We start from the raw sequence: 288,358 nt of genomic DNA, 5'->3' as shown, positions 1-288,358 counted from the left end.
TAGCAAGAAACGTGTTTTCATTTATTGGGGATAATTTGTGTATTTGAGATTTTTTTGGTCGCTGACGAGCGGTGGTGTTTCAGATTAGGCTGGCAATGGCCTCAAGTTTTTTTTCCATGGAACTGATGTGGAATATGAATTGCTCCTTCATTAGATACTGATTACTGTTTGTAAACATAATTATAGTCGTAAGTGATTGATAGTAACGTGAATGTGAAACAAGTGTTTCTCTGAATTCATTTATCAAAACAATTGCTCCATCTTTAACTAAACAAATAAATTTAAAAAATAATTTTTTAAAAAGAAAATCTAAAGTTATTCGCTGTTTAGAACTTTTAGATCAATGACAGATAAGGGAATTACATTAATCGTATCTACATGTATATCATTTTTATGTTGATATTCGATAGGGGTTTTATGTTTAAACTTTTCTTTCCTTCATCAGATGAAGAGTTCTTTTTCCGCTAAATTGCCTGTTTATGTACAGTAGTCGGTGTTTTGATTTGAAGGTATCTGTCTTTTCTCAGCCATCAAATCGTGTGCTTCAAATGTTGATATATGTTGATGAGTCTGTAAAAATCAGGCTGCTCGATCCGTGATATATCTGGTTTATATACCATTTCTCTTCTTGATCTATTATCGAGTTTTAAAAAAGAAAAATAGATATGAACAATGACAAATATAGTTAGTTTAGTCATAAAAATATTTAAATGTTAGTTTTGAATATTTTTATTTTTCATGAAAACAAAATTCAATTTTTGTTAGTTTACATTCAGATTTAGCTGCATATCAGTGGTACAGTTAATTCGCATTTTTACCAAGTTTTCTTACAGTTTTGACCATTGAAATTAACTTTTTAATGCAGTCGAATCTAAGCGACAGTTTTTACGATATCTTTCAGATCAACAAATTTAAACAACAGACAAATCGCATTATAATTGTTTTAAATGGAAAATGTGAAGTTTATATTAGTTTGAAAGAAAACTTGAAAAAAATAATAATATTTAAAACATTATTTCAATATAAAAATTGAAAATTAAATTGTCAATAGAGATTTTTAAAAACTTTTCTGTCTCCTTAAAAATCAGATATATATTATTAAAGGAAACATGGGAAACCGTTTTTGAATGAAATTTAAAAGTGCACGCAGCATTGAGACAAAGTATTCTTTAAATAAGAAAATTATCATGAAAATGTGAGCAAAGCATTGATTTATGTAAGCACACTACTGTATTTCGATAATAAAGAACTCTCTATTATCGTTGTTTCTATCTATCATTTCAGCAATTGCAGCTAATTTTCTAAAGAATGTAAATTAAATATTTCTTGTGTTACTGTGGATTTTAAACTTTTGATAATTCATGAATTCCAAAATCAGTTTGATAATCAGTCACTCTAGAGGCCGGTGAAGCACACGTCATTAATTGACCATTAAAACTTTTAAGGGTCTTAGTGGGTAAACAAAGTTAAGTAGGCTAGATGATCAACAACTTATCCATCGGATCTACCTGAATATTAATTTAAATATGATATTTTTGGCCAGAAACCCTAATTTTGTGAAGAAATTATTTTGGAGGAGGGAAAAGTCTCGTTACTTTTTTCTGCCTTTGGACGAGGAAAATGTCTTATGTGTGGATAATTTCTCAAGAAGTCAAATGTTCAATGGTAGCAAAAAAGTCAATAAATTTGAGCTTTATAATTTTTAACATTTTCCTGTATCAGGGGCTTAATACTAAGCTCTTCATCTCAAGGAGATTCATATAGCCTAAATATGACCAGGAACACCTGTGTTACATTAAACCTATGTTTTTCATCAAAATTTTCCTCGTTGAATTTGTAGGATATTTTGCATATTGGATTTTTTTTAAAAATTAGACACTATATGCAGTTTACAGTAACAATATAGAGTTTTCCCCCAATTTTATGAGATTTGTGTGTACACATGTAATGTGCATAAATACTAGTAACTGAAGTCTAGCAATTCCCTCGCTCTCTGCCTCGTTATATTGGTATCATTTTCCTGGGTTCTGTGTAGTCGTTATGCTTTTGTTTTGATATCGCTGTGTTATTTGATGGGTTAGGAAAATGTTTGTCTACATCACAAACGGACTGACATGACGAAGCGCCCGAAAGATAACATTAATTACCATCCTGGAAGTTCCTCTAATAATAGAAACTCTTCTCTTTCTCTTTGGGGAAAACAATGTAAAAATTATTTATGTGTTTTGTACCCACTGAAACGCCGTACTTGACATTTGCCGAAGCTTTCATATAAATCTTGAAATGACAAAGTTAGGGTTGGTATAGTTCATTGATAAAATTAATGAAATAAATGGTGCGAATGAGATGCCCTCGGTAATCAAGCACGGGGGTGATATCGCCGTGCTTTTAATTACAATTTCAAGTGTTAACAGAATGATGGACGGGATTACATGATTTTAATTATCGGCATGTCGGCCGGGTAACGTTCAGGTGATGAACGAGCGCAGAAAGTTTAAAAAGTTTCCAAATTCCCACAATTATCTACAAACCTGACTCATGCTAGTACTGACATGAAGAACAAAAGCTTACACTATTCATATTAAGAACAAATTCATCCTTAATTTATTCAAAAACTCTCATTTTTAATTGCAAAACAATGATTCTTTTTCAAAATAACTTTTCCCGAACCACAAAATTGCTTTAATTCTTTTACCAAGATGCTGAATACACCTCAAAGTGCATTTTATTTTAAGTTAAAAAAAAATAAGAATATGGGCACGCCTTCCTGACGTGGATCTGCAGAGTCTTGATTATTATGAATCATAAATAGAACGAAATATTATGACTTCTGCCGAGGTCATAAAACTTTGGCATTCATCTCCATCAAGTTTCTGACATTTGTTGTCTTCGAGAAAATGGTAATCTTGGAAATAGCCGAAGTTATTTGACCGTACCTTCCAGCAATTTACAGTTTATCAAAAGCGATAGAAAACGCAGAAATTATTCAGATAATCGGAGATATTTTCCCTACGAGCACTGATTATTACAGAATTTGAAAACGTTCGGGGTACGTGATGAAAGAGAAATTTTCCTGTAGTTATCATAAAGGGGACCCATACATAATTTGACTTGTCTACATACTGAGTCTAACGAGGATCGTATTTTACCGTTATTTCCCATGTTGAACCGCGCTAATGTCAAAACGATAGCCGTTGCAATACATTATTACTTGCTATCGCATCCCCCTGCCGCTGATATTGCTTTAGACAGATAAGAGAAAAATTGTGATTTTTAAATAAGAAATAAATAATGTTTTTCACGTGATAAAGTCTTTTTCGCGAAGTTTTGTGATAAACGTCATATAAACGGAGATGGAAATAAGTCTTTGTACTTTGGAATAAACGTACTTTGTTTTGAAGAGATACTATCGAAAGTATTTCTGATGAACTGAAAACGAGGCCACTTTTTGCGGTGACAGTAACTAGACTATACGGAGCCGTTCTACGAACCCAGTATCATACGAACAAGGTTCTTGGGTTTTGATTCCCATACGCACGACTGACACAGTGTGACTAGAATGGACAGTCTATCAGATTTTGCAGACTTTTACATCTCCGATGTCAAAGGTGAATCTCTTAAATTCACATTAAAAGGTTTTTTGTCATAGGAAACACATAAAGTTGAACATAAGCAAGCTTTATTTTATCTTGTGAATTGATTGCCTGGGATTTTTTTTTCGAGTGATAATTCAGTTTTCCTCCAGCAAAAATTTTCAATGGCGATATTCTTTGGTCGTAAGAAAATTCCATAGTAGCAGTCACGAGTAACATTTGATCTAATTAGCGCGAACATCTCTTGATAAGTAAACAGCTAATTGGCAAGATAATGTCTTATATCGCGATGTATCGATCTACAAGAGCTTTTCTCTGTTCGTATTTTATTTTAAAACAAGAACAGAATTACCAAGATAGAAACATTATAAACTAGGTCTTTATGACATAGCCATGCAAAATCATATGAATTCAGGTTCAAAGATATAACTAACTACAGTTAATTTTTTATCGGAACAAGCAATTAATTATGAAATAGTACTACATGTATAAATATATACACTTTTACAATACATCCATGTAAACGTGTATATGTTAATGTCAGTTTGATATGTACTGTTACGTACGTAGAGCATAAACAATCGAACGTAACACGGGGTGCGTTTGAGACTGATATGACGTACACATGTTTGCATTGGCTTTTCGCATTCCTATATTTCTGACAGTTTTCAAACACAGATGCTTCGTCTTTGCACACATGTAGTACTCTCTGTACAGTTCGCCAAGATCACCTCTCAGTTGTCAAAAACCTGACACGAAAACATCGCTCAATATAGTAGCCATGAACGATAGGCAAGGCAGCCCCATTCGGTGTCGAGCCGCGAGATCAAAGAAAAAATTGAATTGAATTCTGAGAGAGAGAAAGAGGGAGCAAGAAGTGTACTCTTTGTGAAGAGGATGCCATAGATTTCAAACCTTCGCTATGCGTTACAATGTCTATTAATTAAAACATGTATAAATGAGGTTTCTGTGTTCCTGACTCTTCAGGTAATTGCTACTCTCTAATCTGTTATTTATTACTTCAATTAACCGGCAAATTATTATACTTGAACACGAGAAACGAATTACCATCCACATTTTCACTAAAATATAAATATTCTTTTTTAAAAAAAAGGGTGTTTGTTTTCAAAAAACTTTTTCAACAGTTGAGTTAAAACTGAACAGGAAAAGGCCAACTCTCAACCTTTACTGGTTCGTGATTCAGAAAAGCAAAGTATTAAATTACTCTAAAAAATTATAACAGTTTTGCACAATCAATTAACACAGTCTTCGAGGTGGGGTCTGGCAAAATACGGGCAATGACTGTTTGTGTGTTGCTCTTTTACTAAACTTTATCCATATTTTTTTAAACCACATTTATAGTTTGTAAAAATTCTACACTGAATCATTACCATGTCTCATAAACATGAAATGACATTATTTTATCAAAGTGTTTTACGATTGTTCAAACACCCGATCCGTTAAAAACGTTGAGCGGCAATGTATGCATGTCTGCGCAGAATTCTGCCAGGGAATTTGATGCTTACTTAACTAAAGAATAAAGATAAAAGTCTAATAAATTTCCGTCAAATTCTCTCGTATAACAAGTAATTACGTAATGATGTTTTGTCTTACAAAAAATTAGAAGAAAATAAACCCTATGTCAATTTTAGAGCACAGGGGTCGAAACCCCAAGAGGCCCAAAATTAGAAACGTTCGAATACCACTTTTACACAACAAAGCGATACTACAGAAAACAATAAATATTCCAAAATGCCGGAAAATCTCAAAGAATTAAGTTCAGGATTTCTTGAAACAAAACAAAATAATAAATCTAAAGCATTTCAAAAAATGAAAATAAATAAATATACATGGAAGTTTAAAAAAAAAAAGGACGTCTATAGCTAGAAACAAGAATCTCCCCCCAAAACACTTGATGAAGACTGCTGGCGCCTTTGATGTCTTCATCTCGACAACATGACAGACTCCGTACTCAGAGCAATATTGAGCTCTCTCTGGGGTTAAGTAGCTGCGCTCCTCAGGCGCACACGTGGTCCGGAGAGTCGGGGTCGGTGTATTTTCTTAACAAAAGTCAACATTTGTGTTCCTAATGTACATTCCTGCCGAGCTGGATGAGGAACGGCCAAAAGACGTGAATGACTTTTGCCACCGAATCCCTCATAGTATTTGTTTTACTTCTAGGAATTTTCTTTCATAAACATTGGTTTTGCGTTCGGCCCCTGAGATTAAAATGCACCAGTATTTCCTTCAAACAAAGCGTGTCACCATTCATGCATTTTAGACGAAAATTTAATGCCAGACTTTTATGCATCAAGATGATTTTTGGTTTTTTAATTTCTCAGTTTCTCTCCGAGCTACCGGCATACTATTGCACGCTAATAATGAATGAGCGGTAGGCAACGATTAGGGAAACATGTTATTTGTAATAATGAATGCACAATATATGCATAAACATGCTTTTATTTAAATGTTCGCACCATGTAATTTTAACATCTTTAAACTGCATCCTATAATGTTGCAACATTAACAATTTGATTTACAGATTCTCTATTCCAATACAATGATTAGACGTGGTAGATAAAAAATATGGACGGGTTCTTAAAGTTACTATTTAGATATTTTTCCAATACTCTTATCAGTCAAAACAGTTTTGATATTATTAGACGGTTTCTCAAGATATTGAGTTTTGGAATTTATAGATGGTTATTTTTAAACCGCTTCAGTAAAACATATTTTCTCTAAAATAGGTTTGATTGTCGCAAATGAGGAGAGAGCAATATTCTAAAAATAGTACTTCTTTTGAAATTACAACGGACACGTATGGTTTTTAAATATTTTATAAGCTAAAGTAATGTAATTTATTTCAACAAATAAAATATACAACATGACTATAACTTTGAATAGGAATCCGTCTTAATTTGTTTCATAACGTTAAACTGTAGGTTATAGATATATATATTATGTATACTGATTACGGATGTATTTTATAATGTAACGTAACTATTAATATGAGGTTACTTGTTTATTATTATGTTTTTAAACAGTTAACATCAAATTAACAACAAAATAACAGTTAGATTTCATATTGAATGCATATAATACATTAAAAAAATGCAGTTTATTCGTTGTGTATAACATATACGTTGTTATAGAGGATAATGATAATAATTGTTATTCTGTTTACAGGCGGTAATGAGGACGATGATAAAGATGACAAAGACAGCAAAAGGCGGCGAAAGCAACGCCGCAACAGAACCACATTTAATAGCAACCAACTGGCAGCGTTAGAGAGGGTGTTCGAACGCACCCATTATCCCGATGCGTTTGTTCGAGAGGAACTCGCGAGAAGAGTCAACCTTAGTGAAGCCAGAGTACAGGTAAAGGAATTCAGCAGCTTGAAAACCAAAAAAAAAAATCTAAAGTTTTGAAAATGTTTTATGTTCTTTGTATTATAATCTTTTTTGTTTCTTTTAATGTAGGTTTGGTTTCAGAACCGAAGAGCAAAATTTCGACGAAACGAAAGAAACATGATGGCTCAAAGAGGCAATATGTATGGACGACAAGAAGCGACTCCAATAGAACAGCCAATTACACCACGACAGTCTTCCATGGGATCCGCCGATTCATTGAACTGGTACGCTCCTCCGGCCTATAGTCCTGCTTCCTCTTCTTCAAGCTGTGCTCTCGCCAATCATTCGTACTCACCTCCACCTAACATCGGATCCAGCATAGCCTGCCTCAGGCTTAAAGCGCAGGAACATAATACATTTATGCACAATCCTTATTCACATCAGATGTCGCAATGAATTGGCCCGGTCATTGATGATGTGACACCACTGTATTGTAATTCTTGGTAACTAAATGTGAGACAACTTGAACAACAGATTTTACGTGTGGCGTGATTGGATTTAGTTATCTTGGAGGCATCGATATTTCGATGCGAAAAAAAACCAAACTCAGGATATATACTAAGCTAACAAAAAAGAGGGAGAGAAACTTTTGGCCTCGACTTGGCCTCGTCAAGTATAAAGATCCGAGAAAGTGAGATGCTACGACAGATTCTGTCACCTCGCGAAGAACGAGAATCGGCGAGATGTCTGGATAGAGCCATTATCGTCACAGCGAGTCATTGTCATTGTCATAATCGCCAGAATCGCGGAGTAATTCCAGTTCGTGTCACAAATCTCTCAAGTTCCTGTTCCATTTATAGATCAGTGGTGGTGCTAGTGGTCTCCAATATGTGGAGACGTGTATATTTCTATGACGACATAACCGTCGCGATTATATGTGTCCCTATTGCGTAATTATTCTATGGGATGTGCGTTTGTTTGTACGAACTTGTTGTTTATGATGTATGGTCACGTGATATTCATGTCTTATCTGCTATTCGAACACACCTGTTCCCCTTATCCATCCGTCCTTGCGTCGGCATAGTACGGGGGCTAACAAATATATATACTATATGGAATATTTACTTCAGTATCATTGCGTACATGTCTCGGTGTATACGTGGGTTATATTTGAACGTTAACGTGTATTCGCTGGAGTATGAATCAGATATGAATATCTGATATGAAATCAAATGATTTTAAAATAAGTGCACTTACGAAATCACTCATGCGTTATATGTTTTTTTTAAAAAATGTTTTATTGAACTAATACATTTTACAAAATAAACCCCTTTTGATATTTACGAAATATAATGCAAATTTGGTTTAAAGCTTTAACATTTTATACAATTGTTGATAAATTTAGATGTACGTTGTACAGTTCTTCAAATGTGCTTCCTTTACGTGCCTTGCATTAAAAACAATCAGACTGACATGCAACGAATTCAAACTTTTTTTTGTTTATTCAGTTTTTGAGTTTGTTTATTACATAAAACGTTTACAAGAGAATATGCTTACACCAATTTTGTAAATATATTTTGAACTATTTTTCATACTGTTTAAATGTTTACGATAAAGGAGATATGCAAAATAAAAAGGTTACATAAATACGTTTACAACTTTTTTAATCTGTTGAGTTTAGATTAATTGATTTTGGTTCATGTCTTTGCTTGCAAGATACTCTAGAGTTCCAAGTAAAGCGGGCAGCCTCCCCATTTTGTGGTATGTTCCACGGGATTACGAAGGAGCGCCTACATGTCTTCTTTGTCACCATGCCAACATTAGTGATCGTCTGCCAGGGAAATAGAATCGGACACGTGTGCTTGAAAGCCGAAAAGAAAAGGGATATTAACACAAATGTATTTATGCATAAGACTAGCTTAGCCTTCAACATTTACATGTACGAAGTATCTTTTAAATGTTTATCGCAGTATATATTCTTAATCACTTTTTTCTTACACGAATAGATATTATCCACACCAATGTTTATCATATATTGATAGGAAAATTAATTCTTACGGGAAAAATTTCAAAATATTGCTGACCTGTTTTTATTTCATGTCTAGTTTATGATTTGATCATATCAGAAAAAACCAAAATCAGAGCAAACGAATTTCACAAAACCTGGCGATGCAACACTGATTACACTTTTAATGTATTTTAATAGCTGCACATTAAAAACAAGCACTTTAAAACTATCGGAAAAATCGTGCCACAAAATGTATTTCCATAATTCATATAAAAATGGTGCTATGGCATACGAAAACATTAAGCGGTATTTTTCAGATGTGATACGCATAGAATGCCTCGTCAAGAATCATATGGTGCACAGATGAGAAATCGTGCATGACTTTTATATATCTTGTGAACATATCTTTGGCGAAATGGATAGCCATTAACTACCGTCCTGTGTGCCCTTGCTATGCATGCTAAGTGTTTGTTTCCGCGCCGACTTTCCCGGATTGATGGTATCACAGACACACGGACGACAGGGCAAAACACGGGGGCCCTGGGCCTGGGAACAATCTCAATGTACGGGTCTCAAAATCTGCCTTCCGGCTTAACGATCCTGTTTTATATGGTTTGCTTTGACCGGATGTTGTTGGTCTTCTATGGTCACTGCTTTTGAGGGTTTTTTGGGTTTTTTTTTTAAATCTCATTCTTCGTCAATTTGTGTCTAAATGACGAATTTGGTAATCGTGGTAAAATTACTATTTGAAACTAAAAACGGTTTTTATTTCTTAATGAATTAAAACAATATATTTTATATATATTCGTATGGAACAATAAGTGAATGATGAAATTATTTATTTTTACATAATAGTTTACCGCTGCACAAATAAATCATGAGTTAATTTCTTAACTAAATTACCGTAAAAAATACCCCCTCCCCAAATGTCTTATATATATTGTGTTCTTGGACAGCTCTAGTCAATAGTACCTGGGTCATCTACATCACCGGGCCCTACGAACGGCTTTTACCAGATAAAGGAACCAATTAAACAGATAAATCCGTGCGTGTGCATCCCACTCCACAGGCCGGGGCCTCTAATTGTCAATTACTAGCGCGCGGTAGAACTCGCTACAAAACACGACATGAAGACATGTCAACACTTAAGCCTTTTATTACATTTTCTTATCTTGAAAATCTGCAGATGCACTACTATAGAAGTGGTTGTCGCTGGATGGAGCATGGACGCTATTCCTTGGTTTACGTCTTCTTTAGTATTGACATTTTATATGAGCCTGAGTTGGTCCTGACATAAATGTCATACCCCCTCAGAAAAATTAACAAGGTCAATTTAATATGGTTTCTATCTGATAAAAAGTTTGACCAAGTCAAAGGTTCGTGGACATAATTGCAGAAACAATTCCACTTCCTGTTTCTAGATAATCCCGCCAGACTGATGATCCTTCTTTTTCAGTACCCGGACACCCTTTGGAATGTTCGTTGGATTTGTGCAGTACTTTTGATAGACGAGAACATCCAACTCCGCCTTTTATGATAACCCATATCTACAAAATATGAAACCTTTATTAATGGGAGTTTATGCATTATTTCACGAGCAGAAGATAATTTGCGAATTCTTAAAATTTTCGTTGCGATAAATAAGCGCCTTTCATATACAGAGCGCAGACGACTGGTATAAAGCAAAGAAAAGCAACCCAGTCGGCCGTGTACAGTGTTCTCTAGTTTTTATTCTGATGATTATTTTATCATGAATAATTATCCTGTATTTATCAAGACGAAAGATAATAATAAATTGATGACGGTTTCGTGAGATTTTTTTGAGTGCGCTATAGAGATACTTGAAATATATAGGAGTAAAACAAGATATATGTTGCACTTTTCATTATAGATTTTTCATCTCTTAAAACAATTGCTTACTAATTGTCGAAATACATGTATGAGTACGCTTACATGTATCTATAATAGCGTAGCTGAAATTATTTTGCATCAGTATATGTAAAGGAATACTATCAAGGTTCTCAAGTCAGGAAAATAAAATCGCGTCGCAAAAAATTAACCGTCGGAAGATGATCTACTTAAGAGTAATTTTTAAAAGCATTTTCTAAGAACAATACATAGGCATGAAGAAGGTCATAATAAGGCTCATTATTCTAATTTTTATGTTTCTTTTATTTGTTCCACTTCTTTAGAAACAACGAAATGCTATTTTAAAAAGGCAACATTATTGCCATATCAAATTCCATGGATTTATAGGTCTATTGGAGAATTTTTCTCACGGAGTCTTTAGTTAGCCAGTCCTTCCTATTTGTACTTATAAACAGATATAATGGCTATTTGCAATCCTTCCAGAATGGGTTAATATTAACCTCTGTCAAAAGCACTGGCATGCCTTTGGCATATGTCTGTAGTACTAGTATTCATTAGTTTAATTCATAGTTTTATTGGTTTAATCCATGATTTGAAATACATAATTACGAAGTTAACACACTGCATGTTTATTAATTAACCGTAATAAAGTATACGGTACCAATAATAAAGAAAATGTTACCATATTCTTAGCACTTTGTCCTTTAAATTTTCTGATGTCACGTGACTGCAGGCGAGTAGCAAAGTATAGTCGAAGGAGATCCAGATTGTCCATTGTATATATACAATACATTCATACAATGTCAGCGTCGGAACCGGGGGGGGGGGGGGGGCTAGCCCCCCCCCCCCCCCCCCCACACACACACACTTTTTTCAGACTTATACATTATTATAACCAAGATTGATTTGTATTGTTTTGCATTGTTTATTTCATTATTGAATTATTGGTAAAATTCATATGAATTATAAGCAGTTGTAACATATGTACATTATTATAAACATATCCATACACTCTATCGAAGCAAAAGTACACGTCACTACTAGTATTAACGTTATACAATATTCTACAAAAAATAGTGTTCATAAATGCACATTCATAGGAGGAGAGACTCTATAAATCAATAAATCAAAAAGTTATGTAAATAATAATGGTAATTATGGTAATTAATTGGATGTATATACGAATAGTCTGACATTCCCATTTTTTTTTACCAGTTTCACGCATATATATTGCGAGATGGCACAATTGTTTGCGATTGTGAATGGCAAGGAGTTGAACTAACTTAAACATTGAAGGACGAGTCCGGTAATATTTTTTAAATACAATACACGTAGACATTTATAAAAAGGACAGATAAGTATAAAATTGAATTCATCCTCGACTTCACCTAAATTACAATATTTGCAGATATGCATCGATCTGACAGTTCCATTATAACGGCCTTGCTCTACCAAAAGCATATAAATGCGATGACAGTCTATATTTTGTTAAAAAGACAACAAGGTTTTCCGGAATATATTTACGTAAATAAAATTGTACGAAAAAAGTTTCAGGCAGAGACTTGTACAATAAACATTTAGAGGATGACTCGAAAAATGCGTTTCTTTCCTGTATAAAAAAAAAACCAGACAGCCTCTGCTTTACAATTTTTAAGAAAACATTAGTGTTAGCCACATTCTGTGAAAGCCATACTTCATGCATACCCAGTGATACTAATAATTCTCTGACATTAAAATAACTTTTGTTTGGTATCAATTGTGAAATCAATTCTTCATGAATATTGCGTAATATGAAATTTTCTGTTTTAATCAAATTCAACCAATACCTAATGATGCGCAATTTACGCATAATGCTCATGGGTAGACGACCTAACTCTGAATAAACCATGAAGTTTGACGTACATTTTTTAACTTTCAAAATTCTTTTACAAAAGTTTGTGTGAACTCGTTCTATTTCATCACCAGAATGAACCCCATATCTCTGTCAAATATTGATCTGCTTTCTTCTAAATCGCTAAGTGACGCTCAATAATATTCATAGACTTTCAAAACCGGAAAGTTGTTTGCCAAGATCTGCTCTACTGTGTGAAATTGACGCTGTTTCAGCGAAATATACATTTCTTGGTGAAGTCGGGCGAGTGTCATTGCGTTCAATACATTCATATCTCTTAGCCAATGACTTAAAACTTAACCATGAGTAGACCCCGCCTTCGTCAAATCAGAGTTTGTCACGTATACTGCCCAAAGTCCAAGCTCTTGTTAAAGCCTTTTATGTACAAATACCTTTTGTACATAATACCCTTTTATGTAAATTTTGTTTTGTAGACAAATTTTGTATACATAATTTTCTCATTGATTTATGGCTTAAATGATCGGGAGAACTACTTTGAAGTCTATAATTATACAGAAACTTGACAAAATTATTGTTTTGAAACCTACATAAAATTAAATATAAAATCGGACATATAAATATGAATAACTATTTTAGTTATGTTACAATTCAATTCTTTATTCGCTCAAGACCAGTTCACTGGTATTTGAGGTTCAAAATCAGTATATACAAATGTACACGAATACAGTCAAGGATCACATGTACAGTAGAAGTAATAATGACCAAAAAAAAGTTAAAATCACAATACAATAGGTTGTTAAAGTTGGTTTCTGGAAGAACAGACTTTGAAAATTTTCTTAATAAATATTGACAAGTTTTTTAGTTTTTCTACATTAAAAGTATACATGTACAATAGCATGTTCCAATTTATTAATTTGCGAATTTGCCAAAAATACAAATGTTTTGGGTTCTTTAATAATTTTAATCCGCTTAAATTTATTATGGTTCTGTTTTGTCAATTATAAACAGCAGTGGAGAATAAAGATTGAGATATTTATTTTCGTAAGATTTAAAGAATTGATTTTAATATTAATTCTTATGTTTATAACACGTCTTTTGGTCACTGTAAATTATAAATTAATTGAGTTTTGTAATGAACAATGGTTTAGATTTTCTAAAATCATCTATATAAGTTTTCATAAAACTATCTGTAAAAGTACGATTAATGACATAAACTACGTACAGATTTTTAGGTAAAAGTTGACTGTTTTATTCATAGAAAAATAATAAACTAGACTATCTATTGCATGCTGTGATTAGTTATATCAAGCCATACCGGGTATTTCTACGCCATAAAATGCCAAATATACGTAAAATTATGTAATATTATTTTTAATCGAAACATTGTAGATTAGAAAAGAATTTACCGGGAAAAAATCTATATCTGTAGTAATTATCGATGCGGTTATTGTTGCTTTAATAGAACCATTTTAACAAGGCCTTGGACTTTCGGTAGGATGTAACTATCTATTTCTTGCATCAAAACAAGCTAAAAATGACGCTGGTTTCAAGTGAAATATACACCGATTGCGTAGTCTTAGTTCAAAAGCCAGACAAATCTTGTTGATTTCAGAGAGCAATGGCTGAGTGGCCTACAATGAAATAGACAAGCCTTCGCCACATTGCTGTTTGACATCAACTACCCAAAGTCCAAGCTCTTGTTAAAATGGTTCTAAAATAAAAAAAAACAAACAAACAAAAACTACGAAGTACAAACTGTACCAAAGATAATCATTTCATATTATAGGGTAACATTTGATTTTTTATTTTTTAGGGAATATGATTTTGGGTTTTTTTTAGGGGACAACTCTTCAAGGACAGGTGAATGTACTATATTAGGACACATTTATACTTCTTGAATACATACATGTATACCTGCACTGCACTGAAATAGCTCTACAAACGATGTCTTGTAAGTATGTCTTATCATACTGAGAAATGAAACAATACATGTCTATTTTATTACTTTTATATTTAACAGACTTAGACAATGACTGCAGAAATCTTTATTTTGTACTGAATGTTAGTGGCGTCGGAAGCAAATTGAAGAGGGGGGGGGGGGGGGGGGCTAGACTTATCGGTGTTGTTCTTCGACATGCGGACAGCATGACGTCTGGACTAATGACCACAAGCATGTTGAGGTTGTTAATTGTTTCAATTATTTAGGAATCAACCTAAATTTTAATAGGAATTTTAATGTCACGCAGAAAACAATTGCAATGCAGGGTAGGAAACGTATGTTTGGTATTTAGAAAGTGTGTAATGAAACTTATTTAAATATTGAAACTAAATTAAGCATTTTTGATACATATGTACATGTATATATATAGCGTTCTTATCTATGGTTCTGCTTGTTTTGATCAGCAGATAGTAACATCCCACAGAAAGTCCATGCTCTTGTTAAAACGGTTTTAACACTCTTCCCCCGACGTCGAAGCGGGTATTCTTGTTTTACGACTTTGACATTTGCTATAAATAAAGGAAATAAGATTTCAAAAATGTTTTGGCAAATATAGAGTAAATCTTTGTACACTTTTTTCACTAATCTTTCAGAAGTTTGTTGGGGATAACAATCGATGCATAATATGCGGGTTAAATAAACCAAATCAATCGGAGACAAAACCAAACGATTCCCTTTGCTTAGCAAGCTGACGATGTATTATATTATTTTTTATGTTCTCATGCAAAAATACTTTGAATATTTGTATCATTGAAAGGACGCCAATTCTGCTGGTGTAAATATGTGAAAGTCTAAAACTTTCTCAAATCTTTCAAATTATTTGATACTGTAATAACCAAAAAATCGAAACAAACATCTTTATTTAATGGTTTGAAGTATAGTTTTTTGGGGGTTCAAATTTTGATCCTAGAATAATTATCCACCTATACCTTAGGTCAATCAAGTAATTGTATTGCTTAGTAATGGTATCAATTATACAGCTATTGGCTGGGTATGAAGGCAACATATGAATTGTTGGACCTGGAGACAATTATGTTGCCCTAGGCTAAAGTCCAACAAATCATATGTTGCCCTAATACCAAGTCAATAACTGTTTTGTTATATACCCTTCACTACAGATGCAAGTATATTTTCAAGTAGAATTCAGCCATTTATGTCGCACATCTGTTTGAAAATATCCATATGCATTCTGCTGACATCTAATATTAATTAGCTGTGACGTAGTGGTCTAATAATTTTGATGTTGGACCGACGGTCGAAATTTTTAAACGTCACGGATGAATTAATTTTCAATTTGTAGGAATTTTTGCTGGTAATACATATAGAGAAGAATATTTATAAGGGTATAACAAAATTTATTTAACTATAATTTTGTTGCAGGGTCAGATAACGTCGATATCTTTTCCCTCAACATAGTGAAGTCACTGTTTATTTAAAATTAACTATTCTGCGAGATTTTTAATAATAAAACTGTGAACTGTTTGTTATAATATGATTATTTTGAAACTTAATATTTTCAGGGACAAAATAAAGTAACTTTTACATTAAAACCTGAACAATTTTAATGTCAAGTTGTTCACTTTTAAAAGGAAAAAAATCTAATTTTAAATTCTGAACACTCGAATTCTATGGTCATTTTTACGACAGTACTTCGGTATTTTTACCACTTGAAGACCTGAATAGACTTTTTATTTACATATAATTCTTTCAAAATTTTCAAACTTTTTTGCAAAGAACTGTCATGTTGTGAATTTTGAATTTACCGGGTGGCAGTAAATACAAAATTCACGAATTTTGTATTTACTGCCACCCGGTAAATTCAAAATTCACAACATGACAGAACAAATAGAAAATACCTGTGAAATTGGAAAATTTCCTATAACTTAGAGATGATGCAAAAGAAAATTGTTCAGAAACATTTGATACGTTGTTATTGATATACAATGAAATGGTTGTTGCTAAAGGGTTTTTAAGACAAGTATTTAGATAAAAGTCATTGAAGTGTGCAATTTTACAATGGTCCTTGCAAATATATGTAAATATCAAACTCATCCTATAAATGATAAAAATCAAAGTACAATATTTAAAGAAATGAATCGTCTGGCAATGTTTAAGAATCATAAATCTTAGATAAATACAGATTCATTTGGAGCGAAATGATGAATATTTCACAAAACACATGAAGCGTTTATAGAATCTTCTGATACATTTACGGTTCGTAAAATGTCATGCGAAATTAGCGGTTAGTAGACACCAGTGGAACTTCACAAGGGTCGTCGTCATTGACCCTTCCCCCCGGCAGATTCACTCCGTGTCTCGCAAAGGTATCCCCACGCAAAACATGGCGGACCGAGTAATTGCAATGGCGACATACTAATTACTTCCGGTAAAGATCAGCTTTCTGGCAGCGTTGCCTTTCTTTTCTGGTGTTTTCGAACGCTTCACTTGGGACTAAATTTGAACACTTATTAAGATATTCAATAATTGCATAGGACAATTTTTCAAGAGTAACAATGGTTTTCTGTAGGAGTTGATTAAGTTTCCACGGTAGTTGTGCGAGACAGTAGACCAACGGTCGACAATCAAGGAGCAACTTTTGAATGGTTCAAGAAGAAAACAACATTTCATGTCATCGGGAACATCTCCTTTACCGCAGACATTTTCTATAACGATCTTAATCACGATTAATTGTTCAAAAGTACATACTTCTTGCATTGGCCCGCCCGTTTATAAAAGGAAAAGACAAATAAACTATATCTTTACAATGGAGTTATTTTCATTCGTATGGTAAAAGAAACTTCTGGCTAAATATACTTCGCAATTTATCGAAATATCCATATTACTTTATCATTGAATTACAAAATACAATACATTTTTAATAATAAAGTTTTGATGACGGGGGCAAAATTTAAAGACAAAAATGCATTTAAACTGATAACTATATAGTTTAAGTGATTTAACACCCGGGAATATAAACAGAAAACTTAAATATTCACTATGCGTCTTAATTCTACTGAATAAATATAAGTTTATGATTTTATTTCATGGTATCGAGAGGGTTTCGAATTCTGAATGAATCGTTCCCAAGCCGAGAAATCCCTTTGAGTAATTGTGTTATCAACTTCAAACCGTTTTAAAACAGATATCTGGATTTATCTGATAGGATAATCTATCAGTCTGCGATTAAACTGTTCCAGTCGAGTAGAAGGCCCTCTCCGATTCTTAACTATCGGAGAAATCGACTCAAGTTGAAGAACGATGACTGAATTCGAATAAACCTTAAAACAATAATCCCTCATACACCGGATAAATTTTAACAAATTTGGCGGATCGTCACATATCACTTTTCAGAAGGTCAAGCCTCTGCATCTTGTGAAAAAGACTCCACATCTTTAATAAAGTTAAATTTACATGCACAAAGTAGTTTGTAATCTATTTCTTACGATAATCGATTGTTATTCATACAAAATACATGACAAGACAGAAATCTACGCAATCCAGTGAAATGATCTAGTGTATGAATACTAGTATATGCATTCTAACCTGAATGAATTTTGGATGCATTGTTTAGCTTTTTGAATTATAGATTTAGCAATAATAAATAATTTTAAATCGTTCATTGATGTCTTCTTTGTACTTTTGCTGTTGACTGTGTGGGTTACTCTTAATCGATCTTATTATAAAGCCACGATAACAGCACGAACTACAAGGACTGACCTAAGACTCCAATTGAGTTGTAGCACCTTCACATATATGGAATATTGGCTGTTCCTTTTGTGTAACGTTCTTTTTGACAATAATGGCAATTTAGGTACTTTTACTTACCTTTTACGGATAATGAATGAAATGGTCTAAAGATGTAAATATAAACAGTAAAATGTTTTATTTCGTCTTCCATTCGGTCTATGGAAGTAGCTTAAGCTGGTTATGCGTGTTTTATGCAATGCTAGCTGCCTTCGAATTCGTTCTCGCATGTGGCACCAAAGAAAGCATTTAAGGCAAAATGAGCTGTATTTTTTAGAATTTAATTTTGCTGCAAAAATTTGCTAGTAGGATAAGTCTGCATGTAACTTAAACTTTGATAGTAAAAAAGATTTGAAAATATCATTAATTTTTGTCAGAAGAAAGATTTCTCTTCTAAGGAATATATAGCAGGTCAATTTTTGTACAGGACGACAATAATTCAATTTTACTTCAATTAAAGCTTTTTAATGGCCTCTCCCACAAAAATAGGGCTAACAGTTATTAAAAAACAACGATATATTTAGTCATTTAGTATAGTAAATAATATTTTGTTTAAACAAAATTTCAGCATGAAAATTGCAACTCATATTGCTTTAAATATTGTTTGAAGTATTTCTTTACAGCGACTATGTTTATTGCAATTATTCAGATTTAGTGTCTCAAATACATGTTTTGTATCTTCTATTTAGGGCTTTTTTTTACTTCATTCTGTTAAAGGCTACGGATCGCACTAACAGTTAAATTCACTATTTGTCTAGATGATACAATACAAAAGATAACACTCTTTATGATACTGAACTCTTAATTTCATTCATTGAAGAAGATACTTAGTGAACCCCCAGAGGTTACAAGGTGCTTTATGACGGCTATTTACATTATTATTCTCTAACATATTAAACTCTGTTCCCAGATGATTTGTGTTGGAATGCTTGGGATATAAACCGAGGATATCAGGGTGTAAAACCACGGGAACTTCCAAAGAGTTCACTGAGAATAGAAATTTCTCTACGGCAACAGTACTAGTCCGACAGGGGGCGCTCTGTGCTGACGACATAACCTTCGTGTCTGTTCGAATCAAGAAGTTTTAATGTCTTGGAACGTCCCCTACCGGTGCATCTAGCCATTAAATGGTCGTTAACCTAGAGTCAAGCAGGTTTCTGAGGAGAAACTTTCCGTTTTTACCTTTGGTTTGTTGTGGAGTTACGTGCGGCTACTGTCTTGAAAGAACGGTTGTTTAGCAGTCAGAAAGCGAAGCTCACCGCGTGAGCAAGCTACTAACGTGTCATCGAGACTAAAGAGCATGTATCATTGCTGAGTGTTGGATGCTTTGTCTTCTTTACCTTTAGTCATTAGAATTAAACTTACAATTGAACTAGAGAATTTTAAATTTATATCGTTAGGATGACTGTTAAGTGTATCCCTTGAATGATCTTTAATTCAAAATTGGAACTGTCATTGGTTTCCAGAAACATGCAGCATAAATAACAAATATTCTTCTTTTGCACCAGATACATTTGTTTAAACGAAATTTTAAGACTCAATTAGTAGAGAAGGGATTCAGAAGCCGTTTGGTGAATCTCCAATGACTCAACGAATTATACATTTATCATTGTTGTTATCAAAAATTATCTGATACCATGTTTAATTAGTTGAGAAAACTTCTATTACACACATCTATGTATAAAAACAACGGCAATCTTTAATCTCAAGGATTAAACAAACGTATTCGATCTTCATCATCCATAGTTTTAATTATGCAATCTCATGACCGGGCAACGGAATCGGGAGAATTCGATTGTTGTGCAGTGACGTTCTAAGACATATCAACATCAAAACGCAGATATTCCTGGTTCTATCTCCCGGAAGATAATGTAACCGATAACCCTAGCCGAGAATTCACAGACACGGAAAGGAACTGGTGACGGGGGGAGGTGCTGGCTCCATCGATCACACGGCACCGGAACGCCGCGGCCCCAGACCCACCGACTACAAAGATCCTCGCTCGACTCCGTGGCTCTTACCTAATGGCTTCTGTAATTGGCCGAAACATCTTCATATAACTTTCTCTTTCCCTTCCATCTAGGATTCGGTGGGCGATTTATTTTTGATATCTCTCCTATTCTATTTTTCTCTGTCCCGAATAATTTGATATCATTTGAAAGGAAGTTTTCGGATTTATTTATGTTTCACAACATTGGAAATATCCTATGATAGAGATTGTTTGATTAAAGTGTTTTCTGGTGTTTTTCTGATATAAAACTGAGAGAGAGAGAGAGAGAGAGAGAGAGAGAGAGAGAGAGAGAGAGAGAGAGAGAGAGAGAGAGAGAGAGAGAGAGCTAGCTCTGTCTATGCCAAAGTTATCATTGTTTTAAAATCAATTACTATTAGATATTATGTTTGAGCATCAACAATTTTTAAAAAAATTACAATAAATGACGGAAATAATTTAAAAGAAAATATAATGTGATAATTAAAAACAACTGATTTAATAACTTTTGAGTATTTCAAATTTCTAAATAATTCATGTTTATTAAAATTTTCTAAATAATTCATGTTTATCTAAATTTTCAATTCTAAAAAATCAAATGATTTTACGATAAAAATATCCCTTTACTTACTTTACTTACTTTTTTTCTCACTGTCTAAGCATATTTCATCATGAATATTCCGGATTCATAATTTAAATTCATTTGCTTAAAACGTAAATAATACGTTCAGTTTCAACAATTTCATAAAGACGAATAATTCATTTCAAAATTCTAAAATAAAATAGACAAGGAAATGAAAAATTCCTGCCCTAACACGCATTTAGAAATTAGAGATAACTTTTATGGCCAAATGAAATTAAGAACATGCACGTGATATATTGAATTATTTTGCAAAGTTGTGTGAATTCTAATTAAGAATTGTATAGCAAAAAGTTTTAAAAGTATCGTGTTACTGTAACACTAATTTGATTACAATTATTTTATTGTTAATTTTTGTAGTTGTTGTTGTTTTCATGTTTTTCAAAATTTCAAATTAATAACTATTTTCAAAACATAATGTAAATTGCGGTAAATCTCCAGATGTATTGAGAAAAAAAACCCGTTAGGATATTATATTGTCATTTCTATACAGTAATCAATCATGGATTTGAAACTTTAGTATTAGACGTTATAATCGAGTTCGATAGCAGTTTTGCAAATGATTTCATAGCTATGTTTTGGGTGAAAGAAGAAGATTTGTCGGTAAGTTATGAAAATTGTTTTAAAAAAGATTTTAGGGAAAAAACTAAAAAATCAATAGAATTAAAAGAGTTAAATCTATTCTAAATTTAAAAAAAACAACTATTGAGTAAAACTTCCCTCTAGCAGACGATCAGAAACTCCAAATAAGACAGTTTTCTTGTCTGTGATTGGTTTAATTGAGCATACAGTTCTTGTTTCAGCAAATCCCATTTTTTGCAGGAAATGATTAACACATGAATAATTGGTGTATCTTCTTAGTAGAGGTCTTGTCTGTGCAGCTATGAAAGTTTATAATTTTCTGCAATTGCTGTTTCTCTTCATTGTTTACCATACTTTTACGGTCAGTGCATATCAAATACATTATCAGGCCTGCAATACTAACTCGATGTTGATGGGGAGGGGGAAATTTTTTGTTCTCCATTTTTTTTCCAGCAAAGCAATGCTTTTAATCCCCTTACAAATTTTTTTTTAGAAAAAACCAAAAAAACAAACATACCAAAACATTCTCAGGTTCACTTATGTTATTATTCCAATCACTTGTAAAACATAATTAATAAAAAAAAATGCAAAAACATGACGACTTCATTGTTGATACTTTTTTGTAATATCGGTATCTAATTAAAGAGGATAACATCACGACAACAATCACAGAATCAAACGGAATCAAGTTCGATCAGTAAATATTGAAATTAAAAAAGAAGATTCTGGCATATATTCTAATTAACTAATGAATTTGTCGGTCAATTTAAAATTGACCCTACCAGTTGCATACTTGACCATAATTATATTTCACAAAAGTTTACTTACATGACGTTATTACTGATCCAATTCTAAAAACAAATTAAAATATTTTTTTCCACAACTTTTGAATTCACAGTGTGTTCTGAACACAATTTTATTTTCGTTCTTAACCTATACCAGAAATTCGGAGCCAACAATTTTCTTTCATAGAGTTTAAATTTAATAAAGAGATGCAATTAGTATAACGAACTGATTTACAACACGTAACGGTACAAGATAAATCGTTGCTAAATCAACAGACGGGTCAGAAGAGGTTGTTAACCTAAATTGTTTAGGATAATGATAGAAGGTCATGAACCCCCCAAAATATCCACGACCCCACCCACACCAACCCACCCTCCCGCACATCAACACTCCACAGCAGGTATTGGTTTTTTTCTTGTAAACCGCTTTCAGTCAGATACCCACAGCCCCCTTAAAAATTAGTTTTAGTATACATTTCCGTGAAATTGATTTTGATCTTGCTTCACGGCATATCAATACTGCATAGCTTAAAGTCTCAGGTGTAAAAAAAAAAGTCCCATATATATAAGCGAAAAAGGTAATGACATATGAATAAAGTTTTTTTTAAATATCAAGAGACGAAAACTTCTAATCGATTTTGTTTCTCATTAATAAAAAGCGTCTGACAATAATCTTAAAACAAGTATGATAACTTAACAGATCCAAGTCACTAGTGTTCATGTAAAGAAAGACAACTCATGAATTTTTAAAAGATGGCTGAGTGAGAGTTTGTGTTCAAAGTTAATTAATTTTAGATGCGTACTTCTAAGAACAATATGGTTGCTGCATCTCAGTATGTAGCCTGCATAAGATAATTTTGCCCAAGAGTAATATTAGACTCCAATCTTCTTTTGACCTTGGTAGATACTTTAAAGCAAAGAATGCAAGCATCTATAATTTACGTCGGTCGATTCATTGTACAAATTCTCTCGAGACATCACTTTAAGATAAAATCGCAGCGTAGCTTTAGAAATGTTGCATTGTCTCAACTAGTTGCTTTGTTGCCTTAATGCATATTCAAAGCACTTCGCTAATTAATCATTGTGGTTTGCCATAATAAAACCGTCTCTAGACAAAACTCTTATCTCTTAAATAAATGCAAATCAAATCCATGATATGGTCGTATTTGAATAAATGTGTCAATGCGACAAAAAGTCATTAACTTGGCACAAGAGAGAGAGAGAGAGAGAGAGAGAGAGAGAGAGAGTAAACTAACAAGAAATATTGGCACATGATATAAAATCAGAAGGTCATAATTCCCTTTATCTTCCGTGTCGTACTCGATTGCACAACGCACTGGGTTCAAGTACTTGTCCGTTTGCCATTCTTTTCCGATTTCAATTTTCTTATCATGCGACATACTTGTGGTCACTCATACCAGTGCCTGGTGCTGCACTTATACAATGGAGATGATCTTCCTCCTTTTATCTCTTCCCTTTGTTCTTAGTAAGACTTTTTTGGCAAAATATTTTTAAGTTCGAAATCAAATAAGAAAATCACGACTGATAATACGTGTATTGGTAATGTTTGATTGCGTTGAATCTCATTTCTTCTATAATCCAGCATATGACCCATGTCTACCAACCAATCACATGGATCAGACCGATCTCCACAGAAGTGCCCTGTTCCAACCGGAACCCACAGACATGGAGTTGTGTGACCGTCACATTCAAGAGGGTAATCGGGGGTCTAAACTCCTAAAGGAGTTATACCCCTTTTTTAAAGCTTGCTTATATTAATAAATATACGTGTACCAAGTAAAGAAGCATTTTTGAAAAGTTTTATTTTTCTTTCTTCGTGTGCTTATATATGTTGTTGTTTTTGGACAGGTTGGCATGTTTTTAATGGCGGTAACTCCACCATTCCAACACACTGCGTCACCGAGTACCACTGCGGTACAAAGTACCCGGTATGGATGAAGGGCACGCTGCCCTCTGTAGGAGTTACCGCCAGCAGACAGGGCTGCATTGCGATGACCTCTGGCACTTCCGGTTCTTGCTGCGAACTGACCATAGACATTAAAGTAAAAAACTGTGGACATTTTTATGTCTACCATCTAAAACCGACACATTTTTGCCCAATGGCGTATTGTGCGGGTATGTATACTTATGATAGTATTTTTAAAAAGTTAAAACTAAAAATGTAGGAGATACTAGTATTTAATGTCATGTTATGGTATTTTTTAAAAAAAGATTAAAATTTCATTTGTAGTGTCTTATCAAGATGTATATCTTTGTTTATGTACATGTAGGCGAAACTTACACATGCAATGTCGGAGGTTCTGGCGGACAGTGTAGAGGTAAATTCTTGATATTTTGTTGTTGCAAAAATATGTAGCTCAATTTTAAAAGCCAATAACAAACCGATTTTAAACATTATCAATAACAGATCCTTTCCCAAAGATGACCGATTTTCCTGTGCTCGGTAAACCGGAAGTTGTCCAAAATTCAACGGTCAGATTTCCTTGCGAGGTACAATATCCCCTTGGTCAACCAGGTGTTGGGTTTGAGGTCACGTGGACAGTTGACGGACACACCTTGGTGGATCCTTCTAATGGTGTTGTAATTGTAAACCACCTGACTGGAGACTCGCGAACAGCCTACCTGGACTACAGCATGCTCAAGGGTAACCTAGGGAAAACAGTAAGCAATCAAACGTTACTTCATAGAATATATTTTATTAAAACAACACAGATATTCTACATTTTAAATGTAATTAATTTTTACAATTTTCAAATTCAGTTGAAGTGTAGGGTCAGAAGCTATTTCACGAATACAACCTATTTGAAGAGTGATAGCTTAAGCAGCGATGGATATTTCTGCGGGATCAAGGTTTGTAACTTATTAATAATGTCTATTCACTTTTTATTCATTCTAACTTTGTTCACTTTTGGACACATTCATGTGTTTTAGGTTCTGACTGAGAGAATAGTGGTCGACGAAAAGGGCCCGGAGAAAACCGTCCAGGTGGAATCAACAATTCCGATTCCTTGCAACACAGCGCACGTGCAAGATGAATGCAAAATAACATTTAGCGTGGACACACACACTAAAGGTTGCATTATGAAAATAGTTCTTTGTTATGATATACGATAAGCCATAACTATATACCAGTATAAAATTACAAAATACATGAAATGAAGCTTTGAAATTCAAGTTAAATATCAAAATTTCGCTTTTCACATTCCATGCAAGTTTGTTGTTTACTTTTAGATGCCATGTTTTCAACGTGTAGTTATGACATCAAACTTGACCCCGTAACTGGCAAATATCTGGGTTCCTTTAAAGTTACCGCTACTAAGGACTTTGTTAGTGATGGGAGCCAGACCCACGAGGTTTCATTCAATCCGATAGTCAGTTTCAACCACCCAGTATGGTCAAACTACAATGTCCATCCGATCCACGTTAGTAATTACTGGTTACTAGTATGTTATTTATGAAGAAGGATGTTTCGTTTAAAGGTATATGTGGCGTATTTTTAGTGAATAACAATAATAAGATCTGATTATTTGCTTCATTTCTTTACTAAAGATAGGACTTCTACACAAATTACGCTTTTTAAGTCAATCGCATAACAAAGATACAAGAAATCGAAGAAAAATATTTTTTATTTTTTACCGGCACGGTAAAAAATACAAAAGATTTGAATAACTCCGCCTTAAATGGGTCACGTGACGTACATCCATATCAATGGCGACAACGAGAAAGATAGGTACTTGTATACCGTTAAGTTTGACAGATTTGGCAATGAAAGAAAAAAGAGACAGACTGACAAGGATAGGAACGACAGGAGATTGTCATCGGAAACCACTTAGATTGATGGAATGGGAGAGGAATTAAAGCCGAAATAAACTTAAATTTCCATCATGAAGTTGTAAGGGTTTAGCTAGTCAGGTTCATGCTCCATGTGTTCCGTGTCTTTACTTAAATAAGTTATAAATACCAAGTGGATTTTTTAGAGGAATTTTTGAATAAAGAATAAATAAACGCTGTCAGTACATGAATCCCTCAGGAAGAGGGGGTATTTACTCCGTTTACCGTTTCGATGAAGCTAAAATCGTGTTTCATCTTTATTACTCATAATTAACAATTTGTATTGTTCTCCATTAATGAATATCGGAATATTAATGCTTCGAGTACCATCTGATATAAGAATTATCTAATGTACGACATGAAAAACGTGATTCTAATTTGTAAACAAACTGTTCTTCCATCGTGTTTTCAATGCTAGGATTTCCCGCACTCATGCGCAGTGGCGTTATGAATGGCGGGTCACATTGCGTAATATTTATCAGACGTGTTTAGAGACAAGTTTAGAGACAAATAACTAAGGACAGAACATGTTTTTTGGGTTAGAGTTTGTGAAACAAATAATAATAAGAAGCATGATGTATATTTTTACTCAAACTCATGTCAAAATTTTTACTCCAAATACGCCAGATATACCTTTAAGTAATTTCTGACTCTTAAAGACCAATAATTGTATGGTAAACAGTCTTGTATAGGGCGTACACTGTTTGTCCAGATTAACTAATGTGTACAACTTTACCAAAACTTTGATCAATGTACCAATGATGTAAATTAAATGACTCACAACCATTGTTTTGATCAGGTGACCACAGAGAACAGTGAACATGGTCACTGCAATGCCCATGGTGATCCTCACATGATCCGAATGGACTATAGAGGGTAAGGCTTATTACCGTAATTCTCAAATGATCCGAATGAACTGTTGAGGGTAAGGCTTATCACATTAATTCTCATATGTAATGATCCGAATGCATGGACTTCAGATGCCGGTAAGACTTATCATATTGATTCTCATATAACCCAAATGGACTGCAGAAGGTAGGGTAATCACGATAATTCTTATATGATCCGAATGGACTAAGCAGCCGATAAGCAGACTTAAATCACGATAATTCTTATATGATCCGAATGGACTAAGCAGCCGATAAGCAGACTTAAATTACGATAATTCTCATATGCTCCAAATGGACTACTGAGGCCGGTAAGACATATCACGGTGATTCTCATATGACCCGAAAGAACATTGGAGGATAAAACTAATCAAAGTGATCCGAATAAGATCCAAAAGTACTGTAGACGGTATTGCATTAAAACATACTGTAGTGGATTTGCAGATTGCAGTAAAATAATATGCATGGTTTTTTTTTTATTTTGCCAGACAAACTAACGTTTACGTGACGGGCGAGCTGACAATGTATGAATGTAAATCATCAAACAAACCGTTACAGGTAAATAGCCACAAGCACAAATATTCTATGTGCATATAGATGTATATTCATTTCGTTCTGAATAACACATTTCTTTGAAGAGAATTTAGAAACCCTTATTTTTTTTGGATATTGTAAATTAAAGGGCTTATTTCCAATCAGGTCCAGGTGAAAACATGGCCTTGTGGACATTACCATCCTTGTATTTGCGCTTTGGTCGCTAGAGAGGGGAATGACGCTGTACAGATTGACATGTGTGAGAAAAGAAAGAACCAACACGCCGTACCGGAACTCACTATCTTGTCAGAACGAGGCCTGGACGGAACTACTGTCGAACGGGATCGAAGTGGGAAAAAATTCTTTGTAATGTCGCATAAGTTGAAATTATTTAAATTTGTCTGCTACGTGTGTGGGTGTGTTGGTGGATAGGGGTGGGGTCTTGAAATGTCAATTTGGATGGAGTTTTGTAGATTTGATTCCATGCACAATGGTTCAAGACTGCGTTTCAATGATTTGTTGGGTCATTACTAGTAAGATGAGAGAGAGAGAAACTCACGAAATCTACGGAATATTAGCACCCGCGAATATTAACGATTCCACAGTTGTTTGCAAATATAAACAGATGATTAGAAATTATGTTTGATATAAGAAGTCATGGCCATAAATGGAATAATCACATTTTCAATCCTTGTTTAGATTAACTTTCCGTCTGGCGCACGTGTTGTTGCTAGTACCTATGTACTTACTCACGGTCACAATGAAAAGGACGGGATGATGGACGTCGACATTCAGGCTCCTCCAGACAACAAGGGCTGTGGCCAGGGCATATGTGGGCTTTGGAACGACAATCCTCACGACGACCTTCTTGGTGCTGACGGGAAACATTACTCAAACCATCAAGTCGCCGAGTTCGCCAACACATGGCGGTAAATTCAAATTTCTTATTTAACAAGGCAATTCATATAATTAATACCGCTTTAAAAAATATTAAAAAATTCTTTAGGTTCGATTTTGTTTTGTTTTAGAGTGAAGCCATCAGAAAGCCTCTTTAACCAAGTTTTAACCTATCAGCCTCATTACTCTGTTCAGCACGCCTACTGCACCTGCAGTAACGGAAGAGTAGATTGTACTAAGGGCTCCAAAAACCCCCACAAACGTGTAAGATATTTCGCAATTTCAGATTTACTAGAGCTTTTGGGTTAGAGAATATATATACCTATTTACTGGCGGTGACGATGGCATGGAAACTAATTCACGGTTAGATGGAATATCGAGTTTATTTGTTGTACTTTTACTAAGAAAATACGCTTTTTATATTTTTATAAGTTACAACTTAATATGCGTCAATAAACGGACCTACCTCCTTGACATTCATTTTTGAGAGCAAGTTGTACAGTTTCTGCACTAAATGGTCGATAATTAACATTTGAAGAAAAGATATTGTAGTTACTTCAGATATGCTTGCTTTTCTTAATAAAATATTACTAGTATATTTAAACAGCAAATGCATAATTAAGTATTAATAATACGAGTACATCATAAGAACACGATATATACATAAGGAATTTATTTTTAGTGACAACGTGCTGGCCTTTTCTGAAGCTTAACATATTTTTTATGAACATAGAGTTGCAATGGAAAATGTCGATCAGTGCGCATGTCTAGACTTAACCGACACCACTACAGACGGTACTCCGATGACGACATTGATGGCGAAGTACCTGTCGATGACGTAATAATCAAGAAAAGACGTATGCCTATTTCTTGTACATATTCTATTTTCAAATTGTCTTTGATTTGCAAAGTCGTATAACCTGAAATCTCTTTCGACAGAAAATTTCAATTACAAACCACGTGACGTGTTCCCAACGACGACAGGGATAAGCGAGGATGAGGCCAGAGGGATTTGTCAAACTGGCCTGAGTAAGGCTACCCTGTATACCCGGTGCCACGACGAGCCGGGCATGAACCTTACCGCCCTGGTTGACTCCTGCATGGAGGATGTCAAGGTTGACGTTCCATATATTGTAACCCAACCATTTACTTTATAAACAAAGGACCCCCCCCCCCCCAAAAAAAAAAAATAAAAAAAAAAAAAAAGAAAGAAAAAGCTCCCATAACATTTTTCAAACACGAGCAATATGCAATCAACAGAATTTGTTAAACCGCAACTGTAAAGGCAAATGTTGTTTGTGCCGGTGTATTTAATTGCCTTTTTGAAATTGAGACTGAGAAATAAATGTGAGAATACTCTATGGAACAATTTATTTTAAATTAGAATTTTTAAAATTTAATTTTAATGGCCCTGGAAACTTCAAACAAGTTTCTTTGAAATTGATTAAAAATTGATGATGTTAATTTGGCGGGTTTCCTTTTTCAAGGCTTCGGGGAGTGATCTGTTTCTGGTCACGCAATTGTCAACATTTGACAGCCTGTGTCAAAACGAGGTAATGAAGAAACTATCCAATTACAAGACAAGCCCGGATGGAGACCTCATTCCTCCTCTTGACGTCACGGATCACGTGTGCCCTAACCAATGTAGCCTTAAGGGCGCATGCTTTTTAGGCCACTGCAGTTGTCAACCCGGCTATACTGGGGTCGATTGCAGCATAAACTCGAATGACTCTCCCAGTATCGTTCAAATTAGAGGGTACGTGTTCATGAGCCACAAAAGAGGATAATACACACCTTTTTCTGTAAAATTAGAAAATATCGCAAGAAGATTAACATGTATAAATTACTATTACGTAGTTTTGGGAGTTGATTTTAATCAACTCTTTGATGCAGTTACTGTTGCAAAACGGAAGTGAAACAGTGTTTGAAACTAAGCAAAAATCTTCACCGCCGACAAGACATAGTTCTTGAAAATAAACCATAAATTAATTGATATGTATTCAAAAGCATTGTTTTTCAAGAAAATAAATACCTTGAAAATGGTCTGATTTCAAACGGTACGACAATTTAGATACTTTTTTGGTCGTATGTAGTTCAATAAGACTGATTCGCTGTCATTGATTACCAAAGCGCCATTTCTACAGCGGTAGAGTTTGGAATCAATGAACTGCCAGACCATCCAATCTCAAGAAAGATCCAGTGTTGGCGCAGACAAGACTTTATTATTATTTGCTTGTTAAAAAATGTAAAGATGCAATTTTCCAGAAATATTTCGTTTACTGATACATAATGCATCGTATGTGTGGGGGCGTTAATTCTATCTTTAAAAATTACACAACATGATTCATATGGGGGTTTTCGTCTATAGCTACATGTAGGAATTCTTATTGAAAAGGTAAAAAAATTTCATAATCATTCATAGCGAAGAAACCCCTTGCCGTGTGAAATTACATATCGTTGATTTGAAAATGAATAATAATCAATAAAATCAACCGACCGTACTTTAGTACTTTGATTAATTATACAGCGTGTAGTCTAGTATAAGATTTAGTTAGTCACTGTTTCATTTCCTGTTCTGTAGAGACGGCCTTTGTGACATCAGAAGAAGACCTTGCCTACAAACTAATGTTATTGCAGAAAACATTATGGAAACTGCAAATCTTACATGTAGATTTGACCAGGTAGTATATTTTAACATGTTCCTTGGTACTGTATACAGAGAAATGTTCGGCCCTGTTTTATTTTTGCTTTTCTTGTCAGCGGGCGAATTTAAGAGTGAGCGAATTCTAATTTCTCACATTATCTCTCTTTTAGTACAACTGTGTCTGGGCGGAACGGGGCGAAACCGTATACAAGTGTAGAAGGCGAAAATAACAGGGGCGAAAATAATCCTATGTACAGTATTCTGTGTCATTAAAATAGTTATTCATTTGGAATACACAAACACTAATGTTTGATAATTTTTTGCATTTTAGGAATCAGGAAACTCAGAAATGCTGGCGGCTGAACTTGTGTCCGCATGGGAAATCCTGTGTTTTGTGCCTGTTCACGGCGTATCCAACGGCAAGAGTTCAATCATAACGCAATATAAAAGATAAACATAGCTTAGTGATACTTAGAAGTTTAAATATCATTTTAAACTTTCGTGTGACCGCCATGGGTTTAAGTACCTATTAGCACAGCATAATATTTTCACAGCATATATCAATTTTTAAAACAGTTAACGAGGTCATGTAACAGTTAAACAACACTAATTAACCAGATTATATTTTAAGTATTTTCGTTCAGCAGTTTTCAATTATAACAAGTTTGGTGCGTTACGAAAAATGGTAACTCTTAAGTTTTCAAAAACTTATTATAAAGCACAAAAAGTATTACAATATTTTACATTAGTATGCTACACTATTTTACAGCAGTAAATAAGTACACATAAAGTATACATTATTTATACCACCTATTGCAATTAAAGGGGCATGGTCACGATTTTGGTCAACAATCATTTTTTTTTCGTTTCCAATGTTTTTAATGTTTCAGTAAGGTATTTCTAATAGTCAACCAAAATTTGAGTGTCATCGTTCGTGTTATAAGCGATAAACAGAGGTCGCACGTCAAAATTCAGTCAAAATGTTAGTGATTATGATACAGATAGTATGTCCGTTTTCAGGCAACACGTTGCAACAGTACAACATTTCCATCTCGCTGGATGGTGCAACCTTTAGCTCGCCGCATACATTTACGGTGTATGACTCTGTGTGTTATCAATGTGACGTAACAGGAAGCTGCCATTTAAAGGTTCGTAATATACCAGCATCTGCAGAAATAGCAATGCACAATATTTGGATCAGTAATGTGTGAAGGTCTCATTAATATGTCTAACCTTGGTTTCAGTTTTCGTGGAACAAACAGACACGTAAATTCGCAAACAATGGTCTTATCAATTAGAAATGTCGTCACTGGTTTAATAAACACTTGACTTTGATGATCAACCAAACAACAAAAACCACTTCATTTGGTGTTCATTTATTCATAAATATTTCATTGACAGAATGACGCCTGTTTGATCGGCGGCCATTGTTATCCGTCAGGGTACATCAATACAGAGCACGATAAAGTGTGTGATCCTTCCCGGTCACAGACTGAGTGGTCAAATACTGGTAAGTACTGGTCCCAGAATCTGACACTGGTAAGTACTGGTACTGTCCCTAGAATCTGACTGGTAAGTACTGTTCCCAGAATCTTACACCGGTAGGTACTAGTATTGTCCCTAGAATCTGACACCTGGAAGCACTAGCTCCAGAATCTGACACTGGTAAGTACTGTTCCCAGAATCTGACACCGGTAAGTACTAGTACTGTCCCTAGAATCTGACACTGGTAAGTACTGTTCCCAGAATCTGACATCGGTAAGTACTAGTACTGTCCCTAGAATCTGACACTGGTAAGTACTGTTACGAGAATCTGACACCGGTAAGTACTAGTACTGTTCCCAGAATCTGACAATGGTAAGTACCAGTACTGTCCCTAAAATCTGACACCGGTAAGTACAGTCCCCAGAATCTGACACCAGGAAGAACTAGCTCCAGAATCTGACACTGGTAAGTACTGGCTCCAGAATCTAACACCTGTAAGTACTGGTTTCAGAATCTAACACTATGCATTCGGTGTATATTTCACTCAAAAACAGCGTCATTTTTAACTTGTTTTGACGCAAGAAATAGAAAGTTACGTCCTACTGAAAGTCCAAGGCCTTGTTAAAATGGTTCTACATGAAAGTACAGGCCTCGGTATCAGTCACAGAGATATTGGTCTGTTATAAGTAAGTTTGGGCCCCAGAATTAGTCACAGACCTTATGGTCTTTTACGGGTTTGTATCAGAATCGGAAGCAGATTTGCATTCGTAACAGAATCAAAGCATTGCTTTCAAAAATAATTTTTTCAAAAACTTCAGATTTTGTTTCTAGTTCCTTTTGTTGTAAATAAACTACAAATCATCTTGAAACAAATTAAGCAAAATCAAATATTTTTAACATAATAGTTGACTCTATTAACATAGATGAATAACAAATTCATATAATATAATTTGATCAATATTGATTCATTTCCTTCATTGTAGTCATCGATCAAATTCTTTAAAGCAATATATGACTTGTTATGAGTTAATTCTCATTTTATTTCAAAGGCAATGAAATCTAAGCTGATTGTTTAATGTGTTTGTTTTTGGTATTGAATGCGAATTGTCTTTCAGCCGTGGATCACTATACAGCTCTTTCATCTGGGTGCCAGTGTCACCACGACCCATCGAGCTACAACTGCGCTTGCTGTAGAAACGGTGGCTGTCAATGCATTCATCATCCAAACAAGTGCTCCGAATGCTCAGTTCTCGGCTGTTAAGTCGATATATTGTGAAACAAATATGTAAAATGCATCGCATGTTCTTCCTCGTTAAATAATCATTGTAATTAACGATCTATCTAGATAGGTTCTGCTACATGAGTTTGATGCATCGTTTTGAAATGATAAATTCATATTAGGGAAATATGTACGTGTGCTGAGCTTAAATAAGAAATAAAAGGATACTTTGTGACGAAGCAATATTCTAGGTATTTTATGTTTAATTCATAATTGAGCAATTTGCTAAATGACGAAGCAATTTTCTCACAATTTATATTCTTAAAAAGGTTTGTTCCCGTTTTGCACACATTTAAAAATTAGGTATCGAAGAAATGTGTGCGAAACGGGTTTTGACCAGGTGAGATAATTGTTTAATGGTTAAAATCTGTATCACAGTTCCTGTGAAGGAAATTAACAATTAAATAAATAAACCATATTACTGGTAATTGATATTTACATTTATTTTATGTTACAATATAAGTTGCATAAAAGCACATTTACATGATAATTGAAATCCATGTTCTTGAATATAATATACATCAAATTGGTCATGAACATTTTCATTTAGTTCTTTAAACTAAAAGATTATTGCGAAAAATTTGTACATGTGGTGCTTTTCTTTAACTTACTGCATTTGGGAAGTACATAATTAAGTAAATGTTTATGACCATGAAATATGATACCATGTATTGATAACTGCTGAATTCAATATGTAAACCGCCGAGCTTGTTGAGCAGGAAAGTAACAGCAAGCAAAGCATTAGCCATGATGAACCACTAAGTGTAAGTGATGAGCCTGCAAAATGTAATACTGTTGCATACTGAATGTTATTTATGCTCCAAAATATAGTCACCTTATCAATTGATGCAAAAAATAAATAAGAATGACAATTTACATTTGGATGGACACTCTATACAGGATAATGTCAAGCTTGGATAGTAATCTTCAATGAGATACAGTCATTTGGAGACATTTTGAATCGCATCGCGTTTTTGTTCTCGGACGTTTGAAGTGTTGTATGATATGTATTAAAATAAAAAAAAACTACCCTACAGTCATACGTCATCAATTTAAGTTTGAATAGAAAAAAATATCATATATTAATATTAATTTTAATTCTTTTTTTTTTCTTTGCTTACATTAATAGAGGAAATTTGTCTAGTAAAAACGCTGTTAGATATATTTTTCATTTATGCTGTGGCTTCAATAATGGAAGGAAATTGTGTGATGATAAATCGGCAATTTTATATGCTTCAAGAACTGTAAAGATTTTTCACAAAAACAATCAAATGATGCATTTTCAACCCTCTTTATTTGGGGTATATAGAATCAATATCAAAACAAATTTTTTTTGTCGTAATGTTTTGTACCAGTTTAGCTACTGATTTGAAATGATACAGAGTGTATATTACTGCTGTGTTGTCATAAGAACTACTCTATTGAAATATTTTGTGACAAATTAAGATATGCTTCCTTCAGTGACGTATATACTGGTTTCCTCACATAATCTCATATCTATTCATACCAACCAAATAAGCATAAACACGCGTTTTACATTTTTTACGACTAAGTTGAAAAAAGAGATTCGGAAAACCCTTAATGACTGCAGATTTCCCCCTTCATCCTATATTTATCAATTGAATCAGCTTTCAAATTGGCTTGGGGCCGACATTTTTTCATCAATTTATTCAGTTTTTAGCCGGGCTTTGCTGAAAGCAGAGTCCTGGCAATCGCCAATGTTACTATAAATAGTACAACTTCAAAAGTAAACAAAAAAACGAACAGCGTCAAAGTAAAAGCTTCCGCTCCACCAAATAGTTACATAGAGAGCAATGTTTTGTCAAATGTACTGGGTTTTGTTTTTGCTTGAGAATAAATTTAGCGTTGAATTTTTTGGGAAAGAGGGTTGAATTTATAACGCATCAATTCAATGCACTGTGGATTTTTTTCTACTAGACAGACATATTTTTGTTGCTAGCCGCTTACAAAATAATTCAGTTGCTCTCTGGCGCATTTTCGACATTGAAAGCATGAGAGAAAGAGAGAGAGAGAGATTACCAGTTTTACTACACAATATGCATAATGACACAACAAAAGAGCCCGGCTTTCAGTACTTCAGTACTTTGATTTATTTAAAGTAAATGGACAAAAATGTAAAAGTTAAATTATCTATCGCTATTTTTCTTAAACATAAGCGGAAATTTAAGGATAAAAATATCATTATTTCTATTTTATCGAATGCTGATTGTTATTAGTTATTAATCCTAAAACACAAAACAATATATATATTCTTTTTGTTTCATCCAGGTAAATCTTGCAGTTAAAGCAGACTATAATTGCTATCACACTTTTTGTTCTGTACCCAATTATCAAATGTGTGCAAAACGGGAACACATCCTTAAAAAAAACATACCATTTCTTTTTCAAGACACTTTAAAATTACGGGGGCTCGTTTTAATTAATGGTACTCAATTAATTTCAATTATTTATTTTAATAGTCTGCTGAACTTTAAAAAATATTGGCGTATTTCCCCTTATTTTACAAAGTAAGTTAAAGGCTGTAAAATACAAAATAAATCGACCTGCCGCTAGATTATATATCATCATATTTTTATAGGAATAAAAAAAATTGACGCCTCTTGGTGTGTTTAATTAGATTTTAAATTAGAAACTAATATCAAGCTTATTTTTACAGTAAATGTCAAAACCAAATTGTCCTCATTGCAAACAAAACATACTAGTAATCAATTTTCCAAGAAAATACTAGTATGTGAAACATCTACATAAAGATAATTTGAAATTGAATTTCTGAACCTTTTAACGATAAGATAGGAGCTTGTTACATATTGTCGAAAATAAAATTACCTTGTATTGTACAGTAATTCATTATCATTACTTGAACGATATATTAAAACACAGTGGTAATGGGATGTCAAGAGTGAGTGACATTAGGCTACGTATTCAAGATGAAACATATTTACACTTATAACATTTTTTAAAATTTAAAGATCATTTTGTAAATTAAGAATCTATTAACTTAAACATTTACCGTGATTTAACTAAACATAATGATAAAATTTAAAACGATGAGGTACTATTTTCATTTAGATTTACAACCATAAAATTATAACTTTTTACTTCTATTTATTTTGATTACATTTTTTATATATATCAAGAAACAAATAGATTCTTTAATAAAGTAACACAATTTGATTTCGTTTTATGTTTCGACTTTAAACAAACTAAAGTATTGCGTCTAGAGATTCTACTTAAGCCAGACATTGCTTGTTAAAGTATCAATATACTAAATGATACAATCCCGATTTTTTTATATTGTTGATTTTTTATAAAAGTTAATGTCAAACAAAAAGTGTACATCATTTATTTCCTATGAGATTCAGATAGCTAGTTAACGAGCCCGTCAGTTCAATAGCTTTTTGATCGATTTACAACACATCGTATAGGATTACGGCAGTCATTCATCGGTCAATTCCACTGATTTTAACTCCGAGTGAAAATCAATTGTATCGCCGGATTTTTTTTTGGTCAACTGGAAATGAATCGGTAAATTTTGCCCTCTACCACATATGCAGTCGTTTTAAAAATTGTTTCAGTACAACTGATTAAATGTATTACAGATAATGTTATCATTATAGAAAAAAATATTTATTTTGGGGGAAAGAGAATTATCCTTGCTTTGTCATTGTCAAAAGACATTGTTGCTCATGTAGTCGATGCGGGCCAAGGTCATCATGTTCATCAATCCACAAAGAACAAAGTTTAGTGTGGAAGTTCTGTTCCATTCCAAATAAAAAGAGTAAATTTTGTTTTATTTCCGACATACAAAACCTGCTGATGAAACAAGTTTGTCAAAGTTTACGTTTTCTTTCTTTTTTACAGGATTTTTCAAAAAATCCGTCATCGGGTTAGATCCCCTTGCTCTGTTGCTTTGTAGGCATCACTTGCAGTGTTATCGGTTTTGATTTCCCAGTTTTCTCTTTTCCCAACAGATGAGCTAGTTCATACAAAGCAAGAAAATTGTTTACAAAAATTGGAATAACAAGGGCCAGAACTATTACTCCACTTATTGCGCAACACGCCCCTATGATGCGACCTAAAGCGCTTGTCGGATAGATATCACCATAACCAACCGTTGTCATGGTGATCAGCCCCCACCACCAAGCTGTGGGAATACTCTTCATAGTGTCCGTTTCCACAAAGTAAAGAATATTGGCGAAAAAGTTCACACCAACAAACAAAAATAACAAGAGAACGAGAATTTCTTTGAAATTTTCCTTGAAGCAAAAAGCCAAGACTTTAATGGCGGCGACGTGTTGAAAAATCCGAAGCAAACGAAACACACGAAGCTGTTGGAAATATATAAGGATGTCTAGATCCCCCGTTCCATAGGTGAAGTTAATCAAGATTTTTTCCAAGACAAATCCAACGATTCCACAAACAAGGACAATCGAGTCGATGATGTTAAGAAGTGACTTATAGTACATTACAATGCTCGGACAAGTCGAAAGGCGCAAGATTAGGTCTACGGTGAAAACAGCAAGTACAGTAAGGTCAATCCAATCAAACACCGCAAGGCGAGCGTGTTTGTAAGGAAGTTTAACGTGCTTTAATTTTCTTTTCAATCTCAGTGTTGAATAATAATCATCTTCTATACCCGTAGCTCCTGAACTGTTTCTAAATCCCTCCATTTTCTCTTCAAAATCTTCGTCGGAATACTCTGCGTAATCACCCAGAAACGACATCATCGCTATCTCCGCGTCCTTACTGCAGTCGACGTTATTCTCGAAATACTCTTTAACTTCGTCGTCATAATCATTGTCGTAAAACAACAAGTCACGTGCTTCACAAATCGTCAGTTTCCGCTGAAGGCTTTGAACCGTGCTCAGTGATAGTGACGCCAATGACAGAAGAACAAAAGTGAGAATAAAGCCAAGATAGATCTGAAAAATAAAAGTTAACATTGTAGATCTGAAAAATAAAAGTTTACATTGCATAAACTTAACTGCACAAGTTAAATCAACGCAGCTGCCCAACGCTATAAAACTGACAATGTTGCCACAGCGTAAGTTTTTTCTGTCCAAGCCACGAAGACCCGAGTCGTTTTTGAATAGGGTTTTTCAATTTTAATGTTTTGAAAGTCTAGGGATGTCAATTTTACTTCGTTGGCTTAGTCGATTAATCGGATCCTTTAGTCGAGCGATAGTCGAGCAACGGTGATTCATCTGAAACTGCTGTGTGTCCCTTTCAAATGAAATAATTCTACTTAAAGGGTCTTGGCCACGATTTGACTTAACATTTTCAAATTTTATTTTTACACTTTCAGTGTTAATACTGATAAATATACAAGTTTTTAATGCTATGTCAAAATTTGAAAGTCAAATATCAAGATATAAGCAAGATACAAAGTTCATAATTCTTTGTTTTGTAAACAATGCTCAAACATTGTCATTTTTTTAATAATTACATATGTGTTGTATTGGTGTAGGTTTCAATCAAATGTATCTTTTTTTGTTGATACTAGTATTTATGAAGATATTGAGGTAGTTCAAATTGTTTTTTACTTGTCATTTTGTCTAAGAAATGGTAAATCTCTACATTACATATTTTGTAAACAACTATAAGACTCGTGCTTTGTTTACATAACAACCGATTCTTACCTCTGTATCTCGCTTGTAACTTGACTTTAACATTCAATATTTTGGTCACTCATTTAAAATGCACCAGTAAAGCATTTTATACATAAAATATAAAAATATAAAAATTTGATCTCAAATCGTGTCCAAGTCCCTTTAAGCTCTGAATACTTATTTTTGGATGTCGTTGGTCTTATGACACACCAACCGGTGCAGACAAATTGAATACCGCGCGTTAGCGCGGTATGATAATTTGTTTGCACCGCTTGGTGAGTCATAGGACCGACGCCATCCAAAAAAAGCATTCAATGCTTATATTTAATATATTTTCATACTGATGTCTATTTGTATGAAATATTGTGTATCACCGCTATAAAGCCATTAATTTTGCTCTTAGTCATGGATATGAAACATACATGGAACAGCCATATTAACATGTTATTTATAAAAAAAAATAGTATGTCCCAAGTTATTGCTTCCATCACTTTTTGGTGATTTTTTTAGAAAAAAAATGCACACACCTGTTGAAATCGATAAAAGAGAAAATATCCAAGATATCTTCATTGAAAAATTATCCCTTTTCACTCATAAAAGTTCACAGGAACGAAAATAAATTTCTAATGGAGGTTTATAATGGGAAATGTTTACATCTTTTCTCCATTCGGAAGTACCCGGGACACCTCGCACAATTTTTCAACGTTATCATCCGGGCCTATTAATGGCTGATGCAATGCAAAAACCCCGTAGACTTTCTATTTGTGGATATGTTTTGAAACCTGAAGGGTTAGAGGGGGCGTTTCAAATCAGATAATCTGGAAATTTTTCATATTAGTGGATGAACGTAGTTTGAACTCAAAGGTATTTATGATTATCAAAATATCAAGCGAAAAGTGGCGGAAGCAAAAACTAAGGACAGAGTTATAGTTAACTTCCACGACAAAAAATATAGTGCCAGATACTTTGTGGAGAAAAGTATTTTTAATTAACGAGTAGATATATTCTAATGATTGTTTTTCAAAAGTACATATCAAATTGGTTATGTAAGATTGAAAGTTTCATTTAATTTTACAAAAATATATACATAATCAAAACACGTGAAAACGTTTGTATCTGTGCTCATGGTGCATGAATTAGCTAAGTGTATTCATAGAAAATTGAACGTCGCAGATGTCTAATGCAATGAAACATAAGAGGAAATATACACTGAATGTAAATATTGTCACATATACCATATCATTTATGATGCTACGCACTATACATGTGGATGTATTTAATATCAAATTAATAAACAAGTATTTTATCTAAATATCCGTGAGCAAATGTCTAATTTTTTTTCTTGTTTCTTGTGACGCTTACTCATAAATGAGCTCCATATCATCTTAGACAAATCAATTGTGACCTGTTTCGTGTTAAATCACTGGTCCGTGCTCAATCAACAATTCAAGTTAATGATAACGAAAACAAACACCTTAGGATGATTACTAATATGAGTAATTTTTTTGGTTAATATAAATCAAACATCTAATCAAATAAATATCTGATTAAAGGAACCCCAAATTGATTTCTTCGAGTACATGCTTGCCTTAGTACTTCTATTCAAACAACTATCTGGCCCCAGGACCATAAATCTCAAAGACGAGCTCACTTTTGATCTCAGTCTCACTTTTACAAAGGGAATATATAGTCGAAAATTGTCACTGGGATCAAAAGTGAGCTCGTCTAAATTTTATGGTCCCGGGTCCTGATCTGCAAAATCAGAAGAGATCAATAATTAACCGCTTAAAAATATACCAGGGACACCGATTCGATGGAACAGATTGTAACATGATCAAAAATACCGAGAAAAAAAAACCCTTGTTATTTTCATTCGTATCTTGGAAACTGTCAAGTAATCTACTATGCAAATTTTAGTCGATGATCGGCGTGACCGAGCGATAGTCGAGTACTCGAGTACTCGTTGACATCTTTAGTTGAAACAGACTAAAGGAATCAATCTTATATGAATAAATATTTTATTGGACAGTACTATTTTCATAAGTCGAAACAGAAAACTCCCATGTTCTTGCAACACATGTAAAGACATCCAAAAAAGAAACCAACAACAACAACAAAAAACGAACAACAAACAAATATTTGTCAACAGACTATCGTAAGAATACAATCTTTTATTTGTCTTCAAATTAACTGACCTTGGCTGGAACAGAAGACTCTCTGTTGTCTATAATACACCACAGTCGTTGCCTACAAGAATAACCCCCGGATGTAACCTTCTGATTATGGATTGAGGGGATGGTTTTTCTGAAACGTTTGGTTGTCTCCTCTTGTTGGTGAAAGGCCAAGAACCTGGAAACAAAAACAACTTTGTTGTGATGTTGATGATCACATGGAAATTGAAAACTTAAAATATCAATATAACTAACGTTAATAATAACGTACCATTATACCTATCTTACATTAAAAATAAAATAAACAGGATGAAAGATTTATATTTCTTTTAAAATGCAAAGTATGAAACGATATTATTCTGACAAAAATTAATATATGTTGGCCTACATATATGATGAGTAATATTTTATGGCAAGTACGAAAAAAAAGTAAACAGAAATAAGAACTTCTGTTTATATTCCAAAAAAATGGTTCCATTTGCAAAGGTTTATCTCTTCTTAAACCCGTGCCATTCCATAAGAGCTGGTGGACTAAAGTGAAAACAAAACAGGAATATTTAACACAAATATATTAAACAAAAACACTTTTTGTGTTTGTATCAATCAATATCAATTTTGTATAATCAAGCGGAAACTCGTCTTTCCAAATTCCACTCAATATTTGTTAGCTTTGTAACAAACATTGACAAAGAGGCGGCGTTTAGGTACTTTATGTAATTCATTAACTTTAAACCATTCACTCTTAATACTTTTGCGTGCTTTTGGACACTCTCTTAATTGCGTCTTGAAAAATTCAAATAAGGTAATTTTGTTCAGTTTAAAGTTGGATTTACCAAACCTTAATGTGTGATGGACATAGTATATTTTAAAACAAAGATTGAGATCATATAATTATTAAGGTGGTTGGGACACCTCCATGTTGTGACGTACTATTTATCGAAATAAACAGTAAAATCAAGTGTAATTTAATGAATAATTTCTTTCCCAAACTTGTCACCCAACAGCGTAGCGCAGTGGATTAGAGGTTTCGCGACGAGTCTGTAAGTCATTAGTTCGAGTCCCGCGGGGGATTTTAAAATTTTTAGTTTACCAAAAAATTTTGAAATGCAATTTTTGGTTAAATATTGTGAAATTTGAAAGTTCTGAACCGTAATGTATAATGTACTTTCACACACATTATTAGGCATATGTAATATTCAGGCAACAGAATCTTGAAATAGAGGAAAGAAATTGAGAAAACCTAAATCAAAATGAAGCTTTCTTTTCAGGTGGGCAATGTAAAGTGGGCAAGTTAGGAATAAGTGTCTTTTGAGAAGAAATACCCACCTGAAGGTAAACTCCAACAAAATGGGAACGTTCAATTTAATTTATAGATTCATTTTTGTTAGATTGACCAAGAAGATAATATTAAAAATCTAAATGTTGTATCTTTTTCTTGACTTATGATCACAAACAACTAAATAACCAGAACAAAAAATGGTAATGAGCTAATTGATAATTTACAATTGATAATCTTGTCGTTTAAACATATCATGGATATATTTTGCAATAAGAAAATATGTTGCAATCTATCTGTTTTCGTTCTTAACAAGGGAGATAAAACAACAAGGTAAAACTCTTTCTCTTGTGATCGAATCCAATTTACGAAATATTGTTTCATAAGTTTGAATGAAATCAATCGCTAAATTACAAATAGGGTTTGGTAGTACAATTTAACTATTATAGTTAGGTAACCTACAAGCATTTTAAAAAATAAAATCTAAACAAAGATAAAAAAGACATATCTAGATACACGCTGTATATCTAATCTTTGGTTGACACATGCAATTCCTATGGCCTTGAATGATAAAGTTATATATATAGGTAGCACATATCTTAGTTTGTTGTCGTCGCCTGTTGTTCTATGTGTTTGATAGAGGGAGTTGTAATAATGCCATCTTCTTACCATGACATGACGCGAAGCGGATGCAAAGTGGAATATATAATAAAGTCACAGATTTACAGTATAACTATATTTTTGAGAGAGAGAGAGAGAGAGAGAGAGAGGATATCATGGAAAAATTATGGTCCATTTGTTCCAGTAAGTACCATATTCCTCATTATCAATATTTTTACAAAGTTTGTGTTTCATAGAAGAGACATTAGATAGGCATTGAAAAACCGACGCAACTGTTTCTCAATACCGTATACACTTTGCAGTGTTATTAATATAGTATTTTCACCAAAGAAAAATGATATTTATTATTAACTTTCTTTTAACGATAGTGCCCAGGTTACAGGCTTATTTGGTAAATGTGACATTGAAAATGTTTTTTCCCGTCTTAATAATATTCACTTTTTTTTTCTAGAAACAGTTGAAGACAATCACGTTCCCACAGGCAAAGTTCGACGGTTTCCTCTCTCTCTGGGACAAAAGTTAAAACATTTTGAAGTTCTGACTTTTAATAATTTTGAATGCAAAAACGAATTTGTAGCTAATCTCTTATTAAAACTTCTGTATTGGAGGAAATTTAGCTTACCGTTTTTTGTAAATGTGAAGGTTTATTTGTGAATAATTTTCCTTTCCATCTTATCTATATCTAATAACTCATTACATGAATTATCTTGTTTAACCTGTTGTCACAGAGGTATTTTTGTTTACAACCTTTGCCCATTTACATTATAACGCATTGTTTATGTTTGTTTTATATAATCTATACATCTAAACATACCAGTATATCACAAAAATTACCATCCACCTTCAAAATCCTTCAAATTTGTCATAAAGTGTTTCTTTTTAAAAAAAATGATTTATTTCTGTTTGACATATATTAAAAACTGACAGTCAAAATCCAACCTAATACATTCTATTTAGTTCTAATTTTCGCCTTCAATATACAACCTATAATTTGGGAAAGCAAAATAAGCGTGACAAGCTATTATAACAAGCATTCTGAGAGTATTGCATAAGCGATACACGTCCCCTACCGGTTTGTATTATTCTATGAAAGCTTCCAAGCACACAACTATTTCAGAGCTATTGTAAACGAGATGTCATGCACCAATCAGAGATAAAAGAACAGAGGAAATTAAAACTGTATAGTTAATATAGAAATACAAATTAGGTAAAGTAATACTCTTTATTTCATCTCCTGTAATTTCGCCAAGTCTATTCTGTATTCGCTGGTAAAAATTTGTGAAAACAATGCACTGTTATGCACAATTTCATTTCTTACCGTCTTCTGTACCCCGAATCAAACCAAACAGTTAAACGGCCCAACCCGACAACGAACTCGATTGTAATATTACAAAAAAAAACCCTGCCGATTAAATTTACAACACAATGTTTAACACTTTTTTACAGAATTTATTTGTTTGTTAGAAATGATAAAAGGAATGATACAAGTAACGCACGATATTATTACTGACTACATACTGGCCTCGTTTATTCAATACACTCCGAACCCGATAACGAACCCGAACATTAAACAATTGGAATATAAAAAATTAATTTTCTCGAAAATATGTAAATCAGACGCTACAAAAGTGTAAACTTGATCTGTAGTTTGACATGTTGAAGCTGTTCAGCAAGTTTCATATTATTCCTCAAATGCATAAAGAAAAAAAAGTGTGGAAAACTGAAGTGGGACAGACAGACGGACGGACGGACGGACGGACAGACGGACTGACGGACGCAGAGGAAAGCTATAGTCCCCTCCGGTGAAACCGGTAGGGAACTAATTATACTAAACAGTTACAAATATTGAACTTACCTGTACAAACAACACGGTTCTAGCAGCTCAGACCCGACTCCCCAAAACTCCAGCTCCTCGGCAAACTGTCCTGGGCACACATTTAGAGGCATGTGTAACTTGCCCGTAAGGAAATAATTGTGTATCGCTTTAAACGCCTCCTCCGGACGATTAAATGAAATATCTCCTCCCTTTTCTTTGCTAAGTTCTGGTAACATTTTCCCCAGTAATGTTTCTTGATTTTTTGCAATGCTCTCTTTCGGAATTTCAAATCTGGTTCCCGCTACGTATATTTCAACAAGAGATGATTTCGAGTATTCTGTATACACTCGTGGCTTTTGTACATTTTCCACCATTTTAGTCGTCATAGTTGTTCTATTTCCAAAATTTACAGACGACTGTTGCTCGGTGCTTGCTAACTAACTTTAAATTTAACTACATCCGATATGTAATTACTAGTATGAATGCGCGATATTGATTACTGTTGTAAAAATCAGGCGCTATATGAACGAATGGTATTGATGAACATATCAATGTTTAACACCAAATCAGGGAGGAGGAATCGTCTGCATTATATTAAAGGTTTGGTTCGCTGTCAATGGTGTCCTATGAAATGACAACCATCTAGGAAAGTATTAATAATTTATATCAGTTAAGGTTAATATCAGCCTTAAGAGCGGCCGAGGTACATGCATTTGCATGTGGTTGTGTTTAAATGTTTTGGTAAGAGAAATCAGACGTAGTTTTTCTTGTTTTAAAGGGGCATGGTCATTAATTATTTTTTCGATTTTAATGTTTACAATGCTTCAGTAATGCATTTTTAATAGGCAACTAAAATTTGAGTATCATTTGGTGAGTTATAAGCGAGTTACAGAGCTTACAATTCTTTGCAATGTAAACAAAGCTTTTGTTTACATTATGAATGTTGAAGTGAAAATTCCAGTTTTAGACCTAAAATGAATGTATTAATCGTTAGGAACTGTTTAATTATGCTTTAAATGAATAATCAGATAAACAAACCAGCTTGAAAAAGATTTTTACTGGTATATTGAACCTATGTAAACAAAAACAGGGCACGAGCCTTGTTTACATGACGAAGAATTGTGAGCCCTGTATCTTGCTTAAAACTCAACGACTGGCACCCACATTTCATTTTATCATTTTATCATTCCAAAAGTATTGCGAATAATAAAACCAGAAAAATAGAATTTGACCAAAATCGTGACCATGCCCCTTTAAAGAGTAATAGATTATTTATGTCATTTGCAAAACACTTTTAAAAATACCTTAAATTTGTTTTAAATCGATTAAAACCCTCCTGAAAATAAAAAAGAGATTTCATTCATTTCCTTTTTCTTTTTTAAATAGATAACTCACAGAAGAGAAGTGTGTTACAATATCTAAAATGTACTCGCTATGAATGTAAGAAATAATAATACAAGACTAACGTTAATCTCGGCGATTTGGATTATAATAGAAATTAACAATTAACAATTAAGGGTTTATTCATGGGGAACCTAAGGGGGGCACAGTCGATCAAATCTTTTCTTTAAAGTCGGGTGCATTTATACGTTGTGAGAACTATTAAAACATCCTGCAATTTTTTCTATCAAGAGCAGCATTATTTCATCCTTTTATTCACCATAGCTTGCGGTTCTAATGAGTATAAATGTGGTATCGTTGTTAATAAATATAAAAGATAATCCTCACCTACATACATGTATAAAACATATATATACTTTAACGATTTAAAAAAGTTGGGTTTTTTTTTGCAAAACAAAAACTAGTAAAGTTGTTTTCTTTTTTCAATTTACAGTATGTACTTTCCGATTTCCCAGTATTTTAAAATCTATTTTGCTTTCATTTAAAGCACATTCTGCTTTGATTTTCAATTACGTATTTAAGAACTTTTACATCGTTTGCCATTCTTTATTTTCAGTTTCTTTCTTCTGCAACTGCATCTTGAAAAAAATTGTTTTATGTTTCAAATTTCGAAATAAGGTAGATAACAAAAACATCGATATCGGAAAGTTTGTGATTATTACAATATTGTCTTGGGGTTAAGAGTACAATTTGATTGAATTAGTAGGTAAAAGGAGTTTTCATGTCTGCATAAATCAAGCACAATTCCCCTTTTCACCTTTCCATTTCATTAATTTAAGCTGAAAGTATGACCATTCAAAATAGCGTGGCTGTCGCCATATTCAGTCAATCAATTCCGATGTTCTGACTTGACAGGATACATTTATAAATATTTCACAGAAAGTTAATTCCCTTTTGCCATATTAAGGTAGTCGCAGGTTCAGCGATCTATCTACCGCATACATAAATCAAACTGAGTGAAGAACAATTTTTTTTCCTAAATATTTATTCTGTTCGCCTTGTTAGATAGAAGAAATCCTAAATATATCATATTTTGAGTTTCAATTAAATTGTGACATTACTATTAAATGATTTTTAAAGCCGATTGTCTCCCTGAATGTTAAAAGTTCCTTCATTATCATACAGAGTAAAACCATTCGTTATCTTTACAGTTGCAATGTTATATATTTACATTCAGTGAATATTTCCCCTAATGTTTGCATTGGAATTCTGCGACGTTCAATTTCCTATATTTACATTCAGTGTATATTTCCCCTTATGTTTGCATTGGAAACATGCGACGTTCAATTTCCTGTGGATACAATTTACCAATTCATGCACCAGGGGCACAAATATAAACGTCATCACGCGTTTTTGGTGTAATTATTTTTTATTGTAAGATTAATTGAAACATTTAAACTTGCATAACCAATTTGATATGTACTAATTAAAAATATTTGTTAAATCATATCGTTTCGTCAATAAAAAAAAATTGACAAAGTTTCTAGCACTTTATTTAAAGCGATGTAAATGGCATGTTAATATGGTTGTTCCCTGTCTTTTTCCTTTTCCCTGACTAAGAGCGTATGTAATAGCTTTACATGAACGATGTACATCAATTTCATACAAGTAGATATAAGAATGAATATAAATGTAACCATTGAATGCTTATTCAAAGAATAAGGAATCAATCTTTAAAAGGTGATAATTAGGGCTTTATGATTGATTTGACCACGCTGCGACCGAAATTATCATCTTATAATATTCAAAGAATGATTCCTAATTACTTATATTAATATTTTTCCAATTTCTATACTTTAAAACAACATTTTTAAAACCACTATTTTTTCATGAATCGATTGGTAGTGTTTTCACAGACAAAGACGGTGGAACATGTAATTATTTAAGGTATAAAGAATCATTCTTTAAGTATTATGAGGTGATAATTTTGGTCGGGTTGTGGTCAAATCCGTGTGTGTCCAGACAAAGCAGTGAATGCCTATGGGCTTAAGTTGATTCAGATGTGTATTGAAACTGGGTTACGAATTCTAAATGGCAGACATGTAGATAATATGGCGAACGATTTTACATATTGTGGTGCCAATGGATGTAGTGTTATTGATTATGTATTGAGCACACCTGACATATTTAGTTACTTTTATAAGTTCATAGTTTGTAATTTTAACACTTATTCTGATCACGCACCATTGCACATCGAACTAAGAACGGGTATAAACATAGCATTGAATCAGTCAGAAGGGAATTCATTCAGTAGTCATGATCACGCGAGATATCGCTGGAAGGAAGATTTAGTAAATGAGAGTAAATTGTCACTGCAGCAAAATGTGTATAGATTAGAGGAATGTTTAGTACAGAATGATTTATCTAGTAATACAGGGTTAGAAAACGGTATCAAAACTTTTGTAAATGAATTGTCTTTTCTGATGTCTGACTTTCAAAAGGTGCCCAGTCCTCGTCATGTCAATAAGAGTAGTAGACAAATAGATAATGTTGAACCTAGACATGACCGACCATGGTTTACTGCTGAATGTAAGCGATTATATGATATTTATCGTAAAGCGCTAGCTGACTTTAACAAAAGTAAATCTTTAGAAAATCATGAATTATTAAAATCAAGTAAAAGGCAATATAAAATATTGGAACGAAGAATCAAGAGAAAATATCTTAATGAAGAGGGCAATTTATTAGAAACAATAAGGAAATCTAATCCTAAAGTATTTTTTTCAAAATTTAGTAGGAGAAAAGTTAACAAAGTAAATGTTTCACTTGTAGATTTACACAATCATTTCAAATCCCTTTCTTGTATTGATCATGCAGCCGTGGGAAATGACATGGTCGAAGTTGAAAAAGAGGTAATTTTTGAAGAATTAGAAAGTGACATATCTTTAAATGAAATTGAAGATGCTGTAAAGACTTTAAAACCAGGTAAAAGTCATGGACTGGATGGTACAATTGATGAATATTTCATTGAATTCAAGGATATTTTGGTACCTTTTGTACACAAAATTTTTAATGCTATGTTTACAACAGGTCATTTTCCACATATACTGTGTGAGTCTCTCATTGTACCAATATATAAAAAGGGTGGGACAACTGATCCTGCCAATTATAGAGGAATTAGTTTAATTAGTTGTATGACAAAACCTTTTACTTCAATTTTGAATAAGAGATTTATGTCATGGGCCGAGAGAAATGATGTTATTACAGACACACAGTTCGGGTTTAGACCATTTCATAGTACTGTTGATGCCATTTTTGCATTACAAACAATTGTGAACAAATATCTCTCGAAAAAATGTAGATTGTATTGCGGCTTCGTAGATTTCAAGCGTGCCTTTGACACAGTGGATAGGGTTAAAATGTGGAATAAAATTTCAATGCATGGAATCAGAGGTAAACCTTTGAAGATTTTACGTTCACTTTATAATAATATTAAGTCTTGTGTTTTATTAGATGGTAAGTTATCAGATTTTTTTTGTGAATAATCTTGGTGTTTTACAAGGGGAAATAATTTCCCCTCTAATTTCCCCTCTCCTTTTTTCTCTTTATGTCAATGATTGCGAAATGGAATTTTTAAGCAATGGAAATACTCCAATTGAATTACAAGAGCTATCCTTATTTTTACTGATGTACGCAGACGACATGGTTATTTTTGCTCAGTCTGCTGCTGACTTACAGTCAATGTTGAATACTTTAGAAAATTATACAGAGAAATGGTCGTTAACGGTTAATGTAAATAAAACAAAAATAATGGTTTTCAGAAATGGGGGAATTTTGCGAACAGAAGATGTGTGGTTTTATAAGTGTGAACAAATTGAAGTAGTGAACAGTTTTTGTTATATAGGACTTTTGTTGAATTACAATGGCAAATTTCATGTAACGCAAAAACAATTGTCATTACAATGTATGAAGGCGCTTTTTGCACTGAAAAGGAAATGTTGTAATATGAGTCTTAATTTTACTACGCTTTTGTCCCTTTTTGACACTTATGTAGGAAGCATTGCTTACTACGGTTGTGAAGTCTGGGGCTTTCATTCTGCCCCAGATATAGAAAAAATTCATCTTAATTATTGTAAAAACATACTTAATGTTAAAAGGGGCACATCTAATGCAGTTATTTATTGTGAATTGGGCAGAATGCCTCTGCAATGTATCAGAAAAATACGTATTTTAAGATACTGGATGAAACTTTTATCATCAAAAAATTGCATTTTGAATTCATGTTATGTTAATATGTATAATGAAACTTTAGGTAAAAACAAATGTAAAAACTGGGCTGCAGAGATCAAGAATATGTTAACAAGTATTGGGCTAATGAACTTATGGGAAAACCAATTTTTTGAAAAGCCAGAAATTATTTTAACGATCGCCAAGCAACGTATTTTTGATAATTTTAAACAGTCTTTACTAGCTGACATAAATGCCTCTTCCAAATGTACAATCTATAGATATTTAGTTGATCATTGTACCTTGCAGTTATATCTAACAAAAAGAATTCCTTTACAATATAAGAAACTTATATGTAAATTAAGATTATCATCCCATTGTCTTACCATCGAAACTGGCAGATATAACAATGTTCCATTACAAAGACGTTTATGTCCTCTATGTACTTTAGATATAGAAGATGAATATCATTTTATATTGAAATGTCCCTATTACTGTAACTTAAGAGAAAAATTCCTTAAGAAGTTTTATTATATTAAACCCTCTGTCTTTAAATTAATTCTATTATTGTCAACACAAAATGTAAAGGATTTGTGCAATTTAGGTAAATATATTAAAAATGCTTTTGTAATCAGAAAACTTCATGAATAAACTTGCCTTTTTCAAGTGACCAGTATATGTATTATAACATGTGTATATTAATTGTATATGTCTATGAGCTGTACAGCTGTTGACTAATAAACAATACAATACAAATCCAATAAAGGCCGAAGGGCTTTATGATAGAATTGACCACGCTCCGACCGAAATTATCAGCCCAAAATCATCAAAGGATGAGTCCTTATTACTTATATTTATTTTTTTCCAATTTCTTTACTTTAAAACAACATTTTTAAAACCATTTTTTTTTCATGAAGCACATGCTATGTATAACTACGCAGCGCAGCCAATTTTGTCTTTCGGTTATGCTTTAAGACACTCCCATTTGGTGTCGCTCATCTTTTATGAAATTATTATAGGGTTCAAAATTGATTCGGAATGTTATCACAGACAAAGACAGTTGAAAATGTAAATATTTTCTGATGTCGTCGGTCCTATAACACACCAAGCGGTGCAGACCGATAAACATACCGCATTAACGCCCGATATTCAATTTGTCTGCACCGCTTCGCCTCGGTGTGTAAAAGGACCGACGACATCCAAGACTAAACATCAAATGCTTAAATGAAAATCTGTGTGACCAAGAGAATGAATTTATAATATATGTAGATGTTTGGGGTTTTTTTTAATCAAGAGAATGAATATACGTCGAATTGTGAATGGAAAAGGGAATAATATTACCCTACGATTAGATTTTTCAAAAATCTTTTTAGGTCGGTAAGTATTATTTAACACCTTGTTTGATACTTTATAATGAACGTACAGTTTAACTTGGTTGCAATGAAATTATCAAATTTTCCTCATATTTATTTTCAAGTCGGGAAGGAGTTCTTATCAAACATAATGGTTAATGCATGATTTGCATATGAATGCACAATCAGAGAAATTAACACACAAAATCTATATGTTCAACATAGGGAATATTACACGTCAGCCATAAGATATAGGTTTGCAATTCAACAAAATCAAAGTGTGATGATGTCTATTCTCTCAGCATTAAAATACCTTTAATCAAGAATACTTTATGTCAAGTTTGGTTAGAGTTGGCCGATCATTTTTAACTCAGATGAGTCAAAATGAAACCTAGCGCTGATCTCGGCACTGGGGTCATCCTTCACAACCAGACAAGCATCAGAAAACATCGTATAGACCACGACGCTTGTGGCTCTGTGACGAGCTCATGCGTATGTCTCCAAAGAGAAAAGATACATGGTTTGTTCGTATTCTGGGTCTTTGGTCGTACATGTGTATAAAATCACAATTATAGAAGAATTATTTAAGATGTTCATTTAAAGTACATTGTACGTTTTCTGTATAACTTTGTCACTTTAAGCTTCAATCTGGACATTATTCAGTAAAATAAAACAGTCATATTGTAAGGTTTGCTCCAACGAAACAATATGTCTATTTCAATACTATTGAATTTACGGGGATCGGACTGTGGTCTGATGTCCCTGTGCCCTCTAGGATCATCAGAAATAGAACCTCCTACTAGTATCTGATAGCTTTTCTCAGTACTCTCCATTCAATTAACACTAGCAGTTTTTTAAACAAATCTGTGGAAACATTCATTTCAAGCAATTCTGTTCTTCTGTGGAAACATTTACTTCAAGCAATTCTTTATGTTTTATATTTCTAACTTTATTCAAAGACACTGAAAGATTGAATTCAACAGTTCAGGCTGTGGTATTTATTTTCTAGAAGCCCAGTTAAGATTACCTTTCTTTGTCTACCGACAAGTTTTCACAGTCAGTTTCGAAATTTTTTACCATATTATACCCTAGATAAATTAATATGATGTTTTTGTTGTTTTCAGGAGAAATAAATGCTTTCTTGAATTCAAAATCGTTCAGCTTGAAATGCTCAATAGTATTTCAAGATACATTCATTTTTGAGCGAAAAACTGGTAACCCCTGAAAAGATATTATAGATTGCCCTGTGTGAGGACAACTTAAATTATATATATACATAAAAAGAAAATACGAAGTTGGTTTACAATTTCGATTGTAAACCAAACCTGCTTCAATCAATGATATTAATGATTAATATGATTTTCCTCCACAAATAAGTGGATGTTAGCCTTTACTTTCATTTGCCAAACAAAAAATATATAGTTTTGTAATGTTCACAATAAGAGGAGGCAATTTCATTATCATAATTATGACTTATTTTGAAGAATTTGATTTAAAGTGATTTTACGTGAGCAACGTACGATTTATAAGCGAAACATTCCGGTCTTGTAGAATTTTTTTTTATTTTAAAAACTTCTTTTCGGTTTTAAAGAGGTTCGCTCCTTAGGTTTTGGGTAGCCATTCTGGGTCACCTCTAGTCTAAAATTTCTGCATCACATATTAATCCAGTAACATATTCATATTTTACAATGCCAAATAAACTATATTGAATAAAATTGTTTTTAAAAAATTACATTTTTACAGAGTTAAGAAAGGGACTATAAAATAAATGAACATTTTAGGTCCTCCTCTTTATATCTAAGTGGTTTTCGGATGACATTACTATTATTCCAGGAGCCAACCTCCTTAAAATTCAAATATTAGCATTGAAAAAGAGTTTTCAAATAAGAATAAACTTGAAACTTATGACTGGGTATGGAAAATACAGAGATGATCGCTATATTGCAAACAAATCTTTGATTTCAGGGGTCTACGTGACGCCCAAACTAACTTAAAACTGATGGATCGGATTCCATTTAAGACATTTTTAACGGAATCAAGCAGTTTAACAGGCATAAATGTTAGAATTAACAGATGTCTGAAAAACAAAATTGAAATCGTGATAAAAAGTTTTATGAAAAAAAAAAATACATTGCCAATTTTTATTTGTATTTTTAATCACTAAGTTTTAAATTGTATAGTTATCCTAAAATCACTTTCAGCGAAATACATTTTTAAATCAAAGTCCTGAAATACTGACGTGAGTTGATTTTATTGATTATTATTTATTTTAATATCACCGTATGTTATTGCGCTTGGCAAGTAGTTTCTTAGCTGTATTTGAATAATTACGCACATTGTTTTTCTAACATGAATTATCGGGGGGGGGGGGGGGGGTTGGACAAGAATTTCAAGCTATAGACGTCACACGCTGTGTGACATTCAAAAATAGAATCAACGCCGTCAAACTCTACGATGTTTTATGTATCAGTAATCGAAATATTTCTGGAAAAGTGTATCAAAGCAATTTTTAACAAACAAATGATAATACGGTCTAGTACACGCCAGTACTGGTTCTATCTATGGATTGGATAGCCTGTTACTACCCATGCTACCGCTGTAATTGAACTCTGGCGAAGGAATACATACAACTACAAAAAAGTATCTAAATTGTTCGTACTATTAAAATCTGACTTTTTTAAAAGATATTAGTAAATTTTAATTAACAGCCTCAAAATGGCTTGTTATGAATAAATTAACTGTTATTTTCAATGCAGCTTCATTAATTTTCACCAAAATCATTTCGGAGCGATTCTGCAATTGTCTGCTACATAACGGGTAGATGGGAGGCATTTTAACTGTGGCCATGGCCTGTCTCGAGACACAGATTATTCTTACTATGCAGAGTGTAATGAAATTAATAGCATTCTTGTAGGCTTAAAGCTTAATTGGTAATGTAAATGTCAACAATACGGTGTGTTGATGTGTCTATTTCGTAAATGTCCGATATCATATACAATGGCAACCCGTACAAGCACGGGTCAAAGTCTAGTTCTAATAAAATCGATTGTTCAGACGGAAATGTGTATTATGGTTATACAAAGAATTATCTGCCTTCTTCAACAGCCATTGTTAAAATGAGTGATTTTAGTCAAACAAGCATCAAATTACAACATGTATCACTCCTAATATCAGTAAAACTATCATTGATTTTATATGGGAACGAATAATCAATTATTGAAACATTTACAACCTAACCATATCATCAAGAATCGTTTAAGTTTCAAAAGAGATTTAGGTTCCTATTATTGAAATATTAATTCGGGTTTAGTGTTTTAATAAACATAATTTTTTTTTCAACGAAAATTATCATTGCATTACAATACACATTTTTTTTTAAAGTGATGTTATATTACGTCAGCTGATTTTTTAATTTCATATCAAGAAGTTAAAAAGTACCTTTATATTGTGACGAATTTAATAATATGGTTTACGGTGCAACCGTTGTGACACATAAGTCATTATGATAAAAATTACAAAATGAATCCATCGCGATATAAACAAATTATTTTTCTTTCGTGTTTTTTTGTTTGTTTGTTGGTGTTTTTTTTTTTTTATAAAATTCACTCTGACGACAGAAAATTTAGTACGTCAAAGTAGTACGAATTTTCTGTTAGCGCAGACGTTATAGTATGTCTGCGCATGCGCTCGTTAAAAAAAATTATTCTTTGACAAAATTGATATTGCGTACAGCGTTGGCTATTGATAGTAAGTTCCCGCTTTGGCTGCAATATTTTTTTTATGAAAATAAATTTTAGCGGTAAATATTGTACAAATATTCAACAATCTTAAACGTTGATTCTATTTAAATACTGTTTGATAATCCACACTGACATTTCTAGATATACCACAGATCTTTAACAGAGCTTCCTTGCTTTGTTCCTATGTCCGTCGCACATGAAGGCCTATTCCTTTCGATTTTTCTTTTTTATCCAACAAAAAAGCTAGTTCGTACAAAGCAAGAAAATTGTTTACAAAAATTGGAATGACAAGGGCCAGAACTATTACTGAACTTATTGCACAAAACGCCCCTATGATGCGACCTAAAGCGCTTGTCGGATAATTTCGATTTTGTTTGATTTACAACACATCATATAGAAATACGGTAGTCATTCATCGACTTACGACTGTACCAATTCCACATTTTAATCACGAGTGAAAATCAATTGTTTCGCCGGATTTTTATTAATTTTTTTGTCATAACTGGAAATGAATCAGTAAATTTTGCCCTCTACCACATATGCAGTCGTTTTAAAAATGGTTTCAGTACACCTGATTAAATGTATAACAGATTACTATTTCAATATGAATAAAATGATTTCTTTTGGGGAGCAACTCTTTGTTAAAATATCAGTCTTGTAGCTTCTAGTACATGTATATGGTCCAGGAAGGAAAGAGTAGTATCCTTTCTTTGTCATCGTCAAAAGAAATTGTTGCTCATGTAGTCGATGCGGGCCAATGTCATCAAGTTCATCAATCCACAAAGAACAAAGTTTTGTGTTAAAGTCTGTTTCAATTCCGAATAAAAAGGTTATATTTGGTTTTAATTCCGAGATACAAAACCTGCTGATGAAACACGTTTGTCAAAGTTTACGTTTTCTTTCTTAAAGTTTACAGGATTTTTTAAAATAAAAAAAATCCGTATTAAGGTTAGATCCCCTTGTCCTGGTGCTTTGTAGGCAGCGTTTGCAGGGTAATTGGTTTTAATTTCCCAGTTTTCTCTTTTCCCAACAAATGAGCTAGTTCATACAAAGCAAGAAAATTGTTTACAAAAATTGGAATAACAAGGGCCAGAACTATTACTCCACTTATTGCACAACACGCCCCTATGATGCGACCTAAAGCGCTTGTCGGATAGATATCACCATAGCCAACCGTTGTCATGGTGATCAGCCCCCACCACCAAGCTGTGGGAATACTCTTCATAGTGTCCGTTTCCACAAAGTAAAGAAAATTGGCAAAAAAGTTCACTCCGACAAACAAGAATAACAAGAGAACCAAAATTTCTTTGAAATTTTCCTTGAAGCAAAAAGCCAAAACTTTAATGGCGGCAACATGTTGAAAGATCCGAAGCAGACGAAACACACGAAGCTGTTGAAAATAGATTAGGATGTCTAGATCCCCTGTCTCATAGGTGAAGTTAATCAAGTTTTTTTCCAAGACGAAGCCAACGATTCCACAAATAAGGACAATAGAGTCGGAGATGTTCAGTAATGACTTATAGTACATAATTATGCTCGGACAAGCCAATAGGCGTAATATGAGGTCTACGGTAAAAACAGCATGTACAATAAGGTCAATCCGATCAAATACTTGGAGACGAGTGAGTTTGTCTGGAATCTTGACCTGCTTTAGTTTTTTCTTTAATTTTAGTGCTGCAAAGTATCTCACTTCGTGAGGATTAGTTCGGTTGATTTTGCCCATCTTCTCATCAAAGTCGGCATCGGAATAGCCTGCATATTCACCCAGAAATGACATCATCGCTATCTCCGCGTCCTTACTGCAGTCGACGTTATTCTCGAAATACTCTTTAACTTCGTCGTCATAATCATTGTCGTTAAACAACAAGTCACGTGCTTCACAAATCGTCATTTTCCGCTGAAGGCTTTGAACCGTGCTCAGTGATAATGACGCCAATGACAGAAGAACAAAAGTGAGAATAAAGGCAAGATAGATCTGAAAAATAAAAGTTTACATTGCATGAATTTATCCGTGTGAATGGATAAACGTAAAGATAATTACATGACTCATGCAGTCCTATTTCCCAAACTGCAATACTGTAAATTCCTTATATTACTCGAGTACTTAATTACGCGATCCCGCTGGTTTGTATCAAATTGCGAGAATATAAAATCGCGAACGTGGAACTCTTCCCCTTATTTCTTATATTTTTCAACTCTCAGAAAATAATGGCGAGATTTTAAAATCCGCGAAGGATGCTTCTCGCGATTTTACGCGGATATTAATTCCTCGCGTTTAATAAGGAATTTACAGTAGACCATACCATTAAAACAATTCTAACGAGGCCTAAATTTGAGATAACTTAAAGGTTAATTAAGATAATTTGAAACCAAACCGTACAGCTTTCTTGCAGTGAACGCAAAGACAGCAGAAAAGCAAAATAGTTCAATATATTATTAATGTAAAGTTTAATATCGGTTATTTACAAATTGCACCAGTTCACCGACCTTGGCTGGAACCGAAGACTCTCTGTTGTCTATAATACACCACAGCCGTTGTCTACAAGAATAACCCCCGGATGTAACCAGGTTGTCGGTAGGAATATTTTTTCTGAACCGTTTGGAGGTTTCTTCTTGTTGGCGAAAGGATAAAAACCTGGAAAATAGTATTTGATAGGTACCCTCTTTATACTTTTCTTTTGTTATTTTTGTACTATTTATTTTTCGGAGTTCGGAGTTGTTCTGGGCAGATATAGAGATCTGCCATTTAACTAAAAATAGTGAAACTCTGATTAAGGAAGGAGTCTTCTCGTTATCAAACATATTTCCTATAATAAGAAATTCATGAAATTTTGACACAGTCAAACGGATCATATTACCAAATGATTCTATTAGTTTAATCAAAATTGACCTTTTTATTTTTGCATAAAGGTCAGGTCAAGGTCACTACCTTTTTCCTCAACGTAAAGGATGATGAAAATAAATGTAGCTCTTTGTAGTTCTGTAGACATTTGATTAAGATTGGAAGATTCTATTCTTCAATAAAATGATAGAATATCAGAATGGTTATCAGCTTATACTACTCAATTTGAATAAATATTTATACTAAAATTGATATTGCTTAACCCTCATTTCCTTTAATTTTCTTAAATTTTGAAGAAATTTTGAATATTTTTTTATGCTTCCAATCATAAAATAATTCTGATTTTTATGTATTATGAAGACTTTATATAAAGATATGAAATGACAGATAGGCTAATATATTGACCATTTAATAAGAGAGGAATCCTGATTTTAGTGCTCTTCACAAAAATCAATGTATAGAATGGGCGCTTTAAAAAGCTTATAAAAATGTAATTTGATAGGCAAATCATATTTTAAAAACATATTCTGAAACCCAAGTATCATATCATTAGTACACATTAGTATAAAAATCCAACATTATTTTTATTGTTTTTAAAATGCTAAAACAGACTCATTAATCTGCATTAATTCTGAATTGCGAAACATGTGATATTGTCCTACGCCAATATTACGCCAAAAAAATAGTTCTTTTTAGATTCTTAACATTGTTTACTTTCTCTATGCCAAGTTGTATGATAGTAAAAAAAGAAAGAAAAATATACTATTTTAATTTCCTTTCATCTTGATTTAATAACATTTAATCAAATTTACGTTTGACAAGTCAAAAACCAGAAAAGACTCCTTCCTTAATGGTTAAAATAAACCATGAAAGAGATATATGTAATATTATTGAGGATACATTCAAGTATAATTATCAGGCACGTAGCTTCAGAGGGGGCCAGGGGGGGGGCCTGCTTCCCCCCCCCCCCCCCCCACTTTTTCTCGCAGCAACAAATTTTTTAAAATTTACATTTAAAAAAGTGAATTATTAAGGAGTTGCCCCCCCCCCCCCCCACTTTTTTGGGAGCATGTAAAAAATTGGTATGAAAATAATGAAATAAGGATTGAAATTGAAGTTATATACTTCGCCAGCCCTGTCAAAACAGACATCATATATTGGATTGGTTTATTCATATCTTCGTTGCATAAAGGATACATGTATACAAACATACCTTACTCTTTTTAATTTACATTTATATACTGGTGAAGATTTTTAATTGAATACCTTTTAAACAAAAATAAAGACCCTTGGCACCATGTAGTATGTACAGGTTATTTCAATTTAGAACTTTTAGTCGATTTTTCCGGGTAAAAGTGACATCTTACTTCGTACATGTACTATACTGATATTTATATTTTAAATAATTACGTCTTCTACTTAAATTCTATTTTGTTAATATTTATGACCGTATATCGACATGGCGACCTATAGTTTATATCGACATGGTGATTGTCAATTTCTTGATAAGGTTATATGCCATAAAATGATATCGGTGATATTGGAAGGTGGATTTTTCTACCAAAATTATCTAATGAAATAACTTTGTTGCTCAATTCCAAGTTTCCCATCAACAGCATATCAATGAGACTATTCTAATTGCAAAATTAATTTGCAAAATATATGCGTGGATCAAAATGTTTCGGGGGGGGGGGGGGGGGGGGGGAGGGAGGTCTGAGGAAAATAATTTGCAGAAGGAATGGGGAGGACCCATTGTTGATAGAATATTTTGCATTGGGTAATAAGAAATACTGGTTACTTTAAAATACATTAAATCTTTATGGTAAAATCCTTAAATTTCATAGTATTAATGTATTATATATGATTGGAGTTTGAACTTAAATTTAGATGAATGGTTTGAGAGAATAAATTGAATTGAATTGAGATTAGGCCCCAGATTGCCAATTATATTGAGTACTGGGTTTTGTTATAAATAAATTAATCAAACGCCGTCTTTATTGTTCAATTCGTGTGGAAGCCCAATATCGTGGTATGTTGCTATTATGGAAATGCACAATTTTCACTCCAATGATTCACCAGAATTGATTGCGGTGGACTCTAAACACTGAAGATATTGATATTCCCTCATTAGTTAATGTCATATTGGATGTAGAGAAACAGGTAAATAGTGAGTTAAACATCTGTGAAAGAGTTCATTTACGTACATATTATGAACGTTTATTGCTACATTCTGATCACAGGATTATGAAAGCACTGTGTATATTTTTTTCAATGCAATTCGATCATGATTCAATAAAGCAGTATTAGTAAAACAGACGCGGTCTGTTATTGATAGAATTTGGAATCTGCATTGTAATTGTATGATTACATGTATAAATTAAATTAGGGTATAGTATAAACCTATTGTTAGAGACCAACCACTTAATGCAGTCACTAAGCCCTTAGAAGCTAGCAGCCAATATGGAAAAAAAATCAAAGTACTGCAAGTACTCGAACAGACAATTACTTTATGCTTTGTTACTGGGATTTTATAAATACTATCAAGATGATTAAAATAATTTTCTGTTCGAGTACTCTGAGTACTTTGATGATTCTCCTAATTGGTAGCTAGCCTTTATGGCCTCTGTTGGTGGATGTTGGCTACTACATGTATATGAAGAAAAGAACTGTTAGAATATCCGAGTGCAAGGTTATTTTAAACGGGTTAGATCAACAGACGAGTCACTGTGCTGAGCTGTAATGACAAAAAAAATTACGAAAACAAAACACTGAATACGAAGGGGGTATTGGGTATGATATAGTAATACATATATGTGGCTGACAAATGCATCACATTCCATTCTTTTGTTGATGTATGATTAAATAAGCTCTCTATGATTACTTTCAACATACTAGAAGAATGATGTGCGGAGCATTTTATAACAAAAGTATGCTTAAAAAATTGCTTAATTAGATAAAAAAAAAAGTATTTGTAATAGTTTCAATGTAAGCATGTACAATATGGAGTTAGAAATTTACGCTCTAACCACTGCTCCACGCTGTTAGGTAAAATGTTTTTGAAAGAAATCATTGGTAGAATTTCGATAGGAAGTACGTCACAATATGGAGGTGTCCCACGCCACCTTAACACATAGTTAGAGGGTTAAACTGGACATCTGATCGACCTTTCGAACACATCACACATTCACATTTGGCTCACCTGTACAAACAACACGGTTCTAGCAGCTCAGACCCGACCCCCCAAAACTCCAGCTCCTCGGCAAACTGTCCTGGGCACACATTTAGAGGCATGTGTAACTTGTCCGTAAGGAAATAAGTGTGTATCGCTTTAAATATCTCTACGGGACGATTAAATGAAATATCCCCTCCTTTTTCCTTACAAAGTTTGGGTAACATTTTCCCGAGTAATGTTCCTGGATAATTTACAAGTTTTTCTTTAGGAATTTCAAATCTCGTTCCCGCCACGTACATTTCGACACGAGATGATTTCGAATTTATCATATACGATTTTGCATCCTCTACTTTTCCCATCATTTGAGTCGTCATCATTACTCCTGGCACCCGACAGGAGAATTATTACGGAGAAGGGCTTGCTACTGAACCTTCAAGTTCATAAATTCATAATTAAGTTCGTAATCGTGATATTGATTATTTTAAGGTATCGGATGTACAATTGAGCCTGAGAGCTCGGGATTTTCCGGGATGAGCTCGGTAGATTACGGAGCTTGAAGTAAATTTTCAAAAAGTCGCACTATTTTTGATTTAACATAATAAACAATAAAGAATAACAGTTGATGCACAAAGTTAAGCAATATTTTTTTTTCTTAATTTTAAAACGAGTTATTTTAATTTTAATATGTAACGATAGTATTGGCAAACGTAAATAATTTAGTAATTTATCTCCAATTCTTCGTATCTCTTAAATATCTTGGAAGTAATCATTGAACCAAACTTATTTATAGATTTGTGCCATGGCAGTATTTAAGATATGAATTTAAGATTTTCAAAATTTTACACTTGTTGCTATGGTAACAAAAAAAAAATTAAAAATGAATAAAAATCATTGTGATCATCCTGTAAGGCAGAAGTGCTTGTTTTAAACACAATTTAGAACTATTCTTTGTTGCTATATGTGGGAAACGGGACAAACTTTTATACTATATATTCAAGCGTTATTCAGCTGTCGTTGTTAAGGAAATAGACATTTATATTGACATAAGAAATTCATTCAGACATGCTTGTTCAAAACTTCATATGAACGACCATTCCTTTAGCTAAATTGCAGCTTCAACTGATATTGCGTAAAGTTTGGTAATTTCAGTCAGTTTATTTTGAGTATCGCAAAATATGAAGATTCTTTTTTAATTTATTGTGTAACCATATCAACGGATTTCAATTTTCATATGCTAAACTAAAAAAACAATATAAAGATCTTCCATTAAAACCAACTTATGTTGAAATAAATGAAAAAAAATGGTATATATGAAGTGCTGTTTATATACGTTTATATACCATGTTAACACCTGTTAGATCCATGAACAAATTTTTATAATTTGAAAATTTTACAACATTTTTTATCGAATTATTTTATTTTGTATAGCTTAAACTGATGGTACCACTTGCAATTTGTCTTTAAAATAGCTTGAAATGGCTATTTTTTTCATTTTTGTTTCCATGGCAACCAGTCCCCCATAGTAGCCGAACGTTTTACAAATGCCCCCTTTTTTACCTCTACAAAATTCGAAATTGATGCCGCTTGTCAATCAAGTGTTTGAAAGTGAAACGAAAGAAGAATTTAATAAACTTTGAAAATAACAATAGTACACTGCTCGAATAATTTTAAACAGTTTTTATATGTATTAAGAGTTAAACAGTGCCTTAAATGGTATTTTTATCTAAATGAGCAGACAGTAGATTTGAGAAATCCGACAAAAGTATAGCCAGTTATACAAATCAAGAAGTTTCCGCTGCTGATTCTCATTGTGAAATTGGTTTCCTAAAAGCAGGGTCTATCTGTGCGCGCGCGTGTATTTGTATGTTAGGTATGTACATGGTAAATCGAATGTTGAATTTTCCATTATAATAAAGTCATTCAAAATATATTACAAATTAATCAATTGATATTACTAGGCTTGATAATAATATTAATTGTCCTTCATTTTATTTACTAAAAATCAAGTTAATTAAAATCACTTAATAGACCCTTTTCCCTAGTTCTGTATCATATTATATGTAATTACAAGTAAAATTCCAGAATCTCATTCTAAAATAAACTTCAATTGAAACATATTGTTTCTTTCCCAGCAGTAGACTATTTTTGCAATGTTTTTGAAAAGAACAGAATTAATTATTGAAGTATCTTGAAGACTCATTCATGTACAATTAATTGGAAGATATACCAAGATATTGTTGAACATTTGGTTCATGATTGAGATCAATGTTCCTGTGATTGGAAGCCTCCAGATTCAGAGGATCTTGATTTTTGGACCCTAACGCAAGGTTTTAATAAAAGGCTTTGAAATCACTACATGTTTATACTTTTATTCCATTAAAATTATTTCAAATAGATTTTTAAATAGTTACGGAAAAATGTTATTAGATCAATTTTCTTGTAAAACAGACGCAAAACAATCATAATTTGAATATTTTTTAAAAAGTAAGGTATATTGACCTATAAGAGTACAAGTTTTGACCATTTGGCCATAGCAATTAAGCCCCCACATTGTGGGCACTGTTCCAAAGCCCGAAATGTTCATACTCATTACATGCAAACTTATAAAATAAATTCAAAGAAAAAAATATGAATACCAACAGTTGCATACAATTTAATTACTTTTGCCCCATTTTACATCAATGTTTCTAAAACAAAAAAATATTACGCTGATAATAAAGAAGTTCAGATTTTAAATTGTCCTTAAAGAATAAAAAACTCCAGAAAAGATTTCAGTTTGATGGATGGGCCTCAGTATTTTCTTAACCACCTGAAAACAAAAAAGATATGAAAAGATTACTTTATAATCATAATGTGCATTTATGAATAACAAAAAATGTTTAGTATAACTAATCCAGTGAATAAAAGAGAAATAGGATTTAATCACAATTTAAACCTTAAAATAAATACAAAAGAAGAATATGAAAAAGTTCACACATTACTTACATCATTTACAAAAAGTCATTGACAGTTAAGGCAGACAAGTCTTATCAGACAAGAACAGTTTTCATGAGCTAGCTTATGACTTCTTTACTTACTTATTGGTTTCCATGTTGTAGAATAATTCAACTTTGTTCTCATAGTAAGAACTGGAGAGCTGCCCGTGATTCATTTGACTGTATCCCCCTTTCAGACAAACATTGCCCCCCTCAGCCGAGGTAGAGGCAGCAGCCCTGGGCTCAGGGAGTGCCTTCACAAAGAACCAACAATTGGTTCTAGGATTATAACACTCCACCGATGAAAGCAAGCTGAATTGATGATAAAAAAATGAAAATAATTATAAAAGTTATCATCCAAATTTCTTTTCATTAATTTTAATCAATATTCGATCTGTTTTGTCCTGAAAATTGTGAAGACATATTGGTACATACCGATTTCCTTCACCTATTCCACCAATAGCAAATATATAGCCTTCTACTTCACAAAGGGAATGCTCCATCCTGGCAATATTCAATGGAGCCACTGGTCTCCACTCTTTGGTCTCGTACGAGTACACCAATACTTTATTAGTGGGGGAGGGACACTCCGAATCTTTGTACCTGGCTCCACCTACAAAAATTGCATAATCAGATCATCTTGCATTGATTTAAACATGATTTGATTTGACAAATATATATTCTCTTCAAAATGAAAATTATTTTGGTCATCTGAAATTTTTGCTGATTTTGTGATATGCTTTGCCCCAGACCCTGTCAAAGTCCCATGGAAATTCGACCACCTTGATCTATCTACTACTACAATCTTGATAGACCTCTACCTTTAAGACATTAAGTTTCCATTTTAAAGTTTAAAAGATATGGTCAAGTTAAAAAAAAGTAAGACACAGAAAAGAATGAAAGAAAACATGTCCTTCAGTTTATTATATTGATGACATGAAAAACTAAAAGCAATGCATAAATCAAGCTTCATTAATATTTTGAAAAGTTAATCAAAGGGAAGGATCTTATTTGTTAAGATATCTACAGATTAGAAATATATAGAAAATTTAAACAAAAACGCACACAGAGAAACACAGGATAGAACTTCCAAATTCCTTCCAGATGTCCATGAAGACTAAAGAGTTACTGGCATCCTATATAATGAGGTAGAACTGTATCTACTTACCGACCATGTACCACTGGTCTCCTCCCCACACCATCGCCTTTCTGGTATCCTCTTTACTACCATCAGAGTGGTCCTGTTTTTTATGTCGTTTACTCCTTTTCTTTTTAACATGTTTGACACAGTCGTTGCTTTTCCCCTCTACTATGGAAACATGTTTTTGCTTTGGTTTCCTCCCCATCATACAATCCATGCTTTGTAGTCCAGTTACGCTTGGTTTGGTATGATAATGATCCCAATGCAGGTTGTCGTTCATCATAGACCCTAGGTATATATGTAATTTATGATCATATAATGAGCTGTTTTAAGCAAGTTCAATTATTAAAAAATAATAAACTCTAGTCATCATATGTACATATAATTATGAAGCAAGTCCCTAGCTCTGTGTACTTGAATATCTAGCTGAATGATTAATATTATTATTTCAACCCAGAACTTTAAGATATCAATTTCCACATTGATTATGAAATTCTTTGTAAAGAAGTTTATAACTGTCCCTGGGACAGACCATAATATAATAACATCTCTGAAATGAATTTCAAATTTGAATATTTGAAGTGTCTAAAAATTAGGAGCATTCATGCACTTTGATAAGATTTGTAGTTTAAACCTTGATCAACTTAAATTTGAAAGTATCCAACTATCCATGCCCCTTTGCCTGCAACTATACATCAAGTGAATAAAGGTGACATAAAGATGAAGTGATTAAAAGGTGGTTATGTACAAATAAGATGGCTATCTTAGCTATACCTAAATAGTACATTGTTACCAAGGTAAACACGTACAGTAAAACTTGCTAACATGGAACTTGGATATTAGAATAATAGGTTTAGTTGGATTAATGAATGAAGTAATAATATTTCACCCATCATTTGTTAAATTCTCTTCTACTAATATAAATAATCTTACTTATTAGGAAACAAAATTTCTTCATCCTAATATCTCTTTTTACATGCAGAGAATTTTACTGAACTATAACATTAAGTCAATTTTCCTTATGATGAGCCTGGAAAAATATACTTTTCACTGTTTTATCCTCCTTTTTATATTATTTTCTCATCAATTTCTTTTTAATTTTGATGATATATTGACAATGAAAATATTACATTTTGATTCCCTGTATTGCTTGATACAAGGTGCAGAAATGGTGGACGAGCTTTGACTTCGGGAACAGGCATGACGATTAAAATCCTCGACAGCATCCTCAGTCATTAGAACAATGTCATAATTGACATCGGGTTCCTTGAACTCAGAGCTACAGTGTGTCTATAGGGGCAACAGAAAGAAGAAAGACAGAAAAGGAATAGGTCAGAATGTGAAGCAGTCATAGAATGGAATGTTGCACTGAAATGTTGACATAGCTCTAGCTAGAGCTATATCATATATATATTTCTAATATTAGGCCACCTCTCAAAGAAGTTTTTGTTCTCTCCTTGAAACATAAAAATGCATCATGTAAAAAGGAAATAATATATCAAATATATTTATGATATTAGGTCACCTCTCAAAGAAGTTTTTGTTCTTTCCAAGTCAGCTAATTATGTAATTCATGTATGCAGGTGTATTTCATAAAATTCTGGGCATCATAATACATGTATTCATATTAATTCTCGTGCATGCATGCAATGTTGAAAAGAAATGAATGAATTTCCGTTTTTTCATTTATAAAAAAGGGCTAAAAAATGAATTTCAAGATGGTTTATAATCAATAAAGTCATTCCATTGATTCATTCCAGTTTTTGGGTGAGTTTTTTAACATATACTGTACTTACCTTTGACAATACTTTATATACAGACTGATGATCAATCTATCTAAGCATGATTTGCTGCACATGGAGCAAACCTGATTATGCCGTCAATTCAGTCATTTATCATTTATACAAACATCATCTGATCTTTTGTGTGGAAGTAAAATTAACTACTGGTAATACCTGCTTATAATACTGTATAAAAATACTTAATCAAACAAGAGGCCCATGGGCCACATCGCTCACCTGAACAGCAGTTCCTTGTAACATTACATTTCGTAGCATATGCTTTTTCTATTTTAAACATTGAACCCCTTTCTGGGGACCCAGTTATGGTCCGAGGTTTATGGTTGGCTTGAACAACATAAATAGTAACATAGGAATGAAAATGTGAAGCACTGCGGTGGGACCGCACGTACACAACCTGAAAAACTGAACATAGCAGAGTTCCACTTCAAGAGGAATAACTCTCAGACTGTACAGAACACAAGAAAGATAACTCTTGGTTCCACTACATTAGAGTTTACACAATTTGAGGATCCTTGCATAGTAATCTCACAAACTGTAGCATTATAGTTCTCGAGAAAAACTTTTTAAAAACATTTTCAATATATCTTTCTATGTTAAACTTTGAACCCCTCTTGGGGCCACAGTTTTAGTCCAGTGCTAAAGTTTTAATTATTTGGAATCTACATTATTTAAGGATGCTTGCCTAGTTATCTCACAAGCTGAAGCATTATAGTTCCCTAGAAAAAGATTTTTCAACATTTTCCCTCTATATTTCTATGCTAAACTTTGAACACCTCTTGGGGCCCCAGTATTAGATTGAGATCACGGCTTTTATAATTTCGAATCTACACTATTTGAGGGTGCTGACGTAGTTATCTGACAAATTGATGCATTGTAGTTCTCGAAAAGAAGATTTTTAAACATTTTCCATATATACCGGTACTTCTACATTTAACTTTAAACCCATCTTGGGTCTCTAGTATTAGTCCAGGGGTCACTATTTTAAAACTGTCGAACCTTCATTATCCAAGGTTGTATGCATGATAGTAATCTCACAAATTGAAGCATTGTAGTTCTCGAGAAGAAGATTTTTTAACATGTTACCTTTATATTTCTTTAATAAATTTTGACCCCATCTTGGGGCCCCAGTATTGGTCCGGGGGTCACGATTTTACCAACTAGAAAACTGACCAGTCAGGAAGGGCCCCGCTATGACAATTAATATAGAGAAGTGAAAAAAACTTTGAATTCCATCCTCTTTATATTAACAATGATGAGAAATAAATGCCCGGCAGAAGATGTAAAGAACTGGAATATATAGGATCTCGTGATTTGTAGTTGGATATGATTTTCATCCAACAATTAAAGTGTTTTTTTCTTGAGCCTTAGTGAGGGGATAAAACACACAAGTTGGATAAAAATCATATTATACTACAAATCATGAGATTCTATTTATCCCATATTTTATACACCGCAATCAATGTTTACACTGTTTATAAAACTCTACATTATTTTTACTTCATTATGCCTAGGCAAATCACATTGTAAAGTCACAACTCTGGAATATCAAAAAAATATCCAATGAGTCATATCCACGGGATAAAGTGGGTTAACATGGGATGAAATAAAATTTGTTAAAAAAACAAAGAATTGATACCAATGCAATGATACCTAGGCTTTGCCTCTATTCAATAAAACTATCATAAATCATTGTGTACGGTATTTTAACCCCAAAAAATATGAATATTATATTTCAAATCCATATTTCAAAGAATGTACACAATACTACACATCATTCAAAATTGACCTTAACTTCAAAACAAAGTTCATTTGCAGACACAGGCAGTGCAGTAATTAATCTCAATGTGACAGATAAAGATAAAGCTTAGGATTTTCTTCCTGTGGAAGGTTAATTAATCCCAAAGGACAAATATTGCACAGCCTTCCATGTATACAATGGTAACATTCTCAGCAGTTATCTCTCTTTGCCCATTCATTCTCAGCAGTTATCTCTCTTTGCCCATTCTTCTTATGCATAGTTATGAATCTACCCCACCACCCCAGCTCCAAACCAGAAGACATAGAGAACCAAACTTAGCATCAAAATATGTATTTCTGCCTACTGAACTACCATACCAAATTTGAACTTGATTGGGCAACCATAAAAAAAGTTATTAGAAAAAAACAGGAAATTTGTGGACGGAAGAGTGACAGACGGACGGACGGACAGAAGGACGGACGGACAGAGTGATTACTATAGGGCACCCGCAAATCCTTGCGGGGCCCTAATTAGGAATCTACATAATCGAAGGATGCATGCATAGAAATTCCACAAACTAAAACATTGTAGTTCTTGAGAAGAAAATTTTTAAACTTTTCCTTTATGTTTTTTAAAATGTTTAAATTTTGAACCCCTCTTGGTGCCCATCAATTGTCCGGGAGTTACAATTTTTTGAATCTACATTATTTAAGGATGTACATGTATGCATAGTAATATCCCAAACAGTTGCACTATAGTTCTTGAGAAGAAGATTTTAAAACATTTTCCTACATATGTTAAAATCTAAACCCCTACTGGGGCCCCACTTTTTGTTCGGGGGTCACGATTTTTACAATCTTCACTATGTATACAACCTTTTGTGTATGTATTGGCATTTTTGGTGCAGTGGTTCTTGAGAAGAAAATTTTTTAAACATTTTTCATATGTAGTTCTATGTTAAACTTTGAACCCCGCCTGGGGCCCCAGTCTTGGTCCGAGGGTCACGATTTCTACAATTTAGAATCTTCATTATACATACAAGCTTTTGTGTAAATATTGGCATTTCTGGTGCAGTGGTTCTTGAGAAGAAGATTTTTTAAACATTTTCCTAAGGTATTACTATGTTAAACTTTGAACCCCGCCTGGGGCCCCAGTTTTGGTCCGAGGGTCACGATTTTTACAATTTAGAATCTTCACTATATATACAAGCTTTTGTGTAAATATTGGCATTTCTGGTGCAGTGGTTCTTGAGAAGAAGATTTTTAAACATTTTCTTATGTATTTCTATGTTAAACTTTGAACCCCGCCTGGGGCCCCAGTTTTGGTCCGAGGGTCACCATTTTTACAATTTAGAATCTTCACTATGTATACAAGCTTTTGTGTAAATATTGATATTTCTGGTGCAGTGGTTCTTGAGAAGAAGATTTTAAAAAAAATTTCCTATGTATTTCTATGTTAAACTTTGAACCCCGCCTGGGGCCCCAGTTTTGGTCCGAGGGTCACCATTTTTACAATTTAGAATCTTCACTATATATACAAGTTTTTGTGTAAATATTGGCATTTCTGGTGCAGTGGTTCTTGAGAAGAACATTTTTTAAACATTTTCCATATGTTGTTCTATGTTAAACTTTGAACCCCGCCTGGGGCCCCAGTTTTGGTCCGAGGGTCACCATTTTTACAATTTAGAATCTTCACTATATATAAAAGCTTTTGTGTAAATATTGGCATTTCTGGTGCAGTGGTTCTTGAGAAGAAGATTTTTTAAACATTTTCCTATGTATTTCTATGTTAAACTTTGAACCCCGCCTGGGGCCCCAGTTTTGGTCCGAGGGTCACGATTTTTACAATTTAGAATCTTCACTATATATACAAGCTTTTGTGTAAATATTGGCATTTCTGGTGCCGTGGTTCTTGAGAAGAAGATTTTTAAAGACATGCACCCTAAACTTACTGTTTCGCAATTATCTCCCTTTTGAAAAGGGCTGTGCCCTTTATTTTAACAATTTATAACCCCCTTTCCATAAGGATGCTTTGTACCAAATTTGGTTAAATTTGGCCCAGTGGTTTTTGAGAAGAAGTTGAAAATGTGAAAAGTTTACAGACGGACGGACAGACAGACGGACGGACGGACGGACGGACGACGGACAACGGGTGATCAGAAAAGCTCACTTGAACCTTCGGTTCAGGTGAGCTAAAAACAGCATAAATTAATGTAAAAGGAAAAACAATTTGGTACACTGTACTCACGTTATAACGAAACATAACTATTCATGTACCTTTAGATATTGCTCAACACTCCCTCCACTGTTGGCAAGGCTCCTAGGTTCTTGAATCTCCAGATTCAGAGGATCTTGCTGATTGAGGCTGATGGAGGTTTGAACCCTACATCAAGGTATAAAAGTTGCATTGAATTCAAATATTCTTTGATGCACTGTCATTTTTTTTAAAACAAAAAAGAGCAGATATGATCTCTGTCGCAAAAATTATTAGCCGCAAACCAGTTTGACTCTGGTAAATCGAGAAATAAAGTTGGTATTAGATTTGATTATGCTCACTGTTTAATTTCAAGCTATAAGCCTATGATTTATTTTTTTTCATATATAAAAAGTAAGGTAAGATTGAAGAGTATATTCTCTTACCAGTTGGCCATAGTGATCAAGCCCACACAATGGGGGCTCTGCTTAAGGGGGGGACATTTTACAAAGCATTCCATCAATTGCTGGCTTGATAGGTGCGAGAACCTCACGGTATCCATCACTCTCTCCAGATTCTTCATTCGATCCTCCTTATGATGGTGAAGCCAACTTACAGTGCACTCAAAAATGTCCATCTCTGAACTCACATTGAGCCTATCATTGGACAAAATCATGCAGAGGGTGTCGACATCTAAGCCGTAGAAAGAGGGACTGTTCCTAATATCCATAAAATTTTTGGCTATGCCATCCATCAGAATGTCACAAAGTTGAACGTCTTTATGCCTCCTCATCTTTTGCAATAGTTTCAGCATGTCATGGTGACCAAGAGAGGAGATTTTCTTCAAACACATCTGTGTGATTTGCTGCACTTCAAACATCCGAGAGAGATCAAGTACCTCATGCAGACAATAAGGATTCATGAGATTGATATCACCAGAATAAATGCTATTTAGGAATATTTTCATAGCCTCATCGGAAACACCAGTAACCCTAATTTGCCTAGGTCTGATAGGTGGCTGAGTAAAGTCCTTGCTGTTAAACAACTTCTCAAACAAAGGACTCTGACTAGCAAGGACGACCTTATGCACCGGGTAAATAATGTTGCCCAGTTTGAATGAAATGTCACATATCTGTTCTTTGTTGTAGATTTCATTCAAATATTGGCCGATATTGGCATAGTGTTTGCTGTTAGAAGCCTGTATATGGCCTGAGAGTGGTGCAGCCTCTGTTTCATTTTCAGCCCTGGAAGATGATTCTTTAAGGTTTCCGGGAACCTCATAATCTGAGACAGTTTTAAGATTTCTGGGGACCTCATCATCCGATACAGTTGATGACACAGAACTTGGTGAAGAAACTGAACTTGGTGGAGAAGGTGTCTGGTTTTGGTTTCTGTTCACTATTGTATAAATACATTTCTCAATTACCGGTAAATGATACCTTCATAAAAGTTTCAGAATGATTTATAAATTGAGAATAATTAAATTAAAAATGAATGTATTTCTGTAAATATTTAATGTTCTTAAAGGAAAATCCTTTAATAACCCCCCCCCCCCCCCCCCCCACACACACACACACATACGCACACATACCCTAAATAAATATAATTAATATTCTTTACTCAGTGTTTGAAGTTGTTTTTATTTAATAAAAGCTGCATCAAAGAGCTTAATTTTTTACTACTTTAATCCATTAGAAAATATATTTGCTATAATAACTGCATTTCTAATGACAAAAAGAAATGAGTCTTAATAAAAATATTTTAGTTAAAGCTTTGTAACTTTTTTGTCATTTAGTCAGAGAGGGAAAGCAAACTTTTTATATGTCAAGTAAACACTAACCAGACCCAATAAATCTATACAAAGTAAAATACAAAAACCCCTACCCTTCTGCTGAATATATCTCAATTTCAAGGAGTCCAAGACCAAAGACCCAGAGGAGGAATTTGTAGGTGTAGAAATTCTAGATGTAGAAGTTCCCAGGGCAGCTTTTTCAGTCTTAAATAAAATAATTTTCAAATATTAAAAAAAATTATTTCTATAAATTGCTAACAACTGTAAATACATGTAAAGCATCACTTTCATATCATAAGCAAAAACTTACTTTCATCCTCTCTTGCCGCTTCCTCTCAAGCCAGCAGGCCTGAGGGTCGGCATCCTCTTTGCTCATGAAGCTGTACCAAACGTCCCGATTTACTACAATCGGTTCACGCTTGGGCAGGACTTCACATTTCACAATCGTAGTGTCCTTCATCTTTGGACACGATGATTTCCAAGATATCCAAATACGGCCTTTCAAGTTTCTGAGTTTAATTAAAGAATAAAAATAAATTTACTGTTGATAAACTGTTCCAATTGAACAATGTACAACCACACACGAGCACCGGACACTTTCGACGAATCGATGGGCGAAGGCAAAGATTGATAGTATTCACAAACTATCAATCTTTGGAAGTCACGAAAACGCAGCTTCTCTATAGCAATACTATTACGTAACTAAGGAAGTCTAAACATGCCCGCGCATTTAACTTGAAATAGCAGGAAGTAGCATAATATCTAGTCCATTCGTTGAACAAGATATTTCCGGATTTTTTTGTGACATGCAAATGAAAAGTCCATCAGTGTATGTAGCAAGTCATATTTTAAAACCTAAAAAAAAACAAGACAAGTATTCCACTCAATCGGAAAAACGCAAATATCCTATGTAAAATATATTTTCAAAGACACATAGGCCCATATGTATTATATATACTATCTTAAATTTTTTTGGATTGTAAAGTTATGCAACCTTTGAGTATCCAATCTCATTAAATTTAGATGTGCTGAATCCGCTATACAGCCCACAGATGCTTGGGGTCACATTTGAATAGAGTAGAACCTTTTTATGATATTTCACAATGACCAGATTCTCTCCAGACGTAATGGAGTTCATCGTGAGTTCAACAGACTTTATATTATAAATATTGCATTATGATTAACAAGCCCTAATGTACATTCGAATTTAAAAACATCAGTAACGTTTATACCAAGTTTAACTTTAATTTGTTTATTAATAAAAAGGAATATACATCTTATTTTGAGTTTTATATCTAAATGTACATTTATAGTGCATTAACCCCCTGCTAAAAAATACGTCATTTTTTTAATAGTCTTCTAATTAATGCACATTTTACATAGGACCACACCTTTTGATGAAAAATATGATTTATTTGAATGCCTCTTGTGGTTCACATATTCTAAAAAAATTCATGATGAACGTAATCATCATATATGATATGAAGAAACTATCATACACTGTTCAGAAAATATCGTATTTTATATTAGAGAATAATATTGAATATGTATATCATATATAACCACAAAACATGGTATCAAGAAACTATAAAACAATAAATTAAATATGGAGAAGAATGGTTTCTCTTGTCACAATAAATTTCTAAAAGAAAAAATCTACCCAATTGATTTACGTTCATTTACCAAGAGTTTAAATTCAAGAGTTCGAATACATAAGTCTATGAAATGCTGCAGCTCTTCGCAGTCTTCAAGTGAATCATGTCCATTGTGTGTGCTTTGTATGTAATGTTCAAAATGCCAGAATCCGAACTCTCAATACATGACCTGTTACGTTCTGAAAATAATTCTCTAAAAATTCGAAAGTGTCACAGAAGTAAATCATTTCAAAAATGGTCATCTATCTTTTCAGAGTATCATTTTATAGCTGAAAATGAGTTTCAGGGTGTTCGCCAGCGCGTTGGATAGTATTTCCATTATAATTGTATTATACGAAATGTGCTATTTTCACCAGGCTAGCTTTGCCTGTTAATGGCCGTGTAAACCCAATTCCTTTGGAGAGTCGACTGAATTTTCCCGCGGGGCCCCATCCTGGCCATATATGAAGGCTTAAGTAGGGAATCCAGGGTGTTAGCTAGCCCCTTGAATAACATTTCTATCATATAAACTGTATCACACGAAAGCTAATTTCACTAGGCTAGCTATGATGAAATTTTCTTAAACACCAAATTCCTCTTGAAGGTCAACTGATTTTTCCCGGGGCCCCATCCTGACCAAATACGAAGGCTTAAATGGGGAATTCAGGGTGTTATCCAGCCCCTTAAATAGCTTTTCCATTACAACTGTATCATGCGGAAGCTATTTTCATTAGGCTATATGATGTAGCTATATGCCTATTAATGGGGTCCATGGTGTTAGACAAGCACCTTGACTAGTATTCCCATTACAATAGTATATGGGGTAATACACACACTCTCGCCAGGCTAGCTAATTATGTCAACGGTCAGGTCATTTTAACAAGTGGCTATTATTTCTCTATAGTACTGTTTCATTCGATAATATAAGGAAGTTTATGTGGGTTGTAAAATTACTTTTATTAGAGTACTTACTGTAATTTGAAAAGTGGACCAAGCACACAAGACCAGTGCTTAATTCCGCGATTCAACCGTTTTCCTTTTAAAAATCGTGGGAATGAAAAATCGCAAATGCTGAATTTTTATCATTGTTTCATATAGTTTACATGTGTCCGAAAAATAAATTCGCGAGATGTGTTTCGCGCTATTTTTACGCGGATATTAATCAGTTTCGTTTAATTAGGAATCTACAGTACAATTCGCTACTCGAATAGTGAATAGCGAATGATACTCTAACTTCTGAATGCCCTGAAAATGATATGGAAAAACAATGATCAAGAGATTGAATAGAGATGTTAAGGGTAAAACTTAGCATTACACGACATTAATATAATAATAAAACAACTTGTTAGATCAATTCAGTCAATGCAACACGTCACGCAATTAGAATATTGCATGGTGTAACTGCTTCAAATACGTTTGTAAAGAAAAGTCAAGCTAGGAAATTAAACCGAGCCGTGACTTTGGTGTTGGAATCTTTTTCTACAGCCTTCACAGTCAGAAAAGTGTCTGAGAACATCGTGGAGACAACGACTTCCCTGTGGCCAGGAGGCAGGTTGATGATGAGGTCTCCCAAGAGAGAACAACTGTCGTCTGTCACGTATTGTGGATTTTTGTCCGTAGACGTATACATAAACAGAATCATGGACGACTGTTCAGGTGAAAGTTTCGAGTACGTTTTTTGAACTTGGTACCTCCCTGCTTCTACCGCTTGCCCAACTTCTACAAGTTTATCAAAGATCATTGTTTCGCATGTTCCATCCATGATTGTTCTATTTTTTGGAATGTTTTGGTCATGTTGTTTAATCGATTTTGCCGCCATGAAACCGTACGTATATTTGCATATTCTTATTTTTACAGACATTGGACTGTGTCCGTATATGACTGCACCCTCTAAGATCGCAAGAGATGGGTGCTCGGGATGGATGATTCTTTTGTCAGTGAAGGCCTCTCTAATTGCTTTCCGCAATATACGTGATTCAGAAAACCCTCCTACAAGTAGCAGAGTGGACACATCCTGCGATTCAGTTGCGTTGAACAATTCTTTCAGTTTTTTTATAACATTATCTAGGGAAATTGAAAAGAAAGTCTTGAACAGTTCAGGCTGTAATATCAATCTTCCGGAAGTCCATTCAAGTTGACCTTTCATTGGTGTCTGCTCTATAACATCTGACAAGTTTTCACCATCTGTTTCCTCCTCGAAAATTTTCACCAAAGACCCTGGAACAGTTAACATGACCTCTTCGTCGTTTTCGAGAGAAACGAACTGTTTCTTGATTTCAAAATCGTTCATCATCTCTAGGTAATCAACCACATGTTTGTTTTTAAACTTGGACAGAACTGGAGCTCCTACTAACTTGATTAGCAAGCCCTGGAACGAGCTGTTAACTTTAGTACCACCCCAGTCTCCTCCAACCGGCGCATGCATTTCTCTCAGCTTTTCGCCATCTTCAATTTTGTGTGTCACAATGTCGGCTGTACCACCTATAACAAAAAAATAATATAATATCATTATCTGCAGTTTAAAACATTTTCTTCTTCTTCAAACATCTTTACTATAACAATAAATGGGGGTTGGCTTGGATCATCGAGTGACAGGGTTTCTTTACCCCCCATATCCAGCACGGTGTACGATAGCCCTGGGGTGAGGATCGTCCTTCCATCAGGACTTACATTGCGTATGGACCAGCAACACAGAGAAGCCGCCTCCGGTTCCAGGGCCAACAGCAGCTTGTTTTCTGGAAGTCCTGCCTGAAAACTCCACAGCTATATTATATGTTTCAGAACAGAACAACGCCGTGATTTATTTCAATTTTCAAAAAAGCAAATCGTTGCTATGTGACCTTTTTCTGTATACAAGTAACCGAACAGATGCTATTGAATCAATGGCTTTTCAATCATAACCAGATAAACCAGATAGCAAAATGATCCAGCATTTTACCTTGATTGCAGCCTTCTTCATAAATTCCTTGGCTGGATCGGTCCATATTGCAGGTACAGTCAAAACCCATCGAACCTTCTTCATTACTTCGTTTTTATCTCTCATACCCTGTTCTATCAGCAGATTCTGGAGATGGTCCTTTAGGTACTGAATGGCGCTACTGAAGACATCTAAGGCCTTCATACTTTTTCCAGTTTCGTCTTCGACAATTGTGTCTATTGTGAGCCGCTCGTTGGTTCTCTGTATGGAGTTTGTTAAAGAGTTATAACTTTTGATGATACATCGCATCTCGAATTATGAATTTATATATTCTTTACACAACATAATTTAAATGAAAAAATATTACATATAGGCTTGATAAAGCAGTTTATTTAAGTTACATGCATAAAAGCATGTTTTGCAGCGAATGATATTTTTTTTAAATATATACAATTCATATTGCATTAAATGTAGTGGTCAAGTACTGTGATCAAATAAGCCGAAAATCAATTTATATGTATTATAGAGGAAGCAAACAGTTTTTAAAAAATATTCAATTAAGAAATTTAGTACTTTTGTAAGGATAGCTTTCACATTTTCATTTGATTTCCCGCGGCCTCAAATTTTCTTTCAGTGCTCAACTATGGTACATGTATGAACATGTAGACAGTAAAAACACAACTGAGAATTTCTATAATCAACACACTTACTTCCGTTTCTCTTTGGTGAAGACGCATCTTGAACCTCTTGAAAAAGTACCATGATTCCTGCTGGTTTCTCAGTGCCAGTTTCAAATACTTTTTCTCAGCTTCGAATCCGAACGAGTCGAACTTTCGATTCTGGTCGAATAATACAACTGTCGGTGTTTTCATGAATTTATCACAGGTACCCGTGCCCGATTTCCAGGCGCTGGTTTTGATGACTGGGGGTGAACGCTTGAAGTCGCTTTTGGAACAATAAGCATAGCCCGAGTATGTTGTTCCAAAGTCGATGGCTGCAACTATTTCGTAATCATCAGCCATACTTGTTTTTGTTGTCTGCTTACTAAAAGCAAAAGAGGAAGTAAAAATATTCCTGTTACTAGTAATGATATTGGATAAAGGTTATAGGTTATAAATTGTGTCACAGAATCTGTGCGGGTATTTAAATACTAGTACCTGTTAAAAAAAACCCAGTGCCAGGAGATTTATATCAGTGATAAGGTTGCATTTTCCCATTGTTTAAGGTGCAGTTAGTTTGACATGAATTCATAAGTATTAAGACCATTTCTTAGAGTTGCGTTTATAATCACCTTTATAATCACCTTTGTTTTTTTAGAGTGTTCTACCTGATATATGAGCTATTTATCTTTTACTGAGCTGTTGGTATTTGCTGTTGGTATTTCCTCTTGGATTTTAATAATCTCATTCGGAAATGTTGGTTTACCATAAGTAATCTAATTTTTCAATTGGAGCGATTTTTTTGCTAACTTCTGATTGAACTAAATTTTCATATAAAAGATTTTGATTTATTTTAAATTCCAGTTAAAAAATTGAAATAACCTTAAAAATATTCCTCCAGGATACCTTTTAAAAGTAGTTATCGTCATGCGACAAACTATTTGCGCAATGACAAGTTTGAAACTTCATCTCCTATCACTCTTGGAACAAGCACAATATCGTGTACAGGGTTTACACTGATACGCAAAAAGAACACAACATAAATCATGTTCTTTTTTTTATTAAAAATTGTGAAAGTAATCAATACTTTTAAAAATCACTATTTTAAATATTAAGTGATATTCATTATGCGGATCATTTCATTTTTTTTTATTCTGTCATGACGGTTACTGCGGTAAAGGGCAGTAATAACCAGTTACAATTGACGCGTTGATGCAACAAGAGCTGTTGACGCTTCACTGACGCGTTACCATTTATTGAGGCGTGATCGCCGGTATCTGTTATTTTTCTGAAACCATAAAGAGTTCCTGCGATTGCATTCCAACCTTATGAAGTTTCTGCCATTAACATTTGACATTAATTCCCTTACATTCACACTAATACCAAACATACATATTTGTCAATCAAATAAAAAATATGGACGCTTGATTAGTTTTTTTGTCATTCTACAAGAGAAGATAAAAAAAAAATCAAAATGAGCGATTTTTAAGAAAAATGTACCATGTATACATGCCGAAAAAGGGGGCATAAACTTAATTTTACAGCGTGTCAGATATTTCCTTGTATTTTGAGTACGGCAATATATTTTCATATTTCAAACATAGGTAATCACAGATTACAAAGCTCACCGAGACGAGACATCACCCTTATGAGACTTCACCTTTATGAGACCACCTTTATCATATTAAATGAAAATCATACTTTATGATCTTGGATACTCATGGATTCTGTTTTGACACAATATCGTATATCATCTGTTAAAAAATTGTATGATAATCATATGTTAATCAATACAATAATATAAAATTAAATATTGCATCCTATCATATTTACAACATATAACATATAATACAATAAAATACCATAATAAACAATGATGAGATATGATATTGTAACGTATGGTATGACATTGAATTGTGTTATACGTTATTGTATTTGATCACATAATACAATATCATAATATATAAAACAATATAGTATTATATTACAATATCATATTACATAATACATCAAAACATTAAAACATATGATATTGTATGATACTGTATCATTTTTGAAACATAATATGATATTGTATCATATGATACAATATAATTTGATACAACATTGTATCATATCAAATGTAACAATATTATGTGATAAAGTAAAATATATAATACAACATTATATTATACATATTGTATCAAATGATACAATAATATATTTTACAATATCATACAATACAATATCGTATGATACGATATTATATAATATTACAGTACCATATTATACAATTTCATATGATATAATTCTATATTACAGAAACTAATATCATATTATACAATATCATATGATACAATATTATAGAATATACAATATTGTATCATAGGATACAATAATATATTTTACAATATCATACAATACAATATCGTATGATACGATATTATATTATATTACAGTATCATATTATACAATTTCATGTGATATAATTCTATATTACAGAAACTAATTTCATATTATACAATATCGTATGATACAATATTATAGAATATACAATATTGTATCATAGGATACAATATTATATTTTGCAATATCTTATGTAATAGTATCATGTGATAAAATAATAAATTAATTATACAATATAATATTATATAATATTGTATCATAATATACAATACTATACATAACGATATCATGTTACAATATCATATCATAAAATATAAAAAAAATTGATTCAATATCATATCGTATCATATCACTTTTTATAACATTACATATGATATTATATTGTATCATATTAAACAATATTGTTTCATACCATACAATACTATATCATAGGAATCATGTTATATCATTTATCAACAAACACATCTATCTATCGAGCAGGTTTGAGTGAGGTGGGAGATTTCTTTAGCATCCTTGATAATGGAGATCAGGCTCTGCATCTGAAGCAACCTCTGCGTTTCATTTATAATATAGTTAAATCAACTATGCAAGCTATCATCTATAAAACATGTGACCTGTTCCAAAAAAACTAAACCTCATCCAGCATCCGAAGCCTATGGCTCAGATTCAGCATTCAAGCCTGTCAGGTGCATCAGTATACATAAGACGCATCTCCATGCAAGTTTGGTGAAGTTCAGACCAGTAATAACTAAGATATTATCATCAGAGGGCACTAGCAATTAAAACCTTAACCTGCTCCAGCATCCGCAACCTAATATGGCTAAGATTCAACATCCATGCCTGTCAGGTGCATCTGTATCATAAGACACACCATCCATTCAAGTTTGGTGAAGTTAGGACCTGTATTAACTAAGATATATTTTTTAGCATCCTTGATAATGGAGATCAAGCTCTGCATCTGAAGCTTCCTCTGTGATTCATTCATATTACAGTTTAATCAACTATGCAAGTTTGAAATAGTACTATTATCTATTAAACATGTGACCTGTTCCAAAAAACTTAACCATATCCAGCATCTGAAACCTATGGCTCAGACTCAGCATTCTAGCCCATCAGGTGCATCAGTATAATAAAACGCACCATCCATGGAAGTTTGGTGTAGTTAGGACAAGTAATAACTAAGATATGATCATCAGAGGGCACCTGTTTCAAAAACTTTAACCAGCTCTAAAAACCTTAACCTCCCCCAGCATCCGAAACCTATGGCTCAGATTCAGCATTCAAGCCTGTCTGGTGCATCAGTATCATAAGACGCACCATCCATGGAAGTCTGGTGAAGTTAGGACAAGTAGTAACTAAGATATAATCATCAGAGGGCACCTGTTTCAAACACTTTAACCAGCTCCAAAAACCTTAACCTCCTCCAGCATCCGAAACCTATAGCTCAGATTCAGCACTCAAGCCTGTCTGGTGCATCAGTATCATAAGACACACCATCCATGCAAGTTTGGTGAAGTACGGACCTGCAGTAACTTAGATATTGCTATCAAAGGGCACCTGCAACAAAAACTTTAACCAGCTCCAAAAACCTTAACCTCCTCCAGCATCCGAAACCTATAGCTCAGATTCAGCACTCAAGCCTGTCTGGTGCATCAGTATCATAAGACACACCATCCATGCAAGTTTGGTGAAGTACGGACCTGCAGTAACATAGATATTGCTATCAAAGGGCACCTGCAACAAAAACTTTAACCTGGTCCAACAACCTTAACCTCCTCCAGCATCTGAAATTTAGGACTCAGATTCAGCATCCAAGTCTTTCAAGTCCATAAGTAGGTCCAGATGCATCATCCATGCAAGTTTGGTGAAGATAGGACAAGTAATAGCTTAGATACAGGACCTGCAACAAAAACTTTAACCAGGTCCGGACGCCGACGCCGACGCCGACACCGACGCCGACGCCGAGGGTATAGCATAAGCTCCCCCTGACTTCGTCTCGGTGAGCTAAAAACAGTTTTAAGTTTGTGTAAATTATATATTTCAATGATTATAGTAATACAAATATCTGTCTATAACATCAGATCAAAGGGGACAATTCCTCCAACAAGCTGTGAAGTCAAAAAAGGCACGTTTATTGTTCAGCCATGCTAACCTCCACTAAAAAGTCTATTTCTATTGAATTCCATCTTTACCTTGTCTACTTCTGACTATAGAACTATAAAACTAAAGAATAAAATCTTGCATGAATAGACAAATTCTTTATTCGCATATGTATTTCACATACTGAAGTCCAGATAACAACAACATCCAACAGTTGATATATTTAATTAACATTTTCTTACAAATAACATATACATGTACTGAGATGAGGTATCCATGACACTCCACCCAGGCCTCACCCCCGGAATGTTGGCACTAAAACTGATGAACATTAAATATTAACAAGAATATTAGGACACACGCATTATAGAATACAAAGATTAGTTTACAACACTTAATATTTCTGTCAATTATCTTTTGAAACATATCCATCACAAATTTTCTTTTGAGTAAGCTTTCCTGCATTATCCCTTCAACTCTATCTTTACTACCGAAAGTTAAAAGTTCTAATGCTGAACAAAGCATGTTGAACTTGTGAGCATTTCCATTTTCAATCTAATTTTCTTTTTGAATATTATCATCAAATCAATACATGTATGTGAATCAAAAGTGAGAATGCATATTAAAATGGTTCAAATTTTTTTTCATAAATTGTAGGTAAGGACACATAAAATAGCTTGCATTTCAAACATGCGAAAACAGTATTGTAAACAAAATAGTAAGTGATATGGACACAAGTTATTGAAGAAGAGCACCAGAACTCATATAATAACGTAATAATGATGGCAAATTGATTTTATAATTGTTTCCCTACAATTTGGGGAACATAAACAGTTAAGTATCTGTTGTTCTTATTACCTGATATGACCTGTTTTAAATGATATACAGATAACCCTAATACAGTATTGCAAATCAAATAATGGCACAATGTTGTCAAAATAAACAATTTTCAGTTGCAAAGCATTGATTTACAAACAATTATGCATTGTTTGACAATTTACAAATCCAATTGTGAGATTTCATGATCCAGAATCCTTCACCGTATAAGATAAGAAATATAAATCAGTCATGTTCATCCCTACGCTTAATAGCTTGTTCCAAAATGTGATTTTACAACAGATATCAAACAAAGTACTTTTAAATAAGCCCCATTTCATGATGTTGACAATGGACAGGTTCAGACATACATCTAAACCAATAAAGTTAATACTTATGAGTTAATACCACTTGTAATAACAATGGTAGGAAAATTTATATCATGAAGAAGAGAAATACATGTACAACTTTGGTATTCAAAGTACAAATCTAAAGATCTCAGTAATCTGTACTGGGGGTTGTCATTGACTGAGTAAGTAAAAAGCAAACACTGCCAGCACAGCTACAGTCACAGACACAAACAGGATCTTGCTGTTCCTCTGTAGGAAAGATGGCGTCTCCTGAACCTCCTGGTCTCCTTTCTGCTGACGTCTTTTACGACCCTTCGTCTTCCGTTCGTACTCTTCTAGTTCGGCTTGTTGCTTTTTTAACTCTTCCTCTTTCTTTAGTTTCTCCTTCTCTTCTTCTGACTTTTAAGTTGAAATAAAGAAAGAATTTTTCTTAATTTATACCCAACAGTTGTTTCTATATGAGTGAAATATTCTAGTGTGGAAACTTCATGGCTAAAAGTATTCTTTTAATCATTATTCAAGCAAAAGGATTGACACTCATTTAGCTTTGTAATTTGGATTGTGGGAAAAAATCTTGTTATTTAAAAACGTTGGTATATATCGGCTGAAGATGAACAATGGCTAGTTCATGAGCTTTGATGTAAACAATTTATCATACCTTCCTCTTACTGGCCCTTCTGTCTATTGCAGTTTTTTCCCAAATAATACCTGTCCGAATATTTCAAATCTATGATTTGTTTGCTTTCTTTTTGGCTTTTCTTTTCTTAAAGAATCAATAACCTGGTTTTTTTTCCCTATCTATTATACCTGTACATATCTTTATTACCTTGCATTCCTTTCCTTGCTGACAAATGTCATCACAAATTCAGTTTCTATTTTTTACCTTACAGACATTAGTACCTTCTCGTTAATTCCTTTTCTTGCCAATGTTGTCAAATTCCAGTTTCTATCCTATTGATACTAAGGTTACCTGCACATGACATTCTTACCTTTTTCTTGCGTTCCTTTTCTTGCTGACATATGTCGTCACATTCCAGCTTCTTCCCGCCCTTGACCTCTTTACACAAGAAGTCCTTTTTCTTGCGGCGACATTTACAACGGACTGACACCTTTTTCTCACATTTCCCAATGTTAGGACATTCCCCAGAATGGCACACAGCACCACACGGATGGCCACAAGGCATCTACAATCATAGCATTGGTTAATTTTTCAAGAATGCCTCAAGTTCTGGTTTATCATTTCATCAATTGACAAAAGAAGTGAATAAAATGAAAGTTAAGAAATTTACTTTAATTATAAGAGAAGGAATTAATATATAATTTACATCTTTCCCCCCAAAAAAAAAAAAAAATGGCAACATTCCTAACAAATTTATATCTGACTTCCTATTTGTTTATAGATAGTTATATAAGTAACCATTTACTCATAGTAACTTAAGACAGAAGTTGCTAATTACCAGCTTTGGACACTCTCCCCCACAGGACTGTAGGGACTCGCGTTTCTCCAGGTTCTTGATCCAGTCATCACACTGGACATGCTGCACACTGATCTGACAGTGGCACCTCATGCGCAGCATCTGTTTACAAGGGGGGCAGGGGCCGGGGTGACACTTCATCGTGGGGCAGCTGTGAGTACAGCCCTCGGGGCGGGGCTTCTGACAGCCTGCCTCACACTCCTCACAGTTGTCACCATGCTGTCAATAAAGGAGTCCTTTAGAGTACCGGTAAATGTATACATGTACTGTAGTTAATAATTCATTGAAGGAGGGAGACTGCAAAATATTTTGTAGTTTAAAAAGAAAAAAAGTTGCTTTTATAGAATTTTTTTTCAAAATAAATTTATTTGTTTGGGAGGGGTAATTATCCTTCAAAAAATGCCAATACATGTAATAATTTGAGGGGAGATGAATTTATGATAACGGACACACGGCCAAGATATGAAACATGTACAAATGTAATTACAACGGTTGTTTAATAAATCAGCATCAAACCATAGCGCTTAAGAGCAAACAATGTATTTCAAGTATTTCAAAACCAATATTTTGAAACAAATCACACTTTTTGACCATCTTGAGTACCTGAACTGTATCAGGGGCATTAGTGACCAGGTGACACTCCTTTGAACAGGTGTGATTTCCACAGTCCAGCTTGCGGCCACACTTTCTCCCACAGGAGTAATCTCGGACCTTTGAACATGGAAATTTTGAAATCTGTAGTAAAAATAATGCAGATATCAACTGAATGACTTTTAACAAATAATCAAGTGAGCACACATCTATATAAATCACGAATGCATTTTTTTCGTTTTATAGTAATGTTTGCATCAAGAAGTTGCTATGCAAATATTCTTCATTATTTTTTTTTCATTAATTTAATATTCAAATCTTTAAAGATTTCTTCATTCTAAATATTGAATCTGACAGGTTACTTGACCTCATGGAGTCCTATACACTGCTTGGGGATGGGGACCTGACAGGGGGGACATGGCTTACACACGATCTCTTCCTTCACCATTGGCCGTGCTTCCCAGGGGCCTGCTCTCACAGCCTAGTAACAAACATCAAACAGACTGTTCCTGACAGCAACATGTACATTTACCGATACATCATAGAATGAAAACGCATGAAACAAAGAAATTTGTTACAAATACTAAGAGCTACATGTAAAATCAGCCTACCTTTACAGTTACAGAAAAACAAAATTATAACAAAGTGCCAGGGATTGGCCATTTTGCTTCATTATAAACGTAATTCGATCGTTCATTCTTCAAGGTTACAATATGTAATAAAGTTACGGGGAATGAAAATCACTTCGCCGTAAGCGTATTATAAGGCTGTTTACTATAACCATGTTTTACTGTATTGAAAACTTACGTTATCTATGATTATTTGTGTAATATAACAATTACATTAACAACTTATTACTGGCAGCCAGAAGGCAGTCGGATATGTGATATGAAAGTAAAAAGTAGCTGTGCTTTTCTGCGGAGCAATTATTAATGTCCAATTCAACTCGGCACTTTGTCTATGTGCAAATCAGCTTTGTTCAGAGAGAGAATGCTGTTGAAAGAGTCCAATCATTTTTTTTTTAATAAAAAAGTAATTAAATTGTATTAGTAAAATAAATTGTCTCTAATTTAATAACATGTGAATCAGTGATCTGTGACTTACATTGTCTTTGATGATGGTCCTGACTGCGGAGTGACACCGGGCGGGACAGCTGTGAGGACATCCCCCCAGCTGCTTCCCACAGACCAGTCCACACGGGGGACAGTCTCCAAAGTGACAGCGGTGGGGAATCTGACTAGAGTGGTGGCAAATTGTGGGTTTCCTGCAAATACAACAACTCAATCATAACTTTAAGTATCAAACCTGATATTTAAATTTCATGAGGTAAATACTACAATGGATCAGAATTCTTTTAATTTAATAAACATATACATTACTTGTACAATTTTATACTTTGACATCAGAATGGAATAGGCTGTTACACCAGGAACAGAATTACCTGCATGGGTAGTTGCACCTGGGAGGACGAGTGACCTTCTCCTTCCCACAGGGCACAGTGATACGAGAGGCCTTACAGAAGCAGGTGATCTGTACAGTCAATGGACACGGATAGCACGGGCCTGAAACACACACACACAATCCCAGTCAGTTATTGTAAAGAAGACCACAGTATTACAGATATATTGTGAATCAATCTATTTCTTTACCTCTGTGGCACCCACTTGCACACTTGTGGTTCTTACAACTCAATAACTTCCCACAAACTTGTTCACAGCTTGGGCAGTTTCCATCACAGCACTGTCAAATATAACACATGAATCTTATATCTTTACTTTATACCTTTATTAAACATTCTTTTTCACCATATGTTTTTTTGATACTGGGTATATTTCTTTTAAAACATTTAAAATGAGATTTTCAAATCGCAAAGCAAAACTAAAACTAGGGAAAATAGTTATGTGTAATAACATTTTATTTAGTAATGGAATAATTTGCAATGTACTGTACGTACGGTACATGTAATGAGATGTACACAGACCTTTCTCTTACACTGGTGTTTGTTGCAGTCTCGCATGGCTGAACACTTAGTTTCACACAGATATTGCTTGGAACACAGAACCTCCTTTTGCTTTTGTCCACACCGACAGGTTTTAGTCACTAATTGAAGGCACTGTAACAGACAAAAATATCCTACATGTTCAAATAAAAAAAAACCTACCTATAACTACCGGTATCTCATAAACTGAGAGCAAAATTTTCATAAAAGATATCAATTTTACCATACATCTCGGGTTTCATGTAAAATTAATTTTTCCAAATAAAAATTATGCAAATACCATCTTTTTCCCATAAATGAAACAAAAAAATGACCCATGAAAATGTTTGCGCAAAGAACTTACAGATCCACAATTGCCAGTGTGGCATCGTTGTGAACATGTATGTATCCCACAATCCAACAGTTTTCCACAAGTATCTCCGCAAGTCGGTACATCTTCAGTACACGGCAAGTTGTAATCTGAAGTAAAAAAAAAATCATTCATAAAACCGGCCTTATTTGATGACACTTGTGCTAGTTTATTACGTCTCCTGCAAGAGGATCATTTAGGCTTTCCTTTATGTTAATTATTGTATAACTTACTTGTTTTCCCACACGGGCAAGTTCTATCCCCAGATCTTGGGCAAGGGCCACAACTTTCCTTATGACATATCTTTTCACAGAGATGGTTTCCACAGGAAAGTTTTTTGCCACATGGCTAAAAAAAGAAATCAAACATACTTCCTTTTGTTTTCCATTTTATCATTGGTCAACAAAAATTTCCAAATATAAGTAATTATAATTTCAAAAATTTACACGAGTGAACATATTGATGGATAAATGTGTATTTAAACACAATGCAGAAAATCTGTTAATCTATAATGCTTCCTCCAAGACGAGAAAGAATTAATGATTAATATTATATAGAGATCATGTACAACATACGTCTCTGCAGAGGTTAAGACAAGAGAGCTACCTGATCACACTGCCACTCTGGACTGGCACACGGCCGTGTGGTCACTTCCTTCCCACAGTAACATGGCTGCTTGCTCGTTTTAGGACATGGAGCGCAATCACCTGGACAACAAGAAAATAGCAATTAATAACACCACATAGGATCTCTGACCTGCTCAGATCTAGAGCTATATTTTTTCATTACATGTACATGTATGTACCAGGCAATATCTTTTTCTTTTGAACAGCAGACAATCCTCCATTTTTAAACTATTGAAGTCATACTTAATACTGGTAAATCAAGTACAAAATGTATTAAAGAACCCTTTAATAGAACTGTGTGGTGGTAACTACCTGTATGGCACGGTTGTTGACAGTTGTGATGTCCACACAACAGCTTCCTCCCGCACGGCTTACCACAGGACCACTGCTTGGCACTACAGCGTACCACCCGCGGTTTCTGTTTACCACAGTGGCAGGACACAGTCACGGTCTTAGGACAGGGGGGACAGGCTCCTACATAATGTTTTATAACTTGTCATCATTTAATGTACATGAATGAGGATTGAAATAAAGTGAAATCTAAAGCAATGATTCACAGTTACATTTAAATTATTAAAACTAATGTGAAACTAGCATGCAATGATTAATATTTTTTTAATTACCTGGGACACTCACCTGGATGACACAGAAGTAGACAGGTGTGTCCACATTCAGGCTTCAGGTTTCTGCCACATGTCTGCCCACAGGAGTGGGGCACTAGCCAAGGGTCAAACTTTGGGTTGGCTTCTTTTCCACAAAAGCAGATGTATTTTGTAGGACAGTCTTTCTGCTGGTATTCTGTTCTACATTTAGGACTGAAAGATACCAAAGAGGGCATGATACTTACATCATATTAGATGTACAAGTATTGATTTTATAAGAGACCAAACGACAATGCAGAACTTTTAAAAATACACCTTACCAGTGCCAAGGAATGTCCTTGCTAGGGGTTTCCCCATCTGGAGACTTGTAGGCATGCTGGTATATACCTTCACGTACCCACTTCTGGATACACTGCATGTGGAACATAGCATAACAACCTCCACAATTCCAGATCTACATTAAACATCAAGTCATCAAACTATATGAGGTAGTGGCCTTGGGTCATGTGCCAAAAAAGGGTTTTATTTAAAATGTATCACATCAGATGTACAGTACTTACAGCATCAGTCTTTTTGATGGTTTCTATGCAGATCAGACAAGCTGAGGAGCTGGATCGGTACGAGTGTACCAAGTCTTGTTGAGCTGTGTCCTGCACTCCATTGGTGTCATTTTCATTGACTAACAACAGAAAGAAAGTTCAATGTTAAAGACTTCAAAACAAATCTGAGCACAGTATGAAACAAATTAAGGCAAAGGTACCTCAGTTTGCATATTCTATTACAGCAAATGTTTCCCTTACATATAAAGGTATATATGTACGGTACATGTATTCCTTTTATTAATAAAATGACCAACACAAAAGGACCGGTATATGGGGAAATTGGAATTATTTAAATTGATCGACAATTTAAAGAAATCACAAATAAAGTGCAGTCATCAAAAGCTTCCAAATATAGACAAAGACTGTTACAGCGGCGCTGTCAATAAGTAGCAACAGACTCACCACTCATGGAAGAGTATGACTTGAACACGGTGTTGATGATGTCATCAGCGATGTCTTCCTCTTCTTCATCTTCCTCGTCTTCCGGCTGGATGTGCTGCTGAATTGCCTGCTGGTGGGCCGTGCTGGCCTGTAGGAACTTCTCCTCTGCACTCCGTGGTTTACTTGTGTTATTTGTATTTTTCCCTTCAAAATAAGTCTTTAAGTAATCCTGAATGGATCCAGTTACAAATTGTAAAAGTTGAAAGAGAACATATTAAGTTGTCGATCACATTCATTGAATAGAAACATATACATTATTTTTTTTACTAATTTAAGAATTAATTAAAAAATAATGCTGCAATTCTTTTTTAATTATGAATGACTGATCACTATTCATTTCAGTAATATTTCATACTAAAAGGAACTGGCATAATTAAAACATAAATATGCATGCAATTTGTTTTCATCAAACCTTTCCTATCTGTTTTCATTTCCAATATATCAGGAATCACAAATAGAGCAATACCTGGTGCAGCAGCATTATGGGTATTTTCCATTCCGCTTGAGTAGTTGCCTCTTCCCCTTCCTCGGCCCTTCGCCCTCAGATATGAAGGGACTTGTGCCATTTTGAAAAATCTGAAGTACAGATCAATATTAATAGTTTTGAGAAGTCAAATTGGCAGTCTTGCAGGCACATACATGAAGCTCTTGAAATAAAGATTTACATTTTTTGGGGGATAGCTGATGAATTTTACTAATAAATCAACAGAGTAAATCTAAGATTTGTAGCATCTTTTTATTACCTTATAGCTAAAGCAAAAATAATTGTACAACAAAACTTTATTTAGAAATGTACATGATTTAAAGGTCTTGAAGATATATGCCTGCATGGATTATATTTGCCACAGTGGCCTTGCAATGGACCCCTACACAATAACTGCGGTATTGCTCACTTGCAGGGAAAATTTATATATTTTGCTGAAATTTTAGTAGGTAGATAATTAAATGATGTAAATGAAACAATTGATGTTACATCATATTTCACAAAATTATGTCATTTTGCCTCGCAAAAGGGCAGTACCGCAGTTACAGTGAAGGGGTTAATTAATTTCTAGACAATTCTTGTACATTATTACAGAGCACAGCTCACTGGCATAAAGTACCAGATAGCAAGGCAGCTCTAGCGGCAAGTTATGCATTCATTGAGATTTTTTGACGATATCCATGAATTTACAAAAAAATAAATTATAAATTGGAGCATCACACAGGCTTTAATCAAATCTCACATAGTTTTTTTTTTCAAATACTCAATATCTTTTTCATTTTGTCAAGAACATAGGAAAGCAAAATTGAAGAAAATGATAGTTACATAATTATGTTACCAACATATTTGATCATTTCAGTGGCTTTCTACGAGCATGGCATGCTAATTGAAGAATGTAACCTACATGCATGTCTCATGCACTTGCTTCGCCTGTGTACCTATGTTGAGCATGTTCGATCACAAACTACGGTCGCTGTAGTTCGACTAACTTATTTTAGTCCGACTAAAATGGAACCGCGGTCCAAACCAACGGAGAGTCTCTGGTTTGTCTCTAGTCAGGTAGTTTATAAAGATGGCGGCGGAAAGCGAAACCTCAAAATTTTACTTATTTAAATCAGCACAACATGCAATGTGTTAAATTTTAGCGCACACACATATGATTCAGTGCGTTTACAAGTTATTTTCCTTCTTTTTTCACGAACAAAAAGAAGTGAGAGTAGAAATTAACATCTTTCTCTTTTATTTAACCAGACATCGACCAATGTGCGTTCGAACACAGACGTGCGCACCATAAGTTTTCCTTACTACCGTGGTTGAACTCTAGTTAATGATCGAACTCGCTTTTTACCGGTTGTAGATCAGTGTTTTGAAGGGGGTAACACTATAATAAACATTTGATGCTTTAATGACCTTTCAAATGACATATTTTTTAAAAAACTTTGAGGGTACATGATAAATCTGCTTCAATAATTTGTTTTCTTTACAGATGGGAAGTATATAGGCCTACTTTACCTGACACGTCAGCCCTCGATATTTTGCCGTCTGTATTCTGAGTTATCGGCTTCTGACATGGGCGCAGCCATGAAATCACTCAAGCGTGAAATGTGTTAATTTTTTTTTGTTTTAGAATTGGGTTTCAAGAAATAACTTTTGGGATTTAAATTATTTTTCCAGATATCCTTTGCTTGATTTTGAAGATAATTTATAATTTTTAAAATAAAATCTCGCAAATAACATCTGTGCGAGACTTCATAGATGGCTACAGAAAAACAACTGTCCGTGGTGACATAATCATCTATTCTTATATATGTATGGATGACATAGAAGCATGAACAGTGTAATTAATGTAATTTTTTAAGAAATTCGTATGAACCCAAACGAGCAATACTCTGAACAAAGAGGAATCTCTGCCGCAAGGTATGGTCTGATGCATGATCTTAAAATTTCATTTCCTTATGCTGCCAGTACCAATTAGATTTGGTGGCGTAGTGTTAAAACGAAAGTTCACTTTATCCCACACTTCATTTGATAAAGAACGTGTTACTAAATATGCTGATAACCATTGCAATTTTTAATTTTCTTGCCTGCTGTATACAAAAACACTTTGGTTGGCAATTTATATATATTACATTAGATTTATTGAAAAAATTATGAAGGTGGTCTTTAAATTTTTTGTAGTTTCTGTTCATTAGGGAGTTTAAAATTACCACTGCATTGAAATATGTGGTATTTCAACTGAAATATTTTTTTTATTTCTCCAAATTCTTTATTAATAAAGGCATCTTGATAAGTTGTTCTTGGGTTTAAAAGATTCTTGTGGTGTCATGAATGTAGGTCACATTTCGATCTCTATCATTTTAGATAATTTGCCTGTGAAACTTTTTGTTGTTTGAAAATTACTGGCATATCATCAATTCTCGCCAAGAACCATTTCTTGCCAGTGCACTGTTATGTCATTTCATCAACACATAAAATTTATATTATACAGAATTTGTCCTTGGCGAGAATTGGTCGCATGTCACTAGAACTGGTTTTTTAAATATCACATAATAGGTTTGCAATGAATATGGTGCATAACTGCATATGTTGACAATATGTGATTATTTTTAGGGGTCCCAATTCTTTGTCAGAACAACGTCCAGAGACAGGCGACGGAATGTAAGTAAATGCAACAAATTCAGAGTTCTATAATTCATTCATTTTTGCATAATTATGTTAAACGATATTACCGAAACATATCTTTTAGATTTATCTGATATTATTAATCTTATATGTACTGCATTATTAAGTTATTCTTGCATTATGTTGGTAAAAATTGAATTTGTACCCATTAGATTAAATAAATGATTTAGTTCAGAATATTTACACAGAATTCATATGTATATAAATGTTGGTAGATTAATATATTTTGAACACTCATTGAATTGTGATATAAGCAAAACCTAATGTTAACCAGAATTAAATGTAGATGTGTCAAATGTTGGACCAAAGGCTACTTCACATTTTGTACCTTTGATTAAAGTTAACTAAATTAAAATACCTTTTGTTGAATATTTGTAGGAAGCGTGCGGCAGCAAAGCAGATGATAGAAAGATACTATTACCAACTAACAGATGGCTGCGGAAACGAACATTGTCAAAACAAAGACTGTGCTTCATGTCCAACCTTTGCTTTTCAAGAAAAATCAAAAAACGAACTTGCTGTGAAAGCAATAGATTTGTTCAAAGAAAAGGCTAAGTTATGTGGATCCCTACCCACTAAAGTTCCTCGAGCTGAAAATGCAGCTGGACCATCTAAACTCAGCAATGAAGGAAATGCAACAACAGCAAATGTTGTATTGGGGGGAGCTTCTTCCTCATCCAAAGCACACAGTGGAGCAGAATCTTCTAAAACAGCGAAGGTCTTCGTGGAGGAAAAGCCGTCCTCGTCCAAAGGCCAGACAACTGCTTTGTTCTCCCAGCAGTCAACATGCAATGTTATAAAACCCATCCCTACTCCTGGTAGGTTACAGTTTTTTTTTGCATTAAAAAATATGAAGCCTGCAGAAATCTTAAATTTATTATTTTAAATACTGGGCTTGGAAGTAACTTATAGATTGTATTACTAACTGTGTTTTAGTTTTCCAATGAATTTGTTGTTTTGTTGTATATAACACAAATTTTAAATGCAAATCGCACAAATTTCTGAAGATTAAGCAATATAAATGCTGCTTATGAAAGAATATATCTAGATCTATGTATTTATGTATTTCAGCTGCAGAGACGATAAACTATTTGACAGAGGAGAAGGTTATTAAGTTGATTAAAGACTGTGAAGGAGAAAACAGCTGGTCAAAATTGATACGAGTGATTGGTGCCACATTCAATAATGCTGATTCACTAATCATGAGTTTCCGAAGAAACGATCACAATATAAGTGACCATGGGAATGTAGTTACAGAAGAGAAAGGTGATGAACGAGTTAGTGCCATTCGCTCTGATGTAAGTTCTTGTGATAAAGAAGTCAGTTATTCTTTGGACCTGGAAGCAGTACGAAGAACTTTCAAAGCCTTAATGAAGATTCCGGGCTTGCCTTACCAAGGTGCTTTAGTGAATGCTTTGTCTAGTTTATCCCGCAATGTTGAAATGGAACTCAGATATCGGAGACCCATGGAACAAAATCCCAATTATATAAATATATTTTTGATTGTGATGGAAATTCCCCTTGACGAGCACGAGGAATTATTGGAAAACTCCTTTCCAGAGTTCTGCAAGGCGTTGGGTCACATGAACATGTCAGGACAAGCAAAACTGGCGAGAATTTGGTCCACCTTCGGAGATGATTGGCTAATGCAGAAGACCAGGCTTCTTCATCAGGTGATAACCATGAAAATTGCCCAGAACCATGGCCGATGGGGTAGAGTGTATCAGTTGAATGAAGACGAGGGAATCGCAGGTTCCACGAAAGTGATGAAGATTCTATTCTATGCCAGCATAATAGGAGGTTCGATGGACCCTGACTCTGTGCTGGCCGAGGAGAAAGAAACAAACGAATCGGAGGAAAGCCTGCAGGACATGCTACAGGGTGGGGCTGTAGGACACGAACCCAAAGACCTGAATAAACCTAAGGAGGATCCCCTCGCCAATGAACTTCGTGTGTCTGTCCTGGACTGTCGCAGACCATTCGTTCCCTACGATGAATTTGTGAATGAACTCTTGAATGAATACGTCGACATCGAGGCAGACTACAAGAACAAGATGGAGAATAAGTTTTCTTTCATGAATCACAGCTTTATCTTAACTACTGCATCCAAACACACGTGCATGTATATTGACAACAGGGTCAGAATGTATAACGAGAGACGGTCTTCCATTTTAAACACCTTAGTGCGAGGCCTGCCCCCCATCCCTTTCTTACGACTCCGAGTGAGGAGAGACCATCTTATAGATGATGCCCTTGTAAATGTTAGTACAATAGACATGACTTTAGTAGTGTTTGATATTTCACAATAGGCATTTGAATTTTTGAAATAGACCTTTTATTGGTATAGTTCTCATATGTGAAAAATAAATTTTTGTAATTTACGGGTAGTTATGATGATATTATTATTGTTTTAGATTTTGAATTTTTAAGTTGATAAATGATAATGCACAATATACCGGTACACAAGATGTAAAAAGTAGTAACTTGTTTTTTTTTCTCTCGAATTTTAGCTTGAAATGACGGCCATGGATAATCCTCAGGATCTGAAAAAGCAGCTGATCGTGGAGTTTGAGGGAGAACATGCTATGGATGAAGGAGGCGTGTCCAAAGAGTTCTTCCAACTTGTTGTGGAGGAAATATTTAATCCAGATTTTGGTAAGTTTGCAACTACATTAGATACCGAATGCATTCTCACAGGAACATCACTATGCGGAAATCAGAACATGAATGATAAACTGATTTTTATTGAAGTCAAGACATGTATTTCTTTTTTTATGATAGGTATGTTTACATACAATGAACACACTAGGCAGTTCTGGTTTAATCCCACCTCCTTTGAGAATGATGGACAGTTTACTCTGATTGGGATAGTGCTGGGGCTGGCTATATACAACAGCACCATCGTGGACATCCACTTCCCGTCTGTAGTGTACCGGAAGCTGATGGGAAAGAAAGGCCGGTTTGAAGACCTGAAAGATTTGGATCCGGTAGGTTTAAATTGTTTAAAGATGCGATTTCCATGTAATGGAATGTTTATTCTATTTTAGTGTATAACCAATAGTTTATGTTTCCTGGCCAAAAGGAAATCAGGATCTGGTTTAGGAAACTTATAAGAGGAATTTTCAAAAATAGACTAAAGTGCTTAGCAACATGACTTCAAGTTTAATTTGTTCAATAAATATATCATGACATCTGGCTAAAAAGAACAACTGTTACAATACATATACATGTAGTGTATATGACAATGAGACAGATCAAGCTTAAACATAATACCTATGTACTGACTAATTTCATGATTATATATGTAACCATTGTTTTCATATGCATCAAATGTTGCAAAAGGTACATTTACTATCTCTAGATATATAAATGTGAATTTTGCAGTACATTGTGTATCATGTTAAGACAAATGTTAATACCGGATACATCACTTCCATCGATGTCGATAGGGAAACATACTTAGTTATCAAACTTCTCTGACAAGTGTTTCAGTACAATGCCATTTATATAATATAAACGTGTTCTTAGCGTAACCATTTAACTGATGATATATAATTTTCTTACACTGACTGCAGCTCTTAATTTGCACAATGTTAAACTGAAAGAATTACTTCAACACACTTTGTGTTAAAAAATTAAATTTTAACTTTACAATTTAAGTCAAGTTCTCCAAAGTCATTGAGGGAAGGTAAGCAGTGAGTGCCATTCTTTAATATAAAGGTGAACTCTTCACTCTAACAGTGTATGACCACCCTTACAGTACATAAACTGGTTAATTTGTACATATTTTCTGATTTTTTTTTTTATGCTACCAGTATTTTACAAAATCGTTGATATGTATAAAGTGGACACTTTAAATACTTTACAATACTTAAGGTACTTCACTACACCGAGACTTATACTATTTAAGACACTACGACACAAGATGGCGATTTAAATGTTTTGTTAAACTGTTTGTATCAATCGATTCAGATGTATATAGTCATAGCTCAGTGGTTAAAGTATCAGGCTTGTGAACCGCAGGTCATGAGTTCGAATCCACCTGAGGCTTTTGTTTATGTTTACTGAATGAAATTTTTGAAAATACCATTTTTTTTCTAAAATTGCACATTTTTTTGCCTATTTGACATATATACTTCTTATCCATCATGCTTTCTATCATAATCAAGTAATTTTTTACTGATTTAAGAAACTATTTCAAGGTGTAATGAGGCACCTTAATGGCTAATTTGTTAATACTTTTCTAGCACATACATGTACATGTAACTGTCATATACCAGGTATGTAGTATTAGATTTTGTTTGAAGTTGATGATGTGAGTATTTTATATCTTCAGACACTTTATGCAAGTCTACAGCAAATGTTGGAGTATGAAGGCGAGGATTTGGAGGATGTGTTCATGCAGCCATTTAAGATTGGCTACAAAGATGTGTTTGGATGTGATTTGACTCATGAGCTCAAAGAGAAAGGTGCAGACACGCATGTCAACCACGGTAACAGACAGGTAAGTGTATATAAGTAACGTAAAACAACATATTTACATACTGTAGATTCCTAATTAAACGCGAGGAATTAATATCCGCGTAAAAATCGCGAGAAACGCCCTTCGCGAATTTTAATATCTCGCCATCATTTTTTGAGAGTTGAGAACAATAAGAAATAAGGAAAAAAGTTCCACGTTCGCGATTTTACATTCTCGCGATTTGATACAAACCAGCAAGATTGCTGGATTAAGTACTCGCGTAATATAAGGAATTAGTAAGGGGAATATAAGGAATTACAGTACATGTTATTTATGTTGGAAGCCAGTTGTGACAATTCTATAGTTGACACTCAATGTTTATTTGACCTAATGTTTACTGTAGGAGTTCGTTGACCTGTATTCAGACTTCATGCTCAACAAATCTATTGAGAAGCAATTCCGAGCCTTTAAGCGAGGATTTAACCTGGTGACCAACGAAAGTCCGCTACGCATGCTATTCCGGCCAGAGGAAGTGGAACTCTTGATCTGTGGAAGCACAGTAAGCAGCCTTGTACAATTTATTCTGGTGGTTCAAATTTGAATTTATTAATCAAATCAATTTTTAAATGCATATACTAATTTGACTTTTTAGAGTAGACACAATGAAATTCTTTTACTTGCCTAATTGTCTTGATTTTAAATTTTCCAGCATTTCGATTTCTATGATCTACAGAAGTCAACAGAATATGATGGAGGTTTCACGGTGGACTCTCCAACAATCCTGTAAGATTTACACGTCAAGTTTTTGACTCATTCTTAAAAAACGACAGCTTTTACAATAAACACATGTATTAGACTGGTAATACATGAAGATTATTCATACTGCATGTGTACTAAAATGTCAGTTGCTTATTTTAAATTTAACTAGAGATTGGCGTCCATCTCAATGATATCTAATTATTCTAAAAAAATGGTCCAATTACTAGTGTTTCATTTTACCTCTACCACACAGGCATTTCTGGGAGATAGTGCATGAATTCACGGAGGATCAGAAGAGACGCTTGTTACAGTTCACCACGGGAACTGATCGAGTCCCTGTGGGGGGACTATCCAAGATCAAACTAATCATCGCCAGGAACGGCCCTGACTCAGATAGGTAGGTGAACCACCGCGGACCTCATGTGGATACCCTGTGCACGATTCTATATTTTTAAAGTCAAAACACAAATTTAATTAGAGATTTTATATATAAGCAGAAAGTCAGTAAACTCTACTTGTACTTGATATATTAATTATGTTTACATATAAAAGAACTTGAGCATTATGAAACTGCAGTTATTTATATGTACATATACATGTATATTGCAAGTCAACATTGAAATATGATAAATTTTCCTATCGACAATCACTCCCTTATTTGAATCGGAAACAGTTTCAGTTTGTTTTCTGATTGAATACTTAACCCACAATTGTTCTATAATTAAAATGATATGTCAAAGATCTAGACAGTCATATATATATATATATATATATAAACATGTACCAGGAAATGTGTTACATGTATGGAAGTGAGCCCTCAGCTTTTTGACCGCAACATTTTAAAATGAATCTCGTATTTTGGATAAGAAGGTTGCAGTCAAGAGTTCAAATACAATGTCTGACACATATAACTGTAGTTTTTAGGTTAGAGGAATAGATGCACATGTATTGCATGGAAAAAGCAAGTGTGCAAGATCTTGGTTTTCAGATGACAAAGTGACACTTCAAATTTCCCTTTGACAGTTTGTACATATTTTTCTCCTTTATTTTCAGACTTCCGACAGCTCACACCTGTTTTAACGTATTACTTCTACCGGATTACTCCACCAAAGAAAAGTTGAAAGATAGGCTGGAAAAAGCTGTAGATTACTCAAAAGGCTTTGGGATGCTGTGATATAAACCAAGTGCTGCCAAGATTGGTTTATGCATCAATTGTATATCCTACTTGTTCTTCAAATTTCATGTATTGTAAAACAAATGCGTTGATAATTTTTTTTTGATATTCTAATATTTTGGTTATTGCAAAAATTGAAGAAAAAAAATGAAATCAACAAGATATAAGTTTCAATGTGAAATATCCGAATTTATGAAATGCTGTTGAGATTAGAAGCTGTGTACCGTTAGGTCAAAATAAAATCAATTTTTGAAGATAAAAAATAATATCAAGTTTATCAACTTATTGCAAATTTGTGATTCAGAGCTGTATTGCAGTTTAAAGATAGAATATGTTTTACTCATTTTTAATGGGTGCCTAAAATGAATGATTTAACAAATTCTGAATTTGAAACAAGGTATAAGATTGGTGTGTAATTTGCATTTAAAATTTTTAAAAGTCCTTGTACAAGTTTATATCTAATTAAGGGAATAATTCCCACCTATAACATCTCTTGTACATGTAGTTTAAAATGTTGAAAAGGGTAAAAAAAACAAATCCTAAAAGCTGCATGCATCATGAAGTCTGACAATTTAAAAAAAATAATGAAATTCATCTACATGTACTAACGGCTATTCAGTATTTAAACAAGAACAATTATTTTATCTTGCTTGAATGATTATGGATAAAGTGATTGTAATTTAATTACCAATATCCAGAAGTTTAAAAATGTTTCCTTGCAAAAATCCTCTCTAGAATGGAGACAAGGTGTTGTTGACTTGTAAAAAATTGATTACCTTTCAATGTGCCAGGATGTTACAAGTGCCAAATCTGTCCTTACAAGATCTGCAGATGGATATCATTTGTCTGTTACTATTGTTTGTTAAGATTTTTTCTTTTACCAATCTCATACTTGGTAAATTTTACCTTGGCCCCAACTCTAAACTTTAAAAATCAGAAATACAATGGCAAGAATTTAAATAGATAATGTTGTATAATGGGAATAAAAATGTACATTGTATATCTACATTTGAAGAGATAAATTCTGCCATTTTGTAAGTAGATTATTGTTCTAGCACACATAAATGTACCGGTAAGTGTTGATGATAGAAATTTCCCCTTGATACTATCTGCATGTTTGATGTTCAGTGTCTGTCTTAACTTTTACAGAAAACGCTGTGTGCTTAATTGTCACAAATGTATCTCAGTTCTTTTTTCTGACGTTTCTGGGTTTTTATTCCTGTTTAGTGAATGCTCTGAGCCGCCTTAAAATTTCAAATGTATTGATTGAGATTTTGAAGAATTTTGTATCCTTTGGTTATGCAGAGTGATGAATTTACAAGTAAAAGGGATGTATACATGTAAGAAATCTCTGTGCTACTTATACATGTATATATAAGTAAAATGCTGTCATTTTTTTTCCCTTAGAAATGCAGCAAATGTTTTTTAAAGATGGTCTTGAATTCTCTTTAGAAATAGGATTTTTTTCTGTTGTGTGTGTTGTGGGTTTCACAATTTGTTTACTCAAAAGTCAAGTATAAATGAGAATAAAGGGCCCCCAATCCCTTAGATTGTGCAAGCAGATTTTGCAAGTGAAAATGATTTGATAGAACAATGAAATTTTATTTTCATCTTGGGAAACCAATGATTAAATTATGTCTAGAAATCCTGCATATATACAGCTGTAGTGTTACATTGCTCGACATAACCTAGCATCACATTCAGGGTGTAATGTGGAATCATCATTGTCCATGGCAGGTCAATAAATCATGTGGATTTTGTGGTTACCAGTTACAAGTATTTTCATCCCGCGAACTTTCAGTATTGGGTTCATGTACCAATGAACAAAAACTTCCTTTCTATTCATGAAAGTTACCCACAAAAAAAATTTTAAAACCACCATCCAGACACTTTTATTACAACCCAAGAACATTGACTGCTATGAAATGGAATGATTCCACTGCATGAAAAGATCCACTTTATCTTCAGCATGACAGAAATCAAGTGTAAACTTGTCAAGTTCAATAAATGCTATGTCAAAAGAATCCTCTTGTTTATTGTTATTGACCTAAACCGGAAAAAGTGATGAAGCATCAACGAAGTTTCAACAGTCTGGCTGGAATTATTTACGTGTAGCTACTCATGTACTGTAGAGATAACAATTCTGTCTACCATCTGAAAATAATGAATGGTACTAGTAGGTCTATTTATAATACATGTCTATTTATAATACATGTAGCTGCCAAAATGAGGAAGTATTTTATACTGCTAGTATTTAAGGTGAGACGACACGTTCCTCGAGCATTTTTTTTGTATCTCCTCGTAATAGAGTTTCAATAAAAATTATTATTTTTATAATGATTTTTAAAATGATTAAAATTTACTTGTATAAGGATATATGCCTAGATGGCCAAGTGGTTAGAGCCGTGACTGCTCTCTGCCAGAAGCATAGGTTCCAGAGGTTGTGAGTTCAAATCCCGGCCCACTATAATCAATTTCGCAGTGCTATATTTATTTACTTTTATATCAGCAATTTAAGTGAATTTTCAAGATTACATAAGAAATTTCATTCTCTAGTATTTTGCAGAAATGCCTGGTAAGGTATCCTAATTTTTTGCAAGAAAGCTTGTCAGAGTAGTAGTAAACCATTAACAAATTCCTGGAAAATGTTATATAAAATTGAAGAACGTGTTGTCTCACCTTAACCTGAATATCTATTTTCCGAATGATTTTTTGCAGATGTAGGCAGGTTGATTGGCACACAGTTGTCTAACCTGTATCACTTGGCTATATAGTCAATGACTACATGCAGCTATTAAGAATTTAGATAATATTTTTAAGTCTAGCTCACAAACTTTCAGGATGCCAGAAATACATGAAATCCAATTATTGTAATCTTTTTACCAAGTCTTTTTTAAGAACTGCTTTTTGGGAAAAGTCTATGAAAATGAAAAACGATGACCAACAAGAATGTTTGAAACATTTAATGACTGTATGCTACTGTAAAATTGTCATTTTCATGGTATGAGATGTAAAAATAATGAAAACAAAGTTGAAAAAATTTAATGAAATGCCTCGAATGTGTTCTTTATGTATGATTAAAAAAAAAAAAAAATAACAGTTAATAAAAATAGAAGTTGACATCACAATAGGACAACATGCTAAACAGTACTACAAATAATCCACATCAGTTGAAACCTGGGAAAATTCTTGAATCCATGTACCAGTACATCTATATCACTTAAGTACATGTAACTCCACACCTTCCATGGTCCATATCGAGATAATGAGATCTGTGTACAATGTCCAGATCATATATATATTTATGGATTATAACTTTCTACAAATGTCTATCAAAGGTGTAGAAATATCACAAGATCTCTGTAGTGTTTGATACACTGGTCCATTTTTGTTCTAGCTTCACCAGGTTCACTTTTTCTTTTTGGGGCGCCCCCTGTTGTCCATTGCGTCAGCCTTCCTTTTCTGTCCTTTTGGAGTTCCTGATTTTCCTCGTCGCCTTTTCTCGGCCTTCTCTTTTTCTTCTAGTTCCATGTTTTCTCTTTCTATCAGAGTAATCAACGTATTGCATCTCCTTTGTAACTCCTGTAAAATTATTTATAAATTGTGTACACATACATGTATGTAATTGAGTGAACCATGCAAATATTCATATCCATCAAACACATTGTTAACTTAGCATATGATGTTTACTTCACTCTTCTTAGTTTTATTTTTTAAAATACCTCATTAATTCATTTTAGTTGAGAGTTTAAATGAAATATATTTTACACCGTTTATTATGTCGACATATTTGAAAGAAAAATAACTTGCAAACAAGGGGCAGAGATATGCCACCATAGTTTATGAACAAAGGAATAAGTTACATTTTCAATTCATAAAATGAAAATAATGAAGGAAATAACTGTACCATCTTCTAATTGTATACTTACCATTGCTGTTCTTGACTTGATGAACCAGTCAAATCTGAATTGTGGAGCTTGGCGTACTGATGTTCGCAGTTCGTCGTAAACATTCTCTTTGTCAAAGCCAAGCTTGTGGAGCATACAGATCAGGAAGCGATCCTCTTCCTCGGTGTAGTTCTTGCCTTTGTTTGTACCATACTGAATTCTAAGCTGATGGAACGGGGCTCGGTACCTTGCCATCTTAATAAAGCAATGAATAAAATACAACTTCAGTTTCTACTACAATGTACAACATTCTTTTAATTTAGCACTAGTCACAACCGACATTAAAAATTTCTTCTCATTCGACAAGTTCAGCTTCTTTAAAAGTATTTTCCATGGTACACTTCCTAACCTTTGCATCCAGTGCTTTTTTGATGCTTATTCTTCGCTGTATCTTGGCCTCTCCACGCTCTATCTGTGCCATGATCTTCTCTATGTCGGTGAGTTCATTACAGCGATCCCAGAATACACCTGAGTACTCCATTACCTCCTCCGGCGTCTTTCCTTCCACATCTCGAGCTATGCTATCCAAGTCATCGCGGCCATATTTTTCATTAGCTTTGATAAACTGATTGAAGTCTCTTTTGCTCCAGTTTGTAAATCCCTGTTTAAAACGAATGACATAAAATACATATAAATGATGTGACAGTGATAATGCACACTTACTAAACCTGTTTTTTCTACTACTACAAATTTTCAATTCTGTGTCTGACTCACCTCTTTCAGGAGATCCTCTTTTTCAGCCAACTCTTCCTCTGTCAAAACTTCTGCTTCATCAATCTTACCCTGCTCTTCCTTTCTCACTCTCTCTGCATCTGCACCTAAGTCAGGGTTCTTAGGAACCTGTTTGAACATTTATTTAAAAAAATTACAACCAGTCCAAATTAAGTCATATGGTTAGTATTCATTTTATAATGCTGATTAAAATTATTATAATATTGACATAAAAGCTTAAACTGACCCTGTATGATATGGACTTTCTGAAGTAGTAGATTTCTTTGTCTAGTAATTCAAACAAACGTGGAGGGAAAAACTGAAAATCTTGTACATTGGGCTGCTTAGGTGGTCGAGGTGCCTGATATAAAAGATAATTATGAATCAGCAAACAAAGTTAATCATTCTAAATTCAATAAAGGCAAATTGCCTGCTGAAATTTAAGTCAGAGTATTATTTTTAAATGACCTTACCTTTGGAGCCTTTGGTTCACTGACTCTCAGGGCCTCTCTGAAGTAGGCATCCACAGCATAATTAGCCTTCCTCTCTCGTTTGGGGGGCTCAATCCATTGACCCACACCTTTGTGCTTTTCTCTGTAGTCTTGTCCCTCAAACTGGTACACACTGGCCCCCTCTACAGTGTCCATTGTGAAGGTTCTGAGAGACCCCTCCCCCAAGTTGTCATATTTGGCCTTTATCTCCTCTGTCTGAAAACACAAATACATGTGCTAACAATTATTTATATCATTGTATCAAAAATTGCCATAGAATTTAGTCTTTGGTGAATCATGGCCTAAAATGCAATTCATGCTCTGTTGCACATGTACATGTATTACATACCTTCTAGAAACATTCCTATTATATATGGTCTGCAAAGATTTTCAATTGCTACCTTATCTAAAAGGAGCATGAAGACTACACACCTTCTTTTCTCCCTTTTCAAGGATGTCATCGATGTCTTCCTCTGTGATCTCGCTGTCCTTGGAAGCAAACACGTGACTGGCACCGTGTCGAATCATGTTCAGCACCTCGTCTTTACCCAGTTTGTTTGCACTTGGATCCACCAAGCGACCTGCAAAGACACACCAACATTAATAAAATTACAATCTATGTCACCACCTCTGATGGGTTCGAAAATATATTTCAGCCAAAATAAAGCATCCAGTATGTGTACCTTGCTGTATGACCACGTTATCCAATCGGAGCTTCATTTCAGCCTTTTCCACGATTCTTTCCTCCACTGTGTTCTCTGTGATGAACCGGAACACCTTGACCTGCTTCTTCTGACCGATACGATGGGCTCGATCCTAGATAAGTGGACAAGTACAACATTTCAAGCCGAGTTCATGATCACTAAGTCATGTAGTTCGAAGTGTCCAGGACTTTCAGGTTGCTGCTAAAAACAGCTGTCTTCAATTAATAAAGAAATTCAACATACCATAGCCTGTAGATCCACTTGAGGGTTCCAGTCCGAGTCATAAATAATGACAATATCAGCGGTCGCCAGATTGATTCCCAACCCTCCAGATCTTGTACTGAGCATGAAAATGAACTTGGAGCTGTTCGGCATGTTGAAGTCATTGATATATTTCTGAAGAATAAAATAATACAGTGTTTCATTATATCACTACATTAATTTTGCTTAATTTGATTGTAGTACAGGAGAAAATCTGCTGTGTTACTTAGTACGTAAAGAAGCTAACCGTTCTGTCCTCATGAGGAGTCTGCCCATCCAGCCGACAGTAGTCGAAGCCTCGCCAATGACAGTAGTCCTCTAGAATATCCAACATCCTGGTCATCTGACTGAAGATCAACACTCTTGAGTCTATTTAATAGAAGCAAATACAGTGTTAGCTGAGGTGCCAAAAACATGACTAATAAAGAGCTTTAAAATAAAACTCTTACTTAAGCAAGATAGCTGTAGCCATTGGTGATTAGATTCCTCAAATCTTAAAACAATAAATCAACAAAATGTCAAAAATAAAATATATTTAATTTTTCAGATGCAAAAAAAAATTATTTTGTTATGTTGTCTAAAAGGGACACTGACCCTGATCCTGAAGTTTTGGCAAGAGTTTGTCCAGGATGGCCATTTTACCACTGTTTTCAAACAGATGTTTGTCAGTGGTGTAGGGAGGACCTGTGTGAAAATGAAGAAAACAAAGAACTTGAGTTAATGACCACCACAAATGACAAAATTTGAAAAATTATGAACTTACCAAATAGTATTCATATGAACAATATATTTCAAATAAAATATCTTCTAGAATCCACGATGATTGGTTTAAGTATTGAACTCATTTTAACTTGTCATACCTGGCTCAGCTCCATCAAAGAGATAAGGATGGTTGGCACATTTCCTCAGCTGCATCAAAATGTTCAGCAGCCTCATTTTGTCCGACTTTCCAGCTCCATTCACAACATCAATATCTTTCATTAGGATCTTGGTGTACCTTCAAAACCACATACATGTAAATTCTTCTGTAACTGACTCCTTTACATTAGAATACAATTAACATTCTAAAGATCAAACTAACCATTCTCTCTGCATCTTGCTGAGGCCTACAAAGATTTTGATTTCCTTCTTGGGCAGCAAGGCTTTTTCAACATCAGATTTCAGACGCCTTAAGAGGAAGGGTCTCAGTACCTGAATGTACAAGTATTTTTTTTAATTGCAAATTATCTACTTCTTATCAAAAGAAATGTTTATAATACATACAAACTATAGGATTTATAACTAAAACAATATTTACCTCGTGGAGTCTTTCCACCAGAGCTGTGTCACCAATACAGTTGTTTGTGTTGAACCATGAATCAAAATCCTACAACATAGACATGTAGAAGAAATGTCCATACTAACCTTCGACTATATCCAAAATACACTTGGTTTCATAGAAAAAAAAACACAATTTTTTTCAAACAAGTGTTTTCTTTGGACAAAATCCAATAGAGAACAAAAAGGGCTAATATTCAAAATCTTGACTTTTTGTCAAAATATACCACACAGGTAACATTACATGTACCTCTTGTTTCAAACAAACTTTACATTGAATTTGTAAAAACTTTACACATATAAAGATGTGACATTGTCTTTTCTTTAAGATATCAAGTTTTCTACAAGCATGTACCTCTGAAGAGTTGAAGACATCTGGGAGAAGGAAGTTCAGTAGAGCCCACAGTTCGTGGAGATTGTTCTGTAGTGGGGTCCCGGTTAACAACAATCTGTTTGTGGATTTGAATTCCCTCACAATTTCAGACAGCTGAAGAAAAAATACAAATTATAATAAATGCATACACTTTCACTTTTAATTAAACTAAAAAGAAGGCAACGATGTTAAATCACGACATAAAGTTTCGGTTTGAACTGTCTTTGTAACAAAGATATACACTGTCAAAAAAACTTGTTCATATTGCATTTTTTTTTCAGGGAATAAAAATAGAAAAATAATATAAAATAACCAAGAAAAAAAAAATACATCAATCTCTCTACCTTAGACTTTTCATTCTTGATCCTGTGGGCTTCATCAATCACAAGATATCGCCAGTTGAACTTCTTGAACACCGACTTCTCTCGGATACACATTTCATAGGAGGTGATGCATACGTCCCAATCTCCTGGCATCATCACATCTCTGATGAAGGCCGTCTGTGACAATCAATCAATTAACTCATTATTTGATAAGCAGTGCATTTACTTTTAATGTTATTTTCAATAAGCACATTTTCTGTGTATGTTTCTCAATGCTTGCAATCAGCAAATTGCCGATTTAAGTTTAGAATCTGGCAAAATGTAGCCTCACTTTATTCATATTGTCTTTAGAATAAGGTTTTCATATTATCATTTAAAATAAAGTTGAATTTCATTTTAAAGAGACTGAATTAAAAATTTTTATCACTTTTAAAAGAGACTTAATAAATTTTTGATCTACATGTATGTCTATATTTTAAATGCAAGCCACCCATGTCAATCACAGAGGTCAGTTAAGAATCAGTAAAAATGTAGCATCAATTTATTTAACATCTTTATTAAATATAAACATTTCCTTGTAATTATTTAGAATAAAACTAAATCAATGTTGAAAAGGAATAAAATACTTTTTAATCTTGTAACTATCTAAAATAAAAAGGAATTTTAATAAAGATTGAAATACTTTGTGATCTAAGTGCAATTTCAACAGTAATGCTATCTAGATAAATTTGAGATGATCGTGACACTGACCCTTTGATCCTGGTTCCCAATGAGACACACTGCTCGTATAGAGGGACACCAGCGTTTGAACTCGGCCTGCCAGTTGGCCAGTGTGGACTTTGGACAGATGACCAGATGAGGCGACGGAATGTGTTTGTAGTGCTTCATGTATCCCAGTAGTGAAATGGTTTGTAAAGTTTTACCCAGTCCCTGAAACAAACAAACACTTGTTAAAGAATTTCTAGATGTATAGCACAAAACAGTACAGTTTAAAAAAAAACCCACCTTTTTTTACCTGACAACCAACGGACATTATTATGCATGACATATCCATTAATAAGACTAAAATTGGTATTCAGATGGATTTTCAAGATACTGAGCCACCATATACTGTGTCCAAGAGACTAATGAAATAACAGCTGCTTTAAATTTGCACAGTTTGTCTACCAGCTTACCATTTCATCAGCCAGGATACCATTAATTCCATTTTCATACAGAGATATCATCCAATTTAATCCACGAATCTGGTAGTCTCTCATCTCTCCAGCCTTAATGTCTATTAAAAGCAAATCATAAGATGTTCATTTATCATGCACAGTTTAACGACAGTTTTTAAGCATGCTGTAGTTTTTATCCTATCAACAATATTTATGAGCCTCCTACATACACATCTTGAAGAAAAGAAATAAATTATTGTGGTTATATAAAAAAATAAACAGCATTAAGTGCTTTATCAATGCATTTTTTCTTGGTTATTATCAAAGAATACATTTTTCATTGACTTCTAACATTGATACTAGAGCAACCACTATTTGCAAGCAAGTTTGTGAAATAACAGCCCACTTTACTTAAATAATACAGAACAAATTATTTAAATTTTTTGGTTTTACCAAAAATTTATAAAAGTTACTGATTGCTTACAGGAAGGACTTTCCTCAAACCTAAACGATGCGGCAGCATTTGACTTTTTACACTCAGACAATAGCTCCTCGTCTTCTTCCTGTTCTGTACGTCTATGACGGTGACTGGAATGACCAATATATTGTTCAAAATAGCAATTCAAAAATATAAGGACATGTAAACATACACATGAATGTTGCTAAAAAAATTCAAGAATGCTTTTTGATTTGTTGAAAAACATTGCAAAAGTGAAATTTGAACATTAAAACTTATACTTGTCATGCATTTTAAATATTACCAGAAATTACTACATACTCTCCCGCTGATACAAGTTTGGCCTTTTCGTCAACTTTTTTGCCCTTGGTTGGTCGACCTGGCTTCATCTTCAGAGGACTTGTCGGTGTTTTCCCACTTCCTGTCCCTCCGCCACCAGTGTGCATGAAATGAGCGAATAGCTCCGTCTGTTTGAGCAAAAATTCAAATCTGTTGCCCCTGTCAGCTTCCTACAAAAAAACAAGAAAAGATCATGTGAAATTGTTCGAAAAGACAAAGATGCATCTCTTCAATTTCCAGGTTTCTTTGTCATTCTAAGACTTGTTCTTAATTTATCAAAATTGTTTTTTGCTTTAAACAAAATATACGTACAATTTTTGCATCGAATTCTTCTCTGTTGCCACTCTGCTCCTCATTTTTGCCTTTTGGTGGAGATTTCAGTAAAACTGATGGCCCAACAACAGGCTAAAATGTTAAACTAATGTAAACATTCGATACTAAAACTTACAACAGTTTTTAAACTAATTTAAACATTTATCAACATTTTAATTTAAAAAGAAGTAAAGCCAAATAGGAGAATATTTAAATAAAATACGTTTGTTTCCATTGGTTCTTCTGGTCCGCTGTCTGAATCAGACATTTTGCTTTTTAAAAATACGCTCTTGTTAGTAAGTTTCTTTAGTCTTTGTCACGAAGATTCACGGCTTGGCGGCGAAAATGGCGGTCAACAATTCATCTTAAAAATCCCGAACCCGAGGTTAAAGGAACCGGCCAATCCAACCCGATTAAAATTGCATATTGAGAAACAAGCCAAAGGGCTTATATAATCTCGCTCTCGTCAGTTTACAAATCAAATGAGAGGTGAGTAAATATACCGCAGCGATTTTTGTATAGCTATCGGATACATGCGGTGGATCTCGAAAGGGGGGAGGGGGTGCGTCCGGACCTGAAAGCCTTTTTATTCACATTGTAAATTTACCAAAATATGGATCGACTGAATAAAAAATCTTTCGGATGAAAAATTCTCTGGATCTGCGGACTCTTGGACATTTCTAGTAAATTGTGAGTGATTTTGTCTAAAACATCAATACACATTTGAGTTTTCATCATAAGAATTTAAGGCTTTGTGTGCAATTCTGCATCATATGTCATTGTGGTCACAGAAGTCATTTCTTATTTCCAACAACCTCTTATATACGTCTAAAGCAGGAAATAACAGAAATAACACGACACGGTGGCGTTTTCTATAAACGGGAAATGAGTGTGAATAAAAAATGCCATCGAAAAGTGATATTTCTGTTAATTAATATCGAGTCGAGACATATTTTGTTAACGATAATGCATGTAAATTCTTTTTTTAAAAAATGTCTTAGGACAAAAAAACAAGTACCCGTGATGGTGGTCATTGACACTGGTGTTAAGCCGATATGCGTACCATTTGGTACGCATATCATAAGATGGCGACGGCCTCTGCAGGTTCGTAAGTTTACACAACTCTTTTTATTTATTCAGATCGTATTTCAGCGGGTAAAACATAAGTGTTTGAAGAGCTACTGAGTCTTCACATGTAGCAACCTATAAAATAAATCAAAACTGCATATTAATTTATATTTTCTTCATTAATGAAAATCCCGATGATATGCGTACCTACAAAAACAGATACACGTACCATAAAACAAATAAGAATTTCTGGATATGCGTACCATCGGTAAGATGTACGTACCACTCATATACAAATTGATAAAATACTTTTCGAAAAAGGCTTTGGTTTTTCAGATGAGGAGGTTGATATCAAAAGGTCTAAATAAAATACAATGATTAGGAAACTCTTCACCGTTTACTCTAAAAAAAAATAATAATCAAAGAACACATAATTATACGTAATTGACTCATTGGTTTAATGTTTACATTTTATTGCCACCATGTTTTTCACGCTGGTGACGCAGCAGATTTTGTTTATATGCAAAATGTTGTCTTTTTGTGTTTTGCTTCAATATGCCTCTTGAGAGTAAGATAGAATTACAATCATCGCATTAAATCACCCCCCCCCCCCCCATCATGCTGGGCCAACTTGTGATTTCGGAGATCTTTCTTATGGACATACGCCTTGGTACATTTGTCGCAGGCATAGGGTTTTTCCTGTAAAATAAAAATATAAATTCAACATGTTTGTGGGTACGTGGATGGGTAGGTGCGCGTGCGTACATGCATGTGTGAGTGTGAATTGTTACTTCATCAAAGTAAATAAATAAAAATGGATTACATTTAAATATAGCAGCAGGCGCGATTTTAATCTGGTCCGCGACAAAAAACATTTCTCACATTGACCAGACTTGAATTTGTATTCCTTTGTGTGCTCCAGTATTTTGTGTACTGGTACTTGCATGCCCTGCTTTGAACTAAACATCTTTTCCACAAACTTCACATATCTTGCCATCATCTTTAAAAAAATATAACTACAGAGATATTTTGTTCACGTAAAATACACATGTACCATAGACACCATTTTTGGAAATCACAATAATAAATTGTGCAATATAATTTAAACGAAAACCGTTCAGTGTAAAGAAATATTTTCATACCTCTATGTTTATGCTTAGGGGTGCTTGAAATCAAAGACCCATCAAACCCACTAACTGTTTAAACCCGAAAAAGTCTATATTAATGTAAAAATTATTATATTGCTGAGCTTCAATTGATATTTATTTTTTTTAAAGGATTTGTATATTTATAATTTATTAAACTGTATATTTCGTAAAAAAAAAATAAAGCAACTTGTTAAATGAAAACTATAAATTAAAAAAAAATATTTACAAAAGAAATACAAGAGCTACTGAGTCTTCACATGTAGCAACCTATAAAATAAACCAAAACTGCATATTAATTGATATTTTCTTCAATAATGGAAAATGTGGACAATCCTTACTACAACAACTCTAGAGTTATATAAAACTAATAAATTTGTTACTCGTATAACAATATCAAACGTAGCTGTATCCGATGTTTAAATACATTTAACATCTGCATGGAAGGACATACGTTAACTTGATTTACACATTTTTCCCCCGGAGACAAAGGACATTCTGAGTTCATCTACAAGCCGATTTACCTCTGAAATTGGACACCATGAAAATAAATCCACGTTTTCATTATATACAGACACAGGGTCTCAGTTCTTCTGCTTTGCTAGCTCTTATTAAGTGTTTACAATATATTTAGGTATTTTAGCGCAGAAGGTAAATATACTACATAAAAAACTCAAAAGACAATAGCAAACAAATTTAGACTTATTTTGAGGTAATTGTATTAATATTAAATTACTCAGAGCAACGAACCATCGTCTTCCTGTTGAGTCTGTGAAACATCGATGGTATGGAGCCCCCCCCCCCCCCCCAAAAAAAAATATCTACAAGTGACAACAACTGATCATGACAAGTTGAATGTCGATTTCCTTCAAAGTTTTATGAAATTCCATATATGGTTGCCATTATTTAGTCGCTAACTGTTTAATATCATAACGAACTGCGCAAGGATAATTGTAGTTTTACATGTAACTGAGTACTGTGTTCTTGCATTTGCACGTGTGCGAAAAAATGTAAATGACTGTGGCATTACAGGGCTTTCAAAACGCATATAAGACTATGGTGATTTACATCATGTATATATGCCAGAACTTGTACGCCGTCAATGATTTATATATTATGGATTGTCCTGTGTTTTCAATTTGCAGTCAGCGTAATATTTCAATAGACGAGTGCTACATGTAGATAAGAATCAACTTGTTGATCAATGCTTATACAACTGTATTACTTTTACGAGTAAATGTATTGTGGATTAGCGATTGATTAGATTAATGCATGTGGGTTCAATGCAATTAAAATCAGATATTGTGAATCCGCGCAGGATCTCCGAGGCTGTATTTGAGATGTGGATGTAGGTTCTGAATTATTATTATTTTAAAAATAAAATTTCATTTAGATTAAACAAAACTCAATTGTGTAAACAATAGTGGTCATCAAATTACAATAAGATTTATCTTAAAATCCTAAATATATTTTTGGCCATAAAGTATTATTTGATAAAAAAAAAATCCAGATATTTCAGCTTTAAAATTTGAATTCTAGTATTTTCCTTCATCTTCAAGCAAAGCCCCCTCATAAGTAGATTTATCATCATTCTACAATTATTTACATCTACCAAGTATTATTTCCTCTATTTCTTATGGAAACTTATAGTTAATTCATAGCTCTATAGAAACAGCCAGACTAAAATCTACACGCCCCATTTATCGATTGGTCGAAATCTACAGCGACTGAAACTGACAGGACTAAACTTGACACGCCCTGTTTATCGATTGGTCGAAACCTACGGTGACCTAAGAAAAATCACGGTCTGCACGAAATAATCATGATGATGTCAGACTCAATGTCTCACCGAAGACGTTTTGGCTGTTTCTTTTAGCTAACGTACTTATTAACAGTAATTTAATGAATTTTACTAACTTTTCATAATCAATTCATTTAAACAATAAAATGCTTACTTTGGTTATTCATTCGCGATATTAAGGTAATGACATTGCAGAAAAAATACATAACCCGCGTTAGCAGGTTATGTAATTTTTTTCTGCAATGATCACTACCTTCATAACCCGAATGAATCATCAAAGAAAGCATTTTATTGTTTATATTAACATCTTTATTTAAGCTAATCGATAAATTGATTAGGAAAAGTAAGTAAAATTCACTAAATTACTGTTGATGTAGGTAAGTAAGTAAGCTTAAAGAAACAGCCAAATCGTCTCCTGTGAGACTTTGAGTCTGACATCGTCATGATTATTTCGTGCAGTCCGTGATTTTTCCTAGGTCCCTATAGCTTTGGACCAATCGACAAACAGGGCGTGTCGATATCTGTCCTGTCATTTTCTTTTCAGTTTCAGCCGCTGTTGATTTCGACCAATCAATAAATGGGGCGTGTAGATTTCAGTCTGCCTGTTTCTATAGAGCTATGAATTAACTATAAGTTTCGGAAAGAAATAGAGGGAATAATACTGGGGAGCTTTCTTTGATGATTTATGCGGGATATGAAGGTAGCGATCATTGCAAATTTTTTTTACATAACCCAGTTTGTATTTTTTCTGCAATGTCGTTATAATTACCTTCATAACCCGCATGAATCATCAAAGAAAGCATTTTATTGTTTAAATGACCATGATCATCCGTTCCTGTCAGAGTAGTCGGCAAACTTGAATTCACGTATAAGAAGAATTGGCTACCTAACGTACTGATGTACATTAACAATGATTTAGTTACTTTTACTTACTCTAACAATTTTTAAAAATAAAGATGTAAATATTTATAAGTAATAAAATTCTTCCTTTTATGTTCTTGCGGCCTATGAAGGTAGCGATCATTGCAGAAAAATGAACATACTAATATATATTTTTTTTTCTGCAAAGTCCCAACCTTCATACCCGCATGAATCACAAAAGAAAGTATTTTATTGTTTAAATATTCTTTCCTTTTTAGCTCAACAAGACGAAGTCAAGGGGAGCTCGACGTCGGCGTCCGGACCTGGTTAAAGTGTTTGTTGCAGGTCCTGTATCTAAGTTATCATTTGTCCTATCTTCACCAAACTTGCATGGATGATGCATCTGGACCTACTTATGGACTTGAAAGACCCGGGTGCTGAATCTGGGTCCTAAATTTCAGATGCTGGAGGAGGTTTGGAGCTTCATCAAACTTGCAAGGATGGTGCGTCTTATGATACCGATGAACCTGAGAGGCTTGAATGCTGAATCTGAGCCATAGGTTTCGGATGCTGGATGATGTTAAGGTTTAAAGAGCTGGTTAAAGTTTTTGAAGCCGGTGCCCTCTGATGATGATATCTTAGTTATTACTTGTCCTAACTTCACCAAACTTGCATGGATGGTGCGTCTTATGATACTGATGAACCTGACAGGCTTGAATGCTGAATCTGAGCCATAGGTTTCGGATGCTGGATAAGGTTAACTTTCTTGGAACAGGTCACATGTTTAATAAATAGTAGTACTATTTCAAACTTGCATAGTTTGATTAAACTATAATATGAATGAATCGCAGAGGTAGCTTCAGATGCAGAGCTTGATCTCCATTATCAAGGATGCTAAAAATATATCTTGGTTATATTACTGGTCCTAACTTCACCAAACTTGAATGGATGGTGTGTCTTATGATAATGATGCACCTGACAGGCATGGATACTGAATCTGAGCCATAGGTTTCGGATGCTGGAGGAGGTTAATGTTTTAATATCTGGTTAAAGTTTTTGAAACAGGTGCCCTCTGATGATGATATCTTAGTTATTACTGGTCCTAACTTCACTAAACTTGCATGGATGGTGCGTCTTAGGATACTGATGCACCTGGCAGGTTCGAATGCTAAATCTGAGCCATAAGTTTCGGATGCTGGATGAGGTTTAGTTTTTCGGAACAGGTCACATGTTTTATAGATAAAAGCTTGCATAGTTGAATTAACTATATTATAAATGAAATGCAGAGGTAGCTTCAGATGCAGAGCCTGATCTCCAATATCAAGGATGCTAAAAAAGTCTCCTACCTCACTCAAACTTGCTTGATAGATAGATGTGTTTGTTGTTAAATGATATAACATGCTTCCTATGATTAGGTATTGTATAATATGATACACAATCGTTTAATATGATACTATATAAATAGTGCCTGTTGGGAGGGTAACAGTTGAAATTGACACCCCTCGAAAACCATTGTCAACCTCCGCTTCGCGTCGGTTGACAATGGTTTTCTCGGGGTGTCAATTTCAACTGTTATCCTCCCAAACAGGCACTATTTATTTTGTTATACTGAATGTCTTAATTTTTAAGAAAATTTTACTGCTTTTATATAGGAATAACGTGAATTCTTCAGCGAACCGTACGCGCATAATTTTCGCGCATGTAACATTTTTTAATGTTACCCGTTGCTAAGTGCGTTGCTAACGCTGAGGGTAATAGAAAATATTATTAACTGCGTCTTAACCAATCAGATTTCAGTATTTAACATGAAAGTATAACAAAATATCGTATCATATAATACTATGTTGTATTATATATTATGATATTGTATTATGTGGTAAAATACAATTATTTATTTAAGCATTGAATCATTATTTTTTGAAAGATGTGGTCTCATAACTGCAACGGTGTGTGCATACAAATTGAATAACGCGCGCTAGCGCGTTATGAAAATTTGTTTGCACACACCGTTGCAGTTATGAGACCACATCTTTCAAAAATAATGATTCAATGCTTATATTTACGTTTTTCAACATTTTTTCTCTTTCTGCAAATATGATTTATTTTAAAAAATCTCGACATTATTCAACGAGTAATGCACAATGAACGGAAGAGCCATTGGAACAGCCGAATTATGCTGACAAATATAGTGCACAGCGTTTTTGATTCTAATAACACAATTTTATTTATCTGGTGTTTAGTATACCAAAATTTTCGGTATTCTAAGAAATTAATCAATTGAATTCATTTATATCTTTAAAAATATTTACATCCATGAAATATTAATCAGCCCAAGTATGATATCAGGTCGTGATCCGGTTTGAAGTCGGGAGGAGTGTCGGTCATGCTCTGAAGGAAGACTGAATGTATTCATACGCACCAGATTTGGTGATTGGGTCTTCTGTGTTATGCGTAAATATCACTCAAATCTACCAATGCATTTGAATAGGAGGAAAGAAGGTGAATGTAAATATAACACAATACAATGTCATATCATATGTTACAATATCATATCTCATCGTTTATTACAGTATTTTATTGTATATATGATATATATTGTAAGTATGATAGGATGCAATATTGTATTTTACATTATTGTATTGATAAACATTGTATCTTATACTACCGTATGAAATGAACATATGATTATCATACAATTTTTTAACAGATGATATACGATATTGTGTCAAAACAGTATTCATGAATATCCAAGATCATAAAGTATGATTTTCATATAATATGATAAAGGTGGTCTCATAAAGGTGATGCCTCATAAAGGTGATGCCTCGTCTCGGTGAGCTTTGTAATCTGTGAATACCTATGTTTTATTCAAACATCAATTTCGTTAAAATGAATGAAACTTCATATGTCTGTTGATGACCATCTGGCCTCATGAAAAGTCATGGAAATACTGGTATAATAAACAAATTTACGTATTTAAATTTGGCTTTTTCATACTTTGGACATTGACTTATGAATTTGCGTGTGGATTATCTCTAGAACGATCAAAACAAGGTACGCTATGAACATGAACTGCACGGGCTGACCCAATAGTTGAAGTAACCATTGCAACTTTCATACATTTGAATGAATTGCTTGTTCCTTCTCTCAGATATGACGATGAAAATAAAAATCTACATACACTATACTTCATTATTTACTATTTTAAAAATATTATTAATTAAATGATTTAAAGATAGATGTTAATTAATGCACCCTTTGGTGTGTGTTATATACAGGTTAGAAGGAAGCGGTATCTTGCAGATAAAAATTACATAACTCGCGTTTTTTTCCCCCAGCAAAGCTAGCTTTCATCATATTCGTATGGAATCACCAAATAAAAGCATATTCGTATCACCCCCTGGAATCACCAAATAACAGCATGTTATTTTTCAAATGAGCGTTTTAATATTCCACAGAGTAAGCTCAGTTGTGATGGTACAAGATAACAGGTCTCACAAAGAAGAAAAGAACGCGCGTCTTTCGAATAAAAAAAAATGATAAAACAAAAGAATAACAAAAGTAATGTACAATAATTTGACTTTTAATAAACACTTTATGATACTCCACATCAAAAAAGATAGTAACAGAGTTAGAAGAAAAGATTTATTTACAAGTCACTGAAAGTACACTCCTTATTGAAAGTATTCTTGACAGTGAAATACACACTTTTGGCAAGTATAAATCTCATCATGTTTTATAATCATCACAAACAATATATATACCACAGAACATATAACGTTTATAGTTATTCAAGATGAGAAGAACCTCCATATTATTTAACAATATCCATTTAATTTTTTTTTTATTTAAGAGACATACTATAAAATAAAAAACTGTGCTGAACTTTTTTTTAACAAAACAAAGTGCAATGTAACAAATCAAATAAAAACAACAAATGGGAAAACAACATTTCTGTAACTTTCAAGTTTTCATATAATTATGCTTGTATAGAATTTAGTAGCAGAATGAAATCAAAATGGCTGACGTGCTGCTCCCTACTCGACAAAAACTGCTGAGTCTGCAACAAGCAGCCATTGACAGACAAAAGTGTGGCCAAGGTAATAGCTTCACAAGATGATGATTATGTTTGATTACCTCCCTTCTGGTAGTGTCTGATTGCCGTGACGTTGTTAGCGTTGGCCAGGTGTTATTAGATCAATGACCCCCCCCCCTTCCACACTGGCTAGATAGATAGGCCTCACTCCTGTCTGTGATGTAAGACTAAATAAGATGGCTATAATGATTGTTTTTGTTCATGCTTGGTTATTTCCTTTGTGACACCATATTATCACATCATTTGCATGCAGTAAAAAAAAAAATAGAAAAATAAATGAAAATTTTCAAAATAAACATTCCTATGAACAAATTTAGACCTACAAAATATTTTTTTTTAATTGTTGGTACCTGTATTTATTTAGATATGCTAAACACTAATTCCATTATGAAATCTTAGGAGTGTCTTATTTTCATCAAACCAGTGTTTTAGGGTATGCTAGTCTATCACAACAGGCCTGCCATATCCCAAATCAGAGTCTGCCGAGGGAAAAACCATACATAATGCATCATGGAAGATACCAAAGTAAAAAGCACAAGTATGATGATTTTTAATTACTTAAAATGTTCTGAAGAAGAATATGATAAATCAATATGCCACCTTTTGTAGATGTTCTACAGTGAACACGACTAAGCTGCCTTAAATAAAACTACGAATATGCAATATGCATGTCTAAAGCACTAAAACTGGGACCCCTTTTATTGTTTGACCTAAAAGAAACAAATTTTTTTAAGGAGAAAAAATAAGCAACCATTGAGATGAAGAGAACTTAAAAATTTAAATTCAAAGTCTGCATTCTGTGGAAGATAACTATGATGTGTACAATGGACATTGCAAAACCAATGTCATTGAACCTACAGAGTGTATATAATTATGACATATTTCAGAGGCATCTCTACAACATCGCAGCATCTTCAGTGTTACAATGTACGTAATGAATGCAAAACAATTTCTACACTAAGATGTATGACTAAACCTATAGATTTTTAGAACAAGGGGAAAAATGCTTTTACAAAACACTCACAAATATCTGTATAAAATACAATGTATTCAAATCAATTACATGTAGCACTCTTTGTTTCGAATACCATAGCATAAACATCAATAAATAAACAACATTTACAAAAATATCACATTGCTGCAGTGTGCTCTGTACACGATATCTAAACATTTCTATTCAATCTATTACGAATTCTGAGAAAATTACATCTAGAGTGTATACCAACTCTTCTAATAATAGAGAATACTAGACCTTGAAATAGAACATCAAGTTAAATCCCAAATATCTTTTTAGAGTGGTAATCAACATCAATTTCATTTTTAATATTTCAAATTCAGAAGACTGAAAAAATGTACCGGTACATTGTTCAAAACCAAATGATCTTTGTTTTAATTACTGATGATGGGAGCGAGAAACTTTCAAGTACAAAATTTCCAACTATATACGTGTATAATAAAGGCTTGGATTCTATTCTGTGAGGAATAAATAACAAGTGCAAAATAGCCGATTGCCTATATACTAAAAGCCAACAGAATACTAGCATGCTAGACTGAATTCGTTGTAAGAAAGTCTAAACTACACAATAGAAATGATTCAAAATATCTAGCACAGCAACATCAAATTATAGCATTAACAAATCAGTATCCCATTGAAAAAAAGACAAATCATTCAGACCACTCAGACCTATTACACTCCAGGACAGAGGACTAGCGGGGAGCCATGCTCCCTCCCCCTAAACAGACAGACAAACAGACACTTCATTCAACAGCCTCTCCTATCACACTTGTTCTTTTTAATTAAAGTGATCTAGATCTGGACTGCGTTTTACAAAACAACTTACGACAAAGTCGTAAATGTTCTACTCTCATGAAATGCTCCTTGATGGACAAAATTTATATAAAACCATTTATTCACAACTATTTTGTTTTTTTATAATCATATTTTACAGCCATTAAATTGAAACATTGATTAGTTTACAATTTATAAGCATTCAATAATTTGGTCGTAAGTCACAAGTTCTTTTGTAAAACACAGCCCAGATAGCTAATCCAATCCTTCAAACTAAACATACACACTAATCTCACAGTCTCAAATCCGTTTCATTCCATATGACAGTGCACACGAACTTAAGAAACAACTTCTTGATCAATATTAGCACAGGTTAATTCAGATGACAAACAACGCCAGTCTTAAAACATGATACAAGTAATCCAGTATAAATCAGAATCAATGAAAATACAGCACTGAACTTAATATTGAGACTTCATACATTTTGGTATATAAATTTTTTCTCTGATGAATGTTTTAAATTGCATTTTTTTTCTGCACACCATTTTTCACGAAAAGTGTTAATTACAACATATCTACAAAAACATACAATATATTCTACGCACAAATACAAAGTTTACCTTCACAATATGTGAATAATAAAATGTTTGGATATACATATGTATACAAATATATATATATATATATATATATATCATGTGAACTGTGACTATACGTTGACAATATGCAACATGTACACGAAAACAAGCATTAACAACATTAAATACAAGTACTTTATAGTACCCTACCAAATGCATTGTAAATATAACTCAATCAAATGATTTTCACTATATGTCTCCATCATTTCAATTGAATTATAAGGAGTCTTTATCAGACATGTTTTAAATTTTTGAATTCAAACTGCAATGGAAAGCATCCCCTCGCAACTGAATCAACGTGAAAGCAAAACAGTTTCTTAATAATATACACTAGGAGATTTATAGCTTAAATTTCAATTTAATTTTCCAATGCTTTATGAAATCATACTCTGGATACTAATTTCTATATCAAAATGGTGTTCACCTAAATGTCACAAATATTCGTTTTGTTCTTTGATCTTTGACATAATTATATGACCCAGATCTTAATGCAAAATATGACTGTAAGGAGCTGGTTGGTGATGACTAATAATTTTGAACACAAGGGCAAAACAACTTTCAAATCAAGAAAACTAACCGATGAATGGGCAAGAATTCAAAGACCCTCTTTTGCAAGTTTATTGCGAGGGGATGAAAATGAAATGTGCATGAAAGCGTGAGCAATGATATTCAGATAAACTTCTTCAACAACCATCACTACTGAAATTATCTGTACCTGTGAGAGATCTTACCATGACAAATGTATGACAATATGCAAACAAATGAAAATACATTGCAATATGAATGAGATTTCAAGATAAATACATCAAATCTGCAGTTCCCCAAACTCTGTATTATCCTTTGGCCTCTTTCAGTCTTTAAAGATCAATCATTGTTCTTTGGTATTATGACAAAGGTTCTTTTGTCAAGCACTTGACTTTCAAGCTTCACTATTATCGGGATGACTGGATGAACGTCCCAGTTTATCGTGGGCCAGTGGACATTAAGGAGTTTTTCTCTGAACATTCAGACTCACTCTCCGAGTTGGACTCTATTTCTATGGCTTCGTGGCAACTTACGCTTGACGACGACGACGAAGCAGGAGGCTTCTGATTAAGGGCCTGACTCTCCTCTTCATCCTGACAGAATGTATCTGACCCGTGGTAATGTACTGAGGGAGGACGATGACGAATCAGAAGGACCTCCACGTCTTCCCTGCTGGGGTGCTGCTCCTGGGTGATGAGGACCGGCCCCGACTCCATTCCCGATGGGGTCAGTTCATTGCTGTCTGGCTCCCCATGCACTGACTCCTGACTGCTGCTCAGCTGTTAAAGAAAATATATACATTAATTTTATTATCTCAGTAATATAAAACCAAGGCTTTTTAAAATAACTTTGAATAGCAGAGGTGTATGGCTCATGTGAAGAATTATTTATTAAAATTCAAGTGATGATACCATAACATCCCGCACGTTTCATCGTTCTGTACATACATTGTACGGTTATTTATAACATAGTACATCAATACGGCATATGACAGCAAAATAAGGCGAAATGACGCAGGACCCTTTTATGTTGTTTATTTGTAAACAAATTTTGTACATAATTTTCTCATTGAAATATGGCTTAAATGACCAGGAAAAGTACTGCAATGTCTATTATTATACACATTCTTAGCACAACCATCGTTTAAAAAGCGTACACAAAATATGATATACAATCAGACCAAGTACTTGTACCTTTAAAATTTTATACTTTAAATTCAGAGCTAGGTTTTTTTACCATTTCATATTAAGTATGGAAAAAGTTAACTATACTGGATACTAACATGACTAATATGCATTCCATATGCCCTCAGTATGTCCAGCTTACACATGGGGCAGCTTCTCTGATCCAGCAGCCATGGGTCAACACATGACTTGTGGAAAATATGTCTGTAAAAACAACATTTAAATCATGAAAAAAAAAAAACATTTCTTCGAGTTAATTGAATATACTAACAACATCAACACCACCAGATCCTACTTCTTGCTAGCTGCAAATGTAGATGGATAATAAAAACATACTCTGTACAAGCATGTAACCTGGCATTTTGTTTCTTTGATTTGAACATACAGTTGAACTTCGGTATCTCAAACATCGATATCTCGAATACAATGGATATGTCGAAGTAGTTTTAAGTCCCAATCACTTAAACTTTAAGTATTTTACCCTTGATATCTCAAATACTTGGATATCTCAAAGTTTTTAACCATTCCCATCTAATTTGAGATAACGAGGTCTGACTGTATGTTTGCTGTACAGAAATACAATTGGATTGGGCACAAGTTCCATAACTTAGACCGCCCTCTCCCAGACTTAATCAATGTTAAAAGAGGAAGAATAAAAACAGCACACTTACTTGCATGGCAATGTTCTGACAACATCAGAGGTCTTATAGCCTTCTATACAGACTGCACACTGATCAAATTCCGGATCCAGTTCCTGTCAAAGATTAAAGGAAACATTTCAATAACATTTCCACAGGTATTTACGATCTGTATCTTCATCTAAATAAGTGTGGTACATAGAAGTTTTATAATGATGGAAAAGTCCCATATACGGTACTCTTCATTTATACATAAAATTATATTAGTATAACAAAGCAAACTCAATTCAAAATATAATTTAGAAATGTTTCCCTTTTTTATTGCTACCTACACATTTCAAGTTAAACTAGATCAATCTATGATAATTAAACTTTAGGAAATGATCTTTCCCATACAAAAAAAAAAGAGGGACAGGGGCCACAATGCTCATCAGAACAACACTATTCATAACTGATTAGAAAAATTTAAACTGTCTTTAGAGCATCAAATACAAAATATTTAAACGACTTAGTTGTGTAAATTTTGTTTATAAAGATTTTCAAATTGTTCTACACATATTCTTAAGTTAAACATTGAACTTCTACATGTATTGTTGTGTCAATATTTGCAAAAAAAATATACTAAAAGTTTTATCTCAATTTATTCCAATGTAAAAATTCCACCCACCCTCAATGTGGCCCCACCCTACCCCAGGGGATCATATGATTTGGACAAACTTGAATCTACACTACCTGGGGATGCTTCCACACAAGATACAGCTTTTCTGGATAGATGGCTTTTGAGAAGATTTTTAAAGATTTTTCTCTATATATTCCAATGTAAAAATCAGGTGAGCTAATAAATATATGCATAAACAATGGAGAAGATTGCTGTATGAGATTTAGTACTAAAATCCACTCATTTATCATATAATTATGATATCATATAATGACTTAAAGTTCAACAACTGAACAAATACTAGATTTACAGTTTCATCATGACAACCTTCTTCCCGTTCACCGTAGAATATTACTAATTATGTTGGTTAATCCACATTCCGATATCACATTATTAATTTTTTTTTTCAACAATAAAAAAATCAATAACAATAGTCTCAAGTACAATATGCAATAGATGACAAAAACTTTTTTTCTTTGGCTCTTAACCAACTTTCAGCTAACTTTATGAATATTTAAGCTTTGTTTCATCAGACACCAACCTTTTGATCTCACTCCTAGTAATGATTATTTTTCTTAGATTATGTTTTCATAGTCAATATCCTCTGAAATCTCTTGAAATATTAGGGAGTGCATAATTTACATACAGTATCAATTATAAATACTAGTAATCAGGTTGAATCATAATTTTTATACCCAAACAGTACTTGTAAATTCATAGGGACAAATAGACCTTCACATGTAACACTTTGTCCTTTTTCTACCCCACTTAATTTACTGAGCTTTCACAATTATACTATTTTTATCCATTTTGATACTGGCGTTAACTGCATTTTCTCTATACTTAGATGTGGAGTAAACATGCGTCAACACAGAACCACAACACAGACTGTGACATTCAGAACTTGGACCTTGATAACCAAAGTCGGTTAAATAAGATAGAACAATTAACAATATCAGATAACAATTCTAATGTTTGAAAAACATGTACGTACATCTTCAAAATGTCACTTTAATTTATCTAGTACATGATTCTGTAACTACATGTACAAGATCCAAGGCAGGTGGAACTCCTTCGTGTGTATCATTTGAGTGACAGTGAAGTCTCACTGCTTAAATAAACATCATTCTACTGTCAAACAAGCCATCTCAAAATTGAAATGACCACCACCTTGACAAGGAAAAGTATATAGAGCACACGCATTTAACCTCAATATCAGTCAACACATATAACCTCTTTATGAGTCAAAGTCATTGACCACACTGCTATGAGTCAAGGACATTTCTAGATATCTTGATAAACGGTTTGTATTTGAATTTTAAACAAAAATCAACAGTGTTTGAATCTAGAAAAAAAAATGCATCGCAAACAATGTTCGAGTGGTTTGATATCAGCTTCAACCCAGTGCATTATCCTATGTAGTTCATCTGGTAGCCAGTGACAAACGTCTCAGACATTCTGAAGTGCGCACTTCTATTTATCAACAACGAAAGGGGTTAATGTAATTCACTTCATAATTGGACAGTCTGCTTTAGAAGCTCTAAAAGTTTTCCTTTAGCTTTTTAATTAGCCTTTGCCACGTCACAAAGTGCAAAAAAAGGCAATGTATAGCCTGTTTGACTGGAGGATATCTGTTGTGAGAAAAAACCCTCTATAATTCTATAGGTGTAATATTTTGAGATTCTTTTTCGTTGCACTCTCTGTTAATTCAGAATTGCAACAAGTAAACACTCCAGAATTCATTTCAATGAGGAACAAAGTAATATCCTCTCATCTTTATCGCCTCAATTTTTAATTAAGAAAGAATCACATATGCTTTAACGCAGAGAGATAATTCTTTTTACTGATCGATTCTCGAAAGAAAACATTGCACATTTGACAAATGCATGTTGACATTTTGTGAGGTGTATTTGTCTACAAGTCAGTCAAACTTTACGAAGCATTCCTGTAGTTTTCTTTTTCAAGTCCTCCTTTACATGTAATTGTTGCTGAGGATTTTGCGTAGTAAAAGATCATTTTTCCCTCCATAACTGTTTTGCCATTCTCACTAAATCAAGGGAAAAATTAAGGCCCTTGTCAGAAAACTATTGATTTTCTATCAGAGCAGCCCTACATAAATGAGTAATGTTTCGTAAACATTCCTGATGAGCAATAATTCAAGTCTGGTGGCATAGCCCTGTGGAGACATATTCCCCTGCTTAAATCAAATATAAACAAGTTTGGCAAGTTCTAGCTAGATTCTACATAATCCATCAGAAAATTTCCACTGTACATACTTAATAGTACAACTATTTATATTGGTTCATATCTGATACATAAAATAATTTAAGTACTTTTAAAGTACTATAATAATTCTAAAGTACATAAGAGATGATCTACTGATGAGAGACCATTCTGCCAGTCAACTCCTTTCCCTCACTCCCTTCCCCCCAAAAATTAATAAATGTTTGGTCTATATGTACATCTACAAATTTTAATATGCAAATATAAGCCTGTTTTGTTTACACACAGGGAAGCTGTTCATACAAGAGTCATTTAAGGATTTCGAGTAATAGGGCATCCAACATTCCTTCGTACACTGACATTCACCATGTATAAGTACTGATGTACGTAACGGAAGCATTGGCGATTATGTCATATGACCAAGATTTACACAAGTATATGATTTATGTTTATTTTGTACCACAATATATACAAACAATGAGCTAATATTTCTCACTAGCTGCCCCCTCAAAAATTAACCATTTCAATGTGTCCGAGGTGAGGTCATCTAATGCTACTTTTTCTGTCTTATTCTACCTGATACACAATCGATTACAATTGATTTGCCATTGGTATGGTTGGCACCAAGGACCAGGGTGACCAACTACAGCAACTTTAAACCATGGTTCTTTTAATACAGAGTGGTAGTTAGTTTGACAGTGGGGCTGCTGATGATGTGTGCCCCTGTGGTGTGACAGTGTTAGCCTGATAGTACTAAGTAGCTACTCGTATCTACCTACCTTGTCTCCTGCTTTGAGTGTTCTCTGAGGAATCTTGGCAATGGCTTTCTTGGCAGCGCTGGCCAGACGTCTCTACAAAAACAAAAAGAACGCTGTACACAAACACCTCCACAACTAAATTACTTAAATATCGGAATGTCACAACTTGGTTATAATAACAATATTTCTTATATGCGTGTGCATTAGCATACTGTGTGTAAAATCTTTCTGCATGCACAATTCCTTCCATGGTAACACTTACAATATATATACATTGTTAATACAGCTTGAAAAGCTTGTGTACAATTATTTTGGGGTAAGGTAATCATATATGTGTAAAGGTGGCTGGATGTTCAATCAATTTTTTTTTAGCCTTTAGCTTATAAATTTGTGCATTTTTCTTGATCTTTTTCTAGAGCTATTCTTCTAATTTCTAAAGGAGATCAATGCAGTCCCAAAATGGCCACGCACATCCAAAATATGAAGAAAATTAATCTTGAACTATAATCATTGAGACAAAGCACAAAAGGTTTATTGTAATCCAAATAGAATTTGAATGAAATAGCATAATGAAATATGATCTGGCAGGTTTTACAGAATAAATGTGTGCCATATGTTTTACACAACTTCTACTTGTAAAATTAAGCATGTTCTAAGAAATCTAATTACGAGATGAAATACATGAACATGTATTGTTGCATCCCTCCTGTTTATCCAGGCATTTTTTATAGCTTAATAGAATAACTGCTACATCATCAACTTTTGCTTCCATGTCAAGGAGCAGGTTTGCCTTCTGGGTGTAAAATCTACCATCCTCCCTGGTTAAAAGTGATATATTGTGTACGTCGGTGATATATGCAATCTCCTCGATGAACTCGCAAGACAAAGAAATGTAAATTGAGGGGAGGGTGTTGACCTATTGTTCTGTATTACCTTTCTGTCAACCTTCATAAACAACATTGTCTACATGTGCCTTCATCATCCTGAAGAAATCAATATGTCTGCTGCTAAACTGAGATAGTTCATGCTGTCAGTTTACACGTCGTTTTATATAGAGAAAAGCAATTCCATGGCAACCACAGGTAGTTACTGTGCAAGCATCAGAAAAACAATACTGATATGATGTCAACAATCTCCTCTAGAGGTCCTTATCACTGTCCTATCCAATGAACTCTTCTCACAGAGACATGCTCGGAATCAGGTACTTGTTTCTACAGCAGGCATACCAGCAAAACCAATTAAAACCAAGACATATATTTCAGAAGTATTCCTTCAGAATGAGCAATCATCTAATAGGTATTAGAAAAATGCACGGCATTCTTCATCCCCCACTTCATACTGCCGATAAACAAGATGATTTTACAATCTTCGATAAGATTGTAGATTTATTTGCTATCTTTACCTTTAATCATCATTACTCATCTCTTTATGTGTGCTTCTTTAGAGTGGAGATATGAAATGAAGATAATAGATGATATCTGATTTTATAAATAATTCTTTTGTAAATAGTAAAACTTCCATGAAATACTCTTTGCTTTTCTATATAGATCATTTTCATTTATTCTCAAGGGAAACTAATTTAATGGTAAAAAAAAATAATGATATACCCCCATACCTAATTTCCTTCCAGTTTCTCATAATGAATCAGTAATCAAAGATTCCATTTTGGATTCTTGATGAATAAATATTGAATTTTCAATGGAAGATGTTACAGACAAGAAGCATACATAACTTTTGTAACTTTTGAAAATGTAATTTCTCATTCTTTAATTATGTTAGCAACTACATAAAAGAGACATATATTGTATGGTGACAGCTGCACTTCAGATATGGAAGAAGTTCAAAATGGCTGTGCTGTCCAAATAATAATACATGTAGTATACTGTAGAGTTTAGGAAATCCATTTCTGATGTAAAAATTTCAAGGTATATGGTCTCAATTTCAGCTGAAAGTTTTCCAATTTTGTTTTATGTTATTGTTTACTGATAATGCACTGAAAAAAAAAAAGAAAACCTGTATTTCAATTTTTTTTTTAAAACTGATGAAAAAAATCTCAAAACTGTTTGTATTCATATTTAAATTTCAAAATATTGAAAAAAATAAATACAAGGAAATTTTTATCGGCTCTCGTAAACAAAAACATGGCATATGAATCTTGTTTACATTACAAAGAATTAACCAGCTCTACTCTTTTACTCCTAAAAATGATGTTCAAGCATAGAACAATATTTAAGTTAAGCACATTAAACGTTAAAAATATAAAAACAAAATTTGAAATATTTCAGCTAAAATCATGTCCATACCCCTTTAATGAGTAACATAAAAGTTCCAATCTGCCTGAACAGTGGAATACATGCATATTACTACATTGTATCACCATCAATTGCTTAATAAACTGCAACCTGTAATTCAACCAAACCCTTCTAACAGTGTTGTTACTCAACACAATGCAACATCTGTCATTGTGTATGCTTTCAAGCAAGATCATATGTACATATTCATAATTTTAAACTTTGCATGCCTCCTTTTTCTTGCTGTTACTCTTACATCTTTCGAAATCCACCAGGTCATAAAGTGTATTGAACAGATACAAATCAAAACTTTGCAACTGAACTGTCAGTAAGTCTGTACGAGTGAATGAGGGGTACAAAATGAACCCACATTTTGTAAAGTAGTTTTTATCTTAACATATATTGGATTTAATTCATGTAGTTCATTACACAATATTTACATTTTCCAGTGTCCTTGACTGTGATAAAACTATGAATCAAATTTGTAACATGTATTTCGATGCAATTTATCAGTGACGCGAATGATGTACTGTTAGGTTAACCGAATGCAAACATGGTTTAAATAATAACGTGAAATGAAAGTAATGTAAATTGTCCATAATTTAACATTTAATTGTACAAATGCTAAAAACTATATCAATATAAGTAATAATGAACCATTCTAAGAATATTAAGAGGTGATGAATTGATAATTATGGTCGGGGTATGGTCAAATCTTGTATAAAGCCCTACAGGCTTTTACATATTGAATTTAATCACACCCGACCAAAATTATCACCTAAAAATACACAAAGAACGATTCCTTTTTCCTTAAATAAGTCAGGTGGACTTACAGTGAGCCTTTCTTTGGCGTGAGCATATCTGAAGCGCTGAATATAGTAGAAGACGAGCCAGGCGAGGGAGATGATCATCAGGACCACGAAGGAGATGGACACGAACATGACGGACGTCTTGCTGATGTTGGTGGGGTTGTGCTGCTCCGGCTCACCCACCACTTGTCGTTTGTGTCCCTCCAGGATCTGCACGTTGACCACTCTGTATGTGCTCATGTAATCCAACAGCATCTGACCCTCAGCCTTGCTGACAAAGATTGCCAACACTTGCCCTGTGGAATTGAAGTAGGATGTTAATGTATGTAAATACGGGCATTCATACTTGAATTTTACAGAATCAGTGAAAATCCTTTGTTTTGGAAATATATGCATACTATATACAAGTACCAGTATATTTTATCTTTATATTTTTTTATATTACAATTTTTTACCCCTCTCATGCAGTTTTGCAAGACTGAGAATGTACAGTGCAGTAATTCAAATGTTTACCCTGGTCACTAATAGACTATGGAGACTTCTACAACTTGTGATAATTACTTTAATAATTACTTTAAAAAATAAAAGGTTTACTGTTTGTACCTTAATTGTGTACACCACAATAACAATAAACAACTGGATCTACCAGCTCATAGTCTGCTTATTTAAAAAGTTCTTGAAGACGTACCGGTAAATGAAACTGAAAAGCAACATCGTTGCCTACGAGGCCTCTATCAGAATTATTATTTTTATTGAAAATGAAAGTTATTAAGGCTGATTTATGTTAAATCAAATCCAATTAAAAAAAAAGAAAAGAAGAACCAGTACATTTTGAATTGAAATGGAACCGAATTGAATGAACCCTGAATCGTCCCAGCCCTAGAAATACAATAATATTGCCACTGACTACCCTGTGCAGCACAGCAGCAGTGTTAATAAATAACCTGTTCAGTGTTGATAATGCAATATTATAACACTAATATCAAATGCAAAAGCATTTACTTAGTTGGTTTAACAGTACACAATTAATTTTCATTTCAAATGTAATGCAATCAAGTTTTTGAGTCAAATGATAAAGAAGGATGTCTTGGGGAAAAAAAAAATACTTTATGATAATCCATTTAATTTCTAATTTGACAGTTGATGAGTAAATGTCTGCCATCATAACATGTGTTCATACTTAAATATTAGAATGCTTTATTTTTAATTGTTACTCTCTACTAAATGTACCTGATAACCTTTCATAATGCTAGAAATTCGGTCAGACGGTCGACTGACCTAAATTTCTTATCAATACCATTACCAATCTCAAAAAACATTTTTTGATTATAATAAATTAATTTGAAAAACAAAATGCTGCAAACCTAATGCTTACTTTTAGAACTTATCATTGTACTGTTAATGAAGTTCTCTATGATAAATCACAATGCAATCTAAAGAGAAAAATACTTTTGCTATACATGACCACTATTTAAGATAAACATTGATTCCCCAGTTTTGCTCGCAAGTTGACACAAAATACATTCAACTACAAATGACAAAAGTTTAAGCCAAGCGTCCATGGTTTTCTGAAAATGTTATCTAATTCTGAATGACTATTGGCAAGAGTTTGAGGAAAAATACAATGGTAGAATTCAGAAAACATAAGCACTTATTAATAATTTATGGACCACATCTTCACTGCTTTAGAACACATATTCTCCCATCTTAACCCTTTACAACAGGTTGGGATAAAAAAAAAAAATGAGATATAAAATCCCATTTGGGATAAAAATGCACCAAAAGGGGTAACCATAAGTATCAACAGTGCAAAAATTGGAAATTTTTATTGAGTAATTTTTGTAATAAATCAGAATAAATAAACATCAAATGCATCGACTTCTGGTAAGTAAGTTTTTCTGTAAACCTATGGTTAATGATATTGATCCCCAAGAAGTTTTTGATTCACTGAGGGATCAATCTCCAAAATATTTGGGTTAGAGAAACACTTACTTATCTCAAGTTGTTATATTTTATTGCGATTTACACAATTTTGTCAAAGTAAAATTTAATTAAAAAAATATTTTACACTGTATTTTTATATCTCATTGGGAAATAAGTCCCAACCCGTTAACCTTATATTTTAAAAGTGAATGTGTTTTTACCGGACCTGAAAATAAAATAGAATAAGTTTTATATGGGTAGATGAACAACTCACATTAAACTAAACAAAACAGAGAAATCCATCATGTATTAAGTGATTGATTATTATGTATATAATGTTTTCAAAGGCTCTTTTTGTGCATGCTGAGAACACAAATGACCAATATTTTTAATCCACATGATATAATTGTAAAAAAAAAAAAAAAAGAAGAAAGTATACACTTGTACCTTTCTGCATCTTGTTGAAAATGGAACATATACATGTACTGCATCCAGTTTCCTACATCAACACTTAACTTTTTTAATACAATCGTGAACACTTTTTAAAACACCATAGTTACATGAGTATGGTTTTACCTTTCAGATTATAAAAAGCCCCTCTGTCATTGGGCTCAGGATCTTGATGGTTATAGATGATGACTGCTGATGCATTGGCCGCACCACACATGTCAACTTTGTCACTCAGGGTACAAACATCTCTTTTCACTAAGGCCACCCAACGCTCTTTGGGTGCGTTTACTATAGGTTTACAGGCATCTGTTTTGTTTTCTGTCGTTAACACATGTACCAATCGTCCAGCTTCCGTGTGTTTCCGGTCATTTGCCGAGATGGCATTTTGTCCAAACACCCCCATATCTCTGACCTCTGACTTTGCATCGCTCGGGTCATTTTTATAGTACGTTATGTTGACTTTAGCCGTATAAACAGAATTATCGCAGTTAACAAAGAGGATGTTATCAAAAATCATCAAAATGCACAATAACATATAGTACTGTGAAAAGTGCGACCTCCATCTTGAAAAATTAATCCGATGGTTTCGATGTAATCCACGGTCTAAATTTGTTTTTCCTGTCATCTCTTGGTCACATTTAGAACACATCTTCGATAATTGATCACCGAATAAGTAAGATTATCAATGTAAATCCCAATTTGAAAGAAAAAACTGTAGATAATACATAGAAACAACCTTTCCCTTTACACATTACATTAACATTGTTTTGATGAATGACGTCAACGGCCATGTGACCGTCTCGAAATGCGCCACCTATAAACAGGGGGATTTATGAATGAGATGATTTCATCATGCTTACGAGTGACTACATCTCGCTAAACACTAAATACATATGTATGTCGTCGATGTTTCAGTCGTACTTTTCATAATATTTTTATAAAATTTTAATAACATATCTATCAGCTAATTACGTAAGCCAATATTGAATTTACATGTATTTGTATATACTTACTTATATACCAGAGACATAAATAACATGTTATGTCTCTGCTTATATAGTAACGTTATAAGTTCATGTACATGTATTTAGGTATTTAGGGAACAGGGAATTTTTACTTTATGAAAAATAAATGAATAAGTTAACACTTACGATGTAACTATAACGAGATATATAATTTCAATACATTTTCATACAATAAAAAAATGAATTAAAGGACCATGATGACTTTTATGTGCAAAAAAGGGGGGATGGTAACGGTTTGCCACACTTGCGGTGCGGTTGATAAAATGTGCAGTGAATGCATGGAATTGATGAAATATACCATGAAAGTAAGAATTAATACATTAAAAGATGAAAGTAATAAATTAATTGAGTAAAAAACATTCTGTCCGTAATTATACCCCTTAGGAAATTTCGGACAAATTCATCAGATAATAAAAGAGACATTAATTGTGATTAAAATTTGCAATATTATTATTTTACGTAGAGAAATGACCCAGTTTGTCGCAAAATACCTGGATATTTCCGTAGATTTCATGTCCTTGGGACATTCTTTTCTGTGTGGGTTGTCGAAAAATGACCCCTTAGAATATCGACACGTGTCACATCGTGATTCAAATAACTGGTATAATGTATATATTTTTTCCTTAGGCGGACCTAAGGTAGACAAATCATAGTATTAGACCATATACGTATTCATAATATTATTTTCTGTCGCTAAAACTCACCTTCGTTAAAGCGATCGAAGACTGCGCGCTTTTCTAATCACCTGTTGTCCATTTATATACAACAAAACAATTACATAGATATATCCTTGCTTTGCAAAGGAGATATTTTGATATGGAATTACATCCCTTTTCTGAAACTATGAATTTTAATGACAATTTAAGTTTTCTGACGACTAAAAATTGAATTTCATTTAAGTTTTCTAAACACAAATGTTAAGAGAAATGTAATTCTTCGTAGTGATATGGGGACAAATCCTGTTAAGGAAGATATATAATTTATCTATAGGAGAAAGGAAAGAGTCTCAAGGGGAAGGGGTTCACAAATTTCACATTATAGTACATATACGTGTGTAAACAAAAAAGGATATTGGTACAGATTATTTCTGTTTCAACGAACAATAAATCTATGTCTATGCATTGGACTTCCTTACAATCAAATTCCTCTGGATGGGTTCTCTTAGAGATGCTTGGCTGTGCACAATGAGGCCACAGAAAGGTGAGGATTGTTTTATGGGGTATTGATCATAATGAATAGATTTAAAATAAAAATTAGGAATTTCATGTTGAAATTCACCACTTAGTTAAAATGTTCGGTCCCATGACAGAGTATTCCCCAAGAAGTAGAAATAACCTATAGTTTATGAAATGATGCATAAGCGAGTTATACTCTGTCCCGAGTTTTTGCTTCCACCACTTTTTGCTTGATATTTCGATAATCATAAATACCTTTGTGCTCAAACTACGTTCATCCACTAATATGAAAAATGTCCAGATTATCTGTTTTGAAACACCCCCGTTACCGCTTCAGGTTTCAATACACATCCCAAAATAAAAACTCTACGGTAATTTTGCATTGCTTCAGCCATTAATAAGCCCGGATGATAACGTTGAAAAATTGCGCGAGGTATCCCGAGCACTTCCGAATGGAGAAAAGATGTAAATATTTCCTATTATAAATCTCCGTAAGAAATTTGTTTTCGTTCCTGTGAACTTTTATGAGTGAAAAATGACAATTGTTCAATGAAAATATCCTGGAAATATTCCCTTTTATCGATTTCAACTGTATTTCTTTCACAGGTAAGTGTATTTTTATTAAAAATCATCAAAAAGCAATGGAAGCAATAAATTGGGACAGACTATAGTGTAAATAACACTCCATTTATTTATGCCATAACACTTTTAAACAATATGTGTTAAAAATTGGTCTAGTAATATAACATATATACACAAACTAAGATGTATCGAGGTACAGAATTTAGATTTATAGATGTAATGTTTTATGCAGTATCTGTATTACAGCGAAATGAACACCAAAGCCAAACATTCAACGACACAGGGAACATTTAATTAAGTATCGTTTTCCGGATTTACTTTTATTATTAGATATCAAATAATTAATTGGGATATTGAATGGAAACAAACTCCTGAAAAATGAAGATTCTAACTAGAATTATTGACAATAAAGTAAACAAGCATAATGAATAATAAAATGATTTACTCGTATCATTGATTTGCATTTAAATGATGTACTTAGATTTAAATTAAGGCATATAGTACTAGTATGCTGCTCCGTCACAGTTAACATCGTTGAACAGGTGAGCCAAATGGCTTAAAGGTATATCTAGTCAATTGACCCCTTTGATTTACAATACTTTTACAGATTTTTTAAAAATCGAATTTTGTCTTTATTATAGTTGATGAAAAAAATACGGAGAGAGAGAGAGAGAGAGAGAGAGAGAGAGAGAGAGAGAGAGAGAGAGAGTATACGGGTAAAAAAAAATTCCGTTATTTAGTTAGTTTACTTGGTAAAATACACATATACTAGAACTAACAATGCTATCGTAGAAAAACCACTCCGAGGAATTAAGTAACATCCTCGTTATTGCTATCAAAAAAGTAAAACAGATACAAATAATGGAAAAGGGAAATTTGGTGTCGTCTGCGGGTGGGACAGGAGTTGTTTGGACACTTTTAAAACAATCAATGTTCATTAGATAGTCTATCAACTCGAAATCAGTATTTTAAAAGTACATGTAACAGCATTATCGGTGTATCTATCATCCCACTTATATCCGCTCGGACGGTTTATAGTACAACACAGATATATAAAAGATGCCCAAAACCTCCTCATTTCCAACAAAGTTTGGGCCATGAAGCTTTTTGAAGTGACCGTGATTTTAGCTAGCCTGTTGGCGGTGGGTGAGCCACACGGGTACATGATAGATCCGCCCCAGCGATCCTCCATGTGGAGGGTTGACCCAAAGTTTCCTCATAATTACAACGACATGGAACTTTACTGTGGAGGACGAGAGGTAAAAATCACCCCTGCGGTATTTTCAGGCCAAGGTGCACATGTAATTTATTCTATAACAGGACTTTTACAAACGCAAAAGACCATGTCCGAAAAAACATCTTGAGGATTTATAAAAAAAAAACCACATTGATTTACACCCGAAGTCATTCAAGAAGTAGCTAAATATAAAAAATTGAATTTTTTAAGTGTTCATCCTCGTAATTTGTTCCATAGAATTTATCTGTCAGATGGAGTGTCTTTAACTTTAGCTTTTACTTCCCAGCTACAACATGCACTGCTTTTATTCAACAATTGATGGTGTATTTACATTTCTACATGCATTTCAAAGCGGCTATGGAATGAACTAGATGGTAAATGCGGAACATGTGGAGATCCTTACGATTCTCCAGTTCGTGAAAACGAGGCCGGAGGAATCTATGCTACAGGAACGATTGGTCTAAAATACACACGTGGACAAATTATTAAGGTATGATACTAATATACTACATGCTTGATTTTTATGACTTGTAGTTTAAAGCGTTCTCTAATGATTAGATACTTAGATTGTTTTTTTTAGTTAATTATGTTTAAAACAACTGGGTCTGCCGTCAAAATGATAAACCAAAATAAATTCTCCATTATTTTCTATCTTGTTTCGATGAACTTAAAAACCAATCAGTGATTTTATACAGGTTAAGATAGTATTAACAGCATTCCATCTGGGACACTTTCAATTCAAAATCTGTCCCCATAATAACCCCGCACTACCAGTCTCCAAAGATTGCCTGGACCAGCATATACTCACTTTGGCGGGATCAGACGAAAACACCTACACACCTGATTACAGGTCGGACGGATAGTACGAGATAGATCTCCAACTTCCGCCGGATATGGTGTGTTCACAGTGTATTCTTCAGTGGACATATACCACGGGTAACGAAATTTAATACCCACGTATTCGTGCATTACACGATTACCAAAACCGAGTACTCTTCAGAAAACAATGCCTTTATGCTATAATAAAGTAACTAAAGGCTTGTCAGTTTGCGAGTATATTGAAAGAAAAAATAAATCGCTATTTATATGTAAGATACGATGCATATCTTTCGTTCGATTTCGCTTTAGTACTAACATTTGCCGTACTTTTCATTTTGTGATTGTTCTTAAGATATCTTAAGGAAAATGAAATTGTGATTTTGTAGGTAACTCTCCTGGATATCTACCGGAAATGTTCGTCAACTGCGCCGATATCGCGATATTCGCCGATGACAACAACATAATGGAACAAACAACTTTCACGTCATCAACGAGTGACCTAACAACAACAACAACAACGACAACGCAGGCTGGTATACTGTCCTGCTCCACTGGTATCCTAATGTGTGAAGGACAAAGCCTGGACGATGAGCACTTTTGCAACGAGCACTGTCGAAAGTCCACAGCCTCCTGCACACCAATGCGCTGTAAATGTCAGTGTCGACCTATCGAGTGTAAAGCAATAGGTCCTTTCGAGGGTCAAACCGCCATGGATAAGAGTTGTCAAACAACTTGCACCCTGACTTCTGACCTCTGCAGAACGACAAACAGTGAAATTTGTTTCTGCAGATCAACAGAGTAGTATTCTTGACGATCACGTGCAATGTAGATTTTTTAAACATAGATATTGATGTAATTCGTTATCAAAATATTAGATCTATAAAATCAATTTTGCGAAGAAGTACTTGTTACACTTATGAAGTCAACAGAAAATTTATTAATATATGATACGAAAACAAAAGGTTATCCTTTTTCTATTTTCTATTTTGTCATCGAGTACCGACAAGCTATTATTGATGTGTATGTTATATGCTAGTAGAGGGAGGAAAAATTGGCTTTAAGTTCATCCAGTTTTCATTAAATCTACTCAATAAGACAGGTTTTCTGATTTTATTTCTATTAAAACAAATTCTAACCTAAAAAAAATACAGAAAAGTAAAATTTCCCCATGATGTGAATATATCTGGATAGAATCATTACAGGTGTACGGTACATGTAGTACAATGCCATTTCAAAATATAAACATTCATTAATATGGCACGTACGTTAAATCTACACCTATAGTCTTCGAAATAAGTTTCCATACGACAAAAAGTATCACATTAAATAGGTTTAATTCTTTAGAGAAAACACAATTTTGTTTTCGAATTCTTAAAACATCTTCACGCTAGAGTCCAGAAAATTACAAGTAATCAGGTAATGACCAATGCATTAGAAATACATGCATGTGTATATTGTCATTCGATAAGTAGAATAAAAAAAGGGTTATGAAAAGACTATTATAAACGTCTTCAAACTGAAAGGAAAGGCGTGAATTAACTGTATATGATGAAAAGGTGAAGTTCTCTGTTTTTAACAATCCCTGGCTATTGAATGGAAGAAAAGGATCTAGATCTCATGTGCCCGTGTGGCTCACCTACCTCCAATAGGCTAGCTATTTTTAAAGAACCCCCTCCCACCCCCACCCTCCAAGGAAAAAAAACTGCAAACTGGTCTTAGGTATATAAGATTAAATAAGTTATTCTACAAACTCGTGATCAAAGTAAAATACGCGTCGCCATTACAGTTGATCGTGTATCTGACGAAGAGAGGTTACATTCTACTTTTGATTTTGGGCCGATTTAAACTTTAGATATTTTATACATCTTTTACTATGGTGGCATAGATCTGCCACCACTTGTCAGATCATTATGTCGACTTGTCAGATCTTGATGTTGACTTGTCAGATAATTATATTGACTTGTCAGATCTTAAAGTCGATTTGTCACTTATTCACATGTTGAAAAAATTCAACACTAAACCGTTTCCACGCCAAATTTGTGCCATCAAGTTGACATAATATTTTCGGACAAGTCGACATAAGGATCTGACAAGTTGACATAATCATCTGACAAGTCGACATCATTATTTGACAAGTCGACATAATAATCTGACAAGTCAACATCATTATCTGACAAGTCGACTTATAATATGAATGATAATTTTCTTCATTTTATTTTTTCTGTCAAATAATTATGTTAACTTGTAAGATCATTATGTCGACTTGTCAGATAATTGTGTCGACTTGTCAGATGATTATGTCGACTTGTCAGATATTATGATGACAAGTTAATGACAATTAGTGGCACTAGCACGCTTTGAAAACAAAATATTGAGTTTCTAGGCAATATAATAATTTCCTGACAAGTTGACATAAATATCTGACAAGTCGACTTAATCATTCGACAAGTCAGTATAATTATCTGACTAGTGGTGGCAGATCCATGCCACCATATTTTACGGTTTTAAAGATAACAATAATGAAAATTATCATAGAAAATATTATATATTGCATTTTTGTTGCTCTCTCTCTCTCTCTCTCTCTCTCTCTTTCTCTCTCTCTTCTCAGTAGTGGTTTACAACGAGTAAACCTTTTTCTTTAGAAAAGTCATTAAAGATGATGGAACGTAACAAACATTGTATTACATGGTGATATTACCAACAAGTAGTAGACGTGAAGATGTATGCCTGTATAGTTTTTTAATGTTTGACTCAATGACTTGTGTGTGATACAATTGCATTATGTCTAAATAAGTTTCACTTTATGACGTTTGTAGTTTATAACACACAATTTTGCATTGCAGTAACGGTTACAATAGAAAATCGACATCTGTCGAAAAACAATTTTTAACAAGAGAGAATTATCATGGACATCATTCTTAGCATGTCCCCTAAAACCTGCAACTTAAACTGATCGATAGTCATATAAGATTTTTGAAAATTCTTAACTTAGAATGGACATGTATATTCAAATTTAAAATCAGCTACAAAATATCTTTCATTCCATACATAGTTATTTGTGTAAAAAAAAAAATAACCAGTAATAAGTTAAATTCAATTTGTTATCATATAACTTTCTTTTCTTAAATTGTGAAAAGTTCTGGGGGTTAAAGGGTTAAACTGATTGATAGTCATATTAAGATATTTTGAAAATTCTAAACTCATAATGGACATGTATATTCAAATATTCTTTGGATATATAGATAAAGTAAAAAAACAAGGTAAGACTCTGTCTTTAACATCGTCTTTAACATTGCCATTTGATATGCAGTGTGTCGCAGAAACGACTCTGATAGAAAATAAGTTACATCATTTTTGATAAGCTTGTGTATCATCATTGTGAGTATGCCATTGATCGAATTATTCTACTTTTATAGTGATAATTGTTTTCCAAAAGAGGCACATTGAATTATAATTCTACTTCTATAGTGATGATTGTTTTCCAAAAGAGGCACATTGCTAAATGTTCTCCATCCCTCTGTACACTTATAAATTACAGTGCTATAACAGTGATAATGGTTTCCCAGACAATGTGTCAACCTTAGTGTCCGTTGGGATGCAGTGTTGACGATGTCATTGTTCATGAATACGAGTCCGACGGATAGTGCGTTATCATTGTGGATATTAAAAGAATTGCTAGCGTTCATTACTCCCACTATACAGCTACAAATGACTCTGCTATGATTCCAAATCATTCTTAATTCAAGGTAATTCGTCTTTCTTATTCATGTAGGTCAAACTTATTTCCGATCCACTCCTCATGAATTTTTCCCATAGACACTTTTAAAAAAAAAATGCCAAAACATAAAAAGAATCTGTATTTACTCTACTGTGCGTATTATTTTACCCTGACCCGAGTTATCTCCCTGAAGTGAACAGAAGTGTAAAAAAAAAGAAGAAATTCTGTATTTTGCCAAACATCCGCATTAGAATAGATGAAATATAAGAACTTTTCCTGTAACCGTACTATCGAAAAGATTGATCCCTCAGTATATCAAAAACTTTTTTGGGATCAGTCTTATAAACTTTAGGATTATAGGAAAACTTGCTAACCAAAAGTAGTTGCAATTGATAAACATTAATGCGGATTTATATGAAAAACTACCGAATAACAAAAATCATTTTTTGCACTATTTGAATTTATATTCCATTTGGGATATTATTTCATACAATCATTTGCTGTGAAAAAGTTGAATCTCGGACATTTGAGCTTTGTCTCCAAAATAAGGTACCTTTTTGGTCAATTTCTGGAATAAACAAGTCAGCTCAAGAAATGTCTGCTTTTTGGTCCTCATATGTATAAGATGACCGGACACCCCCTTAAGGGTGTTATTTACTCAGGGTTTGAGTTCTCAAACTCCGATTGTTAAAAAGTTCAATGTAATAGGTAAAATTTGTTCTAAACACAAAAAGTATTTATTCAATAAATTATTATTTACAAAACATTCAATAGTTTTACTTTATTATGGAATTATGCTCAAGCAAAAATTGACTTTTAGCCAAACAGAGGAAATTCATACTAAATTTGGCAGATTTTGTTTTCTGCTAAAAGTTTTTTGGCATTAGTCTAGTATTAAAAGTTTGGATTTTTTTGGATTTTATATTTAAGTCTACGTAATTTTGCATATTTTCCGTTGGTTTTACCTCACTTATTCATTAAAATAATCTTATGGCACGAATAATAAAAATATTGAAAAATGCTTAAAAACGATAAAAGACATCATATCTCAAAATTTTGATCATTGACCTCATATAAATCTTATGCCAACAGAATAAGGTCAATATAAGTAGTTCAATAATTATCATAAATGTTTTTCTATTATCATCATTCAATTTTTTGTAAAATTGAATCAAAAATGGGTAGGGATTTGAAAACTGATAGAGGAAATTCGGACTGAATTATTTTTTGAAATTGATGCTGAAATCTTAATGTTGTGTACTTATTTAGTGCCACTACCATTCATAAACTGTATCTTATTTTTTAAAGTGTTTAATTATTGTCATTGTCATTGACCTACTTTTCTGAAAGTGAAAAATAACAATTCAAGCAAAGGTCTATAACACACAATAGATGGTTTTTCATTATCATCAGTGGATTTTTTTTTCGTTCTGGGTAAACGTCATCCTTAAAGATTTTTCCAAATTACTTTGATAGATCGACCCATCGTCCGAAAGCAAAGCTGCCGGGAGTAACCATTAGTTTTGAATATTTGAAAGAACTTTACATTTTAGTGCATAAAATTAAAAGAAGTTGTTATACATGTAGTTGCTTGAGAAATAAAAAAAATGTAAGCGTTCTTGTAACCTGTCATTTTCAATTTCAACTTGAGCCTTTCTGCTTTATTTGAATCATGTTCTGAAGGAGGGTCGATCGTATAGAAAAAAGTTCAAAGAACAAGATATCGCAGATAAGAAGACAGATGGAATGGTTCTCTAGATATCCCTATTTAATAATTCTAGTATAATTCATGAAATAGAGCATTAAAACGTGGAATTGCGGATAAATTAAAATTAAATATATGTGTAGAAAGGATGTACATTTTTCGATACGCATACTGGATTCTAGCTGCTGCACTTTCGTTTTTGGATGTGAAAGTGAACAGCAAACTTAATAATATCTAGTGATTGCGCTCTATTATCTGGCCCCGTCGTCACGAACTTTCCTCAAGTTAATTACTAGGCATCCGGTATTTTAAGGTTTTGAGTTGAGAACTGAGTAGGATGATTTGAAAATTTTGGTGACGATTGGGCTAGAATGAAATCTTAAAAAAGATATTTTGAATTTACAACTATTTTATTGCAGAATTGAGTTCACAGTGAGATTGTTTTGTTAAGCAAACACTGGTCCCGTTATGGCGGAGAAATAGCGATATCAGCGCAGTTTATGAACATCTCTGGTGGAAATCCCGGCGAATTACCTATACAAACAAAAATAAAACCGTATTAGTTCAGAATTCTGTTGATTTATACCTGTAAATCAGTCAATCAATCGTTAGCACAGTATTAGTTCAGAAATTCTGTTGATTTCTAAATCAATCAATCAATCGTTATCAAGGAATTAACAATTCATACTGTAGTTTATACCTGTAATATAGTGCCACTGAAGAACACACTGTGTACACTCCATGTTTCGGGGGAGTTGAAGGTCTATATAGTATACCCCTGACTTGGTGGGGTAGAAGAAGTATTGGTTGGTTCCCGCCAGAGTCAGTCGATTTTGATCTAGGCAGGCCTGCGAAACGCGCTGTGTGGGGTTGTTGTGGGGACAGATTTTAAATTGGAAGTAACCTTTATGGTATGCCGTCAATACTATCTTTACCTGTTCAAAATACAATGTAAGATCGTTTGTAACTTTTTACGTTTCCATATATATAATTGATAAACATGTTTAAAATATTATCATATGTAACTTTCATCGATATGAGAAATAGCTTATGAATTATTACGACGTAACTGATTATAGTGTTTTTGCAATATCTAGAATATGGAATATGTAGTTCAATATTAATTTGACCGAAAAGGCTTTATTTATTAAAAGAAAACATATGAAATATATTTATACGTCTTTCATAAAAAAAAATCTTGGCCTACCTTAATAATATCTCCTCGTTTGTATCTCTTACCAATCGCTCCTGTTGCATAGATTCCTCCAGCCTCGTTTTCACGAACTGGTGCATCGTAAGGATCACCACATGTTCCACATTTACCACCGAGTTCATTCCATTGTTTCTTCAGAATGAAATAAATTGAACAGTGTAAGTTGACAAATTGTATATTGAACGTCTGTTATTGAATTTTAGAATATTGTAATGAAAAATGTTTTTACAATCTTTATGAAAATGATGAAATACAAAGTTTATCATAAGTACTGCGTTGCCACAATTTGTACTTGCATTATGATTCTTCAGTTCAATTACGATTTCATGACGATTATCATGAGTCATAAATCGGATCACTTTTAAGATACTAAAAGAGAAAATCATCTGCTCAAATGTTAACGTAGATATAATTGTTTACCTCTCGTCCTCCGCAGAAGAGTTCCATGTCGTTGTAATTTGGAGTAAACCCTTGATACACCCTCCACATGGAGGATCGCTGGGGTGGATCTATCATGTACCCGTGTGGCTCACCCTGCGCCAACAGGCTAGCTAAAATCGTGATCAAAGTAAAATACGCCATTACAGTTGATCGGGTATTTGACAAAGAGAGGTTACATTCTCCTTCTTATATATTGTTTGCATGACGTCAATATTTTTTATGAGGACAGCGGATCTAGGATATAGGAAATTTAGATAGAGAGATAAAAATGAGTAAATGTACTTCTAATCTGAATCAATTTTATCTTTACGTCATAATCATATAGTTTTGTTCCACACCAAAAGTCGAACAGGAGACCCATGGATTGAAATTAGCAATCAGTGAAGTGTGTCCGATTCCTAAAGTGGATAAACATTTATTGTATGATTTTTTTTTTACAGAAAATTAAACAGCGTTTAACGTATTCAGAACTGTAAGATTTTACAAGTCGTCCGGAAAATACATTCTTTGCTGTGTGAACGAGCCAAAATCATATTCAAAATATCGAGAAATGATATTTTAAGCTTTTAAAGAAAATGTCGCACTGCGTTATAAGTATTTGGGTCGCATAGTTTCGGAACTGATATTTTACATATGTTGTAGATAGGCCGAGAAAAACGTGTCTCAAAAACTTCATCACTATTATTAAAAGAGAAATGACATTTTCATACACTACATTTCTGTAAATTACATCTTATTGCATATTGGAAACATTGAGCGCTGATCCTCTTTCTTACTCCATTGTTAAAATACCCTTAAAGTTTACAATTGATTAAGAAACTTGTTTCTCAACAAAGTACAAAATGATGGAATGCAGCAATAATTTTGCCCACAAGTATTTATGATATAGATTTTATGCCTATAAAGTTCATTTATAGTTCTTTTCTACTTTCATTCACTCCTTTCAAATATTACGTTTGTTTGTTTGTTTGTTTTTTTTTTTTGTATGTGTTTTGTTTTCTGTGTTTTATTTGAGGTATAGCTTTACAGAGGTAAAAACTTTTCCAAGAAAGCAAGAAAGACAATATCATTTCGATCAACCCGCCTCGAATACGTCGTACAATTGGTTTTTAATTGGATATTTAAATTGCATGTTTGTGCTTGAGAATGAGTTCATATACAGTATTTTAATTGATTTTATTGTTTAAAAACATTAATTTATAGTGCTTTAATTTAGCGTCAGTCCGTTTGGATTTTAACGTATCCCATAAGAATCTTTCAAATTGACGTCATTGCGACGTCGAAAACAATTTAGCGATTTATTCTTCTTTCCACAGATTGTTACGTGTTCCTTTGATTTCTTTTTGCATATGCGCATTTACCCAAGTAATAAATAACCGATCAAAGTGATAAAAAAAATAATGCTATATAAAGTTGTTTCCAAAGTCGTTTCAAAGTCGTTAGGTATTTCATTCACAATACCGTAGTATTTAGTTTTACGTCGTATAGACGTTGTATGCCCGCTTAGATGTAGTTTTATCAATGGCATTGTTCATATACACGAGTCTGACATTTTGTTGTCATCATTGTTGATATTAATCTGTGCATTCATAAATTACTCCCGAATCTAAATCCTCAGCAAAAACAATTTAAGAAAGAGTTATCTTTGTTACTGAAAGAGGAACCGACGCATCCACGAAATAACACCCCCGCGAATGAGCAAAAAAGTAACAATCTATGAAAATTGGCCCCCACAAATTTAAATAATTCCATAGTAAATGGTTTTCCAGAAGCTGGTTGGGTTTCTCTTTGGGTGCGCCTCTGTTTGAGTTTATCGTGGATATAGCATTGGTTGATGTTTATCATCTTTAAGTTCTATTATAAATAGTCAATTTTAAAAAAAAGCTTAATTCAAGCCATCACTCACATCAAATGGTCATTTTAGTCAAACTCTTGGTCATCTCCAACCTATCAAAAAGAACCATTAGTCAATTTTAGTTCTGTGTAAAAAATTTTTTTTCGAGTTTTAAAAATATTATGTGTCAAATTTTGTGTCTCCTTTCTTTGTTGTATAATAAACCTATTTTTCTATTACCACTTATTCTAAGGTACAGGAATCATTGTGTAGATTCTTTAAGAAAGCATAAGATTATTTGTAAGACTTGTGTGATGATAGATACATGACCATTGAAAAAATGCCTTAATGGGCATTATTTTTCATTGTTATCTAACGCGACAAGTTACAAATAGCAATTCTTCTAGACTGACTTTTGGTAACTAAACAACCATTTTTGTTACCCCTCGATTTTGTGAACTATATATAGCCATGATCATTTAATGACCTTCTTAACAGGACAAATAGCAATTCTTCAAGATTTATCTTTGGTAAAAAAAAACCATTTTTTTTAATCCCTCGATTTTGTGAACTATACCTAGGCTAGCCATGATCATTGAGCGCTCTTACCTTAATAGGACACGTTAGGGTTGTCTCCCGTAGGGCACTATACACTCAAGTTTTTCATGGTACGTTTCTGGAGCAGATTATTGGGAATTTAATGTGGATAAGGTAACATAATACTCATTTCATTTCTAAAAAAAACCTTTTATGAAATGGTACTTTTTAAACTATAAAGTATATTTTTTTAATTTCTGCTAATAATCATAAAAATTGTAGTATCTAATCGGTTGCGGTGGTTTTACAGATCAAAACTAGATGCTGTTCAAAACCAGTTGCACTACGCTGTTGGACAAAATTGTAGAAAAAAACAAGTAAAACTTGTAGTTTTTTCTATTGTAATGAAAAGAAAAGCACTGAACACATTTGATATTATAATGTAATATGTTAAGTTTAATTTTGTTTCTGTATAATGGAATTGTCTATGACCGTAAATAGGTCAGCCCAAATTTTCCAAAAAGAGCTGCAAACCTGCAGCTAGATGTAAAATAAACGAAGTCTCCCATCTCTTCAAAATAATCTGATATGTAATAAAAGACATTAAGAATAAATAAGAACACAAAATGCTTGTTTGTTTAATGGGCATTGAATCAATCAGATTATCTGCATGGCGAGGAAGATCCAGATCAAGATCCAAAAACAAGATCCAGTGGTCCAGTCACACTGGCAAAACAAATTACAAGTATCATGAAATCGGTCTTTAGTAAATGAAATGTATAAACCTTTAACACTGTTCACGTCATTAAATCTGTATGTCCCTCAAGCATATACGTGTATCACGTTCGATCTATATGGTCAAACAAATTGCCTTAATCAATTAGATAAGGATGTTAATAACTAATATTAACTGTTCCCAGTGTCTTTATCTGTGATAATACTACGTATCGATTTTGTACTATACAGTCCAATAAATTCAAAAGACGTAAAGTTGGGGCGCCAGCTACTTAATATTTTAATTTTTGAATCGTACAATTGCTGAAAAATGTATAAATATAAGTAAAACGAATTATTCTTTGAATATTGTGAGTAATACTCTCAAAATTATCACCTCATAATACTTAAAGAATGATTCCTTATTCCTTAATTATGCATGATTATTTTATGCAAAACATTGCACATTGCAAAAGGTAGGGAAAAAAGTTTTGTAATTAGACTAATAATCTTAAATATTTTTCCGATATACCCCCATCTTCCGATTTCTAAGAAATTGTTTTTATACAGCTCATAACGAAAACGAACTACAATATAATCGCTTTTATGGATGCAGAGAGATATTGAAGTAAAAGACCATTGGAGAAATTTTTGTCATATATGTAACATGATTTTTTTCTGCAATGGTTCCTACTGTCATGTTGTAAATTTTGAATTTACTGCGTGGGTGTAAATACAAAATTTACAACATGACATCTTGTAATTTTGTTTTTAATCATTGTAGCATAAAATATTTTTAAACGAAATTATGAAACTTATTTATGACATTTAATATAGATCGAGATTATAAGGTCACTTTTATGAAAACTGGGGAAACGGATGATATTTCCTTTAATTTTGTATTTCATACAACTACATGTAGTATTTCATACAAATGAAACTGTAGAAGTGAACTTGTGAGCTGGTTTGACCAGAAAATAAATGCATTGAATTAGTTAACAGGATGCTTACATGTACATAGTCATTTAATCAACTTGAAAAATCCAGGTTTTTTATCAAACATCTGTAAATGTTCGTCGGTTTTCTTCGCAAATAAAGGAGTAAATATTTTACGTGGATTCGAGTGTAGTAAATGCGATGTTTTGTTCCCTTGTACCTGTTATATCGCAGAAACATTAAAAAAAAATAGTAGTTCGGTTCGATATTAATACTCATCATATCTATACTCACAAAAACACTTGTTTCTTATTATCTTGTACAACAGAAAATTAAAATAAATGAATGTACACGTTCAAATCCTAACTGCGTAGTAAAATTTGACATTCTAAATCGGCTTCTATAATTAAATTTGGGTCTATTCTGGTTGTTTAATCTTAGAACTATGGAGATGATATCTGTGTGATTTAATTGCCTACGTAGTTATCTGTGACTACAGATCAGGGTGAATTGACCACAAAGTTCATTCATGTGTAAAAAGAAAATATGTAATACATGTATATAGATGTAGTAGTGGGCGTCTGTTGCTTTTCAATAACTACAGTAAGGTCAAAAACGATTCCAGTACTTTGTAGCGAAACTTTAAAACTTTTTAACATTGAGTAACAGCTTTATTCCTGATGGTTGATATTTCTTACTGTAATATTCACTTCTTTAATTTCAAACTCAAATGCTTCAACAGGATATACATATATTTTGTCCTTGTATAAATTTTGATTTTGTAACCATCCATACATATGTAATTCTTTGTGTGCTATTATGTTGTATTTCAACATGCATTAAAATGTTATTAAAATCAAATTCAGCACTGCGTTGGATATCGTTACCGAACTACAGTGCTACAATTAGTGATATTACTATGCAAACATCCTTAAGTAGTGTAGAATGATTCTAAATTGTTTAAACTGTTATACCTCGGCCACTTGGGCCCAAGAGGGGTTCAAAATTCAACATAAAAATGTATAGGGAAAATGTTTAAAATTCTTCTTCGGCGAAGCTACAATGCTACAATTTGTGAGATTACTATGCAAGCATCTTCAGATAGTGTAGATTGTACTAGTAAATTGTACAAACCACGGCCCCTTAGCTAATGCATAGGGGCCCAAGAGGGGTTCAAAGTTCAACAGAAAAATATAAAAAGGGAATATGACTTTTAAAAAATTTTCTTCTGAAGAACTAATCCTACAGTTAGTGGTATCACTTATAAATTGTTAAATTGACCCCAAGGCCAATACTGGGGCCTCTGATGAGGTTCAAATTTTGATGTAAAAACATATAGGGAAAATGTAAAAATATCTTCTTTTCCCTGAAGAAACACAATGCTACGTTATTTTATTTTACTATGTAAGCTTTATCGAATGTTCATATCCTCTTACAAGGTCTCAATGACCTACAGTCACATTTCCTAATTTTTTATAGGTCATTTTCCAAGTTTCATTTCTTTGATAAGTTGATTTATTTTTTTTGTGATAATAAGAATTGTCAGTTGATGCATCTTAATTCCTAGGAAATGATGTCCAAAAAAGTAGGCGTCATTTTTAGGATTTTTATATTAACTGTTTTATGTGTTGTTTAATCTTTGAAAATAAGATCCGTTTAATGAGGTTAATAACATTCAAGAAATTTCTATATTTAAAAAATAAGAAAGAGGTGCAAATACTTTAGCTCGTGTAAGCGATAAGGCCTATGGACCTCTTGTTCATTCGTTTTTATATATTATGATAATAATAAGTTTCTATATTATCTATTTAGAATCATAATGCAACAAGACGCATGACGTTTTAAACATTTTCAATTGTATTTCAAATACTTGCAGACCGCTTGCATGTATTTATGATGAATATGATAAATAAACATTGTAGAAATCTTTTCCAACTATCTTTATGATGGTCCAGATATTGTGAATTTTAATATCAGGAACGTATCAATTTCTAATTACCCGTCTTATCAGGTATTCCGCTTCAGATCCTACATCTAATTAAGATGAGTATCACATCTGTAATGGCCAAATGAAGCTAAGGCGGCGAATAATATATAAAGCAGCAGTCTCTCGCTGTCTTCACAATGCCCAACCATGAAGCTCCTGAGTCTGTCAGTGGTTTTAGCTAGCCTGTTGGCGGTGGGTGAGCCACACGGGTACATGATAGAGCCACCCCAGCGATCCTCCATGTGGAGGGTGTATGAAGGGTTTACTCCAAATTACAACGACATGGAACTCTTCTGCGGCGGAGTTGCGGTAAGATTAACATGCTAATTTAATGCCCCAGTGCTACAAAAGTGGTATATATATAAGTAGTTCTTATATAACGGTATCTTGAACGGATCCAGAAAATGTTTTAGGGGGTCCAAGGGATAATTGTTTTTAGTTTTCCAGATGGGGGGGGGGGGGGGGGGGTCTGGACCCCGACCCTCCACTAGATAGGCGCATGGGTATATCCTACATGTACCAGGTAAAACTTTGTATACCTTAGTGTCCTAGAGTCCACATCTACTGAAATTTCTTTACATATGATATGTATCAACGAAATCTTTTATAAGTGAAACATGAAAAAGTTAAATAAAGCTTAATCTTATCTCATAAAAGAGATATCTCTTTTCCCTGCTTGTGGTTAATGGCGGAAATATTTATGATTATAGATTTTGATGTTACATGTTTTGCAAAAGTCAAAATTTTTCTACTGTACCCGAACATTTGCAGTACGCGCAGAAATCCGTTTCCGCAATAAACGGAACACAATTTTCAAGCACTATTTAAAATATAAAACAACGAAATAATCTGCTACTTTTGTTAGAAGAAAATACATTCATTTTTACGTAAAATGTGTCATCTTGATAAATTTAGTAATTCTAAGGCCAGGATAAAGCGATTAAGTATGTATATACAATAAATCAAGGTAAACGTGGGAATGATGCGGCATCTCTTTAATATATCCGTACCTTGTCAAACACATTCTTGTACTATACAGCCTTCAAAAAATTTCTAATTTTATAACCAAGAATTATAATTATTTTTGCACGTTTTGCATACAAACATGAATAGATAATAGGTTCTTTATACTTTTATGATATATATACTTTTATGATATATATACTTTCATGATATATATATACACACACATGTATAATACAGTATTTGTCACTTATTTTGATTTTCACCTTATTGTATCTTGTACATGTTCCTCAAAGTAAAAATCTCTTTATCAGCAAAAGTCTTATTCGCAATTTGAAAATCGAATCAATCACCATCAATTAAATAGATAATTCTGTGCAGAAAGCTTTTGTCTTTTATCATAAATCATTTATGTTGTCAATGATTAAAAAAATTAAAAATGTCGATCACTTATCTTATATGTAAGACGAACGATTTTGCACGTTCAATGAAGTAATCCTGAATGAATGATTTAAAGTGGACGACTTTCCCAACATGGACCAAAATACTAGACTTGAGAATAACCTCCTGTAAAAATTGTTGGAAGCAGCAACCAAGTTCTATTTTGCGAAATAAACTTTAATTTTTACGCTATTTTCACAAACTTCTTTTTCAACTTCGCAGATATTTACATTTGTAAACAAGTGGCAGTAATAATATATAAGTAGTATATAGTAGTAATAAATATGGTCCATTTTTTTCCTTGCTTGTTTCACATGTGTTAGGATATGTTCTATTTTTTAATATGAATAAATCAATAGCGTTAGCGGGTTATGTAATTTTTTTGGCAATGATCGCTACCTTCATAACCCGCATGAATCATCAAAGAAAGCATTTTATTATTTATCTTTATATCTTTCTGATAACTAATTATTAAATTGATTGTGAAAGTAAAAAAAAATAACTAAATTACAGTAACTGTTAGTGAACATCAGGATGTTAATAGCTGTGAGACTTTGAGTCTGACATCATCATGATTATTTCGTGCAGTCCGCGATTTTTCTTAGGTCGTTGTAAGTTTCGACCAATCGATAAACGGGGCGTGTCGATTCAGTCCTGTCAGTTTCTTGTCAGTTTCAGCCGCTGTAGATTTCGACCAATTGATAAACGGGGTGTGTTGATTTTAGTCTGGCTGTTTCTATAGAACTATAAGTTCCGTAAGAAATAGAGGGAATCATACCCGGGAGATATAAATAAAAAGCTTTCAACAGTGCTTACCTTGAAAAAAAATGGAGATGAAATACAAATATCAAACGCCAGTGTGCACAATTATAAAGTAATGTTTTGTTTTTAAAATGCGTTCTCTTTCTTTGATGAGAAATAAAGGGCCAAAAAGCTCAAGAAAACTTACTTGTGCATGGTGTTGAATAATTTTTCATGTCAAATAATAGTACATGACATTTTATTTTAAAAAACGCAATTTTCCTCTTTAGGCTCATTAAATCAGACAATATCCCACTCAAACTGAAGTCGCATCTTTCTTATCTTTTCCTGCATAATGTATAGAATTAATTTTGGCTAACAATACTAGTTATCAGACCACTGTTCAAAATGGATCAACAGCAGGTACATGTACCGGTACTTGGCCGGTTTTTTGGTCTGCGTTTATACACTAACATTATACTCTAAGGAGACTGAATTATCAAATCACCAGATCTATCTCTAAAAATTTGAATATGATATTTTGGACCAATTAAAACTATTATGTAGTAAAGAAAAACTTTAGATTATTTTTTTTCTATTTATTTATCAATTAGAGCTGAATAATTCTAAAAATGGCTTTGACCATTTAGCCCTTTCAAGAAGAGAATGTTTGAAAAGAAATCAGAAATAAAAGCAATCAAGTCTGAGTGCAAACACTTCTGCGTTTTTCTACAAATAGGTCAATATATACGAATTGCTGAAAAAGAGAGAAACGACCCAAAAAAATAAAATTAAAAAAATCAAAAAAAATCAGTGTTTGCTACTTCATATAATCATGAGATGTCGAGAGAAAGCATGTTTTATTAAGGAAATGAATTTGTTCAATATATAATTTATATAACCGTCTGAATAAATTAACATGAAATTATCGTTAGGATTCTTTATATGTATATCAAAAGCATACTTTGATGATAAAAAAAAAATAAAGCATAGATTTATAATTAAAAGGATCTTTGACGTTTTAATTTATATTTACAAAAAAATAAAGAAATGTTTAAATAATTCAACAATGTTATCTTGAGTGATAAAACATCATAATTTATAAAAAGAAGACCTGTCCCGTTCTTCTCCCGATTTCTACGCTTTACAATTGTTTGGTGTTATATATACATGTTTATTATACAGGGTTTAGTAATCTCCCCAAAAGGAAAAACAATTTTGATTTATTTTCCTAAAAAGGCCGCAAGCATTTTTTTTTTGTGATATTAATGATGGATATTAAATTATAACGTTTTCATGGCTGTAGATAAGAAGAATAGACAGATAAGTATCTTTAATTATAATTCGCCTCGGATTATGATGGTATCGGAGTCATAAAGATAAAAATCTCCACTAAACACACGCACCTGTAAATAGAATTCTACACGTAAGCGCTTCGCATGTCAACTGTTTTACGCTAACGGATCTTAGATTTAGAAATTTTATTACCGTTGTCAAAGTTCAACTGAAACTGTGCGGGAAATATCCCGCAAATATGTATTTTTCTCGAAATAAATTTCGAATAAAATTCTTAATTTGCCTAAAATGAGTGCACATCCCCATACTTTCTTTGTGACTAAAATAAGTATATTCTCCTGTAGCTATAGATCATAATGATTTATACAGCATTTAGCAACCAGTCAATGAGTAGTTTATAAAACGATTTAAAAAGTAGATAGCCACTTTCAATTAAATAATGCTTAACAATTGCATTGAAAAAAAACCCCTCGGAGGGACAAAAATAAGTATTTTAAAAAGACTAACGTAGAAATGATTAATGAAGAAATTCACATGGTTAAAAATTCTTCTTCGTGTCATTAAGCTGCACAGGGCCGGTGCTATTCCGGTTTCAGTGGTGCTTAACGAATCCATTGGGGGGGGGGGGGGGGAGGGGGGGGTATACTGAAAATTGAATGAACATGAAGTTGCCCCCCCCCCCACTTTTATGGGACCATGTAAAAAATTGAATTGAAAATAAGAAAATGAACAGTGAAATTGAAGTTAAAGGAATACTTGTCCCCAAACTAACACCCAGCATAAGCCGGTACCCAATTTCATCTGGGTGGACTGATACCAATAATGTAGATAAAGTGCCTTGTCTAAGATCACAAAACAACATCTATTGACCACAGCGGGGTTTAAACCAGTGACCTTTTGGTTACTGTCCTAGCGCATATGACATCTGAGCCATGTGCTCCACGTTTGATTAAATAAAGTACAAAAAGATTTCATTATTTCATTATTTATTATTCATTGAATATCCCCTCCCTTAATTTATTGACCAATTATATTTTCACTCTAACTTTTCCTCGCTCTTAATTGTTAGAATTGCTTAATTAAACTACACTGTAGTACACCAAAAAATAAATCTTTATAAAAATGCTAGTGGTCGGTTCAAGTTTGAACTTGATCTAATAATAGTTATTGTATGGAATATTTAGTTTTCACAATGTCTACCTTTGATTTGTCAAAATGTAATTCAAATAACTGACATTTTTTTTAAAAGAGTCTTTTGAATTTGTAAAGGAATAATTGTCGATTGTCTAATTTCACAAGACTTTCATATTAGTATTTTTTACACAGAAACAATGGGATGAAATGGATGGGAAATGTGGAACCTGTGGCGATGCATATGATGCAGAAGTTCGTGATAACGAGGCTGGAGGAATCTACGCTACTGGCGTGATTGGACGAAATTACACACGTGGTCAAGTCATCACGGTATTTAAAAAATAAATAAATAAAAAACATTCATGCAGCAGAAAACCTCTAAAGTTTTTGTGGGGAAATAAAATGTCTTTTCTCTCAACTCACATTTTGACACTGAAAAAAAAACCACTCTCATATTTTTCTACGCGGGTACCCTTGCTATTGTTTTATTGTGTCATATTTGTATGCTTAAGGCGTCATCCGTTATATGTAAAGTTACGCCAAGTTTGTATTGCCTTAAAAATTATACACATTACTTTCAATTTTCAATGTTTTTTCTTAGGATTAAAGAAGTACAAACAATAAATCATTCAAAATCTGGTCCTAGTAATAAAAATGTCATGTGTTGGTGTGTTTCGATAATTACTGTTTGCTTTCAGTTTCAAAATAAATCAGAGACACGCAATATCTTTGTTTAATCAGTCATTTATATTCTTGATTCATTGGAGAATGTCCATATTTGTCAGATTACACAGCTCACAAATTGATTTTTAATAAACCGGTCAGCAACGTTACTAGATACATATAGTAAGATACATTGTAAGATCAATTTAAAAGCATATTTAATTGCTCTTTTAGGTACAGATTCGGCTAACAGCATCTCATTTAGGAAACTTTCAGTTCAAAATATGCCCCCACAACAACCCAAAAGTACCCGTGACCCAGGAGTGCCTCAACCAACACAAACTGAATTTAGCGGGAACAGACGAGCATCACTTCTATCCCAAAGAAACAGGATATTACGACATAGATCTCCAACTTCCGCTGGACATGGTGTGCTCACAGTGCATTCTTCAATGGCATTACACTGCAGGTAACTGCTCAAACTACACGTATTAAAATGACGCACGGTGATCATAGATGTACGAATTAATTAACAGATATTTTTAACATTAGAAACGGTTTTTTGTGGAAGTGAGATTTTTTGGAAGCTGTTCAACGACCTTATTTTATTTTAAAGATACATGTACATTTACCGTTAGTTAATGGGCTTTTACTAAATTAGTACATGCATGTTTTAACATTTTATTATTTATTTAAACAATAAAATTCTTTCTTTGGTGATACATGCGGGATATGAAGGTGGCAACATTGCAGAAAAAATACATAACCAGCGTTAGCGGGTTGTGTAAATGTTTTCTGCAATGGTCGCTACCTTCATAACCTGCATGATCGAGTCATCACAGAAAGCATTTTATTGTTTATATTTAAGCTACATCTTTCTGTTAACAAATTAATAAATTGATTGTAAAAAGTAAGGTAAATTAACTAAATTACTGTTAATGTACATCAGTACGTTAGCTTAAAGGGTCATTCAAATCGTTTCCCGTGGGCCCTTAAGTCTGCCATTTCTACAGAACTATGAATTTAACAACAAGTTTCAGTAAGAAATAGGGGAAATCATTCTCGGTAGATGTAAATATTGATCTATAAAGTGATTTGATTGATGTAGTCATATTTTGTAAAGAACAAAAGAAACATTCAAATTTCATTACTTTCGAATTTGTTGTAAATCTTTTGTTCCAAGTACAAACAAGTCAAAACCGCCTAGGCTGATACCCCGCCCCCCTTAAACAAAAACCACGAAAAAACAAAAGGGCGATTCATCAAACAAAATTAACTTTTACTATTAGTGGTAGACATTTGTTTAATAATTCGAAATTTACGTTTATAGAAATGGAGTTTTTAATCAATTACTTTGGACTCTTTTTAATGTAAATGACATCTACTAGAGATATTTTCACGAGTTTTTATCGTGATTTGATTTTTTTTTATCGAAAAAGTTAAAAAGAGTTTAAGTTTCCATGAACCTACAACAACTTTGACATAATTTTGTGGTGGGGTTGTGCTGCTCCAGCTCATTCCCAATCTGTCGCTTGTGTCCCTCCAGGATCTGCACGTTGACCACTCTGTATGTGCTCATGTAATCCAACAGCATCTGACCCTCAGCCTTGCTGACAAAGATTGCCAACACTTGCCCTGTGGAATTGAAGTAGGATGTTAATTCATGTAAATATAGGCATTCATACTTGGATTTTACAGAATCAGTGAAAATCCTTTGTTTTGGAAATATATGCATACTATATACAAGTACCAGTCTATCTACAGGGGTTTTCCTTGCTTGTTTTGGGTCCATTTACCAGACCCATTCCCAAACCAAAACTTACCGATATTTTCCCAAATTAAGATCCATTTTTCCCAATCAAGTGTCAATATTTCTAAATATCAGAACATGTTCAGCCTGTATATAAAAAGCTACTTAAACAGCTTTTTTCTTTATATTTGTTTATTGCTGAGCATAACTAATGGACCAACAATAGGCGACTTCATTGACACATTCGCTTTCTATAACTTCACCAGAATGTCCTCATCCTGTGCATTAATTTCAACCGATGTTATTTGCTTTTATAGTGGTGAATTTTTAAATTGGTAATTTATAACTAGTTAATAATTATGCCATTTAAATGCCTTTTTTAAATGCCATTTTAAATAAAACTATCATAAAATCGTAAATCTGCAGTAATTTACAAAATTAAACAGTTTCTCTGTATAATGGCTGTAATTGGGTCAAAGGGTAGAACTAATACCCCCAAATGCAAATATCATTGCCATATTGCAAAGAATTATTTTCTTGCATGTTTGTCAATTGGCTTACATAATTAAGAAACATTTCATATATAAAAGGTAAAAATGCATGGATTTAATCAACTTTTACAAATTAGGAAACTTTAAGAAATTTGGAGGAAAAAGTATTTTCTTTCAATCCTTGAATGGAAGTGTGTGTTTGCTTTTATTTTATTTCAGTAACACTTATTATTTAAAAATTAAGTTTAAAATCTAAAATAAATTAAGTCTTCCAAACTTCTCACTAATTTCTGTGGAGAAGAAGTAATAAAGTATAAAATTCTGCCATATTCACTATTAGACTATTCAGCAGAACATAGTGACTTCTACAACTTGTGATACTTACTTTTAAAAAAAAGTTTACTGTTTGTACCCTAATTGCGTACACCACAATTACAATAAACAACTGGATCTACCAGTTCATATATAAAGTCTGCTTATTCAAAAAAGTTCTTGAAGACGCAAGGTCGCTAAAATGAAACTGAAAAGCAACATTGTTGCCTACGAGGCCTCTATCAGAATTATTATTTTTATTGAAAATGAAAGTTATTAAGGCTGATTTATGTTTAATCAAATCCAATTAAAAAAAAGAAAAGAAGAACCAGTACATTTTGAATCGAAATTGAACCGAATTGAATGAACCCTGAATCGTTCCAGCCCTAGAAGTACAATAATATTGCCACTGACTACCCTGTGCAGCACAGCAGCAGTGTTAATAAATAACCTGTTCAGTGTTGATAATGCAATATTATAACACTAATATCAAATGCAAAGGCATTTACTTAGTTGGTTTCACAGAACATAATTAATTTTCATTTCAAATGTAATGCAATCAAGTTTCTGAGTCAAATGATAAAGAAGGATGTCTTGGGAACAAAAATACTTTATTTATGATAATCCATTTAATTTCTAATTTGACATTTGATGAGTAAATGTCTGCCATCACAGCATGTGTTCATACTTAAATATTAGAATGCTTTATTTTTAATTGTTACTCCCTACTAAATGTACCTGATAACCTTTCATAATGCTAGAAATTCGGTCAGACGGTCGACTGACCTAAATTTCTTATCAATACCATTACCAATCTCAAAAAACATTCTTTGATTATAATAAATTAATTTAAAAAACAAAATGCTGCAAATCTAATGCTTACTTTTAAAACTTATCATTGTACTGTTAAATGAAGTTCTCTATGATAAATCACAATGCAATCTAAAGAGAAAAATACTTTTGCTATACATGACCACTATTCAAGATAAACATTGATTCCCCAGTCTTGCTCGCAAGTTGACACAAAATACATTCAACTACAAATGACAAAAGTTTAAGCCAAGCGTCCATGGTTTTCTGAAAATCTTATCTTATTCTGAATGACTATTGGCAAGAGTTTGAGGAAAAATACAATGGTAGAATTCAGAAAACATAAGCACTTATTAATAATTTATGGACCACATCTTCACTGTTTTAGAACACGTATTCTCCCATCTTAACCCTTTACAACAGGTTGGGATCAATCGCCTAAATGAGATATAAAATCCCATTTGGGATAAAAATGCACCAAAAGGGGTAACCATAAGTATCAACAGTGCAAAAATTGGAAATTTTTATCGAGTAATTTTTGTAATAAATCAGAATAAATAAACATCAAATGCATTGACTTCTGGTAAGTAAGTTTTTCTGTAAACCTATGGTTATAATGATATTGATCCCCAAGAAGTTTTTGATTCATATGAGGGATCAATCTCCAAAATATTAGGGTTAGAGAAACACTTATTTATCTAAAGTTGTTATATTTTATTGCGATTTACACAATTTTGTCAAAGTAAATTTTAATAAAAAAATATTTAACACTGTATTTTTATATCTCATTGGGAAATAAGTCCCAACCCATTAACCTTATATTTTAAAGTAAATGTGTTTTTATCGGACCTGAAAATAAAATAGAATAAGTTTTATTTGGGTAGATGAACAAGTCACATTAAACTAAACAAAACAGAGAAATCCATCATGTATAAAGTGATTGATTATTATGTATATAATGTTTTCAAAAGCTCTTTTTGTGCATGCTGAGAACACAAATGACCAATTTTTTTAATCCACATGATATAATTGTAAAAAAAAAAAAAGAAGAAGAAAGTATACACTTGTACCTTTCTGCATCTTGTTGAAAATGGAACATATACATGTACTGCATCCAGTTTCCTACATCAACACTTAACTTTTTTAATACAATCGTGAACACTTTTTAAAACACCATAGTTACATGAGTATGGTTTTACCTTTCAGATTATAAAAAGCCCCTCTGTCATTGGGCTCAGGATCTTGAGTGTTATAGATGATGACTGCTGATGCATTGGCCGCACCACACATGTCAACTTTTTCACTCAGGGTACAAACATCTCTTTTCACTAAGGCCACCCAACGCTCTTTGGGTGCGTTTACTATAGGTTTACAGGCATCTGTTTTGTTTTCTGTCGTTAACACATGTACCAATCGTCCAGCTTCCGTGTGTTTCCGGTCATTTGCCGAGATGGCATTTTGTCCAAACACCCCCATATCTCTGACCTCTGACTTTGCATCGCTCGGGTCATTTTTATAGTACGTTATGTTGACTTTAGCCGTATAAACAGAATTATCGCAGTTAACAAAGAGGATGTTATCAAAAATCATCAAAATGCACAATAACATATAGTACTGTGAAAAGTGCGACCTCCATCTTGAAAAATTAATCCGATGGTTTTGATGTAATCCACGGTCTAAATTTGTTTTTCCTGTCATCTCTTGGTCACATTTAGGACACATCTTCGATAATTGATCACCGAATAAGTAAGATTATCAATGTAAATCCCAATTTGAAAGAAAAAACTGTAGAAAATACATAGAAACAACCTTTCCCTTTACACATTACATTAACATTGTTTTGATGAATGACGTCAACGGCCATGTGACCGTCTCGAAATGCGCCACCTATAAACAGGGGGATTTATGAATGAGATGATTTCATCATGCTTACGAGTGACTACATCTCGCTAAACACTAAATACATATGTATGTCGTTGATGTTTCAGTCGTACTTTTCATAATATTTTTATAAAATTTTAATAACATATCTATCAGCTAATTACGTAAGCCAATATTGAATTTACATGTATTTGTATATACTTACTTATATATCAGAGACATAAATAACATGTTATGTCTCTGCCTATATAGTAACGTTATACGTTCATGTACATGTATTTAGGTATTTAGGGAACAGGGAATTTTTACTTTATGAAAAATAAATGAATAAGTTAACACTTACGAAGTAACTATAACGAGATATATAACTGTATAATTTCAATACATTTTCATACAATAAAAAATGAATTAAAGGACCATGATGACTTTTATGTGCAAAAAAGGGGGGATGGTAACGGTTTGCCACACTTGCGGTGCGGTTGATAAAATGTGCAGTGAATGCATGGAATTGATGAAATATACCATGAAAGTAAGAATTAATACATTAAAAGATGAAATTAATTTAAAAGATGAAAGTAATAAATTAATTGAGTAAAAAACATTCTGTCCGTAATTATACCCCTTAGGAATTTTCGGACAAATTCATCAGATTATAAAAGGGACATTAATTGTGATTAAAATTTGCAATATTATTATTTTACGTAGAAAAATGACCCAGTTTGTCGCAAAATACCTGGATATTTCCGTAGATTTCATGTCCTTGGGACATTCTTTTCTGTGTGGGTTGTCGAAAAATGACCCCTTAGAATATCGACACGTGTCACATCGTGATTCAAATAACTGGTATAATGTATATATTTTTTCCTTAGGCGGACCTAAGGTAGACAAATCATAGTATTAGACCATATACGTATTTATAATATTATTTTCTGTCGCTAAAACTCACCTTCGTTAAAACGATCGAAGACTGCGCGCTTTTCTAATCACCTGTTTTCCATTTATATACAACAAAACAATTACATGGATATATCCTTGCTTTGCAAAGGAGATATTTTGATATGGAATTACATCCCTTTTCTGAAACTATGAATTTTAATGACAATTTAAGTTTTCTGACGACTAAAAATTGAATTTCATTTAAGTTTTACTAAACACAAATGTTAAGAGAAATGTAATTCTTCGTAGTGATATGGGGACAAATCCTGTTAAGGAAGATATATAATTTATCTATAGGAGAAAGGAAAGAGTCTCAAGGGGTAGGGGTTCACAAATTTCACATTATAGTACATATACGTGTGTAAACAAAAAAGGATATTGATACAGATTATTTCTGTTTCAACGAACAATAAAACTATGTCTATGCATTGGACTTCCTTACAATCAAATTCCTCTGGATGGGTTCTCTTAGAGATGCTTGGCTGTGCACAATGAGGTCACAGAAAGGTGAGGATTGTTTTATGGGGTGCGGATCATAATGAATAGATTTAAAATAAAAATTAGGAATGTTCTTAACATCTTTCATTTTGAAATTCACCACTTAGTTAAAATGTTCGGTCCCATGACAGAGTATTCCCCAAGAAGTAGAAATAACCTATAGTTTATGAAATGATGCATAAGCGAGTTATACTTTGTCCCGAGTTTTTGCTTCCACCACTTTTTGCTTGATATTTCGATAATCATAAATACCTTTGTGCTCAAACTACGTTCATCCACTAATATGAAAAATGTCAAGATTATCTGTTTTGAAACACCCCCGCTACCGCTTCAGGTTTCAATACACATCCCAAAATAAAAAGTCTACGGTAATTTTGCATTGCTTCAGTCATTAATAAGCCCGAATGATAACGTTAAAAAATTGCGCGAGGTATCCCGAGAACTTCCGACTGGGGAAAAGATGTAAATATTTCCTATTATAAATCTTCGTAAGAAATTTGTTTTCGTTCCTGTGAACTTTTATGAGTGAAAAATGACAATTGTTCAATGAAAATATCTTGGAAATATTCCCTTTTATCGATTTCAAATGTATTTCTTTCACAGGTAAGTGTATTTTTATTAAAAATCATCAAAAAGCAATGGAAGCAATAAATTGGGACAGACTATAGTGTAAATAACACTCAATTTATTTATACCATAACACTTTTAAACAATATGTGTTAAAAATTGGTCTAATAATATAACATATATACACAAACTAAGATGTATCGAGGTACAGAATTTAGATTGATAGATGTAATGTTTTATGCAGTATCTGTATTACAACGAAATGAACACCAAAGCCAAACATTCAACAACACAGGGAACATTTAAGTAAATATCGTTTTCCGGATCTACTATTATTATTAGATATCAAATATTTAATTGGGATATTGAATGGAAACAAACTCCTGAAAAATGAAGATTCTAACTAGAATTATTGACAATAAAGTAAACAAGCATAATGAATAATAAAATGATTTACTCGTATCATTGATTTGCATTTAAATGATGTACTTTAGATATAGTACTAGTATGCTGCTTCGTCACAGTTAACATCGTTGAACAGGTGAGCCAAATGGCTTAAAGGTATATCTAGTCAATTGACCCCTTTGATTTACAATACTTTACAGATTTTTTTAAAAATCGAATTTTATCTTTATTATAGTTGATGAAAAAAAATACGGAGAGAGAGAGAGAGAGAGAGAGAGAGAGAGAGAGAGAGTAAACGGGTCAAATAAAATTCCGTTATTTAGTTAGTTTACTTGGAAAATACACATATACTAGAACTCACAGTGCTATCGTAGAAAAACCACTCCGAGGAATTAAGTAACATCCTCGTTATTGCTATCAAAAAAGTAAAACAGATACAAATAATGGAAAAGGGAAATTTGGTGTCGTCTGCGGGTGGGACAGGAGTTGTTTGGACACTTTTAAAACAATCAATGTTCATTAGATAGTCTATCAACTCGAAATCAGTATTTTAAAAGTACATGTAACAGCATTATCGGTGTATCTATCATCCCACTTATATCCGCTCGGACGGTTTATAGTACAACACAGATATATAAAAGATGCCCAAAACCTCCTCATTTCCAACAAAGTTTGGGCCATGAAGCTTTTTGAAGTGACCGTGATTTTAGCTAGCCTGTTGGCGGTGGGTGAGCCACACGGGTACATGATAGATCCGCCCCAGCGATCCTCCATGTGGAGGGTTGACCCAAAGTTTCCTCATAATTACAACGACATGGAACTTTACTGTGGAGGACGAGAGGTAAAAATCACCCCTGCGGTATTTTCAGGCCAAGGTGCACATGTAATTTATTCTATAACAGGACTTTTACAAACGCAAAAGACCATGTCCGAAAAAACATCTTGAGGATTTATAAAAAAAACCACATTGATTTACACCCGAAGTCATTCAAGAAGTAGCTAAATATAAAAAATTGAATTTTTTAAGTGTTCATCCTCGTAATTTGTTCCATAGAATTTATCTATCAGATGGAGTGTCTTTAACTTTAGCTTTTACTTCCCAGCTACAACATGCACTGCTTTTATTCAACAATTGATGGTGTATTTACATTTCTACATGCATTTCAAAGCGGCTATGGAATGAACTAGATGGTAAATGCGGAACATGTGGAGATCCTTACGATGCACCAGTTCGTAAAAACGAGGCCGGAGGAATCTATGCTACAGGAACGATTGGTCGAAAATACACACGTGGACAAATTATTAAGGTATGATACTAATATACTACATGCTTGATTTTTATGACTTGTAGTTTAAAGCGTTCTCTAATGATTAGATACTTAGATTGGTTTTTTTAGTTAATTATGTTTAAAACAACTGGGTCTGCCGTCAAAATGATAAACCAAAATAAATTCTCCATTATTTTCTATCTTGATTCGATGAACTTAAAAACCAATCAGTGATTTTATACAGGTTAAGATAGTATTAACAGCATTCCATCTGGGACACTTTCAATTCAAAATCTGTCCCCATAATAACCCCGCACTACCAGTCTCCAAAGATTGCCTGGACCAGCATATACTCACTTTGGCGGGATCAGACGAAAACACCTACACACCTGATTACAGGTCGGACGGAGAGTACGAGATAGATCTCCAACTTCCGCCGGATATGGTGTGTTCACAGTGTATTCTTCAGTGGACATATACCACGGGTAACGAAATTTAATACCCACGTATTCGTGCATTACACGATTACCAAAACCGAGTACTCTTCAGAAAACAATGCCTTTATGCTATAATAAAGTAACTAAAGGCTTGTCAGTTTGCGAGTATATTGAAAGAAAAAATAAATCGCTATTTATATGTAAGATACGATGCATATCTTTCTTTCTATTTCGCTTTAGTACTAACATTTGCTGTACTTTTTTCATATTGTGATTGTTCTTTAGATATCTGAAGGAAAATGAAATTGTGATTTTGTAGGCAACTCTCCTGGATATCTACCGGAAATGTTCGTCAACTGCGCCGATATCGCGATATTCGCCGATGACAACAACATAATGGAACAAACAACTTTCACGTCATCAACGAGTGACTTAACAACAACAACAACGACAACAACAACGCAGGCTGGTATACTGTCCTGCTCCACTGGTATCCTAATGTGTGAAGGACAAAGCCTGGACGATGAGCACTTTTGCAACGAGCACTGTCGAAAGTCCACAGCCTCCTGCACACCAATGCGCTGTAATTGTCAGTGTCGACCTATCGAGTGTAAAGCGATAGGTGCTTTCGAGGGTCAAACCGCCATGGACAAGAGTTGTCAAACAACTTGCACCCTTACTTCTGACCTCTGCAGAACGACAAACAGTGACATTTGTTTCTGCAGATCAACAGAGTAGTATTCTTGACGATCACGTGCAATGTAGATTTTTTAAACATAGATATTAATGTAATTCGTTATCAAAATATTAGATCTATAAAATCAATTTTGCGAACAAGTACTTGTTACACTTATGAAGTCAACAGAAAATTTATTAATATATGATACGATAACAAAAGGTGATCCTTTTGTTATCGAATACCGAAAACCTATTATTGATGTGTATGTTATATGCTAGTAGAAGGAGGAGAAATTGGCTTTAAGTTCATCCAGTTTTCATTAAATCTACTCAGTAAGACACGTCTTTTGATTTTATTTCTATTAAAACATATTCTAACCTAAAAAAAAAATACAGAAAAGTAAAATTTCCCCATGAAGTGAATATATCTTGATAGAATCATTACAGGTGTACGATACATGTACAATGCCATTTCAAAATATAAACATTCATTAATATGGCACGTACATTAAATCTACACCTATAGTCTCCGAAATAAGTTTCCATACGACAAAAAAGGTATAAGCTTTAGAGAAAACACAATTTTGTTCTCGAATTCTTAAAACATCTTCACTCTAAAGTCCAGAAAATTACAAGTAATCAGGTAATGACCGATGCATTAGAAATACATGCATGTGTATGTTGTCATTCGATAGGTAGAATAAAAAAAAGGGTTATGAAAAGACTATTATAAACGTCTTCAAACTGAAAGGAAAGTCGTGAATGAACTGTATATGATGAAAAGGTGAAGTTCTCTGTTTTTAACAATCCCTGGCTATTGAATGGAAGAAAAGGATTTAGATCTCATGTACTCGTGTGGCTCACATACCGCCAATAGGCTAGCTAGTTTTAAAGAACCCCCTCCCACCCCCACCCTCCAAGGAAAAAAACTGCAAACTGGTCTTCGGTATATAAGATTAAATAAGTTATTGTTCTACAAACTCGTGATCAAAGTAAAATACGCGTCGCCATTACAGTTGATCGTGTATCTAACGGAGAGAGGTTACATTCTACTTTTGATTTTTGGCCGATTTAAACTTTAGATATTTTATACATCTTTTATGGTTTTAAAGATAACAATAATGAAACTTACCATAGAAAACATTATACAGTAAAACACGGTTATAGCGAACACGCTTATAATGAATTGACGCTTACAGCGAAGTGAATTTCATTCCCGAAGTCTCTATTTCATGTTGTAAACTTGACGGATATAACGAATTACGCTAATAACGAAGTTAAATTGGCCGTCCCTGGGACTTCGTTATAAGCGTGTTTTACTGTACATGTAGATTGCATTTTTTGTTGAGCTCTCTCTCTCTCTCTCTCTCTCTCTCTCTCTCTCTCTCTCTCTCTCTCTCTCTCTCTCATAGTTTACAAGGAGTAAACCTTTTTCTTTAGAAAAGTCATTAAAGTTGATGAAACGTAACAAACATTGCATTACATGGTGATATTACCAACAAGTAGTAGACGTGCAGATGTATGCCTGTACAGTTTTTTAATGTTTGACTCAATGATTTGTGTGTGATACAATTGCATTATGTCTAAATAAGTTTCACTTTATGGCGTTTGTAGTTTATAACACAGAATTTTGCATTGCAGTAACGGTTACAATAGAAAATCGACATTTGTCGAAAAAATTTTTTTATCAAGAGAGAATTATCATGGATATCATTCTTAGTATGCCCCCTTAAACCTGCAACTCAAACTGATTGATAGTCATATAAGATTTTTTGAAAATTCTAAACTCATAATGAACATGTATATTTAAATATTCGTTGGATATATACATTAAAGGGACTTGGACACGATTTGAGATCAAACATTTTATTTTTATTTTTTATGTATAAAATTGTTTACTGGTGCATTTTAAATGATGGACCAAAATATTAAATGTTAAAGTCAAGTTACATGCGAGATACAGAGGTAAAAATTAGTCGTCATGTAAACAAAGCTTGACTGTTATGGTTGTTTACAAAATATGTTATGTAAAGATTTACCATTTCTTAGACAAAATGACATGTAAAAAACAATTTTAACTAATTCAATATCTTCATAAATACTAGTATCAACAAAAGAAAGATACATTTGATTGAAACTTGCACCAATACAACGCATATGTAAAAAATGACAATATTCGAGCTTTGTTTACAAAACAAAGAATTATGAACTCTCTATCTTGCTTATAACTTGATATTTAACTTTCAAATTTTGACATAGCATTAAAAATTTCAATATTTATCAGTATAAACATTGACAATGGAAAAATAAAATTAGAAAATTTTAAGTCAAATCGTGTCCAAGTCCCTTTAAGTCAAAAGTAAGGCTCTGTCTTTTACACCGTCTTTAACATTGCCATTTGATATGCAGTGTGTCGCAGAAACGACTCCGATAGAAAATATCTACATCATTTTTGATAAGCTTGTGTATCATCATTGTGAGTATGCCATTGATCGAATTATAATTCTACTTCTATAGTGATGATTGTTTTCCAAAAGAGGCACATCGCTAAATGTTCTCCATCCCTCTGTACACTTATAAATTACTGTGCTATAACAGTGATAATGGTTTTCCAGACAATGTGTCAACCTGGGCCCCTGTGTGTCCGTTGGGATGCAGTGTTGACGATGTCATTGTTCATGAAAACGGGTCTGACGGATAGTGCGTTATCATTGTGGATATTAAAAGAATTGCTAGTGTTCATTACTCCCACTACACAGCTATAAATGACTCAGCTATGATTCCAAATCATTTTTAATTCAAGGTAATTCGTCTTTCTTATTCATGTAGGTCAAACTTAATTCCGATCAACTCCTCGTGATTTTTTCCCCTAAACACTTTAAAAAAATGCCAAAAATAAAAAGAATCTGTATTTACTCTACTGTGCGTATTATTTTATCCTGACCCGAGTTATCTCCCGCTTCACATGTTTCTGTCGTACATTTAACAGGTTCAGATCAATCGACCAAATAGGATATAATAGCCTGATTTGGATATAATATCCCAAATGGGAAAACACATCGATAACAAATTGAAGTGTAAAAAAAGAAGAAATTCTGTACTTTGCTAAAAATCCGCATTAGAATAGATGCAATGTAAGAACTTTTCATGTAACCGTACTATTGCAGAGATTGATCCAAGACTTCTTGGGGATCAGTCTTATAAACTTAACGATTATAGGAAAACTTGTTAACCAAATTAAAAGTTGTTGCAATTAAAAAAAATTAATGCGGATTTATATGAAAAACTACCGAATTTTTTGCACTTTTTGAATTTATATTCCATTTGGGATATTATATCCTACAACCATTTTCTGTGAAAAAGTTGAATCTTGGTCATTTGAGCTTTTTGGTCAATTTTTGGAATAAACAAGTCAGCTTGCATTTTGGTCCACATATGTACAAGATGACCGGACACCCCCCTTCAAGATATTTTTTAAATAAAATAAGATAGATCGACCCATCGTCCGAAAGCAAACCTACCGGGAGTAACCATTAGTTTTGAATATTTAAAAGAACTTTACATTTTAGAGCATGAAATTAAAACTTAAGTAGTTTTTATAGTTGGTTAAGAAATAAAAAAAAAGTAAGTGTTCTTGTAACCTGTCATTTACACGTTTAACTTGAGCCTTTCTGCTTTAATTGAATCATGTTCTGAAGGAGGGTCGATCGTATAAAAAAAGTTCAGGGAACAAGATATCACAGATTAGGAGACAGATGAAATGGTACTCTAAATATCCGTTTTTAATAATTCTGGTATTCCTGAAATAGCGCATTAAAACGTGGAATTGCGGATAAATCAAAATTTAAATATATGCGTAGAGAGGATGTATATTTGTCGATACGCACACTGGATTCTAGCTGTTGCACTTTCGGTTTTGGATGTGAAAGTGAACAGCAAACTTAATAATATCTAGTGATTAAGCTCTACTATCTGACCCCATCTTCGCTAGCCAAGGGTGACGATCCACTCTGCTACTCTTTAGCAGAGTGGATCGTAACCCTTGGCTAGCGAAGATGATCTGACCCCGTCGTCACCAACTTTCCTCAAGTTAATTACTAGGTATCAGGTATTTTAAGGTTTTGAGTTGAGAAATGAGTAGGATTTGAAAAAACTTGGTGACGATTTGGCTAAAATGAAATTTAAAAAAAGAAGAAGATTTTTTGAATTTACAACTATTTTATTGCATAATTGAGTTCACAGTGATAGTGTTTTGTTCAAACACTGGTCCTGCAGATGGTCTCGTTATGGCGGAGAAATAGCGATATCAGCGCAGTTTATGAACATCTCTGGTGGAAATCCCGGCGAATTACCTATACAAACAAAAATAAAACCGTATTAGTTCAGAAATTCTGTTGTTTAATACCTGTAAATCAGTCAATCAATCGTTAGCAAGGAATTACCTAACATTTCATACTATAGTTTATACCTGTAATATAGTGCCACTGAAGAACACACTGCGTACAATCCATGTTTCGGGGGAGTTGAAGGTCTATATAATATACTCCTGACTTGGTGGGGTAGAAGAAGTATTGGTTGGTTCCCGCCAGAGTCAGTCGATTTCGATCTAGGCCGGCCTGCGAAACGCGCCGTGTGGGGTTGTTGTGGGGACAGATTTTAAATTGGAAGTAACCTTTATGGTATGCCGTTAATACTATCTTTACCTGTTCAAAATACAATGTAAGATCGTTTGTAACTTTTTACGTTTCCATATATACTAGTATAATTGATAAACCTGTTTAAAATATTATCATATGTAACTTTAATCGATATAAATAGCTTATGAATTATTACGACATAACTGATTATAATGTTTTTGCAATATCTAGGATATTGAATATGTAGTTCAATATTAATTTGACCGAAAAGGCTTTATTTATTAAAAGAAAAAAATATGAAATATAATTATACGTCTTTCATAAAAAAAAAATCTTGGCCTACCTTAATAATATCTCCTCGTTTGTATCTTTTACCAATCGCTCCTGTTGCATAGATTCCTCCAGCCTCGTTTTCACGAACTGGCGCATCGTAAGGATCACCACATGTTCCACATTTACCACCTAGTTCATTCCATTGTTTCTTCGGAATGAAATAAATTTAACAGTGTAAGTTGAAAAATTGTATATTAAACGTCTATTATCGAATTTTAGAATATTATTATGAAAAATATTTTTACAATCTTTATGAAAATGATGAAATAAAAAGTTTATCATATGTAATGCTTTGCCACAATTTGTACTTGCATTATGATTCTTCAGTTCAATTACGATTTCATGACGATTATCATGAATCATAAATCGGATCACTTTTAAGATACTAAAAGAGAAAATCATCTGCTCAAAAGTTAACGTAGATATAATTGTTTACCTCTCGTCCTCCGCAGAAGAGTTCCATGTCGTTGTAATTTGGAGTAAACCCTTGATACACCCTCCACATGGAAGATCGCTGTGGTGGATCTATCATGTACCCGTGTGGCTCACCCACCACCAACAGGCTAGCTAAAATCGTGATCAAAGTAAAATACGCCATTACAGTTGATCGGGTATTTGACGAAGAGAGGTTACATTCTCCTTCTTTTATATTGTTTGCATGACGTCAATATTTTTTATGAGGACAGCGGATCTAGGATATAGGAAATTTAGATAGAGAGATAAAATTGAGTTAATGTACTTTTAATCTGAATCAATTTTATCTTTACGTCATAATCATATAGTTTTGTTCCACACCAAAAGTCGAACAGGAGACCCATGGATTGAAATTAGCAATCAGTGAAGTGTGTCTGATTCCTAAAGTGGATAAACATTTATTGTATGATTTTTTTTTACAGAAAATTAAACAGCGTTTAACGTATTCAGAACTGTAAGATTTTACAAGTCGTCCGGAAAATACATTCTTTGCATATGAACAAGCCAAAATCATATTCGAAAGCTCGAGAAATAATATTTAAAGCTTTTAAAGAAAAAGTCGAACTGCGTTAGAAAGTATTTGGGTCGCATAGTTTCCGAGCGGATATATTACATATGTTGTAGATAGGCCGAGAAAAGCGTATCTCAAAATCTTCATCACTATTATTAAAAGAGAAATGACATTTTCCTCCATAGATAATCATTCATACACTACATTTCTGTAAATTACATCTTATTGCATATTAAAAACATTGAGCGCTGATCCTCTTTCTTACTCCATTGTTAAAATCCCTTATAGTTTAAAATTGATTAAGAAACTTGTTTCTCAAGAAGGTACAAAATGATGGAATGCAGCAATAATTTTGCCCACAAGTATTTATGATATAGATTTTATGCATATAAAGTTCACAATAGTTTTTTTCTACTTTCATTCACTCATTTCAAATATTATGTTTGTTTGTTTGTTTTTTGTTTTCTGTATTTTATTTGAGGTATAGCTTTACAAAGGTAAAAACTTTTCCAAGAAAGCAAGAGAGACAATGTCATTTCGATCAACCCGTCTCGAATACGTCGTACAATTGGTTTTCAATTGGAAATTTAAATTGCATGTTTGTGCTTGAGAATGAGTTCATATACAGTATTTTGATTAATTGTATTGTTTAAAAAACATTAATTAATAGTGCCTCAATTTAGCGTCAGTCCGTTCGGATTTTAACGTATCCCATAAGAATCTTTCTATGACGTCATTGCGACGTCGAAAACAATTTAGCGATTTATTCTTCTTTTCACAGATTGTTACGTGTTCCTTTGATTTCTTTTTGCATATACACATTTATCCAAGTAATAAATAAGCAATCAAGCGGTAAAAAAAATGTTATAATCAATTACTGCGAATTACAGAATACCTGTAGAGTTTTCAATAGCTTGTTGGATTGCTTAATAGGGTATTCAATTTGGTCAGCAAGGTATCACATCAGGTTTAAATCTAGGTCCTGTGGTTACTCAAGTGTAGATGCTTATTTTGCACTCAACCCATTCATTTTACACAAAGAAAACCTCTAGAACACTCCCTCCTATTGTTAGCTATTCTATTCATAGACTTTTAAAAAAGAAAGTTCACCTGGACAGCACTGGACTCTATAGAGAATCAATTCTGCTTGGAGTAATTTGAATTTTGTTTTTCAAAAAATGTAATTCAAAAGGCAGTTCTGAAGAAACAAACAAAAGAGACAAGCATAACTTAAAAAAGGAGGTATTTTTCACTGCAAAAAATCATTAAACATTTTGGTTCCCTGATTTCTGGTGCATCTTACAGCACTAGGTCTAATATTTTTTTTTGTGCTGACTGCTTAATTAGTTCAGACTTTTATAGCAGTAATGTAGGATAACAGAGAGAAACAAAAAGGCCCAAAACGTGCAAATGTTAACCAGATTAACTCACTCTATTGCTGTCATACCTGAGTAATCACATGACCTAGATTTAAACCTAATGTGATACCTTGCTGACCAAATTGAATACCCTATTGATCAATCTAGCAAGCTATTGAAAACTCTACTGGTATTCTGTAATTCGCTGTAAGTTGTTTCCAAAGTCGTTTCAAAGTCGTTAGGTATCTCATTCACAATACCGTAGTATTAAGTTTTACGCCGTATAGACGTTGTATGCCCGCTTAGAGAGTCTGACATTTTGTTGCCATCATTGTTGATAATAATTAGTGCACTCATACATTATCTGCTTTAAAAGTGTTAATAATTATTGATTGTTTTTCAAAAGAAAAAAGTTACATAACAAAGCCCATTAACTACCCTGATATACTGTGGAATCATAAGAATACGTGGTTGTTCAGTTTTCGTGGTATTCGTTGTTCAGTTTTCGTGGTATTCGATGGTAGCCCCCCCCCCCTCCCCCTGAATTTCAATCCTCAACCAAAACAATTTTAGAAAGAGTTATTTTTGTTACTGAAAGAAGAACCGACGCATCCACGAAATAACACCCCAGCGAATGAGCAAAAAAGTAACAATCTATGAAAATTGGCCCCCACGAATTTAAATAATTCCATAGTAAATGGTTTTCCAGAAGCTGGTTGGGTTTCTCTTTGGGTGCGGTGTTAAGCATGCCTCTGTTTGAGTTTGTCGTGGATATAACATTGGTTGAAGTTCTCATATAAATAAACAATTTAAAAAGAAACTTAATTCAAGCCATCACTAACATCAAATGGTCATTCTAGTCAAACTCTGGGTCATCTCCAACCTATCAAAAAGAACCATTAGTCAATTTTAGTTCTCTGTAAATATTTTTCTTTTTTTCGAGTTTTAAAAATACTATGTGTCAAATTTTGTGTCTCTTTTTATGCTTTGTTGTTATATAATAAAACCTATTTTTCTATTACCACTTATTCTAAGGTACAGGAATCATTGTGTAGATTCTTTAAGAAAGCATAAAATTATTTGTAAGACTTGTTTGATGCTAGATATATGACCATTGAAAAATACCATAATGGGAATTACTTTTCAATATTTACATTATCCAGTGTCTTTGCCTGTGATAACATTACGTATCGATTTTGTACTATATAACCCATAATACAAATGACGCCAAATTGAGGCGCCAGCGGGGTTTGTTTATTTATATTTAAATATTTAATCGTACGATGGCCTAAAATTATATAAATATAAGTAATAAGGAATCATTTTTTGAATATTATGAGGTGATAATTTCGGTCGGGGCGTGATCAAATCTATCATAAAGCCCTTTATTGGATTTGATCAAGCCCGACCAAAATTATCACCTCATAATACTCAAAGAATGATTCCTTATTCCTTATTTATTATCTAACGCGACCAGTTACAAATAGCAATTCTTCTAGATTGCCTTTGGTAAACAAACATTTTTGCTATCCCTCGATTTTTTGAACTATACATAGCCATGATCATTTAATGACCTTCTTAACTGGACAAATAGCAATTCTTCTAGATTTATCTTTGGTAAAAAAAAAACAAAACAATTTTTTATCCCTCGATCTTGTGAACTATACCTAGCCATGACCATTGAGCGCTCTCACCTTAATAGGACACGTTAGAGTTGTCTCCCGTAGGGCACTATACACTCGAATTTATCGTGGTTCGTTTTTGGGAATTTAATGTGGAGAACATAACACTCTTTTAAAACTATAAAATATATTTTTCAAATTTCTGCTAATAATAAAAATTGTTGTATCTAATCGGTTGTGATGGTTTTACAGATAAAAACTAGATGCTGTAAAAACACTTGCACTATGCTGTTGGACAAAATTGTAGAAAAAATAACAAGTAATACTTGTAGTTTTTTCTATTGTAATGAAAAGAAAAGCACTGAACATATTTGATATTATAATGTTATATGTTAAGTTTAATTTTGTTTCTGTATAATGGAATTGTCTATATGACCGTAAATAGGTCAGCCCAAATTTTCCAAAAAGAGATGCAAACCTGCAGCTAGATGCGAAATAAATGAAGTCTCGCATCTCTTCAAAATAATCTGATAGGTAATAAAAGAAATAAAGAATAAATAAGAACACAAAAGTGCATGTAAGTGTAATTGACATAGAATCAATGCGATTATCTGCAAGGCAAAGATCCAGACAAGATCCAAAGACAAGATCCAGTGGTCCAGTCTCACTGACAAAGCAAATTACAAGTATTTCTACTTTAGTAAATGAAATATAAAAACCTATAACACTGTTAAATCTGTATGTCCCTCAAGCATATACATGTATCACATTCGATCTATATGGTCAAACAAATTGCCTTAATCAATTAGATAAGGATGTTAATAACTTATATTTACTGTTTCCAGTGTCTTTGTCTGTGATAACACTACGAATCGATTTTGTACTGTACAGTCCAATAAATTCAAAAGACGTAGTGTTTAGGCGCCAGCTACTTAATATTTTAATTTCTTATCGTACAATTGCTGAAAAATATATAAATATAAGTAAAAGGAATTATTCTTTGAATATTATGAGGTAATATTTTCAAAATTATCACCTCATGATACTTAAAGAATGATTCCTTATTCCTTGATTATGCATGATTATTTTATGCAAAACATTGCACACTGCAAAAGGTAGGGGAAAAAGTTTAGTACCTAGACTAATAATCTTAAATATAAAATATAAAAATTGAGCTAATAAACTATATACTGTGTAAATATTAATCCGATATACCACTATCTTCCGATTTCTAAGAAATTGTTTTATACAGCTCCTTACAAACACGAACTACAATATAATCGCTTTAATGGATGCAGAGAGATATTGAAGTAAAGACCATTGGAAAAATTTATGTCATATATGTAACCTGATTTTTTTTCTGCAGTGGTTCCTACTGTCATGTTTTAAATTTTGAATTTACTGGGTGGGTGTAAATTCAAGATTTACAACATGACAACATGTAAATTTTGTATTTACACCCACCCAGTAAATTCAAAATTTACAACATGACAGCTTTTATAATACCTTAAAGACAATATTTTTTGTTTTTATGACATATAACCTTGTAATCATTGTAGCATAAAATATTTTTAAACGAAATTATGGAACTTATTTATGATATTTTATATATAGATTCAGATTACAAGGTCACTTGTAATTATTTATTTGTTATTACTTACTATTTCATTCAAATGAAACGGTAGAAGTGAACTTGTGAGCTGGTTTAAAACAGAAAAGAAATGCATTTTTAAATGAGTTAACAGTGTGCTTACATAGTCATTTAATCAACTGGAAAAATCCAGGTTTTTTTATCATACATCTGTAAATGTTGGTCGGTTTTCTTCGCAAATGAAGGAGTAAGTATTTTACGTGGATTCAAATGTAGTAAATGCGATGTTTAGTCCCCTTGTACCTGTTGTTATATCGCAGAAACATTAAATAAAATAGTAGTTCGGCTCGATATTAATACTTATTACATCTATACTCACAAAAACACTTGTTTCTTATTATCTTTACAACAGAAAATTAAAATAAATGAATGTACACGTTCAAATCCTAACTGCGTAGTAAAATTTTACATCCTAAATCGGATTCTATAATTAAAATTGGGTCTATTCTGGTTGTTTGATTTCAGAACTACATGTATCGAGATGATATCTGTGTAATTTAATTGCCTACGTAGTTATCTGTGACTACAGATCAGGGTGTACTGACCACAAAGTTCATTCATGCGTAAAAAGAAAATATGGAATACATGTATATACATGTAGTAGTGGGCGTCTGTTGCTTTTCAATAACTACACAGTTGAACTTTGATATCTCGAACACTGATATATCGAATACAATGGATATGTCGAAGTGATTTGTAAGTCCCAACTACTTATTTTTAAAAGTATTTTACTCTCGATATTTCGAATACTTGGATATCTCGATATCTTCTTTTTCATAGTTATATGCAACAGAAAAACTTAAATACATGTAACACAGATTCCCCCCCCCCCTCAACACCCCACCCTGTATGATATTTTGAAACATATCATTTTCCATTACATAGCAAATCTACATAATCATCAGGTGGTTTTAATACTGTAATCTGTTTGGTAGTGTTTTGTACTATATATACATGCACATTAAAGTTATATAGAATTTTTATTGCATCTTTATCAGAAACATTATACTACTTAAGGGCAAATCGACTTTAAATTTATTGAAATTTTATACTGGTGATATTATATAAATAGTGCCTGTTTGGGAGGGTAACAGTTGAAATTGACACCCCGAGAAAACCATTGTCAACCGACGCGAAGCGGAGGTTGACAATGGTTTTCGAGGGGTGTCAATTTCAACTGTTATCCTCCCAAACAGGCACTATTTATTTTGTTATACTGAATGTCTTTTAAAAAATTTTTAAGAAAATTTTACTGCTTTTATATAGGAATAACGTGAATTCTACAGCGAACCGTACGCGCATAATTTTCGCGCATGTAACATTTTTTAATGTTACCCGTTGCCAAGTGCGTTGCTAACGCTGAGGGTAATAGTAAATATTATTAACTGCGTCTTAACCAATCAGATTTCAGTATTTAACATGAAAGTATAACAATATATTATATGAGACTTAATACATTTTAAACAGTAATCTTAATACAAGTACCTCATGGATACTCCAGTAAATATATAAGTAAGGCTTTACATATATTCACGATCAACCATCTTAGTTTCATGTCAATTCGCAGAGGTTTTTATTTTTTTATTTTTAGGCTGAAATGCAATTAAGGTAAAAAACGATTCCGGTACTTTGTAGCGAAACTTTAAAACTTTTTAACATTGAGTAACAACTTTATTCCTGATGGTTGATATTTCTTATTGTTATACTTTCATGTTAAATACTGAAATCTGATTGGTTTAGACGCAGTTCATAATCTGTTCTATTACCCTCAGCGTTAGCAACGCACTTAGCAACGGGTAACATTACGAATTGTTACATGCGCGAAAATCATGCGCGTACGGTTCGCATTAGAATTCACGTTATTCCTATTTAAAAGCAGTGATGTTTTCTTTAAAATTAAGACATTCAGTATAACAAAATAAATAGTGCATGTTTGGGAGGGTAACAGTTGAAATTGACACCCCGAGAAAACCATTGTCAACCGACGCGAGGGGTGTCAACTGTTACCCTCCCAAACAGGCACTATTTATATACTGTAATATTCACTTGTTTATTTTCAAATTCAAATGCGTCAACAGGATATATACAGATTTTGTCCTTGTATAAATTTTGATTTTGTAACCATTCACACATAAGTAATTCTTTGTGTGCTACCATCTTTTTTATTTCAAAATGCATTAAAATGTTATATAAAATTCAAATCCAGCACTGGATATGCTATTGTAAACTGTAAAAACCATGACCCCAACGCCAATACTGGGGCCCCAAGACGGGTTCAAAGTTCAGCATAAAAAATATTAAAAGGGAATATGACTTTTTAAAAAAAATTCTTTTAAGAACTATTTCTACAGTTAGCGGTATAACTTATAAATTGTTAAATTGGCCCCAAAGCCAATACTGGGGCCCCTGGAGGGGTTCAAAGTTCGGTGTAGAAACATATAGGGGAAAATGTATAAATTTCTTCTTTAAGGAACTTCAATTTGTGAGGTTACTATGTAGATTGTACTAGTAAATTGTACAAACCACGAACCCTTGGCTATTGTTTGAATAACTTTACCTGAAGTAACGCAATGCTACATTATTTTATTTTACTATGTATGCTTTATCGGATGTTCATATCCTCTTACAAGGTCACAATGACCTACTGTCACATTTCCTAATTATTTATAGGCCATTTTCCAAGTTTAATTTCTTTGATACGTTGAGGCTTATGATATTAAGATTTGTCGTTGATGCATCTTAGTTCTTAGTATATGATGTCCAAAAAAGTAGGCGTCATTTTTAGGCTTTTTTTTATATATTAATTGTTTATATGTATCGTTAAATCTTGGAAAATAAGATCCATTTTGTGAGTAAAATAATATTTAAAAAAATTTTATATTTAAAAAATTTAGAAAGAGGTGCAAGAACTTTTGCTCAGGTAAGCGATATGGCCCATGGGTCTCTTGTTCATTCGTTTTTATATATTAAGATAATAATTATTGTTTCTATATTATCTATTTAGAATCATAATGCAACAAGACGCATGACGTTTTAAACCTTTTCAATTGTATTTCAAATACTTGCAGACCGCTTGCATGTACTTATGATGAATATGATAAATAAACATTGTAGAAATCTTTTCCAACTATCTTTATGATGGTCCAGATAGTTGTGTATTTTTGGTATCAGGAACGTATCAAATTCTAATTACCCGTCTTATCAGATATTCCGCTTCAGATCCTACATCTAATTAAGATGAGTATCACATCTGTAATGGCCAAATGAAGCTAAGGCTGTGAATAATATATAAAGCAGCAGTCTCTCGCTGTCCTCACAATGCCCAACCATGAAGCTCCTGAGTCTGTCAGTGGTTTTAGCTAGCCTGTTGGCGGTGGGTGAGCCACACGGGTACATGATAGAGCCACCCCAGCGATCCTCCATGTGGAGGGTGTATGAAGGGTTTACTCCAAATTACAACGACATGGAACTCTTCTGCGGCGGAGTTGCGGTAAGATTAACATGCTAATTTAATGCCCTAGTGCTACAAAAGTGGTATATTAAGTAGTTTTTATATAACGGTATCTTGAACGGATCCAGAAAATGTTTTAGGGGGTCCAAGGGATAATTCTTTTGAGTTTTCCAGATGGGGGGGGGGGGGGTCTGGACCCCGACTCTCCTCTAGATCGGCGCATGGGTATACCCTACATGTAGCAGGTAAAGCTTTGTATACCTTAGTGTCCTAGAGTCCCCATCTACTGAAATTTCTTTACATATAATATGTATCAACGAAATCTTTTATAAGTGAAACATGAAAAAGTTAAATAAAGCTTAATCTTATCTCATAAAAGGGATATCTCTTTTCCCTGCTTGTGGTTAATGGCGGAAATATTTATGATTATAAATTTTGATGTTACATGTTTTGCAAAAGTCAAAATTTATCTACTGTACCCGAACATTTGCAATACGCGCAGAAATCCGTTTCCGCAATAAACCGAACACAATTTTCAAGCACCATTTAAAATATAAAACAACGAAATAATCTGCTACTTTTGTTAGAAGAAAATACATTCATTTTTACGTAAAATGTGTCATCTTGATAAAAGTAATTCTAAGGCCAGGATAAAGCGATTAAGTATGTATATACAATAAATCAAGGTAAACGTGGGAATGATGCGGCGTCTTTAATATATCCGTACCTTGTCAAACACATTCTTGTACTATACAGCCTTCAAAAAATTTCTAATTTTATAACCAAGAATTATAATTATTTTTGCACGTTTCGCATACAAACATGAATAAATAATAGGTTCTTTGTACTTTTATGATATATATACTTTTATGATATATACATATACACACATGTATAATACAGTATTTGTCACTTATTTTGATTTTCACCTTATTGTATCTTGTACATGTTCCTCAAAGTGAAAATCTCTTTATCAGCAAAAGTCTTATTCGCAATTAGAAAATCGAATCAATCACCATCAATTAAATGGATATTTCTGTGCAGAAAGCTTTTGTCTTTTATCATAAATCATTTATGTTGTCAATGATTAAAAAAATTAAAAATGTCGATCACTTATCTTATATGTAAGACGAACGATTTTTGCACGTTCAATGAAGTTATCCTGAATGGTTGATTTAAAGTGGACGAGTTTCCCAACATGGACCAAAATACTAGACTTGAGAATAACCTCCTGAAAAAATTGTTGGAAGCAGCAACCAAGTTCTATTTTTCGAAATAAACTTTAATTTTTACGCTATTTTCACAAACTTCTTTTTCAACTTTGCAGATATTTACATTTGTAAACAAGTGGCAGTTATAATTTTGAATATGGTCCATTTTTTTTCCTTGCTTGTTTCACATGTGTTAGGATATGTTCTATTTTTTAATATGAATAAATCAATAGCGTTAGCGGGTTATGTAATTTTTTTGGCAATGCGATCATACCTTCATAACCCGCATGAATCATCAAAGAAAGCATTTTATTGTATATCTTTATATCTTTCTGATAACTAATTATTAAATTGATTGTGAAAGTAAAAAAAATTCACTAAATTACAGTAACTGTTAGTGAAACAGCAGGACGTTAATAGCTGTGAGACTTTGAGTCTGACATCATCATGATTATTTCGTGCAGTCCGCGATTTTTATTAGGTCGTTGTAAGTTTCGACCAATCGATAAACGGGGCGTGTCGATTCAGTCCTGTCAGTTTCTTGTCAGTTTCAGCCGCTGTAGATTTCGACCAATTGATAAACGGGATGTGTTGATTTTAGTCTGGCTGTTTCTATAGAACTATAAGTTTCCGTAAGAAATAGAGGGAATCATACCCGGTAGATATAAATAAAAAGCTTTCAACAGTGCTTACCTTGAAAAAAAAAATGGAGATGAAATACAGATATCAAACGCCAGTGTGCACAATTATAAAGTAATGTTTTGTTTTTAAAATGCGTTCTCTTTCTTTGATGAGAAATAAAGGGCCAAAAAGCTCAAGAAAACTTACTTGTGCATGTTGAATAATTTTTCATGTCAAATAATAGTACATGACATTTTATTTTAAAAAACGCAATTTTTCTCTTTAGGCTCATTAAATCAGACAATATCCCACTCAAGCTGAAGTCGCATCTTTCTTATCTTTTCCTGCATAATGTATAGAATTAATTTTGGCTAACAATACTAGTTATCAGACCACTGTTCAAAATGGATCAACAGCAGGTACATGTACCGGTACTTGGCCGGTTTTTTGGTCTGCGTTTATACACTAACATTATACTCTAAGGAGACTGAATTATCAAATCACCAGATCTATCTCTAAAAATTTGAATATGATATTTTGGACCAATTAAAACTATTATGTAGTAAAGAAAAACTTTAGATTATTTTTTTTCTATTTATTTATCAATTAGAGCTGAATAATTCTAAAAATGGCTTTGACCATTTAGCCCTTTCAAGAAGAGAATGTTTGAAAAGAAATCAGAAATAAAAGCAATCAAGTCTGAGTGCAAACACTTCTGCGTTTTTCTACAAATAGGTCAATATATACGAATTGCTGAAAAAGAGAGAAACGACCAAAAAAAAAAAAAAAAATTAAAAAAATCAAAAAAATCAGTGTTTGCTACTTCATATAATCATGAGATGTCGAGAGAAACCATGTTTTATTAAGGAAATGAATTTGTTCAATATATAATTTATATAACCGTCTGAATAAATTAACATGAAATTATCGTTAGGATTCTTTATATGTATATCAAAAGCATACTTTGATGATAAGATGATAAAAAAAAAAAATAAAGCATAGATTTATAATTAAAAGGATCTTTGACGTTTTAATTTATATTTACAAAAAAATAAAGAAATGTTTAAATAATTCAACAATGTTATCTTGAGTGATAAAACATCATAATTTATAAAAAGAAGACCTGTCCCGTTCTTCTCCCGATTTCTACGCTTTACAATTGTTTGGTGTTATATATACATGTTTATTATACAGGGTTTAGTAATCTCCCCAAAAGGAAAAACAATTTTGATTTATTTTCCTAAAAAGGCCGCAAGCATTTTTTTTTGTGATATTAATGATGGATATTAAATTATAACGTTTTCATTGCTGTAGATAAGAAGAATAGACAGATAAGTATCTTTAATTATAATTCGCCTCGGATTATGATGGTATCGGAGTCATAAAGATAAAAATCTCCGCTAAACACACGCACCTGTAAATAGAATTCTACACGTAAGCGCTTCGCATGTCAACTGTTTTACGCTAACGGATCTTAGATTTAGAAATTTTATTACCGTTGTCAAAGTTCAACTGAAACTGTGCGGGAAATATCCCGCAAATATGTATTTTTCTCGAAATAAATTTCGAATAAAATTCTTAATTTGCCTAAAATGAGTGCACATCCCCATACTTTCTTTGTGACTAAAATAAAGAAGTATATTCTCCTGTAGCTATAGATCATAATGAATTTTACAATATTTAGTAACCAGTCAATGAGTAGTTTATAAAACGATTTAAAAAGTAAATAGCCACTTTCAATTAAATAATGCTTAACAATTGCATGGAAAAAAAAACCCCTCGGAGGGACAAAAATAAGTATTTTAAAAAGACTAACGTAGAAATGATTAATGAAGAAATGCACATGGTTAAAAATTCTTCTTCGTGTCATTAAGCTGCACAGGGCCGGTGCTATTCCGGTTTCAGTGGTGCTTAACGAATCCATGGGGTGGGGGGGGGGGGGGGGCAAAAATAAGGCACAGGCACGTAGCATTAGGGGGGCAAAGATTTTTCTTAAATTTACATACTGAAAATTTAATGAACATGACGTTGCCCCCCCCCCCCCACACTTTTATGGGACCATGTAAAAAATTGAATTGAAAATAAGAAAATGAACAGTGAAATTGAAGTTAAAGGAATACTTGTCCCCAAACTAACACCCAGCATAAGCCGGTACCCAATTTCATCTGGGTGGACTGATACCAATAATGTAGATAAAGTGCCTTGTCTAAGATCACAAAACAACATCTATTGACCACAGCGGGGTTTAAACCAGTGACCTTTTGGTTACTGTCCTAGCGCCTATGACATCTGAGCCATGTGCTCCACGTTTGATTAAATAAAGTACAAAAAGATTTCATTATTTCATTATTTTTTATTCATTGAATATCCCCTCCCTTAATTTATTGACCAATTATATTTTCACTCTAACTTTTCCTCGCTCTTAATTGTTAGAATTGCTTAATTAAACTACACTGTAGTACACCAAAAAATAAATCTTTATAAAAATGCTAGTGGTCGGTTCAAGTTTGAACTTGATCTAATAATAGTTATTGTATGGAATATTTAGTTTTCACAATGTCTACCTTTGATTTGTCAAAATGTAATTCAAATAACTGACATTTTTTTTAAAAGAGTCTTTTGAATTTGTAAAGGAATAATTGTCGATTGTCTAATTTCACAAGACTTTCATATTAGTATTTTTTACACAGAAACAATGGGATGAAATGGATGGGAAATGTGGAACCTGTGGCGATGCATATGATGCAGAAGTTCGTGATAACGAGGCTGGAGGAATCTACGCTACTGGCGTGATTGGACGAAATTACACACGTGGTCAAGTCATCACGGTATTTAAAATATAATTAAAAAACATTCATGCAGCAGAAAACCTCTAAAGTTTTTGTGGGGAAATAAAATGTCTTTTCTCTCAACTCACATTTTGACACTGAAAAAAAAACCACTCCCATATTTGTCTACACGGGTACCCTTGCTATTGTTTTATTGTGTCATATTTGTATGCTTAAGGCGTCATCCGTTATATGTAAAGTTACGCCAAGTTTGTATTGCCTTAAAAATTATACACATTACTTTCAATTTTCAATGTTTTTTCTTAGGATTAAAGAAGTACAAACAATAAATCATTCAAAATCTGGTCCTAGTAATAAAAATGTCATGTGTTGGTGTGTTTCGATAATTACGGTTTGCTTTCAGTTTCAAAATAAATCAGAGACACGCAATATCTTTGTTTAATCAGTCATTTACGTTCTTGATTCATTGGAGAATGTCCATATTTGTCAGATTACACAGCTCACAAATTGATTTTTAATAAACCGGTCAGCAACGTTACTAGATACATATAGTAAGATACATTGTAAGATCAATTTAAACGCATATTTAATTGCTCTTTTAGGTACAGATTCGGCTAACAGCATCTCATTTAGGAAACTTTCAATTCAAAATATGCCCCCACAACAACCCAAAAGTACCCGTGACCCAGGAGTGCCTCAACCAACACAAACTGAATTTAGCGGGAACAGACGAGCATCACTTCTATCCCAAAGAAACAGGATATTACGACATAGATCTCCAACTTCCGCTGGACATGGTGTGCTCACAGTGCATTCTTCAATGGCATTACACTGCAGGTAACTGCTCAAACTACACGTATTAAAATGATGCACGGTGATCATAGATGTACGAATTAATTAACAGATATTTTTAACATTAGAAACGGTTTTTTGTGGAAGTGAGATTTTTTGGAAGCTGTTCAACGACCTTATTTTATTTCAAAGAGTACATATACATTTACCGTTAGTTAATGGGCGTTTACTAAATTAGTACATGCATGTTTTAACATTTTATTATTTATTTTAAACAATAAAATTCTTTCTTTGGTGATACATGCGGGATATGAAGGTGGCAACATTGCAGAAAAAATACATAACCTGCGTTAGCGGGTTGTGTAAATGTTTTCTGCAATGGTCGCTACCTTCATAACCCGCATGATCGAGTCATCACAGAAAGCATTTTATTGTTTATATTTAAGCTACATCTTTCTGTTAACAAATTAATTGTAAAAAGTAAGGTAAACTAGATCTCGTTACGAGTAACGAGTAGGTCTTCCGTCCGATTTTGTTTTCATATGATACGATGAAATATCGATATTCTCTGCCAAATCTGCGATCTTGGTGAATCTAGGTTTTTTGTCTCGAGACCGAAAACGGACGAACAAAAGAGGTTTATGAAAATAAAAGCTAGGGTTTTTTATACATATGTTTAGTGTACACTACTGTTAATCATAGCAGATGAAACACCAAAGATAATCAGTTAAACTTGTGAAAAAAATGAATTGTTTGAACTCTTCTGGTGAGTACCGGAAGTGACGGTTGACAAAAGAAAACCCGTTAAATATATCTTCAATCGATTGTCTATCATTTATAAAAGTTTGTGTCTCAATCACTTACAGTGACTAAAATCTCGCTGGTATCAATTTTGTAAAAAAGGCTAAGTACCAAAGATATTTGAAATCTTGCTTGTTTTCAAGTTATCTGTAATATAGTTTACGAGTGTCTTGGCTCCTCATTTAAGGGGCCAGCCCCTTTTTCTTGAGTTCAATCGACAGTTCTCACGAATACTAACATTTTTTGTTCTTACACCCATCTAAAATTGTTGTTCATTTTTGAGATACAAATGATTGAATATTTTAGGGGCCAGCCCTATAGATCCTTAATGGGGACAGACTTTGGAGTTTTGATTAGTGGAATTGATTAGAATCATCAATGCAAACATTTTCTTTTCTACATTGCCTAACAAAATATGTCTCCTTCTCTAGATATATTGCATCAAAGTTTAAGTACTTTGGCCCCTTAAAATCCCTAATTACGTCATAAATGGGTGTGAAAATGATTTTACCTGATAAATATTGCTACAATCAACAACTTTGCTTCTATATTGCATTACCAAATTTTGATCGTTTTTAAGTTATTTGCAATAGAGTTTACGAGTGTCTTGGCTCCTAATTTAAGGGGCCAGCCCCTTTTTCTTGATTTTGTTGGAAAGAACGTTTAATTATCTACTATATTTGTTATATATGTCTTAACAAAATATCAACTGATAAAAAGATACAGATGAAAACGTATGAAGAATTTGAATGAAAATTCGTACCCAATTTTCGTGCCTACGCGAGCTCCAAAAAATGGCGCCACTGGCGTAAAACAAAATAATAGTGCACAACTTCAGACTATAGACTACCTATCCTGAAAATTTCATAGTCATATCTCTGATAGTTTCTGAGATCAGCTCTGCACAAAATAGGTCGTAAAAATGTACAAAATGGCCGATAAATCGGTACCGGAAGTGCCGACAGGAAAAATCTCAAAAACGTATGAAGTTTACATAAAGACTCATCTTCTCTGAAAAAATGGTCGAAATCGGTCGAATAGTTTTTGAGAAATCTCGTGCACAAAATTTGTGGAAAAAAATAATAATAATAATAATAACTAGATACGATCTCGTTACGAGTAACGAGTAGGTCTTCCTTGCGATTTCTGTTTTTAATCATACCATGAATAATCGATATAATTTTAGAATTACCCCCCCCCCCCCCCCCACACAACCAAACTTTCAGATAATGTATACAAATCCCTAATTACGTAATAAATGGGTGTTGCAATGAGTTTTCCAGATAGATATTGCTACAATTAACAACTTTGCTTTTATAATGCATTACGAAATCTTAATCGTTTTTATGTAATTTGTAATAGACTATACGAGTCTCTTGCCCCCCCCCCCCCAAAAAAAAAGGGGGCCAGCCCCTTTTTCTCGATTTCTTTGAAAAGGTCTAAAGAATACTAACAATTTTTGTTCTTACACCCATCAAAAATTGTTGATCATTTCTGAGATACAAATGTTTGAATATTTTAGGGGCCAGCCCTCTAGATCCTTAATGGGGACAGGAATGCGTGTTTTGATAATAGGAATCGATTTTAATCATAAATTCAAACATTTTCTCTTCTATCATGTCTAACAAAAAATGTCTACTTCTCTAGTTATATTGCGTCAAAGTTTAAGTACTTTGGCCCCTAAAATTCCCTAATTACGTAATAAATGGGCGTGGCAATAATTTTTGTCTAATAGATATTGGTACGATCAACAACTTTGCTTCTATATTGCATTACAAAATCTTTATCGTTTTTAAATTATTTGTAATAGAGTTTAAGAGTGCCTTGGTCCCTTAATAAAGGGGCCAGCCCCTTTTTATTGATTTTGTTGGAAGGAACTTTTGATTCTCTACCACTTTTGTTATATATGTCTAAACAAAATATCAACTGATAAAAAGATATAAATCAAAACGTGTGAAAATTTTGAATGAAAATTTGTGCCCAATTTTCGTGCCCAGGCGGGCTCCAAGAAATGGCGCAACAGGCATTAAACAACTACATGCTGCACAACTTCAAACTATAGTCTACCTATCCTAAAAATTTCATATTCATATCTCTTATGGTTTCCGAGTTTATAGCTGCACAAAATGGGTCGTCAAAAATTACAAAATGGCCGTCAATTCGGTACCGGAAGTGACTACGAAAAAATTAAGAAAAATGTATGAAGTTTAGATCACGCCCAACCATCTGTGAAAAAATGGTTGAGATCGGTCGAATAGATTTCGAGAAATCTCGTGCACAAAATTTGGAAAAAAAAAATAATAATAACTAGATACGATCTCGTTACGAGTAACGAGTAGGTCTTCCGTTCAATTTTTTAAACGATTCCATTAAAATATCAAAGAAATTTCAGAATTTCCACTCAACTCCTCCCTTTCAGATAATGTATACGATTGTCAATATCCTTTCAAATGCTTAACAAAGAGTTTTGCTTTATCACATACAGCACATTAAAGATTTAAGATTTTAGTCCCCTAATATCCCTAATGACGTCATCAGTGGGTGTGGCAATGGGTTTTAAAAACTAATATTGTTACAATCAACAACTTTACTTCTATAATGGTTTACAAAATCCTAATCGTTTTTAAGGTATTTGTAAGAGTTGTTTTTAAGTTATTTGTAATAGAAATTACGAGTCTCTTGGCCCCTAATTAAAGGGGCTAGCCCCTTTTTCTTGATTTCTGTGAAAAGGTCTTAAGAATACAGACATTTTGTGCTCTTACACCCATCTTAAATTGTTGTTCATTTTTGAGATACAAATGTTTGAATATTTTAGGGGCCAGACCTGTAGATCCCTAATGGGGACAGACATTGGTGTTGTGATAAGTGGAATCGATTTAAATCATAAATGCAAACATTTTCTCTTCTATGATGTCTAACAAAATATGTCTCCTTTTCTAGATATATTGCGTCAACGTTTATGTACTTTGGCCCCTAAAAATCCCTTATTGCGTAATAAAGGGGCGTGGCAATGATTTTTTCTGATAGATATTGGTATTATCAACAACTTTGCTTCTATAATTGATACCAATATCTTTATCGTTTTTAAGTTATTTGTAATAGAATTTACGAGTCTCTTGGCCCCTGATGAAAGGGGTCAGCCCCTTTTTGTTGATTTCTTTGAAAAGGTCTTAAGAATACAAACATTTTTGCTCTTGCACCTATCTTAAATTGTTGTTCATGTTTGAGATACAAATGTTTGAATATTTTAGGGGCCAGCCCTGTAGTTCCCTAATGCGGACAGACATTAGTGTTTTGATAAGTGGAATCGATTTAAATCATTGATGCAAACATTTTCTTCTCTATGATGTCTAACAAAATATGTCTACTTCTCTTGATATATTGCGTCAAAGTTTAAGTACTTTGGCCCCTAAAAATCCCTAATTACGTAATAAATGGGCGTTGCAATGATTTTTTCTAATAGATATTGGTACGACCAACAACTTTGCTTCTATAATGCATTACAAAATCTTTATCATTTTTAAGCTATTTGTTATAGAGTTTACGAGTGTCTTGGCCCCTAATTTAAGGGGCCAGCCCCTTTTTCTTAAATTGAATAGAAAGGTCTCATAAATTCTTACATTTTTTGTTCTGATATCTATTTAAAATTGTTCTTCATTTTTGAAATACAAATGTTTGAATATTTTAGGGGCCAGACCTCTAAATCCTTAATGGGGGCGGAAATTCGTGTTTTGATAAGTGGAATCGATTCAAATCATAAATTCAAACATTTTCTCTTCTATGATGTCTAACAAAATATTTCTGCTTCTCTAGTTATATTGCGTCAAAGTTTAAGTACTCTGGCCCCTAAAAATCCCTAATTACGTAATAAATGGGCGTGACAATGATTTTTTCTAATAGATATTGGTACGATCAACAACTTTGCTTCTATAATGCATTACAAAATTATTATCGTTTTTAAGTTATTTGTATTAGAGTTTAAGAGTGCCTTGGCCCCTAAATAAAGGGGCCAGCCCCTTTTTCTTGATTTCGTTGGAAAGAACTTTTGATTATCTACCACTTTTGTTATATATGTCTTAACAAAATATCAACTAATAAAAAGATATAAATCAAAACGTGTGAAAATTTTGAATGAAAATTCGTACCCAATTTTCGTGCCCAGGCGAGCTCCAAGAAATGGCGCAACAGGCATTAAACAACTACATGTTGCACAACTTCAAACTATCGTCTACCTATCCTGAAAATTTCATATTCATATCTCTTATGGTTTCCGAGTTTATAGCTGCACAAAATGGGTCGTCGAAAATTACAAAATGGCCGACAATTCGGTACCGGAAGTGACTACGAAAAAATTAAGAAAAATGTATGAAGTTTAGATCACGCCAAAACATCTGTGAAAAAATGGTTGAGATCGGTCGAATAGATTTCGAGAAATCTCGTGCACAAAATTTGGAAAAAAAAAATAATAATAATAAGAAACAGTACGAAAACAATAAGGTCTTCCGCTGGAAACGGAAGACCTTAATAAGAAATCGTACGAAAACTATAAGGTCTTCCGTTGGAAACGGAAGACCTTAATTAACTAAATTACTGTTAATGTACATCAGTACGTTAGCTTAAAGGGTCATTCAAATCGTTTCCCGTGGGCCCTTAAGTCTGCCATTTCTACAGAACTATGAATTTAACAACAAGTTTCAGTAAGAAATAGGGGAAATCATTCTCGGTAGATGTAAATATTGATCTATAAAGTGATTTGATTGATGTAGTCATATTTTGTAAAGAACAAAAGAAACATTCTAATTTCATTACTTTCGAATTTGTTGTAAATCTTTTGTTCCAAGTACAAACAAGTCAAAACTGCTTATGCTGATACCACGTCCCCCTTAAACAAAAACCACGAAAAAACAAAAGGGCGATTCATCAAACAAAATTTAACTTTTACTAAAAGAGGTAACCATTTGTTTTATCATACGAAATTTACGTTTATATAAATAGAGTTTTTAAATCAATTACTTTGGACTCTTTTTAATGTAAACGACATCTACTAGAGATATTTTCACGAGCTTTTGTCGTGATTTGATTTTTTTATCGAAAAAAAAAAATGAGTCAAAGTTTCCATGAACCTACAACGACTTTGACATCTTGATTGAATACTTCTCATAAAGGGTCAAACGTAATCCTCAAGATTTATATATAAAATTTGTTAATTTATAATATTAAACACTGTCTGTTTGATTTATCTACTGAAAAGTCATTAATTATCTTCTGTCTGTGCGTAGGAAACACGTGGGGATGTGCGCCAGACGGGGACTGTTGTCTAGGGTGCGCCTCAAAACAGGAGACCTTCATCAACTGTGCTGACATCGCTATATTTGACGATGGCGGCGTGGCACCGCCCACCTCTGGGCCATCCACTGGAAATCCCCCAACTCAGGCGCCGACTACGGCACAGCCCACAGAAAGACCGACGACCCAGGCCCCACCGACAGCGGCCCCTACAACTCAAAGCCCCGCCACACAAAGCCCAACTGATGCCCCCACGACACAGGGCCCATCCACACAGTCGCCGACCGACGACTGTGTGCTGATGGAGTGCCCAGTGGGCCTTACCTTGATGTGTGATGGCACAGGAGATCTTGCTGGGGACCTGACTCGGCAGCGATTTTGTAACGACCACTGTCGACTGCAAACTGCATCGTGCACTACTCAGTTATGCACGTGTATGTGCAAAAAGATAACCTGCAAGGCTGTTGGTGGCTACGAGGGCTCTCCGACCCACGACGACTGGTGCCAGACGATCTGTACTCAGGATTCGAACCTCTGTCCAGATCACAGGGACCAGTGTCAGTGTACGGAGGACCTGTAAACAGTTGAGATTATGATTGTATATATAACCGCTGTCGATCTGGTCTCTTCTACAGTTTATTGACTTAAAGGAATTCTTTTTTTTTCTTTAAATGGGTATTATATTCTGTCTTTACTTTACTCTAATAAACAGGAAATGAAAGCGGAGGATTTGTTGCATGACCTCATAGAAATAATAAAGTTTAACCATTTTAAATTATTGATTATTTAAGACTGGTGAAATCATTACCACCTGACTATAATTGACGTCTGAAGGAAGCAAGCTTTCGTAATGAGAGAAAAAAACACAAATAACTCATCAACAAATGTTAAACATGTTTAACTTCAATTATTATTCTTTTGATTCGTCGGGGTTAATAATATTGTAGATCGCAATTCTTAAAAGCATCTTTGCGAAGACAATTTCGTAGATTTGTTCCCATGTATAATGGAAACAGACTGTTTTATCCTTAATTCGGGATGTTAATCTTCTTAATTACACGAAAAATAAAATCCTCGAAAATATTAACAATTTCACAGTGATAATAATTACTGCATAGTCTTAGCCATACATATAGCGTTGTTATACATTTCTATCAGCTTTCGTTATGATTTTCAATTTTCTAATTTCTAAAACTGCAAGGAAATGCGTCATTGAATAAAAAGTGTAAAAAGTATATTTTATTGAGGAAAATAATAAATTAATATAACAAAAAGACTGAAATCACACATAGAAAAATCAAAAGCTTCCATAGGAAAAAGCACCAGTCCATATAAAACAATGAAAGCACTAGAGTCAAAGCATATTTACATCATATTAATGCACTCTGAAGTCAATCGGGCTCTTGTTAAGCTGTATCCCCGGGAAAGCACCCTGTCGTGATTGTTGCTGCTGTTTAGTCTGTCCAGACATTGCAAAGCTAGGATTAAAGACCTGAGTTTTCTGTATAGAGTTTTGATGTGGGTTCCACAGTTGATGGTTCTGTAAATTCAATGACTGTTGGAGTTGTTGTTGTTGGTTACCTTGTGCCCAGCCTTTTGGTGGTTCGCCCCACTTTTTGGGTTCTTGAATTGGATTCCAATTTGGCTCTTGCTGGGTATGTTGATCATGAAGCTGATATGGTACATGTTGTTGTTCTTGTGCTGGCGAGTCTAAGACAACAAGAGCTGGTTGGCGAGAGTTGGATGACTGGAGTGAGTTCATGCTAGATAGAGAACTCATAGAATGAACCAGCTGGTGATTTGGAACATCAACACTCCTTGTCTTTTCAAAATGTCCAAAAGGTATATCCAATTCCCTCTGCATCATTGGATTATAATGTGCAGCAGGAGGGGGAGGAACGTAAAGTTGTTGTGGTTGCTGTTGTTGCTGCTGACGTTGTGGTTGCTTTGGACGAGGTTTTACTGTTGCTTCTTCTTCATGCAGCGTTTTCATATACTCTGGCTTGAATGCATCGAGGAGGTTTCTGATCGTGTTTTTCCTAAAGGATTCACTAAATCTATACGCTGGGTTGACGTTTGCCGATATGACTGGTAGATCTTTACGTTGCATTGTATTTGTTCTAGCCGGAGGACTACTTGGATTCACATTGTATGAACTTTGTGTTTCAGTTCGTCTTTTGGTCGTTGGCTTTTGTGTTGTTACAGTTGTTGGTTTTCTAGTTGTCACCGTCGTAGTTGTTGGAGCTTTTGTTGTAGGTTTTGCTGTTGTGCTGGAGGGAGTTGTTACTTTCTGTGTTGTTGATGTCGTCGTTGTTTTGGGTTGTGAAGTTGTGGGCTTTGTAGAGGATTCAGTTGAAGGCACAGTCGTAGCGTTGGTGACTGCGACAGGCTTTTCTGTTTTTGCAGGTGTAAAGGGTGAGTAACCCGTTCTGAACAGAGGCAGAAGACCTCTCCTTGATATTGGTTTCAATGTTTTAAAAGTGGTGGGTGCGGTCATGGGTGTCCCAGTTGTTTCTGTTGTCGCTGTTGTTGTCGTTGATATAGTTGTTGGTGCTGCTGTTGTTGTTATTATGGTTGTGGTGGATGATTGTGTTGTTGCCGTTGGCGTTTCTGGTTGCAAACTAGTTTCTGGTTGGACTCTATTCACGGTGCTTTTTAATAAAGAACAAGAGACGATAAGGTCTTAATTTAGCCCAAAATACATACAAGATTTTGAGTTAAAGATTAACTTCAGAGTTGTTGATTATCATATGACGTCATTATTGTTTACTCTGTGTTTGAATAAAATATTCTTGAACATACTTCTGCAGCCATGAACTAAATTTTGATATAAAAAAGTGCGATACAAATAATGACGTCATGTAATAATACACAAGATATTAGCAAAAAAGAATGTGAGAAATAGTGAATATATTTTGAGCAAAATTGCCTCATTATGGTCTCTACCTCTTTTTTACTGGGGTCGACGTTTCGGAAGCTGCTGTTTCTGAGGCTGTGAATTCATTCGCAACTGTTTCTGGAGGTGCTGTTCCAGTCGTAGACCTTTTCGTCGTTATGGAGGCATTTATCGTACTTGTCTTCTGGCTGGATCGTTCGTTCTTCAGTGCGTTTCTTTCACTTTCCGTCAAGAAATTTCTTTGAATTCCTCTTGATCCAAAATCAAATGGAACTTTACCAAAGATTATATCATCCAGAGTTAGGGCTTCTGTCTTTGTCATTTCCTCGAGTCTTTTTGTGTCAATCAGGTCCTTTGGTGGTTCGCTTTCTTTGGGTTCCGTAGAATTATTGGACACTGTTCTCATCGCTTTTCTGAAAGCAGACGACGTCACTTTAAGTTCAATCGGCGAATTAGGCAGAATGGAGGCTGAGGTGGGAGACACAAAACCACTTGTTGTCGATCTAGAGGAAAACGTGACTGGTCTAGACGAGTATTTCTGAACTAGTGGTACAGACGTTTCTTTCTTGATCTCATAGCTAGTTGATTGTTTCTTGTTACTGTCTTTGTAATTGAAAAAGTCCAGTTTGGGGTCGTTTTGAACTTTGAAAGGGGAATCCTTCAATAGTGTTGGTACTGTTGGAACTTTAATCTCTAGACTAGCCCCAGCCTCAGTCGTAGTTTTGAAACTAGTCCCAGAGTCTGATTTTGGTTTAAAGACAGCTTCGAAATTTCCAACAGCGGAATATTTTTTGGCCGGATTGTTAATGGGCGAACAGGTGCACTCACACTTCATATTTGAGTTAGGGACGTATGCCAAACCACAAGATGTTAGCGTCGCTGCCAGCAGGAATAGCTTGTATGTCAACCACGCCATTCTAAACGAACGACACCTTCAACAGAGATATACAAAGTAAACCATTTGCAAAAAGACGCTGTTCTAACTGACATATAAACAAATGAGTTATAAAAATAAAAGAGGATGTCGTGTTTTTTGTGTGTTCCTGAGTAAGTATGTCTTAATGACATCGTGATTGTCCATAAAGAGAACTTTTTTTGGGAAAAAAATACATACTAAGAACATTACAATTAGATTTTTTTTTATCAAACTAAAAAAACGATTGATATTAAAGCTGAAAAAATAGTTGGGAATTTTTTTTCTGTAATATTCTTCTATATTTTCAATTTTAAAAATAAACATACCAAAGTACCAAAAATGCGTATCAAATAAAAAGCATCTAATAATAAAACGATATTCTTATTTTTTTTTTAAATTTACAATATATTAAATATTGAAGTTTCTCTTCAAATTAGTTAAAGAAAATAAAGTAGTGGAAACCTTAAACTTCGTAAATTGGTCTAGATTTGAAGTAATCTAAGATGTCTTACCTGTTACGTTAAAATCCGTCTGCTCCCTAGCGATCCGAACAGTAAAAGACACTGGGACTCATTTGTACAATTTGAAATTCATAAAGAGGCCAACTGGGGCACGCAGAAATCCGTCATTGTGTCACCATATCAAAATATTCGTTTGTCATAAGGGAAATTAAAAAAAAGAGTATGTATATGCAGTGATTTAAGGTATGATTGAAATACACTTTGGTCGAGCATCTTATAATGAGGGGGGAGGGAACTAGCGGCCCTTTGGGTCCTCTTTTTGTGTGGTACATAAAGTGTCGTCAGTCTCAAATGATGAGAAAAGATTTTGAAATTAATTAAGGCTGAATTTCATTATAAAAAAAAACAAGTTTAGAATTTTTTAAAGTTGAAGTGTCCATGCTAGATGCATGGAAATGAATTTTATTATATGATCACTGACGTCATAGGAGAACCACGATGAAGAAGATATTCAACACTAGAGGGATCCAATTACGGGAACAAAATGTGTATTGTTTTCCTTTTGCTTCCTATGAGAAGGCAATATGTCAAGTCTATTTAAACATTTCATTTTCCAATTTGGGCTTTGTTTTAGTGTAAAGCCAATCTGACAACGCCTACCGCACCACGGGAACGCGGTTTTTGAAATCTTCATTTCATAGACGTTTGCCTTTTACTTCAGCAATTTGCTGATGGGAATTTGGGCTTCTTGAAAGTTTTTGAATTGGAATTTTAAATGAAAACTTAGTTGATATTTACGCATTTGTAAATACTAGTATGTATCATTCTAATGGTCTACCTGTGCAGGTTATTTTAATATGTTTTTTAAAATTATGTTTTCATTGATTTATTAATGCATGCATGTTGAATGTATGCGGAAACGACTGCTAATCAGGTATGAAAATTTGTATATAATTTTTCCGCTCCCAGACAAAATTTTCACTACTGTTAGTTTTAAGTGGTCGCTCTAAATTCAGAAAAAATGAGAAATAAGACTGGTAATATTTTCTCGGACTCTTTATTGTTTTAAAACATATTTTGAATTAACTATATGATACAATACTGTGGATTTTGATAGTCTATTTCTTTTTCCTATATTCTTTCAAAACATGTTTTCAGTTTCCAATGTGTTCAATCATGATAACTGAAGAATCTGAATGAAATTTTAACTATGTGTTATATTTCGGCAATTCATTTATATAAAGTAGGTTGCTTGTCGAAAAAGAAATAGGATCTCTGTGTAGATTTAAAAACAACAATTGATGAATTAGAATGGATTGGTTGATTCGTTGAAAAGAATACCAAAAATAGCAATCATCGAATTCAAATGATAATACATGTAAGTGCATATCTAAACGGTTCGCATAATATTAGTTTAGAAAATATAACTTTTCGTAACTTTTAGGGTATTTACTGTGTCGCAAATTCATTCCTTAATATTTAAATAATTCATATTTATAAAAAGAAAGTGTTTTCAATTAATGTTTATTGTGGGCATTATCATATGAATTATCACAGAGGTCTTGTCGTGATTTCATTCACTGTAAATCTACGATCATATCCGTGACATCAATTATTCTAAAAGCCAACTTTTTGAATAAACATCAAAAACTAGTGACCTTTTTCTGAAATATTGAAATTGCGCGAAAGAAATTAATGCATCCGGATATGTCGTTATACCATTGCACGTTCGCATTTATCCCCTTCTATCTATATTTTTTTTTGTTCATAACGTAAATGTTTGTAATAAAATTGCAAATAATTGTAAAGGACACCATAGTAAGGGGAGAATATATTTGCAAATCGTTGGCCACTGACTTTTAGTATGTTTTGTTACAAGTAAATTATTAATGATGAATTAATTTTTCTTCAAATTATTCAGACTTCTTTCGCCAAAAAAATTTCGCAGAAAAAAATGCATGAATGCCTGATAATGTTCTTAATCACCTCATAAGATAGAAATCTTTGGCACACACCTGTAGTTTTGCCGTGCAAAGTCGTACAGCACTGATCAAACGTCTGCCTGCATGTGATTGTTATCGATCAGAGACGCTGACGTCAGGTGACAAGTCGAATTAACACGATTGATAGTTCATCAATCGTTGATTTTTTTTAAATTGATATAAGCTGATTTCTCTAACATGAAATCTCCACAATTTCAATGGTTGTTTGTTGATTAAATTCTAGTAACATTGAAATAAATAATGGATGACCACTGTGGGTTTTTTTTTATAGGTGTGATTGCTTGTAAACCTAATTTTATTGTATATGAAATGGTCTAATAAATCATACAGCCATTAGCAATTAAAAAATACATGGTGAAATGGCTTGAAGATGTTAACCACATCCAACAAATTACATTCTACACGTCCCCTTAGTAAACAAAAATAACTTTCAACGGAGCAAATTAGATTGTCTTTATTTTTTTTACATGAACAAATAACCAATTAAGTTTTGCAAATGGCACCTTGCATGTAATTAGACAGATGACATATTACATGTGAATACGTAATGTTAGGAGTTGTTCCATTGTGCATAATCTTCACAAAAGAGGTTGGCTTCACTAAGTTGACAACCACAGGTAATAAAAACGTACAGCAAATTCTCTTCGAAACGATACACTCTACAGCTGTTCAAAGTTATTTTAAGACAAAGGTCTCACTAAAGATACAAACAAGTTTAATAGGAATCAAGATTTCTTTATGTATTACAAACCCACATAGGTAAATAACGCCAATCGAAGTATATTTTGAACCATTGAAACACGCGCAACGGAGATTTTGAGATAATTCAATGATGGCGATTGGTCTTTATTCAATCGTTTATTTCCTGTTGTCAAATATTACTTAGGAGTATAAAGTGTACTTTATTATAAGAGCCCATCAAAATATTATGTGCGCTGTAGAAAAGGTATGATGATAGAAATATATATTTGGTAAAATAAACGACAATGTTCAAAAATGTAGTCGAATTTTTTAAAGTCTTGGAATGACCAGCAAATTCGTATCCAACTGTCATTTGCCGTTGTTTAATTTTAACGCGAAAGTTTGAACGTGTTTTCCCTAATCATTTATACTTCACCATTGCAGATTTGTGGTTAAATTTTGACACATATTATTCTCTCCTTCTAGCTAATTGCTGCATATAAATTTGAAATAAAAATTAACAACACCGTGGTAGACTTATAGCCGGGACTCTAGTAAATTGGCAAAATGGAAAAAAAAATACCGCGAACAAAACTTGTTTCAACAACTTTCAAATTTATTAATTGCTGAGCTAAGATAAATGGTTGTCCTTTTGCCAACTAGATCAATGATAATTTCATTAAAACCGCGGTTAGTTTAAGAATCCATGTGAGTATTATCTGTTAATACACAGTTTTCCTTCGAGTAGTTTGTAGCATATATTCACGTTCAAATCCCACTACAGTGTAAGATTAGCCGGACTTGGGATCCTTGCTATTCTAATTGAGGAAGCGGCGACTGTGGTTTAACGTTGTGGTTCCGCTTATGACACAGTCTGGCAGTTTGGATGAAGCCGGCAAGTCCGAGGACGATATCACATACAGAAATCAACAGTATGATGATTTGGAGAGGCAATGAAATCTCGCCGGAGTCTCGTCGGGTATACGTCTCCGTGAAAATAAAGAGAGCGTTACAACAAGAGGTCACCTTAAAGATGGCGAGAATCCACAGCCGATACACCGTCTTTAACTCATTTCTGCAACAACACATGTTAATAAAGGTAATAGAGACGATGAAGGAAACACAGAAGGCTATCCAAACGAAGAACAGCAAAGTTCGAGCGTCCGAGGAAAACTGTATGATTCCTGTTTTCCATATCAAAGCTAACTCTAGCGAGTCAAAACTATAACCAATCCATATTCGGAAAACTAAGCACATCCCCGGACAACATAGTGTGGGGTGCTCCTTGAATTTTTGACTGAAACAAGCGAGAACGGCTCCACAGGCAAAGATGGTGAAATCCGTAGGTTTCTCGAAAAATTCTTTTAGCATGTTGAGAATGATGCTTTCTAAGTGTAGTCCATTTGTCCTACGATGACTACTATCTAATGCACCTATCAGTCGCGTAATTGTGTGGACGATTTGCACAAATAACGTCCATTACGCATCCTTCTGACAATGTGGGAATGAGAGTTTAGGAATGGTTAACCGAAAATGAGACGATAATTGTATCGAATTCTGGCTTTATTGTTAGTAACCTCAAAGTCAGCAAAATCCTGTGTAACTGTCTGTGGTGAGGAACTATAATAAGCATCACGGTTACATGTCGTGTTTAGATTTATAGACTATTGGAACCTTTTGAAAAAGAAGAGATTTTGTACCAAGACATAGGAAATTTAGGAATTTTAAAGCTAAAATATATTGGTTATTTATTTACGACATCAATTAAGGCGGACAAAATATTCAGATTTTTTTAACACACTATTTTGATATTTTTCTCTCAAGATTTCATTCTTTATTTGAGAAAAGCAATGAGATAAAAGGAACAGGAACCCCAGCACTTCGCTTCTTTTTAACTTAATACAATAAAATGGACAAAACAATTAAATATTTCCCCCTTGGTATAAATACAGTGTAGATATGATAATGGCTCTTCCTTATCTCTGTTAGCCTATGGTTTGTGATCCGCTTCTCTTTCTCTCAAAGTTACAAAGACGGTAACTGGTATTCACAATCTAAACATTGTTTCTGTACCACCCCTAACTCCTAAATAAAAAAAAAATATATTATAATGCCTATACCCATATATTAAGTTGATTTTAATAGTTTTACACCAAAAATGTCATTTTGCATGAAAAACTACTTGAGAAAACATAACTCTAGCTAGAACACGCGTGTAAGAAGTACAAGGAAACCATTATACGCCATTTCCATATGTGTAATGGCTTTTGTTTTATTTATTTCTTAAAAAAAGAAGTATTCCAAATTCTTTGTTTATTACTTTCAGACCAATGATTAATTGAGGTTTTCTATACACCTTTTCAATAGTTGATCAAATTATCGAGGTGCGGTTAACCATTACAGAGTCAACAAGTGGTTCATTTCCTTAATAAACAAAAATCTTTTCCCCCTCTGTTGTATTACGCTTCGGTCCAATAAACGCTAGCACTTTCCACAACCCTCTCCACTCCATATAACTAGAACAGAGATCTGTGTACTCTATTGTTGTGGACCTCTTACCTGAACGTTGCAACACAGATGTTGGCCGACATCGCTCTTAAATTCACTATTTTCCCCTCGTAATTCGATAATTAATGACAAGTCCATGACAAGATTAACCAAAGTTTGATTTACGGTTTTACATTAAGTGTAAGGCGTAGATGTTTTAAGATCCACTGAAACTTCAGCAGTAAACTATTTAGCCATGAAAGGCTTAGAGATAAGCATCCAGGAAATTCTTAGCAGCATGCAGGTGAGGAAAATTAAATCAACAAAAAACTGTAATTGCAGTTACAATTCTTTCCTTCCCATTTTGAACAATCTTTATTAGCCAAGTTCCACCTTTTCTTCTCAAAATCTTTTTTACGAGATATATTATACTCGATTCGAAGCAAACCATAAAGACCCCGCTTGAGCATGTGTCCCCTTCGTATATTTTGTATATTTCATAAGTCATGTATTTGAGTGCGTGTTTTTTTTTTTTACATGTCATCTATATTTCGAAAAAAAGAAGAAGAAGAAATGTACAGTGTACATGTATGTACATTCACGGAGGTGGCTTGGTTGCACAAACAAGAAAACATGACACAGTGTACATCGATCAATACAGATTTTTGCCTTTAACGATTTGAAATCTAATTATTCCAAAGTCTTGTGTGAGAGCTGATCTACAACGAGAGTTAATTAATAAAAGTCTCATTAGAGTTTGATAAAGGTCGTGTTTTTCGGTCACAAACATTCCATACTGACTCGTTGTACACACATAAATCATCAATAATGAGCACTCCCAGAGGAAAGGAACGCAGAACCATACTAATGTAAACAGGAGCAGCCCAGAGAACAAGCCAGATCCCAATTGAACATCTTCAGAAGTTATATAAGGAATAAGGATTCATTCTTTGAGTATTATGAGGTGACAGTTTCGGTCGGGGGCGTGGTCAAATCCGATATAAAGTCCGAAGGGCTTTATGATAGATTTAACCACGTTCCGACCGAAATTATCACCTCATATGATATTCAAAGTATGATTCCTTATTACTTATATTCATTTTATTTCCAATTTGTACACTTTAAAACAACATTATTTTAAAACCACTATTTGTATGTAGCACATGCAATGTATTACTGCGCGGCGCAGCCAATAACGGGTTTCTCGGTTATGCTATAAGGACACGCCCATTTTGTGTCACTCGTGTTTTATGAAGTTTTTGGGTTTTAGGGTTCAGAATTGATTCGTTATGTTATCACAGACAAAGACAGTTGAAAATGTAAATATACTTGAATCTGTAATGAAGGATAATCAAAAGAAATGTTGACTGGGATTCGGGCATATGATTTGTTGGACCTTTAGTTTACATTGATTCACAGGCACCTGCTTTTAAATAATATTTTTCTCATGATTAAAAAATATACCCTCTACCTGTAATATTATAATAAGGTAGATGGTATATTTTTTTTAAAGAAAAAAAAATTAAAATCAGGGGCCTGTGCATTGATTAAATGACAAATAAGAAGAATTATTACCACAAGAAAGTAATATTTCTAGAGAGCACATACATACATGCAGTAACATCTGCGGGTATTTTATACCCTCCATGTGAAGATTCATGCGGCTTTCGGGGAGGATGGATATTGATAATTAATGTATTAAAAAGATTTATTCATAATATATTCCCCACGAGCATTGTCAAAAAAAATATTATTTTTCTCGGGAAATAAATCTGCGTATCTTCCGAACATTCTTGGGTGATGCAATAAACTATTTATCAAGCCGAAATACATACTGTAACCGCTTTAGTAAGTTATAAAAGTTTACCACCTCTAAAAGAGCAAAAACATGCACGTATTTTCCAATTTCTTAATGCAAAAGTTGAAACTAAGCAAAAAATAATGAGTGTAGGAAGTACCTTAATTCACTTGTCCTTTAAGCTCCCAAATATACATAGTCCACTGTATTGAGAGTACATGTATTAATTAAATAAATCAAATACTACATGTTTGTGTTTAGTTTATTGATAAAAATTGTTTTCATATTCCATACTAAAAAAATCTTCATCAGATACTTATAATGCAATCAAGATAACCTGAATGTCGTTAAAATGTTCACAGGGTAATCATATACAAGTATGTATATACAACATGTTTGTGAAGCAGCCGAGCGATATATGCAACACATGTACATCAATGAAAACTATCTACAGATTACTCATTCAAATATACATGTACGTATAAATTATTCACATGGAAAAAAATCTTATTAGTCAATACAATGTAGATATACATAAAGCAAATACAAAGAACCCAATAAAAGACTTTGTGAGAGAAAAACACAAGATAAAAAAACAAAACCAAAAAACAAATGCATTATACAAAAAAAGAAAAAGAAAATTTGTTCACAAAAAATACATGAAAGTTTTGTAGATCAATGAATTAAAAAAAAAATGTAACTTCAGTCTCATGATGGCATATGTATGTGACATATGACATAACAGGCAAATAACAGACGTTTTGGTACATAAAGTATTTCTAAAATCTATTTCTAAATTCCATTTGATTTATACAAGAAACCATGATCTAAGGCCAGCTATAGATAATAAGTACACTGGTAGGTTCCTGTAGAACAGAGCTACTTAGTTAAGGAAAATACCTTTGGCCCTTGGTTCACAGTGTATTGCCACTATTGAGTACCATCAAAATCCTGTACGAAAGTTCAGACTGTTTGATAAGTAACAAATGTGCAATATTTGACAAATGAAAATGACAGGCAACATGCCACAACATTGTCAAATGCCACCATGCATTCCTCATATGTTACCCAAAGCACTTAATTTTCTTATCTGCATATTTTATTAATATAAGATAAAGTTGATAATTAATAATTGGTTTACCTTGGTTTCTGTAATATCACAAGAAATGAAAGGTATGTTAAAAGAATCATGATTCCAGGCGATGGTGTTAATTGTTATGTGTGCCATTCTCTTAAAAATTGCAAAAATGCATTGTCGGAAACCCATGGCCAGTCTCGCATATGGTATTCAAGACTGCATGCCCATGGGTTTCCAATGATGGCAAAAATAATGAATGAAATCATCAACAGTCCTCTATAAAAATATCAGTAGTACATTTAATTAATAAGGTTAATACAAAAAAAATAAACCAAACACACAAAACCATGCAGTGATAAAGTTGCATTTTATGCATCGTGTGTAGATATTACATTCTTTAGATGAATGGAGTGGCATGAGGAAAGAAATCTACATATGTGGAAGCCTCATTTTTACAAACAAAAAATGTCTAATAGGTTCATTTATTAAATTTTTCATCTGTAATGTTTCCATTTTTTAACATCAGGCAAACTTTTAAGGACATCAAAAGGAGGCCAAGAGTCAAAAGCACTAGCTGACAGTATATATATATCAATTAACAAGACCTGGTAAAAGATTCTTTTAATCATCATTTGACGAAAAACAATACATTAAGAGCTGAACTAGTAGGCAATAAAATGATTAACAATTCATAAAAAGCTTACAAACATGCATGTCCTTTGGGACTAGATAGACTTAGAAAAATATTACCATCTCTTTCTCTTGCTGTCATACTAAATGAAATTCATAAATAAAATTCCTGAACATGATGAGTCAAAATATATGATTAATGACAAGAAAACTATAATGCATAAATAAATACACAAACAAAATAATCATCAGTGAAAATAACAAACTACTAGTATGTTAATTTTTAATGGATAAGTCTTCATGCATTCTTATTTAATAAATACTATGTCATGCTGCTTTATAATATGATAAGTTTATTTATAAAATGAGATAAACATAGAATTATAGAAAAAATTAAAAATTATCAAAATTTTCAATAAAGACTTAACCTGAAAAAGAATGAGTATGAAATTTTTTTTTAGATGTCATTTAGGACAATGCCAAAAAATATGATAAACTGGAATGTACCGAGTAATTCGTGATAGATTCAACTTAACAGGACTGAACTGTAAAATGTTTGACAATTAATTGCCTGCCAAGAAGATTTTATACCAGTAGGTATGAGCTAGTATATACACACGTGTAAATCTAAGAGGGGGGAGGGGGGCTTGGAAAATTCAAATTTCTTAAATTTACATGGTAATATTATCAAAAACATGCCTCAGAACACCGTTCCCCTTACCTGGCAAACTTAAATATCCTTTGACCCCCCCCCCCAAGAATTTTTTCTGTATCTGCACATAATACATGTATTGTGTCAGTGTGTGAGCTAATGGGGGTGGGAGGGTGAGGTATCGTTGATAGGAATAGAAAGGGGAACTCTACATTTATTAATTGAAGTTCAAAACCGTATTTGCTACAGGAAGTTTAATGATTAAGAAATACTCTAGACTCAATTAGTGATGATTGATCTAAGAAAAGATAGATCCAAGAAAATACATTCCAGTGTATTATTTGCTTAATTTAGACTGAGGTTACACTTAGTTTTTAATCGGTGAATAACCTTTCGATGTTTATAAACGTAAAACACAAAAAGTAAATGTTCATGTTCATAAATTAACCAGTGATCATATGAATTCACTATTTCCTATGATTTAAAAAATAATTAAATAGTCTTCATGAAATTCTTGTAATTGGTACGTACAGTATAAAAATATATATCACACTCAGCAAATCTTTGCAAATCATGATTACTTCATGAGAGAAAACTTAATCTACAATATTAATACAACATTAATAATGCTACATAAACTTTAAATTAGATGAATGCATTTATCAAGGTTCAAAATACTGATATGGTACACTCGAGCTCATATATACTGTCACTTCTAGTACTATTCATCAAAAGTGTCATTTTTACTTGTCATTTTCTCAGGCAGCTAGATCTTAAACAGGATCAACTACTGGTTTTCTATTCACATTATGCATTTGAATGATGGAAATATCCCACAAATATACTGAAATAATAAATAAATAAAAATAAAACAGTTACAGACAGAAAAATCATGATTATTTGATTCACACCAAATTTGTAAAACGTATATTAATTAATGGAGCATGGTCACGATTTTGGTCAAATTCTATTTTTCTGTTTTCATTATTTACAGTGCTTTAAATAAAAATGCATTTGATGATCAAATGAAATTTGAGAGACTTGAGAGTTATAAGCAAGATAACTCACAACTCACAATTCTTTGTCATGGAAACAAGGCTCATGCCCTGTTTTTGTTTACATAGGTTCAGTATACAATTAAAAAAATCTTTTTTAATCTGATTTGTCTATCTTCTTTTTCATTTTAAGTAAAAATAAATAGTTCCTAACATTAAGCACATGCATTTCAGGTCTAAAACTGGAATTTTCACTTCAATATTCAAAACGTAATAAAAGCTTTGATTACATAGCAAAGAATTGCAAGCTCTGTAACTTAATTGCTCATAACTCAATGAAAGACACTCAAATTTTGGTTGTGTATAACAAAGCACTGTAAACCTTTAAATCCCTGGTAATAATTTTTTTTTACCGAAATCTTGACAATGCCCTTTGAGAGAAGTTTAGTAAATTAATATGTTTTGATTAAAAAGAAATAACTTAAAGGTACCTGGCAATTAACCATGCATATTTAATTTTGATATATGGTACTATTTTTTTGTCATGCTGTTTTAAAAAACTACATTTACTTATTCATGCACACAGTAATGTTAACTAAAAATATGTTATGTAAGAATTTATCATAAATACAAAATGAAATTATTATTAAAGATGTCAGAAGACTTTTAACTTTCAGCAGTTAAATATGTCAGCCCATATTGTCTGTAACATAGAGTGAATGTACAATGTATAAAAAGAATTAAATAAGAAAACTAATTTACATTTTAATAATACATGTACATGTATATAATAGGGTGCACCATTTTTTAGTATCATACAATACCAAATTTTCAGACTATTAGATCAATAATGATCAACAAAGATTGTCTATACATACATGAATAAATCATACAAATACCGGTAATGCAATGGTTACCGAGAAACGATGAGTCAAAAATTACTACCATTCATAAAAATATATGCATCAGACAATACTTTTCATTCAAGGTCAACAATTGTACATCAATTAAAACTCATACGCTCTTCATTCTAAGACCCTGTGTTTACTGAATGTTGGTATCTGTTCCAAGGTGACCTCGTAGTCTCTCAGCCAGCGTTTACCCTCCAGAACCATCCCCTTGAGGTCATCCTTCCACTGACCTTTAGGTAAATATATGTCAATCTTGGTCACCCCCGGGAATACGACGGGGGCCACAAGTAAGTCATTGCCCACCATAAATTCTGTATCAATAACGAGGGCGATGGAATCTATGGGGTCTATCCACCATAACGGCCTTATCACAGGAGAACCTGAAAAAAAAATTACTTAAAAATCATACCGACGTCTACTACCATTAATCTCCATTATATGCACATGAAGCTTACAACAGTTATTCTAACAAAATTCATTGTGCTAAACTCTGTTATGTTTAGAAATCAGAGATACTAAATGTAACAAACACCTATTCAAATCCCTATTTATTAAATTGAAGATAAATATTAATTGCAACATGTTTCCTGAATTATTGCATACGGTACATATTGATATAAGGTGCATATATATAATGTACACAATTATTACAAATAGAAGATATAATTCTTACATCATATTGTAACTAACGTTGTGAGACAGATTGAGGAAGAATTTTTCCTCAGTAATTATAGCTTAATATACCGGTATATGCATTATTTAGTTTTGTTCCACATCCAAATAAAGAAAGACAACTCTTAATATTGTGATAAAAGAATATTCATTAACAAAAAAAACCGCTATAATTATCTCATTTCAAATGTATAATTATGTTAGTGTAATGGGATGGGAGAAAAAATGACAGACCAAATGGGATTCAAACCCGGGCCCCCTGAATCTCTAGTCAGGTGCTCTACCAACTGAGCTATCAGGCGCTGGTATTTTAAAATTTGTACCAGTCACACATTCCTCCCCCTTAAATGATCTTCGTACTCCAAGATCACTATAGGCTCTTTTTCCTGGAAGGAGTTGAGCTGGTTATAGGGCTTGGCACAGCACCAGATGTAAAAGGATGGGAGAAATAATGGGGGACAAGACTCGGAATTGAACCCAAGCCCCCTAAATCTCTAGTCAAGTTCTTTATAGTCTACCAACTGTGCTATCTAGCTAGCTGGTGCCTGTATTCGAACCAGTCTGACATCACATTAGAAATATACCGGTACACTAGTATGCCGTTAACCATGCTAAGGATTTCATCTGAGATTTGCATATAAACATTTATCAGTCATTTTCATAACCAAGTTTAGGAGAATAAATAATACATCTATTTACAAATTGTAACTTACCATTAGTTTCAGCCTCTTTAGCAGCATTTATCAACAGTTTCTTGATTTCCTGCCTTCTTTTCAAAAGACTCATAGCAATGTTCACAACTTTGGCATCATAGTCCCAAGGAACAAAGGAGAATTTGAGTACAGGCATGAATGTAGCCATCTGTAGCCATCTAATGTAAAGTTCCCGACTTGGAGGAGATGATGTGTTACTGACAATACCACTCCCCCCGACCACATCAGGGATAACAAATGGGTATCCCAGAATTCCAAGTGTCAAGACTGCAGGGATCACACTCTGAAGTCCATTATCAGCCTCCCACTTGGACTCTTTCCTTCCCAACTGCACATACATGGAATGTTTTTGAGATTTATAAGCACAAGTTGTTTGTAAAAGTTGTTTCTCTTGATGCAAATTGCCAATTAAAGACAGCAGGTGTGTGATGTATGCCCCAGGATTTGCAAGCAATTCATGGCTGAGATGATTTGGAGGTAGGTAGTTACTTTCACATGCATATAGCTTTAATCCATCGATGCCATACTCCTTCATCATTGTTGATAATTTGGAGTGAAACCATTTGGAAGCTTCTGGATTTGTTACATCAACAACACCTGCCATTCCATAGTGCCATTTCACAAGAGCTAACTGTTCAGAATTTTTATTTTGCACTAGAAACTCAGATTTTGTGTCGAAATGATTTGAGTCTTTACTAATTAATGGCGTCATAGACATGAGAACCTGATATCCATATTCCCTCATTGTACTGCATACCTGATGTGCATTTGGAAATAAATCAGAATCAATGTCAAAATTACCAAATTCAGAGGAAAACTTGCCATCAAATTCAAAAAAAAGTTTCTTGATAGACAGAGCTTTCCCCATGTTATCCTTGAATTTCTTCACAAATTTAAGTAGAACTCCTTGTGTCATGTTACTTTGAAACCGAGGTATGGAAGACAGAACCGGATATTGTATCAAGTCGAGGCTTGGTTTGTCTTTCGGTGATTCAAAGTGCTTCATCTGCATCATTTCATAAGTCTCTTTCACATTCTTTTTCTTACAAATGGTATATTTCAGTAGATGGTTCCCTCCTGTTGGATATCGCGGGTGATCAGTATTGGTTGTGAAGCACAGGAGATTACTGTTACTAGCATTGAAACTAACAAACAAAGGTACAGAGCTTTCAACTACAATACCCACACCTTTGGAGTTGAACCAAAATCTCTCTACAACATTTCCAAAGACATTGCCTGGTGGCTTGTTGTTTTTCATTTTATACATCAAATCATTTGGAAGGTATGGCTGCAAAGGAATTGAGACATTCATCAATGGCCATTTCTGGTGATAAAATTCACCACCTCCATACCATATGGCGTTCCGTAGAGATATGCAGTCTTGTGGCAGAAAATCTCGACTGGTAGGTTTCCAGTGAATTTCATGACATTTATCATCTCCACCAAGAGTTTTCACCTGAAGTATTAAGTTCAAAAAATCTTATTCAAACATACATACCAGTAACATCACTAAAATGCCCTATTAAAGACCAGCCATTTTATTTGCAGCAATATTTTTATAGTAACCACTAACCAGTGCTGATTTTAAAGGATTACTTTGTTTCATGATGTCAAATACCGATATCCTAAAGTGAGCTAAACCATACATTAAGGTAAATTGTGCATGTATAAAATCATAAGGTTCATCAGTCCAAAACTAGCGCATGTATCTGTGCACAATAAATACACATTTTTATATCAATTGGTGGCACTGTAGCTCCCGGCCTGGTCGTCCATCTAATTTTTTTTCAAACTGGGAGCTACAGACCTGCATCTATCACTGAATCTTCACCCTTCAAACGGTCACACTGTAAAACATTAGATATTATTATACTTTCATGTTAAATACTGAAATCTGATTGGTTTAGACGCAGTTGATAATGCGTTCTATTACCCTCAGCATTAGCAACACACTTAGCAAAGGGTAACACAACGAATTGTTACATGCGCGTAAATTGTGCGCGCGCGGTTCGCCGTAGAATTCACATCATTTCTATATAAAAGCAATATAAAAATTCTCTAAAATTAAGACATTCAGTATAATAAAATAGATAGTGCCTGTTTGGGGGGATAACAGTTGAAATTGACACCCCTCAAAAACCATTGTCAACCTCCGCTTCGCGTCAGTTGACAATGGTTTCCTTGGGGTGTCAATTTCAACTGTTACCCTCCCAAACAGGCACTATTTATAGCGAGTGCAGCTCGCCAGCGCGCAGAGAGCCATTGTGCGCGGGAAAAAGAACGAGCTAAACCTACAGTTCATCAAACAAAATTTTTTGTCTACGTCCCATAATGCTCTCTAATGTTTTCACCTGTGGTACTGTGCCAAAAATGGCCGACTTTTATCTCGTAATTTACGGTGTCTTAAGGTTTGAAGACACGTTTAGAGTACTGCATATGCTTTGGCGAGACTCAAGAGATTTGTTAGTTGCTTCCATACCTTCGTATTGAGTCGAGAAACGTAAACAAAGACGAACAAAGTCATGGATGACGTCACAGTGCTCTCGCGCTATATATCCCGCGATAAATTTAGAGGTGGATCAAACATCTGTTATGCGTGTACTAGCTATTTCAGTATAGACTGCGATACCTGTCTCATTGACATATGATTTGTTTGTTTGTTTTTTTAATATAGAGATTATTTAAATATATACTAGCAAGAACCATACTTAACTGTCATATCGATGGATTCATTTTTAAGCTAATTGTGCATGCATGTACAGTAGGCAGGTAAGTATATGAGTATATCAGTAGGGAGGAAATAAACAATTAGGATATTCTGAACTAAATAAAAAGGAATAAAGAGAAAAAATAAACAGTTAAAAAATTTACGTAGATATTGCATATAGTCAAACCATTAAATTTAAAAGTGGGAAATTACACACCTACAAACAGGAACCGGACTCTCTCTCTCTCTCTCTCTCTCTCTCGGGAGAGGGGTAGGAGGTTGCGCTGTATGTATCATGACCATTAAAATTAGTACATTTGCCTCGGCAAACTTATTGTAGAGAAATAATCTCTCAAAAATTCTTTGACGTTTGTTGATACCTAAATAACACTATAGGTTGACAATGATGCAAGGTATGTGTAATTCTTGCTGCGCTCGCCAGAACGGTAGCACCGTAAAACATATTATAATGTTACCTCAAGTTCTGTATATCGATGCCATCGCAGACATAAGTAGTTTGGGTTATTTTGATCGGGTCTGCATTCTAAGGCAGCAGTAGATCTCAGTGTCTCTGACAACAGGCCTTGCAGGTATATGTCCTTGTTCTCAATCAACGAGAACATACCAGTAGAAAAGTCATATCGAATATGTCCGATTGTTGCGTCAACTACCCCGTTGGCATACATCGGTGTCACTCTTTTCTTAAACGTCACTGCAATGTACCAAACAATTATCAAAACTATGAAACAAAAGCATCCCACTTTAAGTAGGCGGAGAGTACTTCCCCTTAACTGTCTCATTTTTGGAAGGTTTTGTGTTTATTTAGAGTGCGTCATGGTTATGATCGTAGCTCGGCATTTATCATCTCGGAAATGAAGTATGTGTCGCTAAATTTAAAGTTTTAAAATACCGCAGATCTTTTTCCCGAAAAAGTAATAAAAACACAGAGTTAAATTCATTTATTTAAACTTTATCAAAATAAATCATGAAAATCTTAGGTACGATATACACAATTAAATAAAATGGCCAAATTTTTAGAAAGCATATAAATACATATAAATAAAAAACCCACTTTACAATCCGGAAAATATATTTTTCCGTAACTCAAATTGGTATAATAAGTTTTATTTCCTGTTTGATTTTTAAGAAGGTCATGGAAAAATGAACAACCACAATCCTCCAACAGATCTGGAAAAAGGATTTATTTCTAGATGGAATGACAGATTTAACCAGTATCTCCATAGAAAGGGATGGGTGAAGAACACTCAAGTTAAAAATTACCCCTTAATATTTGTCGTTTACACCTTTGTTGCAGCATATATAGGCAGATCAATTTATAATTGGAACTCTGTGTATAAAGCAAGAAAAGGTGGCAAATCGTCCAAATGAAGCTGTTTAAACTAGAAATCAGCCATTATTAGAAAAGTAAGTTAGATAGGATGAATGTATGGATAACCATGGACGTATATATACTAACGGGATTGGCAACTATAGTTTGTCCCAAGTTATTGTTTCCATCACTTTTTGATGATTTTTAATAAAAACACACTTAATACCTGTGAAAGAAGTACAGTTGAAATCGATGAAATGGAAAATATCCAAGATATCTTCATTGACAAATTATCCCTTTTCACTCATAAAAGTTTACAGGAATGAAAACAACTTTCTTACGGAGGTTTATAATGGGAAGTGTTTACATATTTTCTCCTTTTGGAAGTACTCGGAACACCTTGTGCAATTTTTTAACGTTATCATCCAGGCTTATCAGTGATTGGGATAAGCATGAGCCCTGCGCCATAGTCTCATTGAATAAAATAATGGCACATCAATGTTAAAAATGTTGCGCCCTGCTGGCGCAAATTATATTATACTGTGGTAGAGTCAGGTATATGGCATTCCTACTAGCTCTGGCTAGCGGGTTAACCCTTTAGCTCGATCGGTAGAGTGCTGGACTGGCTTGCCAGAGAACCCGGGTTCAAACCCCAGCAGAGGCAATAAGTGTCTCTGTTAAATAGTAATACATACTATTACAGTACATACTTTTCAACTTTGAGCTTTCCCCTATAAACGCTTAGAATCTCTTTCTCTACAATTCTTTAATGATCACTGATATTTTACAGAATAGAAGTCAAATGTTGTACAGCATGATCATGACTTTGTTTTGTAAAGTGTTTTTGATTGGTTTATACTGTTAGTTTGATATTTAACGTGCCAGGTCTTAATGTAAGCAGCTGCCATCATATCACTGAAAAAAATTCCCCATCCCGAAAAAGAACAAACTTTTCTGATGTAAAAAAAATCAGATAAAAATGAATGAACAGATAAAGCAAAACAGGTGGCTGAAATAGCGAATGGAGATGCTAACGGTAAGACGGGTGCAACCAAACTAAAATTCAACTCAAATTGGATGAAATGAAGAATAAAAACAAAGAATTGAAAATAAATTATGGTCTTCATTGCTAAATTAAAAATATTTTTGGTAGCTTTTTATTCAGTGTCATTCAGTAATTTGACAATTGCAATGAAGTCTTTTATAAACTCATCAAATTTTAACTTGTCATTTTACAATGTCCCATAAAATTTCCATTTGGTGCATTGATTTTGGAAATGTCAAATTAACACTGTCTTGGAACATGCCATTGTCACATTTAGCCAATTGCTTATCCCAATCACTGGGCTTATTAATAGCTGATACAATGCAAAATCCCTGTAGACTTTCTATTTTGGGATGTGTATTGAAACCTGAAGCGGCAGAGTGGGCATTTCAAAACAGATAATCTGGACATTTTTCATTTTAGTGGATGAACATAGTTTGGAACAAATGTATTTATTATTATCAAAATATCAAGCGAAAAGTTGTGGAAGCAAAAACTTGGGACAGAGTATGGTAATTAGTATATACGTCCCTGGGATAACATAACACGTAATATGTAAATGGTGTGACCACTAGGCCGAGCACAGATTTTTTTGGTTTGAAACGCAGACAGTAGGATCCGCCTCCCTTCTGCCAAAGTTAAATTAAATGTTGCATGCTCAATCTCAATTATGACTTCGTGTTTTATGCCTAAAAGTCACCTCTTCGGAAAGAGCTGAAAAAAGAATGTGGTTCTGAAAGTTTTTTATTTCTTCTTTCAATGCTTAAATCTTTTTCAAAATTTGACAAATTTTCTATTTATACTTTATTCAGTAACTAAAAGATCTGTTCCTTGATGAAATGTTTTCATTATTTTCCATCTTTTAATTTGATAACACATGGGTGAAACTAGTCTTTTCTCCTGATTAAAGCACTGTTGATAACTTACTGTTTTGTAAAGTCAATTGTTTTCATTAAACTTACTGTCCATTGAAAACTTGAAAAAAAAGTTATTAATAGAGTTAATCGACAATAAACAATTTAATGAATGAGTTAACTTTATCGAACAAAATAGCAGCCAATATGGCGGCGCCCTTGAGCTGGAAATTTTTTTTTTCAGTTCTGAGTAGCCCTGATTCAACTTTGATTTTTCACTGATTTTCTTATACATTTGTATATACATGTCACCATTAAGCCTCGCTTTCCCAGCCTATCGCTGCACTCGTTGTAAACAGATTGGTATCAGGAGAAGACGTACTCAAGAGAAAACGTACCCATGAGAAAACTTACCCATGAGAAAACTTACCCAATCTCTAGGGCATGTTTTCTCTAGGAAAAAACATACTTACGTATCCTAGGAAAATCATAAACATAACGTTAAACAGTTTTAAATAATATCTTACTGCATAAATATAGAGAAATACAGGTATATGGATTTTATAGATATTTGAATTTCATAGAAGTAATTATTTTGTATGAGTCTGTTGAATATATATAAAAGACCTAGACATGTTTACCGGTAATTATTATTACATTAATTATTTACATTCCACATATTTTTTACTTGTAGTATAGCATTAAATGATTTATTTTTGATGTTGTCGTGTCAATAAGTGCCGTCAGATAAGCAGACAAATTGAATAACGAGTCAAAAAACCATCAGAAAGCACCCATATGTTTCTCCAAAACAATAATTTATCGAAATAGGACAATCTTCATGACATCATTTCTGCATTATGATATCACTGTAGTGATCACCTTTTACACATTTACTTTCATGATGATTTTAGATTTTCTCAACCTTATTTTTACAGCTCTTCATAGAACTTTTATTTTTGGGGTGAGAAATGCATATACATGTAATACCGCATGTAGTCATTTTATGTTTTTACTGTATTCATATGTAATTTGATGAATATTTATCTTCAGCTTTGCCTATGGAAAATGAATAAAAAATGGTGTAAAAAGTTAAAGCATTTGATTAAAGATGGTAGATCAACAAAGTTGAAATCATACATTGAGAAGCATGAAATCAATATCCAGCACCTTCAGTACAGCAATGGGAAAACCCCTCTTCACTACTGCTGTAAATATCTGAACTTTAATGGATTTAGGTAAATTTTTATTAACCCTTTACTGAGGCCTTTACTTAAAAGTAAATTTCTTTTAGTTTTCAAAGATTAAAAAATTTCATGAAGATAGACTAGAGATACATGTATCTAATATCTCATTGGCTTAAAATAGAAAAGAGAATGCGGTATGCATAAAATAACTGCATATTCCAGCATATGATTCAGTGCTAGATATTAACAAAACATAAATGATGTGTTTTCAGTTTATTGGGCACATATTTCTTGTTTATTTCCTCTAGATTTTTGATTGAGAAGGGGATAGATGTGTCTATTAAAGACGATGATGGAAATACCGCCTTACATATTGCTTTGAAGGAAGCCATTAAGACCCAATCAAGCTCGGAAGTAAATGAAGGTATTTACAATTCTGAATTTTCCAATGTAATATACATCTGTTCATATGTACATCAATGTATTACACGACCAATTTGTTTAAAAAAAATGTTTCTAATAATGATCACAGGAGATCAATCAATGGTAAAATGACAATGTTGTAAAATTAAATTTTCAGAATTAAGCACATAGGAAACTGCAAACGAGCTATCCAATGGTTTGCATGACACACTCTGGTGTCCAAGTGTCTCTACTCTTTTTGTGCAGCTTGAAGTTTTCTAAAAGTTGCCCATAACAGACATAGTAGAATGTGACCAAAGTCATGGTTTACAAAATTGATCAAAATCAATTTCATCTCAGATGTATTATTTTAGCATTAAAAACATAACAGAAGTTTAAATATAGCATGAAAGATGTTCATAACCTGAGGATTTTGCCAATCTTGCAGTCCTTGCATAATTAGATGAGGATATAAGCTCACAAAAGTTTACTCTGAAAAATTACTAATATTTATTGTTATACTTTCATGTTAAATACTGAAATCTGATTGGTTTAGATGCAGTTCATAATCTGTTCTATTACCCTCAGCGTTAGCAATGCACTTAGCAACGGGTAACATTACGAATTGTTACATGCGCGAAAATCATGCGCGTACAGTTCGCCTTAGAATTCACGTTATTCCTATCTAAAAGCAGTGATGTTTTCTTTAAAACTAAGACATTCAGTATAACAAAATAAATAGTGCCTGTTTGGGAGGATAACACTTGAAATTGACACCCCTCGAAAACCATTGTCAACCTCTGCTTCGCGTCGATTGACAATGGTTTTCTCGGGGTGTCAATTTCAACTGTTACCCTCCCAAACAGGCATTATTTATATAGTGTAATTTCTGTAACCTATGAAATAGAAATTACTAAAAAAGTAAATATTTATTGCATTAATATCCATGTATACTTCCAGTGTACCAGCTGATTATCTTGCCAATCATTGAGAAACGTCCGGAGTCACTGAGATGGAGGAATCACAATGATGTTACATGCCGAGACCTTCTAGATCAACTCAGAGAAATACAGGAGGAGGAGACGCAGGTAAAAAAAGAAAAATCATATAGAACCTACACAAAGCCACTCCCAGAAAAAGCTTTTTTTTCTATAACCTGAAGGTTATTATTAAATCAAAGTACTGAAGTACTGACGGGAGTTGATTTTATCAATTATTATTTATTTTTAAATCAGCTTATCTTTTGTGGCAATTAGTTTCTAGTCTGTATTTAAATTATGCACTTTTTTTTTAATATGAAATTTTATTAGACTTTTCCGACAAGAAATTAGAGAAACCCCATATGAATCATGTTGTGTAATATTTAAAGATAGATTTCAAACTATGTATTAGTAATCAAAACAATTCTTAAAATTGTATGGATCTAAGCACTATTGATATCGAACTCTAGTCTCGTTCAACCAGGCGCTCAGCTGTCTCCGTTAATCTCCGCCAAGCAGCAGAGCCTCTCTGTTTGTCGGAGATTTACGGAGACAGCCGAGCGTTTGGTTGAACGAGACTATATTAAACTCTGGCGTAGGAATACATGAGACTACAAAAATAGCTAAATTGTTCGTATTATATAAAATCTGACTATTTTCAAAGTGTTTATAGATAAGTTTCCTTGAAAAACAATGCTTCAACATACATTACATCGAATTTTTGTATTACATTGTATTTTTAAGAACTAGAATTTGTCAGTGGTGATGATTTGTGCTTAGGTCCAAACACTGTTTCACTTTTGGTTTGCCAGAGTAACTGCATAGGAGAGTTGATTAAAATCAACTCCCAAAAACCAATTAAGCTCTAAGAGAATGGTTTTTTTTGGTAAATGCATGTAAAGTGTTACTTTTCATATATTGTAAATGGGTCAATAAAGTCACAAATAAGGTTCATGTACAATATTTTGTATCATACAAATGAAAATTTAATAATTTTTAGAATCTAATTTAAGTAAATGAAGTTATCATTATTACTTTATTTGTATCATTTATTTTTATTTATACATTGTACATGTAAATGAAGTCACCTGTAAATGATGACAATCATTTCTTCAAAAAGTTTGAAATGTCAATGCTATTAATGTCTGCAGACTTCAAGAAGTCCAGAGAACTGGGACGATAAACTCGCTGATGAGGTTGAACATGAACATCACTGGGAGTGGGGCAGATACTCGGGGGGTAAGTGTGTTTGCCAGTGAGAAGAACTCTTAATTTGTATTAACTCAAGAGTGATTTGAAATTACTAAAATTCTTTATCAAACTATAAACTGAAATTACCGGTAACAGATACACTTAAAAGTACAGGTATAAAAAAAACATCCTACATGTATTTCTTTATAGTAGGTCTTCAAGATGAAGAAGATTTCGCAGAGAGCTATGAAGATTGGTCCAAGAGAATGCAGCAGGAATATCATTGTAAACGGAGGCAACACTCATCATTACCAAGGTCAACAAAGAAAGCAAAGGTCGAAGATGACTTTGAAGCAAAACTTAAAAGAGACCGTGAAAAAATGAGACAAAGGTATGAGGAAAATCAGAAGAAAGCACAGCATAATTTCAAAAGACACAAGAAAGACAGATATGAACGAAAATGGGAGGAGTTAAATGCAAAAGCTGCAGAGAAGCCTCTGTGTTTCCTAGATATTCCGTGGCCTTTTAAAGATAATGTTAGTGAGTTAGAAGACTTTCTTTTACACGATGTTACAGACAGTGATGTGAGAAAGAAATACTTGCGAGATCAAATGAAAAAATGGCATCCGGACAAATTTGAGCAAAAATTTGGCAATTGTGTTGTTCCATCAGAGAAAGAGCATATATTTTTAAAAGTGAAACAAGTCTCCCAACAATTAAATCATCTCTTTGAAAAACTGAAAAATAACTGATCATTGTGTTGGATATTGATTTCTGTTGTATTTTCATGCATGTTCATTTGCGTTTTGAAATAAAATAAATTTAGTATTTATTTGTACATAAATATACATGAACATGAATTTGTTTTCCCATTTGTCAATTTTTCCTGGTTTCATTTAGAAGGTTGGAATAGGATCTGCACCTTTTTCTCTTAACATGCTGAAGTAAGCAATTTTTGCTGAGAATACTATTTTATGTTTACTTTTGCGAATATATTTCCTAATATGAACCTGTGGAATAACACAGAAGTTCAATTCTGTATCATGATGTCATAATGATTACCGTAGCACTTATCATTTGACCAGGGACGTATATACTAACTAAATGTATACGCGTCCCTGATTTGACAGTTGCATTATTGTAAGAAGAAAAACAGTTTATAATTCTGAACAATTTCGTAAATACATGTACAAGTAATAAACAGCAATGTATTAAAAAGTTCAAAAGGATATAAACCTGAATGATACCTGATCAAATCATCTGAGAAGCCCTTGGACTTCACAGAATTTTATCACATGACTAACCAAGTTTATATCGCATTGAACTTTGTAACAGCTAGGATTATTTATATCTTAAGCACAAGAAACACAGTCCTTACTGGGATAATCAGGGTACAATACTATATGTATCTAAGCAGGATGCAAAATGAAATGGAAACTCCATAAATCAGTTAAATGAATGGGTTAGATGAAAAATTGGTTTCAACTGTATAAATATGTTTGGACATCAGTTTCACATTATTGTCCTCATTTTTAGCTTAGTTTAAGATTATGTAAACAAAATTAAATATTAGATTTATTGATTGCTGATTAACATTTCTTTATTCTTGATTTTTATTCATTAGTAAAAAAATAAATACTAAAAAAAATCCGGAATTTACAGCTTTGGTTTTAACTTAATACTCCAACAATAACTTCCGGTTACTATCTAGAAAGGGAAAACAGCAGTGAGCAAAAAATCAATGACAAATTGACAATTGTATTGCATAACATAATGTCAGCGCTTGATATATTTAAGTTTTTGTGATCAGGTTTGTTTGAAGAAATCACGATGAAAGGCAAAAGGAAAGCAAGATGTCTGTCGAGAAAAAAATCGGGTGCGAATGAAAATGATAAGAAGCTGGTGAGGCAAAATGAAGATCATTTCCAAAGCCTGTCTTTGGAAGTTATTTGTCACATTCTTGGATACTTACCTCTGAGATACATACTGAGGATGGATTGCATGAACCATAAACTCAGAAATGCCGTTTCTATGTATTTACGTATACAGAAAGAAATTGACATGTCTGAGAGGGAATTATATGGATGGATGTGCGACTCCATCACAGATAGTACACTTACAGCGTTTCTAAAGCGCTGCCATGATGTGGAGTATCTATATGGTTTCCACCCGGGTTTTATGACATTAAGACGTCAACGGGGTGTCGATATGCTCACTCTCCCCGGAATCATTGATGCTCTCTCTGAATGCAAAAATCTGAAAGGCATTGAGATTTCAGATATTGCGCTCTTGCATGCAATGATGGACTTTTTTCCACAACTAGAGATTTTAGGAACATTCAAGAATAGAAACGGAACATTTCCTATCAATTTCCTATCATCTCTGACTTTGGCAGAGAATGCAAAGATTACGTCATTGCATCTTAATGGAATTGTACTTGAAAATCTGCCAAAAATGTACAATTTGAGGCATCTTCAGCTTCGTTGGGTACACTTTCATGAGTCCCATCCATTTAATGAGTTTATGGCACCAAAGTTGCAGACATTTGTCATGGCACACTGTTCTGGACCAGCCAGTGCAATAAAGTATGTCCCACTTATTGCAAGTCTTGCAAGTTCCAGGTACCTTTCCAGACTTGAATTACTGCGCGTTCCATTTCTAGGTTAGTTCATATTTTTTATTTTAATTAACAGGATTATCATATGAATGTTTTTTCAATGTACATGTATATGTCCAAGTTCTTGTTGCAACAAAACTGTCCTTCCTAACTTACAATCATGATTCATTTCTGCAATCTTTTTCAGGAGGCTTAATTCATCATGTGGTACAAGATGGATGGCAGATGAATGCCTTTCGTCAGTTGCGCTGTATCAGATTTGGAGGGTGTCGTCATGCCCTTGAAATGGATCTGGGGTTTCTCATTATTACAGCAGCTCAGAAGTAAGTTTTATTAAATTTTTATACCACCATTTCTTTTATAATATTAATAGATTTAATGATTTTGTCTTCAGCGTAATGTTGCAAGATTTTACTTTGAAATTGATTAAATACAAGTATGAAATTGATTCATGAAATCTTGTAAATGTATTTGTCAATGATTACATATACCATAGATGATTATTTTGGCGATGCTAACTCGGTAGTTAATATAACCCTCAAAATTAATAAGATAATTATTTAAATGCGGATTTTTTTTTTTTTGGGGGGGGGGGGGTGTCTCTATGGGCTATACTTGTATATGTATTTCAAAGTCAAGAGTTTCTGATCTGCTCTACATTAACCTTTGACCAAACAGACAGAACATATTACAGTTGCACCATCTAGTGAGAGTACTAATTTTTAAACTTTTGTGACATCTTGTTCTGACCAGTCAGAAAATGCACATTAAACAGAGAAAACTACAGCAGTATGGCTCTGACGATGAACAGATTGATTATAATATTCAAATTTGTAGAAAAGATTGTTTCACTGAGACCTAAAACTGATATAATTTAGTCACTTTCCAGTCTGTCTCAAATTCATTTGACAATGGCTCAACATTGATCAATACACAATTAAAAACATTCTTATTGGATCACTCAAACTTCAATGAGACCAACAAAGAAACGGGGTTTCTAACCCCATCAAACTCTGCCAATGTGGTCAATGGTTTATGTAGGTGGAGTGGATCAGAAACTCTTGTCCTTGAAAGACACCATGGGCTAACTTGGCTCAATGTCAATAAGATAAACGCTATAATTACAAAAACCCATTTTTGGGGTTTTTATTACAAGAAATCATTTGAACCAAAAACCATTTGAATTAGTTCAGCATTTTAAAAAAATCATTGAACATAAATCTTGACGACAGACTAGAAGAAATCAGTGTGCAGCCCTCTTTGACTAAGGATAATCTGTTTGTTGCCTTGGTGATGGCTGATGTATCCTTTCCTTTGTTTTCAACTTTACATCTTGGATATGTAGATTCTTTCCCAGCACCAGGTAATTCAACATCTATTACATTTTACTGATAATTTTTTTCTTCTCTTTTTCTTGACTCTAGCTGTGATAACTTTAAGTGATTTTATTATGACAATATCATTAATTCTGGTAATGACTGAAATGCACGTTACACAACCTATTATTAAACTAAATTCAGAATGAGACTTTTTGCACCATTATACATGTTATGAGATGTCTTTATTTTTTTTTTATTTTTTTTTTAGATAAATGGGACAATGAGGATTTGATTGTGGAGGGTTTGGCTAGTGTGTCAGAGGCCCCTGCAGTCATCACCGACATTGGGATGAGGGCAGTGGGGGTGTGCTTCCCTCGAATCAAACACATGGACATCTACAACTGTCCACACATTCTGAGACCCACTCAGTGGTTCACTCAGGGTAAGTCAACCCAACTACACACTTGTACAATCAAAGAACAAATACAAATAGCAACATACTTTTCAAACACATTGTAAAATGGTCTGGTCTTCTTTACTTACCGTAATACAGCTTCTTAAGTACCATATTCACATACATGTATGTCATTGTTTATTTACACATCATAGTAAAAACAACAGGTAAAACAGAAATGTTTTTTTTTGTCTGAAGGGTTGACGTGTTGGGACCAGCTGACTGAATTGTCCATGAAAAGATGTCATGCCCTTAAGCTGGAGGATTTCTGTGAATTCATTCCAACTCTTCCATCTCTACAAACTCTCCATCTGGAGCAAATGTTCAGAGAACCACCAAAAGGATGCTCAAGGTAATGTAATCAGTGTATAAATGTACCCATGTGATTTAAAGACATACATGATACATGTATATGTAATTTGATTGATGTAGGAAATGATGTCTTACTGTATATACACAGGGTTGGATTGAGTGCTGGCACAGGGATGGGTCTTTCCTCTGCCATGTTGAATCAGCACTACCAGAATGCCCCACCAGCAAATCCTGTAGTCAATAATAACAATGTTCACAATGATGGAGCCAACCAGAATGAGGGAAATGAACCATTAGCCAATCAAAATAATGAAATGGATGGAGCCGAAGCAAATCAAGCCAATCAGAATGACGAGAGGGAAAATCTAATTGTTGATCAAAGTGATGAAGTGGGAGTTGATAATTCTGCTCAAGAGGAAATGGCACGGATGGATGTATCGTCAGATGATAAAGTATCTGAGATGAATGAGGAAAATAATTGTAATGAAATGCAGGAAAACAGTGAAGGCAGCCCAGATTTAGATGGAAATAATGAAAGAAAACTGATTACTAATGACTCTAATGGTGACCAAAAGGAATCTGAAGAGGTTGAGACAGTTTCTGTCGGGATGGAGACTGTTGTGTTGTATCCAGGGAAAGAGCGCAAGGAAGAGGAACAGACGTACAAAGGACTAATTATAACAGAGACATCAAACATGGAGCAGGAAACACCCCCAGATCTCAATCCAGTCGTTGACTTAAGTGTTATAGAGCCAGACTTGTCAAATGTGTCTGTTACAAAGTCTGAACATTCAGACAGTGAGGTTGCTTCATCGGTGCCCACTGAGTCGGAGAAAATTCAGGAAATGGAGACAGATTCAAGTAGTCAAGAAACTGTGATATTGAGAGAGAGTGGAGAGGCTCCTGATGATGTGACTAGTCATGAACCAGAATATTCTTGTACGAAGGAAATCAAAGTTGAAGATGGTGTAAACAGTCCTCAGACTTCGAGGGAAACAAACACAGCAGGAAGTGGAAACACAGGAACCTCTGCGTCTGTTATACCTGAATGGAGACCAACCAGAAGTTGCGTGAAACATCAAACAACTCAGAGAGGAATGGAGGAGCATGTAACAAGTTGTGGAAATTCATCACAGGCTCATACAAGAGGTAGTAATGGTACAAGTACTTCAAATCCAAATCTAGCCGAGGGGCCAGCCAAGAGAGCTCTCAGTGATAAGAGTGATTCAAGTTCTAGTTCCAAGGTAATGAAGATTGACACTTCACAATGCTCCAAGTGCTCATGCAAAAGAAGTGAAAAACAATATTTACAAAGAAGGAGATCAAAACGTGTGGGAAGTCAAGGGAAGAGGGGATGTACAGCTAAATGTAAATGTGAGTGCCATGATAAGAACCAAACAGAAAAGCCAAGTAAGAATGGAGATCACACTGGTGGTGGTAAACCTGTGTTAGAAAGTAGTGATGGATGCCAACCTCAGGATGGGGAAACACAGGGAGCTGATGGGAGTTGTAAGGTGAAGGAGGAACTGCCCGGGGAGAGGGTCAAAATGGTGGACAAATCTTGTGAGGCCAAACCAGAGGATATCAGACAGTCTTTGTTAAGGGAAGAGAACTCCAACACAATGAGAGGTATGACACAGATGTAGACATATATCAATTAAATATATGATACAGTCTAAATCAATGTATCTGGAAGAATTTACCAAAAACAGGAATGGTAAATAATAAAATAAAAATCAAAGGTTAAAGATAAAGCTATTAAAAATGTCTGTGTATGTCGGTACATGTATTTCACTTTCATAATGAATATGAATTTTTTGGGAAAATTCTTCACTTTTACATGTGTATTATGTTAGGGAAAAGAAAAAAAGGAAGAAGATCATCAGCAAAAAGTACTGAAGCTCCAAAGTGCAACATGAAAGATGAGTGCACAAGCACTGGAGACCCAGTAGTGGAGAAGGATCATATTCAGGTAGCACTTATCCACTGATACATGTCTTAACATGCAAAAACTGATTAAAAAAGGATATTAATTGATATGATATTGTCTTATGTTTTTCAGATTTTGAAAATCAACTCCAACTCCTTAGTCTCGCTTTCCCTGAATAATGTTGGAATCACTGGTTTGGTTTTGGACAATTGTCCTAACCTCAGTAAACTCTCAGGTACTGACCAAGATTGTATTGACTTCTTAATACTTTTATATTAAATCTGCATTGATGATTACGGTACTACAATAGGTGGACATAATCTTACAAACAGAATCGATGTAAAGTGATGCCTTTTGTATCCATATTGGTTTGCGTTGTGCCATTTGAAAAATGGGAAATTCAACAATTCAGCTAAATATTTAAAGGCATTTTGAAAATTTTGAAAACTCTTCACTATATATTCCCACAACAGAAACAATTATCCTTCACATTTTAAGAAACTTTAACTGAATACTTGAACCATTATGTGTTCTTTTATTGATCAAATAATAGGTCATGCCTGCAGAGTTTTAAAGGATGTGAAACTAAATACAGTCCCAAAAATTAGAAAAGTAGAATTCACCCACTGTGCCAAACTTATAGAGGAGAACCTTGCATATGAAGTTGCCCTGCAGGAAGATACTTTGCCAAATGGTCAGGCCAAGCGATATAACAAAGCTGTATTCTTAAGGCCAATGCATCAGGTGACTACATAAAATTCCCACTGTACTGTGAATATACATATTGTGATATAACATCTTTATCTTAAGAGATGCAAATTGATGAGTACCTTAATTTTTTTTCATGATTGCAGGAGTTGCTTTCTTAAAAAAATGTAACATTTTTATCATCTGTCTGCTATGAAATCAACTTCATGTATTTTTTCAGTTTTGGATCCATGTAGTAACTGTATATACCCAGTTCATTGTCAACAGTTTAAGGATAAAGATTAGCACAACTAACATGCAAAACAGCGGATTATTATTTGTTGATTCAGTGTAATCTTGCCATGGGGAAAAGAGTAGAAATCCAACAATTATTTTATACATCTTTAAAAGTCCAGATAACAATAATTTTAAAATAGGTTATGGCTGATACATTTTTAATAAACCTTGTAGATTGAGAAAGAACTCCTTGAACGTTTGCTCTTCTCCAGTCCTGACATTTTCTCTGATATCTGTGTGATATACGACTACAATGACAAGGCCTGCAGTAGTTCCTACAATCACATGCGGGTATTTACCTGGGGAGAAATCTTTACACCTATGGCCAGGTAAAATAGTGCCATTATTTTGAGAGTAATCGTGGTAAAATGATTGATGAACCATCAATTAGACAGTCATTGCTGGTAAACTGCCTGATTCATTTATTTCACAGGTGTTAACCTTTCTTTTACAGTGAGCTTATAGATGTCTATGGTTTTCCTGAATGGAGTACGAAAGATTGGAAACCTCAATATCCCTGGGGCCGTGACATAGTCAGGATGTATGGTTGGTAAAATTATGTATAAATGAACCTGAACTCAGCTTGTACATGTACTGTGTGGAAGATTAATATTTTCTATTTTCTGAAACAGTGAATATTTTGTCTAAAGATATACTAATGAAAGCTCTTCTACGTCCTTCATTTTTTTTTTTATACAAAGGTGATTTGTATTAAATTTGTACTTTGATTGCTTTATACTTGCAGAGAGGAATGGTAATTTGAGTCGTCATGAGATGGTAACAGACATGACTCTGATGAGAATTTTGAAAGAGAGGCCAAGACTCCCAGAAAATCAGATTCACAGATTTGATCACGCTCGTGAGTTAACCTCCATGATTGTTTTTGAATAGGCTTAAGAAAATTTGTGTCTCATTTTTGCCTGCAGGCTGTATTTTCTCAAACTATTAAAGCTGCTTGGTCCGATTTTATATCAAATTTTATGCACGCTTTTAAACGATGGCTATGCTTAGTATATGTATAATAATAGACATTGCAGTAGTTTTACCCGTCAATTATGCCAAATTTCAATGAAGAAAAATACGTACAAAATTTGCTAACAAAACAAACGACATTAAAAGGTACCACGTTATTTCGCCTCATGTTAAATTTCACCCCTGACGACGAGACGGTTATGGTTGTACTACGAATTTGACATGGCTTTAAATAAAGGTCAAAATGATCAGATAAATTACAAATAAACATGTGTACGTTTTGTTAGCTAATATTTCCAAAGTCTGCTTTCTTTACAATCGATGCATAGCATGCTTGTTGAATAACCCCAATCTTTCGGGGGACGAAACCAAGCGGTTTCCTTTTCTGAACATTCCTGTGATGCATTTTGGTTTGTTTTTTCGTTTGCCCAAAGAGAAATTATTTTTATTTACTTTGAATATTTCTAACTTTGAAAGAAGACTGATTCTGCCGGTGTAAATAGGAGAAAGTCCATAACTTTCTAAGATAAATGATTTGTATGAAAAAAATTTTGATACTGTAATTACAAAAAAAATTGGACCAAGCAGCTTTAAGTAATTGTTCTTAAACATGTACTTGTATTCATCCCCAGTTAAACAAAAGTTGCCACTACATTTTTTTTTTATACTAGTCCTTGGATTACGTGTTTTGTAAAAGTACTCCATTTCTTAACCCTTAATACCCCCTCAATAAGTCAACTTTTGCTATTATTAACTCTTGATTCTATATTGGAAGACAACTAACCCCTCGGATGACAAAAATATCTTTAAATTCAATCATTATTCAACAGATCATACAGAAATGTTTTTATTGTTCAAAATGATAACACCACTTAAATTACTTACTATGTGAAAAATGTAGAGACCGAAATTCTTAATGTTTTGTTGTTTTATTAAGGAGGAATCTATTGTCCCAACACTAAAGGACACTACAGTGCATATACAGCGTTAGATTCAGTCCAGGAGGAGTTAGCCGACAGGTTGTGTGCAGGGATGAAAGTTAAAAGACATAGCTGTGTTATCTATATCAACTTCAGTGATGTCAATGGAGTTCCAACTTATGATCCAGAATTCTCATGAATGTGGATGTGACTAGAATTTAATACATACAGCCTTGAGAGAGAGAGAGAGAGAGAGAGAGAGAGAGAGAGAGAGAGAGAGAGAGAGAGAGAGAGAGAGAGAGATTGGTTAAGACGTCAACAGATTTTTTACATGTACTGTAATATTACATCAAATGATCTGAAAACATGCTTTTACTCTTAAAATAAAAATCAAGTTTAATTTCTCACAGAGACTTATTTATTAATTGTTATTGATATTTTGCACATCGTTACTATATATATAAAAGCTCAAATTCTAAAAACCTCAATGAATAATCCAGGTTTACATAAAGAATTACAAAATACCTAACAAAAAACCTTCCTATTTCACTATTTTCATCACATTGCACATTTAAATTCAATCTAATCAACTATTTGTATTGTATTCAGACACAATTGTAGTCAATTTTTCTTTTCCAATCAATGATTTTAAATTTATTTACTACATGTGCATACAATAGGTATCAATATACAAGAGTACCGGTATAACCACAAATTCAAACAAATGAAAACGTTCCCTACATAGTCCCTATATACATGTATACAGATACTATTTTTTCTCATCACTGATCTTCTCCGTTAGTTCCTGTATGACTTCCCATGCAAATTTCACATCTTTTGACTCTGTCCGTGAAGCACACACAGCAAACCTCAAGAAGAAAGTGTCATTGACTTTGGATGGCACCAGGTGTATACGACGGTCATCGTTAATTGTCTTTAATAATCTTTCGTTAACTTCATTTGAACCCTAGAACATGGAGAAATACAGTTATTGTTGATGAGAAAACAAGAAAATCATAACATTGTGGTTATGAAAATGAGAAGCGTCTTAAAGTATTACATGTAGTAATAAATTCAAGTGCGGTCTCGTGCTTACTTTAATTCTAAAACAGACAAGGCCCAGCACTACTTCTCCAAATATTTCAAATCTCTGGTCAGCTTTCACTAATTCCTCAAACTGGTGAGCAAGTTTAACATCCTTCAAAAGAAAAGTGATTGTATTGTTTACATTATAAACATTATATAAACAGTTGTGTATAGGGGATAGAAATGGCCCTGTTATCGTAATGCTAACCTTCCTTATGCGTTCCTGTAAACCCTTGATTCCAAACAACCGCAAAACAAACCATAACTTCAGTGATCTAAACCTTCGCCCCAGTGGAATGTGCCAATGCTGAAGTCAAATGATATTTAAAGTAAGTTTAGATTTTAAAATGTTCTTTGTGAAATGGATTTTGTAAACAATATATTGGAGTTCCTCTTACTCTGAAATCTGGTATGGCTCCTTGGTTGTCATGTTTGAGGTATAAAGGGTCAACATTGAATGCGTCGCTCAGAAGCCGGCTGTCCTTCACCCTGCATCATGTAACAAAATGTCTGATCATATCCCATCACAAAGCCAGAAAAGACTTTTTTAACTGAGTTTCTTTCCTAGCAAGGATGTTTAGGTGTACTTACCACATGGCAGAGCAGTCAAAGTTGACTTGTAACCATTTATGAGGGTTAAAGTTGAAAGACATTGCATGCTGAAATATTTTTGTTTGTAAAAATCATTAGCTATGTTCTATACCGTATACTAAAGCAAAGGATCCAATTACTATTCAATATTGATATGACATCATCAACAATGTTAACCCTTTTTCATTTTAGTTGATCCCAACAATTTTTAATGGCAATTTTGAAAAAAAGAATTGATTATTTTGTTTATTTAACAGCTTACTTCTACTCCATTTAATAAAGGTCTGAACTCGGGACAAATAAAGGCACTTCCAGCGTATGCTGCGTCAATGTGCATCCAAAGCCCCTCCTTCTCACCTAGAATATAAACAATATGTTGTGGTAATGTTAATGATGAAAGTGATAAAATGTAATGAGAACCATTTTAACAAGAGCTTGGACTTTAGGTAGTTGTGTAAAACGGCAATGTGACGTAGGCCTGTCTATTTCATTGTAGGCCACTCGGCCATGGATCTTTGAAATCAACAGGATTTGTCTGGCTTTTGAGCTAAAACTACGCAATCGTTGTATATTTCGCTTGAAACAAGCGTCATTTTAACTTGTTTTGATGCAAGAAAGTTAAGAGATAGTTACATCCTACTAAAAGTCCAAGGTCTTGTTAAAATGGTTCTAGCTGATTTGTAATCATGTAACACTATGAAGCACTTACAGACTGTCCCCAACTCCAACACATTATCGAATGAACAAACGGACGTTGTCCCGAGTGTAGCACATAACTGTAAGGAGAAATTTGCAATTGTAAAAAATTGTAATGAGGCATCATAATTACAACTAATGAACTGTTATAAACGGTTATTACATGTAATCATCTGTAACAGATGATCATGAACTTTAATTTTCTTTAAAGGAACGTTGTTACTTGGACTGTTACTTCTAAGTTGATGTTTTGATAAAAAGAAATAATATGAAATTATTGGGAAATTGTTATGTGTAATCAAGTGGTAACTTTTGAAAGAAAATTGTTATAGGTCACAGAGTTGTATACTTTTAGAAGTACAGTTTACTAGATTTACAGTGTACATGTACATGTGAAACATATGTACCATGTACATCATTTTCAATAATTGAACCCCTTGAGTTACATGATATTCCATCATGTGTAATCAGAGTTCTTCTTTTCTGTGGTATGATAATGGTGAAGTTGTGACTTCTTACAAAGAATGGAATCAGCCCAGCCTCTCGGTCTTTCTCTATGGCTCTCTGTAGAGTCTCGCCCCTCAGTGAGAACTTTTCATCAGTCTCCAGCAGGCGTACCTTGACTGCTCCAATCAGCGCTGCCCTTTCCACTGAGCTGTGGGCCTATACAGAATATACACTGTAGTGTAACAGTAAATCTCGTCTTACATGTACCCTCATCACAATTTTATTCTCAGAAAAGCAAGCGTTTGATATTTTAATTATTTGAATTTCATTAATGAATGTTTTATCAATAATAAGTTGCTGTACTCAATTAGTTTTAAAAATAAGCAAATTTTAAACATTCTTTCCCAGAAATGAGACATGATTGTCCTTTCCGAGAAAACTAGAGTTGTTTAGCAGATGAAATCTTAGATTTTTTTCTGATACATTTTTAATTAGGCGTCATATAAAAAAGCGTTTCCATAATTCTCAAGTTACAATCATTTGAAATATGTTTTTATCAATTTGTTTTGACTTTTATCAGAAACTTTCACTTAAAAATTTCGTCAATATTGAGGTGTTGATGGGGTTTGTTCCCGTTTTGCACACATTTGTAAATTAAGTATCGAAAAAATGTGTGCGAAACGGGAATTTGACCAGATGAGATAATTGCTTAATTGCTATAGCCTATATTACAATTCCTGCGAGGGCAATTGACAATAAAATAAATAAAACATATCTATACTCGCAACTGATATTTACATTTATTTTATGTTACAATATTACTTGCATAAAATCACATTTACATAATAATTGACATCCATATTAATGAATTTGATTTTAAACATCAATTTGGTCATGAACAATTTTATTATTTTTTTAAAACATGAATATTGCAAATATGTAGCGCCTTTGCTTAAATTACTGCCTATAGGAAGCACATGTTAAAAGTTTGAAGAGAAAATATCATATGTTAATATTTAATTATTGCTTTTGCTGACATAAATGGAGGGAATGCGTCTAGTGAGAACGCTGCTAAATATTTTTCATTTATGTTGTGGCTTGAATAATCGAAGAAATAGACAAACTGTATAATGATAAATCGGCAATTTTATATGCTTCAAAAACTGTAAAGATTGCTTCACAAAACCTTTCAAATGAAGACTTAATTCATGCATTTTCAACCTTTTTCAGATTGAGGTATATCGCATCAATATTAAATCAAATTACTGAAGAACTGACGGGAGTTGATTTTGTCGATGTTTATTTATTTTAAAATCAATGATATGTTACTTTGCTTGACAAGTACATGTAGTTTCTAATTTGAATTACGCACATTTTTATAATATGAATTTTTGGACTTTTTCGACAAAGATGTCGAGAAACCCCCATTTGAATCATGTTAAATAATATTTAAAGATAAAATTAATTCAATCAAACTATGTATCAGTAATAGAAATATTTCTCGAAAAATGTATGGATCCAAGCAATATTGAACTCTAGTCTCGTTCAACCAAACGCACGGCTGACACCGTAAATCTCCGACAAGGATTTACGGAGACAGCCGAGCGTCGAGTTGAACGAGACTATATTGAACTCTGGCGTAGGAATACATACGACTACAAAAAATATTTATAAAACAGAACAAAATATCTATATTCTTCTTGTTCTATCGTTAAGGCGCTGATAAAACACACGTAACAATCCAGGTAAAATCTTTGACCGAAAGCAGACTATAATTGCTATCACAACACAAACCACGCCTATTGTTCTATACCCAATTATCAAATGTGTGCAAAACGGGAACACACCGTTGATGGAAAGATATATATTATTTTAATTGTCTGGTGTCAAATGTAGGTATGGTTTGTATTTACATCTACCGAGTATGATTCCCTTACGGAAACTTATAGTTCGATTATATATCTATAGAAACTGCCGAACTGAAGTCTATACGCCCCGTTTATCGATTGGTCGAAACCTAAAGCGTCAGAAAAACACGGACTGCACGAAATAATCAGGATGATGTCGGACTCAAATTCCTAAAGGAGACGATTTGGCCGTTTCTTTTAGCTAACGTACTGATGTATATTAACAGTAGTTAAGTGAATTTTACTTACTTTTTACAATTAATTTATTAATTTTTTAAAAGAAATATGTAAATATAAACAATAAAATGCTTTCTTTGAAGATTCATTATCGGATTATGAAGTACGAAGTACGTAGCGATCATTGCTGTAAAAAAAAATACAAAAACGGCATTTTTCTTGTATCATATCAATTTGTAAATCAATTTTAAACTGTGATTTTGATATAATAAATTTTTCAGTAAATCAAATAAAATAAAATTTTTGAATTTTACAAACTGACCTGAGCGGAGCAGTAAGCTACCATCTTGCTTATGATGCCTTCATCAGGTGAGTGGCTGAACTTGTCACCGAGAATTTGATGTAAGCGCTGTGTTCTGGCTGACAGGAGAGCCACCAATGTTGCCTCACTGGCTGTTCCCTGTACATATACACCATAACAGTTCATATTAAAAACCGCCGTTCTCTGATCCCCTTACTCTGGTCTAAATTGCTTTATCACAATTTTGAAATTATACTAAGGTTACCCATCGTCGTACCATATGAGATTTTGCCACTAGAAAATAATATTCATGTATCCATGGATTTTTGTTAAAGAGGGTTCTTCTTTTGGTCATGTATACTCATAGTCTGTGTTCTGTCTTCAAGGTTTCAAGACTTGATATGTCGACTATAATTATCCTTTTTGGCGTGAAAGGACGAAAACTATATTGACCTTGACATTTAACACCATAGAGTGTAAAAATACTGCACACTGAGTATATGGTGACCTTGACATGTGACCTTTGAATTTGAAAAGAAATTAATAGGTTCTTTAATTTTCCACCAAAAATCCGTGTACAAAAATAATATAATTGTCCCCCATTTTAAATTTGTTTTCACCTGACCTACAAGGTGTGGACAGAATCACACAGAGACAGAGGCACAGAGCCATACTACAATATATCCGTCTATTGATGACCGTATAAAATTTAAAAAAAACAACTTTATGCCCAACGCCCGACCTGTATGACCCCGCCGCCGTGACCTTCACTGGAATGGAGGAAACAGTCTGGGAGCTCAAGCATTTTAGCCAGCCAGTCCAAAACAACCATCTCTAACTCTGTACAGGCTGGACTGGAAGCCTAGAAATACCCATCACATGCAGTAAGCATTAAACCGAGTAACAAAATGTATACAATTTCTTTCAGTTCATTTGTGCTTATCGTAATATTTTATGCGAGGCCATTGACTGAAACAAAATGAAAAGGTCTTTACCCACGAAAATCCGATACATCCAATAGCGTCTGAGAGAATGTCGGCTACGATGGCTGGGTAGGAGTTAGCAGTGGGGAAGTACGCGTGGAACTGTGGGGAATGCCAGTGAGTTACCTTCAAAATCCAAAGATTTACAGTCAACACTTTAAAAAAGAGTGACTTTTATAAAGTGGTACAGCAAAACCCGGTTAACCCGAATGTTAAGAGACCATATATACACTGTACTAAGAAAACTCCCTTCATCTTACCCCAGGCATGATAACCCGTTCTATGTCCTTCATGACGTCAGGCCATTGCTCAGCTTCATCCGGGGCCTTGTCCGGGATTAGTTCCTTTAGATAACCGGGGGAAACATCGGGAAACGGCTTCCGGTCCCGGATGTTTTCCAGATAATCTGCTACATAGTCCACCATCTGCTTTCCAAAGCGTCGGAATTCTTCTGCGTCCATCTCTGGTGGCCTAGGATAAACAATAAAATTCTCGTTTCTAGAATAAATGATACAAAACTCGTCTCTAAAAAAACTTCTTCATTTTAAAACGTAGAAGATATCCATCTAAATTTAAACTTTATTCGGGTCTGAGTTACACAATTAGCCGTAGTGCAGTGTAGCTTGACTTACAGTTTTTTTTTGTTCGTTTCTCCGTATTCTTCCAAATAACAATTTCCTGTGCTTTCCCTGGCTTGATTTCCTGGGTTGATTCACTGGCTTGATTCTCTGAGTTCTAGGGATCTAATCAATGGCCAACAATTTATCATCCACTACAAATTGCAGAAAAGCATCCCCATTTATTTTTACATTAAACAGTCTTTGATTTGTAAGCGCATAGTGAAATCCAATATATAGCGAAATATCGATAGATGAAATCCGTCAATGCTGTTGGTGCTAATGTCAACACGACAAAAGTCAGGAACGTGTGTGAAAAATCTGAACAGAACCCGTGAACAATACTGAACGTGAATGGACCTTCATTCCCGCATATTGTCCCGGGTTGACGTGTTTTAGTGACTTTCCTATGTATTGATCCCTGTTAATACCGTACAATAAATCTGATTAATATGTCGCCAACGTTTATTTTTTTTCTTTCCCTTTTCTCTGTTTTTGTAATTAGTCTTCCTTTTGATGTAGAAGTACTTTATTTCTAGTTACGTTTTCTTCCTATTTGCATTCGCTGATTCCGCGACTGTTGAGAGCGCGCTTTTGTTTTGGAAGGTTTGATCAATTAAACAAGCCTCGAAATGTCAGATTGATCGATAAGTACGAGAGGTTCTAATAGCTTTTTCTATGAATAACAATTAGTTTTGTGTCGCTGTCCGCTGCAACTGTGGTCAATCTAAATGCTGTTCCGATTTTATATGGAACAAGAGGCCCAGGAGCCACATAGCTCACCTGAGCAACAATTGCCTTAATTCTGATCAAATTAGCATTACAGTATCAAAATATCTTGACAACTAAGTACAGTAGATCTTGCTAAAAAAATTGAAAATCTACCAATTTTTATCCACCTCTTTTTTGTGGTAAATACCAAGCCCCTTTTGTTGTTGTACCTGTAAGAAGATTTTTCTCTATTCCTATATACCACCCCCCCCCCCATTTCGTGGCCCCACTTTTCTCTAGGGAATCATGGTTTCATCAAACTTAAATCTGCATAACCTGTGCTTTTACACTAAGTACTGAGTTTTGGACCGAAAACTTTCCCAGAATATTTTTAAACATTTTCTCTATATATTCCTATGTAAAAATTCAAACCGCCATCACGGCCCCGCCCTTCCACTAGGGACTGTGATTTTGCAAACTTGAATTTACACTACCCGAGGATGCCTCTACACAAGTTAAAGCTTTTCTGGCCAAATAGTTTTTAAAAAGAAGATTTTTAAAGATTTTCTCTATATTTTCCTATGTAAAACTTGATCCCCCATTGTGGCCTCACCCTACCCCTGGACTATTATTTAAACAAACTTGAATCTATACGGTCTGGGGATGCTTCCACTCAAATTTGGGCTTTCCTGGCCTAATAGGTTTGAGAAGAAGATTTTAGATTTTCTCTATATATAAAAATTATCCCCCATTGTGGCCCCGCCCTACCCCCAGGGACCATGATTTGAACAAACTTGAATCTACATAATCTGAGGATGGTTACACGCCAATTTGAGCTTTCTTGGCCAAATAGTTTTTAAAACAATTTAAAAAAAAATTTTTCTCTGTATATTCCTGTATAAAAATTTATCCCCATATTGTGGCCCCACCCTACCCCCGGGGACCATGATTTGAACAAATTTGAATCTACACTATCTGAGGATGCTCCCATTTTAATTTGAGCTTTAATTTTAATTTGAGCTTTCCTGGCCTAATAAGATTTTTAAAGATTTTCTCTATATATTCCTATGTAAAACTTGATCCCCCTCTTGTGGCCCCTCCCTACCCCCGGGGACCATGATTTGAACAAACTTCAATCTACACTACCTGAGGATGCCTCCAAGTTTAAGCTTTTCAGGCCTAATAGTTTTTGAGAAGAAGATTTTTTAAAAATACCAACAAATTTTCAATAATTCTCAATTATCTCCCCTTCATTTGAACAAACTTGAATCCCGTTCACCTAGTGGTGCTTTGTGCCAAATTTGGTTGAAATCTGCCCAGTGGTTCTTGAGAAGAAGATGAAAATGTGAAAAGTTTACAACGACGACGACGACAACGACGACAACGACAGACAACGGACAAATTGTGATCAGAAAAGCTCACTTGAGCCTTTGGCTCAGGTGAACTAAAAATCGTTTAACCACCGCATAAGCCCTTGTTATTTTATCATCGTTTGACTCGAAAACGTTCAATGAAATTAGACTATAATAAATCCAATTGATTGCATATTTACAGAAACAGAACAATTAAGTTAATCGCTGTTCTCAAATTAGCACGTTAAAAGTAAAAAATGAAATCTTACATTTGTTATCCTCTATATATCTCTAGCTTGCAGAGTTACAACATGTAGAATCCTAAAGATGCTGTCTTTATATATACTAGACTATATTTACATCTACCAAGTATTATTTAATCCATATTGAAATCTGCACGCCCCGTTTATTGATTGGGCGAAATCTACAGCGGCTGAAACTGACAAGAAAGTGACAGGACCAAACTTGACACGCCCAGTTTATCAATTGGTCGAGACCTACAAACTACCTAGGAAAAATCACGGACTGCAGGAAATAATCATGACAACGTCAGACTCAAAGTCTCACCGGAGACGATTTGGCTGTTTCTTTTAGTTAACGTACTTACGTACATTAACAGTAATTTAGTGAATTTTACTTACTTTTTATAATCAATTTATCAATTGGCTAAAAGAAAGATGTTAATATAAACATTAAAATGCTTTCTTTGATGAATCATTCGTGTAATGAAGGTAGCGATCATTGCAGAAACAAATTTATGTATTTTTTTCTGCAATGTCGCTACCTTCATATCCCGAATGAATCACCAAAGAAAGCAATTTATTGTTTAATTGACCCGTGCGTGCACGGGTGGACATTGCATATAGTATCGGACATTTACGAAATACTGAGATACATCCACACACCGTATTGTTGACATTTACAAAACCAAGCTTTTAAGCCTACAATAATGCTATTAATTTCACTTCACTTTGCTGAGTTAGAATAATCTATAACTGTGTCTCGGGACAGACCTTCGCCACATTTCAAAATGCCTCCCATATACCCGTAATGTAGCAAAAAATTGCAGAATCGCTCCAAAACAATTTTGGAGAAAATTAATGAAGCTGCATTGAAAATAACAGTCAAATTATTTATAACAAACCATTTTGAGGCTGTAAATACCTTTCATATGAAGAATTGAACACTTATTCACCACCGTTTTTTACTCGAATTTACACACCATGTTGACATTCTGAACTCTCGGGATTTTTAATATTAAATGAACTGAGCTAGAGTTATCTCCGGTATTTCATTTGATGAACAAAATGTATGACAAATTTTCAATGAAAATTTACACGTATTTGTAATATCGTTTCTGCGTTTATCCATGGACATGTGATATTGTGGAAACATAAACTAAAGAGCCTCTCGTGATTTAGCGTGAATGTATACACATGCGCAAGGAGTCCGATCAAGTCGTACACAGACCAACTCGTATACAGGTCAACTCGTATACAGAAATTTCCGTATAAACAACCAAAAATCAGCTCGTATACAAAAATTCCCGGTTAATGTATGATTTTTACAGCTTAAAGTGTAAAATTTACAGATCAAAGTGTAGAATTTTACACTCTAAAGAGTGGATTTTACACTTTAAAGTGTAAGTTTTACAGATTAAAGTGTAAAATTTACAGATTGAAGTGTAAAATTTACAGATTAATGTGTAAAATTTACAGACTTACGTGTGAATTTTACCCTTTAAAGTTTGAATTTTACCAATTAAAGTGTGAATTTTACCGATTAAAGTGTGAATTTTACACTTTAAAGTGTAAATTTTACAGATTAAAGTGTGAATTTTACACTTTTAAGTGTGAATTTCACAGATTTAAGTGTAGATTTTACACTTTACAGTGTAAATTTTACAGATTAATGTATGATTATTACAGATTAAAGTGTAAAATTTACAGATTAAAGTGTGAATTTTAGACTTTAAAGTGTGAATTTTACAGATTAAAGTGTAAATTTTACAGATTAAAGTGTAAATTTTACAGATTAAAGTGTGAATTTTACACTTGAAAGTGTAAATTTTACAGATTAAAGTGTGAGTTTTACAGATTAAAGTGGAAAATTTTCAGATTAAAGGGTAAATTTTACACTTTAAAGTGTGAATTTTACAGATTAACGTTTAAATTTTACAGATTAAAGTGTAAAATTTACACTTTAAAGTGTAGAAAATAAAAAAAAATGTGAAGTGTATATTTGGCATTAATACACTTCCGTATAGTATAGCTGTTTCATCAAATTAACATATTATCTATTTTTCATTGCAATGCGTAATTTTCAACTAGTTTAGATTCATGATTTCCATGAATTCAATAGCTACGTCATGTAGCTCTTATTTAATACCTTTGGGACCTGAGGAGCGGGCAATATTAATTCAGAACATTTAAACAATAAAGTGCTTTCTTTGGGGATTCATGCGGGATATGAAGGTAGCGACATTTCAGGGAAAAAAAATTCCACGATCAGCCAGCGGGTTATGGAATGGTTTCTGCAATGATCAAAACTTGTACTTAAGTGGTTTTCTTATATTTAAAGCCTTATTTGTGGTGACAACGTCTTACCATTCATATTTAGACACCCCATTTGGTGTCTGTTGTTGTCCACAGTCGTTTTGTCGGTCGTCAGAGTTTGAACATTTGAAATCAGCTTTTTTTCGTAAACTACGTGAACTAGTAAGTTTTACGTACGTGGCTATAATTTTTAAACAGCTTTGTGTGTAGCATCTGTAGGGAAGAGGAATATAAAGAAGATTTGAAGGGGGGGGGGGGGGGGGGGAGAGAGCACAAATGCCCATTCGGTTTAATCGAAAAAAAAATAACAATATCAAATTTAATATTTTTTCCAACTAAACATACTTGATAATGTTATTATACAAGTTTACAACATTGGTAATCACAAATTACAAAGCACATCGAGAGGAGGCATAACCTTTATGAGGCATCACATTTATGAGACCATATTTATCATATCATATGAAAATCATACTTTATGATCTTGGATCTTCATGGATACTGTTTTGACATAATATCGTACATCATATGTTAAAAAATTGTATAACAATCATATGTTCTTATCATACAATATTATAAGATACAATGTTTATCGATACAATAATATAAAATATGATATTGCATCCTATGCTACTTACAATATATATCATTTAATACCATATAATGTGTAATAAATAATGATGCAACATGATATTGTAACATATAATATGACATTGTATCGTGTAATACATTATTGTATTTAATCACACAATACAATGTCATAATATCTAGTATATTATATAAACCAATATTCATATTATACAATATCATATAATATGATACAATGTTATATATTGCAATGTAATATTCAACAATATCTTTCGATTAAATAATATATAATACAATATCATATCACACAATATTTACATGTATAATAATATACAATACTATATATAACAATATCTTAATACAATATCATATCACAATGTAAAAAAATTGATACAATATCATATCGTATTATATAATTGTTTATAATATAATATGATATTATATTGTATCATATATGAAATCATAGTGTGTCATTTCATAGAATACTATATCATAGGAATCTAAATCATGTTATATCATTAAACAACACATCTATCAGGCAGGTTTGAGTGAGGTAGGAGATTTTTTTAGCATCCTTGAAAATGGAGATCAGGCTCTGCATCTGCATCTGAAGCTACCTCTGCCTTTCATTCCTATTACAGTTTAATCAATTATGCAAGCAATTATCTATAAAACATGTGACCTGTTCCAAAAAAATTAAACCTCATCCAGCATCCGAAACCTATGGCTCAGATTCAGCATTCAAGCATGTCAGGTGCATCTGTATCATAAGACGCACTATCCATGTAAGTTTGGTGAAGTTAAATAAACCTATTCTAAGTAATTAATACATATTTAAGGGATATAAATCGATGTTATGATACATGTAAATATACATATTTTCAATAATTTAGAAAAAAAATTATCAGATTTGTTGATATTTTAATTCTATAGTATCTTATCTATCCTCATATAGGCGTTTACACGCCTTACTAGTATATACCAATCTGTGAGGTTCGTATGCAAAACGGAAAGTATACTTTAAGATAAATCAAATACTTTATAGTAATTTACAGTTGTATTAAATAATTGATATTTTAAAAGAGAAAAAATTTAAATTAAAAACTAAATTTTATTCAAGATTTCAAAGATATAGGAATTTATCACAAAAATATCAGTTTAGTTTATTGTGGTTAAGTTCTGAGCCAGCTTTAAAAAAAAAAAAAACATCGTGTAATTATCGTTTTGACATCATACCAAAACGCTTTGTCATTAGCAAAACTGTTAAGATTTTCGTTCCATTGAGGTACTATATAGAACACCAGTTACTGACGGAGTCGGATGTAAATAGAATTGTACTTTGTGCAAAGAAAAAGGTTTATAAAAAAAACAGTCCAGAAGTTTAAGCATAACTATGAACGATATCAGGGAGACAGAATGGAATACCTAAGAAAATGTAATCCAAAGCAGTTTTTTCGTTTATTTAAGAATAATAAAAAAATCAGTTGTGATGTAAGTGCCAAAGAGTTTCTTGAGCATTTTAAGAACCTTTTTGAAAATGTAAAAACTACTACTTATGACAACGCTAGTGATGATTATGAAAGATTACCATGTTATGAAGAGTTAGATGTGTGTATTTCAGAATTAGAGGTTGAGAAAGCTATTTTGAAACTGAAAAGTAACAAGAGTAATGCTGAAGATGGTGTAATTAATGAATTTTTTTCGAAATGTAAAGAGGTTATGATACCTATTTTGTGTAGACTTTTTAATAATATATTCGACTCTGGTTTTTACCCAGACAATTGGTCAAAAGGTTGTATTGTACCAATTTTTAAAAAAGGTGAAATGCAAGATTTAAACAATTATAGAGGTATCACATTAGTTAGTTGCTTGGCAAAACTATTTACAAGTATTATAAATACTAGATTGTTAGAATGGGACCATAGATATAATATCATTACTGATGCTCAGTTTGGTTTTAAAACAGGGGTAGGTACAATTGATGCCATATTCAGGCATGTAGCATCGTTTTTGAAAGTGGGGGGGGCCAGACTCATCCAAAAAATCTTGACAAGCAAAAAAAAAAAAAAAAAAAAAAGGAAATTTAAACTTTTCCAAAATCTTCTAAATCCTAATCCGTGGGGGGGGGGGGGGGGGGGGGGGGGGGCTGGGATAGTATATAACTTCAATTTCATTCCTTATTTCCTTATTTTCATATCAATTTTTTACATACTCCTAAAAAAGTGGGGGGGGGGGGGCCAACTCTATGATAATTCAATTTTTTATGTGTAAATTTTAAAAAATTTGCTGCTGCGAGAAAAAGTGGGGGGGGGGGCAGGCCCCCCCTGGCCCCCCCTGATGCTACGTGCCTGATATTTGTACTACAGAATCTCATAAGTAGAACTTTAAAAAACAAAAAAAGATTGTACTGTTGTTTTGTGGATTATACAAAGGCCTTTGACTTAATTGATAGATCAAAACTATGGTATAAATTGCAAATGGAGGGTTTTGGAGGAAAATTGTTACGTATTATTAAGTCTCTATATAAAAATGTAAGAGCATGTGTTAAACATAAAGGTACATTTACAGAAACATTTAGAATCTCAGCTGGAGTTCTACAAGGTGAAATATTGTCTCCATTATTATTTTCAATGTACCTTAATGATTTTGAAAGATATTTTATAAATAGTAATTGTACATCAATTGAATTACAAATGATTAATATGTTTTTAATTATGTATGCTGATGATACTGTCCTTTTGGCAGAATCGCCCGAGGGTTTACAGGATATGCTGAACACATTGCACAGATATACTGATGAATGGAACTTATCTGTTAATGTACAAAAAACCAAAATTGTAATTTTTAGAAACGGAAAATGTGTTAAAGATAATGAAAAATGGGAATACAATAGCAAATACGTAGAAGTAGTGAATCAATTTAACTATCTTGGTATGTTGTTTAACTACAATGGTAAATTTTTATCTACACAAAAGCACTGTGCAGCACAGGGAAATAAAGCAATGTTCAGCATATCTAGTAAAATGAAAGATTTGAATTTTAATGTTGAAACTCAATTGAATGTTTTTGATACTTATGTTAAAAGTGTACTTAGTTATGGTGCTGAAATTTGGGGATTCCATAAAGGTCAAGATGTAGAAAAAGTCCATATAAATTTTTGTAAGAAGGTTTTGGGTGTCAGAAAAAATACTTGCACCAGTGCAGTTTATTATGAAGTAGGTAGATTTCCATTAGAGATTTTCAGGAAACAAAAAATTTTTAAATACTGGTTTAAATTAAGAAACAGTAAAAACTGTATTTTAAAAGCATGCTACGAAGACATGGTGAAAAATAATGACATATGGATTTCAAATATTAGGAAAGAATTGTCCATCTTAGGCTTAGCCGATTTATATCAAAGTACTATGAAAGAGACTGTTATTTTAGATATTATATTTAATAGAATGTGTGATGTCTTTAAACAAAAAGTTGTTAACGATATAAGCAATGCATCAAAATGTATATTATATAAACATGTTGTTGATCATTTTTGTTTACAAGTTTACCTAAAGAAACCAATTCATGTAAAATATCGTAAATTAATTACACGCTTACGGTTGTCCTCACATGACTTAAAGATTGAAACAGGGAGGTATGATAATTTAACACGTGATTGTCGAAAATGTGAATCTTGCAACTTAAATGTAATTGAAGATGAGTTCCATTTTTTACTTATTTGTCCATCACTTTGTAGTTTAAGAGATAAGTATATTAAAAAATACTACTCCCGAAAACCAAGTGTCTATAAAGTTATACAGTTATTATCTACCTCTAATACTAGAGAACTGTGTAATTTAGGTAAATATTTATATTATGCAAACAAGCAACGAACTCTCCATGTGAATTATCCAAATTGATTATGTACACTTTGTTTTTCTTACTGTTTATTTAATATGTATATGTTCATATGTATAACCTATGAGACATTTGTCTCTTGGAATAAAGAACTTGAACTTGAACTTGAATTTTTATTGTCCCAACGCATATATTGTCTTAATACATGTAGATAATGGATCATGTTTGTATATGTAAATATATTCACAATATTTTGAATCAAATAAGTCAATACAGTATAAAGATATTATCAATATACATGTACTAGTAATCCGTATACAGTGTCATGTATATTGCGATCAATTAATTCGAACACTTTCCATAGGTGGGACTACGCCACTGTAAATACTATTTTAGAAAAAGAATGCGGTGTGCAGAGATTGATTTCTTTTTTTAAATGTATACTTCACTATTTGCTTTAAAAATAGAAACCACACATTTTAGTTTCAAGTTATGACTAGCTAATTAACTCTCACCCCTTACCCACGAAAAGCTTATAAATGCGTGCATTTAAAGAAACCAGTTCTCCGCTGTCTTAGCTATATTAAGTAGTTTCTTGTGTTATGTTCTATAAAAATCTTTTTAATCTTTAAAAATTCAGTTATGGACAGCATCCTCTGTAAAACTCGTACACTTCATGTAGATCCGCTCTATTTACATAAATGATTCAAGCTCGGGTCTTGGCAATTACAAAGCTCAAATTCATCCCGGTTCAAATTTTGGATTTTTAAGGCTTATTTTTACTGATCATTCATTAATAAATTTATTGATTAATCAACACTAAGAAATTTATATATTAGCATAGATATCTCTGTTTTAATGAGGGATCTTAAAGCAAAGTCATTATATCAACGGAATGTACAATTGCATATACGAGAACATGTTTAAGCCATTTGTGTAAAACATGATTTAATATACAAAAATGTTGTCAAAGATTAACACTTTTTTCTCTGTCTTGTTTACGAGTTGATTTTTTGCATACAAAATGACATGTGTAAGAGATGGTCTGTTTAAGACTTCACTGGACACCGCGCGCGTTTTGCACACATTTGATAATTGGGTATAGAACAATGGGTGTGATTTGTGTTGTGATAGCAATTATAGTCTGCTTTCGGTCAAATATTTTACCTGGATTTTTACCTGTGTTTAATCAGCGCCTTAACGATAGAACAAGAAGAATATAGATATTTTGTTCTGTTTTATAAATATTTTTTGTAGTCGTATGTATTCCTACGCCAGAGTTCAATATAGTCTCGTTCAACTCGACGCTCGGCTGTCTCCGTAAATCCTTGTCGGAGATTTACGGTGTCAGCCATGCGTTTGGTTGAACGTTCAATATTTCTTGGATTCATACATTTTTCGAGAAATATTTCTATTACTGATACATAGTTTGATTGAATTAATTTTATCTTTAAAAATTATTTAACACGATTCAAATGGGGGTTTCTCGACATTCTTGTCGAAAAAGTCCAAAAATTCATATTATAAAAAAGTGCGTAATTCAAATTAGAAACTACATGTACTTGTCAAGCAAAGTAACATATCATTGATTTTAAAATAAATAAACATCGACAAAATCAACTCCCGTCAGTTCTTCAGTACTTTGATTTAATATTGATGCGATATACCTCAATCTGAAAAAGGTTGAAAATGCATGAATTAAGTCTTCATTTGATGGGTTTTGTGAAGTAATCTTTACAGTTTTTGAAGCATATAAAATTGCCGATTTATCATTATACAGTTTGTCTTTTTCTTCGATTATTCAAGCCACAACATAAATGAAAAATATTTAGCAGCGTTCTCACTAGACGCATTTCTTCCATTTATGTCAGCAAAAGCAATAATTAAATATTAATATTAACATATGATATTTTAGCTTCAAACTTTTAACATGTGCTTCCTATAGGCAGTAATTTAAGCAAAGGCGCTACATATTTGCAATATTCATGTTTAAAAAAATAATAAAATTGTTCATGACCAAATTGATGTTTAAAATCAAATTCATTAATATGGATGTCAATTATTATGTAAATGTGATTTTATGCAAGTAATATTGTAACATAAAATAAATGTAAATATCAGTTGCGAGTATAGATATGTTTTATTTATTTTATTGTCAATTGCCCTCGCAGGAATTGTAATATAGACTATAGCAATTAAGCAATTATCTCACTTGGTCAAATTCCCGTTTCGCACACATTTTTTCGATACCTAATTTACAAATGTGTGCAAAACGGGAACAAACCCGCGCGCGTTGCTTCTCCAACACGCCACCTGGCGTTTATTTTTGTGCGTCCGCTTGTTTTATGTTTATGTCTGTTCGTTTTGCATTTATGTATGTTGGTTTTACTTTTTGTTTGTTTGATTTGTATAAAGACACCTTTGGTTGATTTTATGTATATTTAATTAAATTGCAAAGAAGCTAGACTGTTGGTTTGGCATTTATAGTCATTGATGATATTATTTCGCATTGTTGAATTTAAATTACCATTGATTTTGTAAAAATGTATTTTTTGCCCTTTCCGCTGCCCATACATTTAACGTTAAAGTATCAGCATGTAATGTTGAAGTATCAGCATGTAATGTTAAAGTATCAGAAAATTCAAGTATCAGCATGTATTGAAAATTATCAACATAAGGCAGTTAAGGCGTACCATAGATGTCCTACGGACCCGGTTAAATATCGTCTACAAAGACCTGAGAGTAACATGGTCACGGTACATTGTAAGATTATTCTCTCTCTCTGTGTTGGAACAAGCTAGGTTAAATGTAAGCCCCTATTTGTAACATGTATTTCCCTCTGTTCATTCAACACACTGACAATAGAACAAACATGACAGCCTAGAAATGTGTGTTAATTTAGCGACAAGGTGTGAACTGTGTATTCACAAGACAATATCTCAGTCGGGGTTTGACAACTGTATAAAAACATCTCTTTATTTTAAATGGCGGATTAGCTACTGTTGTCCGAAATCGTAACAGTGTGCATATTCATATTGTATACAAGTCATACATAACCACCTTACCTGGATTATCCCGTGCTGTCCGGCGTGGCTTTTAATCTGTCATGTGATATTTTTACGGCATTTAAAATGGTGGCTAACATAGGACACGACAAAATTAATTAAACTGTTTAACTGAATTCCTCGAACCCGCAGAGTGGGTTCAAGGGATTCAAAAAGCATACTTTGTTATACCCCGTGTTGATGCTGAGATACAGAACGCACTTCTATGCTCAAAGTGTGTGCGTTCGATTGAGTGTGGTCAACAATTGTCGATAGTTTTATTCTGCATCACAAATAAAAATTTCTAGCATTAAAGGAGAAGTGTAGATAGAATGTTCTATCGTTAAAATGGCAGATGACCATGTTGCACAGCCTGGTCACGGTAAGATTATTCTTTCTAAACAGAAGTGCTGATAACAGTTTATCTTTTTAGGTCACCTGAGTCACTCTGATGCCTATTGCTTTTCGTCCGTCGTCGTCCGTCGTCTGTTAACAATAGTACATTTCTAGATTCTTCTTGAATAATACAAGGCAAATTGGTATACCCCTGTAAAACAGGTACTATATAACTCTATAGGAAAAAAGTCCAGCATTTTCGTGTTATTGATTAGAAGGGGTGTAAACAAAAGAGTTGTTGACTGTGTCTCGGGCAACAGTTGATCTTTCGGACCTGGGCAACAGTTTGCGAGCCGGTCCCACAGATCAACTGTTGCCCTCTACCCCAGTCAACAACTGTATATTATTACCTAATCAAAGGGATTTTGTTGTTTTATTACAAATTAAACATTTGCGTCTATTTTGAACTGCCGGTCAATAGACTGCGATCTATTAGACCGCCGGTCAATAGACTGCGATCTATTGGACCGGCAACGTATTTCAGATCGCGGGTATGTTAATGTTAAATCCTTTCGATAGTTCTCATGGAATTTATATTCCTTTACATACACGCTAATTTTAGTACTTAGTGAAACCAAATTCAATGTTATCAAAATGGAGTATCAAATAATCAACAGTTTTAAAGCTTTATATAAGGTAAAAGACTATTTAAAATCTAATGGGTTGAAGACTCCCCCTTCCTTGTGTAAACTAATATGAAATTGAGATGTTGTAATGCATGCAACAGGTTTTGTGCATGTAAAAGATATGCATATATTGCATAAAGGCACGAAAACCATCTGCAATATGCAAATTGTAAACCCCGAAAACTTAAAAAGGAATTAGGTAATAAAACAATTATTTAATGCTTGAACAGTCAATAGACCAGAGTTTTTTCCCTTGGTGCAGGGAACAGCTCAGTATGATCTATTGCCCTCGGCCGATGGCCTCGGGCAATAGATCATACTGAGCTGTTCCCTGCACCTCGGGAAAAATATTCTGGTCTATTGACTGCTCAAGCATTAAATAATTATATAATATATTGTTGGAAGTAATCACGGTTTAGAATATCAACTGTTTTTATACACAGAGTTCAACATGTATATATTCATTTCTCGATGCAGGTTTCCTGAACTTTTGACAAATCAGTGGTTACAGACACCATTATAAAATCAGTAACTGGGTTTTGAAAATCATTTTGCAACAGGTACCTGTATATTTTTACTTTCCACTCAAACACGGGTGTGGGCAAAATAATAGGGGAAAGGCACTGTACCCATTACTGGTAATGTACATCAGTACGTTAGCTAAAAGAAACAGCCAAATCGTCTCCTATGGGAATTCGAGTCTGACATCATCATGATTATTTCGTGCAGTCCGTGCTATTTGTAAGATTGTTGTAGGTTTCGACCAATCGATAAATGGGGCGTGTAGATTTCAGTCTGGCTGTTTCAAAAGAGCTACTAGTATGTTTCTTTTACATTGCTCTTAAAAATTGTATTTTATGTCATCTTGGTATTAATTAACATTGACCCGAATGCATAATATTAATGGTATAAAAACTTTCTGTAATTTTTTATTGTGAGCACAAAATACTAAAAACGGAATTAGGTAATAAAACAATTATTTAATGCCTGAACAGTCAAAAGACCCGAATTTTTTCCCTTGGTGCAGGGAACAGCTCAGTATGATCTATTGCCCTCGGCCGATGGCCTCGGGCAATAGATCATACTGAGCTGTTCCATGCACCCCGGGAAAAATATTAAGGTCTATTGACTGCTCAAGCATTAAATAATTGTATAACATAGACGCTGTTTTTAGTACTTGGTGAAACCAAATTCAATGTTATCAATATGGGGTATCAAATAATCAACAGTTTTAAAGCCTCATGTAAGGTAAAAGAATATTTAAAATCCAATGGGTTGAATACTCCTTCTTTGTGTAAACTAATATCAAATTGAGATGTTGTAATGCATGCAACAGGTTTGGTGCATGTAAAAGATGAAAAAAAATCTTAGAATATTGCATAATGGCACGAAAACCATCTGCAATATGCAAATTGTAAACCCGGAGAACTAAAAAAGGAATTAAGCAATAAAACAATTATTTAATGCTTGAACAGTCAATAGACATTTTATATTTGAATATCTACTCCTAATAAAAAAAGATTTTTTTCTCCACAATGATTCTAGATCTGGCATTTTTTTTTTTGTCGTGGAAGCTAACTTAATAACATTTTAATATGGCTGTAATATGTTTTATATCCCTGAATAAGAGCGTAAATAATGGCTTTAGAGCGGCGATAAACAATATTTCATACAAAACAGACAGTTTTTCCAACAGAAATGACAGGAAAAGTGATGTTTGCACATGTAGATGTAGAAAGATTTTTACGAGGCGTTCGAAAACTACAATCATTCACTGTACATTTAACTGAATTCTTTTCCGTATTAACAGCTGCATCCTTTGTGTAAGGGAACGTACCTGATGCCGAAATGGCAAGGGGACGGAAAACTCTAACTAACACACCGCCATTTTTTCTAATCAATAAACCTTCTTACTGCATTGTTGGCTTAAAATGTCACCTATGCACACGTTCTTTGCAAAGAACGAACTGCATCTACTTTGCAGTACTTCTTGTTAAAATATTCTAACCGATTGTACTAACCTGTAGTTAGAAATTACATCACATTATTAAAATATATTTTAATGGGAATAGATTCAGTTTGAAATTGAAAACATAATAATTGAACATCTGTGCCATGTTATTTTCTTCCTAAGTTGTAGTTACATATTATATCACCCTAATGAATCACCCAAAAGGTTAACGTTTCTTCAAATCATGCACTTTTAAAATTATAAAGCATCCAATATTCTATATATAGTACAGTCATGTTCTGCAACAGATGTACTGACAATATCTTTGTTTGGTCTTGCCTCGATCTCCATTGTCGCAAACAACGTCCATGCACACAAAATATTATGCAGCATCCTCTATCATCTTGAGAGTTATACCTAATTGAGAGATTCTCTTTTTCGAACACGCTTGCAAAGCGTACAGGAGCAAACTCCAGTAACATGGCTCTCACCTGAGTGAACATTTTTGGGTTTTGCGCTGTTGTTTTGTAGAGACTTTTTAATTAAGGTAACAGTATTACGAAAATACGAGGAAATACGAAACCGTAGATTTCTGTTCGCAGCATATGACTTACTGAAAAATTGCCTAAAATAACTAAAAGAGAAAATAGCCATAATGATAACTAAATTATTGAAACTAATGTACATCAGTACGTTGGATAAAAGAAAGAGCCAAGTCATCTTATGTGGGAGTTTGAGTCTAACATATCACGATTTTTTCGGCAGACTGTGATTTTTCTTAGGTCAATGTAGGTTTCGACTGATCGATAAACTGGTTAGAACTGGATCGTGTCGATTTCAGTCATGTCAATTTCCATAGAGCTTTGAGATGTAATTATGTAATATAACTAGACACGATCTCGTTGCGAGCAACGAGGAGGTCTTCCGTCCGCTGAAGACGGAAGACCCTAATAATAAAACACTGTTTTTGTCTAAATCTTAATTAAAGAGTGTTTTTCAACTTGTACTACAGTCAAACACTCTTTTATGTTGAATATTTTAGTAAGAAAATTAGACAAAAAGGAGAGAAAAAAATAGAGAGAAAGAACAAATCTTGGCTCCGGCGAGATTTGAACACACAGCCTTTGCAGGTGTCTCAAAACATGGCTGACGCGAAATAATTCCCGAATTTGTCTTTGAATTTTGGGAGTTTCCGCCCGGGAGAGGAGCTGAGTTTTTGTATGAGATGAAAAACAACGTGTAAGATGTCTGACTATTCAGGTTTGGTAACAGTGCGAGGTCATTTGAAATATTGATGCGTGTTTGTGTCTGAAGGGGGGGGGGGTGAAAAGACCCGAGCTTGATTTTCGTCTTAAATAAATCGAAAATAGAATTTTGAGGTGTGGATCTCGGATTCGGTTAACAACAATTAAGGGAAGTCCTAAAACAATGACTGATGCATTTTACCCATGTATTTCAGTGTTGAGAATGTTTTTTCGTGTCGTTTATTATTATGTTTGACTGTTTTATTTCAGCAGGATTGATAAAATCTTAATAAATGTAGAAATAACGAAATCAGTAACACGTAAATTTATTCGGTAAAAATTTGATGACAGTAATTTCCACAGTTCTAACACTCATAAGTAGTTCACACGCTATCGTAGATATAGACTAAACGGAAAACAAGAAATATACATGCAACAGAAATATTACGCGGCTGCTTACATCCCTTGTACTGTGTAAATTTTAAGTCCCCGTACAGGTTATACTCGCCGTTTGATCTCAGGAATTTCTTCTTAATTGTTCAATCCGCTGTATATTTCACAGACAATAAGAATGGGGTCCGAGGTACATTTACACAAAATTTCATTAGGATTGAGTAAGGGGCTCAGGAGTTAGAATTTTTTTTTACAGACATGTCAAGCACGCCAATCGAAACTCGAATGCCCAAAAATTCATATCTCTCTTAAAAATGAACGAATAGGTCTGGTCATTAGTACAGTAATCTAGACTTGAACTAGGTTGAAAATGAAGGTTCAAGATGACAGATCCAGTAAAATCAGGCCAGGAAAACTAAATGATTTTGTGAATAGGAAGGGGGGGGGGGGGTCGGTGCGTGTACTGTGTAAATTTAATTTCCAGGTATAGGCAATAAGCACCGTTTAATTTCAGGAATTTTGTCTTAATTGTTCAATCCGCTGCATATTTCACAGACAATAAGAATGGGGTCAGAGGTTCATTTTCACAAATTTTCATTAGGATTGAGTGAAGGGCTTGGAAGTTAGAATTTTTTTTATAGTACATGTCAAACACGACAATTGAAACTCAAATGCCAAAAACGTCATAACTCTGTTATTAATGAACGAATTGGTCTGGTAATTAGTACAGTTATCTAGAATGGTAATTAGTTAAAATTAAAGGCCCAAGATCAAAGATCAAGTAAAATCGGGCCAGAAAAACTAAATGATTTTATGAATTGGGAGGGGGGGGGGGGGGGTCGGTCGTTGACTGCTTTATTAAACGTAGAATATTAAATTCTAAATATCACATATTACACAATTTCTAAATAAAATACATATGTTAGAACAATATATAAGCGTTGTTTGAAAGATGTAACTATTGATTTTTTTACATCTATTTATTCTTAGGCTCAAACACTCATAAACGGGTGGTCAGTTTTTAAACCTTGTCGCAGTCACCCGTTCGTTTGTATAGTTACGTGTATAAACTTCGGAGGCTTTTCTTAATCCCGACAGGCAACAGATTTGTATCAGTATATAGACATGCACAAAAAAAGGAAAAAGTACACCATCTTTAATAAAAATGACTTTTTAGCGTTGACTTCCAATCAGTAAGAAGACAATTATTTAACAATGAATTTCAAATTATTTGAATCCATAGACATTATCCCGTAACTTGATATAAAATATGAATAATTTTTGGACGCCAATGTACATTTAGCTTCTATCCAATTTACTCCACGTTACCTGTACTAGTTCTTATTCAAATGCTAAAACATTTGTACTTGAGAGAGAGAGAGAGAGAGAGAGAGAGAGAGAGAGAGAGAGAGAGAGAGAGAGAGAGAGAGAGAGAGAGAGATTGATTGATTACACAGCGTTTTATAATGTTCAGGAAATCAATATATAAGCAACCTTTGTCAATAAACACATGTATACATGCATGTGTGTATCTATATATGGGGTTAAATACTAAGCAGTCCTTCTTTTTAAGCCGAGTAGAATAACGCGGGTGCATTGCTAAATGTTGTGTGCATACAGTCATTGAGATGGCGGCATTTCTTTGATGCCGGCAAAGCGACCCAGCGAACTCTAATGCGGTCGAACTGCAGGGGCACTTCGGCGGCATGTCTTTGATGTCGGCGATGCGACGAGCGTCGGAATTTAGAGAGCTGCTGACAGAAAAGAGCTCTATATTTGTACGAAAAAAGCCGGTTTCTTTTTTTATTTATGACAAAAATAAAACGGAAAACATTCAAATCCATCATTTTAAAGATAAACCCATTAATCAAAACACAAATGAGAGAGAAAAAAGATTCGGCACTCAGGGACTGAACCCGGGTCGCCTGGGCACAAGTCCACCACTCTAACGACTGAGCTACGCGGACCCTCGCTTCAGAACTTTGGAGTCCAAAATCTCAAGAATACGTGGATTGATTTTAAAACGAATTTCATATTCTGAAGTTTTGAGAGCGTCTCTATCGAATAAAAAACTAAAAAAAATTCTAGTCCAAAAAATTTAAAAAATTTAGGTTTTTCATTTCCTTTCGGTGACGACCGGAAGTGACGGCGGACGTTCGGATATGCGAAGGGCACTGCGGCCGTTCACTCTCTACCTTCTCTGAAAATTTGATAGTCCTCTCTTGAATACTTTTTGAGAAAAATTGTGAACAAGCAAAAACATAAAATCTTTAATATCTCGGTACCGGAAATGACGACCAAAAAAATCTCGTGTAATTTTCTTACAAATTTTGTCATAAATAAGACCTGAAAGTTTCACGAAAATCGGCTGAAGCGTTTTTGAGAAAACGTGACAGAAAAAAAAAATAATAATAACTAGACACGATCTCGTTGCGAGCAACGAGGAGGTCTTCCGTCCGATTTTTAGAAGAGGAAATGACCTTGCCTTTTATCTTCATCAACGAAACATATCAAGAAATGCGGATGTGATCTAAAAGAGCGATGGATGAAGGATTATACACCCCGTTGGATCCCTTATTTAGAGGACCAGCCCCATTTTATTTCATATTAAATAAGAAGTCTTTTGACCTAATAACAGGTCTAATGACCTGTAATAAAAAGAAACCGAAGAAAAAAAAGAGAGTCTTCCTTTGTAAACGGAAGACCCTAATAACAATAAGAATAGAAGGGTCTTCCGCTTAAGACGGAAGACCCTAATAATAAAAGACTGTTTTTGTCTAAATCTTAATTGAAGAGTGTTTTTCAATTTGTACTATAATTAGTATAATTTGTACTATAATTAGTTATAATTAGTACAGTAATCTAGAATGGTAATTAGTTGAAATTAAAGGCCCAAGATCAAAGATCAAGTAAAATCGGACCAGAAAAACTAAATGATTTTATGAATTGGGGAGGGGGGGTGGGGTTGGTCGGTTACACAATTTCTAAACAAACACATATGGGCGATTTTGAAACGGGGTTTATCCCCAGGGGAGAGTAATTAATTCAAATTCCGATTTAACAAATTAATATATATATTATACCCATATAAAAATGTTCGCTAGGCTAATTTATACGGATATGCACATTCATTGTTTATCTAGCTATAATGAGAGAGAGAGAGAGAGAGAGAGAGAGAGAGAGAGAGAGAGAGAGAGAATTTATTGACCCCGCTGCTTAATCCCTAATCCCGCTTTTGGGCGAACATGTACTTGTTTATAGACTCTTGTAAATAAATCTAAACGTTATAAGACTGATTGATAATAATCCCAATCCACCCTGCCGTAATGATTTTTATAAATTAAAATTGAATAATCAGACTCTTTGTTTCAACAGTGTATATCAACGATCAGTGTTTACATCTGTTAATACATAGGCCCAAACACAGATACAAGGGTGGTCAGTTTTCACACCGTATCGCAGTCACCCGGTTGTCAGGGTGAGAGAGAGAGAGAGAGAGAGAGAGAGAGAGAGAGAGAGAGAGAGAGAGAGAGAGAGAGAGAGAGAGAGAGAGAGAGAAGATAGATTTTATAGTGTTCAGGAAATCAATATATAAGCAACATATGTCAATAAACGCATGTATACATGCATGCGTGTATCTATATAGTTATGTGAATAAATACTAATCAGTCTTCCTTTTAAAGCCATGTAGAATATCGTTGGTGTATTGCTAAATGTTGTGTGCATACAATCATGGAGATTGCGGCATTTCTTTGATGCCGGCAAAGCGACCCAGTGAACTCTAATGCAGTCGTACTGCAAGGGAGCTTCGGCGGCATGTCTTTGATGCCGGCGATGCGACGAGCGTCTGAATTAAGCTAACTGCTGACAGAAACGAGAACTATATTTGTACTAAAAAAAGCTGTTATTATTTTTATTTATGATAAAAATAAAACGGAAAACAATAAAAACCACCATTTTAAAGATAAAATCGTTAAAGAAATCAAAATTAGGGAAGAAAAAATAATCGGCACTCGGGGACGGAACCCGGGTCGCCTGGGCACAAGTCCACCACTCTAACGACTGAGCTACACGGACCCTCGCTTCAGAACTTTTGAGCACAAAATCTCGGGAATGCGTGGATCGATTTAAAAACGAATTTCATATTCTGAAGTGTTTTAGACGTCTCTATCGAATAAAAACCTAAAAAAAATTCAAGTTTAAAAAATTGAAAAGTTAAGGTTTTTCATTTCCTTCCGGAGACAAACGGGAGTGACGGCGGACGTTCGGATATGCGAAGGGCACTGCGGCCGTTCACTCTCTACCTTCTCTGAAAATTTGAAGGTTCTATCTTAAATACTTTTTGAGAAAAATCGTGAACAAGCAAAAACGTAAAATCTTTAATATCTCGGTACCGGAAGTGACGACCAAAATAAGCTCGTGTAATTTTCTTACAAATTTTGTCATGAATAAGATCTGAAAATTTCATGAAAATCGGCTGAAGCATTTTTGAGAAAACGTGGGAGAAAAAAAAAAGAATAATAATAATAATAGAGGAAAAGAATCAAAGCAATAACAATAAGGTCTTCCGTTGGAAACGGAAGACCTTAACTAGACACGATCTCGTTGCGAGCAACGAGGAGGTCTTCCGTCCGATTTTTAGAAGAGGAAATGACCTTGCCTTTTATCTTCATCAACGAAACATATCAGGAAATGCAGATGTGATCTCTTAAAGAGCGATGGATGAAGAATTATACACCCCGTTGGATCCCTAGTTTGAAGGACCAGCCCCATTTTATTTCATATTAAATAAGAGGTCTTTTGACCTAATAACACGTCTAATAACCTGTAATAAAAAGAAACCGAAGAAAAAAAAAGAGGGTCTTCCTTTGTAAACGGAAGACCCTAATAACAATAAGAATAGAAGGGTCTTCCGCTGAAGACGGAAGACCATAATAATAAAACACTGTTTTTGTCTAAATCTTAATTGAAGAGTGTTTTTCAACTTGAACTTTAGCCCAACAACCCTTTTATGTTGAATATTTAGTTAGAAAATTAAATAAAAAGGAGAGAAAGAATAGAGAGAAAGAATAAATCTTGGCTCCGGCGAGATTAGAACACACAGCCTTTGCAGATGTCTCAAAACATGGCTGACGCGAAATAATTCCCGAATTTGTCTTTGAATTTGGGGCGTTTCCGCCCGGGAGAAGAGCTGAGTTTTTGTATGAGATGAAAAACAACGTGTAAGATCTCTGACTATTCAGGTTTGGGAACAGTGCGAGGTCATTTGAAATATTGATGCGTGTTTGTGTCTGGAGGGGGGGGGGGGGGTGTGAAAAGACCTGAGCTTGATTTTCGTCGTAAATAAATCGAAAATAGAATTTTGAGGTGTGGATCTGGGATTCGGTTATTACATGTACAGTAATCTAGAATTGAACAAGGTTGAAAATAAAGGTTCAAGATGAAAGATCCAGTAAAATCAGGCCAGAAAAACTAAATGATTCTGTAAATAGGAGGGGGGGGGGGTGGCGGTGCGTGTACTGTGTAAATTTAATTTCCCGGTATAGGCAATAAGCGCCGTTTAATCTCAGAAATTTCGTCTTGATTGTTCAATCCGCTGCATATTTGGCAGACAATAAGAATGGTGTCCGAGGTTCATTTTCACGAATTTTCATTAGGATTGAGTGAAGGGCTTGGGAGTTATGATTTTTTTTACAGTACATGTCAATCACGACAATTGAAACTCAAATGCCAAAAACGTCATAACTCTGTTATTAATGAACGAATTGGTCTGGTAATTAGTACAGTAATCTAGAATGGTACTTAGTTGAAATTAAAGACCCAAGATCAAAGATCAAGGAAAATCGGGTCAGAAAAACTAAATGATTTTATGAATGGGGGGGGGGGGGTCGGTCGGTGACTTCTATATTAAACGTAGAATATCAAATTCTAAATATCACAAATTACACAATTTCTAAACAAAATAAATATGTTAGAACAATGTATAAGCGTTGTTTGAAAGATGTAACTATTGATTTTTTAACATCTGTTTATCTTAGGCTCAAACACTCATAAACGGCTGGTCAGTTTTCAAACCTTGCCCCAGTCACCCGTTCGTTTGTATAGTTACGTGTATAAACTTCGGAGGTTTTTCTTAATCCCAGACAGGCAACAAATTTGTTTCAGTATATAGACATGCACAAAAAAAAGAAGAAAAAGTATACCATCTTTAATAAAAATGACTTTTTAGCGTTGACTTCCAATCAGTAAGAAGACAATCATTAAACAATGAATTTCCAATTATTTGAATCCATAGACATTATCCCGTAACTTGAAATAAATACATATATAATTTTTGGACGCCAATGTACATTTAGCCTCTATCCAATTGACTGCATGTTATCTGAACTAGTTCTAATTTAAATGCTAAAACATTTGTAATTGAGAGAGAGAGAGAGAGAGAGAGAGAGAGAGAGAGAGAGAGAGAGAGAGGGGGGGGGGGTATTTTCTAGTTTTTTATAGTGTTTAGGGAATCAGTATATCAGCAACGTATGTCAATTAACACATTTAAATACATGCATGCGTATATTTATGTATGTGAATAAATACTAATCAGTCCGCCTTTTAAGGTCATGTAGAATACATACTTAAACATGGGTGCATTGCTTAATATTGTGTGTGTCATTGAGATGGCGGGATTTCTTTGATGCCGACAAAGCAACCCAGCGTACTGCAGGGGTACTTCGGCGGCACGTCTTTGATGCCTGCGATGGGACGAGCGTTTAAATTTAGCGAACTGCTGACAGAAACAAGCTATCTATTTGTAATAAAAAAAAAAAGCTGCTATTATTCTTTTTTACAATAAATATAAAACGGAAAACATTAAAATCTATCATTTTAAAGATAAAATCGTTAAACAAACCTCAATTAAGAAAGAAAAAAAGTTCGACACTTGGGAACTGAACCCGGGTCGCCTTGACACAAGTCCACCACCTTATCGACTGAGCTACGCGGACGCTCGCTTCAAGACTTTGAAGCCTTAAATCTCGAGAATGCGTTGATCGATTTTAAAACGGATTTCATATTCTGAAGTTATTTATGTGTCTCTATCAAATATTAACAAAAAAAAATTTCAAAACAAAAAAGTTAAAAAATGACCTTTTTTTGTTTCCTTCCGGTGACAACCAGAAGTGACAACGGACGTTCGGATATGCGTAGTACACTGCGGCTGGACACTTTCTACCATCCCTCAAAATTTAAAAGTTCTATCTTAAAAACTTTTGGAGAAAACTGGTGAACAAGCAAAAACATAAAATCTTTAATATCTCGGGACCGGAAGTGACGACCAAAAAAATCCCACGTACTTTTCTTACAAATTTTGTCATGAACAAGATCTGAAAGTTTTATAAAAATCGGCTGAAGCGTTTTTGAGAAAACGTGGGAGAAAAAAAAAAGAATAATAATAATAGAGGAAAAGAAACAAAGCAATAACAATAAGGTCTTCCGTTGGAAACGGAAGACCTTAATAATAATAATAGAGGAAAAGAAACAAAGCAAAAACAATAAGGTCTTCCGTTTCCAACGGAAGACCTTAATTGTTGTGATGTGTAGTTTTAAGCCTAAAAAGTATGATTGTACTGTTTGATATATATACTGCACGAGCCGGAGGAGGAGGAGGAGGCGAAATTGTTAGTATTATACTGATGTGCCTTGCTAAGTAGCCGTGACACATTGATTCTAGTCCCAAAACTATAATTCTCAGAAAAGCAAGCGTCTGTTATTTTAATTTATCAGTTGGTTTTGATTGATTATTTATTCAACAATTTGCTGCACAATCACAAAAACACATACACAAAAAACTTGAAATAAAAAAAAGAAATAAAAAAACTCCAACTTTACTCTTCTGTACTATTCCAAGAGACTTCCCGCATATTATACATGTATGTAATTACCGGATATAAATTGATGTTATGTTAAATATATATTGTTTTAAACGATTTTTAAAGAAACTACACGTATCAAATTTGTTGATACATCTTTTTTTTTTCTCAGTATTTTATTCCTACTAATAGTCATTTTACACATTTTTCACCATTGTTTCTGTGGTATACTGATGAGGCATGAACAATATAGATTTATAGCTTGTCGATTGCCTGTAAGTTCTGTTGTCTATAGTCAATGAACAACAAAGTCCAGAAAAACAAGGCGTTCGGTATTTCAAAACATTTGATTAATGTGGAATAACACATCATAACAAAATGGCTGACCGCTGATCGAAACGACATTTCGTTTTATTAAAAGGATTTTATGGACTGAAACATGTAACTTACTCCATAGCCGAATGGATAAAACGTCGTACTTTTGATCCGTACATCCCTTGTTCGAATCCTGCAGGGGCTTGGTTAAGGCACTATATATATATATTTATATATATATTTATATATATAACTAAATATAAGGTGTATATTTCTTTTTATTAGAACAATTTTAACAAGAACTTGGACTTTCGGTTGGATGTAGCTATCGATTTCTTGCTTCAAAACAAGTTGAAAATGACGCGGCATCAAGCGAAATATGCACCACCGATTGCGTAGTCTTAGCTCAAAAGCAAGACAAATTTTGTTGATTTCAAAGAGCAATGGCTGATTGGCTGACAATGAAATAGACAGACCTACGTCACATTGCTGTTTGACACATCTACCCAAAGTCCAATCTCTTGTTAAAATGGTTCTAATAAACAAATTAAAGTTAAATGATGTTTTTAAATTCGAATGTATATTAGGTTTTGTTAATCATTATGTAATATTTATAATATAAAGTCTGTTGAACTCACGATGAACTCCATTACGTCTGTGAAATATTGAACTGAAGGTTCTACTCTATTCAAATGTGACCCCAAGCATCTGTGGGCTGTATAGCGGATTCGGCACATCTAAATTCAAAGAGATTGGAAACTCAACGGTGGCATATCTTTACAATCCAAAAAATTTTAAGATAGTATATATAATACATATGGGCCTATGTGTCTTTGAAAATATATTTTACTATATAAGGATATTTGCGTTTTTCCGATTGAGAGTGGAATACTTGTCTTGTTGTTGTTGTTTTTTTTGGGGGGGGGGGTTTAAATGAAAATCTACTAAATATTACTTGCTACAATAATTAATATGCATGCAGCATTGATTGACTTTTCATTTGCCTGTCTTAAAAAAATCCGGAAATATCTTGTTCAACGAATGGACTAGATATTATGCTACTTCCTGCCAAGTTAAATGCGCGGGCATGTTTAAACTTCCTTAGTTACGTAATAGTATTGCTATAGAGAAGCTGCGTTTTCGTGACTCTCAAAGATTGATAGTTTGTGAATACTATCAATCTTTGCCTTCGCCCGTCGATTCGTCGAAAGTGTCCGGTGCTCGTGTGTGGTTATACATTGTTCAATTGGAACAGTTTATCAACAGTAAATTTATTTTTATTCTTTAATTAATCCCAGAAACTTGAAAGGCCGTATTTGGATATCTTGGAAATCATCGTGTCCAAAGATGAAGGACACTACGATTGTGACATGTGAAGTCCTGCCCAAGCGTGAACCGATTGTAGTAAATCGGGACGTTTGGTACAGCTTCATGAGCAAAGAGGATGCCGACCCTCAGGCCTGCTGGCTTGAGAGGAAGCGGCAAGAGAGGATAAAAGTAAGTTTTTGCTAGAATATGAACGTAATGTTTTACATGTATTTACAGTTGTTAACAATTAAAGCTATACACGCTATAATTTGCGTCAATTTTGAATAAAAGTGTTAATGCAGAAGTAAGGGTATCGTGAATGACAAAAGCATTTTACTCATTATACATGTATGTATTTCAAATTAACAAATGTTAAGCATATTAAAAATCAAGTTGGATATTTAATTAGGCAAACAATAACGACCACCTAGTTCTCCGCGGTCATGCGCAATGAGGTCGGTTTCGCTCTTCCTTCATCAATATTCATGAAAAGGTATATTTTCCTGGCAGGAAAATAAACAATTAAAAATGTATATCTTTGTAACGAGATGGAATTCATCATTGTAATTTACAGATTAAGGAGAACTTTTATAAGTAGACAAACACATGCGTTTTCACTTTCATTCAAAATTGACGTAAATTATAGCGTGTATAGCTTTAATGGAAATAATTTTTTTTTCATATTTGAAAATCATTTTATTTAAGACTGAAAAAGCTGACCCAGGAGCTTCTACATCTAGAATTTCTACACCTACAAATTCCTCCTCTGGGTCTGTGGTCTTGGACTCCTTGAAATTGAGATATATTCAGCAGAAGGGTAGGGGTTTTTGTATTTTACTTTGTATAGATTTATTGGGTCTGGTTAGTGTTTACTTGGCATATAAAAAGTTTGCTTTCCCTCTCTGACTAAATGACAAAAAAGTTACAAAGCTTTAACTAAAATATTTTTATTAAGACTCATTTCTTTTTGTTATTAGAAATGCAGTTGCTATAGCAAATATATTTTCTAATGGAATAAAGTAGTAAAAAATTAAGTTGTTTAGTGCAGCTTTTATTAAATAAAAACAACTTTAAACACTGGATTCAGGATATTAATTAAATTTATTGAAGGTAAGTGGGGGGGGGGGGGGGGCGGGGCTATTTAAGGATTTTCCTTTAAGATCATTAAATATTTACAGAAATACATTCATTTTTAATTTAATTATTCTCAATTTATAAATCATTTTGAAACTTTTATGAAGGTATCATTTAATTGAGAAATGTATTTATACAATAGTGAACAGAAACCAAAACCAGACACCTTCTCCACCAAGTTCAGTTTCTTCATCAAGTTCAGTGTCATCAACTGCATCAGAGGATGAAGTCCCCAGAAACCTTAAAACTGTCTCAGATGATGAGGTTCCCAGAAACCTTAAGAAATCGTCTTCCAGGGCTGAAAATGAAACTGAGAGAGCACCACTCTCAGGCCATATACAGGCATCTAAAAGCAAGCACTATGCCAATATCGGCCAATATTTGAATGAAATCTACAACAAAGAACAGATTTGTGACATTTCATTCAAACTGGGCAACATTATTTACCCGGTGCATAAGGTCGTCCTTGCCAGTCAGAGTCCTTTGTTTGAGAAGTTGTTTAACAGCAAGGACTTTACCCAGCCACCCATCAGACCTAGGCAAATTAGGGTTACTGGTGTTTCGGATGAGGCTATGAAAATATTCCTAAATTGCATTTATTCTGGTGATATCAATCTCAGAAATCCTGATTGTCTGCATGAGGTACTTGATCTCTCTCGGATGTTCGAAGTGCAGCAAATCACACAGATTTGTTTGCAGAAAATCTCCTCTCTGAGTCACCAAGACATGCTTGAACTATTGCAAAAGATGAGGAGGCGTAAAGATGTTCAACTTTGTGACATTCTGATGGATGCGATAGCCAAAAATTTTATGGAGATAAGGAACAGTTCCTCTTTCTACGGCTTAGATGTTGACACCATTTGTATGCTTTTGTCAAATGAAAGGCTTGATGCAAATTCAGAGATGGACATTTTTGAGAGCGCTGTAAGTTGGCTTCACCATCCTGGGGATCGAATGAAGAACCTGGAGAGAGTGATGGATACCGTGAGGTTCTCACACCTATCAAGCCAGCAATTGATGGAATGCTTCGTTAAATGTCCTGCCCTTAAGCAGAGCCCCTATTGTGTTGGCTTGATCACTATGGCTAACTGGTAAGTACATCTGCATGTACTCTTCAATCTTACCTTACTTTTTATATATGAAACAGATAAATCATAGGATTATAGCTTGAAATTAAACAATGAGCATAATCAAATCTAATACCAACATTTATTTGCGACAACTTTATTTCTCGATTTACCAAAGTCAAACTGGTTTGCTGCTAATAATTTTTGCGACAGAGATCATCTGCTCTTTTTTGTTGTAAAAAAATGACAGTGCATTAAAGAATATTTGAATTCAATGCATCTTTTATACGTTGTTGTAGGGTTCAAACCTCCATCAGCCTCAATCAGCAAGATCCTCTGAATCTGGAGATTCAAGAACCTAGGAGCCTTGCCAATAGTGGAGGGAGTGTTGAACAGTATCTAAAGGTGCATGAATAGTTATGTTTCGTTATAACATATGAGTACAGTGTACCGAATTGTTTTTCCTTTTACATTAATTTATGCTGTGTTTTTTAATTAAGTATTTTTATACAGTATTATAAGCAGGTATGACTGGTAGTTAGGTTTACTTCCACACAAAAGATCAGAATTCATGTTTCTATAAATTATAAACGGCTGAATTGACAGCATGATCAGGTTTGCTCCATGTGCAAGCAAATCATGCTTAGATAGATTGATCATCAGTTGATCTGTACATAAAGTATCACCAAAGGTAAGTACATTAATTATGTTAAAAACTCACCCCAAAACTGGAATGAATTAATGGAATGACTATTTATTATAAACCACCTTGAAATTCATTTGATTGCCCTTTTTTGACTTGCAATATTTATAAACTTTATTTCTTTTCAACATTACATGCATGCATGAGAATTAATATGATTACATGTAATATATCATGCCCAGAATTTTATGAAATACACCCTCTTACACGAATTACATAATTATTCATTAGCTGACTTGGAAAAAACAAAAACTTCTTGGAGAGGTGACCTAATATCATTAATATATTTGATATGTCATTTCCTTTTTACATGATGCATTTTTATGTTTCAAAGAGAGAACAAAATTTTCTTTGAGAGGTGGCCTAATATCATAAATTTATTTGATATAACAGTATCATTTCCTTTTTACACGATCCATTTTTATGTTTCAAGGAGAGAACAAAAACTTCTTTGAGAGGTGGCCTAATATTAGAAATATATATATGATATAGCTTTAGCTATGTCAACATTTCAGTGCAACATATTCTATTCTATGTCTGCTCCACATTCTGACCTATTCCTTTTCTGTCTTTCTTCTTTCTGTTGCCCCTACAGACACACTGTTGCTCTGAGTTCAAGGAACCCGATGTCACTTATGACATTGTTCTAATGACTGAAGATGCTGTCGAGGATTTTAATCGTCATGCCTGTTCCCGAAGTCAAAGCTCATCCACCATTTCAGCACCTTGTGTCAAGCAATACAGGGAATCAAAATGTAATATTTTATTGTCAACATACCATCAAAATTAAAAAGAAATTGATGTGAAAATGATATAAAAAGGAGGATAAAACAGTATTAAAAAGTATATTTTTCCAGGCTCATCATAAGGAAAATTGACTTGTTTTAATTCAGTAAAATTTCCTACATGTAAAAAGTAAGACATCTTGGGATAAAGTAATTTTGTTTCCTAATAACTAAGTAAGATTATTTAATTATATTTTAACATTTATTATTATGCCCCCTTCAAAAAAGGGAGGTCATATTGCCGCTGTCCGTTGATCGGTCGGTCTGTCGGTCCACCAACAGTTTCCGTTCATTTTCTTTAAAGAGGATGAACATATTGAAACGAAATTTGGTATACAGGTTTATTATGATAGTATCTAGGTCAAGTTCGATATTGGGTATGATTGAGCAATTTTCGACAGAGTTATGGTCCTTGGACGTAGAAAAATTCCAGTTATTTGCAGTTTCCGCTCATTTTCCCTGCAGAGGATGAACATATTGAAATAAAATTTGGTATACACTAGGTTTATCATGATAATATCTAGGTCAAGTTCGATGTTGGGTGAGAAGCAATTTTTGACAGGGTTATGGCTCTTGGATGTAGAAGAATTACAGTTATTAAAAGCAGCAGTTTCTGCTCATTTTCATTTCAGAGGTATGAAATTTGGTATACAGGTTTATCTAATTAATATCTAGGTCAAGTTTGATATTGGTATGATAGAGCAGTTTTCAACAGAGTTATACCCCTTGGACTTAAAAAAATTTCAAATATTTGCAGTTTCCGCTCATTTTCTTTGTGGATATTTCCAAGGGGGCGGGGCATAAGTGTTTTACAAACATCTCTTGTTTAATATTTAGAGTTTAACAAATTATGGGTGAAATATTATAGTCTTTACACAAATTTGTATCAAATCATACAAGTGTAGGAATTAATCAAATCTAAAAAATATTAATTACCTCAAGTGATCAAGAATATATCCCCAGAAAAAGTTCCATAAATTCACTGTATAAATATGCCACAAAGGAGCAGGAATATGCCCAACAATAAAACATTTTCCTTACAATGAACATTGCAATTTAGGCTCCAAGATGAACATTCAAAATATGCAACTCAACTTCCTGTTATGCAGTACTAATCTTAATTCTTAGAGGTCAGTTTATTTGGCAGAGGCCAAAGAATTCCATTTAACTGCATGCTCCTGAAAATAAATGGTATTTTACTGGGAAACAGTAACATTGAAGTTTAAGTTAAATGAAAAAGTGCATGGTGTTTCACTGAGAGTTGCAGGCCATTGAAAATGCAGTTATCTGAAAACTGCTTTTTAACTGGTAGGTCTATATTAAATACTGGTCAGATGAAGACACAAGAAAAATAAATGCACAATCAATGGTATTTCAATGAAAACTGGAAAATCAATGAAAGTTCAATGGAATTTCAATGGGAAAAAGCCAGTTCTTTTCTCTAAGGGTTATTATACTTCATTCATTAATTATCCAACTATACTATAATAGTTACTTGTTAGCGAGTTTTACTGTATAGGTGTTTAATTACCTTGGTAACAATTAATGTACTATTTAGGTATATCTTTTAGAATAGCTATTTTATTTGTTTAATGGGTTCATCTTTATGTCACCTTTATTCACTTGATGTATAGTTGCAGGCAAAAGTTCATAAACAGTTGGATACTTTCTACCGTAATTTTAGTTGATCAAGGTTTAAACTATAAACCTTGTCAAAGTGCACGCATGAATGCTCCTTATTTTTAGACACTTCAAATATTTATTTAGAAGATGTTATTATATTATGGTCTGTCCCAGGGACAGAGTATAGCGCTAGATTAAACTTCTGTACAAAGAATTTCATTATCAATGTGGAAATTGATATCTTAAAGTTCTGATGTTGAAATATTAATATTAATCATTCAGTTAGATATTCAGGTACACAGAGCTATGGACTTGCTTCATAATTATATGTACATATGATGACCATATAGTTTATTATTTTGTAATAATTATTATTGAACTTGCTTAAAACAGCTCATTATATGATCATAAATTACATATATACCTAGGGTCTATGATGAACGACAACCTGCATTGGGATCATAATCATACCAAACCAAGCTTAACTGGACTACAAAGCATGGATTGTAGGATGGGGAGGAAACCAAAGCAAAAACATGTTTCCATAGTAGAGGGGAAAAGCAACGACAGTTGTGTCAAACATGTTAAAAAGAAAAGGAGTAGACAATATAAAAAACAGGACCTCTCTGATGGTAGTAAAGAGAATACCAGAAAGGCGATGGTGTGGGGAGGAGACCAGTGGTACATGGTTGGTAAGGAGATACAGTTCTACCTCATTATATAGAATGCCAGTAACTCTTTAGTCTTAATATCATGGACATCTGGAAGGAATTTGGAAGTTCTATCCTAGCTGTGTTTCTCTGTGTGTTTTTTTTAAACTTTAATATGTTTTTAATCTGTGGATATCTTAAAAAATATTATCCTTCCCTTTGATTAACAGTTCAAAATATTAATGAAGCTTGACTTATGCAATGCTTTTAGTTTTTCATGTCATCAATATAATAAACTAATTAAGGACATGTTTTCTTTCATTCTTTTCTGTGTCTAATTACTTTTTTTTAACTTGACCATATCTTTTAAACTTTAAAATGGAGACTTAAAGTCTTAAATGAAAAAAGTCAGTGTTAGAGGTCTATCAAGATTGTAGTAGTAGATAGATCAAGGTGGTTGAATTTCCACAGGACTTTGACAGGGTATGGGGCAAAGCATATCACAAAATCAGCAAAAATTGCAGTTGACCAAAATAATTTTCATTTTGAAGAGAATTATACAGTCAAACTGTTTTATCTCGAACTAGATGGGACTGTTTAAAAGCTTCGAGATATATGAGTATTCGAGATATTGAGGGTTAAAATTTTTAATTGGGACTTACAAATCACTTTGACATATCCATTGTATTCGAGGTATCAGTGTTCAATTAGATATTGAAGTTCAACTATATTTTTCAAATCAAATTGTAGGTGGAGCCAGGTACAAAGATTCGGAGTGTCCCTCCCCCACCAATAAAGTATTGGTGTACTCATACGAGACTAAAGAGTGGAGACCAGTGGCTCCATTGAATGTTGCTAGGATGGAGCATTCCCTTTGTGAAGTAGATGGCTATATATTTGCTATTGGTGGAATAGGTGAAGGCAATCGGTATGTACCAGTATGTCTTCACAATTTTCAGGACAAAAAGAGATCGAATATTGATCAAAATTAATGGAAAGAAGTTTGGATGATAACTTTTATTATTATTTTATAATTATTTTCATATATTTAACATCAATTCAGCTTGCTTTCATCGGTGGAGTGTTATAATCCTAGAACCAATTGTTGGTTCTATGTGAAGGCACTCCCTGAGCCCAGGGCTGCTGCCTCTTCCTCGGCTGAGGGGGGCAATGTTTGTCTGAAAGGGGGATACAGTGCAATAAAGAATGGGCAGCCCTCCAGTTCTTACTATGAGAACAAAGTTGAATTATTCTACAATATGGAAACCAATAAGTAAGTAAAGAAGTCATAACTAGCTCATCAAAACTGTTCTTGTCTGATAAGACTTGTCTGCCTTAATTGTCAATGACTTTTTGTAAATGATGTACTGGTAAATAATGTGAGAATTTTTTCATATTTTTCTTCCTTTTTGTATTTATTTTAAGTTTTAATTGTGATCAAATCCAGTTTCTCATTTATTCACTGGATTAGTTATACTAAACAGTATTTGTAATTCATAAATGTACATTATGATGATATAGTAATCTTTTCATATCTTTTTGTTTTCAGGTGGTTAAGAAAATACTGAGGCCCATCCATCAAACTGAAATCTTTTCTGAAGTTTTTTTTTATTCTTTAAGGACAAATTTAAAATCTGAACTTGATCAAATTTAAATCTTTATTATCAGTGTAATATTTTTTTAATTGGATATTTTAGAAACATTGATGTAAAATGGGGCAAAAGTAATTAAACTGTATGCAACTGTTGGCATTCAAATTTTTTTCTTTGAATTTATTTTATAAGTTTGCATGTAATGAGTATGAACATTCCAGGCTTTGGAATAGTGCCCACAATGTGGGGGCTTAATTGCTATGGCCAAATGGTCAATACTTGTACTCTTATTGGTCAATATACCTTACTTTTCAAAAATATTCAAATTGTGATTGTTTTGTGTCTGTTTTAAAAGATAATTGATCTAATAACATTTTTCCGTAACTATTTAAAAAATCTATTTGAAATAATTTTAATGGAATAAAAGTTGTAACATGCAGTGATTTTAAAGCCTTTTTTAAAAAACCTTGCTTTAGGGTCCAAAAATCAACAAGATCCTCTGAATCTGGAGGCTTCCAAGCACAGGAACATTGATCTCAATCACGAACCAAATGTTCAACAATATCTTGGTATATCTTCCAATTAAATGTACATGACAGGCACGTAGCATCGTTTTTGAAAGTGGGGGGGCCAGACCCATCCAAAAAATCGACACGCAAAAAAAGGGAAATTTTAAGTTTTCCAAAAATCTTCAAAATCCTAATCCGTGGGGGGGGGGGGGGGGGGGGGGGGTGTAGACTCAGCTAAAAAAAAAAAAAATTCTTCCCTACCAAAATATTTTTTCCTCCAAATCATGAAATTCCTAATCCGGGGGGGGGGGGGGGGTAACTTCAATTTGACTACTCATTTCCTAATTTCCAAAAAAGTGGGGGGGGGGGGCCAACTCCATTATAATTCATTTTTTTATATGTAAATTTTAAAAAATTTGCTGCTGCGAGAAAAAGTGGGGGGGCCAGGCCCCCCCTGGCCCCCCCTGATGCTACGTGCCTGCATGAATGAGTCTTCAAGATACTTCAGTAATTAATTCTGTTCTTTTCAAAAACATTGCAAAAATTGGTCTACTGCTTGGAAAGAAACTATATGTTTCAATTAAAGTTTATTTTAGAATGAGATTCTGGAATTTTATAATTACATATAATATGATACAGAACTAGGGAAAAGGATCTAAGTGATTTTAATTAATTTGATCTTTAATAAATAATTTAAAGGCCGATATGAATATTATTATCAAGCCTAGTTACATATTACATGTAATTGATTAATTTGTAATATGATGATTAGATTCTATTTTGAATGACTTTATTATAATGGAAAATTCAACATTCGATTTACCATGTAGGTAGTTATACCAAATATATATTAATAAATGTATTCAATTCAACAGATATCATGATTATTGTAAAAGAATTCTTACCTTAAATTTGATCAAAATAGGTTAATCATGCACAACATGTGGGGATCAAGAGGGGTCCCATGCATTGAAAAAGTAAAACTTATTCATTTCACACACGAAAAAAAATAAACATTTCCCCTAGAGCCCCCCCCCCCCCCCGGGGGGGGGGGGCTAGCAAAATTCGTAATCCTCGCAATGCCAACAGTCTATTTTTTCAGTACCAAAAAGCAAATTCAGTCTATTAAAAAAAAATAAGGATGACATTTTATTTGCAATGTTTGCAGCTATTTCTCAATGTAAAACGCCTTAGGATCGTTCGTTTTACTTCCAATTTTTCGATTGCGAAAAAGACACGCTGTATATTTATTACAGCGCAAAATTTTACATGATAAATATATGAAAGATAATTCTATTTGCGGTAATTGTCGTTTTCATACATGTAATAAAAATGTATTTAGTTGGGGTTTTTTTCTTTGAGTGTCCTTAATATGCCTATAGGAAAGAAATATTTGATTTCATTGTATACTTTACTTGGACATACAAAATCCATAACTCTAGACGGTTTGATCCCGTTTTGCACACATTTGTAAATTAGGTATCGAAAAAATGTGTGCGAAGCGGGAATTTGACCAGGTGAGAAAATTGCTTAATTGCTATAGTCTATATTACAATTCCTGCGAGGGCAATTGACAATAAAATAAATAAAACATATCTACTCGCAACTGATATTTCCATTTATTTTATGTTACAATATTACTTGCATAAAATCACATTTACATCATAATTGACATCCATATTAATGAATTTGATTTTTAACATCAATTTGGTCATGAGCCATCTTCTTATTTTTTTTTTAACATGAATATTGCAAAAATGTTGAATATGTAGCGCCTTTGCTTAAATTACTGCCTATAGGAAGTACATGTACATGTTAAAAGTTTGAAGAGAAAATATCATATGTTAATTAATATTTAATTTTTTTTTTTGCTGACATAAATGGAGGAAATGCGTCTAGTGAAAACGCTGCTAAATATTTATCGCATCAATATTAAAAAATTATTTTTGTCATAATTTTGATGTATTTAACCTCTGATTTGAAAAACTAGAATGTGACCCGCCATATACTAAAGCGGTTCTGTCAGAAGAACTACCGTCAAGGTCGCTACTTCAAAGATTGAAATATTTTGTGATAAAGATCTGTTTCTTTCATAATATTCTTTTTGTTGATACCAAACAATCAATGATAAACATGCGTTTTACATAATTTGGCAATTGCAACTCATTTGTAAAAAGAGACACGGAGTACCTGGGTATAGTCAACTAATGCATTTCAATAGGCGGTAATGTTAACGTTATGGTTTATAGCTCCGGTCCTAATTTTCGTTCAGCAACGAGGGACCTCTTGAATGAAAGCTCATCAAATTGTCTCTTTCCTGTTAAAATTTCGTGGTTTGAAGTCAGATTCGTTTTCCGGCAAAATGCGTCTGAATTGAAAAACTCTGAAAATGAAAGTAAAAGTAGGGAATTTCTCAGTTTTGGGAAGGGTGTACTAGTCTGGTACCCCCCCCCCCCCCCGCCACTTCGTTTTGGGGACCCAAAACGAAGTGAAAACGCAGTGGCGGGGGCGGGTACCAGACTAAGGGTGTACATCAAACAATTTCAATTCTTTTCTTCAAATGATAATTCAATTTTGACACTTGTTATTAAAATTACAAATCCTCTTTTCTGACATGTGTCAAGCATTCTGATTTAAAATGCCCCAATAAATGTATATATACACTCTGCAAGTATAGGGACTATTTTGCTTAAAGGCACTACTTTGTTCTACCGATTCTAAAAATAGTTAGAGGGATATACCCATATACTGTCCATGTAGGTTTCCCCTTCATCATGTGTATAATATCCATTGAATCAGCTTCGAATTAGCTTGGGACCAGCAATTTTTCCCCAATTCATTTGGTTTTATTATAAGGTAAATGGACGCGGAAATTGAAGACTTTTTAAATATATTATTATCTTTATTTTATCAAGTGAAAAAAATGGTGATAGTAATTAGTTATAAAACAGAACAAAATATCTATATTCTTCTTGTTCTATCGTTAAGGCGCTGATAAAACACAGGTAAAAATCCAGGTAAAATCTTTGACCGAAAGCAGACTATAATTGCTATCACAACACAAATCACACCTATTGTTCTATACCCGATTATCAAATGTGTGCAAAACGGGAACACACCCTCTAGACCTACTAATATCTTGCGATAATATTTTTTATGAACCTAATCCAAAAACCGTAACCTCCTCAAGCATTACAAATTTATGGCTCAGATTCAGCACCCCAGCTTGTGGAGTGCAAGGGTTAGTATCAACATCCATCCGAGTTTGTTATTGAAAGATAGAACCAATGATAATTTATAATCATGTATGGCCATCAAAGGGCAACGGCTTATAAACTATAACTTGCTCCATACACCCTTAACCCAAATATTCAGCAGCATTGCATTCGTAAAATATAGGACGTAAAATTCATACAAGTTTGTTGAAAATACCGATAGGCTATGTAGATATATGGCCATCTTGGGGCACCATTCCCTGCTCAAAAACTCCGAGCTAAATTACTTCTAGCATCTAAAATTAAGTAACACGGGTTCTGTAAACATTTAGGCCCGCCGTTGCGCTAAAAAGGTCTGTATTTAAAAAAAAAAGGTCCGCCTTATATCCAGGGTACAATTTCATATATATTTATTATAATTTTGAGTCCTTTGGTACAAAATGTGTGGTATTATTTTGTAATTCGTGTTAATAATTAAAGGAGAATAATCATTTTATTTTACAAGGTTAGTTTTTTAAAAAGCTAAGAAAGTCAGCCAGCGGAATTATTCTCTTTTGAGAAGTGTCTGTCCACTTCTCAAAAGAGAGTACCAGCGGAATATTAATTTTCAGGTCTGGAGTGAATAGACTATCTGTTTATATATACTGTTTCCAGAACAATCATAACAGCTAGGCGGGTGCACAATTAGTCTGCATACTTATTTTATAACTGTATACATGTGTGAGGAGACAAGCGTGTAACGGTATATCCTTTTTAAAGTAATCTGCAACAACTGTGCATGTTGTATCTTTGGGAGTTGATTTTAATCAACTCTCCTATGCAGTTACTCTGACAAACCGAAAGTGAAACAGTGTTTGGACCAAAGCACAAATCATCGCCGCTGACAAGAATTAGTTCTTGAGAATACGATTGATAAATTCGAAATAATATATGCTAAAGCATTGTTTTTTTGAGGAAACATACTTTTAATGCCTTGAAAATAGTCTGATTTAAAATGGTACGAACAATTTAGATATTTTTTGTAGTTGTATGTATTCTTATGCCAGAGTTCAATATAGTCTCGTTCAACTGGACGCTCGGCTGTCTCCGTAATTCTCCGACAAGCAGCCGAGCGTTTGGTTGAACGAGACGAGAGTTCAATATTGCAATCGCAACTTCTCGGGCCTTTCCGGCAAGTAGTTCTGCCACCACTGTCCACGTAATTGTCTGATAATTATGTTGACTTGTCATATCTTTATGTCGACTAATCACTTATTCACGTGTTTAAATAATTCAACACTTAAACGTTTCCATGCCCAATTCAGGCCATCCGGTTGACCCACAGGGGCATCGTATCCGCTCTACACTCTATGACATATATATAAATAATACATTATTATTATTTATATATATGTCATAGAGTGTGGAGCGGATACGATGCCCCTGTGGTTGACCTGATATTTTCTGACATATATCGACATAAGAATCGATCTGACAAGTCGATATTATCAACCTTTAAGACCAAACACTTTTAAATTTTGTGAATTATTGTCTACTTTAAAACTTAAAAAACTCAAAAAACTCTGTTTATTTATAAATGAAATTTTTGAATCAGTCTGTCCTCCTTGAACATTTGTACTTTTTTCTCATATTTTTCTCTCTCTAATTTGTACTGTACATGTACCTCTGATTCTATACATAAATTTATATATATATATATATATATATATATATATATATATATATATATATATATATATATATATAACCGAATGGTATCACATAGGTGTAAACGAAACCGTCTGACGTGTCACATAATGGCAAACGGGATCTTATGGCAAAAAACGGTTTGCCACTATGTCCGACTGGGTTTTTTAAGGTAGCTCGCGGGTTTACTTGCTTGTGAGAAAACCTACCTTGAAAATTTGTCCACGTGATCCATAGGTTTCATAGTTTTATTTCTAAAATTTATTTAAGATTCGTCTGCGCGGTAATAATGTTATCGTGTTTCAAATACAGTGTCATTATTAAAATCAAGCAACGCCATTTCAATGAAATATATAGTAAAATGCACATTTTAACCGAGAAACGCATATCAAAACTATGCTCCAAACTTTTAAACGATTCAGACGAAATTTATCATACTCAACACAAAAACAGAGGAGATAATTATGAATCAATTCATAAAAAAATATCAGTATGTGTTCTCGGCCAATTTTTGGCAAACAAACTTCAAAGATTTAAAAGATTTCTCAAAACCTTATTTTTTCATTACGACGTTAGCCTGACGTCATCATTTCCTTACTTCTTAGAACACCAAAATGAAATGCATTTAATGATAAGACTAGCTATTTAACACATTTTAGAACATGTTAATGCTTATTACACATTATTGTGAATGTTATTAAATGCAATTAATGTAAGGCTGTAAAGATACAGAAAATTGCTATTTTTGTTTTTATGAAACTCTGAGTCAATCAATGCAAAAATAAAAAAACTACTGACATTATAAGTAAGTAATCGAATAAAACAGTTATCTCAAGCCAAAAGAAATTTAAGAATTTAATCGGTAGTACAGATTACGGAAGTTATAATTGTAAAAAAAAAAAGGCGAAGTTAATGCATACAATCTAATTTAAAACATGACTTTAAATGGAAGAGTTCTAACGCACACTCATTCTTTATCTTTCTAGAACAAAATGTGCCAATGTATGTGACATCTTTAAATTTTCAGCACTTGATATTATAAATCTTTGTATAAACAGTCATAAACCGCATATAAGCTTTTTAAAATATTTTCTTTTATACTTCTAAATATCTCATTTGTCATTTTAAAATAAAATTATGAGTTTACTATGACGGTCAACTCTTAACGTCGATTCCTATTGTGAAGTCAGCAAACCCGCGAGCTACGTTAAATCGCTCTAACTCGGCGAATCGCGTACTGACACCAGGTAAACTTTAATCATAATAAGAGAGTTCTTTCAGACGTTTAATTTAAGTTTTGAAATAATTAATTGATACATAATAACTTCAAAATCGTAAAGTTTTTGAGGGAACCCATTCTGGGAGTATATATATCCGGCCGAGCGATTCCGTCTGAGATGTCATTTACGGGCAAACGTCGGTTTTTTGAAGATTTCTTTTTAAAAATTGATACATATGTCAACCAAAAGCTCATGGCAACTTGCTAATATAATGACTAATTTTTTTGCGGTACTGCACTATGGATATGTATTTAGTTTTAAAAAGATATCGCTGTTGATAGAAATTTTAGTGCTCATTTTCAGCTGTGTTGTTTTTATATATAATTTTGAGCTTCTACGCATGCTTGACCCAGTAAAGTTAACGAGATGGAAAAAGAAATGGCGATCGAAATGTTCGGCTGAGTATGGTTTAACCGATCTGTACACGATTACGACATGTTATAAGTGAGTTGTGCTTTAGATCAGCGGATTTGTGTTTCTGTAGATTTGGATTCTATATCTGTGTATTGGATTACAAACGAAAAAAATCATTGCGTCCTTGAAGTAAGTAAACGTGGTCATTGTTTGTTAAAATGAGAAGAGGTATTCAAAAGTTCTCTAGAAAAAGATATGGGGGCTTACAATATTTTCATTGTACTCGGCGGAAACTGAACTTTTCGAATCAAGCGGGTTTCATAACACAGAGAGAAGTTAAAAGTACCACATTTTTATCGAGTTTCATGTTTTTAACACTCTAAAATGATTTATCTCATCCCATGTACATTTTTACATCCGAGACATAAATAGAATTTAATCAAAATCGTTCTTGTACTATCACGTCTTTATTCTTATAATAATGTGCGTAAACATAGATGTAATTAGGATTCAGTGTTTGATTTCTTGGCCGATTTCTTAAGCGAGATCTTTGTTTACATTCTACGGATATGTGTTGAAGTTATCTTCTCTTTGTAAGTGTATAACAGATAACGTAGAAAATAAACATGTGGGGAACATAAGCAATCAGGCAATCAGAATTTAGGAATGCGAACTGATTTTATCTATGTATTTGTTTACGATTGAGATCTTTTTTTAAAAACGCACGAAAAGCATGGTAAATGAAACGTTAACTTGTGATATACTGTGTCTCGATTTGCCCCAAATTTCTCTGATGATGAAGTTCTTTTCATTTTAAATCCAGATAGCTTAATGTAAAGCAACCATAATTTTTATGGGCTATCTAGGTTCAAATCCTAGTCTGGATTGTATGAATGAGAGACTAAACATCAGGTAATTGCTCCTGAAATTCTGCTTTATTAGTAAAATCATGATGTTGTTTTTATCACTCATAATCTCGTACAACTTAACTACCTATTGCATTGGTCTGTGAATAAAGCTGCATGTATTTGTTCAAATTAATACTGGTTATATAATTTTTTTTAAAATTATATTATTACAGTGTTAAAATAAGTTATGTTCATGATCAGTAGTAAAAATTACATTCATTTAATCATTTTTTTTATTTATTTGTAACAATTACTGCAATCAGTAATTCATAACATAATTCGGCATGTCCATTGATTAAAAAATTATCTCTCTCTCTCTCTCTCTCTCTCTCTCTCTCTCTCTCTCTCTCTCTCTCTCTCTCTCTTTTGTTTACATTCCACCGACTGTTCTACGTGACCCCAATGAGTTACCTCCTCTTTGACCTACGGAAAGATAGTATTGTATTGATATTGTATTGTTTATTAGTCAACAGCTGTACAGCTCATAGACATATACAATTAATATACACATGTTATAATACATATACTGGTCACTTGAAAAAGGCAAGTTTATACATGAAGTTTTCTGATTACAAAAGCATTCTTAATATATTTACCTAAATTGCACAAATCCTTTACATTTTGTGTTGACAATAATAGAATTAATTTAAAGACAGAGGGTTTAATATAATAAAACTTCTTAAGGAATTTTTCTCTTAAGTTACAGTAATAGGGACATTTCAATATAAAATGATATTCATCTTCTATATCTAAAGTACATAGAGGACATAAACGTCTTTGTAATGGAACATTGTTATATCTGCCAGTTTCGATGGTAAGACAATGGGATGATAATCTTAATTTACATATAAGTTTCTTATATTGTAAAGGAATTCTTTTTGTTAGATATGACTGCAAGGTACAATGATCAACTAAATATCTATAGATTGTACATTTGGAAGAGGCATTTATGTCAGCTAGTAAAGACTGTTTAAAATTATCAAAAATACGTTGCTTGGCGATCGTTAAAATAATAGTAGGTCAGTTGTAGTGAAATGAGACAAAAAGAAACAAATTATAATCTTGGTAATTATAAATAATAGAAATGAAACATCTTAATTCAAAATACGTAGATACTTTTAAGAATGCCTAAAATATAATCTTTTAAAACAATGAGGTATAAAGAAGATGTTATCGCTTTTGTTGATGAACATAAATATTTGAGTGTTGTCCTAAAAATTATGGTAAATTGAAATATGCATGCAAGAATGTAGCAGGTAGAGTTTTATAATTAAATCAAAGCTACCAAACAATCACAGTCTTTCAGGAAAGGTTCAGTAAAAGATTTATGAATCATGCATTATGACAATTTTGACTTATGCCTCAGAAATTTGGATTAGTGATTGTAAAAAATATAACAAAAGATTTTGACAAAACTCCATTTGAAAAAAAATCAAAATTTTATCTTGAAAGACATTTTAGGGGTTCATAATAAAGCTTCTTATTTAGCAGTAAGAATAGAGCTTGGTGCACTTTCCTTTATTTTCAGAATATATAAATTATTATACATATATTATTTCAGATTACAGAAAATTGTTTCAGATCAAGAGAACTCAAATTTGCTTTTAAAACATGCATATGTAGAGGATGAAAAACTTGCAGGAAATGGAAAAATTTGTTGGCAAATTAAAACTTTAAAAGGCAGAATCCTTGATTATATTATTGGTTTACATGCTATTACAGTATCTATAAAGGATTTTAAAAATATTTTGAAAACGTATTTTGAAAATATAGTTTTCAAAGACATAAAAAATATAAAAGAAAATGGTAACGGAAAATTGTCATTCTACAGCCAATTAATAAGTATACAATATCTAAAAGAAAAACCTTGATATTCAACCATACTAAAATGTTTCCATTTCCAATAGAATTCGTTCCCTTTTACTCAATTAAGAATACTTGTAAGTGCACACAAATTACAGATAGAGGTTGGCAGAAATTGTAACCCTATTATTCCAAGGGACGAAAGATATTGTATTAATTGTCACACTGTTGCTGAAGATGAACATCATTTTTATTTGTATGTCCTCTTTATAAACAACTACGAATTGAATATTGTTCACTTTTTAATAACGCATGTATATCTTATGAAAAAATGACAACAATAACAAACCGTCAACCATCTCAAAAATCCATAAAACGAAATACAAATTCAAAGCAGAGCAACACGGACCTCCAAGATAGAGGTAGGATCAGGTGCCATGGAGGAGTAAGCATCCTCTGCTGACCGGTCACACCCGCCGTGCGCCCAATGTCATATCAGTAAAAATGTCATTATCGGGGAAAATGTCGTAATTTGGGGAAATGTCATGATCGGGAAAAACGGAGAAAAATCCGAAGACAATTCGGTACTCAATCAACAGTCGAGAGCAGAGCAATTACGGACCTCTGGAAAACCTCAGAGGCAGGATCGGGTGCCATGGAGGAGTGAGCATCCTCTGCTGACCGGTCACACCCGCCGTGTGCTCTTTGTCGTAATCGGGAAAATCTTATAAATTTCTTAACCCAGCAGATGTTAAATCAACAAGAAATATTCATACTTTATGAATGATGCATTTAATTAACATAAGAAAATCTATGTACTAATTATATTTGTATACTGCATGTATGACTTGCGCCACGTGTGGTTTTTGTCAATACTAAGTAAATTAAATTGAATTGAAGGTATAATTAAAAAGATTCTAATTTTTTATTGTTATTGCGATTTGCTAAATTTTCATTGATAAAAAGCTTTTGCAGAGGGTTGTTAAAGCATAGACCCCACCCCAACCCACCCTCCGCTTAGTCTTTTCTACAGGAAAAAACGGCCCTTGGTTGAAATATCCCTCCGGACGGAAAAAGCACCCCAATATATTATTTCCACATCTGCACAAAATGACAAACTAGAAGATCGAGTTTCCCTCCGAGCGGTAAAAGATCCCCTCCTGTTACCGGATTACTTTACCGGAATCTTCCGTCAATGTTTTGTTTTTCACTTGCCTTTTATTTCATCGCATCATTTTGTCAGCACCATTCGCTGAGTTCTATAATGCACTTATTTTTCTTAGGAAAAAAACACACCGTCATTATTGATGGAAAAATTAAACGTTTCCCTCGATTAAAGGAAATACCACTTCAGAACTTTTTAATGGTAATATATAATTGTAATGAATTTCCTTACAGCTTGAACTCCCTGAAGAGAGTTCTCAAAAAAAAATATTCTCTCTCATTCTCTCTCTCTCTCTCTCTCTCTCTCTCTCTCTCTCTCTCTCTCTCTCTCTCTCTCTCTCTCTCTCTCTGTTTACATTTCACCGTCTGTACTACGTGACCCCAATGAGTTACCTCCTCTTTGACCTACGGTTCAAGTATAATGCATTTACATTTTTCAATGTCTTTGTCAGTGATAACACTTGGAATCGATTTTGTAGTGAACAGTCCAATAAATTCAAATGACGTGCTGTTAAGGTGTAAATGGGGTTTGCATAATTAAAAGAAATGGATTATCAATATTCGAATATTAACTATGATCGTACAATTGCTGAAAATTATATAGATATAAGTAATAAGGAATCATTCTTTGAGTATTTTTAGATCATAATTTTGGTCAGAGCGTGATCAAATCATAAAACTTATCAGACTTATTGGATTTGACCATGCCCCGACCAAAAGCATCACCAGTGAACTCCTAATACTCGAAGAATGATTCCTTATTCCTTAAAACATTAACAAATTTCAGTCTTGGTAATTATAATCAATAGAAATGTAGTATCTTTATTCAAAATACTTACATATGTTAAATAGTAACTAAAAAATATTTTAAAATTCTTATCTGTATTGTTATCATTTTCTTAAAAAGACGTTTAATTTTCCATTTATAAAAAGTGTCCCACTTTACTACAGGTGTATCCACCTCTGCACTTGAGTTAAAAGACCCCCTCCTCTGTCGGTGTAAGAGAGAAAATTGGCCCGGGTTAAAAATTGACCCGGGGTCATATTTCAACGTTGAATATTGATCCGGGTGCTTTTTTTTAATGTTGAAAATTGAGACTTAAAGTCGTTGAATTCATACCCGGGGTCATTTTTCAATAGTTTATTTTTTCTTTCTAACCTCTTGATCTTTACCCGTTAAAAATAACCTTTTTGAAAATTGAATCCAACTACAAAGCTTTGAATTGTCTTTGAACTGCATGGAACTTGCTCTACGCGATTTGAATAAATCTACTTGAGATTAATTTTCAGACACTTTTTCGTGGGCGTGTTAATTAGGCGATATTGAAATTCCCTCCCTGTAAATTTTGCTGTAAATTTACTAGGAGGATGTAAATAAAATATATGAAAATTACAGTTTTATATATAAGATATATATTATACTGTAAATTGTGAATTTACATCCACCAGGAAGATTTACAATTTACAATTTGACAACTTCAATTAAATACAAAATTAAACAAAATGATGTATTGTAATATTTGGATTCACACCCCTATAGCAAATATATGAAAAAGGTATTTCTGGACTAAACAGTACATGTATTTCGTTTAACCATGTTCGCCAATAAACAATATTGTTCTTATTTAAGACATTATTTCATATGTGAAATTCACAAAACATACCTATTATATGTAATATACGCTAAAAGATCACTAGGCCTGTATTTAATATAGTTACATGTACATACTAGTATGTGAACGGTTAATATGATAATTCGAGACCTAATTTTAAATTGTTTCATGTTTTTGAGAGACGGTTTATTTATTTTTTTTAACTAAAGATGTTTAAAACACATTATTAATCTAAAGGACAAATACAGGCACGTAAAAACATGGTCCCCCCTACACTTTATCTTAAGTTTACATACAAAAATTGAATTATCAAGGACTTGGCCCCCACTTTTTGAGACCATGTGAAAAATTGAAGAAAAAGAGAAATTTATGTTATACGCTGCTACCCTCCTACCTCCTGCCCCCACTCTCACGAATAAGGATTTTCATGATTTAGGGAAGTTGCCTTTGTTTTTGCTTGTCATGATATTTTGGATGAGTCTGCCCCTACTTTAAAAACGATGCTACGTGCCTGAAATATAAATTAACCGTATATTTTTCTATTGAAGATATAATTCATTAATTTGTGTTTGCTAGCTGTTGAATTTAAAATCGGTTTCATGATCACATTTCCCCGATGCGGGCCTTTCATTATTCCACGGGTCAATATTCTTCTGGATTACATTTCCGAAATCTTTCGTCAATGTGCCGTGTTATCTGTGAATATTATTTCACAACATCGAAAAATAATTAAACTATTCAACAAGAATCATTGGGTTTTTTAAATTGATCAGTTTAAAAACAATTGTTTATATAATTATACATTATTATAGGGAAATGCCTTACATTTTCGTGCATAGTGTTTTCAGCACCACTATGCGTATATTTAATAAAATTATTTCTGTAGGGAAAATGTTACAAAATAGTAAATCTCTGAACAGGAACCTACTTTTTAACCTGCTAGAAAAATCTAAAGAAAGTTAAAATTATGAACTCATTTATGTTTAAATGGAAGCATTTTTCATATAACCACTTGTGTAATTAGCTTTGGAATCTTTTTTTATGTTTGGAAAGTGACTATATGTTTATCACCCGTTAAGTTTTAAACTATATGCATATGTGATGTACCGGTACATGTATTTGCAAACCTTGGTTGCTACTGTACATATTACATGACGATTTTGGATGCTGGTGGTCGTAAATGATTTTGACGACATGAATAAAGCTTTAAGAATATGTGTCCTGCAATGGCATAATATAGGATATTTACCATACATGGTTCAAATGAGCGGTGCATATTTTAATATTCTGAATGCGTCGCATTCGGGATCGCTAAATCCGTGTGATAGCTAAGGGAAACACGGAAGGGTCAACACTCTTTGAATGTGTTTCATCTAAGTACCTTATGGCTTCAGCCTATTCAAACGGGCAATGTTGGTGTAACTATGAATATGAAGTATAGCGATTGTTTCAAATCTCAAAAATGTAACTATGTATATGAAATGATAAAGTTTCGATGTGTGAACTCGATTGTTTACACAAGCAAAACTTGGATATATGTCACGGTGTGAAATTCAATCATTCGGACTATTTTTAATTATTGTGTAAATTAACTTTTTCGGACTTTTTGTTAATTGCAACAAAAACTGTTCCTCTATTTCAACAACTGTTTTAAAAACGTTTTAAATTCCGCGCAGCCTTAATCCCACCTAAGGCACAGTCAGAGATGGACAGTTTATCTTTTAATTGACTTTATGTTTATTGACACTTCAACTTTCATCTTATTATTTTCCTTTATGTACATGCTGATAAAATGTCATGAGTTACTCAATAGCTGTTTGATAATTGATTTCCTTACATCTGTACTTATTATGTTAATCCTTCATTGTGTTATTCCATTGTTAACTATAAATGATTTTGAATTGTAAACTATCGTCAGTTGGAATCAGACCTTCGGTGCTGATGCATACCAAACTCACGTAACAGAATATTCCATGTAAATTCTAGATAAAAGTCTGAAAACTAAAACGCGTGTTGGCTTGTTGGAGGTTTACTGAGGCTGGGTCCAACAACAAGAGAATAAGCTAAGGTTTGGCCCAGTATTAGTTCCGTACGGGAGAAAGCGCCACGTAATATTTGGTTGGAGAACCCTAAGGGTAACGACACCCGGGACTGCTACATATATTTTGTAGCAGACCTCTACAACAGTTAAACGAGTTTCCCCAGATTCAGAGTTGACAGATGAGGAAGACGATTTAAACTAGATTCAACATGCAATATTCTCTCCGACCGCAGTGGAGAGAGAAAAAGTTCAGCTTTCCTTCAAGTCAGCGTCCAGTGTGCGGAAAATGCGGAAACGTGCATCCCAACGGTTTGTATTTCGCGTTCAACCAGAGTTGCTACCGATGTCACCGAATTGGACATTATTCCAGAATGTGTTTTACACAGATGAAAAAGCCAACAAGAAGTGTTGAAAAAGGAGCTGGTTCTAGCTGTAAAAAGACGCGAGATATGAAACGACTGTGCAAGTATCTTTAAAACAAACGTATTTTATTTTGTTTCTGTCTTAAAGTTAATACATAACTTAGGAAATTCATAAGATATGACTGGAATAGTGAAACGGATAGGTAATGAACTTAAGAAAAAGTTCTTTCCTAAGATAGAACTTAGTCCTAAGTACACTTTGTAAACCGTGCTCCAGGGCATCAATTACTTTTGATTTTATTGTCAAAAGTCGTGTACAGACACGACTCTTATTTTAATCGTGAAATAAAATGTCATGTAACGTAGTCTTTGAAACTCCACATTTTTCTGTTACTCCTCGCACTGTTAGTCGCTGATCACCGTCAATAATGTCACGAACTTCATTTTTTCCACGGCTCCACAGTTTCGAAATGATGTCTTCCCTCCCGCACATCATCCATTACATTCTCCCATACGTCTGAAAATCTTTTGTGCCACTTGAATACTGTCAGTGCATGTACATCTTGAAAGTATATCCTGTTACATGAAAAGGGTAAACCCAAAGATTACAAAACTTACTATAATAATCTCTTTGACCAAGAGTTCCACATTGAAACAAATAAAAACAATTTTAGAACATACCAACAAAACTATTCTGTGAAGGTCACAATAGAAATAGATTTAAAGCTGTTTTAGCGTCTATTTCGTTTATTTTTATGACGGCACATTTAATTTATGTAAGAATTTCTGCAACAGTACATGTCCACGGTATTTGCAAGGGTTTCTGCTACATCCCCTGGACCCTGAATTGTGGTGGTCAGTTTTGTATCTGCATCGAAAGATCTTGGGAGTACAATACCGTACATTTTAAGCGTACTGGGTATTAAAACCCCGGAGTCCGTTTCACAAAAAATTCGTAAGATGTTTCCTAAAGCCTTAAGCCTTAGTTACAACTGGTCGTACGTGCTTCTACAGGTGGTCTACGAGCGAATTTTAAGGAAAATCTTGCGAGACAAGCAAGTGAAACTTACGGTTTTGGAAGGACGCACTCGTCCCGTAAGCACGCACCGTGGCTGTTGGTTATGCACAACAATCACAACGATCTGAAAACGTACGCTGCACTTGCGCTTCACTCAAGGAACCCGTAAGATAATCGTACAATTCGATTTGCATGAATGAGGTAAGAAGATCTCACTTGTCCCTTGTCTTACACGGAGGCTGACTGCAAGTCGCTTGTGATCACCATCAACATATAAATTGAACGCACAGAAAACGCACGTCATACTTACGTTAAGTGTACACCAATTGATCGTGGTCGTGCGAATCGTCAATAAAAAGATTTTTATTAAAAAAATGATTGTGAAAAAAATCACCCATAAGAAAACAAATAAGTTCTTTTTGACAGAAAGATGAAAAGCAAAGAAGAAAAACAGGACAAGAAGGAACTAGATTTTGAAGTTCATTGTATAGTAAAGGCAAATGATTTTCCGATCACTTTGACTTGCAAGCGTGGTAGTATATAATCATATACATTTTCGGAGTTAGAAGAAAAATGATATTCACGCTTTGAACGATATTTTTAACTAAAACCAACTACACAAATAACTAACAAATCCAACTAAGGAATGTGGTTGTTTTTGTGAGTATGGTAATTTTTCTTTGTAAACAGAGTACTTAACCAGACTTTTTTCTAGATTTCAGAAAAGATTTCAATATTTAATGGCATTACATTCGAAAGATGAATTATTTTTTTCAAAACATTCTTCATTTTTGTTGTCCAGTTTAGCTTGTTTAATCACCAAAGCAGCAATAACGGAATATTACAGAATAACATTCTTCTTTTTCTATACGAGTTCTTTTGACGTCGACGTTATAATATACTCTCCCAAAAAAAGAAATTTATTTTATATACAAAAATTTCTTTTGCAAAAATGATATTACATGTTGTGTTTCTTTTTTGGGAGAGTATATTTGCTTGCTTACAGTAGATATATTTCAGTACATATTCAAAGAAAAAATATTCTCCATTTCATGTGAAAACTAATAACTGTCCGTGCAGTTGTCGTGAGTCACAGACAAACGTCGGTACGATTGACTTTCAGGTGACATTACGACACGGATTTTATTACAGCCGTTCGCAAGGCAAACCTACGTCTGTTTCACGAAAATCGTAATACGCAAGTACGGTTTCTACGGGCATCGCAAGTTGCGAATGGCAACCCGTCTCCACACAAATTAATACGCAACACGTACGACTGGCACGTCAAACTTCCATATGTCTTTCGTTGCACTCAATCACTTCAACACAATTTTCAACGCTACGATCAGCCACAGGAGTCAAAACTGGCAAAATCCGCAGCACACGCACGATCACCAAACACGTACGGCCAGTTGTGACAGAGGTTTTAGTCACAAATGGTCGCAGGTGCTTCTACGAGTGGTCTACGGGCTGATTTTAATGAAAATTTTGCGAGACATGCAAGTGCATCTTAGGATTTCAGAAGGACGTACGCTTCCCGTAATCACGCACGTTGGTTGTTGGACATGCACAACATCACCACGGTTTCCTTGCGAGATCTTAAAACGTACGCTGCACTTGTGCTTCATTAAAAGAACCCGTAAGATGTCGTACGATTGGAATTGCCTGAATGACGTAAGCAGATCTCATTTGTCACTTCCGTTATACGCACGTTGACTGCAAGTTTTATGTGCTCACCATAAACATATAAATTGAACGCACAGTAAACGTACGTCACACTTACGTCATTCGTACACCAAATGCTCGTGGTTCGTGCGAATTGTCCTTACAGTAGATATTTTTTTTTTAAATTTAACGTGAAAACTAAAAATTTTCCGTGCAGCGGGCATCGCCCGTTGCGAGTGGCAACCCGTCTTTAAAGAAAATTGTACCTGACACCAACGACTGGCACGTCAAACGTCTGTTTGTCTTGCGTTACACTCGCAATCACTTCAGTACGATTTTTAACGGTGCGGTCAGCCACGGGAGCCACGACAGGCAAAACCCGTAGCACACGCACAGTCACCAAACACGTACGACCAGTTGTGACTTAAGCTTAAGATAGAACTTAAGATATGCTTAAGTTATAACTTAGGAAGTTCCTAAGATTGCCAAAGCTGTTTCACAAAACATTCTTAGCGTTGACTTATTTTAAGGTACATTCAAAATTACTTGAAATCATATCATATTGTTAATTCTATATATATATTATCAATTGGTTCATGTGGTCGTATCAAAATAATATTAAAAATGGATGGATAAAATTAATGTACATGTAGCAAAAAAAAAAAACAAAAAAACCCAAAACAAAACAAATAAATGCTCAGATCAATGCACTCTCTCTAAAATTCCAAAATACCGTTTTCAAGGAATATACGGGTTAATTACGTAATTTTCATCAACTCGTGTATGTAAAATATTCTACAAAATTTCAGTACATGTACATAGACGCTACATTATTTACACTCTATTTACACATTTTACTTTTCTATTTGAACAATGAAATGTTACATTATGGTTGCTTTCCGCTCGAGGCATTCAGGATGCACGGACTTCCGCGTTAGCGGGTTATGCATTTTTTCTGCAATGATCGATACCTTTATAACCCGCATGAATCACCAAAGAAACCATGTTATTGTTTATATTTACATCTTTCTTTTAACAAATTAATAATTGATTGTAAAAAGTAAGTAATATTAACTAAATAACTGTAAATGTACATCAGCACGTTAGCTAAAAATAACAGCCAAATCGTCTCCTATGTGAATTTGGGTTTGACATCATCGTGATTATTTCGTGCAGTCGGTGATTTTTCTTAGGTCGCTCTAGGT

The 288,358-nt window shown here is 33.7% G+C and overlaps 20 protein-coding genes and 1 long non-coding RNA gene across 25 annotated transcripts in view; 9 read left to right on the top strand and 12 right to left on the bottom strand.

The window, feature by feature from the left end:
- LOC105320923 (paired mesoderm homeobox protein 2) overlaps window positions 1-7,540 on the top strand; it is an 8,875-nt gene extending 1,335 nt beyond the window's left edge. The window contains exons 2-3 of the mRNA XM_011419062.4: window positions 6,780-6,970; window positions 7,073-7,540. Of these exons, the coding sequence (XP_011417364.1) occupies window positions 6,780-6,970; window positions 7,073-7,399 (518 nt within the window). The 3' untranslated portion in view covers window positions 7,400-7,540. The remainder of the gene's footprint in view (window positions 1-6,779; window positions 6,971-7,072) is intronic.
- A 16,274-nt stretch (window positions 7,541-23,814) lies between these two features.
- Window positions 23,815-34,378, top strand: LOC105320924 (von Willebrand factor D and EGF domain-containing protein). The gene is made up of 21 exons (XM_020064373.3): window positions 23,815-23,895; window positions 24,013-24,126; window positions 24,279-24,545; window positions 24,701-24,748; window positions 24,838-25,091; window positions 25,191-25,280; window positions 25,362-25,503; window positions 25,662-25,852; window positions 27,061-27,137; window positions 27,637-27,706; window positions 27,848-28,048; window positions 28,382-28,611; window positions 28,711-28,843; window positions 29,313-29,436; window positions 29,519-29,694; window positions 30,067-30,335; window positions 31,161-31,260; window positions 31,555-31,642; window positions 32,244-32,371; window positions 32,625-32,733; window positions 33,824-34,378. The coding sequence occupies exons 1-21, from the start codon at window positions 23,853-23,855 to the stop codon at window positions 33,967-33,969; spliced, it is 3,000 nt and encodes a 999-aa protein (XP_019919932.3). The 5' UTR covers window positions 23,815-23,852; the 3' UTR covers window positions 33,970-34,378.
- A 1,001-nt stretch (window positions 34,379-35,379) lies between these two features.
- Window positions 35,380-46,154, bottom strand: LOC105320925 (potassium voltage-gated channel protein egl-36-like). Its single transcript, XM_011419065.4, has 3 exons — window positions 45,541-46,154; window positions 41,813-41,966; window positions 35,380-38,930 (listed from the first exon to the last, which is right to left on the bottom strand). The coding sequence occupies exons 1-3, from the start codon at window positions 45,885-45,887 to the stop codon at window positions 37,896-37,898; spliced, it is 1,536 nt and encodes a 511-aa protein (XP_011417367.3). The 5' UTR covers window positions 45,888-46,154; the 3' UTR covers window positions 35,380-37,895.
- A 9,803-nt stretch (window positions 46,155-55,957) lies between these two features.
- On the bottom strand, window positions 55,958-62,581 carry LOC105320926 (potassium voltage-gated channel protein egl-36-like). The gene is made up of 3 exons (XM_011419066.4): window positions 62,203-62,581; window positions 58,649-58,796; window positions 55,958-58,136 (listed from the first exon to the last, which is right to left on the bottom strand). The coding sequence occupies exons 1-3, from the start codon at window positions 62,550-62,552 to the stop codon at window positions 57,111-57,113; spliced, it is 1,524 nt and encodes a 507-aa protein (XP_011417368.2). The 5' UTR covers window positions 62,553-62,581; the 3' UTR covers window positions 55,958-57,110.
- A 2,231-nt stretch (window positions 62,582-64,812) lies between these two features.
- On the bottom strand, window positions 64,813-74,529 carry LOC136272980 (kelch-like protein 3). The gene is made up of 9 exons (XM_066076399.1): window positions 74,127-74,529; window positions 73,909-74,020; window positions 72,471-73,422; window positions 72,108-72,213; window positions 67,422-67,581; window positions 66,319-66,579; window positions 65,586-65,763; window positions 65,253-65,462; window positions 64,813-64,984 (listed from the first exon to the last, which is right to left on the bottom strand). Exons 1-9 carry the CDS (start codon window positions 74,274-74,276, stop codon window positions 64,966-64,968), a joined length of 2,148 nt encoding a protein of 715 aa, XP_065932471.1. The 5' UTR covers window positions 74,277-74,529; the 3' UTR covers window positions 64,813-64,965.
- Window positions 74,530-75,732: 1,203 nt separating this feature from the next.
- On the bottom strand, window positions 75,733-79,430 carry LOC105334458 (heat shock 70 kDa protein 12A). Its single transcript, XM_011437911.4, has 4 exons — window positions 79,078-79,430; window positions 78,389-78,628; window positions 78,057-78,198; window positions 75,733-77,931 (listed from the first exon to the last, which is right to left on the bottom strand). Exons 1-4 carry the CDS (start codon window positions 79,387-79,389, stop codon window positions 76,880-76,882), a joined length of 1,746 nt encoding a protein of 581 aa, XP_011436213.3. The 5' UTR covers window positions 79,390-79,430; the 3' UTR covers window positions 75,733-76,879.
- A 4,870-nt stretch (window positions 79,431-84,300) lies between these two features.
- LOC105320930 (NF-X1-type zinc finger protein NFXL1) lies at window positions 84,301-93,481 on the bottom strand. Of its 2 annotated transcripts, none has more exons than XM_066076398.1 (19): window positions 93,359-93,481; window positions 91,829-91,938; window positions 91,324-91,506; window positions 90,880-90,998; window positions 90,640-90,773; window positions 90,354-90,532; window positions 90,030-90,191; window positions 89,698-89,798; window positions 89,325-89,439; window positions 89,086-89,201; window positions 88,725-88,856; window positions 88,393-88,483; window positions 88,185-88,305; window positions 87,848-88,007; window positions 87,111-87,224; window positions 86,756-86,887; window positions 86,135-86,371; window positions 85,667-85,861; window positions 84,301-85,076 (listed from the first exon to the last, which is right to left on the bottom strand). In XM_066076398.1, exons 2-19 carry the CDS (start codon window positions 91,926-91,928, stop codon window positions 84,849-84,851), a joined length of 2,619 nt encoding a protein of 872 aa, XP_065932470.1. In that variant the 5' UTR covers window positions 91,929-91,938; window positions 93,359-93,481; the 3' UTR covers window positions 84,301-84,848. The 2 variants fall into 2 exon arrangements, with proteins under 2 accessions (XP_065932470.1, XP_065932469.1); XM_066076397.1 differs by lacking the exon at window positions 93,359-93,481 and adding an exon at window positions 92,751-92,812.
- A 96-nt stretch (window positions 93,482-93,577) lies between these two features.
- On the top strand, window positions 93,578-102,947 carry LOC105320931 (ubiquitin-protein ligase E3A). Its single transcript, XM_034446847.2, has 11 exons — window positions 93,578-93,763; window positions 94,457-94,504; window positions 94,907-95,346; window positions 95,600-96,789; window positions 97,039-97,183; window positions 97,310-97,515; window positions 98,865-99,032; window positions 99,394-99,549; window positions 99,700-99,773; window positions 100,003-100,146; window positions 100,803-102,947. The coding sequence occupies exons 1-11, from the start codon at window positions 93,714-93,716 to the stop codon at window positions 100,921-100,923; spliced, it is 2,742 nt and encodes a 913-aa protein (XP_034302738.2). The 5' UTR covers window positions 93,578-93,713; the 3' UTR covers window positions 100,924-102,947.
- Window positions 102,948-103,871: 924 nt separating this feature from the next.
- Window positions 103,872-111,698, bottom strand: LOC105320932 (SWI/SNF-related matrix-associated actin-dependent regulator of chromatin subfamily A member 5). The gene is made up of 22 exons (XM_011419071.4): window positions 111,539-111,698; window positions 111,316-111,408; window positions 110,986-111,173; window positions 110,692-110,795; window positions 110,226-110,326; window positions 109,801-109,980; window positions 109,072-109,227; window positions 108,710-108,841; window positions 108,335-108,403; window positions 108,119-108,228; window positions 107,898-108,034; window positions 107,632-107,721; window positions 107,285-107,406; window positions 107,020-107,172; window positions 106,756-106,888; window positions 106,505-106,653; window positions 106,055-106,288; window positions 105,829-105,942; window positions 105,585-105,710; window positions 105,220-105,471; window positions 104,853-105,065; window positions 103,872-104,505 (listed from the first exon to the last, which is right to left on the bottom strand). The coding sequence occupies exons 1-22, from the start codon at window positions 111,581-111,583 to the stop codon at window positions 104,332-104,334; spliced, it is 3,075 nt and encodes a 1,024-aa protein (XP_011417373.2). The 5' UTR covers window positions 111,584-111,698; the 3' UTR covers window positions 103,872-104,331.
- An 8,059-nt stretch (window positions 111,699-119,757) lies between these two features.
- On the bottom strand, window positions 119,758-134,950 carry LOC105320933 (RING finger protein 150). The gene is made up of 6 exons (XM_011419074.4): window positions 134,299-134,950; window positions 131,824-132,095; window positions 128,721-128,792; window positions 125,094-125,176; window positions 124,521-124,626; window positions 119,758-124,017 (listed from the first exon to the last, which is right to left on the bottom strand). The coding sequence occupies exons 1-6, from the start codon at window positions 134,819-134,821 to the stop codon at window positions 123,676-123,678; spliced, it is 1,398 nt and encodes a 465-aa protein (XP_011417376.3). The 5' UTR covers window positions 134,822-134,950; the 3' UTR covers window positions 119,758-123,675.
- A 9,916-nt stretch (window positions 134,951-144,866) lies between these two features.
- Window positions 144,867-146,227, bottom strand: LOC105320934 (uncharacterized). Its single transcript, XM_011419075.4, has 4 exons — window positions 146,067-146,227; window positions 145,641-145,778; window positions 145,134-145,368; window positions 144,867-144,967 (listed from the first exon to the last, which is right to left on the bottom strand). Exons 1-4 carry the CDS (start codon window positions 146,160-146,162, stop codon window positions 144,900-144,902), a joined length of 537 nt encoding a protein of 178 aa, XP_011417377.2. The 5' UTR covers window positions 146,163-146,227; the 3' UTR covers window positions 144,867-144,899.
- A 5,988-nt stretch (window positions 146,228-152,215) lies between these two features.
- Window positions 152,216-157,828, top strand: LOC136271518 (uncharacterized). Its single transcript, XM_066071676.1, has 3 exons — window positions 152,216-152,404; window positions 156,863-157,000; window positions 157,568-157,828. The coding sequence occupies exons 1-3, from the start codon at window positions 152,243-152,245 to the stop codon at window positions 157,826-157,828; spliced, it is 561 nt and encodes a 186-aa protein (XP_065927748.1). The 5' UTR covers window positions 152,216-152,242.
- A 5,183-nt stretch (window positions 157,829-163,011) lies between these two features.
- On the top strand, window positions 163,012-167,640 carry LOC105320945 (uncharacterized). Its single transcript, XR_010711096.1, has 3 exons — window positions 163,012-166,290; window positions 166,496-166,736; window positions 167,008-167,640. It is a non-coding gene; the product is annotated as an uncharacterized lncRNA (long non-coding RNA).
- Window positions 167,641-171,650: 4,010 nt separating this feature from the next.
- LOC117681216 (uncharacterized) lies at window positions 171,651-172,934 on the bottom strand. Its single transcript, XM_066071672.1, has 4 exons — window positions 172,773-172,934; window positions 172,347-172,484; window positions 171,835-172,069; window positions 171,651-171,718 (listed from the first exon to the last, which is right to left on the bottom strand). Exons 1-4 carry the CDS (start codon window positions 172,932-172,934, stop codon window positions 171,651-171,653), a joined length of 603 nt encoding a protein of 200 aa, XP_065927744.1.
- An 8,319-nt stretch (window positions 172,935-181,253) lies between these two features.
- Window positions 181,254-193,621, top strand: LOC105317421 (uncharacterized). Its single transcript, XM_034443550.2, has 4 exons — window positions 181,254-181,442; window positions 185,926-186,063; window positions 186,627-186,861; window positions 192,897-193,621. The coding sequence occupies exons 1-4, from the start codon at window positions 181,281-181,283 to the stop codon at window positions 193,481-193,483; spliced, it is 1,122 nt and encodes a 373-aa protein (XP_034299441.2). The 5' UTR covers window positions 181,254-181,280; the 3' UTR covers window positions 193,484-193,621.
- A 508-nt stretch (window positions 193,622-194,129) lies between these two features.
- On the bottom strand, window positions 194,130-197,357 carry LOC105317420 (uncharacterized). The gene is made up of 3 exons (XM_011414065.4): window positions 197,228-197,357; window positions 195,850-196,731; window positions 194,130-195,554 (listed from the first exon to the last, which is right to left on the bottom strand). The coding sequence occupies exons 2-3, from the start codon at window positions 196,713-196,715 to the stop codon at window positions 194,279-194,281; spliced, it is 2,142 nt and encodes a 713-aa protein (XP_011412367.3). The 5' UTR covers window positions 196,716-196,731; window positions 197,228-197,357; the 3' UTR covers window positions 194,130-194,278.
- Window positions 197,358-204,391: 7,034 nt separating this feature from the next.
- On the bottom strand, window positions 204,392-213,371 carry LOC105317418 (myogenesis-regulating glycosidase). The gene is made up of 3 exons (XM_034444576.2): window positions 212,980-213,371; window positions 209,797-211,252; window positions 204,392-208,791 (listed from the first exon to the last, which is right to left on the bottom strand). The coding sequence occupies exons 1-3, from the start codon at window positions 213,301-213,303 to the stop codon at window positions 208,526-208,528; spliced, it is 2,046 nt and encodes a 681-aa protein (XP_034300467.2). The 5' UTR covers window positions 213,304-213,371; the 3' UTR covers window positions 204,392-208,525.
- A 248-nt stretch (window positions 213,372-213,619) lies between these two features.
- Window positions 213,620-220,368, top strand: LOC105320935 (NF-kappa-B inhibitor-like protein 1). Of its 2 annotated transcripts, none has more exons than XM_066076394.1 (6): window positions 213,620-213,928; window positions 216,786-216,970; window positions 217,228-217,343; window positions 218,282-218,409; window positions 219,453-219,540; window positions 219,703-220,368. In XM_066076394.1, exons 2-6 carry the CDS (start codon window positions 216,801-216,803, stop codon window positions 220,242-220,244), a joined length of 1,044 nt encoding a protein of 347 aa, XP_065932466.1. In that variant the 5' UTR covers window positions 213,620-213,928; window positions 216,786-216,800; the 3' UTR covers window positions 220,245-220,368. The 2 variants fall into 2 exon arrangements, with proteins under 2 accessions (XP_065932466.1, XP_065932467.1); XM_066076395.1 differs by having other exon boundaries at window positions 213,621-213,928; window positions 219,706-220,368.
- Window positions 220,369-221,167: 799 nt separating this feature from the next.
- Window positions 221,168-229,407, top strand: LOC105320936 (F-box only protein 38). Its single transcript, XM_034447482.2, has 13 exons — window positions 221,168-222,154; window positions 222,297-222,432; window positions 223,342-223,472; window positions 223,697-223,870; window positions 224,081-224,234; window positions 224,343-225,823; window positions 226,051-226,166; window positions 226,257-226,359; window positions 226,678-226,868; window positions 227,283-227,437; window positions 227,563-227,654; window positions 227,854-227,967; window positions 229,018-229,407. The coding sequence occupies exons 1-13, from the start codon at window positions 221,323-221,325 to the stop codon at window positions 229,197-229,199; spliced, it is 3,861 nt and encodes a 1,286-aa protein (XP_034303373.2). The 5' UTR covers window positions 221,168-221,322; the 3' UTR covers window positions 229,200-229,407.
- LOC105320937 (aromatic-L-amino-acid decarboxylase) lies at window positions 229,083-248,043 on the bottom strand. Of its 3 annotated transcripts, none has more exons than XM_011419081.4 (14): window positions 247,911-248,043; window positions 235,821-235,960; window positions 235,449-235,659; window positions 235,201-235,314; window positions 234,948-235,067; window positions 234,227-234,364; window positions 231,893-232,036; window positions 231,387-231,453; window positions 230,940-231,034; window positions 230,678-230,745; window positions 230,485-230,575; window positions 230,295-230,393; window positions 230,097-230,198; window positions 229,083-229,967 (listed from the first exon to the last, which is right to left on the bottom strand). In XM_011419081.4, exons 3-14 carry the CDS (start codon window positions 235,647-235,649, stop codon window positions 229,770-229,772), a joined length of 1,437 nt encoding a protein of 478 aa, XP_011417383.3. In that variant the 5' UTR covers window positions 235,650-235,659; window positions 235,821-235,960; window positions 247,911-248,043; the 3' UTR covers window positions 229,083-229,769. The 3 variants fall into 3 exon arrangements, with proteins under 3 accessions (XP_011417383.3, XP_011417382.3, XP_065932465.1); XM_011419080.4 differs by lacking the exon at window positions 247,911-248,043 and adding an exon at window positions 238,138-238,282; XM_066076393.1 differs by lacking the exon at window positions 247,911-248,043 and having other exon boundaries at window positions 235,821-236,203.
- Window positions 248,044-261,781: 13,738 nt separating this feature from the next.
- Window positions 261,782-269,690, top strand: LOC117681735 (kelch-like protein 3). The gene is made up of 9 exons (XM_034447481.2): window positions 261,782-262,170; window positions 262,687-262,798; window positions 263,258-264,206; window positions 264,482-264,587; window positions 265,481-265,640; window positions 267,722-267,985; window positions 268,694-268,871; window positions 269,007-269,216; window positions 269,493-269,690. Exons 1-9 carry the CDS (start codon window positions 262,021-262,023, stop codon window positions 269,509-269,511), a joined length of 2,148 nt encoding a protein of 715 aa, XP_034303372.2. The 5' UTR covers window positions 261,782-262,020; the 3' UTR covers window positions 269,512-269,690.
- Window positions 269,691-288,358: the final 18,668 nt, after the last annotated feature.

Source organism: Magallana gigas, chromosome 2, assembly GCF_963853765.1.
Source record: "Magallana gigas chromosome 2, xbMagGiga1.1, whole genome shotgun sequence".
NCBI classification, from domain to species: domain Eukaryota; kingdom Metazoa; phylum Mollusca; class Bivalvia; order Ostreida; family Ostreidae; genus Magallana; species Magallana gigas.
This window is presented reverse-complemented; position numbering and strand designations above follow the sequence as displayed.

Coding starts and splice junctions, on each gene's coding strand:
- LOC105334458 (XM_011437911.4), bottom strand. CDS start 79,389: ATGGCTGATGATTACGAAATAGTTGCAGCCATCGACTTTGGAACAACA. Junction 78,629..79,077: donor TTCACCAAAGAGAAACGGAA/GTAAGTGTGTTG, acceptor AACTCCATACAG/AGAACCAACGAGCGGCTCAC. Junction 77,932..78,056: donor CACCGTGCTGGATATGGGGG/GTAAAGAAACCC, acceptor TTTTTGTTATAG/GTGGTACAGCCGACATTGTG.
- LOC105320936 (XM_034447482.2), top strand. CDS start 221,323: ATGAAAGGCAAAAGGAAAGCAAGATGTCTGTCGAGAAAAAAATCGGGT. Junction 227,438..227,562: donor ATCTTTACACCTATGGCCAG/GTAAAATAGTGC, acceptor TTTCTTTTACAG/TGAGCTTATAGATGTCTATG. Junction 227,968..229,017: donor TCACAGATTTGATCACGCTC/GTGAGTTAACCT, acceptor TGTTTTATTAAG/GAGGAATCTATTGTCCCAAC.
- LOC117681216 (XM_066071672.1), bottom strand. CDS start 172,934: ATGGCGTATTTTACTTTGATCACGATTTTAGCTAGCCTGTTGGTGGTG. Junction 172,485..172,772: donor TCTTCTGCGGAGGACGAGAG/GTAAACAATTAT, acceptor TTCATTCCGAAG/AAACAATGGAATGAACTAGG. Junction 171,719..171,834: donor TCAGTGGCACTATATTACAG/GTATAAACTATA, acceptor TTGTTTGTATAG/GTAATTCGCCGGGATTTCCA.
- LOC105320935 (XM_066076394.1), top strand. CDS start 216,801: ATGAATAAAAAATGGTGTAAAAAGTTAAAGCATTTGATTAAAGATGGT. Junction 216,971..217,227: donor CTGAACTTTAATGGATTTAG/GTAAATTTTTAT, acceptor TATTTCCTCTAG/ATTTTTGATTGAGAAGGGGA. Junction 217,344..218,281: donor AAGCTCGGAAGTAAATGAAG/GTATTTACAATT, acceptor GTATACTTCCAG/TGTACCAGCTGATTATCTTG.
- LOC105320930 (XM_066076397.1), bottom strand. CDS start 92,797: ATGCTCAACATAGGTACACAGGCGAAGCAAGTGCATGAGACATGCAT. Junction 90,533..90,639: donor AAGGACATTCCTTGGCACTG/GTAAGGTGTATT, acceptor GGTATCTTTCAG/TCCTAAATGTAGAACAGAAT. Junction 89,799..90,029: donor TCAACAACCGTGCCATACAG/GTAGTTACCACC, acceptor CTTGTTGTCCAG/GTGATTGCGCTCCATGTCCT.
- LOC105317418 (XM_034444576.2), bottom strand. CDS start 213,303: ATGAGACAGTTAAGGGGAAGTACTCTCCGCCTACTTAAAGTGGGATGC. Junction 211,253..212,979: donor ATCGATATACAGAACTTGAG/GTAACATTATAA, acceptor TTAATACTTCAG/GTGAAAACTCTTGGTGGAGA. Junction 208,792..209,796: donor TAAAGAGGCTGAAACTAATG/GTAAGTTACAAT, acceptor TTTTTTTTTCAG/GTTCTCCTGTGATAAGGCCG.
- LOC105320934 (XM_011419075.4), bottom strand. CDS start 146,162: ATGATAGATCCACCCCAGCGATCCTCCATGTGGAGGGTGTATCAAGGG. Junction 145,369..145,640: donor AACGAGGAGATATTATTAAG/GTAGGCCAAGAT, acceptor TATTTTGAACAG/GTAAAGATAGTATTGACGGC. Junction 144,968..145,133: donor TCAGTGGCACTATATTACAG/GTATAAACTACA, acceptor TTGTTTGTATAG/GTAATTCGCCGGGATTTCCA.
- LOC136271518 (XM_066071676.1), top strand. CDS start 152,243: ATGAAGCTCCTGAGTCTGTCAGTGGTTTTAGCTAGCCTGTTGGCGGTG. Junction 152,405..156,862: donor TCTTCTGCGGCGGAGTTGCG/GTAAGATTAACA, acceptor TTTTTTACACAG/AAACAATGGGATGAAATGGA. Junction 157,001..157,567: donor CACGTGGTCAAGTCATCACG/GTATTTAAAAAA, acceptor TTGCTCTTTTAG/GTACAGATTCGGCTAACAGC.
- LOC105320931 (XM_034446847.2), top strand. CDS start 93,714: ATGAACCCAAACGAGCAATACTCTGAACAAAGAGGAATCTCTGCCGCA. Junction 97,184..97,309: donor AATATTTAATCCAGATTTTG/GTAAGTTTGCAA, acceptor TTTTTATGATAG/GTATGTTTACATACAATGAA. Junction 97,516..98,864: donor ACCTGAAAGATTTGGATCCG/GTAGGTTTAAAT, acceptor TTATATCTTCAG/ACACTTTATGCAAGTCTACA.
- LOC117681735 (XM_034447481.2), top strand. CDS start 262,021: ATGAAGGACACTACGATTGTGACATGTGAAGTCCTGCCCAAGCGTGAA. Junction 264,588..265,480: donor GTGTTGAACAGTATCTAAAG/GTGCATGAATAG, acceptor TTGCCCCTACAG/ACACACTGTTGCTCTGAGTT. Junction 265,641..267,721: donor GCAATACAGGGAATCAAAAT/GTAATATTTTAT, acceptor ATATATACCTAG/GGTCTATGATGAACGACAAC.
- LOC105320933 (XM_011419074.4), bottom strand. CDS start 134,821: ATGTGTTCTAAATGTGACCAAGAGATGACAGGAAAAACAAATTTAGAC. Junction 128,793..131,823: donor ACGCCAAAGAAAGGCTCACT/GTAAGTCCACCT, acceptor TTGTTTTTGTAG/AGACGTCTGGCCAGCGCTGC. Junction 124,018..124,520: donor ATGGAATGCATATTAGTCAT/GTTAGTATCCAG, acceptor TTTCTTTAACAG/CTGAGCAGCAGTCAGGAGTC.
- LOC105320926 (XM_011419066.4), bottom strand. CDS start 62,552: ATGATGACGACTCAAATGATGGGAAAAGTAGAGGATGCAAAATCGTAT. Junction 58,797..62,202: donor GAACCGTGTTGTTTGTACAG/GTGAGCCAAATG, acceptor ACTATTTTCCAG/GTTTTTATCCTTTCGCCAAC. Junction 58,137..58,648: donor AGTCTTCGGTTCCAGCCAAG/GTCGGTGAACTG, acceptor TTTATTTTTCAG/ATCTATCTTGCCTTTATTCT.
- LOC105317420 (XM_011414065.4), bottom strand. CDS start 196,715: ATGGCGTGGTTGACATACAAGCTATTCCTGCTGGCAGCGACGCTAACA. Junction 195,555..195,849: donor TCGACCCCAGTAAAAAAGAG/GTAGAGACCATA, acceptor TTTATTAAAAAG/CACCGTGAATAGAGTCCAAC.
- LOC105320932 (XM_011419071.4), bottom strand. CDS start 111,583: ATGTCTGATTCAGACAGCGGACCAGAAGAACCAATGGAAACAAAC. Junction 111,174..111,315: donor AAGAATTCGATGCAAAAATT/GTACGTATATTT, acceptor GTTTTTTTGTAG/GAAGCTGACAGGGGCAACAG. Junction 109,981..110,225: donor GTATCCTGGCTGATGAAATG/GTAAGCTGGTAG, acceptor TGTTTGTTTCAG/GGACTGGGTAAAACTTTACA.
- LOC105320925 (XM_011419065.4), bottom strand. CDS start 45,887: ATGACGACTAAAATGGTGGAAAATGTACAAAAGCCACGAGTGTATACA. Junction 41,967..45,540: donor GAACCGTGTTGTTTGTACAG/GTAAGTTCAATA, acceptor TTTTGTTTCCAG/GTTCTTGGCCTTTCACCAAC. Junction 38,931..41,812: donor AGTCTTCTGTTCCAGCCAAG/GTCAGTTAATTT, acceptor TTTATTTTTCAG/ATCTATCTTGGCTTTATTCT.
- LOC105317421 (XM_034443550.2), top strand. CDS start 181,281: ATGAAGCTCCTGAGTCTGTCAGTGGTTTTAGCTAGCCTGTTGGCGGTG. Junction 181,443..185,925: donor TCTTCTGCGGCGGAGTTGCG/GTAAGATTAACA, acceptor TTTTTTACACAG/AAACAATGGGATGAAATGGA. Junction 186,862..192,896: donor TCAATGGCATTACACTGCAG/GTAACTGCTCAA, acceptor GTCTGTGCGTAG/GAAACACGTGGGGATGTGCG.
- LOC136272980 (XM_066076399.1), bottom strand. CDS start 74,276: ATGAAGGACACTACGATTGTGAAATGTGAAGTCCTGCCCAAGCGTGAA. Junction 72,214..72,470: donor TTGATCACTATGGCCAACTG/GTAAGAGAATAT, acceptor ACCTTGATGTAG/GGTTCAAACCTCCATCAGCC. Junction 67,582..72,107: donor GTGTTGAGCAATATCTAAAG/GTACATGAATAG, acceptor TTGCCCCTATAG/ACACACTGTAGCTCTGAGTT.
- LOC105320937 (XM_011419081.4), bottom strand. CDS start 235,649: ATGGACGCAGAAGAATTCCGACGCTTTGGAAAGCAGATGGTGGACTAT. Junction 230,746..230,939: donor CTTTATTAAATGGAGTAGAA/GTAAGCTGTTAA, acceptor AAAATATTTCAG/CATGCAATGTCTTTCAACTT. Junction 230,394..230,484: donor GAGCCATACCAGATTTCAGA/GTAAGAGGAACT, acceptor ATTTGACTTCAG/CATTGGCACATTCCACTGGG.
- LOC105320924 (XM_020064373.3), top strand. CDS start 23,853: ATGGAGATGATCTTCCTCCTTTTATCTCTTCCCTTTGTTCTTA. Junction 27,138..27,636: donor ATCCGAATGGACTATAGAGG/GTAAGGCTTATT, acceptor TTATTTTGCCAG/ACAAACTAACGTTTACGTGA. Junction 31,261..31,554: donor TTACATGTAGATTTGACCAG/GTAGTATATTTT, acceptor TTTGCATTTTAG/GAATCAGGAAACTCAGAAAT.